The sequence below is a fragment of the Phlebotomus papatasi genome, chromosome 2, assembly GCF_024763615.1.
Source record: "Phlebotomus papatasi isolate M1 chromosome 2, Ppap_2.1, whole genome shotgun sequence".
NCBI classification, from domain to species: domain Eukaryota; kingdom Metazoa; phylum Arthropoda; class Insecta; order Diptera; family Psychodidae; genus Phlebotomus; species Phlebotomus papatasi.
Window position 1 is genome coordinate 108,843,805 of NC_077223.1, and position 248,753 is coordinate 109,092,557.

A 248,753-nucleotide genomic window follows, 5' to 3' on the forward strand; every position below is an offset into this window, starting at 1 on the left:
TTACATATTCCAAAGTTATTGAACAAAGACTTTCAGAATTCCTCACCGTTTTGGGTCACACTAATGCAAACCGCTTTGGAATATTAATATCATAGGTCTTGCAAGACGAGAATGGCCTCTAACTCTTTTGTGAAAATGAAAAATAGAATTAAATTTTCTTTTAATCAATTTTTGAGCTTTTCTTTCTAAAGACTCTGTGATTTTTCTTGTGTTTCACTGTTCCTGTCCTCCACCATCAGCACCTTCGGTCCATTTACAAAACTATTATTAAAAATTGTAAACCAAAAATTATAATATCCAGTATCCAGTCATCATAGGGGCTTTATGAAATGACTATGTTAGGTCTATGTCAGTGTGTTGCTTGGGTTTCGAAGTCGTTAAAGAGAAATTTAATTATAACCTAACATTTCTTTGGCTTGTCCATGCCTAAATTTAATTAAACCCGCGTGGGGTAGATGGTTTATACCCAAATAGACATTTAAGGGCAATTGTCTAATTGATTCCAATTATTTCCCTGCTAAAATGAATATTGATAAGTAATGAAAAAAAATAGTCTTAAGAGAACCTCGATGAAAATGAACCACAAAAATTTCCAAATATTCGCCATTCATTTGCTCCCCTACCAATGTGTAATTAATTTTATTTTAGGGTGAGATGATTCATATTAATATTTAGGCCCCCTTCTGCCATGCAAAAAAATGGTGGCAAAGCATCCCTGTTTCGCTAAATGCTCAATGCTTTGCCCTAAAAATTTATTTGCTATTAATTTTAATTGAATAAATAAAGTTGTGTATTGATTCATATGGTCTAGATCAGGGGGGTGACATTAGCTCTGAAAAATGCGACGAGTTTTAATGTAAATTTTTCCCTGTTTTGTACACATTTCACGAGATATCTTCAAAACTGCGTAGATTGCCAATTTGGGGTTTTCGGTTGCCTATTCTATATTAAATTGGCTTTTATTTTGTATTTGTATTATTTGATAATTCATTCTACAATGACAGAAAACAGCTAATGAACTCAAAACTTTTTTCGGCACGCTGGAAACATAGGAAATGTCATGCCCCTGGTCTAGATTATCGACGTAAGGTTAGTAACCGATAGCGGTCCATAAAACTCGTCAAATACTTTCCAAAATAAAGTTTACAACTAGTTTACATCCGGAATAAGAAGACTCCGTGATTGTCTTAGCATTTGGCCATGATATACTTAAAGAATAAGCATTCAATGTAATTCAGAATTTGAAAAATTCTTTTAAAATATTTCAAAATTTAATACCATTGGTCTTATTTTTGCAATTTCACATGTGAATTCTTTCATTTAAAACGATTTCTCGCCCTAAGGCTATAATTCATGCAAGCAATGCATATGCAGTCACATAAAATCTGATTACGTTTTCAAAAGAAAATTTAAAAAAATTAAATAAATCACATTTGCTAAAGTTAAGTCAAAATATGTAATAATTTTACTGAAATCGATGAATGCAATGAGGCCATATGTCTCTATAACACATTAAAAATAACGAACATACTCATTATAATATAATTAAAAGCGGTTAATAATGGTTCCGACACCTAAAATTTTTCTTATTATTTGAAAACTTTCTGTCCGTGATAGAGGCGAAACGGCTCCTGGATAGCAATTTGGAGACTTTGAGAGACCCCACTCCATATTTATCATATTTACAGCCAAGTTGTCTAAATTAATAACCAAGTTGTCCAAAATTCGAGTCAAATTCACCTCTACATATCAATTCATTTTTAAACGTTTAAAACTAATTTTAGTAAAAATAAGACGATAAATAGCTTGCTAAGTTTCTAAACAACCCTTCTGAAAAGAGAGTAACAAAAACAGTCAATTAGTATTGAAAATATCGCACTTCAAACTTGGAACATGGATGCTTATAAGCAGACTGGATAAAATTATGAGCCCTTACCCTAAGTTTAACTAAGATAACCTACACTTTCCCTCTTGGAGTGTGACTCAAAATCGATTGTTCATAGAAATGGCTCTCTCTATTAAATTCGAGCAATAAGAATTATTTCCTTCATTCCATTAATGACATATATCACAATGATGAAATTGCAAATGTTTGGAATTATTGCAATCCATCGTTGAATTCCTCATTGTCAATAAAATACCTCAAGTTGCTGTTCCCAGGGAAGTATCGCAGACCAGTCGTCGAACAGTTGAAGCATTGAGGTGCATAAATGATAGTGTTCAGTGATGTTATGTATTCTTTGTCATGCACAGATGAGGATTCAATAAGTGGGATTTGACCATTGAGTGCTTTGTGAAATCTTGCTGGACAATTTGAGCAATTCCGACAAGGAGTGGAGAAAGGTAAGTATGTGCAAATACCACAAAGTAAAGGATAGATTTAATATATTTAGGATGGGATATTGTTCCATTTGCTGGGAGAGAATGCAGACGGAAGAGAAACCTCACAAATTTAGCCATCAATGCATAATACAATGATCATACTAAACTCACACTGTACCTATTCTCTCAACCCCAGGAATAATATACACAGCATGCAATTTAATGCCATATTGAGGAATTTATGATTACTAAACATAATTTCCCTCCTTGGAAGCTTTCCAATAAATATATTGGGATGCAATCAATGTTCTCCAGGGAATATTGAAGACCTTCAGGGGCACCTCTAGATTGCATCCAATATGCTGAGACTGCTGAGAGTTTCATATTTAGCAGAATGTTGCAAAATATCTCTGTTTTTTTGCTAAAAACCACCTGGAGAATATTACATTTCGAGAGCGCTTTCTAACAATATTGCAAACTATGCAAATTTTTATCAATTTTTCCATTTCTCATCAGCTAATGTTTTATTTAATATAAACCTAAAGTAAAGTCAATGGATGGTAAAGGGGTTGAGCTTTAAAGTTAAAAAAAAGCCAGTGATAAGCCCAGATAAGCTTATGGCAGGTGAGATTCTTTGCAGGTGACCTTTACTTTTTATATGGAGCTAGTTGAAGCCAATTCCTAAATTGATCTCGGACTCAGTTCATAGTGCTCCAAGGAAAAAAAATTATTTAAACAAAAATTTAGTATATTTATCCCTCCATACGGAAAGGTATCTTATAATACGGAAAAACTTCTCACTTTTTAAATATTTAGCATAACGTTAGCGAGTGCAAAAAAATTCCCATATAAATTTAAATCGAAGTATGAGAAAGTGGCTTCAAATTTCAGACAACTTGCCAGGGGGTTGCCGAAAACCGCTTGTCATTTAGAAATATTCTAAAAAAAATCATACATCAATGTAGGCCTACAGTTCAAAGTAGTCCCACCTTCCCCTAATTGTTAAAAAAAATCTTTAGATATAAAAGTCAGGAAATCAACTTACATAATCTTGCAATTATGATTAAATTTTAATATTATTATATTACCAATTTTTTAAAAGCATCCTCTTAAAACAGTCCATTGAAATGATTTTCCCACATTCTATTTGTCAAAGTTTGTTTGTCAAGTGTGTGAAAAAGAAATCCAAGAACTAAGAATCAAGGAAAACTCGTGTGGGAAAAATCATCTTCCATCTCATTGACTTTACAAATTACAGAAAGGTATTACGATTTGCTGAGGCCATAACAAGCTCTGACTACACGGATTCACAGAAGCCATTCTACGTCGACAAATACCCTGGAAAATTCTTTCACCTTCGCATCAATTTTTACAATTTTGTTTTCATCGCTGAGAAACTTGGAGTTTTTCCCACCTTTTTCGTAGAATTTCACAAACGCTGCCAGACAACAAAATGTGGATAAAACCTTCCTTCAGTTGGGTTATCGATCCCATAGATCTCTTGACTTCATGAGCTTTCGCAGCATATCCAACCACCCTACCCGAGAAGTATGTGAAATTTCCCAAGGAAAGGGAAGAGAAATTCCTCGAGACTGCGGAGGAAAATGAATGGGAATGGGAATGTGTGGAAAAGTTTGAAGCACAGCCCTCAACTTTTCGCACAAGACATAAAAGAAAATTCACCCCTCAAAAAATACAGCCTAAATATTCAGACGCGCATTGAATACGCAATGGATTTTAATTGCTCCATCCCTCCAATGTGATTAATTCAGCATGCTTCCCCAAGTGATTGCTTTTAAATCGATGGACTTTTTTTTCCCTTTCTGTGGAGACGCATGATTTCCCAAATAATTAATTTTATTTCAATATATATTTATGTGCATATTTCACGCAGAATCATTCATTTTGGGCACAAGCTCAATATTTAGACATTATTTATGCAAATGAGGATATTGACAAAATAATCACATTAGCTTTTATTTAATTTTGCTTTGGATTTTAATTAGTCTAATTTACTGATGGATATTAATTATAGTCACAGTTTCAATGAAGCTAATTAGATTAAATAAATAAGAATTTATAATATGTCAGAATGTAACATTGAGCTTTTGGTGAGTGACTTAAATACGGTTTATTTAGCATTTAACGGTTTTCCGAAATTTAGGAATTTTACACCTCGAAACAATGCCTACGATGCCTACACTGAGAAAAAAAGAGGCTGCAATTAACTTTTTTTCGTCATAACTTTAACACTTTTTGGGTGTAAAAATATATCAACATTTTTTAATGTTAATTTTACACCTTTTAAGAGTAAAATCAACATGAAAGAAGGGCAACTTTAACCCATAATACACCTAAAATGGGTAATATTTACACCGTTTTCGGATCAATACTGCAGGATAAAATTCACATTTCCGGAATGTTATTTTGACTTTTTCGGATTTCTCTCACTGTACAAAACAACATTTTAATCATGGATTTCTTCTTATGTGGACCTATGAATTGGTTATAAATACACTGAGAGAAATCCGAAAAAGTTAAAATAACATTCCGGAATCAGTAGGGGACGAGTTGAAAACTTTAAAATTCGATATCATCGATAGACAAAAGGTTGGAGAGGAATATCTCCGGTGATTGCCAATGAAAAGGTACACTGAGAAAAATCCGAAAAAGTTAAAATAACATTCCGGAAATGTTAATTTTACCCTGCAGTATTGATCCGAAATCGGTGTATATATTATGTTTTTTAGGTGTATTAGGGCTTAAAGTTACACTTTTTCAAGTTAATTTTACCCTTGGAAAGGTGTAAAATTAACATTGAAAAATGTTGATTTATTTTTACACCTAAGTTATGAGGAAAAAAAGTTAATCGCACCCCCGTTTTTTTCTCAGTGTAGGTTTTCAAAATTAAAGGCCGAAAATGAAAGCTTTTTTGTAGTAATTTTACTGCTCGAACTCAAAAAGAAAGCAGTTATATAATGTACTTTTTTTCAGCCAGTGACACGACTAGAGGCCAAACGGTAAGAGATATAGACTTGCGGTTTTCGACAACTCGCCATAAGTTAATATCCCCTAGAGCAGTCTTTTCTCTTTGTCCTCCTCTCAAACAATTTTTACCGGAAACGACCTCTAGAATTTTTTTCATTTTCGAATATATTTTGGAGTTAGTCAAGGCTTTTTTTGTTCCTACACTGAGAAAAAATGGGGATGCGATTAACTTTATTTCCTCGTAGCTTTAACACTTTTTAGGTGTAAAAATATATCAACATTTTTTAATGTTAATTTTCAACCTTTTTTAGGGTAAAATTAACATGAAAAAGGGTAACCTTAACTCCTAATACACCTAAAAAGCATAATATTTACACCGATTTCGGATCAATTCTGCAAGGTAAAATAAACATTTCCGGAATGTTATTTTAACTTTTTCTGATTTTTCTCAGTGTAGACACCTCAGTTCAACAAACGTTTCGACATCGAATTTTCTAAGGTCAAAGTTATTCCATTTTCGAGGGCCTATTTTTCAACCGATTTGCTTAAATTTAGACGTTTTTAAAACATCTAGAAATTTTTAGGCCCGCTGCATCGAACTTAATCGGTACATTTCTCGAATTTACTTTTTTTGTAGCAGGAAATAGACAGAAACACTGAACCATTCTTTTTTTCACAATTTTATTCTGTAGGACGTTTCCAGTATAGATGTACTTTTCATCAGGTATCGAATTGAATTTATCGTCTTTATTTTCTCTAAAATCATTCTTAATACATTTTAAAATGAATAAAAATGTAGACAAAGCATATAGGTTGGCTATTCCGGCCACCTTCATTCTCATAGTTCCTTGCCCTTCCGGAATTCTTCCAATATGCCTTTTTCACCTTTTTCAGATCATCTTGCTCGTCGAAGCGATATTTTTTTTTGTTATATTTGTGCATTGTATAATCTCTAGAGTATGCAAAAACTTAAAATTCATGGAATTTTGAGGAACAAAGAATGTGGCCGGAATTGCAAGCTGGCCGGAATTTGGTACACTCACCCTAATCACATTTTGAACAAAATGCTGCTTAATCTGCTGCAGCTTTGCGCAGCTTCACACTAGTGTTTTATATAAACTAATTATTCAATTTGTAATTCTCCAAGGTCATATACAGTGGCGGCCATAATAATAGAATCAGCTCCGCAGAGACCACTATTTTACCATGAGCATTTTTGCTTATCCGAATTCGTTGAAATAATTTTGACATAGAAATATTCAAATAATTACCTTACGTCAAATAAGTGTTGTTTTGGCCGCTAGAAGTCTGTATTTTTCACAGAATACATCAATAGTGAAATTTGGTTTGAACAACACAATAAGACCACTTTTATTTAAATTAAAGAATGTGGTCTATAAATCGATTAAGTTTAAATAAAGCCATATTTAGAAACCATAAATGACAGTTCTCCAGTTTTTTTTGCCGAACTGAATTTCACTATTGACGTATTCTGTGTAAAATAGAGACCTCTAGCGGCCAAAATTGCATCGGATGCAGCACACCTTTTTTTAAATTACTGGATTACGATTTTTTATTGTTCATTGTCTTTCAGATCAAATAATTGGCTAGCATCGCCAACTCTTTAACTGGCTCTTTAACTGGCGCGTTCTAACATGATAACTTTACGCACTTTTGGTTAATAACTTAAAAAATTAACTTGGCAGGATCGCCATGTGGTAATCCGGCATAAATAAAAGACACCTCTTTGTCCGAAGACTTGCCAAAGACTGTTTTATTCACAAAATCAAAATTACGTACAAATGATAATTGCTGGTATAAGCAATAACTATGATCAGCATTAAAAAAGGGTTTGTCATTATAGATGTACACTACAAACCTTTATACTACGATTCTAATAATTTGAAGATTTATACTTCAGAATTATTTCAACAAATTGGGAAAAAATACAAAAGTTAAAAAAAATATAACCTTTCCAAAATGATTATATTATTTTGGCCGCCACTGTATACGTGAAACAGCTGCATCCTCTCATTTTACTCTATCTTCAAGGATTAAGTAATAAAACAAATAATAAATAATTTAGCAGCTTCCGTTAACAAAGAATTAAATATTAAAGAACTCAAGAGCCAATTCAGCAATTTTAAGCTACTTCTAAATTTGTGAAAGCTTAATAATGCCAAAATACTGTTTTCACAATATGCCCTGGTAACCCAATTTTAAGAGAGCTCTCATTAATTTACACCTACGTTCTAATTAGGAGTCATTTTCAGTGCTTATCTCACAAGTCGATAATTTTAATTCCGTTCTAATTGGGCTTCTTGGAAAAATATATTGTTAGGAAATCAATGGACAATAAAAAAAAGTCCATCCGGAAAATACGATCGATGGTGTTCTGTGAAGAAGAATGAGGTTCTGGGAGTTTGTTGTAGCAGTTGTAGAGGTTGACGTCTGTGGCTTCATATAGGAAGTATGTGAAGTGGCTGCTAATCCTTAAAAATGACGCAATAAGAGCCATTCAGTATTCTGGACATGTGACATATGAGAGCCTTGCGGAAGGAATCAAAAGAACATTAAGCGAAATGCGTCAGTGAGACGCAATCTGCTAGGCTAGGGTCTGAGGCATTAATTCTTGCACATGCAGCTCAAACATTGGCTGGATGTTGGAACAATTGGTGTCTCTGGAATTCTGTGCTGGAGGATATTTCATATTTGATGACAAACAAAGTGTTCCTGGACGAAGGACAATGGTATACAGCATTTTGGGCCAGAATTTGGAGACAATTGCATTCTGGTTGCAGTGGCACGAGTCTCCATAAATTGTCCGGGAATAATAAATCCCATGAGAGATTTATTTATGAAAATCTCCACTTTATAGCCCACACCTCTTTAGCATAACATCCCCTGGAAAACTTTGTCAGGATAGCCAACAAAATAGGGTGTGAAAATTGTGTCATCCCCAAAATTCTATAACAAACACCCATGCCCTAAATACAAGCCTGAATCTCAAATTTATTATTAATTGAATAGGAATAGTTGGTACAAGGCTTTTATTATTAAAATTTACTGTATTACAGCTACAAAATTTCCTACAATTCATTCATAAATTTCCGGAAATATTACTCAGAAGTTACTACAAAATTCTAAACTAATTAGTCTCCAAAGGATATAGCACTGGAAGAGATTCAGGAACTTTAAGAAAATTAAGATTTACCAGAAATTATTCAAAGAACTAAATAAAATAAGACAATCTTTTAATGTTACTTAGGCTTTAAACATTTATTTTAAATAAAATATTTATAATAATCCTTAGTGTCCATTTTTTAACCTCAAGAAAGTTCGTACTTTGTCAACATTAATATATTTGTCCGCCTTTTACACATTCTTTCAGGGGGGTGACATTAGCTCTGAAAAATGCGACCGGTTTTAGTGTAATTTTTTCCCTGTTTTCGTACACATTTCACGAGATATCTCCAAAACTACGTAGGCTGTCAATTTAGGGTTTTCGGTTGCCTCTTCGTTATTAAATTGGCTTTTATTTTCTATTAGTATTTTTGGATAATTCGTTCTACAATGACAGAAAACAGCTAATAAACTCAAAAGTTTTTTCAGCTCGCTAGAAACATATGGGAAACATAGGAAATGTCTATGCTCCTGCATTCTTTGTGTTCTGTTCCTATTTCCTATTTTAAGGTGTTCGTCAGCTTAAAAATCTTCTCTTTTCCTTGTGATTAGCGATATTTCTTTAAGATGTTTGAAAAAACAATGAAAGGTTGAAAAGTTTTTCGATTAACATTTTGAGATTGAAAAATTGAGAACAGTTGCCAGCGCTAATCGCGAAGATAGAAGTAGATGAAAAGCCGTATTAGATGATGTCCTTAAAGAACTAGGTGTGCTTCGATGCTGGCAGGCGATAGCTGCGGAATAGGGTGGTGGCAGAGGTTTTGACTCTCAAAGAGACGAAGTGCCATCTAAGTAAATAAGTAGTACAGTATTCCGGAATACCTAAAACCCAGAAAAACATAGGGCTTCGAGGAGCTCCAGATCACGCGAGCTATTTGATTCCGGGAATCCGAAAACTGAGATCCTAAAATCCTGAATTTTCTGATTCTCGGATTGTAAAATTCGGGATTAATGAAATAATTGAATTCTAGTATCCAAAAATTTGAAGAAAAAACTCGGAATTCAAAAAAACCCATTGGTTTTAATAATTGTAAAAACAAGTATGAAGGATATCAAACTCTCTTTATTTTTCTCTATCAATTGTTCTCTTTGTTTGTGTACTTATTCCTGGTATAAAGTCCAAACGGTAAAAGATATCGTCTTTCAATCTTAAAGAATCCTTTATAAGTCGATATTTCCTAATCTTTGTCAGCTCCTAAAAACTATGTTTATCTTAGTACACTTGGTACTTGAAAATAATTCAAAAAGTCTTACTGATTATTCAAAATATTTTGCAGTTAATACAACTTTTGTTCCTCCTAATGACTTTTTCGAGGTCAAATGCCAGCAATAGCGCAGAACAATAAAATAATTCATTCCACAATTAATGTGCATAAAAATTTAATTTAAAAATATTTTGGCAGTCTGAATAAATCCGATTAAGGTTTAACCAGTAATGAACCATAAATTGCGTTTTTATTGAAAATTTTAAAAGTATTAATTTTATGAACAGATTATTAATTACTGATTGTACCGAGATAGTTATATTGAGAGCAAATTAATTTTACAATGTCATGTATGTCCCTTAATGATCTTAGAAAGATCTTCCGGATAGCGTCTAAAGAAGTCTAAAGAAAATTAAGCAATTCAGAGGGATCCTGAAGAACTTACGAAGAATTCAAAAAACTGATGAGAAACTGGTATCTGACGAAGGTGACGAAAAATCCAGGTTATCCATGGGGATCGCTTAGGAATTCTAATTTTTTTTAAGATACTGGGCATTAGAAACATTTTCTTTATATAGAAATGACTTTTCGGATTCCTCGGGATATCGCAGTTTCTAGGGTTCCCTATTAATTTCTCAGTTTCCTTCAGTTTTTCTACCTCTCCGGTTAAAATTTCTCGCAATTAATTACCCTTGGTCTTTCAATTTAAAGTTCTCTTTAAGTTTAGAGAATTAAATGATAAGATTGATGATTTTTGTGAATCTCTTCAAATTGATTTAAAATTAAAACATACCGAATACTAAGAGCAGGACGAATCTCCCATAGATAAACTAGCCCTTTTCACAACCAATATTGTTAGACATGTATTATATGTGGAGTCTGGGCTCTAAACACTAAAGCCAAAATCCCGAATAGCCAAAATCCTGAATGGGCCAAAATCTCTAAAAACTAAAATCACAAAAACCCAAAAACCCGAAAGGGCCAAAATCCCAAAAGCGAAAATTCTGAATTCTTTAAAGCCTAGAAACCTACTCTGCCGATTGTACCTGCTTTTCCTGAAAGCAAAAGGAAATTTTCTGTGTTTTCGAAAATCATTCCACGCACTATCTTTCGTACAATTTTGTCCTTCTCGGAATTTCAACCTATTCGGGATGTTGAACCATTCGGAATTTTGGTTTTTCAGGATTTTGGCCCAAGGATTTCGGATTTTTAGGATTTTGATTCATTCAGGAATTTAGTTATTTGAACTTTCGGCCCATTCGGGATTTTGGCTATTCAGGGTTTGGTTTTGGTTCATTTGGGATTTTATCTTCCAGGTTTTGAACCATTCCGGATTTAATCTTTCAAGATTTTGGTCCATTCGGGCTTTTGCCTCTTCATTGTTTTAACTCATACGGGATTTTGTCTTTTCGGGGATTTTGATCCATTCCAGATTTTAACTTTCAAAATTTCGCCCCATTCGGAATTTTGACCACTCAGGGTTTTGGCTCATTCGGGATTTTATCTTCTAGGTTTCGACCCATTCCGGATTTTGCCTTTCAGGATTTTGGTCCTTTCGAGATTTTGCTTATTAAAGATTTTGACTCATTCAGATTTTGGCCTATTTGCGATTTTGCCTATTTAGATTTTGGCTCATTCGGGATTTTGACTTCTCGGAGTTTTGATCCATTCCGGATTTTGACTTTCAAGATTTTGGAAAATTCGGGTTTTTGGCTATTCAGGGTTTCGGCTTCGGGATTTTATCTTCCAGGTTTCGACCCATTCTGGAATTTGACTTCCAGGATTTGGGCCCATTCGGGATTTTGCCTATTCAGGGTTTTGACTATTCGGGGTTTTGATCCATTCCGGATTTTGACTTTCAAGATTTTGACAAATTCGAGATTTTGGCTATTCAGAGTTTTGGCTTCGGAATTTTATCTTCTAGGTTTCGACCCATTCCGGATTTTGCCTTTCAGGATTTTGGCCCTTTCGAGATTTTGCCTATTAAAGATTTTGACTCATTCAGATTTTGGCTTTTCGAGATTTTGATCCATTCCGGATTTTGACTGAGATTTTCAGCCCATTCGGGATTTTGTCTATTCAAGGTTTTAGCTCATTCAGGATTTTATAATCTAGGTCTTGACCCATTCCGAATTTTGGCCCATTTGCGATTTTGCCTATTTAGAGTTTTGGCTCATTCGGGATTTTGACTTTTCGGAGTTTTGATCCATTCCGGATTTTGACTTTCAAGATTTTGGCAAATTCGGGATTTAGACTTTCAGGATTTTGGTCGGCACCGTCAATTGTGGTATCACGAGTGATTAATACCCATACCTCATGAAATTTAGTGCAATTTTGAACAATCAGCACTTGCATCGTAGGGCAAGAGATCTATAACTTAACCTATTTTTCCAATTACAAGTCTTTGTAAATCTAATTTTACTTTATTTTGCTTTATTTGCCTTGCTATTTTTATCAAGCTTTTTGTATAATTAAAAATCTCACTAGATAAGATTCTTTCGCTAATTTATAATCTTTCATTTAACACTATGCTCCGTCTTAGCTCTGCTTTAATATGAAACATTTGCAAGTAAACTAATTCCATTAATCAAGAGAGTGGGACTTAAAAGTAAAAATGTATATAATCTTATAACCTTAACCGGATTATCTTAGTTCTTCTTCACTTTGGAGAGTATTTCATCATCGAATAAATCTCTGTGTGTTTGATTGAATCCCAGAATGTGACGATTAAATAGAAGAAGCTCATATATATATGTGTAATTTAATTGAAATGCTCTTCAATGGATTTCTATTGGTCTTCTGAGAAAACTTTCATGAAACGTGCGAAACCTTATTGGTATCCAAATATCCATTACCCATTTTCCTCTTTTGTGGCGAGATGAATGCATGGTCCTTTCCATCCTTCGAATTTCCAGGGAAATTGTGATTAGATTTTGGGTTAGATGATACCTGCATATGTTTAAGACATTTGCATTATTCACGTGATCTGAATTTCAAAGTTTAGCTGGGAGAAGGTGAGGGTGAAAAAGAACGCGATACGGAAGCTCATTTGCGTCAATAAAACATCTTACCATTTCAATACATCACCCCTCGGGGTGGAATCATATTTCCCAATGTGCCACCCCTTCGCGACACATTGGTATTGAGATGTATTCCTGGGAACACGCGAATGATGGAATGAGCCTATTTTTTGGAGGATTGAGTGTGGGAATTTCCTTGAAGATTTCCTGCCTGAAGGAGTGGGGCAATGATTGAGCAGATCTGGAAGGTTTCCAGGGAGGACCTCGACAGAGTGCGCATGTGTCCATGGAAAAGGGAATAGTGGTGGGAATTGGAATGTTTGAAAGTTGCGCATTTCGCTGGTGCTACTTCTGCGGAAGTGATCGCCTGGAAACCAAATGTGAACACGATGATTTGATACAGCATCGGCAATCATCCCCCTTTTAGTGCAATTCCGTGTGTCAATCGGAGCGTGTGTTAAACCTCTTACAAGAATTATCCACGAGTTGTCGCGAAATCATCTCCCAAAAAACTACGTGAAATGTGTCAATCCAGAGCTTCCGGAAGCATCCCACGTACCTTCAAATGATTCGATTCCCTCGCTCAAGTGAAATCCAGTGCAGAAAAAGTATCTTCTAAGTATGGATACTTATTTTTTTTCTCCCGCAATACTCCTGTATTTCTCTAAAGTACGTGCCCAGTTTCTGAAATGTGAAGTACCTTCGCATGCACGTCTTGGGTTTTTCTCCACCCCCATAATCCGTTGGCGGGAGAGATAAGACGAGAATATAACCAATAACCAAGTAAATTTGAGGGCTATAAGATCCCTATGTATGGACACATTGGTCTCTTATTTATTTTGGACAACCCACATTTTGCCATCACGGGTCAAACATACGAGATTGTCCAGGAAAGATGCCACTTCGTGACATCTTTGCCAAATCGACACCAACCTTACCTTCGAAGAACTCGCCTCTTCATCCCCAAACCCCCTTATCACAATTCACCAAGAGTAATCAAAATTGTGGCGAAAGATAAATAGCCGCAACGTGTGTCTCGTCCAATTTTGAACTGGTCCCTCTGGTGCTCAATAAGCCAGAAAATGTTAAACTGGTCCACCTACTGACCGAATTTGCTAATCGTAAATTCCCAAGGGTAGAGAATGACGCCAACAGGTACGGCGGGTACGGTCAATCTATCAACTGGTAGAACACGTTATGGATTTTGTGTCAAGTGAAGAAAATTCCAACCATCGCACAAATTCCCTGAAACTAGAACAGTTTGGATAAACGTGTTAGGAAAACTGATTTTTTTCATAAAAAGCGTAAAACCGAATTAAGTTATCGTGCTTTGAATTGTGATTTTTAGTGATTTTACTTAAATGCATTTTGATAGTTTTTGTTAATTGTAATTGTTGCTCTAAAGGCTATTCGTTATAAGTTTCGTTTTGTTAGTTCATAAAACATTAAGACAGGGTTTGATAGGATAATTTGAAATCATGCCTAATTTGAAACATTGAGGTTTCCTAACAGATTTAGATTGCAAAAGGAAAAAGACAGGGAAGAAGTAATCTTGAACGTAAAGCCTTGTACTTCTTCGTGGCTTTCTTTTTCTCTTTGATTATCCGCAACATTAAGAACATCTCAGAATTCCAAAATAGGCATGATTTCGTATTAACCCACCTTACCCTACGTGGTAAATATCAGTGAAGAGTGAGGAGGCTACATCTAATAAAGAGGAAAATATTAGGGCAATAGGGCGTTCATAGGCTCTTCTAGCTTTATTCTAAGCCTTTCGCATATGAACTACAAAATTCCGGTCGTTTCTGTAATCTCGTAACACGAATTTCAGATAGATTTCTGTAGGGGAAATTTGGGCACCAAACACTAATTTTTATTTCTAAACTACTTGGACTATCTCGACCATTCCTTCAGTGTACAAGCATCCCTATAGTGCGCCTGTAAATTCCTATCGTTCTTATCCTCTGATATCCAATATCCGATTAAAAAATCGCAGTGTTTGGTGGTACTCCGTGTTTAATGGTGCTCCAGTTTACCCTATTTTCAGAAATTAAAAATAGCAGGAAACTTTGTAGATTTTTCACAATTTTATCTTTAAAAATTATTGTCTAACAAGAATTTAAATAAATTAAATCATTTGATTAAATTTGAGGCCTGAAGACCGCATAATATCTAGAATTATAAAAACCAGGCATTTTTCAAAACTTTTAATAATTTTGTTTTTCGTTTCTATGATCGGTAATTACCAATTTTAATTTAAAATATTAAACATTGCTCAATAAATGTGTGAAGTGAAATGTTTTTTTTTAATCTCTTGGAAATAAAAAAAACGGCATAGAGTATTTCGATTTTTTGAATTTAAAAAAAAAATCTGAAATTTGCGTGAGGCAATGATTGACGCGACTATTTTTGTTTGTGGAATTTCAACTAAAGTTCTTTTGGAAAATTAAAATGTGATTGTGATTTTATTTTGAATTTGTTTTTCAAAAATCTGTGAATTCGAAAATTAACTAACTCGGACCTGTGATTGGTTCTTTGAAAAAATTATCAAAAAATCGTAGGTGATAACAAATTTCTTGGAATCCTACTTCTCTTTTGATCAATGTAACTCTATAAAACGATCACTAGAGCTCTAGTACCAAAATCAGAATATTCGATTTTTGAAAATTAAATATTTATCTCAGCCTTCAGACTTTATACACCCAATAAAGTTCAATTAAAAGAAAGCATGAAGAGATTGGTCTACATGACCCATAAGCCTACAGTTTTTTTTTATACAAAATATGTCTTAAACAGAAATCCTTCGCACATGCAGATCTGTTTTGTACACAAAAAAATTCTAAGCTGATCGGACTTACATACTATCTACACCACTTACTTCATGATACTCTCTTAATTGAATTTCGCTGGGTGTACTTTGCAAGAAAGAGATACAGATTAGTAAAACTTAGCTTGAAATTGGACCTGCCTATAACTATAGTTCTTCTTGAGTCTTTGAGGTCATTTACACCGCCGCATTGGATTGAGATTGAATTGTCCCAAAATCGGTTTTTGGGACAATTCAGTCAAAATCTAATACGACAGTCTAAATGACCTCAATGAAATCGTTTAGATTGCGACTTTAGATTAAGACTTAATTATTCGAAATCCGATTTTAGAACAGTTCAATTCCTATATAATGCGGCGGTGTAAATAGCCTCTTTGACTTTTTGTTTATCTTGATTTATCTGAGTAGTAGAATTTTTGCAAGAACTAGGTGTTGCATAACGATTTGAAGGATAAAAAATTAGAAAAAATAGATTAGGTTTTTGTGATATCAAATTATAAAGTTTCGAACTTCGAAACACCTCCGATTTTAGATGTGATTCCTGCAGGATCACACCTACTTCTCCTTTTATTCATTTTAGGATGTATTTTTTCCATTCTTAATAGGACAAATCGCGCCATATATACTCGTTGATAGATAGTATAGGGAACATGGTGCGATGGTCTGTGGACTGAGGACACCTAGGCTCTACTTAAGCCCCTTATATTTACCCAATAAACATTGCTAAAATTCCTTTAAAAACTGGCTTAACAACAGAACATCCTGAGTTTCCTCTTTTGTGACATCGTCCGTTGAGTGGAAAATGTGTTAATAAAAAGATTTATGGGGTAAAATAGTCTAATTGTGTGAACCGAATCTAATCGACATTATTTGTCTATCTGAACCCAAGTGTGGAAATCTTAAAGTTCAAGATTATAGATTCTGTTCACAATTAGCCCATTGTAACCTACTTGTTACCAGTCTAAAATTTTTTGAAGGATTTGCAATTAATATCGTTAGGAATAAATAAGATCTAGGTGAATGTCATTAACAGTTTCGGTCAATCCTTAAGACATCGAAACTTAAGATTTAAGATTTAAAATAAGGGGCGGCTAAAGGTGACCGCTGAACTCAGGTCTCTCGATTGAGCCCATTATGCATCCCTGAAATTTACCCTATTTACTATTAATCACTATTGGTTCGCTTTGGAAGTCAATCGTATTCAGATGTTACTTCAAACAATGGCCGGTCAATATTTGTCGATATTGGCCATAAACAGCGTGGTCACAAGACAATTAGTTGTCGCGATCAGGTCCTTTTGATAGGCCTTTACATGTCTTGTCTTTATAAACTTTCTCATTTATGAGTAGAACCCTAATACTTGTTCAGGTCCAATGAAAGCAATCCTAGCTCCCGCAACAGCGAGGCGGTCTGCTTCCTTAATGCCTGCAATTCCACTGTGTCGAGGTAGCCAGTGTAGTCCTATCTCACATATCTGTGTGGTCGATTTTAAGAGCTCTTGGCATTCGAAAACAAGAGCAAACCAAGTGTTTCAACCAAATCCGAAATGTTTCCAAATCCAGCAGCCTATGCGCTCTCCAAACACTATGGCAGCAACCTTGGCCTGAAACACACAGTTGTATATCAATTAAAAGGCACTGATCCATTTAGCTGAAGGTCAGGAGAGTGGTAGCCGACCCCTGAAGAGCCTTCTACACGAGATCCATCTGTGAATAGCATAACCGTTCCAGATTCAATGAGTTACCCCTCGCGGACCCCGAATCTTTGCAAAATTCTTGATATGTCCAGAACCTTCTAGGTTATTAGAATATTAGGAACCCTTTTGAATATTTAAACATTTAATTTAAGTTAATTTAATGTTTAAATTAAAGGTTTCCAATTATAAGCCAAATCCTAATGATGTTTGATATATCGTCGGTTGCGTCTACCTTTGTCGTATCTGCATTTCTTTTGTGTCAGCATTTAACGCAAGAGGGGACGTCTGTATTGTAGCTTGCTCCGAATGCAGATACAAAACAAATGCAGATACGACAGAGGTAGACGCAACCGACGATATTACAAGCTCACTTAATTTTCAAAATCAATATTAGATTAATCAAAAAGGCCTTCCCAAGAAACAAATTTTTTCTTAATATATTCTTGTAGAATTTCTTAAGTAAGGCACTATAGAACCAAAAATCTATTTATTTGCTTATAACCCTCTTGGTTCCATCAATGAGATTACTATAAAGTACAGTGGCGCACTCTTAAGGATCTTAAAAGCTTCTATAGGAATTTCATCAGAAAATTCTCACTTTAAGTCTTTTAAAAGTGCACCAAAAGACTTGTTTAACACTTGGTTCTATAAGGCAGCTATTTTGCTTCTTGGGTTACCTTAGAACCCAAAGGTATATCTAAATAAAATTTTACATTTTTAACATAGGATAAAATATAAAGCAGCATATTATTATTCGGATTTCAGAAACCGGATTTAAGATTTCCTAAAGCATCCATGTATTTCCGATTATCTGTACGTCACTTCTGACCATAATATCTACCCCTGGAGGGTTTTACAACCAATATTTCAGAGCGTTAATCCACTTTGTAGTCTATACAACATCAAGCTAAGCCCTAATCTCAAAATTATTGTGATGATCCGATTCTCGGATTATCCTCAATTCTAGACCTTTAGCATATTTCATTTCAAATTTAATTTTTCTTCTCAGGAAAGAGGAAGAATTTCAGTATTAATTTTTATAAAATAAGTTTGAAATCCTGAGTAAATTGTCCTTCATGACATGCAAGCCAAATGAATTTTCTCAGGTGTGTGTCACTTAAAAATTGGGTCAAAAGAAGAAATCCCATTCCTTTGGAAATCCTATTCCTGTGTGTCTCCAACCGCCCATCAATTACACATTTCAGTGTACCTGGGAGTGATGGTGTGAATTTTCAATATTGTACTATCATCATAGTTGTAGTAACGTGTTCAAGAAAGGACATTGGAACACTTTGCCAAGTCTCGATACAAAATTAATGAAAATGACCAACATGACACTGTGGCTTCTGCAGTGGGAGTTGTAGAGGAAAATCCCAGACTCTAGCTATCACGATTATCCATTTGCAGATGGTGAGAGAGTGGACAAATGTGAAAAATGATGTGTGAAAATTGTGTAGGGGGGGAATGGATGTGACAATGCTACCCTTGGGGCACCACTGAAAAATCAACATTGACTGAATCACGTGCCAAGTGAATGAAGAAAATATTCCCACAATCAGCATGATCCGCAATTCCATTTAATTGGGAAAAAAAGCCGGATAGCCAACAATTCAGAAGTGAGATTGCAGAGATTCTCGAGACTCATGGTTCAATCACAGCCACGCTCTGGGCGTACAATTATGCTGCTAAGATATTAAATTCCACCGAAGTCTATCCACCTCAGAAATCCCAGCAGTGAGACTTACAAGTGCGAGGACGACCAAGGAAAAACATACGAGAAAACCCCTAAGATAATCTCAAGTGCTCCAAGAAGACTGCCTAAAGTTCTCATAACAGAGAAAAAAAGGTTTTTGTGAGAAATTAGAAAGCAGAAGAGAGCTTCAGACAAAATGAAAATACTCTACCGGTTTCGTGTCTACATAGGATTCTGCCTCTTAATCCTTCAGTCAAAAATCAAAGGTGAGTTCTAAAAGGATTAACAGCCCTCCCGGCAAAGGGAAGGAATTTTCTCTCCCAAAATTACTGACTTTTCATCAAGTTGTGCGGAAAGGTGTAATACCCAGGGAATTTAATCAAAATGAAATTCACGATGATGAGGGGTTGGAGTGTCGAGGCTAATTTATTATTAGCCATACACCTTATGTGCTCAGTATTTGAGTTTTGCAAAACTTTGAAGTACTTTACCTTGTTTTCTGGACTATTTTTTTCCCATTCGCTTCTTACTAGAATACACGGGAAATCCATCCTTGGGGATACAATTGAATTTAGACATCGACAGTGAACATTCTCAGCGATAAAAATTCAATAACTGAGAAATATGAGATAAAATTATTGTCTTTCGCAATTGTATCTCCAGCTCTACAGCTACAGTAATATTCAATTTCTGGGTTATTGGATTTCCTGAAGGTGAAAAATAGATAGGACATCGGGCAACTGGGTAAGACTGGCCATAAGTTCGACAACAGTTAAAGGAGTTTTAAGCTGATTAGGTAATATCTTTCCCCCAGAACGGATAACGAAATTTTGGATTGAAGTCGAGTAAGTATAGTACGCGGGGGCCCATCAAGCCTAATAAAATGTGAAGATATTTTTCACTTTTCCTTGTAAAAATTTTGCAGATATTGCACCGCGACTTAGACAAATTTCCTCGTAGTTCTTGTATTACTTCGGCGAGCATTACGACATATCTATTTTTAGATGGCTTTTAATACGCAATTTCGAAATATATTAGACTGATAAGTCAATTCTCTTTAGGAAAAAACTTGCCAATAGTCTTCAGTGCCTTTATGCAAAAACGCATGGAAAAATGAAATGTCGAGAGGCCCCTGATAGTACGTAAATAAGGTCATGATAACGTTAATTGTAGGAAAAAGTGGCCTTGCTTCGTACGATCATAAGATTCGTAATGACTAAATTTTTCCCATGTTTCTCAGTAAATATAACTCGCATCCATATTTAAAAAAAATAGCGGAAAGGATTCGGTTTTTAAAATATATTGCGGGGTCACATTTATTTAGTAACAGGAAATATTTAGTCATTGCTAAGCCTGGGATCGTACAAAACATGGGAACTTTCTCCTACGTTACACTGGTAAAAATAAAAGGGTCAATTTGACCCTTTTCCAAAGGATGGATCATATTTGACTCTTTGAAAGGGTCACCAGGAACCTTTCGAAAGGGTCACGGTTTTGACATCTTTTTAATTCCAGAATAAACGAATAAAAAAACAATGGAAAAGTGATCTTTGGTGTTCGCTCAGATGAGAGAAATATGATATCAGTAATAAGTTTACAATAAAACATGATTATTCGTGATAAATGTGCATACTAAATTTCAAAAGATACAAAAGTGAACCTTTCAAAGGGCCAAATACGATCCATCCTTTTGAAAAGGGTCAATTTGACCCTTTTATTTTTACCAGTGTACGTTGACTTGATTTTGCTGCTTGGGAGGCGTTGTCATTAAGATCATTTTAAATTAATAGAAAATTTTTCATTTAAAATCGTTAACTGATTTCAATTTTTCATTTTAAAAAAGTTATTCAAAGATCAATTTCAGAAGGAATGGTTTTTAACTTTCCGTTTCGTTCAGATGACGGTTCGCATGATCTGTTCGGATCTATAAATGTCATAAGTATCAACAATTTGTCAGTAACTGATACGGGTACTTAACCGATCCCTTACTGATTAAGTTCTATGTCACTTTTGAGTAATTCGTCGATTTAAACGTTCGAACTTCCAACGGGTTTTAGGTAAGTTCACTCTGATATACCATCGAATCGGTAAAGGAAAAACCTCAACCGGAGAGAGCTCTCAAATCGGGAAGAGATTATTAATGAACGAGAGGAATAATTCAGTTTTTGCAGCAAACATTTACGCACTGTTCTTGACACTGTTGACGATTAAATTATCAAGAATAGGGTAGAGTCAGTACTTTTCGCCACCATTAAGCTTTAGAGGCCTCGTAAGGTGTTATATTTTTGTCAGACTAAAATGAATTTTTGTATAAAGATACTTTGAAGCAATATCTATCTATATATTTAGGATACGTCTCGAGAATTTTAGAGAATCTTATTGAAAAATATGCATTTTCCCCAATTATGCTTGTTTCAGTACTTTTCGCCACCTGTTTTAAAACGAATTTCATTTAATTAAGAGACGTAATAACTTATTGGGATTTTAGAACAGAACATATTATGAGTGTTCAAATGCTACTTATTCTTGAATGCCTTAAATTAATTTTATATTAGGTGGCGAAAAAGTGCTTACATGGCGGAAAGGGCTGACTCTACCCTACCAAAATTCGAAATTGAAAAACAGCCAGCGCTAAAGCGGTGATTATGTGAATTTGCACATTAGACTTACGGCTGATTTTCGAATAGCTTTGGCTTGGTCTTGGAGTGGCTTTGTTTTTCGAAAGGTTAATACTGAATAGAGCAAGTTTGGTAAAAACTTTTCAACATTTTGAAAGATTTTTTGCATAATTCGATTTATTTCTCTGGCCGAAACACTTTCAGAAATGAAAGGAATCCATCAGTACAGTCAGAGTCTCATTCTTCATATGTGTCTTGGCTAAAAGGAAATAGCTTTGAATTGGTACAAAACCATTGATGATTATGAATAAATTTTCTTTAAAAATGCATTTCTTAAAGAAATTGCTCCTAATGTGTAGAGGCCTATACAAAAAAGATCGAACTCATTCAATTGCTAAAAATAGCGCTGTTCATTTTTTTCTTTTTTGGGTTATGTTTTTATAATCCTAACTCATTGATCTCCAACAGGGGTATGACCTGATAAATAAATCTAATCTAATAAAAATATGATCTTTCAGACCTTGGTTAGGCAATCAATTCGTTCTTATAGGGAAGTACCATTGACTTATTTCTAATAACAATTTTTTCAATTATTATATTTATTAATCGTATCGGAATATTTGTTACAATGTAATCATGTTTATAAGTTACTGTTGTTGTATCCTGTGTTAGAAGATGCCAGTCCGTTTCTAGACTCGCCCAGGAACGTCTTCCACGCATTGTGGATGCTACTTTCATGCTCCCGGAGTTGTTGGGCAGAAACGATGTATTTTATTACGTTTCATTTCGTTTTTTCCGAACATGTAGTTGTTTGCACCGGGAGAGACTCGAACTCACAACTGTGAAAGTCCAGTCAGAGATCTCATCCACCCAAGAGCCAACGGTCTTGCCTATTGCGCCACTGAGATCCCCAATTTTTCAATAACAAAGGTTAAAAAGGCTCTACAGAGTGTATTTCTCAACCGAATGTGGTCATTTTTGTTCTTGATGGAAAGGTCTTGGAATTTTAAACAAATATAAATATATATTATGTATAAATCGATTCTATGCAATTGTGAAACGGTTATGCTCAGAACAAATTGATCAACAGAGAAAATTGTATTAAGATGGTAAATAGTTTTACTCCTTTTGGGGTAGAATATTTAAATCACGTGTTTCAAAATATATTTACAATTCAATTGACTTTATTTGATATTTTCTGCATGTGGAAATTTGCTGCAGAACGTACGACTCAACTCAAATAGTCTGTAAACTTTTCTCTCGCAATTTTCAGTAATAAAAAAAAAACATTCGCGTATACTCGAATTTATCAATTTCTCAAATATTTGTACTTGTCAGTGACCTCTGAGTACACTATACTGAAGAATTCTATTGGATTTACTCCGAATGTTGTCGTTACGAATTGATGAATGTCTGACTCGTCCTCCCCTCCGCCCTACCAACAATCCATAAGACCCAAGTGATGTTCCTTTCCAATGTCAAATTCAATTTACTCCGACACTTTTCTTGCAGCCGTCGCAAATGATTAAATTTGACATTGAGATATTTTATTGCATGCCATCGTCCTTTGGACCCGTAATTAATCTATGTCTACAAATTATCACAATTCCCAAGCATCAACCCACGCGACAATTTTCTCTCGCGCCATTCCAGAAAACTACCCTTACAAACCCCATTAAATTCACAGCCGAAAAAGGAGCTTCTGGGTGGTTAGAGGCTGAAAATTTAGAGCATTTTCACCTCCCCCTCGATGCAGACAACAAATTTACTTCTACATGATCTTTCACACATGGAGGATGCCTTCCACCAGGTTACAGCACGTAGCAATTTTCTATCCATTTTATTTGCACTCCCCAGTTGCCGGCATTACATTTAATGAGACCCGGAAACCTGTGAAACTGAAATGTAGGTTTGTGCTTTGAGCAACATGTATGAAAATTTATGGGGCTGCTGGTGCAAATGTCGAAAAATTTTCCCGATGCCATAGGAAAGTGTTTAATTTTGCAGGAAAATTCAAACAAATCGGCTAAGATTTACAACACAAACATTAGGATGGACACGAATTAGGATATGCACGTTTGTGTGATTTATAGATAAACAATTAAAATTAAATTTAAGCGACATTTAAAAAATAATAAAGTTTTAATTAAAGCGATATCGAAAGTTCTATCTAACAGATTGTCAGTTATTACGATTTTGACTTTTATCTAGAATATTTTGAAAAGCTTATTTGATACTCGACGAGTTTTAGACGCTTTAGGCATCAAAAAGTAATTAAAATATTTATTCCTATTAAGTTTGTCATAGATAGATAATACAAAAACTTTGAATTCCTTTCAATAGTGAAAAGATTCTTTATTGAATTATTTGGTTTTCTGAGCATTAAAGAAATAAAAGTAAAGAATCGATAAAACAAATTTAATAACAAGTTTTCGACGACTTTTTGACTTATAAAAGAATTCATTATGTCTTCGAACTGATAATAAAAGCAAATAATGCATTTTTCGATCATCAATTAACGTTAGAAATTGTGTACAAAATTTCGACGACTTCTGGACTATTTTACACCTGAAGAAGTATTATACGTCGCTAGTTCCTAAATATTTTGATATTTATTCAGTTTTTAATTATTTAAAAAAAATCAAAATCAATAAAAAAAGAAATAACTGCTTCACTCTATTATCTTTACGAATATGATGAATATCGAATTTACGTAGGATATTCAAATGGTTTAGTTTACGAGTGACCACAAAGCTTCTGATTCGATCTATTTTTCTTAAACGGAATTCAATCGGAACAATCGAAATTCAAACTCCATCAAACTCATGATCACCCTCGGAAAACCGAGACTAATCGTTTAACTATTTTATGTATTCTGTTCTGATTTTCCATAAAATTAAACAATTGATGATGCAAATTCATTCTGAGAGTATCTCTGGACGATTTTCCTTCTTTTAACTTCGTGGCACTGATGCCATTTTAAACCTAAATCATAGATTATCAAAAAAAAAACACACATTCCTTTCGTTCAGTAATAACCTTTCCGATTTGAAAATTATCTCCGGTTGCGATTTTTCCTTTACCGATTCGAAGGTAAATTAGAGAGAACTTACCTTAAAACCCGTTAGAAGTTCGAACGTTTAAACCGACGAGTTATACAAAACTGAACAAGTTCATGAAAAGGACATTTATTTTAATAAAATTGAGATTCAAACGTTCTGCCATCCTGAAATTCCACAAAACTACACAAAAATTCACTTTTTGCAGCAAATGCTTGCACACTGTTGTTGACATTGTTGACAATTAAAGTGTCAAGAATATCGAAATTCGACATGGTAAAACGATAGCGTTAAAGCAGCGAGTACGAGAACTTGCACTTTAGGTTTCCGGTAGATTTTCGAATGGGTTTGGCTTGGCTTTGGAGTGGCTTTGTCTCTTCGAAAGGTTATTACTGAACGGAACCATTATTTCTCATTATTATATATCACCACTCTTATATGCATATAATGACCATTCAAAAATATAATTGGATGACATAATGTTAGTTGCACGGATTTGAAGACCTTGTGTATTTTTTTCAAAGGAGGCAACAAACTTTTGACGCATGAAAAATTATCAACTTTTGACAATTATTTTTCATATGAAATAAAATGTTTTTTTTTTATTATGTAAATAAGATCTACGGAGTACAGGCAACGAATATGCGAAAAGAAAAAAATTGTTTTTTACTATCAATTTTATCACCTGGTTTTCGAACATACTTGAGGCAACAAACCTTTGACACCTACTGTTAATACGTTGCTCGAAAATACTATAACCTAAAAGCGAAAAATTGCTCTCATATTTCTTTCGGAAAATCGCATAGTCGCAACATTATAATCATATTAATCATAAAATGTATTGGGAAAACAAAAACTCCGAAATATGTATATAAGAGTAATAATATCTTGGATAATTTTCCAATTACCGAAAAACTCTTTTCTCAATGTTCTGCAAGGTTTTGAGTATAACATTTTGACATGTAGATATTTGATTTAGAATTCGTCTAATATTTTTTTTTATTAGCAAGAAATCTTTTATCTGTCAATATAATAACTCTGTTAATTTAAAATTTCTCACTCTAGTAAATACTTAGAGAGAAGTGAATTTCCAATGAATTTCCCTTGAATTAAGTTATCTTTACCACAAAATTGAACAAAGTGTATATTACCAGTAAAAGATACTAAAATGTATTCACGTGAGTATCAAATTTTACGTAAACAAGCGAATTAATATTACGGAGGTTGTTTGAATGTAAAATCCGTTTGAATTTTCAGCATGTTTGAACTTTATCGTTGAGTGCTGTTAATTCGAAAGTGCATTGTGTAATTCTTGAAGGATTGTATGCCTTGTTAGTTGCATAATCCAGTCACATATTGGAGTGGCATTTGGAAAACCGAATGAATATTTGATAATGTTTTGCTTTAGCTTGTTTAAAATTCAATATTCGTATTTGAGGCTGCAACGAAAAAGCTCCATCATCCCCAAAAGCTATTGACTTTTCTCACTCAAAACTCTCATAATGCAAAATTGGAAGCATATACGACACACTTTTTACTAAAATAAGCGCAATTTTCATTAAAGCATTTTATGACATTTTTGATCTCAGAGAATATTGTGTTTAGTGCAAAATTCATTTTAGCATAAATTTCACGTACTTCTTTGAGAGCATTTCAAAGAGTGACGACATAAGTGGCACATTCTGCACCAATTTCAGCCACAAAAATTCATATTCAAAGAATTCTCTCAAATATTAAATAACAATGTGTATGCGGCTGGGGCACATAAGTTGGAAATTTTCCTGATATATTACCCTTTCAAGGAAAATTCTCCTCATATTCACGTATTATATGGTGCATAAAGGTGTCACATTCAGTTGTTCCTGATTCCAGCCACAGAATGTGTTTTCTGGTAAATTTAGAAATATGCGAAGAGAAGTCTTGCTCATTAGTTGTGAGACTCGAATAAGAAATAAGAAAAGCAATTTGAATTATTTGAGTTGCTCAAAATATTTTCTAAATATTTCTATCGTAACTAGATGAAAGAAACCATTAGGGAAAGGCTCTCAGGCTTAGTACATATTTTGGCTTTGAAGCCTTTTAACATCCCATATTTTTCCCGTATTCCTTTAATGAATCTGAGCTAGTGGCGATATATTTTAATCATCAGTCTGAAGTTAAACATTTCCTGAAAAAAAAACGGTCGTAAGATTTCGTATAACCTGCCATTTTTGCCATTCTCTGATTGAGGCTTAAGTAACAGCCTGACGTTATTTTGACGTTCTTATTACCAAAGCTCAATGTGTTTCATTTTGAAATTTTCAAATCTGGATTTTGGAAGAATAAGTGAAAATATACAAACTGCGTACACATATTATGCTTGTGACAATAAGCGAAGCTTTTGCCCGAATTTTTCCATTTTGAATCATATTTTAAGACATTGACTTCGACATTACCTAAATCTGACGTAATATCTACGTCGTCATTACCAACTCTTATTACAATTTTTAATTGCGATTCCAGAAAAAATATGTGACACCTTTCTGACCTTGAGCAAAGCCCCTGTCCGAATTTTCTCCATCGATTTTTCGTGGATTTTCATTTTTTTTTTTAATTTTTGCACTTCATAACAGTGAAGAAACAGGTTAGCCTCTTGGTCGATATCACTTAATTACTACCAAAGTTGCCATTACGTCATTGCGTTGTAATTATATAATCATGAGGTGGAGGTGCTTCACGTTTTTGATAATACACTCTTAGAAAAGTTTAGACGTGATTACTAATGAAAATTAGTTGTTCAGGCGATTATTATCAAATCTATTTAAAATAGTTCTTATATTCTTAAAACATTATACTCATAATAAATTTATTAGTAGTGAGAATATAAGACAATATTTAGGGGAGACTGGGGCACATGTAACCATTTTCGATAGATGCGAATTTGAGGTGATTTTCCAAGGACACCGTGATTTTTTGGAAAATATTTCTTAGCTCATGTTTTACCCTTGGGTATAGGCAATTCGTCGAGGGTAATGCGGATGCTGGAAAACAATTGAGTTTTTCATAAAAATAAAATTTGTGTCCCTGTGCATTTTTCTCTTTTCACAAAATACCTGGGGTAGAAGTAACCACTTTCTGGGGAGGATGTAAACACCTTTTTCCCACTCTTGAAATTAACTTTGCACCACTCTCGATTATTTTAATTACTTAAGAGATATATAAAGACTGTATATTTTTCAAAAAATCATGACACTTTTTACAAAGAATAATTAAAATAGCAAAAAAACTAAAAGCATGCATATCAAAGACATTTTTCAATGGATTTTCCCCATATTTTGACATCATGTGACTTTTTATTTAACACAGCGCTACCAATTTTTTTCGTAATCTATGAATTATAGATATTTCGCATAAAGGTCAATTTCCCGCTCTTTTACCTACTCATTTTGTGAAATTGAATTTGCTGGTTACATCTACCCCAAATGCTGTTTTCTGACCAATTATTAATTCTTTTGAAATAATGAGAATCTCAATTTGTCTAGTAAATCCATAAATATAATCCTAAAAGATGTAGGAAAGAACTGGTATTGCTACATTTCAATTATTTTACACAGTTTTTAATTTCCAGGTGGAAATCCAAATGACCAAAATAATTGAAATATCAACATTTTCGGGAAAAATGATTTTTATTTTTAAAGTATTAGGATTTTATTGACCAATTCTTCTGTGGACATACATCCCCATGGTATCTATGAATGCTTATGGGTTTTATCCTCTGGAGTCTTAAAATTAATGAAAAAAATCACAGTGTTTACAACTACCCCAGATTACTACTGCCCCAGTTCCCCCTACGTGGATAAGTTGCGGCAATTATTTCATAATGCTTTCATACAATTATATTTGCTTGTGTTAATTAAATGAAATCATTATCCCAACTAATATTGGTCACTAATTCCTTTTAGTTCTCACAACCAATGTAAATAGATAGGCCTATATTTTCATAAAGTTATGACTACTTTTCCAATAGTAAAGACTGGTTTTTATTTTAGTAATGCGTTGAAGCTCTTTCGAATTTTAAGCAACTAATAAGAAATATGCATCACAGTGAATGCTATATAGTAACCACAACTAATATGATATAGTTATTACAGCCAATAAGATGGGTATCAACCCCATTTATTTAGTAATTGGAACTAATATGTTATAGTACCCATTACTATTTTGATTTAGTTGTGATAACTAAATGAAAAGGATACTTTAACTAACTGTGGTCAACTATTTCATTTAGTTACCCAAACTAAATATATAGTTGGGTCTATATTTACTATATTTTATAGTTCTAATAACTGCATATGAGCTTGTACGAACTAATTTTTTCTAAGAGTGTATAACCAGATTGTGACCAATTTTCGGTCAGTGGCTTTCATAATAAAAGCACTGGGTTCCGGAATTATTCACTTCGAGATTATGCACATACAATTATGCACATTTGCCTACTATTAGGAGTCAATTTATGAATTTGCGTCAAAAATATTCTGCATACATCACGGCGTTCCTGTAACTTATTCAAGAGAAATTTCCTGGGCACAAATTTTCCAGATGCATAATGCCATTTCGTCCCTAAAACGTACATAATCCCGGAATCCCGCGTATTTTTACTTATTTATATTTTTTTTAATATTTAAATCCAAAATATACATTATAATTCTTTTAGAGTCAAGAAACCCGGTATAAACCTTTTTAAAAACTTCTCTATTTCCACCTCTTTTTTAGAAAGGTCTATACCGTGTTTCTTCACTCCAAATTATCCACAAAAGATCGAGAATACAATTCAATAATCCTTTTAAAATAAAATTAAAAAAATTTAAAAGATAAGATGAGGCAGGTCACTGTATAGGAAGGTGCGCTACGTTCGAACAACCGATTCGAACAATTCATTTTTACATAATGTTTTTAATGAATTTTGCCCATCATGATATTATATTTTAATAGCAAGTCCAATGCATCGAATTTCCTGAATAGATCCATGAGTAAAATCCATTAAGAAGATAAAAAAATGGATTGTCCGAAGCTTGAGTTGACAGAAGACAGCGCGCTTTCCCCTACATTATTTTAAATTCTTTAAAAAAAGGGGGGCAAAGCGTCCGAGGCTTTGCGAAATGCTCGAACTCGCGAATAGATGCTACATCTCAAAAATACTTTCGCATCATTTACCATTTACCAGTTCTCAACCGATTTGAACTGATTCATAAATCACTCAAAACATGCTGCAAAATTGTTTTAAAAGTAAATAGAATTAATTTTCTTATAAAAATTAGTTATCGGCTATAAACTGGTTCAGAACCGATTGGAAAAGATTGGAACCGATTGTATTTTATAGGACATTCTAAGACCTTTCCAACCAGACCAAATATGCCCCCATTCGCTTGATAAATGCGCTCTCTAGTGTCTTTCTAACCCTTGATCTTGAAAAACCGTTATTGCGAATGAATAAAAAATTTCATCAAAGTACAGAAAAGCGTTTAGGGGTTATCTTTTGATAGCTTGTCAAGGTTCTTACAGTGGGTGGGGCTTAATGTTATAAAATAAAAATCAACTAAAACTTTCCGCAAATCCGGATTTTGAAAAAAATCGTTTTTAATATAATTTACTATTCTAAAATACATAATGTATGATACACTGAGGGAAATCTGAAAAAGTTAGAATAACATTCCGGAAATGTTAATTTTACCCTGCATTATTGATCCGAAATCGGTGTAAATATTACCCTTTTTAGGTGTATTGTGGGTAACAGTTACCCTTTTTCATGTTAATTTTACCATTAAAACGGTGTAAAATTAACATTAAAAAATGTTGATATATTTTTACACCTGAAAAGTGTTAAAGTTATGAGGAAAACAAGTTAATCGTACCCCTGTTTTTTTCTCAGTGTAAAATCTATTTAATAAGGCTTGAGCTTTCGTAAACTAATTTCAACTGAGATTCTTTAAAATCTTAGTACGGGTCCTCATGTACAGGTGCAGCTTATTCATTAAGATGAGTGCTACTCCCAGCTACTCCCAGAAAAAGCATTAAATTATTTATATTATGTTAAATCAAACTAGTTTATGCTCTTAAATTATTAATATGTAAATACTAATTCAAGTGATTTGCCAATTTATTTAGGAAAGCATAATGTTTAATTTCCTTCACATTTATTTACTCGTGAATAAATCACTTTTCCATTGAGCAGCTCCATCACAAGAGTTTCTCTGATAAATAATGCAGAAGGATTTTATAACAATTAAAATGCTTTCTATGCAAATGGGTTGAAACACTTTCAAATTACTGTTTGCTGAGAGAATTGTAAAAGTTTTCCACTTGTACACGGTGGAAAAAAAATGTATAGAAACTTTTTCCACAAAAAAGTTACTACATCAAAGAGGTTATAAAGGCTTTCACCGGAAAATTCTATTCATTTAAGTCAATGTTAATTCAAATTGTATTTGAATGAATATTCAATGAAAAGTTGCTCTAGGGAATTATAATACAGCCACATAATTATCATTAAATTGAACTTTAAATTTAATTTTGATTGATATATTTAGTTACAAAGTGAACTTTCTGTAACTTCTGACATTGTTTATCTTCCATGAGTGCAATTGCACTAAATTGGAAGCAAAATAATACTGCAAATAGAGGTAGTTTGTGCCAAAAGACAAACTCCTCCACAGCAGAAAACTATTTGGTCAATATTTGAGATAACGATGAAATTCACAAAGCAAACTTTAGGATTAGCAGATCGAGTCAGAAATTTCTCACTTTTGCAACATTTACATTTGAGATTTAACAAAGATTGACAAAGTGATTCTCACAGTTAAGGAATCTGTTGATAAACATACTTTTCCATTTGAGTTAGCGTCAGGAGTAGATGCTGAAAGAAACTTTGAAGGAAAATTGCTTGAGGCCTGATACAATTGAGATTTCAATTGAATTGATCACAAACAGACGAGTTCGACAGATTATTTCAGTTGCAAAGTGAATGGATCAAGAATGAATAATTGATAGGGTTTATTTGAATCGAATAGTGCAATTTGAGATACCAGAAGTCAAATACAGAAATACGATCTTCAGGGAAGACAAACAATTAGTTTCTAAACCACGTCCTAATCTTATTAAGCAGTAATTAAACAATTAGAGCTAATCGATGCAATTTCTATTTGATCTATGTAAAGTTATCTTAATCATAATCATGGGAAGAAGTATATAAGAATCATGTCTAATTTGGAACTTTGAGATTCCCTTACAATTTTAGATGACGAAAGGAAGAAACAACGTAAAAGTACTCTCGAAGGTACAGTCTTGTTCTTGTTACTTCTTCGTAGTTTTCCTTTTCTTTTTGACCATCTGACAAATGCTCCAAAATGACATGATTCCGAATTACCCAATTTTATCCTAATCATTAAAAATTAATCTTAGTTCTTTACATAAATAAAGCATTTTAAAAGCTGATATTTGCCCATGAATTCTTGCTTTGTTTACTAATATTTAAAATTTTTAGACACCTATACTATTTGTGATTTAATGTTCTAAATAATCACCATATCTAACGGCGTTATCACATTTGCACATTAAAATTTTAATGTGATTCACATTAATTGTCGCTTGTGAGCGTCCAAATATGTTATTTGTTTCTTTGAGTCACTTAATAGTTGGGTTTTTCTATTTATTGATAAAGAAGTGGACTTGGCCTGCAAAAATAAGTTTAAATTTACCTAAAGCATAAATATTTTTCACATTAAAAAATTAAAGAGAAAATCGCATTATTTTTCGCATTAATGCTATAAATCAATTTATATCAAATTTTGCGGGCCAAGTCTGCCTTTTTATCAACAAATAGATCAAATTTTGAATATAAAATGATTCAAACACACAAATTACACATTTGGACTCTCACCAGCGACAATTAATGTGAATCATATTAAAATTTTAATGTGCAAGTGTGATAATACAGTTATACATTTGACTACAAATTGACACCAGAAAACTGATACTTCCAAAAAGAGGTGGCTATGTGTCCTAGGCTTTTCGATATGCTCGAAGTACTTTCGCATCATTTACCGTTTACCGATTCTCAACCGATTTAAACCAATTCACAAATCATTCAAAATATCCTACACTGAGAAAAAAAGAGGGTGCGATTAACATTTTTTCCTCGTAACTTTAACACTTTTTAGATGTGAAAATATATCAACAATTTTTAATGTTAATTTTACACCTTTTTAAGTGTAAAATTAACATGAAAAAGAGTAACTTTAACCCATAATACACCTAAAAAGCATAATATTTACACCGATTTAGGATCAGTACTGCAGGGTAAAATGAACATTTCTATAATGTTATTTTACTTTTTCGGATTTCTCTCAGTGTACAAAATAGTTTAAACAAGAATAGCATTGATTTTTGGACAAAAATTACTTGTCAGTTCATAACTGGTTCGTAAACTGATTTGAACCGATCTATAAATCACTCAAAACATGAATGCTTTACCTATCACTTTTTCTTATGGGAAATTTATAAATAAACCTTACACTTGTTCACCCTCAGAAATGCATGCATGTAAAGTATATGTATAACAATCCAATATGCATTCTTGTAAATCTTAAATGTATTCTACATATAAACAATACAGGAAATATTAAAGTACATTGAGAGGGACTTTCCGGTGTTCGACAGTGAAAAAAAGGTCATCCTAAGATGAGAACACTTTTTTCGTCTTGCCCAGAGCTTCCGGCCCCGATGTGGACCTTCTTTAAAGGCTAAAAAGGGCATGAATTTTTATTTTATAACAGATTATTTTTAAAATTACAAAGGTCATTTTTTTTGACAATTTCGAACAACACTCACTCGACTAAAAAAATGACCTTTGTAATTTTAAAAATACTCTGTTGTAAAATAAAAATGCATGCCCTTTTTAGCCACTGAAGAAGGTCCATATCGGAACCGAAAGCTCTGGGCAAGACAAAAAAAGTGTTTTCATCTTAGAGTGACCCTTTTTTCACTGGCGAATACCGGAAAGTCCCTCTCAAACCCGACTAGACCTAGACAGCCTATTTGTCAGTCCAAATGTCATCCATTACTTGCATACAAATTAGTGTGGACTATGCCTTACAATTTGTTAGGCATGACAAAGGCAGTTGTGGATTGACCACTGGGAATGACTCGTTGTTTTTACGTACTTCAATGCTTTAGCTAAAGGAAGGTGGGGCACTTTTGACAGTGGGGCACCTTTGAAACTGGGATTTTTCACTTTTTTTAAAGTAAAATTGAGCCTTATCGTGATATAATTCAGCTGCACAAACAGATTGAGAAGCTAAAGTACATTATTATGACACAGTTTCACTTAAACATAGGAGAAAAATCCCAGTTTCAAAGGTGTCCCACTTTCAAAGGTGCCCCACTTCCCCCTATAACTCATTATATTTTCAAACTTATTTTTAAATCTATTAATGTTCTAATTAATGAAATCATTCCAATTGTTGATTTTCACAATTTTATATTCACAAAAGTAACTCTAAGTAACCAGAACTTATCGCTGAGAAGCAAAAGTGTCTCGGATAAAGAGAAAATGGTGTGTTGTATCAGATATTTCCAAAATAATCGAATTCATTAAACAAAAAGCAGTTTCATCTTTTTACCCTCGTCAATTTTATTTCGCATTTTATTTTTAGTTTGAAAATTAGATCAATATGTATTTTAGTTCAAAAGAATTTCTCTTTATGCGTAAACAGGTATGTTTTTATGGAATCTCTGTACAATAAATTTGGTTTACAAAAAAATAATGAAAAATCCAATATTGGTGATTTAACCCCTGCCCTGGTGGAATTCTAAACCATGAGTTTTTTTTTTTGTATTTTCCACTGAGAGAGTAACAAATAGAGATTTTCCCAGCAATATTGCAAATATTTCCAACAATATTGCGAAACAAGGAAATATGTTGAATTCCATGTGCTAAAAATGTAATTTTCTCGTATTGTTCCAAAAATTGAGTCTGACATTTTCACGATTGAATTGTTTTTTGGGGGAAAAAATACTATTTCACTATTTTTCCAAGGTAAATACTCACAAAACTCATGTTAATTAGTTTTCAAATCGATAAAATGCAAAAATTTCAGTTCTATTCATGAAAATTTTATCCCATTTCTGATAGAAACATTTTATTGATTGGAATTCAAATTACGATTCAGATTAGCGAGGGAAATAAATATTTTTACGGTTTTATCATATTCAGTCCAGTGATTCTACCCATGGAAAACTGATAAACGACGATAGAAAATGTACATAGGTTAAAATTTTCCCAAGTAAGCTCCAAGGCAAATAGTAATTGGAGTGAATTTATTCAATGATTTCCATTAAAATGGATTTATATGTCATTTAACTTTTCTAATGATTTCCCTCAGCCGCAGTCGATTGGATGTAATAAGGAGGGTTTGAGAATCGAGTTCTAAGGGTGAGAATTGTCGTCATGTAAGTTGAGAGAATTATTTATGTAGAGCAGTCACGGTGTAACATAAATTCACGATGGTGCAGTTATAATTTACAATTATGACTCAATTTAATGCAATTTTCGCCTCAGTGGGAATATCTAGGCAAATGCCAGCAATAATTCATCTTTACTTTAATTACACCACCTATTGGGGCTACTAAAGAAATTGCCTTAAAATCCGCTTAAATGAAAATTTACACTAAATGGAATTTTAATTAATATCACTCTGGATTCATAAAAATATTAGCAATATACCATTAATAATTATTGCATATATTAATTGTGGCCATATTGCATGGTGTCAATAAATTTACTGATAATTTATTTTATTTTTTTTTGTGTTAAATTGAAAATGCATTTCATTTGTGTTACCACTGTCATTGGCCATTACATAAAATTCAATTTAAAACATGTCAAATAGTTATTTTAATACTGATCAAAGAGGTTGCAAAAGGCTAATTGGTATTTATTTAATTCTTTTTTCTCCACAAAAAGCTTCATTAATTTGCTGTCAATGTAAATTAATGAAATTTCAAACTGTCAGTAAAATTAAAAAAAAAGATAATAGTTCGTGGATTCTGTGTTGGAAGTATCAGTCATCAAGAAATCAGATCATGTACTAATTTTTAGTACTGTTAATTTATTAAGTGGATGTGGAAGCTGCAATTTTTCTGTTATTTCATGTTAATTCAATTTAATTCAAGCAGAACGAGCAATGATAAAATATTTATTTTTCATTGGAATAGCACCATTATTTTGCAAATTATTTGACAAAACTTTAGAACATGAATGTGCTAAATTTTTAGATTCCGCATAACGGGAATTGAAATCAAATATCCACGAAAAATAAATAAAAACACGTACTTTAGGTTTGCAACTTGTTTCACGTATTCACTGTACAATTCTGGATCTGGACAGCGTCAAAATCACCTACGAGACCTTCAAAATTCCAAACTAGGGTGGAGTAACCACTTATCGCCACTTTTAGGAAAAACTGAAATTAATTTAATTATAATTTTTTAAACCCTCATTATAAAGTAACTTAAATTTGACACAAAGTAACTTAGATATGTTGTCTATAGATATATCAAACTAATAATCCCTGAATTTAACGGTGGATTACTTAAAAAAAATATATTTTTATTAAAAATTCAAAAATAACCACTTCTCGCCACCTACTTGAAAAGGCTCAAACTCAATTATTTTGGACAATATCATTAAAAAATATATTCAGCATTGCTTTTTCTTCCCGATATCCTTTTTATTACTCGTATTATATGATTTTTCTTCAATTTAGCTATAGGTGGCGAGAAGTGGGTCACTGGCGAGAAGTGGTGACACCACCCTATTTTACGGATGGAAGGCCTGGAGATGCTTGGTTCAGGAATTTTCCAAAGCGCCATCCAGAGCTCAGCATGCGCAAGTCAAAGTTCTTATCATTGGAAAGGGCTATGATTACCTGTGAACATTTCACGGAATGGTTTCAAAATTATCGAGAATTTTTTTTGTAAATTGAGTGATCCAGTTAAAGGGCCATTTGACCCAATTATAGAAGAGGCGATCCACTTTGTGAACACTAACTTATTTCATTATTTTATTTTATTATCATTATTATCAGTATTATCATTATTTTATAAATTTCTTTTAAAAATATTTTTGATAACTTTTTTATATTATGTTTCTGAATGAAACAATGAATATTTCTATGGATTTAGCAGAAGGAAAAAAGAATTTCATCAGTCCAAAAACAAGCGTTTAAGTAGCACTCTACGGAAAACGATCCGGTTATCGCATCTTACTATCAATCCATTTGGAAAAAATCCATTTTGTCAGTAACAGCTGAGTAATACGGCCTGCAACAATATTTTATTAGTTCCAATGCTCGCCACTACGAGCGCAAAACAGTGTCCTTCACGTATAGCCGATTGAGGGAGAGTCTACTGTAAATAGGGGAAAGTGCCCATGCTTTACACGGTCCCAAGCTTCATAATGACTAAATTTATTCTATGTTTTTCAATAAATGTGATTCATCGTACCCACATTTTAAACACTAGGGGAGAGTGTCCTGTTTTTAAAATATATTTCAGAGTCATATTTATTCAGAAACATAGGAAAAATATACCCATTATGAAGCTTGGGACCGTGTAAAGCATGGGCACTTTCCCCTATTTACAGTAGACTCTCCCTCAATCGGCTGTTTTTCAATCTGGCGAAAAATTTTACTGACAATTTTCACGTTTAATTATGAAGCTAATTTGCTCAAATTCGCTGTAGTCCTTCCTATTTTATCGTTATTCTTTATAATTGAGAGCTTTTTGTGGAATTTATAAAGGATTTGACGCCTAAATCTATCGATAAACCGAATGACATTTTACCCCAAATGCCCAATTGAGAGAGAGTCTACTGTAGTAAACGGTATTTTGTATGACACCTTCTTAAAAGTAAGGTAAGGAATATTGGGGTTAATTCAGGCTTCAATTTACGCTTATCTGGTCAGACAGGATGAGAGTCGGAATTTCAATTACAAAACATAACTGACTTTATCTTTCTGGCTAAATCCAATGTAATCTGATGTAATTATGTTAAGTAAGAATAAAATTTTGTTACTCAGGAATCATCTTCAACACTAATTCTTAGTTGATTAAACTTTAAATTGAATTAAATAGACAAAATCTTTCGAGTCTGCTAGATTCTCGCTTGAACAATTATTATATTAGAGTCAATAGTCTCAATAAGTACTTTCTCAATACATTAGTAAGAAGGAGGAAATGCAGACTGATCATTGGATATAGCATTTTATCCTTAAGCACGATTCTATTCCGTAGTCACAGTTCATGTTCTATTAAAGTGGCAAAAGCGGAATAGAGTATAAAAAAATGCAATTTTGCATTACGATGTGAGAGTCAAGTAGATGCTTTTTGTGTACATTGTGAATGTTTCTGGTGAATGAGTTACAATCGTACTTTCTCTTCACCATTATTCCTATGTAATGCAGCTCCACAGTATCCGATTCTTTTCTTTTTTTCTTTTTCTCCCCATAAAAGTTCCTGACGAAAAGCTCATGTGTCGCCTTTGTGTGGTGCTGAACAGCAACGCTCCTTTTCGTACCTTACTTCCCTTCTCCCAACGCCTTTGAGTGGCCAGTAAACTCATGAATACGTAAAAGGTGAATCCTTTGAGCTTTTCTCCTGGAGCTTCCACTTTTAACAACTCATAAACATTTTCTCCCATTTTGCACTAGTGAAAGGGCTCCAACTCAATTCCATGTGATTCATTCTTTGGAACAAATTCATGTACACATTATCAGAAAATGTACAGCAACTCTTCTTATTTTGATACAGTCTTGCTTCACATAATCGAAATACTTTAAGACATTTTCTATGGTCGCAAAAGATGAGAAAAAATTCTGACTTCAAAGGCATCTGCTCAATTTATTTCTTTATAAACAATGAACATCACTAACTATATTCCAACTCAAGAAGACATTCATTGCCATTCATTCACAGTATCATTGAATTTCTCTTAAATAAATTTGATCATTTGGAAAAATAATTTCATACACTTTTTATTGATATGATTGCAAAATTTCCAAGTAAGAGAATTACACAGAAATTTCCTCTATTTTGCTAAGAAAGCTCTCAACGTTTTGCATTTTGCATATTTTATTTATCAAAAGGCCATTTGCATTTGCTGAGCATACTGAAGAATTCAAGAAAGTCTTAGAAAATCGGATAGTTTCGCATTTGTGAATTGCTTTCAATTTTTTATCAATACTACGTTTCCTGAATAAATAAATGAGGAGATAGTGAAGCAAAAGCTTTTTTTATGAAAAAGATATCCAATAGGTGAATATTTGCATATCAAGGGGTAAATATTTGAAAATTTCGCCAAAAAAAATTCAGTGAAAATTAAGAAATATTGTGACACATCCCAATCCCAAGTAGCAAAATCAGACCGAAATGTTGGAATATAATATAAATTTGTGATTTGTACTTTATTTTTCTTTACAAAAACAATTTATTTTTTCTTGTGAGAAAATTGTAACGGAAGCGTCAGAATTACCTACACCTATTACCTTCAATTTCCTTATACAACAAAAATATCGTAAATTTTGATTCACTTTATAAAACTTCGAAGAACTTGTAACAGTTCTAGGATACCATATTGTAAACTACCAGTCGAGATTTCTTAGGTTGGAAGGACTGGGAGGGAATAGGCCTAGGATGATTAACTAACGGATGGAGCATTTTAATTCAGAAATGGTATATTTTTCTTAAATTCTTTATAATTTTTAAGTCTTAGATCCCACAAAAATAAATATGACACGAAATGGTAGGTACATGTACAGTGAATATATTTTTATTGAATTTAAAATGTTACTGGTGTTACAAATAGAAAATTTGTCAGAAAAATTCAAACAATTGCGAATTTTAAGTATTTTTTCATATAGGTTTTAGGAAGTGTTATCCTCGTGCAATCATAATAAATAAAGAGCCAATAATATAACATTAAATACTCTTTCATTTGGTAAAAGTTTTAAAATGATTGCATTTGGTTTTACACTAAAACTAAAAAATCACTTAAGAAAAAATATACATACTTTTGTACGGAAAATATATGAAAATGCTCCGCCCTGGCTCTCTTGTCGCCATACCTTCTAGTACCCAGTCAGATTCTTCCGAGAGATCCAAGTCTATATGTCCCGTTTTGACACTCTAGACCTACCTGGTTCTCTCGATACTGCAAATTTAAGATACAATGACAAAGATCCAGAAAGCAATGATCCCGCATCGGATTAGAAACGGTCTAAAAAGGGGTTTACAATATGTCAAATTTCCATAAGGCCGAGTGCAGAACAGGACTGAATCATTGAATCACATTCTCGAATAGTTTACTCAAATATTCTACAATAAAATTGTCATATAAGGTAAAGTGTCCTCCAAGTTGGCCGGTGCCTCAACTCGGTCTGTTGAATTATTTAATCAATTTTTTCAACGTTTTTAGTCAATTTCTTTGAAATTTTCACTGATTTACGTTATGTATAATATAATAAGCATGTTAGACCGGTTAGACCATGTTATAGCAAGCGTAATTAAATTGAATAAATAACTCCATTGGCCGAGTCGAAGAAGCGGCCGACTACAAGGCACTTTACCTTAACATGCCCTTAACCCTTTAAGGACGATTGGAACACCGGTGTCCCATAAAGAAAATAATTTTTCCTGACTACCTAAAGTTATTTTTTTCTTATATCTGTACATAATTGTAAAGTAGAAGGTTGAAGGAATCTAGAATATTTTTTTGCAAGTCTCTAGTTATTTGCTATGTAGTAAATATTTAAGCTCAAAAATGGTGAATTTTTAAATTCTCAAATTCATAATTGATTTTATTTATTTTTTATACTTCTAATATTTTTTAAGCAAAACCCTTTTGGCAATAAAACCTACAATACTCATACGTAATATTTTTCTTTAAAGCGAAAAATAATATTCATTGGTACTGTTAGAAAAATTATTTAAATTTTTGGGCTATTTTTGTCCTTATCGTTCATAGAAGCACAAAATACACGGAATCAGACTCTGTTGGACATTCCAAAATTAAATGTAAAACTTATCATTGATTATGTTTCCCAGTTTAATTTTTATTGTTGATTTTCAGTTCGTAAAAAGTGTCTCGTCGTTAAAGGGTTAAACCAATAGAAATGAAGCCCCTAGAGTTCTCTTTTATTTCAAATATCTTTAAAAAATAAATAAAATGATATTGAAAAACGAGATCTTTGTTTTTTACCAAAAAGATTACCGGGTTTTTCAAAGTTGATGTCTTTCGATTTATGATCACCGGATTACCGTTTTTCGAATATTCCCATTTCTCTTACCGACTTTACTTTTCACCTTCTACAATTTATTTTTTTATTTATTTATTTCATTTGTGAAAATAAGTTAAAATTGGTAGATAGGATAAGTGTGCCAAATTCCGGCCACCTTTTTTGTTTCCCGAATTTCCGTGAATTTTTATTTTTTGCATACTTTAGATATTACAAGCCATACTCTTGGTATTCTTTACAAGATTTTTTACTAAATTTTGCAAAAAATAAGATACCGATATTACGAACAATTTAATTCACACAGGGTGTATTCAAAGAAAATTATGAACAGCCAGAATGCAATTTGATAACTATAAAATTTTCTCCAAATCGTCTTATCCAATCTTTAAACATATTTACATGATTGAAAAGAAGCACTGGCATTAATTTTCTAGAAATACTTCCCCCTTGGCTATTTGTTACCTGTACAAGATACACTTCAACTGTCTCTCCATTCTAGCGTATTCGCACAAAGAGTGTTGTGATGATTGAAGATGATTGAAAAAGTGCAGTCAGTGTGAAATATTTGTGTGATTAAATATAATTGCAAGTCACAGGGATTGTGTATGAATGTTGCAGAAAGATGCAAAATGTATTACAGTGAAATGTTTGCAGTTTGCACAGCAGTCAAAGAAGTGATTTGCTCTCCTGAACTATTTGGAATTCCATCCATTAGTCATCTCAATTCATGAGGAAATTCAATTGGAATTCAAATAACAAACCCATTTTGGAAATGTCTCACTAACAGTAGAATTTAATAATTCAATGTTTAGCCAAAATGAAAATAGAAACATCAACGTGAAAATTCCACAAAGTGCATGGAGAGGAATTTTTTTCGGTAGGTTCTATAGAAAGTAGGAGGGACGAAAGGGTTGGAAAATTTGTGGAATTTCGACTGTCGCCTCTATGACACAATTATTGCCTTGGCTGCAAGTGTAGACATTTTCACTTCCTCCCACGGAGCTTCCACATGAAAAAGTACTTCCAAAGTATAGAGAAAAATATCACAATGTGCGAATAAAAGCACCTATTACACAATACGTGAAAGCAATAAACAACAAAGTTTCCTCGAGAGAGAATTTAAGTTTTTCCCAAACCCCCATTTTCGCCATTTTTCCACCACTTGTGTTTACCCATGTTCCTTGGGAAGACCCCTCCTTGGAGGATGTTGGAGGCAAAAAGAAATTCCATGTGCAACCGTGAATAGTTTGCATGTGAGTTCAACCAAGAGTCGGGAAGTTGCCCATGAGAAGTGCTGGTACTTTCCTAGAAGAGTTGATAACACTGCATCCCAGGGGAGCATAGATAAAAGATTAAATAAATCGAAATTTTGTGATCAAGACCAAGATCAGTCCAGTTGCAAATATACCCGTCTGTACGTGATTTTTTTCCAAATTCGAAGTAAGAGTTGTAGAAGATTTTTCCGAGAATTTTTCTTGATATTTTTTCAGAAAAAAAGATCAAGCAAAGGTGCTTTTCCACATACACCAACTGCTAATTCAAAATTTAAGAAATTCAAAAAAAAATCTAATTTTAAATGACTATCCAAGAAGCACTACGACAATCGACCTATAAAAAAGCCTGTAACAAAAATTCTGAAAACTCAACAGTAAAATTATTTTTTTGTAGACTTAAAAAAATTTTGGCTACTGTATTTAGGGTAAGTGTGCCAAATTCCGGCCAGCTTGCAATTTCGGCCAGCTTTTTTATTCCTCGAATTTCCGTGAACTTTTAGATTATACGTACACTAGAGATTATACAATGCAAAAGAATAACAAAAAATGTAGCTTCGACAAACGAGATGACGTGAAAAAGATATTGGAAGAATTCCCGAAAAGCAAGGAACTATGAGAATGAAGGTGGCCGAAATAGGGCACCAAAGCTATGTCTATATTTTTATTCATTTTAGAACGTATTAAAAATGATTTTAGAGTAAATAAAGACGGTAAACTCTTTACAAAGTTTCAAGCAACACTCTTACAAAAAAAAAGTATAAAAAAATCAATTTGTATTTAAAATATTACATTTCAAACTTGAGACTTTGACGCTTGCATGCAACTATGCCGAAATTTGGCACACTTACCCTATCAAGGGAGTAGATCTAAATCAGTACGAGACGAGTTGAAAACTTCAAAATTCAATATCATCGATAGACTAAAGATTGGAGAGGAATATCTCCGGTGATTGCCAGTGAAAAGATGGTCACATTAAGAAGAAAGCATTTTTTGGTTTTGCCCAGAGCTCTCACTGGTGATCTTCTTCTGTGGTCAACTGAATTGAGTTTCTAAAGTCTTTCTTTGGGATGTAGTTCATGGGATTCCGGATCATCACCAGCAGTATGTCAACAAGGAGCAGTTTTTTTTTCTTTTTGGAAAAAATATTCTCCTGCTTTTGTACGTCTTAAAGAATTTTTTGTGAAAGGCCAACTATTTTAGTGGCGGTTTTCTTCTTGGTCGAAAGCTCTGGGCAAAACCAAAAAAGTGAATTTTAGGGGTCTTAGGGTCACTACCTTTTCACTGCAATTATAGGAGATATTCCTCTGAATTCAATTGCGTCAGTCAGTATTTGAGAGGACTAAAGGATTAAATTTTTACCATAGATAGCCTCCATTAAGCTTCCTAAACCTTCAACATTTTAAGAAATTCAAGCAAGAAATAGATAAAATAAAAAAAAATGAAGTTCATAGCCCTGACTGCTTTAAAATATCTTTATTTCAAAACAAACCATTTTTGTCCAATTATTTTCCAGTCTTTTTCGGTCTGTACGAATCCGTTTTCCATTTTAAGATTCTCTGAAATTTCCTTCCTTGAATTCTTTTATGAAAAATATCATTTGGAGTGAAATTACTTCACTAAGGAATTTGAACTTATCTTTTTAGAAATATGTGACCTAAAACAAACCGTTAAAATATATTAACTTAATTTGACATTATTTAATCTTGGCTTCTAGGACTTGGCATAGTTCCCAGTTACTGTGCCATTAAGCTGCAATGGTTCAACAAATAATGGACTGACTATATTCTTGAATGAACCAGAAGTATTTCGGGCCTTCTGAATCCCGTTTCAACGCTAAAGGATCAGACCACCCATATTACCGTAGATAAGACAAATTCATTAAAAGTATATGGAAAAATATGAAGTGTTCGAAGCTAGAGTGTGTGTGCAAAGCCTGAAAGCCTTCCCCTTTTTCTTTTACTCCGGAGACTTTTTTTATAAATTAAATCAAAATGTCAGATATTAATTTATTAGTAATGCGCTATAATCGTTTTTTGGGGAAGTTTATCAGCTTAAGGCGTCCGAAGGTAGCCCTTATTGATTGAACAATAAGACAGCAATGGGGAAGAGTGATACTTTTAAATTGGGGCACCTTTGAAATTGGGCTTTCTTCTCCTATTTTTAAGCGCATCTGAGCCTTATTATGATGTAATTTAACCTAGCACTTGGTTTGTGACCGATGCAACCGGGTTGGAAATGTATTAAAACCTTTCCAACAATCCAAATTTAACTAAATCGGTTGAAAAATAGGCCCTCCAATGTAGGGTCGAAGGATCACCTCTTCAACTTGGAACCCCTATTGACACTTGTCAAAAAGTGTCAATTTAATGCATCCAATAAAATCTAAGTAATAAACGTTATTTTATTAATCTGAGATTTTCGATAAGGATAAGTTTTCGAATTTCGTATTCCAAATGATACACAATAGAGTATCAATAAGTCCTGACACAAGTTCTGAAAGTGTCAATAGGTGTTCCTTTCACGCTAGTAAAAACTTTATCCTTAAAGAAATTCAAAATGGCGATTTTTTAGGTCATAGGTATGCTAGGACGAAATGTTCACCTGAACTTTAATCTGAAATTTTTAATAATTCTGCCCGAAAATCTTCGAAATCCTTCATATTCAAAGAAACTTAAAAAAAAAATGTTAATCTAGATTAATTTCAACTCATGCAGTGTTCTTTTTTCCTTTATGCACTTCTCATGCCAACTATGCATACAGTTGAATGCAACATTCTGTCTATTCATACCATATACCAAATTCAGTAGAGCCTAAGAATCTTGTAAAATTTGCCAAGTACTTCCACTGAAAAACTTCTCAGAATTCCTCTCAGTATCCAGTGTTTCTATCATTGAGTGAAAATTAGGTCGTAGTCTGAATTAAACTCGACTAGACTTAATGAATTTTTTTTCTTCATACTGCAGAAAGATAAATTTGTTCTCAACGAAGGTATTAAATGAATGTTTTAGGTGTACTTTCCACTTGCCCATTGATGAATAGCCAGAGGGAATTCTCTGGGAAAGCCACATTTAAATCTTTCAGCTAGCTAAAGCTTCATTGGTATTGCATGCAGAGATACTATGCAGCATTCCTAGAGTTTGTTATAAAGTTTAGTTAGAATGTTACAATTGCAAATGTAGTGATGAATTTACACATTTCTTCCGGGTATTAATCAAATTAGTTTTCTGTCCATAGACTCTAATCCTAAGGTGATTAAAATAAAAGGCACTTTAGAGCTTTACATGGTACTTCTTAGCATCGTATTCTTATCTTAAGAAGTGTGCTACGAACGTCAACCACGTGGTCACATTCTGAGATGTTGCCATAACAATCCTTAAATGCGTCAAGTGTGCTTATAAATGAAATTTAAGGATATTCATGGGTGATTTTTCAGGCAAATGGCCAAGAAAGTGAAATTTAGCAGTAGAGTTCATTTTGGAATGTCCGGAAGGATATAATATTAGACTATCTACTCATTAATTAGCTGGAAATGTAAATTATTCATAAATATGTGAATTACAGCATAAAGACTGATTATTTGCATATCATGAATATTTAAGTTTTAATGGTAATGAAAACTAAAATTTTCACTTGTCCCAAATGAATTTCCCTACAATATTATAACCATCCCCGTGGAGTATTACAATACATTTATCTTGTCACGCTATACTCATTTTATCTCCTGTGATTTTCAACCCAAATTCAATTTCATTAAGTTCTTTCATGCAGTCGTGCAAACACTAAAATCTCTCACACTTTTTCACGCTAGATTAATTTATAATATCCATAGAAAATTTCAACTGAATTCTATATCATTTCGTGCACTTCATCTTCTCCAACTCGCTTATGATTGAAAATTATATGGATTGCAATAATAGCAAAAGCTGAATTCTTTCAAGCATAATACTCTTGATTATACCCCGAAGGAAAATTCATTATGAGCTTTTCGCGGAATGAGTCGGATACACTCAGACAAAATTACAAAAAGAAAAAAAAATTAAAAGTGTATAAAAGTGAGCTTGAAGGGTATTGAATATAATTTCTACAGCTCCATTTAATCTCCTAAATTACTTTTCATTCCATATATAAACCTATAATGGCCTGGTAACTTGACAATTCTTCTACGGACTTCTAGTTCAATGCCAAACTATTCTACATCCATCTTTCGTTGTTAAAATTCAAATTTGTCAACTTTGACATTCTGTTAAATCTATCAAAACTGTTTTTGACAGATCATTCCAAATACGCAATACAATTTGAAAAACTTTTATTAAATCCAAATTATTTTATTTTTTCTGTAATCCTTAAAAAAAGTAAAAGTATAGCACATTTATTATTTATAAAATTATTTATTCATCCAAGATTCTTGATCTTGCAGTGACTTCTTGATTTGGTTGTTGGTTAATCAATGTTAAACACCCAAGGAGCATTTATCGCTATAAATGAGTAAAAATGTCTGACATCTATACGAAAACGATGGCGAAAACTTTACAAATTTCTTCTATATAACCGCATAAAAGGGGTCCATATTTGAGTGAATGGGGAATTTTAACATCCGAAATATAACAAATATTTATTTTAATATATAATCACGGCATTATGTTCGGTAAAATGTATCGATTATGACTGAATAAAATATAATCACTCTGTAATACCAATATTATAACTATCAAATGAAGAACTGTCATTTCTTTTCCATTTTTCTTTAAGATTTTCTCAAATATTTTTCTCGAATGAATAATTATTATTTATCTTCACCAATTCAGTCAGATTTAAAGAGCCTCGTGCACTTTTATCGTGTATGAAAGTTTAATGCAACGACCGTTTTCCGTGAGAGGACACAAATTTAGTGAATAAAATTGCATTCCCGACTTAAAATTCCCAGGGGAAGGTTGTAAAATTAAAGAAAGTAGAATTGAATGAATTTTTCACCCTTTTCATCATATTATTTAAAAAGTTTATAAATTTTAGATTTTAACTGTGCTAATTAACAGAATATATCGCTTTAAACACAAATCTAGACAGTTATTGGCACATATCAATGTTTTTTGTATTATTTTTTTTAAATAAACCTTTTTTATTCTAATAAAATAAAATAAAGATATTATAACCCGAATAAGTACGAAATATAGAAGAAAACACGTCTTTACATATTTTTGTTATTATATTCATATTATATTCTACATTGTATACAAAATATGTTTTTTTTATAACAATTATATCACTACACAATAGAAAATATCAAAACACTGTAAATTATGCTTTTCATGAATTTTTCTGCATTCTGGGTACTCTTTCTGCAATTTCGTTTCACGTAAAATGATCAGGAAGCAGTCCTAATGCTTGTACTTTCGATATACTGCAATTAAAGAAAGAAAATGTCAGCTTTCACAAACAAAGTATTAACTCACTATTTTTCCATAAATTACACTTACTTTGTCGAATTTAAAGCCTTCTATCTACGTACTCAACTATACTGGACACGCTGGCACACTTTAAGGTTTTAATTTATGTTAAATTATTACTTTTTTCACAATTTTTCCCTCGAAGATGAACCTCTGCTAAGTAAACATAGCAAAATTTGACAATTTCGCAACTTTATACGAAAAGAACACAAGTCGTATACAAGTTGTCTCCTTTACTGAACAAATATAACTAAAAAATATCAAAACATGATGTTCATACAATTTCACGACATTATGTCAACATAACAGCGAAAATATGTAAGATAAATACACTTTCGATATTTCCGACATTGATTTATACATTTTAACTCAAAAATGGATTATATTATGACCTTTTTATGGATCTAAAAACATTTAGTCGTAATTTTAAGGGGAAATTTCAATATATTAACTGGAATTAAACAAATAAAATGTATTATTCTTATTAATAGAAAATAACTGATATTTTCAATACATTTTTTAGTTAAGTTGTTTTTTAGAAATAGATTGGTTACGTTGAAAATATGTTGGTTACATTTGAGACAAACATTATTTTAGATATCAAATGCCGCTTGAAGCATGTAAGATCATTGGTGTTGTCGTTGCGGACATCACAACGGATTTTCTCTTACCTTCATTTATCAGTTGGTCTAGGTTTCACTTCTGTTACTGAACTTGGTTTTTGGTTGACCTAAGTTTTAGCTAGATACTTTAGTTTAAATCTTCGCTTTATGATTTATCACGTTTGACTGTCGATTTTTCCCAATGTACTGATCATTTTCTCACAAGTCATTCCAATTGACTAACCCCTCGTTCGAAGTGCAAAACCAATTCAGTTTTTCCAAAGGTTTATCTAAAATAAACTTTCTGGGAGTGTCTGAATTTTAATAACACTCCAAGAGCTAACAATTGATGGCTTTTGTCTCTAAATCGAATTTTCGTCAATGCCTGGAAAAAAGTATGTGGTCAGACTGCAAATGTGAAGATTTAGCAACAGGAGGCAAAAAACTCTCCCTCAAATGTCTCATTTTTCTCCATCTGCAGACTGTTGGGTTCTTTTTTCACTCCCTTTTATCACTTTGAGGTGAGTGTGTGTACAAGTGGGTGATATTTACTAAGGGGCGTCCGAGACGAGGTGCGGCAAACAATGCCCTCATTCCATCATCCCTCAACCGACCCTCCCAGGTAATTGAATTGAATTTTCCAGTTTGCCATTTTCCAGAGCGCGCTCACGAACTCAACTCGGTATAATGTGGTTTAAATGGCAATTTCAATTGTTCGAGCCAGTGAATGGGGGATAGTGGCAGATGGATGATGGTCCTCCCCACTGACGATGCCATGAGGGTTGGAAAAAACACAGGAGAGGAGAACTCTGAGGGCAATTTTGAAGAATTCCAGACACAGAGAGCACATTAATCTGCTTTTCTTTCGTCATGCTCCATCCGAGAATCTCATCCCCATGTTCCAAGAAAATCAATTGTGTTTGTATTATTTCATGATGTTTTACATGGAAATTACACCAAATTCATGCTCAACCTCCCACCCTATCGTCCGGTTCTGCAACAGCTATTAAGGAACTCTCCGCAGTTTACTTCTGGACTGAAGTACTAGACCATGTATCGAATGAGGTTCCTAATGTGACGCATACAAATTGAGAGCCTCTCTGTTTTGTTGATTTCTCTATTGATAATCCTTGCATATAGAATATAATGCCCAATTTGTGAATTAAAAAAATTGTCGAGATATCCCTGACCAATACTGAGTTATCAATTACTATATTAACTTTACTGGTGTTTGAACAGTGAGAGAAATCCGAAAAAGTTAAAATATCATTCCGGAAATGTTAATTTTACCCTGCATTATTGATCCAAAATCGGTGTAAATATTACCCTTTTTAGGTGTATTGGGAGTTAAAGTTACCCTTTTTCATGTTAATTTTACCCTTAAAAAGGTGTAAAATTAACATTAAAAAATGTTGATATATTTTTGCACTTAAAAAGTATTAAAGTTATGAGGAAAAAAAGTTAATCGCACCCTCTTTTTTTTTCTCAGTGAAGAAAAATCTTTGTCAATTTATATTTTGAAGATGGATTGCGAAGATGTATTTAACAAAAGAAAACGGTGTAGTTGATTTACCAAAAACAAGAATAAATATCCTTTCAATAAACTTATCTTCTTTATTTGACAACAAATTTTTTTCAGGATCTGTCAATTTAATCAATAAAGAATCGATGTATTTTGACTCTGTAATTAGGGGAATCCCCTTAAAAGGAATAAAGAAACCTTTCAAAAATGTAAAATCACATCAAAGCTAAGACAAATCATGACAAATTTGACCATATTTGCTTCTTTTGATAATCATAATCGAACTTGAAAAATGCCAAACAAACTTTTTTCGAATTTAACTGCCGTCCGAATTATAAAGTAGCCCGATCTTAAAACAGCCGAATTAGCGAGAGCCTACTGTAAACAGATTTCGTAAAATCAAAACAATTGTTATTTAAATTATAAACTTATAATTTTATAACTTTTCGAACACTTTTTTGCACGCTCCATAAGTGTAGACTTCATCCGACAAAGTCACCCTCGAAGTGCGAAATCACCCGCATCTACGGTGCGTAATGCCCTATACAGACTTACTGTTGGGTTCGTCGTCAAATCGAGTGGACTGTATTTTTTTTGTAAATGCTTTTATTTTGTCGTCGTATTACAGCCGGCGAGACACGGTCAATTCTCGAGGAGATCTATAGTAGAGCTAATAAATAAATTGATTAAAAGTCGTCCTAATTGCTAAATATATTGTCTTTGTTTTTACCTGATAAGACTTCAATTTTGTTCTGGATATCACCTAATATCTATTGAATCCGTCTGTCTCTATTTAGTAAACCTATCGCAAAGAAAAGTAATACCCTCTTAGATTCAATAGATAACATAATTTTACACCATTTTCACAACTTACTCGAGAAATAACCAAAATTCTATAGTCGTCGTCGTCACGCGTGTTAATGCCGGAAGGGCCTAAATTACAATGCCAAAAAATATCAATTTATAAAATTTCCGTCAGATGGCGTTCTGTCCACAACACTTACGGTTTAAGCCGAGAAGCGACTTAACGGGAGACTAATGGATATATAGTCAAATCATTATTTTGATTACAAGTACATAAAGCCGTCTCTCGGTTTAAGCCGTAGATCTATCTGGAACATATGATTTCAATAGACGATTTCCGAAAATTTACCTTAATTGTAGACTTCTAGAGCGACACCTAGAAATGAACCTATGATCTAAAATTGACTGCTGTCTCTAGTCTCACTAAGCCTTACTGAACATGTTTTTCTCTCCCTTGATAGTGCCACCTATCTAATCATTGTATTAGATTTAAAGCAACGGCCATTTCGAACAACTTTTACGTAACGACGCGTCGCCGTCGGTCGGCTGTATCGACTCGACTGTTGTCGTATTTGCATTCGTTTTGAAACTACATTTGCCGCCACAAAAGAAATCGTCGGTTGCGTCTACCTCTGTCGTATCTGCATTTCTTTTGTGTCAGCATTTCACGCAAGAGGGGACGTCTGTATTGTAGCTTTCACCAAATGCAGATACAAAACAAATGCAGATACGACAGAGGTAGACGCAACCGACGAAATGTAGATACGATTGCGGTCGATGTAACTGACGACAATTAAGTCATCCTGACATAAATGGTGATCTAACACTACCAGAAAAACAACGATTATCCTTGTATTTTTTTATTGAGTACGTTATTTTTTAATTAAACGTTTGAAGTACCAAGGCTACACACGGGACCCGTCAAATCATTGCTCTACTTGTCGATTTTACTCGGAGGTTTTTTGAATTGTAACGGTATATTCTAATACATTCAGAGAAATTCTGTAGATTTTCGGCAGAATTTCTGCCTGAAAATCTGTAGATTTTCGGCAGAAATTCTTCCGAAAATCTGCGGCTTCTCGGCAGAATTTCTGCATAAAAAATCTGCATAGTCTCCATTGTCTCAACAAAATTATTGTTGATTTATCAAGAAACTGTAGAAGTTACAAAGAAAATGGTATGGTCTGCTTAATAAGCATTATCGATTAAACATTTTAGATAACTAAAAAGTTGCGAGCAAAAATATTAATTTCTTAAAAATTGCCAATCGAATGATACAAAAAACACGAAATTTAGGTCGACACTGTGTTTAAAGTTATCACTTCACTATTCTCTACTTATAACACGGCGTCGCAGAATTCTTTATTTTATATAAACACTGTGATATCACCAAGAATAACTGTATTGAATTGTGCAAACTTCAGTGAAAAATATTCCATCTTTTCAGACACAGCTGTCTGGAAAGTCTGGAATGTAGAAAAATCTATAGAAAATCGGAAAAATATCTACAGAAATTCGTCAGAGTGTGCACTAGGATTCGTCAGAAAATCTGCAAAAATTTCTGATGAATTTTGTCCCAAGCCCAAATAAAATTCGTAGGAATATCTACAGATTTCTCGGCAGATTTTCGGCAGAGGTGTAGATATTTTCTGCAGAAAACTTAAAGATATCTGACGAAATTATTTGACGGGGAATGTTTGGTACCCTTGAAACCTGATGAGTGTGATGTAGAATTTCAATGAAATCGCAGAAGGCGCACGTATCGTTTTACTGTCAAAATAAGAGCATCAAAGGCGTTTTTAAGCAAAATGAGTAATTTAAAGCGGTTTTCTGGTGTACCAACACGCGAAAAATGTGAAGAAAATATTTTACCAGAGACGGTTGTAAAACCAGTTTTGTAAAAAGGTATTGAGAGTTATTTTTATCAGAAGATTATAGTGATTGTTTGGTCAGCAACATGTTTTAAATACTATAAAGAAATATATTTTAAAAATAACATAAGAATTAAATAAAAAATAAAAAAAAATATAATTTTGAAAAGATTGCTGACTGATTATAAGCATAGGGAAGACCGGGGCAGTATTAGCCAGTAAATGAAATATTTCATTGCATATAATCTGTAATAAAATGTTTGCATCAGGCTGATTATAAAATTTGATTATAAAAAACTTCAATGAATAGGAAGAGGGGTGTTTTTTTTGGAATAAATAGTGGTTTCTTTAATATGCCTTCTAAGGCAAACTATAAGATCCCACTGTCTAATAGTATGCGTGATTAATGCGTGAGTAATGCGTAATTGTATACGTCTAGCATTTGAATAATGTATCCACTGTCCACTTCTTTCTTCTTGTGCTTCGACACCTCCACAATCTATATCAAACATCTTCAATATCTGTACACTGGTTCTCAGTTTTGTAACAAATTGTGATTTTTCACATTTTCTGTCATAACCTGTCAAGTTTTTCTTAAACATTGCCAGAGAGCATTATTGATGTTGCAACTTGTTGATTGTTGTTAAGTGTTTTAAAAATTTCTCATAATCTAAAGTTTTCAGGATCTAAACAGGAAACGCAGAAATCCGGAGAAAACAATTTAGTGTTCGGCAAATATTCTTAAGACCAATTTATATAATGTTTTCAAAACACGCTATCCCTTAATTAAAAAATTATATTATTAGCAAGGTCCGAATATTTAAATAGATTTCTTCAGAATTCTAAATTTTGCCTTACACAGAAAAAAATTTTTATAAAATTGTTCGTAAATATTTGTGAGTTCCTACTAAAAAGAATAAATATTTTTACGTAAACATGCTTACAAAATAGTACCACTTAAATTTGAATTTAAAATCGAGAAAACAACAAATTGAAAACTGTAAAACTCTTTTGCATTCGAATTAGCAAATGGAATGAAATGAAAAAGACTTCTTACGTAGAGAAAATACCTCAATGTATTGAAATGTAAATTTGTTTTTGCATTTTCACAAATATTGTTCCAAGAAAAAAAAGGCTATGAACAAAATCCCATTGAAAGTATTGGAAAAGAAATGATGAAGGAAATGCTCTCTAAAAGTGAAAATTCTTGTGACATCACATAAAAGTCAATTGAAATGGTGCTTCTAAATTCGGAAAATAACGTACTGATGTTCGCAGACTTTTATTGCATTTGAAAAATCATTAGATGACAATTTAGGGGTTGGAGTAATTGATGATGGGAATGGGGGATTTAATAGAAAATCACCACCCAGCACTTTTTTTCAATTGTGGCTGCGAAGTGTGAGAAAAGAGTGCTTTCTGATAAAATAGGGAAATGGACTGGAATTAATATCTATTTAAGATTCCTGTGGCAATAATTGTGGAGTTCCACAAATGCTTCTGATGCCTTTTTCTCTCCTCTCTCATCCTTCAATTTCCTTCCGAAAAATTCCTTGTTCAAGGTTTTTATTTTAATTTTTTTTCCTATTTGCCCCTTTTTGTGTGGGCTGAGGTTTTGTGGTGAAGCAACTTGTGCAGTTGTTGGAAGCTCAAAGTGCAAATCAATTGGCATGAAAATTGGCAATTTGTAGAAAATTCCACAGTTTCATGTAATTAAAATTGCACAGAGAAATCTTCTGAACGGAATGGTGGACTTTTTTCCATGGAGCAAATTATTTCAGGGTTAAATACTTCAAATAGAATAAGTATTGAGTTGCAAAGTTCGTTCCTTTCTGGGGAAAATTGCTGGAGATTTTTGCACTCCTTCTCACAGATTCACAGCTACTGTAATGCTGCACTTCAGGCAATCATCTTGGATTTCAAGATTCCAAGACAATTGACAGATTTGACATCTTGATCTTGATTTTTTGATTTCAGAATACCAAAATCTTGAAATTTTTTTGATCTTGATCTTGATCTTGGTCTCAGAATTGAGGCCAATGTGTGGAACTATGGAACTATGGAACCATGAGATTGAAGGTGGCCGAAATAGGCAACCAAAGCTATGTCTACATTTTTATCCATTTTAAAATGTATTAAGAATGACCTTAGAGAAAAGAAAAGATAAACTGTCCACAAGGTTCCAAGCAACACTCCCTAAAACAAGTCACAAAAAATTTAATTTTTATTAAAAATATTACATTTCAAACTTGAGACTTTGGTGCTTGCATGCAACTATGCCGAAATTTGGTACACTTATTCTATTGAAAAATTTAGAAAAATATAGACATTGCTTTGGGTAGTATTCCGGCCACTTTGAGTGAAATTCCGGCCACCTTATTTGTGACCACCTTTTGTGAAGCAACGGATAGATAATTTCAAAACGCCATACGGAACGAGTTATTTGTCCTGAAGATCTGAAGAGTTTATCTTGGCAACCCAAATTTACGCGCAGATTCCCGTAGCAGTTTGCCTTTCCTGAACTCTTCCAAGGCCTATTCCACATCATCTTTTTCATAGAGGTTATGCTTTTTTTCTACGGGCATTGTACAACTCAATGGGTCAAGTGGTAGGGCACTCGCTCTATAATGCAAATGTCCCGGGTTCGAATCCCCTTTAGGTCACCAGGACTCATGGGAAAGACTAGGACTCAAAGGAATTTTAACCGAAGGAATAACTCCTACTTACTTACTGCAGTCCTGGCAACTTTCCGCCAGCTCGCTGCAAAAACGTAGCATAAGTCGCTGTCGTAAAGTCCGTTCTTTCGGAGGCTCTGGGCAAATTTTTGATTTCGTATTGCTTTTATAATTTACGAATGATTTTAATTTAAAGTTAAAAATTGCGAAAGAATAATTCACATAGTGGTCTTTCTTGTAAGTTCGAGCATACCGCAAATTGTTTTTCTGTGTTTTATTTCAAAAAATTGACCATAAAATTTATGCGCTAACTGATAAAAATGATCCCTGATAGCTCTGGTAAGCACTGTTAATATTGACCGGTATGTTTCTTATGTCCTCCGCCCGGGAGCAGAACTATCGCTGAGAGGATCTGTAGAGGAATTCTATACAGTATGACATTGTCATATGACAAATTTACGTTGTTGAATTCGATATTGATGATTTTTTCCGCAAAAATCACAAATCCCATGAAGTAAAACAAGTTTATTGTAGGTTTTTTTTGTGGAAGATATTTCAATGGAAAATTCCTCAGCACTTTTCTCTTCAATTAAGAAGTACTCTTTGAAACATGTAACAACTTCATATTTTTCCCCTACTTGGCAAATTTTCTCTTAATGATTGTATCAATCTTGTTTTTGGACATTGATTGAGGCATGGAAGTCGAATAAGAACAGACAAAGATAACATACTTTTCTTGAATCAGCAAAAATTTACCCTTCCCATGGATTGCAAAAAAAATATGACGATTCTTCCTCTCACAGCAAAAAGAAAAAAAGAAAAAAGGGAACTACCCGATTTCCCAAAAATTTAAACATATAACATTTCTGTCGCTATGCATAATTGATTGACATGTTCGAGCTGCTAGAATTGCTGAGGGAATTGTTAAAAAGTTTTCTGTTTCTTCTATACCAAAAGCTTCATCTCGGGGATGGTCAAATGGGGGAAACTTTTTCTTGAATTCTTTTTTTTTTAACTCAAGCCACGAAGAAATGAGTTTGTCTACTTATATTTTTATGACAAACAGCTCGAAACTTTTGAAATTTCTCGATTATTTTGTATGTTTTTGGCTTAGGAAAGCTCCATGGGGACTTACCAACTGTGGACATTTTTGCCACTTAACTTTTTTTCGGTCGGTGCTTATTTCATTAAGCAGAGTCGTACCATAGCTTCTCAAATTTTACTGCAGACACACTAAATACACCATCAGACTTTAGGGAAAGACATTTTTATCCCAAATGCCCCAAATGGATTCAGAATCTTGTTGAACAAAGAGTCCCTATCATCCTTTTGTTGTCTCCCTTGAGGACAAAACATGTGCTGAAATTTTCAAGAGAAGACCAGTGATGATTTCAAATAGGATGGAATAGGATTCTGTAATTTTCATGGCATTATCACGCGTGAGTTCGAAACCTGAAAATGCCATTCGAAGTTTTTTCCTCATATCATATGAGTTCGAAAATACAATTTATTGAATTTTTAATGAAATCCCTTTACTTGATGATTTTATGAAAATATAGTACGTCTTGGTTGATTTGTTTAACAAATTCACTGTCATTTGAATTGCCAGAAATCTCAAATATGTGACTTCTGGCAATGCCACGTGAGCTGAAATGGCAATGTCACGGTTACAGAATCGCATTTTCGAAAAAGCTCTCCTAAGATTCGAACTCAATTTGTTATATGGCATTGCCAGAGCGTTACAGAATTCCCCTCATGGATAATGATTGAAGTTGTCAAGTCAGTCGATGGTGCCAAGCCAATGTATGTAGATTTGTAGATGTATTGCCGAAGTGAATAAATGATTTAGTAAAAACTAAAGATAGTTTAGAAATTATAAGAAATTTTAAGAATTTATTTATGGTAAATCCTTACTGTATGTTTTTTTTTAACTTGATCTAAAGTGAAGGGAAGCACTTCGAAAGAATGACGTTCATGTGATCACATAATTACTTATAGTTACGATACTTTATTTTGCTACTTGGGTATTCATACAGTCCCGAATGGGAGAGATATGCCTTACTATGGTAAAGAACAGTGCAGTAGCATTTTTCTTTTTAAATGAACTATTAGTTCAATAATCCACCTTCAATGTACTAGAAATACTGGGGATAGAGTGTTCATATTACTTTATTTAGTTTCTTACAGATTAATGGATGATTTATTTTAAAAAAAATATCTAATAAGGGATCTTAGAGAGCCGCTATCAAAAACATTTTTTAACGGTTACTGAATTTAACTTTTTTGCATTAATTCATTACACAATCCATTGATTTAGATAGAGTAACTACCCAAGAAAACAAATTGGCAACAAGAATTAAAATCAGAACAGCAGATTGAGAAAAATATTATCAAAAACGACGCTATGTCAAACTTTCCGTGCGTCACTTCGAGAACAAAACTTTTCATGATTCCGCGAAGCGAGAAAAGAACAACAAAATGTATTTCTATCTGTGTCGAGATATTTTTCCCATGTCAATGAACAACTAAAGTAACTAAAAAAAATCCATTCCCGGCATCAATTTGGAGATCTATTGCGTAGAAATAAATTATTCAAAATAAATCAATTTACATTATCATATGTAATCCTATAGTAAGGAATAGGTCAATATTCCTACTAAAAATTTACTTGCTATGAGCGCTAAAACTAAAGTAAATGCAGCTTCACTTTTCGAAATGAACATTTCGGAAAGGGAAGAGTTTCTAAACAAAGCTCTATGTTTACACTGTTGCGTTGGAGTAATACTAGTTTTAAAATTTTCATAATTTTCTAGAAATTTACCTCTATCACCCCTTCACCAACTAAATTTAATTCTATGACAAACATCCTAATCGGGTGTAAAATAAATGTGAAACCCAAAGCTATATCCCTTCTTTGCCATTTTAACTCAAAGGACGAATGAAACTGTGGGAAAAACCTTTTTGACTCTCCAACCAAATGATAATCGTCCAAAATGAATATCAAAAGCTTTTCACAATATGTGCTTTGAGAGTTTGGGTGCAAAAAAGGGTTCAGTTTGGGGTGGATTTGTTTTCGAAATCACGAAAAGTTTTGTAAAATTGAGCATTTGGAGCAGCAGTGTTACTTAATTAGGGTGTCACATTGCTCTACTCGGCTCTTTTTTTTCATTCATTCTTTCCCGAGGACATTTGGCAGTTAATTAAGATGTTGGGCGATGGAAAGACAAAAGCTCGAGGGGAGTGTCAAAGTTCAAATCACGCTGCGGGCGTGAAAGATGAGGTAGAACAAACTACACTTTGCATTTCTTACATTTGAAAGCTCCCCACGTGTTGGTGCATCAGCAAAAGCTCATAATTTACTGCTGCACAGAGAGAACTTTCCGCCTGCCACCAGAAAACTAACACATCATTATAATTCGGTGGTATTTTGTGAGAGAATATAAATTTTAATCTTGGGGATTTTTACCCACAAAGGAAAATATGGAATAAAAGGGACGACAAAGCATTCCAGCTTAGCGAAATGCTCGAACTTGAGTTGTGGATGATGTGCTGTACGCTAAAAGTGGTTTTTTATAATTCGTTTTGTCCTGAAGATTGGTCGTCAACGCTAAGACGACGATGGACGCTAAAAACTACATCTCTCTAATGCCCTAGACACACTTACGACTTAAGCTGAGAGAGGGCTTAACGTAAATATAATCAAAATAATGATTTGTCTAAATTCTCATCAGTTTCCTACTAACTTAGCCGTTTCTCGGCTTAATCCGAGAGACGGATTACTTAAACACTGATGGAAATGTATGATCATTATTTTGATTCTAATTACGTTAAGCCGTCTCTCGACTTATTACATAAGTCTATATAGGGCATAAGATCTTATGTCCTAGACACACTTACGACTTAAGTCGAGAGACGACTTAGTGGAAAATTATGAAAATGTGCCCAAGAAGCAAGATAGCTGCCTTATAGAACCGAGTATTAAGCAAGTATTTTAGTGCACTTTTAAAAGACTTAAAGTGAAAATTTTCTGTTGAAATTCCTATAGAAGCTCTTAAGTTCCTTAAGAGTGCGCCACTTTACTTATTGTAATCTCAGTGATGGAGTCAAGAACGTTATAAGCAAATAAAAGGATTTTTGGTTCTATAGTGCCTTACTTAAGGAATTCTATAAGACTATATTAAGAAAAAATTGCTTCTTGGGTGGATTAACCATTATTTCTAATATAATTTCGCTAAGCCGTCTCTCGGCTAATCCTCATATCTGTCAAGGCCCTTACACTCAAAACGATTTTGAATTACTTTTATGGTCCAATTTGTTCTTCCTAACTAATGAGGATTCACGAGTGATGCAAAAGGCTCAATAAGCTGAGGTACAGGGGTCTCTCGACATTTCATTGTTCCATACGTTTTTGCATAGAAGCACCGAAGACTATTGGCAAGTTTTTTCTTAAAGAGAATTGACTTATTAGTCTGTTATATTTTGAAATCGTGCATAAAAATCTATTTAAAAATACATATTTCATAGTGTTCGCCGAAATAGTACAAAAACTACGAGCAAATTTGTTAAAGTCGCGTTATTAGGCATGACGGGTCCCTGCTAAGATATTACTATCTTGATTTTGTTCTACCAGGTCCCCGGATAACCAATTATCCGCTCATGACAGCCAGAACACAGAGCTCGAGCATCATTCCGTGGTTCTCCCAAGACTGTCCTTATTTTCCACACATACTGTCTGACCTTTCGTTCTCTCGCGGAAAAATTTCGAACAGTAACCGTTAGGATTATTGTGGAAAACGACCGTCAACAATTTATCGTAATCTAATCTGTCCGGAAATCGAAGACCTTTCTAACGAACTCAAACTAGCCCAAATCGCTTAATAAATAAACTCTTCAGAGCTTTTTCAAGTTATATTTTGAGCAAACTGTTATACATAATGTTATACAATCTAACTGGAAACTAGACCATCTAGTGAGCAATGTCTAAAGTATTTTGGAAAATAAAAACAAACATTACAACTAGTTCTTAAAGTAAGAGCCTGATTTAGAGCGTCAAAAGCAATCGATGAGTTTTATGGCTTAAATCTATGAATAAAATACATATCTATGAAAATAACCATAAAAAATCAGAAGTCAATTCGAAATATTTTCGAAGATAAAGTTGGAAGCAATGGAGCACCGAGTAGATTTTGTAAGCGCTATGGCGAACTTTCAGAACTCTGAAGCACTGTTTTTACGATTTTGTTGAATTAGGGCGAAAGGAGCTAATTTCGAACCATTTTCAATTTGGAATTTTAAAATTTTCTCACTCTTTTAGACGGGCTAGAAAAACAACACTAAATACATAGTAAATTTAAAATCGAAGTGGTCCTAAATCACCTCATTTTACCCTTATATCCTAAAAACATGATTTTGTAAATAAAATAAAGGGCTCAAGGGCAAATTAAGGTCATTTAGGAACAACACCAAGCCTCTATCTGTAACCATTTAGCCTCTATATAATTCTAAGGGACTAACATTATGGAAAAAATGCACTAAAATAAAACTCTGCGGAGGAACCAAGGGGTCAAGTCAAGATTTTAAATTTCGTCATGGCAAAAAACGAGTGGATTATACTACTCTCTCTGTAGAGTTCGAGCAATAAAAAATAATCCATTGCCAGAGAAAAGAGCTGCAGTGTGCATACAAAGTAAAAAAAAAAAGAAATTCATAGAGCTTTTCATTCATATTAGGAAACAATGGAAAATAGTACAGAATAGTATTTTATTTTTCTTAAATAAATTTCCATTGCTTAACGTTTCAAAAGAACTATATGTTTTGACTCACAGAAATCCATTAGCAGCCTCTCACAACAAAGTCGATTATTTGGATAATTGTTGAAAAAGTCTCGATAAAATCTATTATCTCTGACAAAGCTGAGAACAACATCGTGAGGATTTTTCTCACTAACAACACAAATCTTCAGTTTCTTTTTGATGTATTTAAGCAAAAAAAACCTCCAAGCGCTAACGAATATTCTCAGAAAGAGATTTTTCTTACAGTCTGAAAGGTTAATTGGACAAAAAGGCTACATATGGTAGAAAAAATAAATTCCATTCATAATGCATTCTCGGAAAAATTGATCAGTTTCTGAAGAGAGAATCTCGGTTTCACATGAAACTCGGAAATGTACCTTTAAATTTCTGTATTTACTCAAAAGAGAAATTGGGAATATCAAAATATTGTTTTGGAAACATTGAAATTAAGTTAGGGGTTCTATCCCATCTATTTCATCCTGTTCTATGTAAGTATCACACCACATAATGTCACGAGACTGAATAATATAAACACTATTTTACTATTACTATTGTTACAATTATTACAGGGGAGTGGGGCAGTGTCAAGAAGCTGAAGTTTTTCTTTATAGTCATTATCCAAACGTTTATGGACAATATTCCCGCTTTTTAAGTGCATGTAGTTTTCCTTGAATATTGGCTATTTGGAAATATTCTGCACATTTTTCATTTAAACCTTAAACTGCCCCACCCTCTTCATAATCGGTATCTCTGTACGACGAGCCCTAAATTCAGAAGCCCCAAGATTCCAAACCACCCAAGAAGCATTTTTTTCTTGATATAGTCTTGTAGAATTCCTTGAGTAAGGCACTATAGAATCAAAAATCTTTTTATTTGCTTATAACACTCTTGGTTCCATCACTGAGATTACTATAAGTGGCGCACTCTTAAGGATCTTAAGAGCTTCTATAGGAATTTCAGCAGAAAATTCTCACTTTAAGGCTTTTAAAAGTGCACTAAAAGACTTGTTTAATACTTGGTTCTATAAGGCAGCTATTTTGCTTCTTGGGCAAGCCTTTGATCTGACGATATTTTCTCTCAAAAGAAGTAACATAAAGTTACCCCTGAAATTGTTTTAAAGATGAAAAGTTTCTTCAATAAAACGTTTAATAAAATAATCATTTTAATTAAATTAAAGCAAATATGTGTTCATAAGCTATTAAACAAGACTTTTATATAAAAAAAAACTTTTAAAATCATAAACATAAAATTATAGACAAAAAGGTTTAAATATGAGAAAGTGCCCATGCTTTGCACAGTTCCAAGCTTTATAATGACTAAATTTATTCTATGTTTTTCAATAAATATGAATCATCGCACCCAAATTTTAAAAACCAGGGGAAAGTGTACTGTTATTAAAATATATTGCGGAGTCACATTTACTAAGAAACATAGGAAAAATTTACTTATTATAAAGCTTGGGACCGTCCAAAGCAAGGCACTTTCAAGCTGAAGTCAATGTGGGAAATTCGGTCTTATTTTGTGTTCTTCAATTTGACTTTATTTTGCCAACGTTTCGATCCAGGATGGGATCTTCTTCAGGGCCTATTACATACAAATTCAATGCTTAATTAAATAATTTTTTTGAACAATTTTTTAAACAATTTCTTTTGGGACTTTAACTCACATCAAAGTGCTTAGGAGAACCACCGTTAAGTAAGACACACAAAATAGCACTACTTTTCACTACTCCAGAGAGCTTTAATAATTCACCTCTCATCACCAGATAATACCAGAAAATACATTCATATCAGTTAACAGCTTCACATAGCTCCTTTTAATGACCATTCGGTACTCACTGGCCTTTAATGTTGTCCTCTTCCCGAATTTATCACGAAAATTTGTCATATGACATTATCATATCGTTACTGAATTCCCCTACAGGTTACGTAATAAAACGGGTCCCGGTCAAAAATCCGAAAAACAAAATCCCGAATTTTTTAAAGTGAGGTAGGTTTTTCAGGACAATCCGTCCTTCCGGTGAGCGTCGGAATTTGTTGATCTCCTAAGAATCAAACATACAATTTCACCAGGGCTTTCGACACTTATCGTGTCTTCTTCAGTGGTTCTTGTTTGGTCTTTTCATTTTTAATTAATAAATATAGGGTAAGTGTGCCAAATTCCGGCCAGCTTGAAATTTCGGTCACTTTTTTTGTTCCTCGAATTTCCATGAATTTTTAGTTTTTACATACTCTAGAGATTATACAATGCAAAAGAATAACAAAAAATGTAGCTTCGACAAACGAGATGACGTGAAAAAGGCATTGGAAGAATTCCTGAAGGGCAAGGAACTATGAGCATGAAGGTGGCCGAAATAGGGCACCAAAGCTATGTCTACATATTTATTCGTTTTAAAATGTATTAAGAATGATTTTAGAGTAAATAAAGACGATAAACTGTCTACAAGGTTCTAAGCAACACTCCTAAAGTAGAAGGAATGAAAAAAAATCAATTTCCATTAAAGATATTACATTTCAAACTTGAGACTTTGGCGCTTGCATCCAACTATGCCGAAATTTGGCACACTTACCCTAATGTCATCCCTTTCAAGATTTTGGCTTTCGGGATTGTGGCTGATTCCGAATAAAACAATAAGGACTCTAGTTATTAGTTGGGAATTAATAATAATAAATTCTTCTAAATATTTCTCGGAAACTTATCGTACAATTTCGCGAAACAAGTCGATTTATTCACTAAGTTTCCTATTAAATTCCTGCTCATTGGATTTAGGAAGGTTTAACATCAGTATAAAGTTCAAATGTGCAACCGAATAATTTGCATGTGAAGTAATTTTGCAATAGCTCATTATTTATTTACGCAGTTTAATTTCTAAACCACGTGAAAGTTCAACATAGAAAGCTCAACTAGTTTATTTTAATTAATGTTTGGAATTTGAAATTAAATTATCACAAATATATCGATTAAAATAGATTAATCTACATTAGATATGTTTATATCTACTTCTATTGCTTTAAATGGATTTATCAACATTTTGAACTTCGCTGGGGTGAACTGTGGGAATTAGTTTTTGGTACTTGGCATTAACTATTGAATTCACATTCAAATTAACAGCGCGATGCAACTTTACAGATCTCGTCTATTAGTCTATTAACTTAAGAGATTTGCGATGCAACTTTATCAACGAGATGTCAAATCTCGTAATTTTATTGGCAGGATCTGTTCAGAACGAGATTTTATATGAACGAGATTTGCGATGCAACCCTGAGTGGTGAATTTTATAAAATATGAATTCCAACCTCAAAACGTCTCATAACTATTGGACACTTTTAGAGGTGCCGCAAAGTACGAGATTATCTGTTTATGGGTGTTTTTCGAGAAAAAAATTTAAGGAATGGTTTTCTTAATACTCATTTTACTAATTTGAAGTTGAGAAATCTTTAATTCGTCAGAATACAATATTTTTCTTGAAAAATGAAACTTTTTTTTTTTGAAAATACATTTTAATTACTTTTCTCAACGCAATCTCAGGCTTTTTCTTCCTCAGCTTGGTAATTCTGCTATCGGTGCAAGTTGTGGGTATATTTCTACATCTTCTGATCGCATTTTCTAATACAGAATAATCCAAAGACATCGTTGGGAACGGAAAAGACTATACATTTTGGAACTACATAATTATATCCTATTCCTGATACAATCTTCTGGCTTCCAAAGAAATTTTTGTCCAATCCCTAACAGATTATTCTTCAAAACGAATCATCTTTGCAGCTTGCAGGAGCATCCTCTTCACATGTGTTATGCAAAGTTCTTATTCAATCTTTATGGTGACCTCAGATTCTCCTGTTTTGTTCAGCATACTCGTCTTTATGACCGAATTCCTGATGAAGGGAGTGCAAGCTTTACTTGGAAGTCACTCTCTGCAAAGACAACAAATTCTTTCTGCTAATATTAACTATCCACTGATCTCTGAAGATCTCTCATTCTGTAAAGAAATGAACATTAGGAAAAACCTAAACTTTTCATTGTGATTTATAGATCTCAAAGAAGTACTAGGGTAAAATGTATAATTTGGAATTAGTGATATAAGTTGGACAATTCGCCGGTACAAGTTGGACATGGCTTTTTTCTTGATAAATACAGTACAAAATTTGTTTTTAAGCACAAGGAACCAAATTATAAAACTAAAGCATTAAAAATATACAAATAAAAATGAAGTAGTAAATTTATCAAGACGAAAAGCCCTGTCCAAATTATACCATTGTCCAACTTGTACCACTGTCCAACTTGTACCACTTTACCCTACTCACCAGTAAATGAATCTTAAACATTTTCTTTTGCTCACTGTTTCCTCAGAATGTACTTTTTCACTAAATATTTTCCACTTTTCTACTGTTTTCCCTTCCCGCCTTCTGCTTACCAAAGAGAAAAATTAGCGCGAAAACTAAATGGCACTCATAGCTAGCATTGGTAGTCTCGTTCAAATAAACTCACCACATAGACCTTAATCTTGCATACCAAAATCTTATAATTCAAAATTTGACATCTTATCTTATAAGATACGAAAATAAAGTTGCATCGCTCTGTAAATTGGCAATTTTGCTTGTCGCATAAAATCCTCTTACAGGGTTATTTGTACAAATTTTGAATTCTGCCAGATATACTCGGGAGGATAGTTATTGATTTTCACAGAACCATTGAAAACATTTTTGGCACAACATTGTTGTCCGAATGGCCAGAAAGAGATCAAACACACTCTTTTTTTTTTGTTAATCCATTGATCAACATTTATGACATCTCTGGCGATAGCTTCAAGCTCTTGGCCATCGATGTGTTTGAGAAGAAAAAAAAAACAGCGAAATTCAATAAAAATTGCTTTCTGCCAAAAGCTTCTTTCGTCTAGAAATCCATGGTCCATTGAACGAATTTACAATTTTGGGTGGATTGCAAATGTTTTTCCAGACGATTCTGCCCTTTTAGAAGACTATATGAGAAAATTTGATATTTTTTGCCCAATCTCTGTATAATTCAGCAAATTATTTATGTGATTTTCACCCCGAAGATGTTGTCATAAGAAAATTCTATAGGATTAAGAATGTGTGAATAGGAATTCTGGGTGTTTTCTTGTGTTCATCTCGAAAATGAGATTAAAGGAAACATTGGATGTGAAAATTAATTCTATCCAACCAATACTTTATAAGAGATTTTAACACAAGACTGGTCGAAAACTAAGAGAAATATTTGGGGTAGATTCTCTCTCATGGTTGTCTGAATGGAACATGTTCAAGAGGCATTTTTCACACCTACTGCAGCCTCTTCCTCTGAAGCTGAATTGAATACATCTTTTGCAGTATTTAGGAGCAATTCAAAGTATATGGGTCTAACATTTCACAAATCCTCCTCTGGCTCTCCTCTCTTGGTAATTCAAACCAAAATGTACATTTCTCATTCTCGTTAAATTACCAGACTTGAACTAATCTCATTAAATATCCGACAGTAGCTACGTTTACATGCACAACTTGGACTAATCTAAGCTAAATACTGTTTATCCAAAATATAAAGCTATGATTTTAGATTCGGATTGAAACACAGTAGGGGAAGGTTTTCAGGCTTCGCATGTACCCTGGCTTCGAACACTTCTTATTTTTCTCATATTTCTTTAATGAATTTGACCTTCATTCAGGAAATATGTGATTTAAGGGGGAAGTGTCAATTAAAATGTCAAAAGTGATCTCTAGTTTTTATTATTTAAATCTATAAATAAAATATCGAAGAATATACCATAAATATTTCTGAAGTTTATTCGAAGATACAGAGACGAAAGCAAATGAGCGCCGAGCAGATTTGCATGCGCTCTAGAGCACATCCAAAACTTTGAGGAGGGTTTTTTCCACTTATCATTTTTAAAATTTGGTCGAATTTGCGGGTAATATTTAGAAAGAAACTTATGAACCGAATGAAATAAATAGAGACTTATTTTCTTTAGCATTAAATTCTCTTCTAGTTGAACCAAAAAAACGTTGAAAACTTATTTTCCGATTTTTTACAACTTGTAAATACAAAATGTTGTCCCGAAAATGCATCTTTTTTAAAGAACCTTGAAAAAAGGTCTGATTTCTCGATTTTCTTCAGATTTCCTTTGTTTAACTATGAAATACACTAATGAAAATTGAATTTTTTTAGATTCTTTTTCTCAGACAAAAATTTTGAGCTACAGATTTCCTGCAAATAAGGGGGTGCTGTTACGAGGCGCTCAATTGGACTATACATTAATCTATCATTTTGTAATATTTTTCCTAGAAGAAATTTATTTAAGTACTAGAAATATGCATAATACGAAAAATTTCAAGAATCTTGGTCGTTTGTTTGTCCTCCAAGAAAAATCATGAAAAACGCCTTCTAATTGACACTCCCCCCTTAAGACTAACTATTAAAATATAATTAAGTCACCGCTTATGAACCGAGGCACATGAACCGGTAACAAACCGATTCATGACCGAATGTAATTTTGATTAAAAAATAAAGTTATTTTCGGCCATATTTTGAGTGACCCATGAATACCCGTCAAATAATTTCGTCAGATATCTTTAAGATTTCTGCAGAAAATATCTACACCTCTGCCGAAAATCTGCCGAGAAATCTGTAGATATTCCTACGAATTTTATTTGGGCTTGGGACAAAATTCGTCAGAAATTTTTCCAGATTTTCTGACGAATCCTGGTGTATAATCTGACGAATTTCTGTAGATATTTTGCCGATTTTCTGTAGATTTTTCTACATTCCAGACTTTCCAGACAGCTGTGTCAAAAAAGATGGAATATTTTTCATTGAAGTTTGCAAAATTCAATAGAATTATTCTTGGTGATATCACAGTGTTTATATAAAATAAAGAATTCTGCGACGTCGTGTGATAAGTAGAGAAAATAGTGAAGTGACATCTTTAAACACAGTGTTGACCTATATTTCATGTTTTTGTATCATTCGATTGGCGATTTTTAAGAAATTAATATTTTTGCTCGCAACTTTTTAGTTATCTAAAATGTTTAATCGATAATGCTTGTTAAGCAGAGCATACCATTTTCTTTGTAACTTCTACAGTTTCTTGATAAATCAACAATATTTTTGTTAAGACAATGGAGACTATGCAGATTTCCAATGCTTAATTCTGCCGAGAATCTGCAGATTTTCGGCAGAATTTCTTGCGAATATCTACAGATGTTCTAGGCAGAAATTCTGCCGAAAATCTACAGATTTCCTCTGAATGTACTAGAATATACCGTTACAATTCAAAAAACCTCCGAGTGAAATCGGCAGGTAGAGCAATGATTTGACGAGTAATCACTTCAAATCGGTTGAGAATCGGTAAACGGTAAATGATGTTAAATGATGCGAAAGTATTTTTGAGATATAACATCTAAGTCACAAGTTGGTGCACTTGAGGGATGCTTCTCCCACGCAGAGTCCCAGAGGAAAAGCCATCATCAGCGGAGGGAAGGAGTCTCAAGAAACCCCATCAGAGGGTGACTACCACGTCCTGAAAGGACTGGCGCCCAACACCATCTGAAACCCAGCGTGTAAAATTTGTCGGGACTCTCAAAGTGTAACTTCCTTGTCAGAAAATAAAATATGTTTTAACTCTTTCCAAACCAAATTCATATAAACATAGCCATTGCTAGGCAAGTGAGAATATACTATATCTCAAACATGTTAAAACTCTTTTGAATCTCATTTTCTGCCAAACCAAGCAACTGCTCATATTACAAACATGTAAAATTGTATTTTAGAAAGCTTTATGAAGGCACGAAACAAAGATATGCTTTCGTTTCGCATTTGAGTACAGAAAAGTAATTAATATAAAAGTAGGGATGGGTGGAGCGTAGAGCAGTGTCATGCAATTTTTATAGCAAGCAATCTAAGAACATTTGAGTCATTCATCTGGTAAAATGCCCATTTGTCGCTTAACCACAAAGATATCATTTAAACAAAGAATATTGAGTTATTGAAAAAACGAAATTTGAGGGTATTCCAAAATAGCGGAAGAGGGTGGAACTGATATTATCTATTTCTAACCGCCCATCGACATTTAACCTTTGCCAAAAACCGCTTGTCGATATCTCTTTCCGTTCCCTCTTCAGAAGCGTTTTTGTACTCCGGACGGGATGGACCGGACGAGATGGACGTCCACGAAAATCGATTTGTAGCACACATGATTTTCATGATCTATGAGTGTCAAAACATGTATATACATCCAAAATTTGAGCCCGATCTGACGATGTCGCATTTCACCTATAACCACAAAAGCTGAGATTGTAAAGAATCTCAGCTAAGTGTCTCAAACATGCCGTATCTCCCCTATAAATCATTAATACAGTGGTGGCCAAAATAATAGGACCACTTTGTAAAGCTTAATTTTGTATCTTTTCCCAACTTGTTGCCATAACTTTGATGTAGAAATCTTCAAATTATTAACATCGTAGAATAAAAGTTGTTTTGTCCGCTAGAGGTCTCTATATTGCGCAGAATACATAAGGGAAGTGTACCACGGATCGGAATGTTAAGAGACGTGCTCCATAGTTAGTTGAATATATGAGTTCCAAAACACTATTTGGTATTTTTTTACATGTCAATTGATATATTAGTGATCCATTTAACTATTTTCGAGTATTGACACTTTTTCTAATTACGGAAATTAATAATATATAGATGTAATTGTAAAGATGCAATGTGTTCCGCGGATCGGAAGGGACTTAATCAGGTGTTCCACGGATCGGCAGATGCTTTTGATGAGGATTCTCCTGCTTTCTTGGCATCTTAATCACTCTACATGGCTTCATTGAAGCTTCTTTGTCATTCTTAAACCGTGTACTGTGTATTCACATGATACAACTCCTAAAATTGTTAAATTTAATGAAACTTTCACTGGTAAATTGTTCTATCACAACAAAAACATCTAATAATGGCTGTGAAGATGACAGCTGAGCGCGCTGAGCCCAATTTTCCACGAAAAAATGTGCCGATTCCAGGAACAGAAGAAAGAAAAAGTACTTGTTCGCAAAAAATAATTTATTTTCAATATTCTTTGCCGAAATAATTAAAAAAGTGTATTGATAGTTAAATTAGAGTCACTGAATATTCATTTTTTAATTAACACAGATTTGTAAACCATTTTAATCAAACATAATTCCTCATATTCTTGCAGACAAATTCTCGCGTGAAATATTAAGAAAGTGATGAATGGCGGATTTTTTGCTAAGACTGTCATACAGTGATTCAATAAATTAGGTAAATAATAGCAATTTTGTTTGAAACTCGACGAGAAAATTGGTTCTGTAGATTAAATATGAACTAACGTGATGCATCTTGCTAAAGAAAATTACTAGAATACAGTGAATAATTTTCAAAAGTACATTTTATTTTGGGGTGCCGATATGCGGGACAACCTTCCGATCCGAGGAACACTGACGATCGCTGGTACATTTACCTTAAATACTGAAATTCAATTCGGACAATAAAATAGGAAAATTTTCCTTTATATTTTCTAAATATAGCTTTAGTTTCACTTATTCGATTTATAGGTCACATTCATTTATTTAAATGAAAGTGGTCCTATTTCTTAAAACATCATTTCACTATTGACATATTCTTTGAAAAATAGAGACCTCTTGCGGTCAAAACAATATGTATTCGACGTAAGGTAATTATTTGAACACTTCTACATCAAAATTATTTGAACAAATTGGAATAAAAAAATACAAAAAAAATAATGGTTTTTGCAGAGGTGGTCCTATTATTTTGGCCACCACTGTACCACACGTAACAAGTATTAAAAGAAAGAAATGGACGAAAACAAAGAGTTTCTGGTTGTAAAAAAGTGTGATTCTGCCTTCTAAACGATCTTTTGCAAAGATGTAAGTTTTCGGATCATTTAAAGTTCACTGATTTACAGCAAGAGTCGCTTGAATTACTCATGTGTACTGTGCATAATTTCATTTTATTCTCTTTAACTTCTGTGATTAAAATTATTATCTTTTGATTTCTTTTCATGATTTCAATTGATGCTTTCACTTAAGAGCATTTCATCCATAAAATAAACATCCCCTAAGCACTCTACCCAGGCTGCATTAAAAAAAAACTCCCACATTAATGTTTCCCAATATTTAATTTATTTACTAAGCACAACATAATATTTAAGCTCTTTAATTCTGCAGTCTGCCGGAGAGAAAATCCCATAAATAAACACAAAATACGAGGAATATTTTGCATTATTAACATTCAACCCTTTTTTCTCACTCAACTTTGCCAAATACTCTCTCTCAGCAATTTTATGTATGATGTCTTTAGAACTCCGTTCGTGTACCTTTTATTTGCAATAATCTCTTTATTTAATGTCTTCACAGCCACTTTCATTTCGATGCGCGAGAGAATGACGAAAAATAAACCCCCAAGGGTTTTTTTTCAGCTAAATTGCTTGCAATAGCAACGTTTAATGGTGGTTAAAATGAATTTCCCCGAGCACAAGAATTGGCAAATAAATTGATAACGAGAAAAAAAAATCACAGTATGAAGGGAATCCCATTAATGGAAAATGGCGTGAGAATGATTTTTGATAAATTCGTTTTTGGTGTAATTGAAAAATGATATTTTACACAATGTGAGAGCTCGAGAGAGTGTCATAAATGGGTTAACAAATGGCAAAATCTGCTGGAATTCAGTTAGATGGCTGAGGGTTGTTGTTGTTTGTCCCCAAACCCCCAAAGTCCCGTGATACATTGTGGAATAAATAGCCATAAACAGAAGCTTAAAGTACCATCCCGGGGAAAAGATTGCAGTTGGGTGGTAAAGTGATGGAGGAAAAAAACGAGGAGCGAACCAAGAGACACTCACGACAAATTTTCTCACTCTGGGGCAGACTTAGTACATGCGGTGATGCGATGGCAACAAGAGGGATCTAAAACACCCTTCAAGAATGGGTTGAAGGGGATGACAGACAGAACCCTTAAGTGCATGGAGAGGAAATTGAGTAACTGGCATGAAATGTGTTGGAGAAATTGCATGGTGACGTCGGTCAATGTGTAGACACTGAATGTGGGTGGACAAGCTTATGTGACCCTCACAAAAGCTGACAAGGTACTCAGAGAAATTACGAGAACTTGATGGTAGTATTAATATTCTTAAACGTCTTGCACTCAAATGGTAGTACGAATGTAAACAGAACTTGTGCAAAATTCTTGAATTGACCATCTGTATCAAACAAATTCATCACCTTCAATTAAACTACTAGAATAAGCAGAAAACTACAAGAAAATATACATAGAAAATTTCTTTCAAATGTATATGCATTCAACATTCGAAGAACTTGAAATTTTAAAGTTAAGAATATTAGCAAAGAAACTGCTAGAATTTCAAGAATGTTCATAGAAACTACTCCAATTTAGCAGTAACATGTCCAAAGTTCAGAGACATATTAAAACATCAAAGAAATTTAACTTACCGAAATACAAATTGCACTTCAAAAATAAATGAAACAAGGAACTGCTATAATTTATAAAAATAGCACAGAATAGTCAGCTTTTGAATTTCATCACTCTTTGACGATATTCGAACCTATTCTAATAATTCATTTCTTAACTACTTAAATTACTATTCTTTACTATTTTTTCCCTTTTAGAATTTTTTATTTTAAATACAATATTCAAAGTCTTTCGACATTCGAAATCTGACCACCTTGCTCTAACAATGCAAAATAATATGACAAAATATGAAGTAGAAATATTGATGGAGAAATTGAGTTGAACCAATTAGAAAACTGCTAGAATTACAAGAAATCGACAATTTGAGAAATTTCACATAACACACATAAATTCAAAAAGTATAACTCGTTGATTATCGCAACTCCGTGTGAAATAAATTGAAAATTTACATGAATCCACGAATAAAACTGCTAGAATTTACAGGATACTGATAGGAAATTTCACATTGTACTAGAATATTTTTTAAAAAATCTCACAGCATGGTACATAAAGCTTCTAGAAGTCGATTGATCATATGAAGCCTTATAAAAAAACTGCTAGAATTTGTAAGACATTAATGGTGGAGACTGACATTGTTGATAAATAATTTAAATTCAACACTATCTTTATATTAACCAGGATCTGCAAAATAGTACAAGAATGTGTAGAAATGGAATACAGAATAATAAAAATATTACTAATACATTACAAAAATTTATATGCAAAAATTACTAAATGAATGAAAATTGAATTGGCAATTAGCAAAAATCCTTAAAAGAAAAATTTGAAGAGAAATAGGTGTGATTAGAAGAAATCACACCTAAAAATCTAAATAAATAATATTAATAGAATTTCGCAAATAAAGAATACAAATCAGGCGTATATTGATTAGAAAACTGCTAGAAATTGAAAAAAAAAACATTTTGAAGAATCTGGGTCTGATGGGGTGTAACAGAAAATGGACGGAAACACCAACCGCTCTTGTCTTTCGCAATTTTATTCTTTATGAAAAACAATTTAAAAAAAATTAAAATGTTATAAAGAAATACTTTAATAGAAATATTGATAGAATTTTGCGAACAAATATTTCAAAGCTGCCGTAAACAGGCTAAAACACACTGCTAGAAATTTAAAGAATTTAGTTATGATCTTGTTAAAAAAAAACTGAGTAATATTTTGTCTAAATAAAAACACAATTTTTATGACGAATATAATTTTGTCAATTTTAAAGACTGCTAGAATTTTTTAGCATATTTCTTAGATCGTGAAAAATGTAACTATAAATTAATAAATATGTTGTTTAAGATCATATTGTATTGACTGTCCTTAATAAAATGGAAAAATAGATGAGAAAAATGATCAATCTGCTAGAAAACCACACTCATATCCTTTCTTAACTTCAAATTTTCAATTTTGAAGTTAAATAAAACAAAATTTCGACAGTCAATTAGTATAGTCGATGAATAATGATTTAAGCTAGCAAAGTTCAATAACTTAAAAAAGTATAACTTAGAATTACAGTAAATATACTACATTTTCTAGTAGTTTTCGATAAATTCTTTTTTACAGTTTATAAAAATATTTTCTTAATGCCTACAGCGAATTATTTTTTATTGCATAAACAATGATCTATGAGTGTCAATTATTTCTATTAATTACAAAAATAATTACTAAACACTGCTAGAAAAGTATATTATATAAATACTGTAATATACGTATTATATAAATACTGTGAGTTACGTAGATGTGTAACATATTTTTAGGACGTAATATGGTGGAAGATAAAATTTTTATTTATCGACTACACCTACCATTTAAAATCGTTCTATATTCTAGCAGTTAACTACAGATATTTTAGCGGAGATTTTCTGAGTGTATGTAGGCGTGCGGAGAATTTTCATATAACCAGACATTTAATATATGTTCCTCACCCTTTTTTTTGCAGAAAGCTTCACATCATCCACAGTGAATCCCATAGCCCTGCCCTATTTCAATTTTGATGTGCAGCGAAATGTTACCGTGACAGTGGGACAAACAGCCTTCATCCATTGCCGTGTTGAGCGTCTCGGTGACAAAGATGTAAGTACATATTCTTTGACTATCCGCTTTCATTCATGGTATAACGTTGCTTTTGACACTCACACTAAGCTTTTCCAAGTGTCTGGAAAAATAGTCTCCCATCCCAGTTGTTTTCCGAGAAAATGCACTGGTGAACAGATCATTGAGTGTCTCAATCAATAAGATAAAGAGAGACATAGATCCTTTTTCTCAAAACAATTAGCGATAATTAATTTTGCGGTGAACCAGGAGAAATAACATTTCTTCTTATAATGATGATCCTGAAGATAATGGCGAGTGTTATGGGAAAACTCATTCAAAAGATTGAGTTTTGGGATGTGGACAATTCAAAGTGAATTATGCATTCAGACTTCGCCGTTAACTGGAGAAACTCGATAAGATTTTAATTGAAAACGCGATTCAGCCAACACGATAAATCTCCCCATCTTAATTGCAGCCTGAAGTGATTATCCTTGGAATAACTTTGTGGGCGACAAACAATAATAGTGATTCAATTCCTCTCATTGTTGACTGGAATCGTCGTATATTATTTTGGGGGTTGTAATTGGTTTCTCTGTGAGTTCCAGAACTTACTCAGCATGTAAGAAAATTAATATAGCATCCCTATCTTGCATTAGATGCACAAAGATGTCTTTTCAGGGACGATAAGGCATGAGCGATGGCAAGACGACAGTTGAAAAAGTTGGAATTACTATTTCAATATGACATAAAAGTAAGGAGGAAATATATTAGCAAAATTTTCTATTTATAGAAAATGTTGTTTCAAATAGAGCGATTTTAGTACAGACAATTAAATTAGTTTACTTTTTGAACAGCCTGATTAAGTAGAACAAATTACACAAAAAACACTTGCGTGAAATTTATTGAATTTAAACATAAATGGTTCGTGTACTAAATTTAGTACAGTCAAAATGAACTCTTTTAATTCGTATTCACTAAATATAAAATTCGAAAATATTTAAAATGTTACAACGTACTTAGAAATACGTAATTTCACCCTTAAAGACATTAGCACAAGTACTAATTTTATTACAAATATTTTAAATCCAAAAAAAATATGCACGAGAGATTTTTTGTGATAGATTTAATGCTTGAAAATAATTAACATGGGAACACTGAAAATTTATTTAAGTACTAAAACGAAACGTGATATTTAACAACGAATTTTTAAGAATTTTACCCTGATTTTAAATTAGCACTCTATTTGAGCTCAGAATACCATTATTCTGTAAAGTACGTATAAAAATTTGTACTAAAAACATAAATCCAGAATTCAAAGTTAAATTCCCTAAAAATAAGGATTCTCGCCTTTGTTTAGAACATGTACTAAATATAGAAATATCTCTAAAAGATGTGCATTAAAGATAGTACTATGCTTTAAATAATATTTCTGTATTCAGGAATTTCATCTTGAAGCAGTTTCAAAAGTAGAAGCAGGGGCCCATCAAGCCAAATAAAAAGTGAAGATATTTTTAGGAAAAAACTTGCAAATAGTCTTCAGTGCCTCTATGCAAAAACGTATGGAAAATGAAATGTCGAGAGGCCCCTGGTAGACGGGTTTTAATCATCTGTACTAATTAACTCTCACATATTGAATGATATCTTGGTAAATTTAGTCACTAAAAATTTAATTCTTGAATTATTTATTCGAAAATATGATTGCTATTAGCCAAAGTACTGATCATTTAACAAATTTTCAAAAAGATTTGAGTAAAACGACTGTACTAAATACCACAAACTTTTCTTTTTGAATTGGTTTTTAATTATTTTTAAACACACTTGAAATTTAATTTAAACCTTCGTACAAATTTTTAAAAAAAAATTAATTCTCAAAAGGCAAAACAATTTTTTATGGAAATAAGTTCTATAATCACTAGTACATGTACTAAAAGTTTTATTATGAAAACAATATGGGTTTTTGAAAAATTAATGTTTCACAATCACTTCAGATTGACAAACAAAGTGTGAATGAGCATTAGTTTTGTTTTTTATTCAATTAGCACATGTACTAAATACTGCAGTTTCAAATATTATCGTCTTTCAAATAAATAAACAGGATTATAGTGCCTGTGAATCAATGTATAAATTCTTTATATGTAAATAGTGAGATAAACAACCAGTAGTACATGTACTAATTTTATTTATTTGCGAATCTCTAAGGGTTAAAGACACCAGAATTATTCAGAGAGTGAAAATAGCCATTAAAAACATCTAATGACAATATGGGAGTATAATAACCTTAATGTCTCTATAATTAGCACACGTACTAATTATTAGCGTAAAATGCAAATACCCCTTGGATGAAACATTGCGGGAATTTAATTTCCACAATTCACAGAAGAACAATTCATGCATTTTCATTTTTTTGTCACCCTTCATCCGCTCATCTCCAGGAGACATATTCATAAAAGAAAAACATCATAATTTCAGAGCTTTTCAACCCTTTAGAAATTTCATGAAAACGTGACACACCTTGATAAGATAGGAGATTATCTATGAAACACGTCGTCCCATTGTGAATTGCTGACTGTACTCCTACTCATTTTTCCTCCTCCAGCTTTTGCGGGGACTTGCGTCTCTCGGGCTTTTTTTTGTGTCACGGGGTAAAGCTTTCTATCTCAGTTTTTGGAGGAAGCTTTTCTTGCCATATCAGACGAAAGTCGTGAGACGATTTCCTTTGACATTTCCACTGCAATTTTAATAAAATATGTCACCAAGCCATTTTTCATCTCCACACATTTCTGGTTGAACCACCGAAAATTTTCCTCTCGCTGTAACTATATAACATGTGAAAAGGAAAAACTTTTCGTCCTGTCGCAAATTCTCAGCATGGTTGATTTCAATTGGTTGTGGAACTTGTTGAAATGGCAATAAGAGGAAAAACTTTTTGGGGAGGGAGGCCAAAAACTAGAGACTTTGGACAGAAACTTTCACCACAAAATGATGACATCGCAATGAGGCAGGTCCAGGTATGGAATTGATACACCATCCGCAGAAGTGTGTGCAAAAGTTATTAATCAAATCATGGGAAAGAGTGAGTTCCGGGTCCCATATTTCGAGGGAGCTTTTCTGACTGGAGAACTGTGTGGAAAACAAGTTGGATTAGACAAGATAGAGATGTTGTCATTATTCTTGACAATAACAAAAGGCAAAAGTTCCCACCAAAATTTCTCTCCAAGGGGGAAATATTATGGGTTAAAATATGTACACCACTTCCAGTATTTGAGTGAAACTTTTAACATATTTTGCACTTCCATTATATTTGTACATTCTAATTCCAAAACTCTCCTTCGGGATTATTTTAAGTCGTGAAGCAAAACCTCTTCTATTAAGAAGTGGAACCTAAGTATCGCCCCTTATGTCCTAGACTTAAGCCTACTTAAGTCGAGAAACGACTTAACGCAATTATAATCAAAATAATGATCAAATTACATTTCCAGCCAGGGGTGTGACATTAGCTCTGTAAAATGCGACCAGTTTTGGTGTAAATTATTTCCTGTTTTCGTACACATTTCACGAGATACCTACAAAACTACGTAGGTGGCCAATTTGGGGTTTTCGGTTGCTCATTCTATATTAAATTGGCTTTTATTTTGTATTAGTATTTTTTCTAATTCATTTTACAATGAAAGAAAACAGCTAATAAACTCAAAAGTTTTCTCGGCGCGATAGAAACATATGAGAAACATAGGAAATGTCACGCCCCTGTTTCCAGCAGCTACTGACTAATCCGTCTCTCAGATTAAGCTTGGAAATGGCTTAGTTAGTAGGAAATTGATGGAAATTAAATAAAAACACTATTTTGATTATAATTACGCTACGATATTTCTCGGCTTAAATCGTAAGTGTGTCTAGGGCATAAGGGGTGATACTTAGAATTCATTCCTTTATAGAATAAGTTCTGTTTTTAGACTTCTAATAAGCCCAGGGGCAGTGCCGGATTTAGGTGGGTGCCAACAGTGCAACAAACTAAGGCGCTGTAGTATCCTCATTTTCTGTTTAAACTTTTTTGAAATAAGAATAAAAAAACTTTAGAACACTATCGGTTTTGTTCAGTACAATCTTATTTTGACTTGACCATAGTCTTTAGTCTGTCAGAAAATGCATCGTGTTTTGCACGAGAGCTAGCCTTCCGAATGTCCTGCCATTTACGACGAAGGACTGCCTTCAGTTCATCGACATTTCGCTACTTTTTAGTCCTAATATTAACCAACAAAATGCCCCTCTTGGAGAAGTCAAGTAGTTTTGCATCCGGGAATCGTTGAGGTCATTGTGCTCCAAAATCGAAAAGCTAAACATTGTTTTTTTAGCCAAATCTTATTTGGAGCGTGATTTCTGCGACGGTTTCGAGCAGAGTTTCGAGTCTTGTTCGAACTTCCAGAATAATTTATCGAAATTTTTGTATGCCCACGGCTTCAGGGGTCCTTCCGAGACAATTTCCAGATACACATTGGCATTCATATTGACGCTGCAGCCTCAAAACCCCAGTGGAAATCGATAATTGGCCACTCTGTTTCTGCAACTTAGCACGGAATCTTTAACTTTGCATCTTTAACTGTAGCACGGAATACCATTATTTTATGTAAAATGTTAAAGCTGCGACACTGTTGAAAAACGTTAGATTTTTGGGGCCCTCCACAAATGGGCATTGGGCCTCTACATTTCTAAATCCGGCCCTGCCCAGGGGTGACTAGCCTGGCCATGTGCTCTCATGGAAGGCGAATTCAACCTGAACCGTAGAATTGTAGAGACTCTAGAGGAACAAGAGGGATACACGCGTGTCTTCTAAGGGTTGACATGGTTATATGATGGGACAGACCTGTGATCTTCCGGGAGGGGGGAATCTAAATATAGATGGTGGGGGATCGATCCTCGGTAGCTGTACTGGGTCGGTTGCTCGTGGTCGTGGTACCTATGCTACGTCTGCCGCGGCGTCCGCATGTTCTCGCTAAGGGTCTATTCACTTCACTTTTTCATGTGTCGTACGTGTATTATATTTTTGCTTGTTTCTGCTTTTAATTTCTCATAAGCTTATTACAATTTAGTACACCGAGAGAAATCCGAAAAAGTCAAAATAACATTCCGGAAATGTTAATTTTACCCTGCAGTTTTGATCTGAAATCGGTGTAAATATTACCCTTTTTAGGTGTATTAGGGGTTAAAGGTACCCTTATTCATGTTAATTTTACATTTAAAATGGTGTAAAATTAACATTAAAAAATGTTGATATATTTTTACACCTAAAAAGTGTTAAATTTCTGAAGAAAAAATGTGAAAATTAATGAATGAAAAATGAATGAAAAGCACTCTTCTACGGTAGCGTTCTTTCCCCTACTTATAGCTTATTATTCAATTTTTGAAATGGAAGAAATATTCTAAAGTACTGCTTTCGCTTTTGTCCATTTACTAAAATTTTCCAATTTTTTATTCACTTTTAAAGGGAGGTACTTCAAGCAGCAAACTTCGGTTCTTTTCTGAAATAAAGTGTCTCTGCTATCTATTATAATCAAGCGCATGGCGAGTTGGCCTTTTTATATGGAGCTATTTGAAGCCAATTCCTAAATTGATCTCGGACTCAGCTCACAGTGCTCCAAGGAAAAAAATTATTTAAACAAAAATTTAGTATATTTATCCCTCCATACGGAAAGGTATCTTATAATATGGAAAAACTTCTCACTTTTTAAATATTTAGCATAACGATCACAAGTGCAGAAAAATTCCCATACGCATTTGTATGTAAAAGTAAGAAATTGGCTTCAACTTTGAACGCCACTCGCCGGAGACTGGATTATAATCCTCTAAAGTGTGACTTGGCTAAAAAAAAGTGAATCGGGTATATATTTGATTTTTCTTATAATTTAGAAGATTTGTCTCATTTACAATGAATTCAAATATTACAATACAACCAGTCATAGAAAATAAAGTTAAAAAAAAACATTTTCATTATCTGTACACCACTTCCTATTAAATTATCATCCCCTTGATTTCTCATCGTGCAGTGGAAAAATCCCCTGAAGATAGGAAAAATCGTACACCTTCATTCACTTATAGATAATTGGAGTTTTGTTTTATTCATTTGGCAGCCCGGAAGCTTGCGGGGTGGTTAAAGCAGTTTTTTTTGGGAGATACTATGTGGGTGAGCCATTTCTCTATGACATAGTCCCAAATGTGGTGTGTTTTGGGATAAAGTTCTTATCTTTTTGAAGCAAATAAAATAAATTGGGATCGATTATTCAAGTTAGAAGCAAGACACACAAAAACATCTTCCTACATATTCGTATCAGGGCAAGAAGTCTCCTGCTCAAAATCTAGCACAATTCAAAGTTGCTCCAGTTATTCATCCCCTTGACTCTGCAACAGAATCCCAAAGTTATATGCACAAGATAACGACTTAAGAGAAGAAAAATCAAACATTCTCAGATTATTGGAAAACCCAGATGAAGCTTGTTATTTTTGACTTAATTGGTTTCCTCATTCAATAGACTTTTGTGATAACATTGCAACTTTGTTAAACTTCTCAGTTATTTTATAGTACAAAACATCTATTCAAAATTAAAATAATAAAACAGAATAGAATTCTGTAATAATTCTTTTTAGGAGTTCTAAAAAAGAATGCCCCAAGAAAATTCTACACTAAAAAAATAAGAAAATATTTATAATATAAATATTTTCGAGAATCAGTCTAATTTTATTTAGGGTATTTAGGTCATAAGGGTGCCAACTTCAGCACTATTAATATTTTAATGGCATTTTGAAAATATCTAAATTTTTCATAAGCCATCAATAGAGAATTTTATGTAGGGGAGACTGGGGCAAAAATTCACAAAACGGATATTTTATTTTTTTACAAGCTACTCGAGCGCTTCAAAAATTTCTAATTAGCGCACTTTTATAGGAAATTTGCCGCTCTATAACTTTGTGAAAGTAATTTTCCTCTATTTTGTAAGGAAATACGTTTATCGAGCCAATTTCTAAATGGTAATTTTGTGGCCATTCTCAAAAATGCTGGGGCAAATAGTACCAGACATTGGGTATTATCATATTTTGATTCGCTTCATTACAGGCTTCCGTAAATTTGAAAAAATACCGAGAGGACATATTTTCATAGAAAATTTATTCATCTACACCTTTGTAAAACACCGTTTTCTCTACGAGATAAGTGAGAAAACGAGAAATGCGCTTTTCAAGCTATTTTAGAAAAAAAACACACACAAAAGATTGCAAATAATTTGACCAATGCAAACAACAAGCGGCGAGACATGATATTGACGTTTCTTTTCGCCGTGAAACATCAGAAATTGCTTCGCTTTTTTGTTACTTTTTGCTCTATACCTTTTGTTACTTTTTACCCCAAGTGGGAATTTTTAATGAAAGTATTTCTGGAGAAAAGAACCTTTGTGAAATTCTAAAATAGATAGCGGATTCGTATTCAAAAAATCCAAATAAATTTTCAAAAAATGGGGCTAAAAATTTCGATATTTTTTATTTTCTAAATTCCTTGTTCGAATTATAAGAAACTTACGACATTGAAGAAGGTCTATGGAGGCTATCTATAGAAAAAAATTGATCCGCTATCTTTTTTACTTTGAATTTTGAATTTTTCGATTTGTGACTTTTTGCCCCAGTCTCCTCTACTCTCCGAATCGGGTTTTAGTTTAAGAGGTTCTAAAAGTTATCATTATTTTTTATTAAAAATCAATTTTATTAAAATCATTTAGGTAATATTCACCAATGCATTAATTTTGGAAAATAAGTAGGTAAAAATTGATTTCTTCTGCAAGGAAAATATTTCAAAAATAGAACTAAAAATTTCAATATTTTTTATTTTATAAATTCCTTCACTCAGAAAAAAAGAGGGTGCGATTAACTTTGTTTTCCTCGTAACTTTAACACTTTTTAGGTGTAAAAATATATCAATATTTTTTAATGTTAATTTTACACCTTTTTAAGGGTAAAATTAACACGAAAAGGGTTAAATTTAACCCCTATTGCACCTAAAAAAGGGTAATATTTACACCGATTTTTGATCAATAATGTAGGGTAAAACTAACATTTCCGGAATGTTATTTTAACTCTTTCGGATTTCTCTCAGTGTTGTTCTAAGTCTAAGAAACTTACGACATTAAAGAAGGTGTATAAAGGCTATCTATAGAAAAAATTTAAAGCTGCTATCTCTTTTATCTCGGAAGATATTGAATTATGAAATTTATGATTTGTGACTTTTTACCCCAACCTCCCCTACTCATAAATAATTTCACAATTTAATATTCCTGTGAAAGTTTTAATGAACCTTCAAGCAATTTCAGCTAATTATGATAGTGGATTGTTGAATTAAAAGTATCGCTGAAGTTCTTTAGCCGTTGAGATGCTCTTTGAATAGAAGTTAATTTAAATGTGCATTGCAAAGGAACTCTTAAGTGAGATGTGCCACTTCGTATGTAAAAGTGCGACAATGGCAATCTTTTAAGTTTTACCATCAACAGATGGTGATGAAATTTCCGTCCTTTGCATCTCTAAGCACGTTTAAATGCAAATTTTCCAAGAAAATGTACAATCGTTTGTTCTCATCTCACTTTATACCCCTTTTTGCAGTTTATTTTTTTTATCACAGAAAATGTAAAAGATAGTAAGAAGTAGAGTAAAAGAGCGGGAGACCTTTCCCTGCGTTCCTGGCCAATATATTGAATCCCTGCTGCTTGATAAATGTTCCCTGACTGTGCTTTATGAAACATCTTCATTAGTTCCTTTTCTGCTGGAATTTTTTCTGAGAATTCTGCCGGAGCTTCAATATCCAATCAAGGATATTAATGGAAGGTGGTTTGGGTGGAAAATGGATAATACACTTTGTACATTGCTATTTATATTCATTTTGTTCTGTCTTTTTTTCTTCCTTCATTCTCACTTCCCGCTAAAAAGGTGGTTGCAGAAATTAATGGATGAATATTGACGTGGTGAATGGCAAAGACGGAAGTTAATGGGTTTAAAGCTTAACCGTGAAAGTCTTCTGACCACGCAAAAATCCCCCTATCATCGTGCTATTTGGGATTTGTAGCATAAAACTGGGATATCTCATATTTTATTCATATTTTCAACATCAAAATTCCGACCTTGGCCATGGAGTCAGGAAAAACCTCCCGGAAAAAAAATCGTATGATAGAAGAGCAATTTTATTTATTGAGAACAGAAAAAATGTGATTCCTTTGCAGGAAGAAGGCAAAAAAAAACATTTCCAACTTCATTGGTTTTCTGTTGGATTTATTAAATAAAGTATGAGAAATACCAATGGAATTTTTCTGTACAAGGAATTTGGGATTCATAAGACACTTAATGGCATTTTTCGGTACTTCTAATACGTTTTTTCGTTTCTGCGAGTGATTTCTCTTTTTTTTGTAAATCTTTCAAAAGGTTTGGCGGTTTGGCCTTTTTATTTATCTTTTTCACAATTTTGTCGTAGATTCCATTAAAACAAACATCTTGAAAATTCAAGTTCTTCTTATGATTCTAGGATTCTACTCCAGCGTTCAACAAGTATTCGAGAATTCAAGATAAAAACCAAACAATAAAGAAACTAAGAAAATATTTTAGGGGAAAATGCGATATCTTCGTAGGGGGAGGTGGGGCTACTTTGAGCTGTGGGGCTAGATTGCTATACGACTTTTTCGCCTATTTCCCAATGAAGCTGGTCCTTACAATTATTTTATTTAGATCCACAATTATTTTGTCTATCCAAATTATATCAAGTTAAAACTCAGTTTCCATTAGAAATATGCGAAAAAATCGTATAACAATGTAGCCCCACAGCTCAAAGTAGCCCCACTTCCCCCTACTTCGAACAACTTAATCTTTGAACAACTCATTTTTTCAAAATGGTTTTTAGTGAATTTGTGCCATTACTATATTGCATTTTAACTCTTTCGCGTCTTTAGGGTCATATATGACCCATGGAAAAAAGTTTCTTTTTGGCTTTTTACATCAATTGAAATCTAACTGGAGTCTTGAGAAAATGAGCCAAGAATCTTACATCCTTTTATTACGATGTCGTGCACGAACAGATAGATTTCAATTAATGTAAATACCCAAAAAAAAAACTTTTTTCCCCCAGTCATGACATTACCCTAAAGACGCGAAAGAGTTAATAGCTGGATCCATTACTTCAAATTTCTTGAAAAGAACCATAAGTAAAATCGATAAGATTAGGAATTTTGGCTTTTTGGAATTTTGGCTTTTCGGGATTTTAATCCCCTCGAAATTTTGTTTCTTCAGAATCTTGGGGTTCGGAATTTTGGACGGCACCAGGTTAAATTGTTTAGGGGAGACCGGGGAGATTTGGGACACTTTTTCATGTTTTGACTTTGAGACAATATTCCAAAAAATCACGATAGTGTATTACAATTTTATGCGGTCTATTAGGATACCTATGGGTATTGACTTTATAAAAAGTACTCGATAGAACTTGGAAAACGGCTGAGTTTTTAGGGAGAAGATAAAACAATTAACTTGACGCTTTGTCCCAAACCTCCCCGCTGTGGGGCAGTATGGGACGCAAAAGGGGATGTTTGGGACACGTTTTTTCTCGCATAATTTGCATTTTTGGACCGCGTTAATTAATTTTAAGAACTATATTAAAAATATTTCTAATCAAAATAGAAATGTTAAATCTTTTTTTTTTCATACTTAGAAATTAATATCAATTTAATTTCTAAAGTAGAGTCATTTATTGTCAATCAGTTATTTAAAGTATTTTCATATTATTTTCCATCTACCTTTCTTTGTTTTTTTTTTATTTTAAATATTGGAATCATCATCAACAAATTCCTCAGGCGAGTAGATTTTCTTGGAACTGTAAGTTTTGAACTCACTGACGGATTCTTGTTTGATTTTACGACAACTGCATAGTACATGGTTTTTCCTTATTTCTCGGAATAAGCTCTCGCCTTGCCTGTTCTCGATAACTTGTGAGAATTTTAGAGGATATTGCTCGAGAAATTATCGAGAAAATGGCTTTTAACAGGATTGAGCAAAGGTCGAATATCCTTTGGAGAATAAATTATTGATTCCTAAGACATTGATGATTTAATTGTTCCTGTAAACAAGTGCTCAACTGGTAAAGTTTGCACAAGATGAAGATTTCCAGTGGAAACTGGGAATTACTCTCCATTTTTACAATAAAAAATTTCATGCCACCTACAATCTTGTCGAAAATCAACGTCCCATTCATCCCCTTTCAGGTGTCCCAAACATCCCCACGTGTAGTTTTGATATTTAAAACTTTTATGTAAAAAACAAGAGCGTGTAATCTCTGAAACTTTTATAAAAATATGTTCTCAGATTATACTGCTACCTAATGAGATAAAAAGTTTTGATTATATATCGCTGATATAAAATACAAAGAACAAAACTGAGAAATCAAAAAATAGAATTTTTATCAATTTTTAAGAAACTGTTCATAGAATTAAAACAATAAAACTGAGTATATTCATTCTTTTAGTCAAGATACATCTTAATATTGCCTACGATACAGTAATGGTTAAATCCCATTTATTTCAAAAATTAATTGAAAAAATCGCTTTGTCCCACACTACCCCTGTCCCAAACATCCCCGGTCTCCCCTATTCAGACTACCCCCATTAATGGTGCGCTGATCCTCAAGAAATTTTAAAGTATAAAATTTTGCGGAAAAGTATTAGCCCAAACTATCCTACATTGAGAACTTATAATCATGAATTATAGGTTCTCAAAATGAATTTTCTTTACTTAATTCCTTATGGCTCTGGCACACCTTTTAGATCAGGAAAATTTCTTAAAATCGAAATTCACATCCCTTTTTCTTTCTTAAAAGTTTACCATACATCCTACATCTTAAAAAGTTAAATAGTTAAAAGTGTTAAAGTTAATTCTTATAGTTCTTAACGTGTTCATCTGAATGCTCAATCAAATTCAATTTGATTCATAAAAACTTTTTGAGCTAAAATTTCAATATTTAAACTGAACAGACGATGAATTGCAAGACCAAGGATGTACAATAAATCTCCTTTGATCTTTTTTTGCAGGTTTCGTGGATACGAAAAAAGGATCTGCATATTCTGACAGCAGGCACCTTAACTTACACGTCAGATCAGCGATTTCAGGTTTGTTTTCCATTCTTTTGCATTATAGCAGTTAAAAGCTCAGTCCTTTCAATGCCGAAATCTCAACTGGAGTTTCGCATTTAATTAAAGCTCCGGGAGAAAAGGGTCTTGCAAAAAAAAAGCAGAGAAGTTGAGGAAATGCGTTGATGTTGAGCATCAAGGATAAAAGTGTGCCCATGTGTAATTAAGGGGGATATTTCTCTGGTGCTTAATTAGCGAGCTCGTAATCAAGTGGCCGAGAAAAGCTCTCTTTCTCTCTCTCCAAAAAAAGAAATAAACGAAAGATAACAAGATAACAGCATTCTCAGCAGCGCGCGAAATCTTTCCTATCGGCTGAAAATAATTTTGGGCCAGAATTAATCAAAAGGTCCTGCGAAACATCTCATTATATTTCCTCCCAGCAGCGATGGTTAGGGCAAAAAGAAAATGGAAATAATATTCATTGAACGAGAGATTTTCCTCTTCTATCTCCATACCCAAATGGCTTGTAGACAACAATTACATACAAAATGCCATGCGATTTCAACACGTTCCTACTTAAAGCTCCTTTTAGAGAGATTTCCTCGCATTCTTCAGGCCCTAATTGCATTGAAAGCTCTTTTTTTCTTAAGAATTAATTGTAACATGGAAGATAGTAACAAGTGATGGCGAAATGAGACAAAAGTGCTTGGAGGAAAAGCTCTGATTGAATCTTTTCTCACTCTATACTTTGGTTTATTTTACACTCATTTTAGATCCCATCTCATTGAGAGCTTTTTCCTCCCATTTACCCCCCTTTTGGCCTTCCACCACCCACTCCCTAGACGATGGTTGGATATAGAAATATTTTTTAAAGATATTTCATACCGCATTCGCTGGGAATTCCGAAGAGATTGGAAAAAGAATTTAATAGCTTGAGTATAAAAAATCGATAAAATTAATACCATCCACAGGATAGAAATATTATCTTTAAGAAATGTTTTCCTCAGCACTATTCGTCCATAGTTAGCAAATTAATTGAAAATATGTACCAGACAAGGAAAAACTAGTAGAAATATTTCACTAAAACGAAAATCAAAAGCTTTTGAAACTTTTCATATTTCGCTAATAAAGCTAAAAGCTTTTTAACCCTTTAAACCTTTAACGACGAGACGGTTTTTACAGGCTGAAAATCAACAATAAAAATTAAACTGGGAAACATAATCTATGATAAGTCTTATATCTAACATTGGAAAGTCCAACAGAGTCTGATTCGGTGTATTTTGTGCTTCTATGGACGATAGGGACAAAAATAGCCCAAAAATTTAAGTATTTTTTCTGACAATATCAATGAATAATATTTTTCGCTTTAAGGCGTCTACACATTGGGAGCAATTTTCGTCAAAAATTGCGTTTTTGACAGAAATTTGACGTTTCCCCCTACAACGCTGCAGGGAATTTCCTTCAAAAAAGCAATTTTTGACAAAAATTGCTCCCAATGTCTAGAGGCCATTAATGAGAAATACTACATATGAGTAATTTAGTTTTTACTGCCAAAAGGGTTTTGCTTAAAAAATATGAGAAGTATAAAAAATAAATAAAATCAATTATGAAAAATTATTTTCTTTATGGGACACCGGTGTTCCAATCGTCCTTAAAGGGTTAAGGACGTATTGAGTATTTACTTTTATTGTATTTGTAGCGAATATGTTCGGTGAGACTATAAAAATTAATAAAACTAACAAATCCATCCTCGAGTAACCTGAAACATTCTCTAGCAAACTACACAGAAAAAAATATTTCGTTAATTTTAGTCAGTAGAACTAACTACTATCGTTAACTTAATTTTAGTCACTAGAAGTAGAAATTTAGACTTTAGAATTTTTCCACTCAACAAAATCAATTTTTTTTTATGTTTTTTGTATATATTTTAGATCAGGAAAGTTTCATGAAATCAAAATTCACGTTTTGTTTACTCTGGTCAATGGTAGTCAATCAGTAGTTGTCATAGCCAAAGTTGATTTTCTTACTGTTCAAAATAGATTTTTTACTTCCTAGAAATTTATTTTTGACTTAAAATTTTACAAAACCATAATCTACATCCCCTTTTTCTTAATTGTCATCTATCTATCCTATTCTTTAGCACTCTTCTTCTTCTTTTGAACATCACGCGAATTTTGATTTTATGAAATTTTACCGACCTAAAAGGTGTGCCAGAGAAATAACGAATCAAATATAATTTATTTACTGACCATATTCGATTTTCTATCCATCAAATTTAACTTTTTACTGATAGAAATTATAGTTTTATAGAATATTTTTACTGAAGATCTCATTACAAATGTTTTAATCGATTTTTGTCGTCGTTAAAGGGTTAACACAACTTCGAATTCAATCCAATTTACGTTTTTGTATCGTAAGCTCTTGTTGCAATGACTCCACGTGTATGGTTTTTGAATACTTTTGTGCTAAGCCTTTCAATAATTTCTACACTGAGCATCTTTTTTTGCAGGTCATCCGATCGGATAGCACCGGAAATTGGACACTTCAGCTGAAATACCCACAGATTCGTGATTCGGGGGTGTACGAATGCCAAATCAACACAGAACCAAAAATGTCACTGTCTTATGTTCTCAATGTTGTAGGTAAGTTGATTAAAATGTCATCAATTGCAATGTTCTCATCCTCCAACAATAGCCCCGCATTGTTCTTTGCAAACAAGAGGCTTGTCGAACTGACGAACAGAAGGAAATTAAATTGACTTCATTTTAAGCTTGTGGGAAAGTTCTTTCACCATCGCAAATTGGGACTCTTTTTTTCTCTCATTTTATAAGAGCTTAGGAGGTAGTTGCAATATTAATCACATCTGCCAATCTATATTTCTGTCATTAGCAAAAAAAATCCTTCAGAACATTAATCACGAGAGCTGCAATTTAAAATCAATTCCACTGAAATCAGTGACCTCAATTTTAAATCATCTTGGTCATATATTTTTTTTTATTCTGGGAGGGAAATACTCAGGTTCCCGGGTGCAAAACCTAATTATTTTAATCACCCAAATTGCTCATATTTCAACAAACTCTCGCGTTCGTGTCATTTTGCCATGTTTGGATCAATTCACGTGCCATTTTTGCCTTCCAGGGATATTCTGGGGAAAAACAAATCAACCCAATATCAATTCCGCGTTCAGAAAATTTTTTGCTTATATTGGACGGGGATTTGAGGAAGGACAAGGGGTCATTCATTTACTTGTATCATTGACAAAGGGCGTTTCTTAGGTTTCGTAAAACATCTTGAGTTTTTAGGTTTCTCAGCAAGTTTTTGTAAAGGATTTTAAAAGATTTCTGGACTTTTTGTAGTTTTTCGAAGATTTATGGGGCTCCTAATTCTTGACGAAACACTTAAAAAACGAAATATTAAAGATTCATGAAACGCTTTTCATGAAACATATTCAATATTTCCCTCAAATTCAGAATTCTCAAGTTTTCGAGCATTGCGGGACTTTCTGGAGTTTTCTTAGCATTGCTTTCACAATTTTATTTAAAAGAATTATTTTTAAGAACTTTGGGTTGCTTGAATTCTTTCTCGTCATTCGTAACTTTCATTCACATGACGTTTCGTGACATTTCGAGTTTCACAAAACAGTTTTTAAAACCTTTCGTCTATATTTTAACTGTTTTTCAAGTTTTCGGAACTATTTTGAGTTTCTTCTTAAGAATTATCTTGTTTCACGAAACCCTGCGAAGTTTTACCATGTTTCACGGAACTCTTCTTAGGAAATTCCCTCAGATTTCTCCATGACTCACCCCTTATGGGGGTAGAGGTGAAAAGGTGATGAAATTTTCGAAGAAGGTGCGATAAAAATTCCCCAGTGTAAATACGCAAATTGCTGTGAATTTTTTATCTTGCACAGCACTTCTTGCACCGTGCCTTGGCCTAGAGGGTGAAACAATTCATTGAGATCGTCCATCCGTGAAAATGTAATTTAAACATTTCGACTTTGCCAATGTAAAGGCGCAATTACAAATTCACCTCACGAATCAGAGAATGGGCTCATTTTGGGGGGGCCTGGAGACACGTCGAAAGTGTATATTGATTATTTTGTTGTGTGCCGAAATTATCATGTTCACCAGATAAAAATGAGACAATCCCACCCCCTGTGTCCCCCGAGACATGATGCCTAATGGACCATATCTGGCTCCAACATCGAAATTATGGACCCATTTTCGATATGGGCGCCTCCCATGTGTCGATGGTATTCCCAAGCACATTATGTGTATTAAATTTCCCTATCGTCATGCCTGTTGATGTTTAAATACACCACTCATGTATTAATACATATTACCTACTTGAAATTTATTTAAAAAAAAAAACCTACGCAGATAGAATTATTTACCACTTTTGCTGCTTTTATTTAAAAAAAAAAAATTAGCACCATCATACAAATAAAACGGAGGATGTAAATAATATTCAATATTTTGAGGTTATAGCACATAACCTTAAAAAGAATTAATTAAAGATAATGTAAGTAGTATATCTAAGCCTAGATTTTTTTATTACAAAGACACAATACATAATTAAAAACATCATTAAGTAGAAGGACGATACAATATTGGTATATTACTTACGAAGATATACAACAGTAGCGGCTTAAAGGTTATATTTCAAATGAGACGCTAAGAGCAAAAGTGGTCTCCTTTGTATGCATTTCCCTATTAAAACGGTAGAGTTTTGCTCTAAGCGTCTCAAATAGCCTAACGTTTACTGTGGAATAATTGAGCTTTAAATAACTAATTAGAAACTTTAAAATACAAATATGAACATAACTGATATTGAATCGAGAATTCAAGTCATGGCTACAATATCTTCTAAAGCTACTAAAAAGGGGCACAATACCGGCTCCAAAGTATGGCCTGTCTTGCGATAACAGGGACCATGAGGATAGCGCCAACCGCTACTCTCATGATCATGTTAAGCTTGACGTCACTATCGGTTTTCATTAACACTAGACCTACCGATCGTTTTTGGTCGTTTTTCGGTCAAATGAAAAACCGCGGTAAGGTAGGAAATTCAAAAAGTTTGTTTTGCAAAAGAACAAAAAAATAAAATTTAAACACTGAAAAATATATATCATGCATATTTTAGGAAATTCATAAAGTTTGATAGTGATATTATACCGTTTAAATATGTGTTAATTTTAAATAGGTCAATTTGACCGGGTCTTGGTAGGTTTAGTGTTAAGTCACAAACGATCATATTAGCTCTGAGATTATGCTCAGTTGGAACTTGCAAGGTTGGTTGTCACCCAGTAGGTCACATAAAAATATTTGACAAGCCTGTTGCGAGACCTTCCAATAAGGACAGTCTGTGGGGGAAGGCTTCCCAAGAAAATAATTACAGCAATATTTCACACGAGGGCTGCCTGGGTTGAACGCACGGATGAGATGATCTTATCCAATGCGGTCGCTCAATTTACGTTACCATTGCTCGTAGCTCCAAGTTAACGGATCAACGCCCCTCGGCCAGTACACGACTGAGTTTCAAGCTGAGGTCGTCGCAGTTCTTCTTGGGGTTCTTAATCTAGTGGAATCTAATATCGAGTATAGGGAAGTTCAAATCTTCCAAGATACAGTAGACTCTCGCTCAATCGACTCTTTTTCAATCGGGTGCAAAATTTTGTTGACAATCTTCACGTTTAATTGTGAAGCTAATTTGCTCAAATTCGCTGTAGTTCTTCCTATTTTATCGTGATTCCTTATAACTGAGCGCTTTTTGTGGAATTTACAAAGGCTTTGACGCCCAAATCTATCGATAAACCGGATGACATTTTGCCCCGAATATCCGATTGAGAGAGAGTCTACTGTAGCAGGATACGAATCGCGTTCTGTTCTCGTGACTAAACGCAGGGAAATATTAGAAACGGCCTTATATAGAAATGTGAAGTCGTTCGGCTTACATTAGGTACCTGTATACAGGGGTATAGCTGGAAATGAAGAATCGGACCGCCTCGCAGTAGTGGGACAGCCGTACTACCAGGAACCGCCATTGTAACTTAATCTAATCTAATCCCCCTTGTGTAAAAGCTATTTTGTACTTACCGATGCAAGTATGTTTCAAATTTCTTTTGGATCTTAGGAATGACCATAAAATTACCGGAACAAACTCATCAATAACTAAATTGAAAGGAAACTATCAAGTTTCTTAAAATTCTTTTTAACTAGATTAACTGATACCATAGTCGGTAAATTTTTACAGCTGTCTGGTGTATGTCTTGGCTAACCTTTTATTTCTTGGAATTTTTTATTTAATTTAATCAATTGTAACTTTTAGCAGAACTTCTATTAAGTATCTTATATTACATTACAAATTCTTATGTTACATTACCAATAAAAATCAGGTAATTTAACATCATTGATTATACGGCTATCAGTAAGGAAGGGAAGAGTGCGAATTTGATGAAGTCTTCTGGGATGTTTGGGGTGTTCAATGAAGGAAGAAAAATGGAAATCTACTCACACACTTATTCGCCAATCGCTAGAATATCTTGCACACAATAGAGAATCCATTCACCTGAGGACAGGTGTGATAAAGCCGTCAGATTGGCGCGTCAGGCATACAGAGAGATAGACATAATCCCAGAAGGGACACACATATCAATATCTATACATTGAATCCCTAGAACTACCTCCCCAAAACTCCTTCTCTCCTTGTAATAATTTCGCCAATTTGAAATTTTCGTGGTAGCTGGTATCTAGTACTGAAATAACTATTTTTAAAACTTATTTAGGGCAGAAAATCTGCATAAAGGGGTGAACAAACATTAAATAAATCAAATAAAAACAGGGTAGATGCACTATGTTTTAAATACAAGTAAATATTGATATTCAATTTTATCATCAAATATGTTATGATCTAAATGCAATATAATCAAATTGAACGAAACGAATTTTCATGGAAAAACTAGTCGATAAGCGCATTATGACTAACATATTGCAGAATTCTTTATTAAATAACACTAAATGGATTTTAATATATTTCAGAATGGGTTATTGAAAATGATTTATGGTGCTATTCCAATGAAAAATGTAAAAGAAATATTTTCTATTGAACATCTTTTAGCACAAAACTGTTCTTGAGTGCTTCTTCATAATCGACTTTTACTTGTTCTTAGGGAAAACAGTCGAAACATGATCCAATAGAAAGGAAAGTCGATTATGTAGAACCACTTGAGAACAGTAAAGTGCTAAAAATGATCAAGAAAAAAGATTTCTCTTTCATTTTCCATTTGAATAGCACCATTAGGTTTTTATTTAAATAAATCATGAATAGTAGAAAGTTTATTATACAAATACTTATAATTCTGGTGGTATTCCAATGAAAAATGAACATCTTTTTAGAAGTTTACTGGTCTCAAGTGCTGCTATATTTAACCTTGTGTTGGTTTCTGTCTCGACTATTTAATGGTTTTAGAATTCGGTGGGGCCTGGAGAAATCAGTTAAGACATAATCCAGTGGAAAGAAAAGTCGACAATCCAGACGCAATTGGCAACAGTAGAGGTTTAAAAAACATTTTCATTTTTAGAACTTTACTGTTCTCAAGTGCTCCTGCATTATCGACTTTTTTGTGTTGGTTTCTGTCTCGACTGTCTCTCCCAGACTTTCCTGTGTTCAAATACCATCAAAGGAGTCGAAATATGACCCAATAGAAGGAAAAGTCGATAATGCAGAAGTACTTAAGAACAGTGAAGTACTAAAAGGACATGTTCAATTTATCATTGGAATAGCACCATTACGTATTTGTGACTAAAAATATCTAATTTATAGTGTCTGTGTCTATCTGTATCTTAGCGTCTAGATTTCGAACAATAAACATACACAAAATTACCTAGCCAGTCTCTAGAAAATTTCAAAAAATTTCCAAAAAGCTATTAATACAAAAATGAAAGTACTTGGATATAAACCCATTAATTTTTAATCCTATACCATTAATTATTGGCAATCCTTCAATATCAATAGCTGACACATAATGGAATAATGAAATTTATAAAAATATGAAATTCATTACAGCGTCAAATGAAGTGTGATATCATGCAAATATTTTTGATCAGTTAATTGGATATAGCGATAAAATGAAATAATAAATTTAAATAAAATTATCAGAAAATAAAGTCCAGGTTTGGTTTAATTTAAAATAATTAATGTCAAATTTCAGTGTGAAAGATCCAAGCTGGAAAAATCGTTAATTAAAGTGAAACATGTTAGTGTAGTGGAAATAACCCTGGAGGGTATCTAACTATATAAAATAATATATGTATGTTGAGTAAAAGCGTGAAATTCAATTTAAAAAATTGAATGGGAGCACAAAGGAGCTAAGATAATCCAATTAACAAATTAAGAAGGAGTTTCTATTTAATTATTAACTTGTGACGTCGTGATCCAAAAGATAAATTAAACGACACAAGGCACATATTTCATTATATAAAATGAGAACATCTCTATAGATTCATCAAACTTCTGTCTTTCAACATTAGAAAATTTTCTCTCCTATTTTTCCAGCTCGTTCCTCAATCTTTTCCTTTCAAATAGTGGCACTTTTCAAAGTGAAGTTGTTCTAGAGAGTTCAAGTTATAATCCTTTCCAGCTAATCAGTGTGACTTTGTTATTCTCAAATCCTGAGTTTCAAACATTTTTATCAAATAATCTTATGATATTGTTTTTGGTAATTAATTTTACCACGACTTTGCAATAATTATTTTCATGGAATAGCTTCCTCGGACTCTCCTCAGAGGAACTTTTAATTGTTTTTTCACACTTCTTGTTGTGCTTTTTAAATCGGATCGTCTGATGAAATTTTCAAAGTTCATGAAAAATAACCAAATATGGGAATGGCACCTCTTATTGTTACAATAAAAAAGGGTGGCAAAGCGTCCAAGGCTTTGCGAACTGCTCGAAATTGTAACTTTTAGATGTCATACCTCAAAAATATTTTCCTATCATTTACCGTTTACCGGTACTCAACCGATCTAAACCGATTTATACGTCACTCAAAAGATTCCCCAAAAGAGTTTTAAGAGTAATGGAATTAATTTTTGGGCGAAAATTACTTATCAAATCCATAACCGGTTCACAACCGATTTGAACCGATAATATAATATTAATAAACTAAAAATTAGATTCTTATGCAATGCATATTCCCTACGGTTAGTGTAGGGTTTTCTGTATCGATTCAAAGGTATTATCAGAGAGAACTTGCATAAAAATCCGTTTGAAGTTCGAACGTTTAAACCGATGAGTTACACAAAAGTGAGCAAGGTCATCAAATGGTAATATATTTTAATGAAATTGGAATTCAAACGTTCTGCCATTCTCAAACTCCACAAAACTGAACAAAAATATACTTTCGCAGCAAACGTTTACAAACTTTTGTTGACGTTTCTGACGATTGAAGTGTCAAGAATATCGAAATTCGAAATGGCAGAACAATCAGCGCTAAAGCGGCGAGTGTGTGAACACTTCGTCGGTTCCGAAGAAGACTATTGTAAATCCAAAATGTAAACTTTACAGGAAAGAGGTTTAAAGTTTGACAGCTAAAATTTATTTTCATTAATTTCACTGCAATTAGTATACTTTCAGCTTTTGAAACTATTTCATCATACTTACGCATTGAATATCTTCTAGTTAACACTACTTTTAAATTAATTATAGCGAAATTGTGGGCAAAAAACTCAATAATTGGGCACGCTGATTTTAAGTTTTTTCTTGTAACTTTTGCATCTTAATCAACATAAAATTTTGTGGGGATATAGATCTAAGGTTTCTGCATCCAATGATACCACCTTTTTATACTATTGTAAGTAGACTTACAATAGTCTTCTTCGGAACCGACGACTTGTACTTTAGGCATTCGGTAGATTTTCGAATAGGTTTAGCTTGGTTTTGGAGTCGCTTTGCCTCTTCGAAAGGTTATTACTGAACGGAACCATTTGTCCCTAAAGTAGCTCTGTGACAGCTTCGAAATCGAAAAAATCGAGACTTTATTTAAATTCTTCGAACATCAACAACTTTTTGTGCAATTATTACTTCATTCACAGGCGTTTATAAAGTCAAAGAAAAGACACTTATTATTACGAAATACTTCCTGTTAGAATTTCGAATTATCTCAAGTGCTAAATGTGTTTGTTTCGCTTTTTTTTTGTGGGGAATATCAAAGCATAATCATTGAGTACTATTTTTAGCAGCTTTTTTAGTGTGACATTTCATACATTTTCTCCATCTTGTGCGAAAATTTAATTTGAAAATTCGGAACTAAGATTAAATTCTTCGAAAATCAATGACTTTTTGTACAACTAGAGTTTTATTTACTGTTTTTTCAAGACACTTTTGGATAATCAAACTCCGGCTGTGAGCATACCGATACTAGACTTTTCAATTCAATTTAATGCTGTGTTTAAGAGCTGTGTCTATATATGGGGTGGCTGGACCCTACGGGATTTTCAATAATCAGAGTTTTATATGGCTCTTTGAAAAGGAAAATAATAAATTTCCCAAGAATGCTAAGAGCAAACAAACATATGACAGACATATTGGAAAATATTAAATTTACCAAGAGAAATAATTTTATTTGTTCATCCCAAATGGGAATTTTAAGATTTCTCCAGAGATCAAACATCAGTCAAAGTCAAAGTTAAAATCGGCGAGAGCAAAGTTGATGGGAGAATAAAGTCAATTCATCACCTTTAACACAGTTAGGAATTAATTAGTAGCTGAGGAAGAAAATTTCATATTATGGGTGTCTAAAGTTTCTCTCTAAACTTTAGGAGAATGTTTTTCCTTCCAAAGCTCTTGCTTAATTGAATGCTTTTTTCTTACCCTCAACCAACCCCCCTTCCGCATTCTCAATTTCCATTTCAGAGAATTATGCAAAATTGAATGCTGAAGCGTGACTTTAATTGGACAATAAACTAACGTCCAACACTCTGAAAGACATTCTATACCCATTTCCAATGGGTCCAGGGAGGAGGGTGAAAAAGATAATAATATATAGAAGTTCTCTTGAGAGCGTTTTATTAAAATTTTCCTCAAGTTAAAATCAACTTGAGGCGAATTCAATTAGCTGCTTGCACAATTCTGAAGTAACTTTCAGGACAAAAGTGCAAGTTTGCATCTTGTAATTGAATTTGTCAATTAGTGGTTGTACTTTGTATAGTGAAACCACCACTATCATGGAAGCTTGGGAGATAGTCAATTTTCGACGATTTCCCATGCACTACCACTGTGTTTTTGCAATGCAGTGGCGGGAAAAGAGGAAATTTTTAGCCCCAGAAAAGACATGCACTCTCTACGATTGCTTTCCATCTTAAAATTAAATTTTATACAGTTTGTTTGACGAATTTCAAACTCAGAGGTTTTACCACTAAAATCCAAATTTGAAATTCCAAAAGAGATAAAACAGAAAATTTAAAGTATTTCTTTGTAATCAAATTGCACGATCTTTTGCATTTTTTTCTATTTATCCAAAGTACAATAAAAAGCTGAATAAATAAATTTTTAAATCCACTTTAAATTGAAAAGAAGTACTTAAAGGATAATGAGCAAAAAAGAATAGGAATGTGATTTATGGTAATCTATATAGATTGATATATAAGAAAAATACAAAGCGATTTAACCCAGAGCGTATGCGAAACCTGAAAGCCTTCCCTTAAGTTCAAATGGTAAAAGCTCATATTCATGAAACTAGGTAAACTCTCAAGGAAATATCCAACCACATTTTATATATTTGCAAAATAAACTATCATCAGAATCATTTTTTTTATTTTTTTAAAATCAAGTTAAAAATATACTCACGATGTAATCAAAATACTCGCTCAAATAATTTTTGCAAATAAATTATGTCTCAAAAAGCAGGAAATTCTTAATTTGCAGAATAAACCAAATACTCGTCCACAATATTTGCATAATAATGAATGTATTCGTGAAATGAACAAACTATTTGCAAAAGGGATGTAATTAAATATTTAATCGCATTAAAGATGTTAACCCATTGGGTTCGTTTATCGTACTTATTTGTTTATTATTTGATGGTGCTTGAAAGCATTAATAGCTGAATGTTGAATCGAAGTATAAAGATAATTCGAGGATGATCCACCGTTTTCTAATGTTTGAACGAGAAATAGGATAAATTTAAACAGTGGATTAATGTTTAAGCCAGAAATTATACCCCCGATTTCGGAGGTATAATTTTTGGCTTAAAGATGGAATAAGCCTGTCCACATCTATCCGTAAATTCTTCCTGAAAATACTATTAAATGATACCAAATTGATGTAATCTGCACTTTAGTGGATTTAATGAAAAGAAATAAGGCCTTCACTCTATTTACAGCTTCTTAAAAAGCCAATTTTGCCTGAAATAAAAAGAAATACAGTAGAGTCTCTCAAATCTGAATCTCTCAAATTCGAACGACGTTTGGATTCAAAATGTCAATTGTGAGGTTATGTTAGAAAGTTCGTATTCTTGATGAATGAAAATCATATTTATGTGCTTCTTCCTGAATGTTTACATACATTATGGTCGTGTAAAATGAAAAGGAAGTATGTTATCACTAAGACTTGCGAGAAAGTACGGGAATTTGATTCAAAGTACAATTTAATCTCACACAAATTTCGTTAGTTTTGAAAAAATCGTTCGAATTTGGGAGGTGAGAAATGTCAAAAATACCCCCCGAGCGTTCGAATTTAAGAGACTCTACTGTATCCACCATATGCGACTTCAATGAGTCGCCACTGAAGTAGGAGTCGCGGGAATCGCACTTTTTTGCACCCTGAAAACATGCACATTCTTTCACATCCACAATATTGATTCCTATTTTATTTTAGAGAATTTTTAGCAAGTCTGGTGGTTCAAGATTACCAAATAACGAGAAAAAGCCGTGGAATCTTACTAAATCGAACGAAAACATTGACGAATTGACATTTTCTGGCATGCCAGAAATGCCAAAATATGGGGTTGCCGTATGACAAAAACAGCTTACGCCAAAGCACTATTCCTCGTTTCTGCATACGAAAAAATATTTAAACCTAGCTTAATTTTAACTCTAGATTAACGCTAATCTGAGGTTCAACTGAAGTTATTCTTCGTTTCAACATTCAGCTGTAAAAGCTTAGACTTCCTGAGTAGTGGTGCTATTCCAATGAAAATGAACATATTTTGTTTATTGCTTTTTACTGTTCTCAAGTGCTACTACATAATTGATTTTTCTTTTAAATGGTTCTTGTCGCGACGGTTTGGTGGTTTTAGAACACGTTGATGACTGGGAAAAACAGTCGAGATAAGAACAAACACAAAGAAAAGTCGATAATACAGGAGTACTTGAGAACAGTAGCAGTGAAGTTCTAAAAATGAACATGTTTTAACACTCCACTGAATTGAATTGAATTTATTATGAAAGTGATTGAACAGACTTCTGTTCGTTTGGTACGTAAGCACAAGAAGTTTTGTGTTTATGCACAGAGAGCGACAATCAGAACAAGTGACTCCCAACTCACAATTCAACCCAAATAGAGACAGGAAAAAATTCCTTCCTCCACCCAGGCTCGAACTGGGGGCCTTTCACAGTCTAGGCGAATGCTCTACCAACTGAACTATGAAGACACTGGCTCTGACTGTCTTTTGCTACTGATCTCAATTAATTACCAATTAATGAATTGAATTTATTTCATTTCATTCTTGATCTTTCCCACATTCCCCCCCCCCATGCGTCACTGTCGTCATAGCGTTGAATCCAACCTTCAGGACTAAACTGTGGAATATCTTTTCTCTGGTTGTTTTACATGTTTTACATACAATGTTTAACATTTCATTGGGGCTAGTCCAATCAAAGAGAGAGCAAGATTGCCAAGCTAATTTAATCAGCAGTATGGCAATTTAATTTAATCTAGTTTCATAACTTCTCATAACCACCACTGTTCTCAATTGCTTCTGCGTTATCGACTTTACTTTGTGTTGGTTCCTGTCTCGACTGATTCTCTGATTCTATTTTTCTTTAACATTTTTGCAAAAAATCGTGACTGATAAGAAATGAGAGTAACTAAGCCATATGGCTAAACCTTAGGTCTGAAGCCCGTATAAGATACAGACGAATAGCCTTCGGGCTCTTTTGCAAAAGATAGACCACGCCCTCTGTAAAATGTAACAGTCCACAAAGAAATATTTCAAAAATTCTATTGTTCATGATTTCTATTTTTTTTTATGGAGAGTTAAAATGTAGCAATGCTGCCTATTACTTAAAACGTTGTCCCTGTAAAAAATCCGTCTTTGTTTGTTAGGGGCGTGGCTTAATTTATATTTAAAAATAAACCTTTAAATTCCTTTGTCTTAATTCAATTCTGGAGGCAATTAACTCTGATGGAAATGTCACTTACACTTACATTAAAATCCCCACCCTCCCCTAAACTTGTTAAAAGCCTCTTTCCGATGTATCCGGAAATCAATTACAATTACAAATGGAAGGAAAAGAAGTATCACGAATCACGATTGGCATACTAGAAACCATGTTAGAGTAAAAGGGTTAAATATTTGCCGTTTTTAGTTTTGTCTAATCGTTAGAGTCAACAAAAAATGTAGTATAAGTAAACTCCTCACTAAAAGGATGTTATCCAGAGATAGAATCACCTCTTTTAGAAAAGCAAACAAACCATCAATTTGAGCGGTTTTATCGATTCATTAAGAGAAAATCGAGGTGTTTTTGTGCAATTGAATTCATGCACTGGCTCTTCCTTCCCCCCAAATCCCTTGATCAATTAAATGGTTGCATAAAGTCTCCAACAGTTCGTGTGAAAATTACCAGTACTTTGTTTATACGACAATTATCTCTTCGCACCTCCGGAAGCACGTTCGGATTTTCCAATATCACGTAACATATATCGAGATTTACGTATGCTCTATGGGGAGGAAAAGCTCTCTTCTCAAAAAAAAGATACACACAGAATCTTCTCATCTCCTGTTACCCTCACACGTCAACTTTCAAGCACGAACGGCTAATTCTTGTAATTGAAAAGCACCAGGAAGAAAAAACTATTTCCCAAAGTTGTTCTTTGAATATTTTCAGATTACGAACGACGAAGGTAAATGTTTGTGGGTTTAGTAGAGCGTACTAGGGGAGTGTATCCTACCACATTTTATTCATGGTAAAAGCAAAATTCACAAAATAGCATAGATTGTTGGGAGGGTTGCTTTCTGAAAACGAATGCGTTTTACGGAAAGCGCAAGCTTTTTGGGAGTTTTCAAGCAATTAGGAATACCTGCGTTTTATGAAAGTTTAGGCGTTTTTCATAAGCTCGTTCAGGTGTTTTAGACTTTTTACAGGAGATCGCGATTTTTTCGTGTTAGTAAATTCAGAAGAATACACAAATTCATTATGTACTTTGCATAAATTCAGGCGTTACTAGTGTTATGGCGTTATCACACTTGCACATTAAAATTTTAATGTGATTCACATTAATTGTTGCTTGTGAGAGTCCAAATATATTATTTGTGTCTTTGAGTCACTTAATATTTGGGGTTTTTCTATTTAATGATAAAGAAGTGGACTTGGCTGCAAAAATATTTTTCACATTAAAAAATTAAAGAGAAAATCGCATTAATTTTTCGCATTAATGCTATAAATCAATTTATATCAAATTTTGCGGGCCAAGTCTACCTTTTTATCAACAAATAGATCAAATTTTGAATATAAAATGATTCAAACACACAAATTACACATTTGGACTCTCACCAGCGACAATTAATGTGAATCATATTAAAATTTTAATGTGCAAGTGTGATAACACAGTTATACGGGAATTCATGGGTTTTCCGGAAGCTTATGCGTTATAGAGCAATTTGCACGTTTTACGAAACCGAGAATTTTACAGAAAATCAGGCGTTTTAGCGGTTTTTAGGAAGTTCGTAAATTTTACAGTGTTCAGCAGTTTTACGCATTTTACAGGAGTTCGCGCACTTTACGTAGTAAGATATTCAGGCGCGTTCTAGCGTTTTACGGAATATTCGCGTTTTACGGAAACATATGTTTTTTTCCAGAAATTCCAGCGTTATAAGCGTTTTAGGGAAACTCACACGTTTTTCAAGACTTTGTACGTTATATGAAATTTTGCACGTTTTACGATACTTCGCACATTTTACTGAAGTTTAGGTGTTTTAGGAGCTTTAAAGAAGTTTGCGTGTTTCACAAGAATTCACGTATTTTGCAAAACTTCGCGCATTGTACACAAGTTCAGGACAAAAGCGTTTTTCGGATATTAACGCATATGTCCAAGTATTCCGGCATGTTCTGACGTTGAACAATGCGCATTTTATGTAAACTCACGCGTTTTATGGAAGTCTGCGCGTTTTACAGGAGATCGTATGTTTTTGGACCGAATCCGTGCAGTTTTACTGAAGTACGGGCGTTTCAAGTATTTTAAAATGAGTTCGAACATTTACGTCAAAGGTGTGCAAGAACCGTTTAAAACCAAAACTTATGTAAAACCGAAACTTTATGTAAACTCAGACGTTCTATGGAAGTTTACACGTTTAACGGGAGATAGTATGTTTTACGGAAACATATATTCACACGGTTTTAAACAAAAATATGTGTTCCAAGAAGTGATTGAGAAGTCCCGCTAGAACCCGATTGATCCAGTTCTCGAAATAATGGTTAAACTATATTTCCATAATTTTTCACTAAGTCGTCTCTTTGCTTAAGTCCTAAGTGTGTCAAGGGCGTCACACTTTCGCGTCACACTTTTATTCAGCAGATGAATTCATGTAAAATTGTGTTCTTCCTAATGCTTTATGATCAAATATAATAGTTCAGAAAGGAAAAAAATTTTCCATTGCGTGAAAACTCGAAAAAAAAAACCCGGGTCATATATGACCCTATTGTCCTCAAGGGAAGTGTACATACCATTTTCAAAATCTATATCACGGGCTTTTTTAAAGGTTTTTTTTGCTTGAAGTTACTAATTTGGCCAAAACCATGGCAAACTGGATTATCTTGATGAACACTGTACTCCTGGTGTTCAAGGAATCTTCCTGGTAATCCCTTGAACAGTCACTGTCACAATATTTTGAGTGGTATTTGGCAAAAATAAACTTATCTACATATTTATTCACACACAATACAATTGCACAATATGAGACGCTTGCAGAATACTCTAAAATATTGCAAAATATGTTATAATTCATCAGATATAAGATGAAATGTCCAGAAGCAAGATGTCCCACCTGCATTTCACAATAAAAAACAATGTCCCAACTACATTTCGCTATAGGTTTGGGACGAAAACACTGTTACCCTTGGGGACAATAGGGTCATATATGACCCGGAAAATTCTACACGCTTTTCTGGAAAATTGAGAGTAGTTTATTATATCAAAATATGCAATATACAATCTTTGGATATTCTATTTTGTGTTTCTAAAGAACTTTTTGATGAAAAAAAAATTAATATAAAAAAATTTGAAAAAGAAAAGTCATTTCACAAACTTCGAAATTAGTGATTTTTGATCTCAAATATTTTCTTTTCCTGAATATTTGGAGTCTTGAGAAAATTAGCCAAGAATCTTACATCCTTCTATTATGATGTCGGGCACAAACCGATAGATTTCAATTAATGTAAATAGTCAAAAGAAATTGTTTTTTCCCCGGGTCATATATGACCCTAATGACGCGAAAGAGTTAAGATCTATCATGCTACCCTAATGTCGCAAGTAGTGCGGCTTCGCTTATAGATCACTGTGCACATGAAACCAGCTTCTTTCATGGTAATTGTCAATGGAACAACCTACTGGATGTTGGGTTTTGTCATTCGATCCAGTGTTGAGCCAATTCGCGGCCTTTCGTCAAATTCTACGATAATCCTGATGTTTGCGTCGCTTCTTCCGGTTGCGCATCTTTGCCGCTTTCCTTTCATCTGTTTTGAATTGCTCCATCCATTCCTTAGTACAGAATTGTAGAGGACCGTTTATCTAAAACGTATTTCGTTTTTGCGAATTTTACTGGAGTTTGTTAGTTCTACGTTCTTACGCGTCTTTTGTACTTAACCCGTTTTAACTATAGAAATTCATGTGCTTTATGAATGTGTATGTATTGTACACAAGTTCACGTATTTTGCAGAAATTTGTACGTTTCGAGAAAATGTGTTCTTTACGGAAAGGTTTACGTTTTTAGCACAAAATGAATTAAGAAGGCAAACTCCCTCCGGATACGCCAGGGAAACTTCGTGAAAGAGGTTAAATATCTAAATCTGAAAACAATCTAGGACCGTTATTAATATCTGACATTAAAAACGCGTGCGTTTTTTACCTGAAACGCGAGTGTTTTTACAAAATCCAACCTCTGCCCTATGGTATATCCTAGAAAGGCGATGAAAAAATTGCGGAGTGTTTGTGCTTTTGCATCGTGTTTCCCTGCAAAAAAAGGGAGTACCATATAATTGAAATGGGAAAACTTTTCCCTTGACACGTTCAATCGAATTATTCGGTCTCTGGAAAAAAAATTTCGATGGGCTTTTGTGGATGAGTGCGTGCGATTAAATTCGTTTGCCATGGACTCCCTTTCACATCTTTCTGGATGAAACAATTTTTCTCAAATTTAATTGTACGTGCCATTTACTTCTGGCTCCAAACACTTGTGCCACAAACCCCAAGTTTTTTTTTTGGGGTGGAAGAAGTCAATGCACGAATTGCGTGCAGAGGTTCTTAATTTAAACCCAATTGGAAAGGGCTGTTCAAAAGTTTTTCTGATGCCTCTTTCCTAGATATGTAAGAGAAAGTGATAAATTAATTGCAATTGGAAGAAAATTTCTATGCAGATGCGACAAAAGTTTCAACTATTCGAATTTTGTAAGTTTACTTTCATTTGTTTCTACTCACAAAATTCACAAAGTTTTGCAATTGTAACATATATAACGAGTAATTTTATATATGTCAAAAATAATTTTAACTGTAGTTGGTTTGAAGATACAAAATCCCATTTGAAAGCTTTTACAAGTTAATGTAATTTGTTAATATCAAGCTTTGATAAATGCAAAGGATAATGAAGGCAGAAAGAAATTTCTCATAATAACTTCAACAAGAGGGGTCTTTGAAATATAGAAACTTTGTATCTTCAACTGTTTAAATTCTATTAACATCGTGCACACAATTGAACGAGTTGCGATTAAAGTGAACGAATTAAAGTGAACAATTGAACGATCTACATTGAATCATTTTTTTCCTACAACTACAAGTAGCACTGCAGAATGCTTTTTAACAAATGGGATGGGACACCTTTTGAGTCACTTCACTTGAGAAGTTGTAACAATAAAAAGTCATACGGTATAGTTAAGAAAACAAACCTTTCATTAAGAATATATAACATCACTGTTAAGCTAAGTTTTTCCAGAACGGACTTACAAGAAAACTTGCCGAAAATCTAAGGAAAAAGCATTGCAATAGCATATTTGCACAGAGCGCTATAATTCATGCGAGCCACCCATATGCCAGCGATGGACATTTAGGCGCTGTGGAAGCCTGGGACGGCATGATAACTTATTTTCAATAGTATCGACACTCTTGATCTCGATTCTGAAAAATTTAAACGATAACTGCATTATAGCATAGATATTTATAAACAGTCAAATTCTTTCAAGAATGTTTCAAGAATGTCCCTATAAATGGCCAAGCAATGCATAAAACCCTAGATTTATTTAATTGTTTTCGTCAGGTACAAAACTGCACTACCGAAAGCTGCAGGATCAGTTTGCCTGGGAAGAAAATGTACTCACCCAGTTCTAGCATAAGTTCTCATTGTTCGAAAATGCATATTTTACGTTTTTTTTTTAATTTCTGGATATGTTTTAGAGATTATCCACGCGGATATTTCGTCTTTATACGAAAATACCATTGGATCATTCCTAATTCAGTTTTTCAAAGTCAAAGGTTTAAAAGCCTCTGGAAAGCATATTTCTCACCCAACTGGTATCATGTTTACGCTCTTGGAAAGCTGTTGAAATTTCCGATAAAACTCTCAATCAATTCCAATTGTTTCTGAATCACTTCAAACCCGATAACTGATTTTTATCCGAAAGTCAATCATATTGCTTCTAATGTGTATTTTTGACAATGTTTTAAGTGATTTATGGATCGGTTCAAATCGATTGTGAACCGGTAATGAACGGGTCAGGGGGGTGACATTATCTCTGGAAAATGCGACCGGTTTTAGTGTATTTTTTTCCCTGTTTCCGTACACATTTCACGAGATATCTCCAAAACTACGTAGGTTGCCAATTTAGGGTTTTCGGCTGCCTTTTCGTTATTAAATTGGCTTTTATCTTGTATTAATATTTTTGCTAATTCATTCTACAATGACAAAAAACAGCTAATAAACTTAAAAATTTTTTCGGCTCGCTAGAAACATATGGGAAACATAGGATATGTCATGCCCCTGGAACGGGTAATGAACCGATAAGTATTTTTTGTGCGAAAACCAATTCTATTACTCGTAAAACCATTTTGAACCGGTAAACGGTAAATGACGCGAACGTAAGTTTTAAGATATAGCATCTTAGTTTCGAGTTCGAGCACTTCGGAAATCCTGTAACGATTTTCCACTCCTTTATTACATTATAAAACAAAATAAAAATAATACAAAACTTTAATAAGTGACTTCGAGACTTGAACAAGTCTTTTAAAACTCCTTTATGAGGCTTTTAATAAGAATTTTGGTTCTTTTACTTTACTTATAAAAGAGTTGTGGCCTCTGCACACTAGAAAAATGTATGTCCATATTTAAGACTTTTTCCTAAACAAGCATAGGGAATTTGCTTCAATATGGACATAAATTGTTCTAGTGTGTAGACGCCATAAGTCTGCGTGACAATCTGGCCAATAAAATTGCTTCTTGGTAAGGTCCTTAAAATTTTTCTATGATAATCCCCTTTTGTAGCATATGAGTTTTCGTCCCAGGTTTCTGGGGTTGACAATATCAGTTGGTTCTATAGGAATTGGAATGAAAGAGCTGCGCGCTGGGATTGGTAACCACAGGAGATGGAACAGGGACTATGAGGTTCTCGAGGTGATGATGTGATAAAAGGCAATTTCCATGTTGTGTGACTTTTAATGCAAAAACTTTAAATTGCCACAACGTGAGGTGTCTATGAGTCGTACGACAATACCAAAAAGCTCCCTCAGCTAATTAGCATTCATGTCAGACTAGCACATCGATTTGTTTAGTCAAATTTCCCCAATTATTCCTTCCATCCCGTCAAACTCAATAATTCAGGTAACACGGGAACATAGCATTGCTGCCAGTCTGTGCAGAAAAACTAAAGCTCTTTCCAAAAATTTTACCATGACTAATTTTCTCGTTGCATCCCGAAAATTCCCATGGAATTTATAAATATGAACTAGCTCATTAACTAGAAAGTACTTCGTCAAAATATGCAATCAACCGTGTCAGATGGATTTCAATAAATTTTTGATCCAAAAATGCCACATGGTTTGCTTCCAGCGTAATTGCAAAATTATATTTTAATTCATTAACCCACATTCGCGAACATTTTTATTATGTTCCACATGAGCACTTGTGGGTCCATTAAAGGCTTTTCAGGGAGGGACAGGGATGCATATTGGAGTAGGGCCAAGCCTACATCACATTACTGTCAATGAGATTCTTTATGTGATCTAACACGGAATGATTGCTAATTTAATAATTTGAGGGGGCTTAATGTAGGAATGTCCAGATAAATTTGTGAGGAAATACAGTTTTTGTATTTACAAAATTTTATTAAAGTCTTTGATCTTATTAGTTTAGTTATTTGAGGTTATGTGTCACGATTGGGATTAACTTTTACCTTTTAGGTTATACTCTGAATTTAGCTCAGCGCCACTAGCGCCACTTAGGCCTTTAAAACCAGTTATTATTAGAGTTAGGCTATAATAAGGAAGTGAATATACAGTAATAGAGAATACCTTAAGTATATACCTTAATTCGAAGTACCGTAGATGCGGGTAACTTGGTCCTACATGGGTGATTTTGACTTTCTCCTGTTCGTAAACTTTCCTTTACTTCTAGACCTGAAGGATGGTCTCTACCGAACCGATATATCATATCTGATCGGTGAGAACCGTTTTCCAATACAGTCGAGTTCCTCAAATTTGAACGATGGTTGAGTTCAAAATGTAAAATTTGAGGTTATGTAAAGAAAGTTTTGCGTGGAATCTGAATTAGAACTATTTTCTCTGGTGTTTCCTGAATATTATCGTATTATATTAACTTCCGCAACAAATTCCATTGCTTTTACAATAAATTACACTGATATATTCTCTAAAATTATCTTTCTTAAATTTGGGACAGTGCATTTCACATGAATTCTGTTACGTTTTTGAAAATATTGTTCAAATTTGAGGAGTGAGAAATGTCATCTATGCCCCTCAAATGTTCAAATTTAAGGAACTCTACTGTATTACAATTAAAGTTAAGTTTATGAACAGTGGAAGGTTAAAGCCACCCGCGAAAGACAAAATCACCTTTTTTAAGTGTGTTTTCGGTCAAGGAAAATTGTTTCAAGAAAAGGAAGGAGGAAGGAGGAAATCTGCCTCCGAAACGTCGTATGAGAGAATAAAGGAGAAGAAAGAACAAAGGTCATCACCGTGTACAATTTTCTTGAGACAAAATCACCCGTATCTACGGTACGATATAAGGATACTTATAACATAACCTCAAACTTAAAAAAAAACCAAGACACATTTTGTATTTCAAGTTCTTCACTGATCAATTTAATTTATTATACTCAAAATTCAATAAGCGAAACTGAAAGGTACAATCGAGTTTTACCTTTTAGGTTATGTTCTGCATTCACCTAAGCGACACCAGCGCCACTAACGTCGCTCATGATTTGTAGCCATTTAACTTTTTATGAAATCCTTATCAGGCATTCGAAATAAGAAATAAAGTAAATTTTACTGCAAAAAATTAACGGAAACAGTTGATTTTAGGGAACTTATAAAGAACAGTCATTAGGGAATTAAAACATCCTATCGAGCCGAATTTAAGGATACTTATAGCATAACCTCAAACTCTTAAAAAAACCAAGACCCATTTTGTATTTCAAGTTATTCACTGATCAATTTAATTTATTATACTCAAAATTTAATAAACGAAACTGAAAGGTACAATCGAGTTTTACCTTTTAGGTTATGTTTTGCATTCAGCTAAGCGACATCAGCGCCACTAACGTTGCTCATGATTTGTAGCCATTTAACTTTTTATGAAATCCTTATCAGGCATTCGAAATAAGAAATAAAGTAATTTTACTGCAAAAAATTAACGGAAACAGTTGATTTTAGGGAACTTATAAAGAACAGTCATTAGCAAATTAAAACATTAGCACTAGAACGGACTTTAAAGTGATCTCCATTAAATTAATTTATCATATTCCACGCCTTTTCCAAATAAAATTTTAATTTACAAAAAGCAGACATTGCCAGGATTTGCAAAAAAAAAATAAATTGATAAATTTATTTGTACAAGTACAACCTCATTCCATTAAAATTAAATAATTAGTTTACAGACATAGTCAAAAGACTCACAGTGGAATTTTAATTTTGTTTTACTTTAATTAATTTATAATGTTCATGAAAAACAACATATAGGAACTGAAGTATAGAAAGTTCATGCATTTTTTCCAAATGAGAAAACTGTATGAAAAGTAAGAAACAATTAAACATAATAGACCCACTTGACTACTGATATAAGCCAAAGCAACCTAAAAGGATTAAAGAATATCACAATGGATTTAGAAAACTTTATAGAGCACTCTACTGCAACTTTATATCGTTTATTCGATAATCTGAAAGCAAAATTCATTTTGAGTATTTTTCCTTGAAAAACAAAATTCACATTGCATTGTTCTATTTCTATTGAACATCTTTAAAATTTGAATTTAGATCAATTCAAATGAGTGCAAAATATTGGAATAGGCGCGTTTGACAAAGAAATCAATTTTGATCAGCTAAAACATAAAATTGATTTTGAGCAGAATGCCTCCGGCTTTAAGATCAGTAGAATTTCGTGAAATCAAAATTCGTGTCCTTTCCTTTCTAAAAAAAAATTGCGAATACGTCTATCCCACTCTTTTGGTCTCAAAAATGGGCTGATCTAAATTTAATTTGGTGTGATGTTTAAAAGAAGAAGAAGAGTGAGAAAGAGTAGTATAGACATATGCTAAACTTTTAGGAGAGGGATACGAATTTTTATATCATGAAATTTTACCGATCTAAAGGGTGTGCTGGTGCCATGAATAAAAAATTTTGCTGATAAAAAATAAATTTTGGCCATTAAAATAATTTCTGTCAGCAAAAAAAACTATTTCGGTCAGTGAAAAATCGACTTCGATAAGTATGGCTCTAACCCAACTTTAAAATCAAGAAAGCACACTGAAAACTTAATTTCCGTCCCATTCTTTCTCAAATATCTTGTTTAAATCTATGTCTATCCCACTTTTACTCACTCTTCCTTTAAACATCTGCACAAATTCAATTTAGTTCAATTCAATTTTGTTTGTGAAAGATTACGGCGACGTATATAGAGGGTTTTAGAAAGAAAGTGATCTGAATTTCGATTTCATTGAATTTTCTTGATTTAAAAGGGGGGCCGGAAACACAAAAAAAGACAATTTTGGTTATTAAATAAATCAATTTTGGCCAAAAAAAAATTACAAAATCACAATTAAGAAGTTCTGGCAAAACAGATTCGATTTTCCCTGTGAAAAAAATCAGTTTTGGTTTCTAATGGCTTCGGCACATCTTTTAGATCAGGAAAATTTCACAAAATCAAAATTCACATCCCCTTCTCTTTTCAAAAGTTTTGTATATGACTAGCCTACTCTTTCGCACTCTTCTTCTTCTTCTTTTGAATATCACACCGAATTAAATTTAGTTCAATCCAATTTTGAGTCCGAAAGGTGGGATAGACTTATACAAATCTTATGAAAAAGGAAGGGGACGCGAATTTTGATTTCCTGAAAATCGACCGATGTAAAAGGCACACTATTTAGGTCAATAAAATTTCGTGAAGTCAAAATTCACTTTATTTTCTTTCTCAAACGTTTCTCATATGTCTATCTCATTCTTTCACATTCAAAAATCGGTTAAACTAAATTCAATTTGTAGTTACATCTAAAAAACAAAAGAAGAGTGCGATTGAGTGGGATTGATATATGCAAAACCTTTGAGACTAAAAGGGATGCAAATTTTGATTCCATGAAATTTTCCTGATCTAAAATGTGTGCCGAACACATATAAAGTCAATTTTGCCGGTAGGTAAACTTAATTTGGATAAGTGAAAAAATTAATTTTCGGTAGTAGAAAAATTGACTTGGTTCAATAAAAAAATCATTTTGGTGTATGTGGAGAATTACCTGTGGTAAACAATAATTTCTCTGTGATAGGATTCTGTGATATCTAATACCCTCTTCTTCCTGCCCAGTTTACCTATAAATATATTGTGGTGTTATAAATCTGTCAGGGACTGTGTGTTTCTTGGGCTTCCTTCTACCGTTTGTGATATTCACGTACCTGGAAATATATATTCCTTTATTAAATATCTTCAACAGTGATCCGGAACGTAGGCGGCTGGATTTTCCAGAAGACGTTTCCTCGATGACCGCCAAATGCCCTTCTCCAAATCCACTGAGGCAGTGAAACACACTTTTCACCTTCACCAATTATTTTATTTACACCAATTTCTCCACTACTAGACTGAACACAGTTTAACTCTACGTCACTGTCGTTTTTCTGTATTTTAAAGTTAATATTTTTGATAATAATTACACAAATAAACTAATAACTTTTCTCCTCACGTCTCTTTGCAAAAATCAAGTCTTACGTAATGCTCTGACTCGTTCCCCCTCATTCCCCTACTTTCTTTCCAGCTGATCTTATTCACCACTTTTTCCTCCTTCTCTCTCCCTCCATGCATATTCAAAATCCAACCGTCTTTTGTCTCTTATTTTTAAGAGATCTCCAATCAATGGAAATTCTATACAGTGTATTAAAAATCCATATTTGGTTTGATCGTGGAATTTTTTGTGAAAAAGAGATGATGATTTCCCAAGGCTTTGTTTGTTTATGAGATTCCTCCAACTTTTTGTCCATTTCACAACAATTAATGGTCGCAATGTAGACTTTTCTTTGATGATGGAATTGTTTGCATATGACATTGTGAATTTGGTGTTGATATTCAAAACTTGAGGCTCTGAAAAGCAAAAGAGGGTAGCCTCTGGCTGCTCCAACTTTTTATTTACTCCCTTTGATCGCCACATCAATGTCCTACAATAATTCTCCCGCATGGGGCTCTCATGTCCCTTCTGGGGGACCAAATGTATTTTTCTTCTGCTCCAATATCCCTCGATGGCGATGTATGAAATATTGCCATTGAAAATGGGTATAATTTGGTCAGGTGGGCAGTTTATGTGGGCAAAAGAAAATGGGTGTCTGGTGCTTTTCCCGGTTCAAATATAATGTGGGTCAGTCCCCAGATCAAACAATGTAAACAAAGTGAATTGGAAATATTTCTCATTCCTTATTACTGGTAATTTCTGGGGCTCATTCTTCTGCAATTCCCCGAATTGAGGTCACCCCAATGACTCTAGATTCTGACAAATTTCATGGAAAAGAAATGAACCTGGGAAATGCCATTGGAAAGAACTTCCTATGTTGCTGGCGGAACAACAAAAAAAAGATAAAGATTTTGGTGAATGAAAAGAAATACAAGAACAACCCAAGTAACAATGCGGGAAATATTTGTAACTACCTTTGTTTTGTTTCTGAAATAAACTTTACGTAAAAATAACGTAAAATTCACCATAAAACTTAAGATAAAACAGCGGTGATTTTTACTTATTTGGACAATAAAATTAGAGATAGTCCAAACATTGTAAGAAATTCTAGTAATATAAATAATATGCACTTGACATACTTACGACTTAACCTGAGAGATTGCTTAACGTAATTAAATTACAATAAACATACTGGTTTGTATATAAATTCTTATCAGTTTTCCACTAACTAGGCCGTCTCTCGGCTTCTGCCAACATTAAGAAACTGATGGAAACGTAGTTTGATCACTATTTTGATTATAATTACGTTAAGTCATCTCTGGGTTTAAGTCGTTATTGTGTCTCATCTATTACGTTATCAAGAATACATTACTGGATCAATTAAAATTTGAAATAAAGTTTCCACGTCGACATAACGTAAGATTACGCTTCAAAAGTTACCCTTGCGGTAGAGGTATTTTTAATAACGTAAAAATTACGTATCCTTCACGCTGATTTTCACAAGAAAATGTTCATGGGGAAAATGATGGCCTGAGATATTGTGTGTGAAGCAAAAAGTTTTTCTCCGCTCTTCTTCGGAGAATCTTCTTGTGCTTCATTGTAACAATTTATTATTATCGGAAAAGGAATATTGTACATCCTTTTTTTTTCCTCCAAATTCCTTACCATTCAATCCATTGTGTGGAGAAAGCTCAGAAAAAGGGCACGAAGCACCACGCACATACAAATAATGATACGCAATAAATCTAAATAATTGGGCAAAAGAAGCAATTTATGACTTTCTCTTTTGTCTTTGGGATGTACAAGAATGTCTCTCTAACGCACTTTGCTCACAATCTTGTTCAAACTCTCGTCAATTGTCAACACTGGAAGACAATGTCAAAGCAGTAAAAACAATATGAGAGAGTAAACGACAATTTCAATAATCATGCCACTTCCTCTTGTTATGTATAGCATTTTGTAAAATTTCACCAATTGATTTATATTTACTTGTGATATCTGTAACAGCCCTCAAGAAGTGTGAGCAGCAAAAAAAAAGCTCTCAAGGCAAAGGGGTGGCAAAAAAACGTGAGGGTGAAAGATGCCACACAAGGGAAAATTGTAGAGAAATTTATCTACTTGTAGCTTCTTGCCTAAGCAAATATTTTTTCCGTGGCAAATGGAGGTTGGGATTTATACACTCAGCGAAAAGTCTTATCTTCAAACTGTTTTTTTTTTCTTCGAGGCAAAAGAGCAACGGTAGAAAAACGAATTTAAATTGAGCTTTTAGGATTAACCTGCCCAATGGGCATACAGTGGTCTGTTTCTGGAAAACAATTAAGTGACAAAAACTACTCCTGATTGAAATCCCAATTAAAGGGGTACTAAAGCGTTCTAGTTTTGCTAAATACTCGAGTTTGTTATTTATACTATACCCCAAAAGTATTTTCTCGTCATTTACCGTAGATGCGGGGTAACATTGTCCTTCGGAGGTGACTTTGCCACTCAGTCTTTCGTAAGCTTTTCTTTAATTCCAACACTTAAGGCTGCCTTTTAGCGATTGGACACAGTAAATAAGATCGGTGAAAACCATTCCTAAGTCTCAGAATTACAGAAAAGCCTAAAAAAAAATACTGAGACATACTTTATACCGGTTCAGATTTGGTTCAATACTGCTTCATATTCTATCGGAATCAGCTCAGTTTTGTCAGGAATTCCAAGACCTTTCCATTGGTTCCAAATTTGCCCATATCTGCTGTGAAATATGCGCTGCAGAACCTTTTTTACCCTTGACATTAAAAAAATGTTATTAGGATCCAATGGTATTGTTGAGCCTAGAGGAGTTGGAGGAAGAAATCCCGTCCTCAGGAACACTTTTTTAATTCAATGGTACCAATCACTGTTCAGTTGGGGTATTGACTATGAGGAGTGATATAACGATTATCTTAAAAGCGTATTCGAATTAACTCTCTCAAATCGACCTTTATCCATAAAGTAGTGAGGAAGCTCGAAGTTTCACTCGCTCGAAGTTTTCTCTTCCCGATCCTTGAAAAAATTCTCCTCTTAAAACTTCTTAAACCTCTTCAAATTCTCATCACGTCATTTTAAGGATACGGTAAGCCTACGGGACTTCTTTTCTTTTCTCAAAGCTGTCGGTGCCATGAAGCTTTTACTCAATTCTCCGGTCAAGAGCTCTGGAGAAATAGGCAAGATATCTATCGGAATTCTGTGAAGGCTGATGGGTTCTCTCCGTATTTCAGAGCCAGAATTTTCACGCCAAAGGAGCCTCCTTGACAGAAAATACACGAATACAGAGAACCTCTCTCGACTTTCACAATTTGTCCTCTTCATCGGGTAACGAATTTTGTTAGGAAAATCACGTACAGACGGAAAATAGTTACACTGCACTTAAATTTAGATTATTCGACACATATTCTGTGTCGATCCTTGATAATCTCCGCCTATAAGGGTTGCACTGAAATTTTCAGAGATAAGACACCCCAGGTTGTCGATACTTATCTTCTACGCCGATCTTCGTCTTTATCAATCTCTTTGTATAAAGCGTGTCCACGACAAGATTGTTCCCAAGAATAATGCTTTAAAAATGAAGTCTACATAATATTTAAAAAAAAAGAGAAAAATATTTTTTGAAAGTTTAATTCATTGTAGATTTAATCTCGGATTTTAATCTCGAAATCTCGAATCTCCTTCTTGAGTCCTCCCATCAAGGTCTGTACAAGATCATCACCGCGGTTCTTGGTTGTTTCATTCCATTTTTTCTTGAAATCCTCGATATTATCGACGCGTTTCGCCTTCTTCTTCAGATCGTATTTGATAATAGCCCAATTTATTTCAACTGGACGGAGGTTTGGAATGTTTGGCGGATTCATCTCCTTGGGTACATAACGAACGTTATTCTCCTCGTACTATTCTTTTGTTGCTTTTGGGTAATAGTACGACGCCAAATCTGACTAAAACACACATAGCAACACACAGGATATCGACAGTGCAGTGCATATTATATTCGGGATGCTGACGATGGAGGGCCCCGAACCATATTTCGATGCGAGGTCTGTAGCATTCCTACTTCTGTAATATCCAATGGACAAACTGTCTGCTAAGGTATCTTTAAAAAGCATTTCCAAAATGGAGTAAAAAGGTGGGGAGTTGATTAAAATAAATATTGTTGCGAACTATGGGGGCTTCTCACACCTCTAGCCGCTAATTTTTTTTAACTAATTTTATTATCAATTTTAGTAGAATCAACATCAATTAACGTTCTGGCGAAATATGAAGTCGTGACCATAATTGCAAAAACTTACGTTACACTAACGTAAATATTACCACGATAAAATTACCCAGGTATGATCAGGCGGACATTTCGTCCTTATACGAAAATAGCGTTGAATCATTCCTAATGACAGTTTTTCATGGTCAAAGGTTTAGAAGACTCTAGAGAGCTTCCGAACGATATTTATACATAAATAATGCAAATTTCGTTTAATAATTCTTAAAGTGTATGAAGCATATTATTGTTATTAATGAAGAAAATTGGATGAGAAATGCATAAAAGTGTCTGAAAATATTTAAAGTCGATTATCTCAAAAAATATGAGAGATAAAGGCCTCAAACTTTACATCTATATTATATCCAGAGCGTATTGCTAACCCGAAAGGTATTACATCTGGGCTCGTTGGAACGGTCTTGGAATTTTTGACAATTCTGAAACAGTTACAATCGATTCTGAATTCGCTATTAACCGGTAGAAAATTTTTATCCGAAAAAAAATTCTATTACTCTTAAAACTAATTTGCGGAATTTTTTGAGTAATTTATGAATTGGGTGAAATCGGTTAAGAATCGGTAAACGGTAAGTCATGCGAAAATAATGAGGTATAGCCTGAAACACTTTGCCACCCCATGTCTTTTAATTGGAATTGAGTCTTATCATAATGTAATTTAGATGTGTAAAAGCTCTATTCGAAAGTACCCTTATGCCTTATCGTCTGAAGATCAATAGGGTCAATAATTCGATAAGACGGCAATGGACGCACGCAAATTTCGTTTCTTTCAAATACAAAAGTAATTATTGCTAATTTCGCTCAACAAAAACATAAATCAATAATAATTACTGTGTAATCTCTAAGCTCTCAAAAGCTCTTGAAGCTTCTCTGGAAGCTCGATGTTCTTCCTAAAGGCAAAGGGACACAATTTGAAAATTTCTCTCAGTGCTTAAACGTATCAAAAATGATTTCCGAAGCACTTTTGGTTCTCAAGCAGCAAAGATCTCCGTTAATTCCTGAGCTGTCGGCAAATCAAAGGGAAATATTGGAGCGTGAGAAAATATTGATAGAGGCATTGAAGTAGAATTTAACTTTCAACATCGTCATTTTCTCAGGTGTGCCATATAACAATGTTGAAAAGTTCTCCTCTCCCAAAAATTTCACCCCTTATAAATATTGAATGAATTTTCGAGAATCCCAGTCGCAGGGGACTTTACCTCTTTTTCTGATTGAAATAAAATGTTTTTGGGGGGAGAACTTTAGCCCCAAGGTGTATGTTCTTTTGCAGCTCCCTTGGAAACTTTTGGTCAACGAAGTCTTTTGGGAGGGGGAGAAAAGTTTTCCACTGGAAAAAAAACCGGCGAAAAGGGAGTTCCCTGAGAAGCATTATTTTCTATAAATTCTATTGTTTAGTGCTTATTTTATTTCTTTCGTGTGGGAAAAATTGTGAAATACTCCTTGTGAAGAGACAGAAGAAAGCATCTCTTCGCTCCTAAACCCAGGCAATTTGTTCAGAAAGTTAGTGAAGCATCAATCTGGCATAAATATCAAGTCGATTCTTGTGAATGTTCCACGTGGAATTTGGATGAGAATTGGGCAAACAAATCCATGGGATAATCCTTATGGTTTTGAGGAAAATGGGATGAGAAATCAGTGGATAACATCGCACTTTTTCTCCAAATTCGTGACATATTTCACATGGTTGGAAAACAGATTTATCCGGCAATTCTTCTGCGGTATTTTCCGCCAAAAAAGGAACAATTTACTGTTCAATAGCAAATACCATGGTAAAAAAAATTTCACCAACCACTTTAATCTCACGAATTTATCACTTACATCAATGTCTGAGCACTTTCTTTTCTTTTCCTTGGTCCCGGAAAAGACATTTTCTCCCGAGAAATGGAATTCCGGATGGGGGAGTGTACAATATTATACAATTGGTGGGAGGAAAAAGTTTATACTAAGTGGGGCTACAGTAGAATGAAAAATACAGAAGAATTTTCTCCATGGTTTAGCAATACCAAATGTGAGGTTTATTTATTCGCAAATACAACTTCGTGCTTGGACTATATTATTTATTTTCTCATGTTTCCACGGTGGTCATACAAATTGTCTGGGGGAAAGGGGGTTGTGCATTTTGCTATCATAAAATTAGCAACAAGCCAGAATTTCTAATTCAATTTCAACTGCATACGAATTTATTTGTGATTCCACTTAACTGCATTTGTAGGTAAATTTTTGATTCTAATTTCAGTAGAGTCAAGGTCATTAGACGATATGCAAAAGAAATATCGCTAGATTTGGAATGCTGCAATACAAAATAATAATTTTTAAAAATTTTACTGATTAAACAGTTTAGAAAAATTATTAGAATAAAAGCTCAAGTAGCTATATTTCACAATCTAAAAATTCGGGTCGCAAAATTTTTCGCGGATTTTCGCGGATCGCAAAATTCTTTTTTATGCATTTCTCGTCCAGTTTTCTTAATTTTCCAGTGAAAGTTTGTACATATCAAGCCTGAAAGAGGCCCCAAATGGATGTAAAGTTTGAGGCCTCTATCTTTCATAATTTCTGAGATAATCGACTTTAAAGATTTTCAGACACTTTTATACATTTCTCGTCCAATTTTCTTAATTTTCCAGTGAAATTTTGCACGTCTCAAGCCTGAAAGAGGCTCCGAATGGATGTAAAGTTCGAGGCCTCTATCTCTTATAGCTTCCTAGATAATCGACTTTAAAGATTTTCAGACACTTTTATGCATTTCTCATGTTTTCCTCATTAATAACGATAATAAGTTCTATACGTTTAAGAATTATTAAATGCAATTTGCATTATTTATGTATAAATATCGTTCGAGTTTGCCACAATCCAAATTTGCAATGAAGGAATCGCACCTCTATAAGCTGATCCAGGCTTATCACTAGGTGTGATTATGAAGGAATCACACCTAAAATTCAGGTAACAATTCTTGTTTATCCGTGTTTATTTATTTATCTATTTCAAAAAACTAGCAAATCAAGTTTGCATGTAACACGTTTAATTTTAGCTGAGACACATTTTGGATATACTTATAACAAGTTCCAGGAAGATTTTGATCCTAGAAATGAACCACAATTCTTAGAAACACCCTCGATTAAACGCATTTTCAATAACAATATCACATGAAAGGCATTTTTTAATTTAAAATTTACCTCGTTTAAAATTTAAAAATTTTAAATGAGGAATTTAAAAATTTACCTCAATGTGCTATGCACAGGGAAATCTCGGGAAATCTCCCTTAGTGGTTTGTTTCTGAGGCAAATATTCTCCACCCTCTATTATAATTTCTCTAACTGTGTCCTGACTAAAATAGAAAGTCTGGAAACTTTCTCTTATGCGTGAAAATATGTCTTGCAAGTTTTCCTTCTGCTCTACATTACAAAACTGTGAATAGCTGAGATTTTATAAAACTACAAGCTCCTTTATCTCAAATATTACGGAATGTATGTACTTTAAAGAGATATAAAATCGTGTAAATAAATAATTATTTTGCTTACTAAACAACAAGACACTCCAACAACAGAGTACAGTATCGGCCAAAAGTCTCTTGACAAATATCTGCCAAACTACATAACTACACAAAATTCACTTTTAGAACTTTTTTGTTTTTAGTAATTTTCAAAATTTAAAACACGAAAAATATATCGAAAAATATCTTATTACAAAATTTCTATACTAAAAATTCGTAATCCAAAAAATAAAATATTTTATTATCTGCTTCTTAATAATTACTCAATTTTGATTATTTTATATGAAAATGAAAGATATTTTGAAGTATAAAGAGCCATCTAAAGATTTAAAGCTGATTTAATTTATTTTAAACTTATTCCTATAAAAATAGTAAAATATAAACTTTTCACAACAATGAATATATAATGCATAAATCAAAAAGAAACTTTGCAAAAGTTGCAAAGTTATTCTATAAACAATCTGCACTGCTTTAAACTATAACAAATTATCATATACTTAAGAAACTTTCCCATAAGCCTGTCGGAAACACTCATTCACGTAGTATCAGAATTTTAAGTGAAACTGTCTGTATAAAAATTCGTTTGTTTTCTGCTATCTGGAGCTGGAGCCTTAACCCTTCTAGAATTTTTCTGTTCAATACAAAATTTTTAAAATTATTTTTAAAAGCTTTTAAACAATAAATATAAATATACGAGTACAAAACGTTACTATTTAGAACAATTTTAAGTCAAATTGGCACTAGGGGTTTTTCGTAATTCGGAACAAGACGTGAATACGTTTGTGAGGTACCTGCAAGCTACTGATTTCAGACACTTCAGAATCAGATATTGCTTTAAAACGTTAAAGATTAATCCGTCGTTTCCTAAAATGTGTAAGGCAAATCCACAAGTAGATCTTGAAAAATTCGAAAATCTATTTGAAAAGCCAAAAAAGAGACTTTGTTATTTCTTAATAATTCCAAAATGTGGATGAGGTGCTTCCTATTCGAATTTCGAAGTGCTCAACTGTCAAAACATGTCGGTCTTCACATTGTTGTCAGGGAAAAAAGCAAAACACCGACGCTTACTGTTCTTGTCCCATTATTCAATCATTCCATAATCACTGAGTAACTCTTTTGGCAGCTTTCTAATGCGATATTTGATAAATTTTCCCCACCTTGTTCGAAAATTTAGTATGAAAATTCGAAATTGAATTTGAATTTTTTGAACATCAACGACTTTTTGTGCAAAAAGAGTTCCATTTACCTTTTATCCAAGACACTATTGGAAAATCAGAATCTACTTATGTTTACACCCAATATCAATATATGTCAGTTTACACTTTGTTGTGGAAAAAACAAAGCAATGAGGCCTATGAACTGCCTGATCCTCTAATCACTGTGTAACTTTGTTGATAGTTTCTTAATGTGATATTTTGTAAATTTTTAATCCTTACGAAACGTTTTAATATTCTATTATAATATTTAAAATTCTATTTGAATTTTTCGAACTTCAATCTCATTTTGTGTAAATGGAAAACATTCTTAACATTCACAAGTGGGTTTTAAAAAATTCGGAAAAAGCCAAAAAGATATTCTTGCCTCTTGATAATTCCGCAAGATGGCCGAATTACTTCGTATCCAAATTTCGAAGTACCGGATTGTCAAAATAAATCATTTTTCGCTGTACTTTGAGAAAAAAAAGACAAAACAAAGACAATTACTAGTCCTGTTCCATTATTAAATCACTTCATAATCACTGACTAACACTTTTTCAATCTTTTGAGTGTGCTATTTCAATAGTTCTCCTAGTTTGTTCGAAAATTTTAAATTAAAAATTCGAAATTGTATTTAAACCTTCGGACATCAATATTTTCTATAAATAGATTTCCATATACATCTTAATTAGAGAATCAAACTCCACTTATGTGTGTACGCAATTATGTATATCATAAAGTTTTATATCCTTGTGAGAAGGTTCAGTACGCAAATTCGAAATTCTGTTTGAATTTTTGAATTTCAACGACATTTTTGTATAGAAAGAAAATTACAGGGGTCCCGGGATTATGTATACTTTGAAAAATTTGCGTACCCACATAAGGTTTCTTTCGAATAAGTTACAGAAATACCGTAATGGGTGCAAACACAAGTGGACTTTGATTCTCCATTTACAAGGTAGATGAAACTCAATTTGCACAAAAATTCGTTGATTTTCGAAAATTTAAACACAATTTCGAATTTTTAAATAGAAAATGTATGACATATCAAATTGAAATGGTGGCAAAAGAGTTACTTAGTGATTATGAAGTGATCTAATAATAGAACAGGTATTAGTAAACGTCGTTGCTTTGCTTTTTTTCCTGAAAACAAAGTGAAGATCGATACATTTTGACACTCGAGCGCTTCGAAATTTGAACAGAAAGTGCTTCAGCCGCCTTCCGGAATTATCAAGAAGTAAGAATATATTTTTTTATTACTGAAATAGCAGTTCAAATTTTACAAACTCGAGTTAATAGTAGCCGAGACACTTTGGGAGGATCAAACTCCGCTTGAAAATGCACCGAATAAGAGCCTGATGTTTTCTTGGTATTAAAATCAGAGGACGAGTGGTCAAACTCAACACAGTAAAAAAAATTTACAAGGATAATCGTTGGTTTGCTTTTTCACCACAATTATTCTTGCAAAGTTACACAAATTATGTATTTCAACAAAACGTGTAATTTGAAAATGTGTAATTTAAATTTTATGTAATTGTAAACCGTGTAATCAACTGGGAATGATTACACAGTTTTGTATATTTTCTTACATATCTCGTGTAAAATTACACAGTTTTCAGACAAAATGTGTACAAATTACACAAATGTGTATTAGTACACACGATTACATGTTTAATGTAAAATGTACAATGAAAATCACGGTAAAGCAGCCAAAATTTTTTTACTGTGTAACTTTTCCGGAAAACTAGCACTTTTCAGAGCTTATGATGCACCTTTGCTCGTTAGAGAAATACTGACATGGCGCAAGCTTCATGAATAATCCACAGTAGAGAAATTTAAAACTTCAGTGACTCTTCTAACAAAATATTTGTTTATTTTATATGTTTTTGAAATGAAACAAAACGCTTAATTTTGAAATTAAGTTCAATGAAACTTTGCTTTTCTGAATAATTTTCTAAGCAAATAGCAAATGAAATTTGTGAATCTCATATGCTCTGTTGAATCAAGTAATTGAAGCTCATTGGTAACCTCTAGTGCAGAGTGTATGCAGTCTAACTACCTTGAATGCAAATTTATGAAGAATCCCTTGGAGCGAGAAAATTAATGTAACTTTGGTGGCACGCTCTTTTTCCGACCCCCGCAGGAGCCACCCCATGAAAAACCAACAGTTCCATGTTTCCCAGCAAGACCCAAATGATTCGGCGAGGAAAAAGCATGGAAAATTATTGCTATAGTTTTCACTGCATTGTCATCTGTTATTTATCAGACATCCAACCATATCCAGCAAAACAAGCTCTGAAATGACGAGGAGAGTTTGCATTTGGGACAGGGACATGTTGATAAAATCCAAATCATTTACGATGAATGTCATGAAAATTGAATAGGTATTCTACTTTCGTATTCATGCAAATTGTGTCACTCATAACAGATTAAATGAATGATAATGAAAATCCTGTCATCAATCCCCACGTCCCATGCCCTAGGTCCAAAAAAGGCAAAAAGGATTGCCTAATTGGGTGGATGTTGGGTTGAATTTTTGGCCACAAATAATGTGATAAATGTTCACGTGCAACCATCGCCCAATAAATGATTGATCAAACGCACGCAAAATGTTTCGGAAAACCCCTCATGCCCATCCATTCACATTGATTAACTTTGGGTAGCATTTCATAGACTGTAATATGTATCGGAAGTAATCAAGAAAATCCATTTAACAGCGTAATTTCATTCATTTCACACCTTAAATTTCTCAAATTAATTACTCATCTCCACTCAGAGACATTATCATGCATTTCCCAATTGGATTATTCGAATGATACTACAAACACATGTAAGCACACATAAAAAAGTAAATTTTCAACATAATTTTCCGGATGGGAATTATAGTAAATGTAACTTCAAAGTTTCATATCTTTTGTCAATGAAAATCCTATCTACATTCTCAGAATTTCAAGAATATCGTATTCGAAATCTGGGAAAACCCAATTTCATACTTTGAATCTCGCACTATCCGACTGGAAATGCTTATCTCTGAATTATACCTCGAATAAATCTTCTCTCAGTGAAGCAACTTGAAATTTGATTTATATGGGAAATTGCGCTTTGTTTCTCCCAAATTGGAATAATAATAATAAAGATCATTGTAAAAATATCTCAAAAGATTGGAAAATCTTTAGGACAACCATTCCTATACACATGTATGTAAGAGGAAAATAAAATATTATTATTATCTTTAGGACAACCACATCTTTAAATTCGGCTTCTATTTATCAAATTATTGGAACAGCTGAGGTCTGCGAAATTAATTTTCTTTTAACACACCAAGATCGGAAGTGATATCTTGCGCAATTGCCAAAAGAAACATTGTGTCCGATATTGCACGCAAAACTTTGCCTCTATTTTTAGGTCAGATTCATTAAAGGAATATGGACGAAATATACAAATTGTCCAAAGCCAGAGTGTGTACGATGTCTGAAAAGCCTTCCCCTTTAGGGGTAACTAGGGTAGTCGTAAACATTGTGATTTTTTTAAAAAGATATTAGACTTGAGAAGACGAGATTAATATAAATTCAAATAGATAGTATAGGGATCCTTGTCTAATGATTAAATGATTGACATATCGTCGGTTCCGAAGAAGACTATTGTAAATCTACTTACAATAGTATAAAAAGATAGTATCATTGGATACAGAAACCTTAGATCTATATCCCCACAAAATTTTATTTTGATTAAGATATTCCTGCAAAAGTTACAAGAAAAAAAAACTTAAAATCAGCGTGCCCAATTATTGAGTTTTTTGCCCACAATTTTGCTATAATTAATTTAAAAGTAATGTTAACTAGAAGATATTCAATGCGTAAGTATGATAAAATAGTTTCGAAAGCTGAAAGTATACTAATTGCAGTGAAATTGATGAAAATAAATTTTAGCTGTCAAACTTTAAACCTCTTTCCTGTAAAGTTTACATTTTGGACTTACAATAGTCTTCTTCGGAACCGACGATATTTAAAGTCTAATTAATGTAGACATCAAAAACAGTGTCTACGCAATTACCCCATGTTTCCTACTGCTGCAGTATAAGGTAAGGGCTCATAATTTTGTCCAGTCTGCTTCTAAGCATCGATGTTCCAAGTTTGAAGTGCGATATTTTCGATTCTAATTCACTTTTTTAGTTACTCTCATTTCAGAAGGATTGTTTAGAAACCTGTCAAGCCATTTATCGTCTTATTTTACCTAAAATTAGTTTTAATACGCTTAAAAATGAATTGATATGTAGAGGTGAATTTGGCTCTTATTTTGGACAACTTGGCTGTAAATTTGGACAGCAAATCCGCTTCAAATAGATGCCCATTGTTCTTCTTTTCATGAACCAATCTTACCAAGTCCTCTTCCTGTTTATGTCAGGGAAACGTAGAATGTCCCAAGAAGCCCCTGAAACTTTCAAAATTATTCATTAAAGTTAGTTGACCTTGGTGCTCCAAGTACGCTCGGGTTTGTGCATTCCCTGGCCTTTCCGGGAGCCTTTCAAGGCATTTCTCGCTACATCTCTTTCGTAGAGATGATGCTCCTTTGTTTCTCCAGGCATTTGTCCAACCTAGTCATCACAAAAGCTAAAACTTCACGAAATTTCGTGAGAAAAACACCTGTCCAAAATAAGGAGTATCACCTCACTGGTAAATGTCTTAGAAAATTTCCCATTTTTCACACGAAAAATCCAATTCATAAGGCAAATCTCACTTCAGGTCAAATGTACAAATCACCACTAACGTGAATCAACACAATATTCAATGAATATTCAATAATATCACTCAAAAAAAGTGAAGAAACATTGTTAGTACTTCATCATATAGCTAAATAAAACTGAAGTAAACACGAAGTTCTGTCATATTTCTCGTAAGCAATTGCTCACACTGAATTTTCAACAAAGCAATTTTAACTCAAATCATATTCAAAATTTAACGTATTTAGTGTTAAAATCTTCCAAAAAGAACAAATATTTAGATAGAATTCATTATTCATCAAATATTGGAATAAAAATCCATCATTTCAATCAATTTATTTTTAGTGTCCAATTTTATCCTCAAAGGGTCCAAAATAAGAAACTGAACAAAATTATGAGCCTTTCCCCTGCTCTAGGCTTTTCTTTTCCTAAATAAATTAACATTAAGAATTTACCATCATTGGAAGCCTAAAATAAATGGTATCCGAAAACGCAAGGTCAATATCTCTCACCGTTCGATCTCTCACACGTGCAAAACACGAACACCGTGTACTTCAAATAAATAAATGAACATTGATACCTTAATTTTTGGAAACTTAAGATCCTTAAAAATAATACCGAAAATATAAGCATTCCTGAGGGTTTGCCGAGCCCAAATACACAAACGCAAAATTGAGGGATTATCCATATTGCTCCCTCTCACTTTTCAAGTTCGAGCAATATAAAAAAAAAGCTCTCCATTGCAAAAGAAATGGAACATAGGGTAAAACAAATCCTCGTATTCACCACCCGTGAAGACTGATAAATTAATACAATTAAACTTGGAGGAAATGTAGCGTTAAAACAAAATAAACAGCACGAAAAGAAAATTGAGATTCTCGTTTTAGCACAATTATTCGCCAAACAAATTAATTATCCACAATTTATCATTTTTTCCTGTCTCACAAATGATTTCTCTTGGCCTTTTTTCTCTCTCTCGGAAAAATCCTGTCTGAGTGGATTCGGTTGAAATATGCCGGCGAAAGGTGTGAAAAAGGGATGTTGCTCTTTTGTGGTCGGGGATGATTCAGTGGTAGTCAATTTATTATATTTTTACGCTGAAAGAAATAACCTCAAACACGACATTTATGACACTCACATAGTAAATCATTTTACATGAAGTTCATTTTTTCTGGTTTTCTTTTCACTATTATTGCGCTTTTGACGAATTTATTGTTAAATTTCCAAATATTAAATTTATGGTGAACTTGTTTAAGTGGAACAGATGGATAAAATATTCAATAAAATATTTCGCTCATTTCAATTTTATTTTTCATTTTGTTTTATTTTATGAATTTATTCATGCATACCTATTAAATTTCCAAAAAGAATATTTCATTGACAGTTGCTTTGTTTTAATTTTTATTTGCTATATTAATTACAAAAATAAAAGTGACAACCCTACTGCAGCAATCCACTATTTACTTCACGAAATTAAATTCTCTGCGAAAAATGAGTAAAAATGCAAAATAGCTAAGAGTCTCCTAATACTCGCAATCAATTTTTCCGCAAGAGGGCACTGTTTTCTCCCGCAAGGGGCGCTGGCAACTGCTCTCAATATTTAATACGTTTGTTTTCAGCCGAAAAAATTAACTGATTCTACAATATCAATTCCACTCAACAAAATGCTTATGCTTTCCATTCACAGCTGGAGCTTCATTCTCCAAGACTTGGATAAACATTTTCAATTTTTCAAACTAAATTTTCGCACAAAGTGGGGAAAAGTTATGAAATATCACACTAAAAGTAGCTCTAAAAAGTACTCCCTCCGTTCCGAAATAAGTCGTACGTTTGGGAAAAATTCTTGTTCCGAAATAAGTCATACGTTTAGGAAAAAATGGTTTTAAGGGAAAGTTTGTTGGTAAATGTTTTGTGTATCAACAATTATCTCTTGTAAGGAACTATTGCTAATGTCCAGAACTAAAATTGGGGTCCAATCTTGATGGTATGTTGAGGAACGAATGTCTTAAAAATATCTTATTTTTGGCGTTTTATTTTCAATCTAAAATAGGTGCAGAATGGTAAGAGATACAGACTTGGGACCTTCGGGGGACCCCCCCATAAGTTGACCCTGGGACTATTAATATATCCTTTATTTTGCCCCCACTCCTCCCCTTCCCCTCTAAAATCATCTTTTCAGGATTGCTCGAAAACACGTTGTGCAATTTTTTTTTTTCAATTCTGGATGTGTTTTAGAAAAACATATAAATGGTCCCAGGGTCAACTTATGGGAGGTCCGCTGAAGGTCCCAAGTCCAACATTTTGCATCCAGATATTCGAACACATAAAAAAATATGTTCTTTTTATTGCTCATTCTGCAAAATTTGAGATATAAAAAATGTCATATCGGTAATAACTGTTGAGTTCTATTTGTGCATACTAAAAATTTAGAACAAATTCTAGTCTGTAATGTTAATCACAGTCCATCTTGTAGTAATTAACTATCTACCGGAGCTCTTTGAAAAAAACGCGAAAAATGGACAACTTCAACATATCGATTCCTCAACTTACCATCGTGATAGGATCCCCATATTATCCCTGAACATGGAGGATAGTTCATACTTAAGATATTTGCAAATAACAAAAACATTCTCTGAAACCATTCCTTAATCCCTAATTTTTCGCCAAACGTACGACTTATTTCGGAACGGAGGGAGTATTATTCTGTAATTATGAGACGAATTATATTCAAAAAAAAACTTGTTGTTTTAATCTTCCCAACAGCGAAGCAAAAAAAAGGTGAATTTTAAATTCAACTCGGGACATTCCGAAATTCGAAAGAAACGCTTCGGCCACCACGCGTTGGAAACGTGAAATAAAAATATCTTTTCTTTAGCTTTCGAAATCGATCGTGGAACATTTCAACCTCCTGCAATGAATGAAGCAGTTCTCAATAAAATGCAAGTAAACAGATCAAAATTTAGCATAAATATTTATTTAAAATTAATTTATTTATTTTGATGTGCAGGGCTATTTTTTGCCATTTTTTGTATATTATTCAGTTCACAAATTTTAAATAAGTAGCTTCTTGAAGCTGTTGATAACCTCAAAATTCCATTCGTCCAAAGTGATATTCAGACTCTTCGTTTTGTTGCTATTCCCAGTTTTGTGTGACAGGTCAGAGAAAAAGCAACAAAAAATATTTGTACAAAAAAACTCATTTCCAATTTCCATACCGACTTAAAGTTATCTGACTAAAATAAATTTATTTTTTTACTGAAAGATATGTCATTCTACTTTGTATATTTTATTTAAAAAATTTGAAAAAACTAAAAATGTGAATTTTAGAAACAAAAAGAGTTTCAAAAAATTTTTATATTTTCTCGCCTAGCGCCTAAACTAAAAAAGATAATAAAGAATGGATGGTTTTTTCGACTTTATTGGATCATAATTATCCTAGAAAACATTGTTTTAGAACTTTTCTTCGCATATTAAAGAAAACACCGTTAGAGGGTTAAGTACTTGAGGCTAACGTACAAGGGATCTGGACCTTCTAGAGAAGGTTGGGAGAGGGGCTGACAACCTCTTTCTGTAAGATAGGAGAAATGCTGACACAAAAGTAATGCAGATACGATAACGGTTGATACAACTGATGATGTTTGTTCTAACTGAGAAAACTTATATAAATCAGATTTTTTAAATAATCAGGGTATAAATGCGTCAACCGCCAAGCTATAATGCCACCGTTAAAGTAATTAAGTGAAAAATATTTAAAAATGTAATTAGCGTCTATTGCTGTCTTAGCGTTGATGACAGAGCTCCAGAGCAAAACGATTAAAACGCTCCATGGAAGGTTCTACACTGACTGAGAGAAATCCGAAAAAGTTAAAATAACATTCCGGAAATGCTAGTTTTACCCTGCAATATTGATCCAAAATCGGTGTAAAGATTACCCCTTTTTAGCTGTATTAGGGGTTAAATTAACCCTTTTTCATGTTAATTTGACCCTTAAAAAGGTGTAAAATTAACATTAAAAAATATTGATATATTTTTACACCTAAAAATTGTTAAAGTTCTGAGGAAAAAAGGTAATCGAATCACCGTTTTTTTTCTCAGTGTATACATGTTGTTTGAGTTATCTAATTTCAAGAAATAAAAATTACGTTTTTCAATTTCATTTATTAAATATTTTAAGGTGTAACCTATGAAAATAATGTCACTAATAAGAACAAATGAATCGAATGAGTACCGATGGGTGTAAAATGTGACGCATTTGATAAAGTTCAGTCGTACCTAAACTCGTTTTATAAAATTTCTCATATTATTGTCATCTTAGGGTCTTAGGATATCTTAGAGAAAACATAACAATTGCGAATTTATCCAATAAACACGTTAAGTATGCATAATATCCTGGTAAAAGCGTAGGGCTTTTTCTTGCGATTCTACTTTTAATCTGTCTAAAGCTTTATGGGAAATGACATCAAGTTTTAAAGAGATGACTTTTCAAGAACAACCGCAAAATATAGAATTTACAATGACTTTAGTTGGTGCATTTTTGAATATCAAACAGGCAGTACTATAACTCCATGAAATCAGCCTTTCAGGCGGTAGAAAAGCTCATGTTCGTGAAAGCTCCCATGCATCTTTAATACCATCAGTAGAAATTTTACGAAAACGGTGAATATAGAATTCGGGAATAATCAAATTTTGTGCAATAAAATAGCTAAGCTTGTTTAGTCGCTATTTCATAGGATTTTTCATTGCCGCGGGAAAAGAATTCTCCAGTAGAAGTTTTGCAGAAAGAAAGCAACATAGTCCCAATATATACATAATGCAATCATGATGTAGCTGTTTCCACAATATAAATTTATAATGCTGAAACGTGAAAATACCTGCAGAAAATAAATGTTGCGCAATTCAGTCCATAAAATGGTCAATTTATCATTTAGTGCAGACACTTTGCCGATGAGAAAACTACACCCAAGGCTGATAATGTTGAGGTATCGGCAGTCTTACCACACTTTGTCTTGAGCACATAGTATTATTTATCATAAATTCAATTTGATGGTGAGTCGTATGAAAAATGTTTGGAAAAATGGATAGGGAATACTCTTAAGATTGGTTCGATTTTGGGCCTTACTGGAATCTCTTGAGATTCTTCGAGGTTTTTGATGGATATATTCCACCGGGATAGTGTGGAAATTCTTCAAGAACCTTTCAGTTTAAATTAAAAATTCCAAGAATATCAGAAAGGGTTTGCAAGCATTTTACAAAGTCAAAACGCAAGAGTATCCCAAAGTTTGAAGTTTTCCTGCAAAGAAGATGTTCTCCCAATCCAAGTCAATTGAACTCTGGAAAGCTTTCGCCTAGACCTACCTAGTGAAATCAAAAATAATGTTGGAATATTTTACGCGTATTTATACATGCATAGAATGATTATATACTTTATTTTGTAAAACATATTACATTACCAAATTTATTTCCTGCACAATACTATTATGATAAAGTAGAACCAGAAGCGTTCTCGAAAATAACCTTACATTTTCTTATCAAACAAAGAAAATCTTAACAAACTTTTATCGTTGAGGTTATGTTTATATTCTCTGATTTCCCGCCTAAATAGTGTTGAGAGTCTGTGCATGGGCTTGATTGAGGAGAATAAAAATCTTCGCTTGCAGGCGGCGGAGTGTATTGAACTTAAAGCAAGAATCCGAGCCATTGAGTTCCGGCTTGACTCGGTGGGCTCTTGGTCGATGATGACACCGGGGCCCTCTCTTCATCCTCCTTATGCTGAAAATAGACTAGAATCGACTATGCTGATCGAGCGTGAGTCTCTTGGCGGGAATCAGTGTCTTGCAGGGGTGAAAAATGTGCCTGTGCCTGCCCCGCCTACAATTAGTCGTCCAGTGTCTGGAACAGGTACTTCTGGTTCTGGGAATGATGCTGTAGCTACATTTTCGCGCCGAAGTTTGGATAATACTGCTGTATCACGGTTGAGGTGTGTTGGGGGTGATGTGGTGCCTCCTCTGTCAGGACGTGATGCGAATGATGCTGTGGATCCACAATTGAATGGTATTTTGGAGGATGTTGGGCCGGCTCATGGGGGACGTGGGCGTAGGCCTGTGGTTTTGGGTCGAGCCAAGCTTACTAATGGATTACCAACTGTGCAGAAATTCCGTTGGCTATTTCTGGCGCGACTTTCTCGGCAAGTTACTGAGGAGCAATTGAGCTTGACCTTGTCAAAAAGACTTACGTCAAAAAGACTCCCTAAATGCATTTGTCTAACAAAAAATGCGCCTGTTACCAGAAAGGGTGCTTCATTCCGTGTCGAGCTTACGGATCCTGAGTTTCAGGAGGCCTCCTCTGCGGATTTTTGGGAGGAGGGCATTCTAGTGAAGCCTTTCTTTTTTTACCCAAAACGAAAACCAGCGCCAACCGACGACCCGGGCTCCTTTCCCCGCGAGTGTGATACGGGTGCACGATCAGACCTTGCTACCGAGTACTGCGACTAGCGTTCCCCAATCTACTCTGAATGAGACTAATGTATCCATGACTTTATATTGTGGGTCATCCCTGTCTAATTCCTTAAATCATAGTTTGTCCAATAATAATCTTCTTAACGTTAATTTTAATGATATTTCTGCGGTTTCTCAGGATCAGCTTGATAGTGTGGCCGACGTACATTCCAATTCACTCTCTATAGCCCAGAATTACCTTATAACTAATCCGCGTTTTTCTTCAATTATTGCTCATATAAATGCGCGCAGCATTAGGCGCCATATTGATGAGATTCGTGCTCTTCTAAGAAAATCCTCCATTTCGGTACTGTGTGTCTCCGAGACCTGGCTTGACTCCTCCGACTCCATGGAGTCGGTTGGTGCTCAGGACTTTCGACTTCTAAGAAGTGATAGATCTGGTCAAAAGAGAGGAGGTGGTGTCGGTATTTATGTCCGAAATTGCCTCAATTCTTCTGTGCTCTGCAACGGCACTTTCGGTAGGTTGGAGTATATTGGCCTAAGTGTCAAATTCCCTGACTTAACTCTAAATATTTTCACCTGTTACTACCCACCTCCAGTAACGAGTCTTATGGATATTGAAGGTCTGTTTGATTTGGTGCTATCATACGACAACTTTATGGTTCTGGGTGATTTTAATGTTAATCTCAACGCTGAAACTTCAATAGCCAAAAAATTCCTAGAATTCCTATCTGAGCACTCTCTTCATCATGTACCTTTTAGCCCAACTCGTATGGGGTCACTTCTCGATTTAATGATTCTTCCCTCCCATGATTCACAAAGAATACTTGAATACGGCCAGGCTCCTCTTCCTGGTATATCAGACCACGACTTAATCTTTGCTTCTTATAATCTGCGATTTCCTAAACCGTCTAATAAATTTAAAATCATCTTCGATATTAAGCGCTGTGATAGCAAGGTTGCATGTTCTGCTGCTTTAGAGCTCTGTTGGGGTAATTTATACCTTGAAACTTCAGCCACCAAGAAAGTACAAGTTTTTACATCTTTTATCAACGATTTATTTGAGAGAGTAGTGCCCAAGAAGCGCTCAATTATCCCTCCCTTGTCCACTCCTTGGATTGATGACAGTGTCGTGAATCTTATTAAGCGCAGGGACTCTGCGTATATTAAATGGAAGCGTTCTCGCAATCAGGTTGATTGGGCCATTTTTAGGAGATTACGAAATAGAGTTCGAAATCATATCAAGTTTCGCAAGAAACAACATTTTAATAGAAGCTTAAACCCTAAGCTTCCATCGAGAACACTTTGGTCCAATATTAAAAAGCTTGGTATGCGACCATCCGTCTCACATGGGGAGGTGAACTCTCTTTCAGCTTTTGCTCTATGCTCATTCTTTTCTTCTACATCTGCTGATTCCTTAGTCTGTCCATCGCTTCCCTCAGCGCCCTGGGAGGGTTTTAGCTTCATCTGCTTCGCACAAGCAGATGTTATTTTCGCTATTTCCCGTGTCAAGTCGGGTGCTATGGGGTGTGATGGTATTTCTCTAGATTTCATTAAGATTCTCCTCCCGGTAATCATCCCAGTGCTCACAGATCTCTTCAACCACATTATCACAACTTCCACTTTTCCGGATTCTTGGAAACGAGCACTTGTTGTTCCGATTCCCAAAACGTCGAATCCTAAATCTGTTTCTGACTTTCGGCCTATTAGTCTTCTTCCTATTCTTTCAAAAGCTTTTGAAAACCTTCTTCACGAACAAATTTCCCAGTATTTAACCGACAATGGTCTGCTTTGTGACTTTCAGTCGGGCTTCCGAAAGGGTCACAGCACTACGTCGGCGCTTCTCAAGGTTAATCATGACATCTCTTCGGCTATCGATCGTGGTCACTTTGTGATTTTAGTTCTTCTGGACTTCACAAAGGCTTTCGATAGTCTCCCTCACAATCTTCTCTGCTATAAATTGTTTGCATACTTCAATTTCTCATCCTCAGCTATTGCCCTCATTCGATCTTACTTCACAGGAAGATCTCAAATTGTCAAATTTGGTGAAGATGTTTCACCACCTTGTTCCTTAAGTAGAGGCATTGGTCAAGGTTCCATTCTTGGCCCTCTTATGTTTTCCCTCTTTATTAATGATTTGCCTACAGTATTACATAATTGCTTATTTCATCTCTATGCAGATGACCTCCAAATTTACGTTGAGGGTGATCCTTCCAATCCTCTAAATGCTTTTAATCTCATGAATTCAAACCTCTCTAGTATTGAGCACTGGGCAACTTCAAACGGCTTGATTTTGAATCCCAAAAAGTCTCAAGCAATCATTATCTCAAAGAAAACATTATCCTCTACTTCTTATCCCTTGTTCCTTAACGGAGAGATTATCCCTTACGTTGATCAGGTCAAAAACCTTGGTATCATCTTCAATTCAACCCTCTCATGGTCTGATCATGCCACATCCATTTGCCGCAAGGTCAACTATTCTCTATATACCCTCAGACGATTCCGGGACATCACGCCTTATGATACTCGCTTGATTCTCGCGCGAGCGCTTCTTCTTCCTTTTTTTCATTACGGTGCAGAGCTTTTCTTCGCGGCGGATAGTGACACAATTCGTCGCTTAACAGTCGCTTTTAATAATTGTGTCAGGTATATTTGCGGCTTAAATCGCCGTGACCACATTACTCCTCATCGCAATGTATTTGTTGGTTGTGACCTGACTTCTCTTCTGAACATGAGAGCAGTGCTCTTTTTGTTCAACTTGTTGCTTTTTGGACGTCCTGAGTACCTATCGAATCTTCTGGTTAGGGGGGGTTCGGCAAGGGTTCGAGGACTTATAGTACCTAAATCTAACAGTGACTGCCTTTATCGCACACTGTTTGTAAAGGGCATAGTACTTCACAACTCCATTCCGGCTAATAGCCGTAACTCTGCGGATGCTATTCGGCGGCATTTTCAGGCTGAGCCTTGAGAAATTATCGCCTAAATTTTTCTTCTTTTTGTTTATTTTTCATTTTTTTTCTCATTTTGATGTATTAATTTTTTTTGTAATTTTTTTTTCTCTTTTTCTTTTTTCACAATTGTAAGAGGGATGACCCTATTATTGTGAATTAAATAAACTATTATTATTATTATTATTATTATTATATTTATAAAAGCATTTTTAATATTTTGCAGTTTTAAGAAACTTCATTAAAGCCTCAAATGTATAAGTTTAACAATTATTATGACATTTAATCAAAGGCCTAGAACATCAAAATTGTTGAGGTTATGTTCAACAAAAGTCAGAACACATTATTCTTAAAAAAAAACCTAACCCTCACTGTTCCTCAACAGTCTTCAACGTATTCATTAATTATGCCGATTATGTATATGCATTTGAGATCATGTTCTAAAAAACATGTTCATTTCTCATTGCAATAGCACTATAAATTCTTCTTAATGATAGCTTTCTTTATTTGGGGGACACTCCTACAACAGGCTCGGGGCCGATAAATTCGGTCTTCGCTCTTACTCAGAAAAAAATATCTTGTCAAATAAACTAGAAAAGTTTGTCAAAAGGATGCTCTTCTATACAAAATATGGAAAAGTTTTGTCACATCGGCAGGCAACTGAATTTTGTTAAAAGTTTGTCAAAAGGATGTTTTTCCATACAAAATGTAAGAAAAACTTTTGCCAAACTGGTAAACAACATCCTTTTAACAACATTTGAACCAAATCTATTTGTCCATTTAACAAGATATTTTTTCAGAGTACCATCGCAAGGTGATCGACCACTTCGTTACACACAATACCGCATTGCCCGGGCACTCAATTCGTAGACCGATCTCAAAGGTAACTGAGATCGCTTCTAACATTATCCGGTATTCGAACACCAACGAAGAGCGGGAGTTGGTTCCTTATTTGGAAAGCAAAACTGTTCTTAATTCGTTTTAGCTTCTAAATACGTATGGAGATCCCTTCCTTGCTCCCACGGTCGCCGTGACGTCGGCTGTTCGACAATAAATTTACGTCTATTGCTGTTAAATTAGTAACATTTTAGTCATATGCTGTCCGTAGGATTTAAGACTTCGTAACTATGTCATCTTTACAATCAATTATTAATTTTACTCAACAATTTACCAAAATATTATTCAATTTACAAATTTTACTCAAATAATTTCGTTTTTTGTTTTAGTTTTTTTAGGAATTGCTAAGTCTAAGTTTAGATTACTAACATTTGAGAAAACGACAAAAAGTCTTTTAATTAAGAACTCTTCTTCAGAGAAGACAAGAGTTTCTACTCAATTTTGTTTAATGGCCTCTACACATTGGGAGCAATTTTTGTCAAAATTGCTTTTTTGAAGGAAATTCCCGGCAGCGTTGTAGGAGGAAACGTCAAATTTCTGTCAAAAACGCAATTTTTGACGAAAATTGCTCCCAATGTGTAGGCGCCTTAACCATTTAAGAACGATTGGAACACCGGTGTCCCATAAAGAAAATAATTTTTCCTGACTACCCAAAGTTATTTTTTTTCTTATGTCTGTACGAATTTGCAAAGTAGAAGGTTGAAGGAATCTAGAATATTTTTTGCAAGTCTCTAGCTATTTGCTATGTAGTAAATATTTAAGCTCGAAAATGGCGAATTTTTAAATTCTCAAATTCATAATTGATTTTATTTATTTTTTATACTTTTAATTTTTTTTAAGCAAAACCCTTTTGACAATAAAAACTACAATACTCATACGTAATATTTTTCATTAAAGCGAAAAATATTATTCATTGGTATTGCCAGAAAAATTACTTAAATTTTTGGGCTATTTTTGTCCCTATCGTTCATAGAAGCAAAAAATACACCGAATCAGACTCTGTTGGACTTTCCAAGGTTAGATGTGTCACTTATCATGGATTATGTTCTTAGTTTAATTTTTACTGTTGATTTTCAGTCCGTAAAAAGTGTCTCGTCGTTAAAGGGTTAAATAACAGATAAAAAATTAGGTAATTTATTGACCATTTCAAATTTAAAGTAATCAGTTATAATTTATTACTGATAAAACGATAAAATACCTGTTTATCTCTAAGAATTTTGAAGTTTAGCGACTACACTGCTGCAGACCAGAAGGCAAATTTTTGAAACTCTCATTCGCACCCGCGAGCTCCTTAGTGGCCGAGAGAAATTGGGTGATTAAAGTTTGGCCAGCGAGTGAACTGTGAGTGACAGATCGGCAGATTGCGCCGATCTGTCTCCATAATCGCGCCGATCAGTTTCCATGGTCGGCAACCAAGAAGAAACCTGTTTACCCTACCATTAACTCTACTCTAGAAAAAGTCTTAAGAACTCTACTGAAGTCTTTTTTACTTAGATTTTTCATTAAATTACATTTTACGTAATTTTGGCGTAATTTATAACATATTGCTGCTTTTTTATGAATAGTTCTGACTATTCAATATCCTGTTTTGCTAAGCTCCCAAGAGCTTCAGTTGGGAAGCTGTGGACTAATCCTATTATGACAGACATTGACGCAGATACTGTGGCATCAGCTGTGAATTAGCCATACATGGGCCTCTTCCACTCCTGTGGCCAACGACAAGAGTGCACCCATCGTAATTCAATTCCCTTGACTATGACACTCCATTCAAAAATTTATAGTCACACCATCATGAGCCATATAAAACTCTACGATGAGGATGCAAACAAATGGATTCTATTGAAGTGGCTCTATTTTATGTTATTTTGTTTGACACCATCCACTCTTCTGAACTATACACTGTCCCCAAAATAATCACCCAGGACATTGAACGCGATGTGTGCAACTGAAGGGGTTTATGCTAGGAAAAAAAACCTCGCAGACAGGATATCATTGTAAACAGATTTATTCCCTTGCGATAATTCATGTTTGTTCGCCTGGCAAAAGCACAATTTTCCAGCAAAAAGATGAAGTGCATTTCCTACACTGTTGCCAGAGATATAAAATGAAAGTCTAAGTTGCTTTTCATGTTACTCCTGAAGACATTTTCATGAGCCATAACGATATTTATGACTTAATTGCCACAATTATCCTTACTCACTTTTACTGCACAATTTTTTTTATACCATCCCACGAGGTTATCTTTCAGTCAATTTCAGGATACACAATTAATACCTCACATTTCTTTTACGACGTCTGATCAAGTTATTTGCCAAGAAAAAAAAATTTATAACAGATTTTCACGGAGAATTGAGCCATTGGTAAAACAAAATACCTGGAAAATAGCTTAAATGTTAAATGAAGATTCAACCATAAATTTCCCCAGAATTCCGCAATGGTTTATCACATTTGTCTTCTACTAAGTGAAATATTTTACCACATTATTCCCGGTTAAAGGAATGCAAAACTCCTGCAGAATTTTCGAACAAAATTTATATTAAAAACAATACTACAAATCTTCCTGGAAAAGCCACAAATACAGAGTACAATAGGAAAGTGTAATAGAGAATATTATTACTTATTTCATTTACTACAATTTGGTGCTGAATAATACAGCTATCACAAACGGAACTATTATTTCTACTGGAACTAGTGCTAAATACATATGTATCATTATGCATGTACTACAATTCATAATACAAGAGAGCAGTTTTGGTTCAAAATAAATACATTATTTTATAATATCAATACATAATTGATATTGTCAATTGCTTCTGAACTTTAGAACATGCATGTACTAAAGCCAATTGAACTTAATCATTTTAATCTCTAAACGCTCTTCGCTTTAATTACAAATTCTCACTTTCCCAAACGCTGTTCTCTCAAATAGTCCAAATTCTCCGAACCATACATTATAGAGTAGGAATTATTAGGAATTATTAGAAACAAAGCTTTTAATAATATGATTTCACAATTGGTATTTAAATTCACCAACCACATGCATTGGCTGAATATAATTAAACAATAACATTCTTCAAGTGTTGCGAAAGTATTTATTATGTATCAAATCAATATCGGATGAAAACTCTCCAATAGGGTTGTGGTACCATTTTGTGCCACATCTTTTTTTAATAATATTTCAAAGCTACAATACTGTTGCGAACCTGTTTTGAAGCATGCCCTGCCTAAGAATACCGCTTCTATTACCTGAATCTTAAAAAATACTTGGGAAAGTTATCGTTAAACCAATTTCTGATAGGGATTTTATTATTATTATTTAAATTCCACATACAATTTTTATACTAATTAGTTGAATTAATTTAATAATCATCCTTAAATTTAGTACACGTGTGTGCTAAATCAATTTGTATTAGAAATTTGGAAATGTTGCAATAATTTATAAAATGGATGTATTGAAGGAATTCGTTATAGAAATTTGCAGCTCTTTTTAAATTTTGAATAATGTACTAAACTAATTTGTAAAAGTAATTTAATATTGGTCCTCAACTTCTATGATATTTAAAAAAAAAACTGAGTAATAGAAGTGGTTATGTATCACATTTTAGAAAAAAAATTGGAATCAGTTATCTTTAAAGTAATGGTTGATAGGAATTTATTGAGTAAATTACACATGAAATTTTGAAGCTAATTAGTTGAATGATTTTAATAATGCTCTACAATTTTAGTACATATATGTGCTAAATCAATTTGTATTAGCGATTTAGGTATGTAGTAGAGATATTTTAAAACGTGGATGCAATGAACCAATTCGTCATAGAAATTAACAATTTCTTTTAGAACAAGTACTAAACTAATTTGTGGAAGTAACTTCGAATTGTTACCCTATGATAAGAAGATCATCCGATACATCTTTTAGTAAAAAATTCTGTGATTGGAATGTGTTTAAGTACTAGTACTAATTTGTAATAGTACTAATACTATTTAGTTAAAAATTATATTTGAAGTAGATATTTATTTTATTTTTCTCTAAATCTTTGAACTTGAGATACAATATAAATACAATCAATTTGAGATACATATAATTCTTAAAGTCTTTTTATTGAGAGAGATTTATTTTATATACTTTATTCACAAATTCTTTAAAGTAGAATCTTCCATAAAACTTTGATGATATTTAAACTTCAGTATAGCAAGATTAAAAAGTGTTATTACCAAAGCAAAAATAAAAAAAGAATTAATCAAGAAATTCAATCTGTTAGAATAAATAAGATATAAGAGAACGTGGGGTTGTTTAGAGTTCTCCTAATGATGTAATCTCATTCTCAAGCATGAAACCCATTAAGCTCTAAACTATTCTACACGAGATTATAGCAATAATCTAATTATTTATTATACAGCATAAAGAAACTCCAGTGAAATCATTTAATTTAAATCCCATGCAAAAATATACTCTTATTTATTTTTATTTTCAAATAACAATCATAGTTGAATTTAGAATACTAACCTAATGGAAATTACGATAAAAAAGTGGAACAACAGAGATGAAAAAATTAAAATGTGCAACAACAATAAATGGTGTTGGAAAAATCAACTGGGATGACGCTTTGATACAAAATTCAGCGGCTCATAAATTCTGATGCATTTTATCTCGCACATATTGCGATTATTTGTAACAGTCATTGTTTAAAATTATAAGCCAGAAATGTATATTTATTTCCCACACCATATTTTTCCAATTCACAAAAAAAAATAACATGATGAAGAACTGAATTTCCCAACGCAACTCAACATATGGATCATTTTTTTTGCTGGCCAAAAAAAAATAAACAATTTTTTTTGTGAGCCACATATTACATCTTGCAATTGAAAATGTGTTTTTCAGGAATATTGCACTATCAGTGAAAGCAATGGCATGAAAAAGGCATACATTTGTGGAAATGAAAAGGGATGAAACATTTTATTTGCTGTCTATTTATGTTGGATTTTTGCAACTGTCAGAATTTTTTTCAGGGTAAAAAAATAACTTCGATAGAACATTTAATGAATTTTATATGAGGCATCATTGAGTGAACTGGAAAGATGAAATGACTCAGAGTCTGTAATGCGAACTTAAATGCCAGGATATAATGCAGAAATAGCTACAAATTATTAAATATTTAGTTGAGTATCATTCGCTTTGAGGGTAATTTTGAACATAAAATGTGAAATAATCAAGATGTTCATGCGAAAAACTATAAAACATTCGTCAATTATCGTTAGATCATCAGAAAAAATTGAATTATTTAGAGATTTACTACTAAAAACAACATAAAGCACCATGAACTTATGAAGAATCATGTTATTACCCCCAAAGTTAGTTCAGTTCGAAAAATAAAATAGAGTTAAACTGGGTAAACTTTTTTACATTGATTCACTGAGAAAAAAAGAAGGTGCGATTAACTTTTTTTCCTCATAACTTTAACACTTTTTAGGTGTACAAATATATCTAAATTTTTTAATGTTAATTTTACACCTTTTTAAGGGTAAAATTAACATGAAAAAGGTTAACTTTAACCCCCAATACACCTAAAAAGGGTAATATTTACACCGATTTCGGATCAATAATGCAGGGTAAAATTAACATTTCCGTAATGTTATTTTAACTTTTTCGGATTTCTCTCAGTGTTCAGTCAATGATTTTCGTAAATACCCAGTCAGAATTCACAAATATTTACGAACAATTTTACGAAATATTTTTTTGTGTGTAGATCGGGTCGTGAATGTCAATTTCTATGATGTCTTAAAACGAAAAATCACCCTTCAGTATAGTTCTTTCGAATTTTCCAACATAATATTACAGTTTATTTTATCCAATTAACAAAAGAAATATTTTTAAAATAATTGAAATTGTCTCTATTTTCTGTTTTTATTTTATTCAACTAAACTGCTTCGTTATGGTCTGAAAATTTTTATTTCTTTAACAATATTTTTTTAGTGCTCAAACTCAAAGAGAGATTAGTACATATAATCGGATTTTTCCAACTTGTTACGAATCTGGAGCTTCTACAGCAAAAGATATTTACTTACAATTTTCGGTGATCCCTTTTTAAAGAAAACATTTCTAGAGAGGTTTTAACATCGGATTCAGGGATTTCTTATATTGTCGGACATGTCTTGAGGTAATCCATGCGAACATCTAGTCTAGTTTATCGACACCTGTGACCGAAAAATTGTTTTCGACATCGAAAATTCGAAGGTTTAAATTAAACTACTCTGTAGAGGAATTCTGTATTTTTATGGTATTGTCACACGTCAGTTTGAAACCTGACAATGCCAATCGATCTTTGTTTTCTTATATCTCATGAGTTCGAAAATGCAATTCATTATTTTTTTTTAAGAAATCTTTTTATTTAGCAGGAAATAGACGGAGACACTGAACCTTTCTTGATTTTCACAATTTTATTCTCTACGACGTTTCGAGGATGGATGTCCTCTTCATCAGGTATCGAATATGGCAGGGAAAATCACGTACAGGTGGGAGTTGTTACACTGCACTTGAACTTTGATCACGAATTGATCCGTGATGTTCACCATTCGTGATTTTCCCTGCCATATTCGATACCTGATGAAGAGGACATCCATCCTCGAAACGTCGTAGAGAATAAAATTGTGAAAATCAAGAAAGGTTCAGTGTCTCCGTCTATTTCCTGCTACATTCTGTCGAACCGAAATTCTTCTGAAACATCTTTTTATTTAATTATATTATGTAAATACAGTCCAGCTTGGCTAATTTGTTTAACACTAAACCTACCAGGACCGGTCAAATTGACCAGTTTAAAATTAACACACATTTAAACGGTATAATGTCACTATCAAACTTTATGAATTTCATAAAATATGCATGTAATATATCTTTCAGTGTTTAAATTTTAATTTTTTGCTCTTTTTCAAGACAAATTTGTTGAGTATCCTACACTACCGCGGTTTGTCATTTGACCGAAAAAGGACCAAAAACGGTCGGTAGGTTTAGTGTTAATTAGAATTCATTGTCATTTGAATTACCGGAAATCTAAAATATGTTACTTCTGACAATGTCAATGGCTATATCACATTTATTGAATCACTTTTTCGAAACAGTTCTCCTGAGATTCGAACGCCAAAGTCAATTGTTGGATAATGAGCTGGCGTGATGGATATTCTGTGGGGATACTTCCGGTAATCGCCAGTGGAAATTTATTTCACCTCAAGAAGAAAAACAAATTTTCTGTCTTGCCCAGAGCTTTCGGTCCGGATGTGGACCTTCTTCCGTGGCTATAAAAAGTTTTTCATTTATTTCATTTCCAAAAATAACGAACTTCAGGAAATCAAAAAACATAGTCTAGTCGAATGAGTTGAAATTTAAAAATTGTTCAAATGAAAAAGAAACGACCTTGTATAAAAATATTGTTGAAAATAAATGAAAAACTTTTTGTAGCCACTGAAGAAGGTCCACATCCGGACCGAAAGCTCTGGGCAAGACAGAAAATTTGTTTTTCATCTTGAGGCGAAATAAATTTCCACTAGCGATTACCGGAAATATCCCCACAGAATGCCAAAGTCAATTTTCTGCAAAATTTGTTTTTTTTTGTTTTACTTTTCGAGTAATCCCTTCACACCCTCTACCTTCCCTGTTAATATTACACCGCAAAGTTAATTATTCCCAAAGTTACAGAGGGGTTTCAAATCTCAAAAATCTTAAATATTAAATCTTAAAAATACTCAGCATGTAAAATCTCAGCTTGAAATCGCTTTCTTGCAGAGTTGGCCATTCGCGACTTATTCGTTTTATATTCTGAGCCATCGATATGGCATTGCCAGAGAGCAAAAGAATTCCCCTACTGGAGGGCCTATTTCTCAATCGATTTTTTTATCTTTTTTATTTTATTTTATTTATTTATTTTTGGAAATACTTCATGGAGACCTCGTGAGTTCGACCATTCCACAAAACTAGGCCGCTATGACATCTCTTTTAGGAGTAATTTTTGACCATTTCTTGTAGACTTGCCGATTGGGTTCTTTTTTACAATCAATTAATTCCGAATTATATTTTGAACCAAACAATTTCTTTTCTGCACAAAATAAATTAAATGACCATACAATTTTAAAACCTTTGAAATCTGAAGAAGAAGTAATTTTTTTCTAGTTGTTGAATCTGGAACAGTTATAAAATTGATTTATGTAAGAATGAATCGTTTTTGAGCCATCAACAATCCACCCCTTCAGTTTCGGCGAGAATTGCGGAAAATTCGAGATTAAATAAATTGCATGGGAATTTGTCACGAACAATCGCTGCTACTGGCTTAAAAGGGAAATTTATTAGGCAACTGAATTAACCCAATGTGTATTAATATCAAAATGCTTTATGCTGTTGTTTGTATTGCCCTTTTCCCATGTTGTTCATTTGACTCCAACTGAATCCATTAAGGGTAGTGCAAAAAAGAACGTTTTTTTTGCTGTATTTCATGCAATCAATTTAGATTTGTTTGTTTATTCCTCTTCAGTCGTGATTTTCATGTAAGTTATTTGACGACAAACAGAAGCGACAGTCCAAAATATAGAGAAAGAGCATCATGTGAGATTTTTACAAGAGACTTTTTTTTAGGACAAACATAGCACAAGATGTCTTAGTGCGGAGTCTCTTACCCTCTAATCTAATAATGGTTGGTGTGGAAAACACGAGCATAAGACATAAAATGCCCCAGAATCATACAAATATTCAGACGATGTTCCCTCTCCATGGCAAAAAGATATGGATTTTCGGGAGAAGACATTTCTTTAATAAATAAAATTACCATTTTTCTTGCTTCTGGGCTACACGGGGAAGAATATATTCATTCCATCAGGCAGAAAAGTGTCGCTATAAAAATTTTATTACATCTCAATACGTTCACCCTGTTGCAAGTCACACGCAAGGAAACTCACTTTGAACAATTCATGAGAAGGAAAAAAAATCCAACAGTCGGGAATTGAATCAGAGTCCTAAGGAATTGCCACATCGGAAAAGCTGTCTGCTTCTATACAGATTATTGTGCGAGATCTGAGTTGTATCGCCCTTTAATCGTGCTTAGATTTTGCTCAAACTGAAGCTTTCTCGTGTGGTTGCTGTAGGGTAACTTCCATCAAGTCTTAGGGGAGGATGGGAATATTTGCGACAGGGCACTAAATAATCTGGAAGTTCATAACCCTTTCATTTAAGCAGGGAATCGACAAATCGATGCCGATTTATCTCTAATGAAATTACCTGACAATTTACCAGAAAGCTACATAGGTCATGTAAGCTAATTTACTAAAAGTCGGACACACTGAAAGTCGGACTATAATACGCGACTTAAGCGCATTAACTACGTGTGAGGTTAAACTGTTTTTTAAGTATTCGCCTTTTCAAATTTTATCCTAAACTTTTTCTAAATAAAAACCAAAAAACAATTTAAATAAAAACTATTAAAATTAAGATTTTTATATAAATTTTGAATAAAATTTTTGAAAATAGCAGAAATTCAAATGTTTTTGTACTTAAGCCACCTTTCATAAAAGCTTTCGAACCAAAGCCAAGCCAACAAACCTATTCGAAAATCCTAAAATACAAGTTCATATACCCGTCGCTTTATCGCTGATTGTTCTACCATTTCCAATTTTGATATTCGTGACACTTCAATCGTCAATAATGTCAACATTGTATAAACGTTTGCTGGAAAAAATGTGAATTTTTGTGTAGTTTTGTGGAATTTCAGGATGGTACAACGTTTAAATTGCAATTTTATTAAGATAAATATCCTTTTCATAAACTTGCTCACTTTTGTGTAACTCGTTGGTTGAAACGTTCGAAGTTCCAACGGGTTTTTATGTAAGTTCTCTCTGATTTACCTTCGAATCGGTAAAGGAAAAACCTCAACCGGAGACAGCTCTCATATCTGGCAGGTTATTACTGCACTGAGAGAAATCCGAAAAAGTTAAAATAACATTCCGGAAATGTTTATTTTATCTTGCAGTATTGATCCGAAATCGGTGTAAATGTTATGCTTTTTACGTGTACTAAGGGTTAAAGTTACACTTTTTCATGTTAATTTTACCCTTAAAATGGTGTAAAATTAACATAAAAAATGTTGATATATTTTTACACCTAAGAAGTGTTAAAGTTATGAGGAAAAAAAGTTAATCGCACCCCAGTTTTTCTCAGTGATGAACGAGAGGATTCAAATTCACCCTCTCCCCGCTCCTCCCGTACCCCACCAAATTGTTCACGCGTCGTACGATGTTTTTCGTTTTTGGACAAGTTTTAGAGATTGCCTAGACGAATATTCGGCCACGAAAATCCCGTTGAATTATTCCTAATAAACGTTTTTCGTTTTCAAAGGTTAAAAGGCTCTATAAAGAGTATTTATCAACCGAATGGTATCAGGTTTGGGCTCGTTGGAAAGGTCTTGGAATTCGTGATAAGCCTAAACCGATTCCAATTAAAATAATAATATTTAGCGATTTATAAATCGCTTCAAATCGGTTATGATTCGGTAAACGGTAAATTATGCGAATACTTTTGAGAAATAGCATTTAAGTCACGAGTTCAAGCACTTCGTAAAGCCTGGGATGCTTTACTACCCATTTTGTATATTCTTAAATCAATTTATCTATCAATTTAAGTAATAATAATAAAGCAATTCTTTTGGACTTATAATTTAGGCTCCCCCTTAAATAGATTATATTCTTACAAGATTATCACATTTTCCGATTAAAATTTGAATGAGATTCACATTTATCGACAAATGAGCATTCCAAAGTATACAGTAAAAAAGATTAGCAGGATTATCGTTAGTTTGTTTTTTTTACCATGATTATTCTTGTAAATTTACTCAAATATGTATTTCAGCAAAACACGTAATCTGAAAATGTGTAATTTGAATTTTATGTAATGGTAAAATGTGTAATCAACTGTGAATGATTACACAGTTGTGTACATTTTCTTACATATTTCGTGTAAAATTGCACATTTTTGAGACAAAATGTGTACAAATTACACAATTTTCAGATAAAATGTGTACAAATCATACAAAAGTGTACACGATTACATATTTATGTAAAATTTACAATGAAAATCATGGTAAAGCAGCTGAAAATGTTTTACTGTGTACGATTTATGTCCTTTAAATCCCCTAATACTTAAAATTTGATCTATTTTTGTTAATTGGGTAAACTTGGCCCACAAAAACTGATTAAATTGACTTATCACTGCACAAATGGGTCCACTTCATTATCAGTATATTTGTCAAACAATAAATATTAGGGGAAAGCGCGCTACCTTCGGACGATTCAGGCTTCGCACAAATCATTTTTTTTTTCAATGTGTTATAAATTAATTTGGACCATTATAATATTATATTTCAATAACTAGTCTAATGCCTCATATTATCAGAAAAGAGCTATGTGTGAAATCCATAAGGAACATAGAGAAAAAATTGAATTGTCCGAAGCTTGAGTCGTCCAAAAGTAGCGCGCTTTCCCCTACGCACAATTCAAATGCTTAATTGCATATTAGAGACAATGTATATAAAATGCAATAAAATTTTAATGAATGAGTGTGATACCAGGAGGATATTAACTAATTATATACAATATTTATTTTTACATATCTAAACTCTTCTAATGAAATACAACAACTACAATGATTCCTATTTTATTGATATGTGAGCTTTTTCCACGGGAAAAATAGCAAATGAACCATAAAATAATAATACTACCCTTTAGTGATATTTGAAAATGAAATAGTCATAAAATAGCTTTTGAAAACACATATTTGTTATAGAAAACATCGTATTATTTCAGTTTAATGTGTATTTTATTGTATGGCGCAAATGTTAAAATTTGTAAAAAAAATTGTTCTATGGTCAAAAACAATATAAAAAGGGGTGTGTAAAAATAATTGAAATAGAGTTCAACAAAATGAAAGTCTGTTTTTTTGGCTCTATTTTTTCAATATGATTTTTTTCACTATTATTTAACAAACAGACTTTTTTTTAAATTCACAGCAAATAAACAAGAGGTAGACAAATGGGTGAAAACTTTTATATTTCATTCAATTGATAAAAAAATCGCATATTTGCAATAATCGCAATAATTTATCTGTATGGATGCGATATGTTAAAAGGCCTGTGTTTGATTTCTCTTCAATGCCACTAAATGAATAGAAACAATTTTTATTTCACTCAAAAGTTTGGCATTTATTTATGGCAATGAATTTGATTATACAGCATGAAAGCTCTCAAATGTAAGCTCATATTTAATTTGAAATAAATATATTATCGTTAAAAAAAATACTTTTTGGGTATTTTTACAAAACAATTTTTGTAAGAGGGATAGAATATTTTGAATGAGAAAAAAAACATTTAAATTAAAATATCCATTGAATCACTTAAGCTCCTTCAATAATTTCAAATGTATTTTAACCGTCACTTTGTAATGCATTCACAATCCTCCAAAGCACCTGTGAAACTTTATTGTATTTTCCAAATGAATACACCACAAATAGACACTTTATTTTATGCCATGCATTTGCAGAAAAGCTCACACCATTTCTCATGAAGTTCCGCAAAATGCACTAAAAAAACCTTTCCCTGTAGATGATTTTGAATTTAGAATAATATCCTTTTTATGGAATGTAGAAGCACTTCATTTTAATGATTAATTCATTCGTTTTTTAAATGATTAAATTAAACAACTCATGTGATTTATTTATTAAAGTATTTCTTTGGTGATGAATAATGATGATAATTATGAGAGTATTTTGAAATAATGAGAATTATCATGGGAATGATAATAGGAATATCATGTACAGGTGCAAGATCCAGAAGAAAGCATAAAGCACATTATTATACTAAAATCTTCATTAGTTTATCATTCCGAGACTTGTGTCTAGAAAGACTCGTACATTCACTGAGATAAATCCGAAAAAGTTAAAATAACATTCCGGAAATGTTAATTTTACCCTGCAGTATTGATCCAAAACCGGTATAAATATTACCCTTTTTAGGTATAATTGGGGCTAAAAGTTACACTTTTCATGATAATTTTACCCTTAAAAAAGGTGTAAAATTAATATTAAAAAATGTTGATATATTTTTACACCTAAAAAGTGTTAAAATTATGAGGAAAAAAAAGTTAATCGCATCCTCTCGTTTTCTCAGTGTTCAGTATGAACTATTACCCATTTTATTTATTTCATTTTGAATATTCTATTTTTAACTATCAATAAAATATAAATAATTGCAAATGGCATTAGTACTTTCCTGACGCCATATTGCAAATGGAACAATTATGTTAAACATTAACCACAATGTGGTTTGTATATTGACCCTCTTTGAACATAAATGCATAAAGTTCTGCAATTTCGTACACCTGAAATAATTGTGCAAATTAACACAACTATTTAGCCACTGGATAATACGTCAACCGCAAAATTCATTACCCTTCCCCATGGTATTTCTCTCGCAGAAAAAAAAAGACTTTGGATGCTCAGAGATTTTATGTCTCATTTTTTATATGCTTTGAGGGGCAGAAATTAGATTTTTTTCTTCATCGTTCGTTATTTAATGAAATTGGGAGTGTGAAAATGCAGGAGTAAAAGCTTGTCCCATTAGTGATTTGCTATCTAGTAAAAAGCTTGACAAGTCTCGCCAAGTGGGAGGGACGTAATGAAATTTTCCCTATTACATTCCTTTAATTCTAATTTGCTCGTATCTGAAAGCTCTCAAAATTGCTATAATTTGGATTTTTTATTATTTCTCCATTTTATGCTTTTCTTTCCATGAATGGCACTTGTGAAACAGAACTGAGAGCCACAGTACTTGGACCATCTGATCTCTATGTAAAGTCGGGAAGCACCATTCGAATTGTTTGCCGAATACCACAAGGACCACATGATCTGGGCAATGTGTTTTGGTACAAAGGTGAGTACTTGAAGAGATATTTGCAAAACCCGGCTGACCATGAGTTTAATCTAAATTGATCAGAGAGGGAATCTGGGAATCACTATCTATTATTACTTCACTTTTAGAAAGAAGTGATTTTTTTTTTATTTTATTGACAAATGACTAGTCCCCGGCGAGTGGCCTTCAAAGTTGAAGCCAATTTCTTACTTTCACATACAAATGCATATGGGAATTTTTCTGTACTCGTGATCGTTATGCTAAATATTTAAAAAGTGAGAAGTTTTTCTGTATTATAAGATACCTTTCCGTATGGAGGGATAAATATACTAAATTTTTTGTTTAAATAAATTTTTTCCTTGGAGCACTGTAAGCTGAGTCCGAGATCAATTCGGGAATTGGCTTCAAATAGCTCCATATAAAAAGGCCAACTTGCCAGGCGCTTGACAAATGATGACCACTTTACGGTTTCTAGTCATTGTTAAGTAGTCTTTTCTCAAAATTGTATTGGTATTTAATCCTAAACCTTTTCCCTCATTTCATTTAAAATGGAAATATATGTTCAAATCAATCCAAAATGGCTTGTATACGTTGTCCTGATCGAAAATATTGCAATATCTTCTGAGGGGTAAGCCATAAACATTTTTAGTACACGACTGTTCTAAATTAATTTGTTGTAGAAATTTTGTATTTTACAAAAATGTATATAAACGAGTAAATAGATGCAAATTAGTAAGTATTTACATTAACACTAGTTAAATATTTGCATATTTTTTGTATTTTTTTTTTTTTTGAAATATAAACATTAAATCTTTTAGTACACTTACCGTGCAAACAGACGAAATTTCCACGGGAATTCCCACGAGCAAATGGTAAATTTGCTATACAAGCGCCCTCTGCAAAAGTGCACGAAACTGCCCGAATGTCTTGAAATATTTTGAATTTCAAATGGAAATTTTCCGTTGGAGGGTGAAATATTCAATTTTCTAAAATGGAAAAAAGCTATCTCGCTCGAGATAGCTTTTTGCTTCCGGAGAATTCCGAAAATTTAATTTGGAGTGTTTTTAAGCAAATAATACATGAAAAAACATGTAAAATCTCCTGTAGTGATCAAAACATTGATTTTAAAAGCAAATTTGAAATCGAATAATAATACTATAATAATTTTGAAAGGATTAGTGTTTCTGGATTAAATTAAATATTCATCAATAACATTTCAGAAGAGGTTTAAATGATTGGAAAGGCAGATTCAAAATTTATCTTTTTCAATAAATCCCATTATTAAAAAATGTAAAGAATATAATAATGTAGATAAGGAAATACAAAGAATAGTAAGAACTATCGAAGTTCACTGATAAAAATTATAGCCAGAAACCATATAAACTGCCTTTTCGGATATAAAATATTACTTCAATATTTTTTATTGTTTTCTTTTTTTTGGAAATAAAATTTTAAAATATTTTACAGTCTTCTTGTTTTTTAAAACAATTTGTATTCAATTATTATACAATTAACTAATTTTTGTAAACATCTCTGTTCCGAATGAATTGACTGCTTGGTCACCCAGGGATATTTTATACATTTTCTTCTAACACTTGATAAAATTTTAAATTATCAGCACTACAATTAAACGAAAATTAATCAATAGGTCCTATCAGCAAAGATATCCAAAGCCTGTCGTTGATTTATCCACTTTAATTGGGGGTTTTTGACAAGATATTTACGCTATAACAACGTTTCTAATCATTTCTCGAGAAATTTTAAAAGATTTTCCATGAAATGTATTAATAGATAATATTACTAATATCCTTGTGGTATAATAAAGCCACTTTAATAAAATAAAGTACGTAAAATATCTTCTAAATACACATTCCGTTATTTATATTCGGAAAAAACAAAATTTGAAATTCAAATCTTCGGAGCATTTTTGTGTTGCGCTTGAAGTCCACCAGAGGCGCATAGAGCGGATGGTAAAAATTTGACAGTTCAATATGGGAATTTCCATCCGGAATTCCCATCCGGAATGGAAAATCTCATGGGAATTCCCGTGGGAATTCCGTCTGTTTACACGGTTAAAGGAATTTCGAAGAAAATTTGAAAATGATCTGTCTTTACGAAAAACCTCTTTCTCTGAAGCATCACCATGAAACTCTGATGTTATCTCTACAATAATCCGAAGTATTTTCATGCAATGCCTACTCTGAAAAAATGTTTTGTCAAATTAACAAGAAATGTTTGTTAAAAGGATATTCTTCCATACAGAATATGGAAAAGTTTTGTCCAATCGGCGGCCAACTGGATTTTGTTAAAAGTTTGTCAAAAGGATGATTTTTTAATATAAAACGCAAGAAACAGTTTTGTTAAATTGCTAAATAACATCCTTTTAACAAAATTTCAACAAAATCCATTTGTTCGTTTAACAAAACATTTTTTCAGAGTACTAATTTTGCTCAATTTATGTGATAGTCCATCTAAAGTTTCATTAAAATTACTACAATTTCGGTCTCGACTCTATGAAAATATAAGGTAAAGTACCCTCTAGTCCGCCGGTTCCTCAACTCGGCCAGTTGAATCATTTCTATGAAATTTTCACTGATTTACGTTATATATAATATAATACACCTTATAATGTTAAATCGGTAAGACCATATTATAACAAATCTAAGTAAATTGAATAAATAGTCGCACTGGCCGAGTTGAGAAACCGGCCGACTACAGGGTACTTTACCTTATTTAGGACAAAGATTTTCGTTTTTCAAGTCGAAAAATACTTCGTAATTATTTATAAGTACTTACTTCCCTCCTCCTGTTCTAAAATCTCATAATCTTTTAATTCGAAATTTCTTCACTGTTTTTTAATACTCAACGCTCCTTATAAATTATCTTGTTCTAAAATTACTTTCTTGTAACACACTATCACTTTCTTATACGAAATTGAAAATTTTCTGTATACACAAGAATATTCCTTGTTTTTTATATGAGTTATGCAGAACTTCACGTAGGCTGTCATCTTTCTTGTTCTAAATCTCAGTAATTATTAAATCCAGAATTGAGACTTTTCAAAACAGAAATATTCATTCGATGCTTTTTAAGAATTCACGCTCTTTCTCTTATTCTAAAACTTTGTTACTTTTTGAAACTAAATTGAAAATTTTCAACACAAGGAATATTATACACATTTTTAGTACTTTACGGGGTACATACCCCGCTTCCTTATTCCATAAATTCCGAAAATTTAAATTTAATTTAGTTTAGTTTAGTTAGTACGGAGTTTATCCTCTCTTCTTGTTCTAAAATTTCGTAACTCATCAAAATACAATTGAGAAATTTTGACAGAAACAATTTTTTGGGTTTTAGTACTTCATGGAGTTCAATCTTTCCTTTTGTTCTAGAACTCTGTGAGTTAATTATCGAAAATTGAAAAATAATCAACTATCGGCTTTTTGCCACACCAAATGCCCCATTTCTTTCTTCTACTAAAAGTACTAAATACAAAAAATATCAAATGAACAATTTCTTATTGAATATATTAAATAAATGAATATTGAATCGTCATCATCATCATTTTCAACCGTTTATCCTTGTTGGAGTCGCAGGTCCATGGCATCCAGGTTGGCAACCCACACCTATCGATCTTCCACCAGTTCAGGAGGATCTTCGGGTTTGATCTCAAGGTGCTCCAAGGCAAAATTCTGAATATGATTCAGCCACTGACCTAGGTCTGCCCCGAGGTCGACGCCTCCTCAAAATAATGGCTTGCTAAATATTGAATCCATCACTAATAAATGTGTACCAAAACTCCGACATGTTTTTAGTACAAGTCAGGTGATATCGTCGGTTCCGAAGAAGACTACTGTAAGTCCAAAATGTAAACTTTACAGGAAATAGGTTTAAAGTTTGACAGCTAAAATTTATTTTCATTGATTTCACTGCAATTAGTATACTTTTAGCTTTTGAAACTATTTTATCATACTTACGCATTGAATATCTTCTAGTTAACACTACTTTTAAATTAATTATACCAAAATTGTGGGCAAAAAACTCAATAATTGGGCGCGCTGATTTTAAGTTTTTTTCTTGTAACTTTTGCAGAAATATCTTAATCAACATAAAATTTTGTGGGGATATAGATCTATGATTTCTGCATCTAATGATACCATCTTTTTATACTATTGTAAGTAGACTTACAATAGTCTTCTTCGGAACCGACGATATGTCAAATAATCAATTTAAAAATTAAAAGAAATTAGGAAAAAATTTACTGACGCTGATTATAATTGTCAGGAGCTTTTTTTTGAGTAATTTTTCAAAAGAAAATAAGAATTGGTTTTCCGTGTTACAAAATGTAAACCGTTTACACTTGGTCAGCCGGGAAATGTAAGTTTTAGTGTCACAAATGGTGTTTTTGTTCAATTAACAAAGTTAATCAGTTTAATTGAATACCATCTCTTTGTATATTCAATCTCACTATTTGATGAGTGTATGCTCAGGCAAATGAACCTCCAACGTCATCTAAAACAATTATTCAATAACTAGGTGCTGAATTGCTACAAGCAACACATGCAAATGAAGTTTATGCTGACAAAACCCAAAGAATAACAATAGACTCTGATTGGGTTGATGGATTGACTTCCAGGTAACTATCCCCAACAATGCACAAGAGCTTTTCACTTTCTCTCCACCGCACATGAAAATTCCTTTCAAATACTTCCCCAGAACTTGTATTTCACTCCTAAGCCTCAACATCAACAAACAACCCTTCTCAGATCACCCCCAAAAGCTCACCCAAAAGCTCCTATCAAGATTCACAATGGTTTCTAAATAATTCCAAACATATGCTGAATTGTAAGCAATATTCCTCCTTTCCAGATTAATCATCCAAATGGCTGTGCCCAGCGACACGGGAAATTATTCTTGTGTCCCCACAAGCGTTGCTAAACCCGGAAGTGTTTATGTGCACGTAATTATTGGTGAGTGATTTAATGAAGTGTTTCAAATTCCCATTTGCAGACTCATCACATTATTTCTGCACACGTTAGCACCATCCATGGGAAAAGACATCATTTTAGTGTTTGATATAGTTCAAATTTACAAAGTCATGACAGTTAAATTCAAACGGCTACACAAATAATCCATTAAATTAATTACTCATACAGTTAGAATTAAAATATTTGGAGCAATTTGTAGTACTAATCTGATTGATATTATAGTACATAATTCCAGTAAATTAGCAGTATTTGTGCATGGCTTTTCTGTTCAAAGGACAAACTAGAGCTCCATAAACCTTGCTCATAATTATGGTTGGGGACATGCAGAATCATTTTCAAAAGAAATATTTAATTAAGTGGTTTGGTCAAATACCCAATTTAAAATGATCAACAGGATGTAATAGGATTTTTATTTTAATCCTTATTGAATTGAAAATGCTACTGATATCAGGCTATATATACCACTGCGGCTAAATTGCAACTTACAATAAGTCCAGATAAGCTTTTGGTAGCTGAGATTCTTTACATGTGACCCCAAAATGCGTGCTACTCGGAATGCGTGAAAATTCGATTTTGAGTTGAATTTTGGGGGTAAAGAAACGCGTCGAACACTGAGAAAAATCCGAAAAAGTTAAAATAACATTCCAGAAATGTTAATTTTACTCTGCAGTATTGATCCAAAATCGGTGTAAATATTACACTTTTTAGGTGTATTGGGGGTTAAAGTTACCCTTTTTCATGTTAATTTTACCCTTAAAAAGGTGTAAAATTAACATTAAAAAATGTTGATATATTTTTACACCTAAAAAGTGTTAAAGTTATGAGGAAAAAAAGTTAATCGCACCCTCTTTTTTTCTCAGTGAATCAATGTTATCCGTTTCTTCTACCAAGAATAGGTTTCTCGAAGTGATTCTTTACCCCCAAAATATATACAATTATTTTTATATTATTACAAATTATTACGTAAAGTTTACCTTTTTATCACCTTAAAATTTCGAAGTTGTTAACAAAATGTTACTGGTGTATGTCTGACGGGTTTAAATGCATAAAGTGCAAAGTTAAGAGAAGATATTGTGAGAAAATTTATACGACAGTTCCTTGTGATAGGTACTTCTTCAACACTTATTCAATTTATATGAAAAATCTTCCGATCATACCCAAGCAACAAAATCTTATAATCCTTGACTCCATTATATTTTCAATTAAACACTTTTTATGCTTTTTATTTTACGTCCGCTCTCTTAGGCGTCCAGTTCAAGTCTGATAGTCGCTCGTTTTTCGTCCATGTTCATCTGTCCCAATTGCCCTCTCGCGGCAATTGTTGTAAGTATCGTCCGTCCCGTCGGTTGACCACACTATAGTGTACAAATGGGGTCATGAATACGTTTTTCACACGTCTTTCAAACTACTTGGGGCAGCCCAAAGGCACCTAACAGTCACGTTTTTACCTCAATCTTAATCTTACGCTATTTTACCTGAAATAATTACGTAAGAACTTAGCGAGTAAGATAACGTCAGACTTTCGAAAGTTTTACTTACATGCATTTCTCGAAGTAAATTTTACACTAGTGAAATGTAAACATTTACAATTTCGATTGCAACTCCATTTTGCAGTTGATGATTTGCAGCTAAAATAACATTTCCTTGACCAAGAATTACATGCTATATTGAAATAAATATCCTACGTTTTTTTTTATTATTTGGGAAATATCTCAATAATTTTACCTGTGAAAAACGATTATTTTTTTTTGTAAAAAAGTTATTGTAACGAAAGTATCGATGAAAATTCAAACGGAAAATGTCACTAGTGAATCCTTAATATTAATACGGAAAGACTATAAAATCCCGCAATGACTAATTGGTAATAATTATTACTCTAAAAGAACATGAAATGATGATTCTATTATTCAGTTCATTTAATTCAACTAAATCAGCTGTATTATTAAAAACGTCATCACTTGGTAAATGGAGAAAAACACATGATTAAAGCGAAAGTTACCATGTGGTAATTTTGTAGCAATAATTACCTCAGTATGACTTAAATGTTATTCTTTATTTCGAAAGTATGACTCAATAATTAGTATAGAGTGGTGAGGCTATTTCGAGCTGTGGAACTACATTGATATACGATTATTCGTATGCTAAAGGAAACTTAACCTCACCATAATTTAATTTAGTTTTACAATTCGTCGGTTCCGAAGAAGATTATTGTAAGTCCAAAATGTAAACTTTACAGGAAAGACGTTTAAAGTTTGACAGCTAAAATTTATTTTCATTAATTTCACTGCAATTAGTATAATTTCAGCTTTTGAAACTATTTTATCATACTTACGCATTGAATATCTTCTAGTTAACATTACTTTTAAATTAATTATAGCAAAATTGTGGGCAAAAAACTCAATAATTGGGCGCGCTGATTTTAAGTTTTTTTCTTGTAACTTTTGCAGGAATATCTTAATCAACATAAAATATTGTGGGGATATAGATCTAAGGTTTCTGCATCCAATGATACCATCTTTTTATACTATTGCAAGTAGACTTACAATAGTCTTCTTCGGAACCGACGAATTGCCTTGTATAGCTAATTGACATTACGTTAAAACCCAGTTTCTTTTACAAATGTGCGAAAAGTCATATATCAATATAGCCCCACAGCTCAAAGTAGCCCCACCTCCCCCTATGACCATATGATAAAATAACGTTATGCTGACTTCATTTTGCTTCTTGGGTACTACTCACGACTTTCCTCAAATTCTTCAAAATAAATGAATATTTTTGTTATTGATAACTTTTAAAGTTTCTTATGATAGGAATATTTAAACTGTTCCAAGTACTGATAAAGTTTTCAAAGAATATTTACCATTGAATGTGTAGTGTGTTAGTGCCCCTATGTAGGGTACTATAAGTCTCTGACTTTCTATATAAAGTTTTATTAAGCAATCCCCTATTTTGTCCATTCTTTCCAACACTCTTTTGCAATTTCTTAATAAAGTATCACAAAGTACTTCTTAAAGTAAATTGTCTACGATTTTAAGCGTGAAAGAAAGTTTCACCTGACGTCTTCGTTGTTAAGTTCAGAGCTTGGAACACAAAAGGATTTCCTCCAGATTAATTTACCAAATAACACGAATTGTTTACAGCAAATGGAAACAACTTCAGAGAATTACCAATATTAACCTTTCTCAATTTAATTCTGTAAATCAGTAGAACAGGAATGCAAGGAGAATTTTAGAACTCAACAAAGAGATTATTGAATCACTAAATTTGATGTGTTTATCGAATTACTAGAAATATGGGGTATTTTTGGTTTGGGGGAGTTTTGGTTATAAATATAATGTAGTTTTTGAAGGAAAATCCATCTAGCACCAGGAACATTTCTCATTGAGCTCGTTGTTTATGGGGTTTGTGTGCCAAAGGGACAAATATTTACTTTGTAATATGAATCCAGACCAGATGAATTGCCACTTCCTTTGCTTTCGTCTTAGAGGATATTCTTCTCATGCTTAACACGATAACAAGTCACATAACATACTAATTGGTGATACGATCTTGATGCTATTTTGCCACTTCTCACATTTACTTCTCTCAGGAAGTACAATCCGGAAATTCTCAAAAGCATCAAACCAAGAGCTCGGTAAATGTGTGTACACAGGTTTATGAGGCATCCGTTCCATTGGAAATTATTTGTTAAGTATTTGGATTAAGGAAATGCTATGGGTAATGTACTTTGTGAAGAACAGAAAGCTCTCTCTTGTTCCATTCATACAGAATTCAATAAATACCTTTTGCTGAGATTTCTGCATTTTTGCTGCCTACGGCGAATTTTCAGCATATTAATGAAGCACAAACATTGTACAAAAAAAAATGCTCTTGATAAGCCTAGATAAGTTTATCTTAGGTGAGATTCTTAATGTGAATCAAATCGAAATATCTACAAAATCCATTTAAAGCTGAAATTTGTTTAATTCGTTTAATGGAAATTTGTTTAAAGTTTGAAAAGGATGAGATTTTCGGGATTTCATTTAGAAAATGGAAATCTTTTTCTTCCACAAGAGGGCGTTCTTTTCTCCCGTGATTGGCGCTGGCAACTGTTCCCAAAGTTCTGATGTTTTCAAAATAGATTTACAATTTTCGAAAAAATATTCTGTATCTAAAAGTAATTCAAAATTAAGCAATTACGTTTAAAAGTGAGCTTTCTAAAGTGATTGACCGTTGACCTTTCATATTTCAAAATGGCGATTTTTCCGGTCATAAGTGCCTATGACTGGAATATCCGCCTAAGCTACTTCCAAAACATATCTAACGGCGTTATCACACTTGCACATTAAAATTTTAATGTGATTCACATTAAATGTCGCTTATGATCGTCCAAATATGTTACTTGTGGCTTTGAGTCACTTAATATTTCGAGTTTTCTATTTATTGATAAAGAAGTGGACTTGGCCTGCAAAAATAAGTTTAAATTCACCTAAAGCATAAATATTTTTCACATTAAAAAATTAAAGAGAAAATCGCATTAATTTTTCGCATTAATGATATAAATCAATTTATATCAAATTTTGCGGGCCAAGTCTACCTTTTTATCAACAAATAGATCAAATTTTGAATATAAAATGATTCAAACACACAAATTACACATTTGGACTTTCACCAGCGACAATTAATGTGAATCATATTAAAATTTTAATGTGCAAGTGTGATAACACAGTAAAACAATTAAAATTCCAACGGTAAATTTTAAGAAATAAAAAGACGTGATTCAAAAAGACTAGGAGAAGGTAGGAGGGTCACCGAAGTCCGAAAGTCGTTATCTTTTACCGTTTAAGCTCCATAACGGTGACAAATTGAAAAAAGCGGATAATACCCAGCGAACACAATTACCTTACAAAAGCAGCTTATTTACTGAATCTATCAGCAAAAATATACTGACAGCGGTGTCCCAAAAACAAAAACAATTTTTTCAACTATAGAAAGTTATTTTGTCTCCTATAGTCCGAAAAATTAGTTTTATTTTTGGGACACCGATGTCCCATTCGTGCTTAAAGGTTTACATTTTTTTTCGTTTTTAGTTATTTAAATTTTCAGGGTTAGGGTAAATTAAGCTAATTCAAAACCTGCTCCAATGGAAATTTTTCGCTACTTCAAATGGAAACGTCATTATTTTCATTATAAATACAGTACTAAATTATTATATTTATATATTTTCTATACCACAGTTTCATTATTTAGTTAATTTTGTTCCAAATAAAACTAAAATCCATTCATATTTACATATTTTAATTTGTTAATTTCTCAGAAAAATTAAAAGTGTACCTTTTCACCATCGAATTTTTCATCGATCGACCATGTTTTCCCATGAAAAACACAATAAGGTGACTGTTGTTTATTCGTTTTGTTTAACATTTGTCATATTTCTGGCTAATTTTAGTTAAATTAAGTGCTAATCTTTAATGTTAATGGTACGTGAAGTTTTCAAATGAAATAATTACCTATTTCGTGAACAAAAACGGTTTTTCTGAAGTGTCTGCAAATGGTTCAATAGGAAACCTCGGAAATATGATTTTTTTTGGAGAGATTTTCTTATTGTTTTAGATGGGAAAGGAGAAAAAACCAGGAATAAGAACAAATCCAGCATTCAAGAGCAACTCAACAAGGTTTTGGAAGCCTTTCGTCGTGGTTTCACTTACACTGTTTGTCTCCAATTAGAAACTTTCCCATGTCTCCATTTGGATTAATTTGTTTCCAATAGAAGCATTTTACGCTCTCGTATTTTTTCTTGTATTTAAGATGTTTTCAAATTGTATCTTAAGAATTTTCACTAAAAAATAACATTCTAGAAGAGTCAATGAGCAAATTTATGTAATTCTCTTCAGAAAAAATATGAACTTAATGTGTTGAATCTTCTGTCAAAGTTAAAGCGTCTGGATATGGTTTTGAATTAGGATATTTACCCTTCAGTAAACACTGTGACAAACTTTGAGTCCAATCTTAGGACCAGCAAATTTTGTCATGATTATACTAAATGAAATTATTAAGAATCTCACTTAATGTTATTTAATAGGAGAGAGGAGTTTTGTGGGGAAAAAAACACAAATTATATACCTACCTGGAAAATTCAACATTCTCCAGTGCCATGGCGCCACCAAACGCGACTTTATAATTAATTCAGTTCGTAGACGAAGGAAAAGTACGGCTGAAGTAAAAACGATTACTGAAAGCACTGGAAATTTAATCGCAAATCATGTGCTTACACAAAGCAAACAAATTGTATGTGAAATTTAATTAAATGATTTAAAAGTCTGCATAAACCCCTTTCCACAAATAGCTTTTATATACCTGGGTTCTTTTAATGAGAGACTTTTAATATTGTAAAAGTTGCGATAGACGGTTTGAAAGTTTTAGTTTTTGGCACCACTTCAAGACACCCTCCTCATCCTCCCAACCCTCCGCAAAGAAATTATTCTCGAAGAAAGGTGAGAATGTTATGAAATTTTCATATCAAACTTTTTGTTTGAAATTCTACATTTATGATCCGTGAAGTGTTTAGTAAACAATATATATCGCAGAATTGAGAAAATATTGTGTAACTTGATCAATCTGAGAGGGAAATTCCATGGAAATTTATATTACGAGTCTTTGAATCCTCTCAACAATTGATTTTATATTGCTCAGCAACAGGGAATTGGTTCTCAAATTTACGAATCTATTGGAAATTGAAAAGTCATACAGACAATTTTCACTTTAAATGAATTTCCATGTTTCTTGCTGTTTAGGGTGATTTGTTTAGCAATTTTCTATTGTATTTGTGGTATTTCTCCTTAGTGGAACTTCTGCAGAGTAGGGTAAAGTGATACAAGTTGGACATAGTGTTACAAGTTGGACAATTCGCCGGTACAAGTTGGGCATGGCTTTTTTCTTGATAAATACAGTACAAAATTTGTTTTTAAGCACAAGGAACCAAATTATAAAACTAGTAGAGTATTAAAAATATACAAATAAAAATAAAGTACTAAATTTATCAATAAAAATAGCCCTGTAAAACTTGTGACATTGTCCAACTTGTACCACTTTACCCTATAATATATTAAAAATCTCATCCAAATTTTAAAATTTTAGCAGGAAGAAATATTCAATGATAATGGAATATTTTCTTATAATAATAATAATTATTAATTTTTTATGAACATAAGATTAAAAACTTTTGCTTAATTAAGAGTAATTGAAATTGGCAAAATCAAACCAAGCAGCAAAAAAATTCAATATGGTCAGTAATGCCTCTTGCACAGCTTTTAGATCAGGAAATTATCATGAAATCAAAATTTACATCCCATTTTACCTCAAATGTATTGCATATACCTATCCCACTCTCTTCCACTCTTCTTCTTCTCTTCACCATTGTAACAAATTCAATTTAGTTCAAACCAAATTTGAATGCAAAAGAGGGGGATATATAGGTTTGATATAAAATTGATGTGAATTTAGATTCCATCAAATTTTCTGATCCAAAAGGTGTTCCAGAGACATAAAATATAAAATCGATCTTTAATTGTTCCAAGACATCTGTCGGATTAGGAAAATTTGATGCAATCAAAATTCATATCACTTTCTCAAAAGCTTTTCATATAACCGTCTTTTTTCGCATTTTTCTTTTTTTTTGAACATCACGACAAATTCAATTTAATTCAATTAAAGGAGAATGGTCAAATCCGGTCCCGGAATCGCCACGAACGGGACCTATGTCAATGGATAGACATTGGTATAGATAACAACTTTTGTTCTGGGACTAATGTTCTAAACTATGGAGGAAAAATTCTAGATAATAAAAACTATTTCTTAGAAGGAAGAATGGTCAAAAGTATATATATGGGCACTGATTCATCTTTATCCAGAGATTAGAGTAGGTGCATTTTGCAGATACTGGTATAAGATTAAAAAAATTCTCGGGACCCAGGACGAGAAACGCTGGGAGTCCTTGTAAAAAAGCCTCTATCCTTTTGAAAAAATCGCTCTTGTGACAACGAATTACGCAAGAGCGATTAAAGCGATCTTGATGAAATTCGGTATAGGGTCAGTGTATTACCTAAACTTTTTATCCATGCATACCACCCCCTCCCCCCACTCTTCATTCTGATAGCCCCCATACAAAATGAGAGCATTTTACTTTATAACTCCTTTCTGAGAAGAGTTATTTTCATCAATCCTCAGGAAGAACTTTTTGATCGAGCTTGATTGAATGAAAAAAAATGAATAAGTAATAACGTTAACAATTATTTTTCAGATTTTTTATATTTCATTTTTCGCCTCATTAAGATCTGTTGGTACGTGAAAGATAGAAACATATCCTTATTGCATAATCTAATTGGCATTACAGGTGATTTTTTTGATATTGTAATCAAGTTTTTGGAGTTGCTTCTCGATTTATTGTGTACAGAAGTTGTACTAATACGCAATTCAGTGGATTAATAACAATTTGTGAGAAGGAATTCTTTCTATATTGGGACTATCAGACAGGTGGGTATTGGGGTGGTATGCTAGTTAAAGAGTCTTTCTCCTAAGCTTTGTTCCCATGACGAATTTCAGCTTTTTACCTCCTCTCAGAAAAGAATTACAAGGTAAAATGCTCTCATTTTGTATGGGGGCTACCAGAAGGGATAATGGAAGAAGGGTTCGGTATGCATGGTTAAAAAGTTTTCTTTAAACCTTGTTCGCATGCCGTATTTCAGCTTTGTACCTCTTCTCAGAAAGAAGTCGTAAGATAAAATGGCCTCTTTTTGTATGGGGGCTACAAGAATGGAGGGTCGGGGGAGGGGGGTAGTATGCATGAGTAAAAAGTTTAAGTAATACACTGACCCTATACCGAATTTCATCAAGATCGCTTTAGTCGTTCTTGAGTAATTCGTTGTCAAAACAGCGATATTTCGGAAGGATAGAGGCTTTTTAACAAGGACTCCCAGCGTTTATCGTCCTGGGTCCCGGCAATTTTTTAATCTTATATCAGTACCTACAAAATGCGCCTACTCTCGTTTGTGGCGATTCCGGGACCAGCGCCCATATACTTTTGACCATTCTCCTTTTGAATGCGAAAAAGTGAGATGAAAATATAATCATGAATTTTGGTTTCATGAATTTTCCTGATCTAAAATGTGGGCCAGATGTATAAAATATTAAATTGGGTCAGTAAAATAATAAATTTTGGTCAGTAAAAAACTCAAATCTAATTTACATCATTTTACCTCTGACAAATCTTTTAGATCAAGCAAATTTCATGAAATCAAAATTCACGTCTCTTTCTATCTTAATGGCGCTGGCACACCTTTTCAATTGAGTGAATTTCAACAGATTTAAATTTTACCTCTTACTCTTTCAAAGTAAAATCAGATATAGGAGTCTCTTTCTGTCAAATGAAATTTAAAATTGAAATTTCAATTTCAATTTTCATTTGACAGAAAGAGACACATATATCTTATTTCGCTTTGAAAAAGTAAGAGGTAAAATTTCAATCGATTGAAATTCACCCAATTGAAAAGGTGTGCCAGCGCCATAAGCATTCAAATCCATTCTCTATGCAAAATCATCCATCTGCCCGTTCGTTCGTTACTATTTCATTAGAGTTATAAGCCAAGCGGTTAGAGATAGAGACTTGAGACCTTAGGGGACCTCCCATAAGTCTGCCTCTACAAAATTAGCATGGCCTTACCCAATTTTAAGATGGCCAGTAATATAAAGAGAATATAATTGGAGTTTTGCGATCTTGTCGTATATACTAACAGTTCTATGCGTCATGGTATTTTGGAAGCTAGTTGTGGTATTCCAGGGAAATTTAAAATCGGTCGTGAACCAGTAAACGTTAAAGATCTAAAAAGATTTTTGAAATATAACATTAGATATTCGAGAATTTCACAAAGAATGAAATGCTTTACCACCCTTTTTCTTGTATACGTGAAATTATTATAAAACTTAGTTCTTAATGTTGTATCACTCACTGCGCATTAAATATCGAGGAAGCCCTTTTTCTACAGAAGTGTCTGGAGCGTCTTTTGCGTGCCGACAAAAACGTTTTTCTTTCTATGAGCTCAATTGTTAAGTCCTCGCCTTTGTTTATCCCTTATTTATGCCATTCATGGGAGAACACAATAATAATATTCATTATCTGTCTGTGGAGCAAACGGGGATCTTCCCACTCAAGATGGAACTTTTCACTATACGATAGTGGAGGGTACCTCCTAGAAAAAAAGGAGAAAAGCCATTGTGATGGTACGAACTGGGTGAGAGAATGCTTAGAATTTACAGCAGGAAAACACATCTAAGCACCATAAATCCTAGAGACAATACCGAAAAAAAGGGGTAGGAGGAAAAGCTCTGAGAAAGACTAAATTATTGTCTCGTAAATAAATTTTTAAGTTTTGCCACACCAACGGTGTTGGACGAAAAAGGGGGCGAAAATGTGTCTGATTTCCTTTGTGTTGGGGATTGGGGGTTGAAATTGAGAAATATATGAATTTCGCGGTGGAAAATATATATCTCTCAAATCATAAACAGTTTCCTCCCGTTGGAAAATCTCGGTGAATTTGCAAGCAGAGAGTGGAAAAGAGTGGAAAAAATGGAAACGTGCTAGGGTTTGAAGCATATTTGCAATATTTACGACAAACTTATTCAAATCTTGATCATATCCCGCAAGCCGATGAAATATGGGAGAATAGTCTATTGCTAAAGTGAAGTTTGTGCTGGAATAAAACAGAAGAGTTATCTTCCCTGCCGCATCTTCATTTATTTGCCATTCAATTTTCCTCCTCTCTCTCACTCCTTCTGGGAGAGTTTTCTATTTGGACCGGGAACCATTTACACCGATTATTTTCCAGTCACCAAAAATTATACAGAAGCCCTTCCAACCCCATTCGAAAGCTTTTTTTATGGCCACTGATTTCAATTCTATTCCGTCAAAAATCATCAATCATGTGTTATTTTTCCAACGGACCCGACAACATCCCATCTCTTCAGCGGTGATAAAAAAAAAAGAATCTATTGCAAAATGATGCGAAAGTTACACCTAAAGCTTTTGGGCAGAATTTCCACGATGCTGCGGGAAAGGCAAATCAGAAATAAATGAGATTTTAATCTATTTCACCAGGCGCCTCCACGCGGCGATGAAAGTGACTCGACGAGCTTTCACTCTCAATTTCTTTCTCGCGCGAAAGCCCTTGGCCACCCTCCGTCCCCTAACTCCAACACCTCACACCATCAAATGGCAAATTAATTTATTGAAAAGTCATCAGTGGTGCTCATTGTTGTTCATCAATACAATCATCAGTGGAGCTTTTTGCCTTATCTCCGTGGAAAAAGCTTTCTCTTTGGCAGAAGGAGAATAATGGGTGAATTTGTGCAGGGTATCAGAGAACAAATGTAAAGAAAAAAAAACAACACCAAAAAGGCTTCAAAGAAAGACCTTCTCAGTTACTAGAAGAACACGTTAATCCTTAAGAGGGTAATCAAGCTCTCTGACCACTCAAAATAATTAACTTACTTGTCTCATCAGCTTTTCGTTTCAAACGATGTGTCTGCTTGCTTATTCCGAGACGAAGAAGCATCATTGTGTATCTGCAGAACTCATAGAGTTACCCAGAAAGTTCTCGAAAGCTTTTCATGTAACTTTATGCTTTTGTCCTAGGTCAGGTATATATCCTACTTAGAAATGCCTCATCTAATTTTTTTAATCAAAATGCTTCCTTAAGAACATTCATGGGAATCTTGTGCCAAAACTTGTTCTTTGAGAGTTTAGTACGTTTAACAATAAAATTATGTGAAGGGAATGACACTGATATCCTAAAGTCGATATCTCCTACCATTTGGGCTTTTAGATGAGAAGTCGGCGGCAAACGCAGAAGAATCAAGAAAAAAAAGGTCTCAAAGCGTCCCAGGCTTTGCAGAGTGCTCAAATTAAATTGACTGATAAATTTAAAAAATTCTTCCGAAATGAGAAATTCCTTAAAAAAGATAGGTTTTAGAATATTTTAACATGAGTAAGAAGCTTTTGAATAAATAAAAAAGTAAATCCTAGAAAGGTAAATCTTGGCGGTGGCAGCCAAAATCCCGAAAGTCAAAATCCGGAAAGCCAAAATCCCGAAAGTCAAAATCCCGAATTTTCAAAATCCTGAAAGGGATGAAATTATATAGAGGAAAATGTTTAGAATAATTTCATAAGAGACAGAAGATTTCCCTTTGCCTCCAACAATCGCGGGTACAATCGTGGGAGTAGCTATGATACTTTTAAGAATTTGGGATTTTGGCTTTCGGGATTTTGGCGTTCGAGATTTTGGCTTTCGGGATTTTGGCGTTCGGAATTTTGATCGGGACCCAAATCTTGGTACTATACCGACTTATGACCGATTAAGTCCGATTCAGTCGGGTTGTAAATTTAACGAGGTGGTGATTCCGGAAATTGTCGGGAGTCTCCGAGGAAAAGTATGGTCTTTGGACTTTACGTCGACTTCAGCCCTTTACCCCGACTGGGGCCTGCTTTCCCTTGGAGAGAGCTTTGCTCATTCCACATTTTGTGTATGCGGCCGATCTCTATTTCGGCACTGACAAGACAACTCTAACCCATTCAGTCAATCTACCAGAAATACTTGAGATAGAATGTTCATATTTTGGGATTAATTTCCTACAGATTAATAGACGATTTTTTTGAAAAGAAAAAAATTTTATCTCTTATGGGGGCACGGAAAGCCTCTGTCAAACGCACGTCTTAACGGTCACTGAATTTAAATTCTGTGCATAAATTCATTACAAACTCTATTGATTTAAATAGAGTGACTATCCAAGAACACCAATTGGCAACTAGAATTCAAATCAGGAAAGAGGAAAGAAGCCAATTTTAACAAATTCGACGGGATGTCGTATTTTCCGTCCGCCATTTTGAACAAAAAGCATGACCTTCCGCGAAGCAAGAAAACATTAACAAAATGCATTCCCATCTCTGTCGGACTATTTTTCTCAAGTAATTGAATAACTGATGTTACTAAAAATCTATTCCCGACAGCAATTCGGATGAAAATTGTCCAGAAATAAATCACCAAAAATCAGTCAATTTGCGTATGATGTATAATACCATGGTAAGGAATGGGTTAAACATGTTAAACACAGAATTTAACTCCCTTATAAGGTATATATTGATCCTTAGAAGCTTTAATTTGAGTTTAGGTGCTCTCTTGGACCGTTAAGATTCTGGGTCAGCTGACCTACGTTCAGTCTCGGGCTGTTGAGTTCATCAGTGACCTGTTGTACATAGGTCAACCAGCATCGGGCGGTCTTCGTGTCTCCTTATTCCGAGATCAGTGCAGTGAGATCAGTCACATTTTGCGTTGCACGGTCTTCGTCGGGGGAATCATTTCGTGGAATGAACTCCTATAAACTCGTAAAGCATAAACCGATTCGATTCGCGCCGTTTATTTGTACTTCCTTTGTAAGAGGGCATGCTCTATTCCTTCGTGATCCACGTAACCTCTTGAAAACTTTTCCAACGAATCTAAACTTACTCCAGCCGGTTAAAATATATATCTCAAGTTGCTTTAGCTATCTATTTTTTTAACTTGAAAAAGTCTTAAACGGAATAATCCAATCCTATTTTCGTAAAATATAGAAAAGTCGGACTAGGTAGCACCTAAGTGCATAATAGAAAAATTACACATCATCCGATATACGCTAGATATCTGATTATAAATACTTTTGTTGACTTTATGTAAGGTCCCTTAAAGACTCCAAGTCGCTCTTTCTAACTGTTTGGCCTTCATCTTTGATAACAGGTACGTGATAAGGCCAAGATTTTGACCGGTATAAATTTCCTTAATTGTTTTTTTTTCTTCCAATTTAATGAAGCTTAATTTTTCAACTCTTTAAGTTCTTAATTTTATTTATTAAATCTTGTTTAGTTTCACTAATAAAAAACAGTAAAAATAAATTAAGAATCTTGAAAAATCTACTGCATGACTTTCTTGTACTGGCTTTTTGTAGAAAAACACAAAATAAAGAATATTGAACAAATTCTACCAAATGATCAGATAATTCAATATTACAAAAAATATATTAAAATAACATGTACTCTTTCTAAACTTATAGGGGAAAGCACGCTACCTTCGGATCACTCAAGCTTTGGACAATTTAATTTTTCTGTATGTTCCTTATCGATTACATTCATAGCTCTTTTCTGAAAATGTGAGGCATTGGACTAGCTTTTAAAATATAATATTTTAATGGGGCAAATTAATTTATAACACATTGAAAAAAAAATGATTTGTGCGAAGCATAAATCGTCCGAAGGTAACGCGCTTTCCCCTATATTTTTAAATGCAGTTTTTTTATCAAAATGAATTTCAAGAAAGACACTCCAAAGTAGTTTTCAAAAGAATTCTAAAATATTTTTAATTTTTTTTAATTAATGATAGAGGAGTTGTTGTCCTGTTATAAACATAACCTAAAATATTAAAGACTTTGAGGTTATGCCCTAGCAGCTTAAGTACTCAAAAAGAATATTGAAGGAAATATCTTTTAACAAACTTTTATTTCTAAAAAGTTTTCATTATCAAAGGTTTAAGAATTTTTCTCTAGAGAACTCAAATAATTTTCAATAAAACTTTTAAAATAAATTTTCATAAGTACAATGTAACTTTCTGAGCAACCGTTGTAGAAGCATGAACACGGTGAAGTATTGAGGAGTTGTGCAGGATCCTTGGAGCTGAGAAGACAAATGGACAACATGGGATACTATTCACATGCGCCAGGGATTTGATTTATATGTCAATCGGGGAATTGGTTGTAGCATGGAAGAAATTTGTTGGGACTACATTTGTTAGACCACTCTCGCCCAATTGGGGGGATGAAGATGAATTAACATTCACACCATGCGAGGATGCCACAAAATCCCAGCAAAATTGCATGGATATACCCAAAAAAAAACATGAGGAAGAGGAAATCTCTCGTGTGTGCACAACAGAATTATCCATATTTTCCCATGTAGCAAATATCCTGGTCCACTTGCCCATTTTTCCCTGGGCTGAACTTTAAAAAAAAAATGCTCCACAGCGGAAATAATCCATCAGAAGACGATGACTAACATTTCTCTGGGTACTTTTTGGCTCATTTTTTCTCCCTTTGCCGTCTTCCGGCCAGAAATGCCTCTACCACATATTGTAGCATCAACAATTTCCGGAACTTAAATGAAAATATTTTCTACACTAGACCCAAAAAAAACGTAAGTAAGCATAAGCAAAGCAATATTGTCTGAGCTTTTTTCGGTCAGCGAGACTGAAAAAAATGCCCTCGGGAGAGGAAATATGACAATATAATTCTTGGAATAATTAAAGAAAATGTTCATAATTCATCTCCAGACAGATCATCAATTTTCATCTTTTTCTCGTGCTTTTGGGTGGAAAATCCAGAATCTGGATTTAAAACTTAAATTTTCAGTTGAGCATTGCAAAAGAAATTTATCAGGATGAATAGCACAAGCTGAAGAATGATTTTTAACTATTATGCAAAATATTGGGCATTTTTTACACGTAACTTTTTTAAGGTATAAAATTATAAAAATGTTGTAATTGTAACTAAATCATAAAATACTAATATAATCTTTTCAATAATGTGGATATTTAATTCAAAAAATAGCAAAACCGGATGGGTTCTTCGAAATAAATGTTTCACCTTTTAATATTTGAGGTTATATTCAAATTTTTTTTAACTATTTAAGAGAATATATCCAGTAATAATATAAAAAAAAATTATGCACGTTCTGCATAAAGATATTAAGTACACTAAAATTTAATAAAATCTATCACGTACGACAGAGGTTATATAAGATTATGATTGAGGTTATGTTATGAATATATTTATAATAATGAGCACTTTATCTTGACTAAAAAGGAAGTCAAATGTTCTTTTTTAAATATTTAAAATACAATAGCTCCCCGAATTTATATTCAAAATGAAAAAAAATCTAAATATTACCAAGGGGTCACTCATAACCAATCACAATGGCTCGAGTTACCGGTTCCCCGAAATATTAAGTGGATTCCCCGGGTTACCTGAAAAATGTATGAAAAATGTTTCCCGGGTTTCTCTGAAAAATGATGGGTTACCAGAAAAACGTAAATGTATCCAGCGTTCCCTAAAAAATGTATTGGTTCCCTGGTTTCTCTGAAAAATGTGTGGGGTGCACGCGAGTCTCTGGGAGTTTCTCATGAATTCTCACTCAGATAAATACTGTGTAAGTTCCCGGGTTCTCTAGATTCTAGAAAATTTAAAAATTTCCCGAATTCCCTGAAAATTGTATAGATATGGATTCCCTGAATTTACTGTGGATTTTCCATAAATATTTGTTTTTTGGAAACTTTGTCTTTGGAAATCTTGTCTTTCATTTATTTTGTACAAGTATCCGAAATTTTGTCTGCCAAAACCGCTGAAAACGCTATTTTTTCAGCTAAATGTCCTCGCTGGGTATTAGTAAATGGGATAAACTGTTCTCATTTTCGACGTAACTGTTCTCAACTCGCCATTCAAATTCGAATTCACTTACATACGAAAGATAACTTTAAATTATCTTTCTTACATTATTATCTGATTTTCTAAAACAAAATGACTACGAATATTACTTAATAAATTATACTATTTTAGAATAAACTCACATTTTAGAACGTTGCTTTGATTACGTCTTCAGTGGACTACCTTTTGTTCCGTTATAATCTAATAAGTACTATTAATTACCATAGCTCTTTAATAACCATTAACAAAATGCTGAGAGGTAGCAATATGGTTTAATTAACATTTGATAAGGATCACTCCGTGCGGCGAGTTGAAAGCAGCCATGACGAAAATGAGAACAGTTGCAATGAATAGAGAATATTGCGAATTAGAATATTCAAATTTAATTTACGACGTGAACTCAATTTCCCAAAATTATTCGATATTTTAAAATAAATCCAATTATGCAACAATGCTTTAGAACAATTCAATAAATGCAACGGCAATTTATTGCTGAAATTTTTTGAATTATTTTAATATCCGTGTCAGATTTTATTTTTTTGAAATTTAAATTTTTGGTAACCATTAATAAAGAGCTGTGGGGAACATTTAAATGAAATAACCAAATGAAATATTTGATGAAATTTCCTGAATTTTTGGGAAATTGTGATTTTCAGAGATTCTCCTGTGAAATAAATTTTAGAAAATTTACTATTGCTCTTTTCAGTGAAATTAAATTCACTCTCATGTTTTAGTCAATGAAATGTCCTTCTTTAAAGCACATTTTCTTGTATGCAATTTTGAAAATTGAATTTAAACTCACCAGTAAATCACTGCTTAACATCCATTGTGCAATGTTACGAAATTGATAAAATAAATTTTTGCTGGTATCGTCACCTCGAGGGGAAAATTCCTAAAGCACTTGACTGCATGAAAAATTCACATGAGATGATTCGAATAGAGTGATAGTGTCAACGGAAAATTTAGAGAGAACTTGCTGCCTCTGAAGTGGAAGTATCGATTTCATACATCTCCAGCTTGTTCTTGTGATTTCCAAAAGCTCTTCTCCCCTTTTCAACCAAGTGGTTAAATTTGAATGAAGATGGAACAGTGTATATTTTATGTGCTTTACTTGGACTCTGACCACAATGATTTTTCCTTTTTGTCAACTTTTTACCACGTTTTCCCTCAACCCAGAACAAAAGCCCTCGAAAAGGTGCACAACAATGTGTAGGTGGCATGTAAAATAAAATAAATTCAATTATCTTTTATGGGAGGACTCTGAAGGAAGCCAATAAAATTTATTATCTTCGTCAGACGCCTTGTTACAATTTTCTATGTTGGTTTTGCTCTGTTATTATTTTCCACCTTTGGTCATCCCTCATTCCCCTTTCAGGAGGGTTGCAGGATGTTCGCGATGATGCGCCTGGGAAAAAGGGGTGGTGCTGGAACAGAAGAAAAAAGAATCATCTTAATGGTGCTTTCTTTCATTTTCTCCTCCTCTGCAATTTCATTTTCTAAAGGCTCAGCTTTAAGTTTTCTTCTGGCATTTTCTTCTGCCATAGGGGCTCTGAGCAAATTATTTTCTATTAAATTGCATGACACCGGAATTTTTTGTGTTCTTTTGCCCATTTGGTGTTAAATTACGCGATTTCTATACTAATAATTACACAATTCTCTATTTTTTGCATTGAAATAATTACCAAAATTGGTATTAATTATTAACATAATGTTGTAATATATAAATTGCAAATATCCAAACGGGTGGTAAAGTATCACATGCTTTCCAAAAGCGTTTACCGTTCACAATCGATTTGAACCGATTTATAATTAACTTTATAAAATCATCCAAAATAGCTTAAATTGATTCTCGAACAAAAATTACTTATCACTTCGGAACCGGTTTATTACCGGTTCACAGCCGATTGAAACCAACTTAGGCTCATCGGAAATTCTAAAACCTTTCCAGAAAGCCCAAGCATGACGGCATTCGGTTGAAAAATATGTTCTCTAGAGTCTTTTTAACATTTAACCATGAAAAATTGTTATTAGTTCTTAGCAATGATTCCATGATATTTTCGTAAATGGGCAATTGACTTTCTACACTCAGAAAAATAATCGGGTAAAACTTACTCGAATCGATGTTGAATTGACTTCTTTTTGTTGTGATTTTCGATTAACTATATTTTAGAGTTGATTTTACTTCTATTTATGTGTAATATTCGGAAGAGTTGTTTTAACTTTTTTTTCCTAAAATTTACATGACAAACGAGTGTAAATAACTCGTTTTAAGAGTAAAAATAACTCGTTCCAAGAGTTAAAAATTTTTTTTTAGAGTTAAAATAACTCTTTCAAGTCCCAAAATGGGATAGATTTTGTAATTTGATGTTTTTTTTATTTTATAATTATCTTTATTAATATTTTCTTGATCTCAAGTTCCCTATATTCCGAGCGAAAATCACGTATGATGCCCGCACATGTCTTCATGAAACACTGTTAGGCATATTTCTAGTTGATGTTCCATATGTATTACTTTGTCACACGAAAATCTTCTTAACTGAAGTATATTCTTTAAACGAAAACACTTAACAATTAAACAACACTTAAACAATTTTTAAGTCGTACCTTTGCAATCGATAGAGCATAACAATTTTTGCTTGCTTTATAAATTCTTGAGATTCTACATCTTGAAAGAAATTTTACGTAAAAATTTAAAATTTTTAAATAAATCTCTTGCGAATGGGCGGTAATCAAAGGTAAATTGATGATCTAAAGTAATTAAAAATATTGTTCCGGAAGCAATTCAGAAATTTAGATGTCAGTTGCTCAGAAAAAAAATATAAAAAATCGTATAGTCAACATTTAGTATAGTGAATACGATCTTCAGCAATAAGTAATGGAATCTCAGAGCCTAAATGGATGATTGCTAAATGGATTTTCACATGGTAATATGGAAATATTTCACATAGTAAAAAATGCGACAGTATCCCTACTTAATTAAGAATAGATTAAAGAAGTAAAATTTATAGACATGATTAATAAGAATAAATTGATAATAGCAAGCTAAAAATTTTATAAAAGCTTCTGAAAGTTTGTTATATAAGGGCTGTGTTTGGAGTTATGCCTCTTCGATTGCAAAAGAGCGACATATACAATTGGACGTCGTACAATTTAAAATATCTTTAATCAAAGAAAAGTAATTGTAATGCTTCTGGGAACAGATTATAACAGATAGGGTAACTGTACCAAATTTCGGCATCGGCATACCCAAGAAACAATTTTTTCTTAATATAGTCTTGTAGAATTCCTTAAGTAAGGCACTATAGAACAAAAAATCTCTTTATTTACTTATAACGCTCTTGGTTTCATCACTAAGATTACTATAAGTAAAGTGGAGCACTCTTAAGGATCCTAAAAGCTTCTATAGGAATTTCAACAGAACATTCGAACTTTAAGTCTTTTAAAAGTGCACTAAAAGACTTGTTTAATTCTTGGTTCTATAAGGCAGCTATTTTGCTTCTTGATGGGTAGTTACATGCAAGTGCTATAGACTTAAATTTAGTAACATGTAAAATTTAAAATACAAATTGATTTTTTCTTTCTTCTTTTTAAAGAGTCTTGTTTGGAACCTTAGAGATAATTTATCGTTTTTGTCTTCTCTAAAATCATTCTTAATAAATTTTAAAACTTTTAAAAATATAGAAATAGCGTTGTGTAATATTTCGTCCACCTTACTGCTCACAGTATTTTACTCTTCAGGAATTCGTCCAAAGACTTTTTCACATCATCTCATTCATAGAAGTGATAGTTTTTGTTTTTTTTATTGCATTGTATAATATCTAGAGTATAAAAAAATAAAAATTCATAGAAATTTCAGAAATAAAAGAAGTGGACGAAATTGGAAACTGGGCAAAATTTGATACAGTTACATTATTTGAGTATATTATTTTTTCAATTAGAAATCTCTTAAAATCGTTTATAATTATGCCCCTCGAGGAATCTTTAACTTTTTAAAACCATTTTGATAAATTATTCATAATTAATGAACGAAACCTGCATTGCTCTTAAAACGTATCCGAAAATGAGAGAAAAAATTACAGACATTATATTTTAAATTCCGTACAAGCTTTAATTTGCAAATTGTGACCTTGATTCTTGCAAAATTTGACTTATTTAATTGTTTTTGTGTCATTATACAGTAAGAGAGTTGTCCAAACTCTAACTTTGTCCGGAATTTCAAGTCGTCCGATATTTCGTGTTGTCCAGATATCCAAATTTTACATCACTCGATTTTTTGTTGAGCTTTTCGAAGATCGAAATCTACTATGTTTTATTGTATATATTGTAGAAGTATTTCTATACGGCTTTAAGCTCTCAATATCTCTTAAGCTTTTACGTTGTTTCATTTTCATGTCACAAGAAAATAACTTTGTAAAAAATTTCAACAGGATTTTATTTAAATTTTCTAATAATTTCAAAGCATCAAAAGGTTCAAAAGAAAATTCTTGAGGTTTTATTAGCTTTTGATTAAATTTACCCTCTAATGGAGTTCATGGCTTTTCCACGTATCTTGTCATGAGATTTTTTATATCATTCTTTCTATATGAATAAAAAATTTAAAAATATTTCACGTTCCCAACAAAGTGAGAGTATGTCAGAAAAATATCTGTCATGTCACTTTGTATATAACTCATCAAAAAAGGGAATTTTTCCATTGTGACAAATGCAAATGCAGTTGAGAAAAGTTTATCAGGAGCAACCAACTTTCTGCGAAATTTTATTATTTATCTCCTTCATTCTTCGCGAACAAACACTTTTGTGATATTTTATTTAAAAGGCAAAATGATGAGAAATAATTCTGCGTAAATGGAAGATACTTCAACTTAAGAATTAAATGGAGAACAATCGTTTCAAGTACTCTATTCCGGAGGAAATTCTGGGAAATGGCTTTTGCGAGGGTGTGGCAGAAAGGAAATTCATCAAGAGAAAGTAGAGGATATTTATCTCGAGAAAAGTAGTTTGACATTAAAATTAATGTGGAATAGAAGGACATTATTACAAATTAAATTTTACTCTTGTCCTAAATTAACGTTTTATACTTCTATGTGGAAGGTATTAGAAAGCTTATATTCTTTCATTTAATATCATGTAGTAGTTTTTTATTTAAACTTTGGTCCTATTACGTTCTAATAGGAGCATAATAAGTTTTGCAAGAGGGGTTTAATGGTACACGATGGGTATCGTTCAGCCGATCTGAGTGACAGCTCGGCGCCGATCATTCGATCTGTCACTCACAAAACACTCGCTAAATCTACCCACTCACGCCCTATTTTCAGCAACCCAAAAAATTATTTTAGATTATTCTCTGTTAAATGTATCATCCTTCAATACTGAATCCTTATTTGAAAAAAATCTCCAAAGTTCAAGGCATGTTTCTTCAATAAAAAAGAAATAGTAAAAATTACTCCGACAACCCCTGAAAAATTTTACAACAGTTTTCCAATTGCTTCAACATTTTTGGTAGGTTTAATAAAATAAATAATAAAAAAAAATGTAATTTCCTGTTTAGGTTAATAAACTAAGGATGTACTTTTTTACGATAGCTTTTACAATAATTTAGTTTTAATGCAATACAATAAAATCGAAGAGAAATTTTTATTATCTTGCGTCAGAATTTTACGACTTATGTATTCTGAGATACTTAAAAAGTTTACAAGTCAACTAAATTCTAGTAATTACAAAGAGAATTGGGAAGAGTTATGTTCAGATTTAATTACTGTAGTGAGTAATGACATTCTACTGTTGGTATCCAACTTAATGCGATTTCAGTTTTGTTAAAATGTTCTAAAAAGCCCTGTCTAATACTTACAAAGTTTTATCGAACGACATTTTGTATAATTGTCATTTAGAACAACAATCAATGTCAAATTTGAATATTGATAAATCAAATTACTGGGGCGGGGCTAACACGCTACAGTAGAGTCTCCTAAATTCGAACGCTCGGGGGGTATTTCTGACATTTCTCACCTCTCAAATTCGAACGATTTTTTCAAAACTAACGAAATTTATGTGAGATTAGATTGTACTTTGAATCAAATTCCCGTACTTTCTCACAAGTCTTAGTAGTAACATATTTATTTTTCATTTTATACGATCATAACGTATGTAAACATTCAGGAAGAAGCACATAAAATATGATTTGCATTCATCCAGAATACGAACTTTTTAACATAACCTCACAATTGACATTTTGAATCCAAACGGCGTTCGAATTTGAGAGATTCAGATTTGAGAGACTCTACTGTACATGCAATTAAGCCAAAGGTGAGTAAAAATCGTTTGAAATCAAATAAACGTCAAAATAAGTTTGCCCAATTAGCGTTTTGACAATTGATGTGCACTTTTCATTTGACGTTTGTTCGATTTCAAACAGTTCTTGCTCACCTCTGCTCTACACATTGGAATTATACACATTGATTGTACAGTAGACTCTCGCTAATTCGGCTCTTTTAAGATCGGGCTACTTTATAATTCGGGCGACAGTTAAATTCGAAAAAAGTTTGTTGACATTTTTCAAGTTCGATTATGATTATCAAATGAAGCAAATATGCTCAAATTTGTCATGATTTGTCTTAGCTTTGATGTGATTTTGCATTATTAAGAGGTTTTCATGAAATTTATATTAGGGGAGACTGGGACAAAAATTGTCAAAACGATAATTTCAATATTCACTTTTTTTTTAAATAAAAGAGACTGAAGCTTGAAATTTTTAGTATAGATAGCCTTTATGAACCTTCTTAAACTTACAAAGTTTCAATGGATTCGAGGAAGGAATTTGTGAAATAAAAAATAATGAAATTTTGAGCCCTATTTTTGGAATATTTGGCTTACAAAAAATAACAATACTGTTTAGCTCAATTTAAGCACATTTCTCGTTAAGATAGAGAAAAATTATCTGCGACAAAGTTGTAGAGGAATAAATTTCCTATAAAAATATGTCTATTTGATATTTTTAACGTAATGTCCAACGCACAATAACTTTTATTTTGTAAACATGTTTTTGACATTTTAATGAGAGTGAATGAGATCTAGATCTAGTCATCTCGCTCATTCTCATGGAAAATTTGGAAAACATATGTTTACAAATAAAAGTTATTGTGCGCTAGTCATAAAACGTCACAAATTATCCGAAGACTGTCAAAATTTGCCCCAGCAATTTTGACAATCTCCACAAAATCGACTTTTAGAAAATGATTCGAAAATCCCATTTCTTTCGAGATAGAGGAAAATAGTCTTCTACAATGTTATAGAGCAGTAAATTTCCTATAAGAATATGCTCATTATAAAACGTTATAAAAAGTTTTCTCAGAGCTCATGAAAGAATTAAATATGCGTTTCGACAAGTTTTGCCCCAGTCTCACCTACGAATGAACATATAAACTCAATATGATTATGCAGATGAACAAAAAATCGTTGCATTTCAAACAATTAGTTGCCCGAATTTGTCTCTAATTTGGTTGACATTTCGGTCTCAAATGCCCGAATTTGGGAGAGTCTACTGTATAGTTTTCATCTAAAAAATTCTTCATCAATTCAACGTTTTTGAAACGTCAAAATTCTGTCAAAACGCAATCTTATATGAAAATTGCTCCCAATATATAGAGCGCTTTATTTGAATTTAAGAGATTCAGATTTTGAAAGACTGTTCTGTAATAATAATTCTTTTTTGATCGACATTTCTCATGGAATGTCGATCGACACATCAATTCAAATTCGAATTAACGCTAAATTTTCATCGTTATGAACATGTATAGACTTGGCTATTTGAAAGGAAAATTATTCCCTGCCCTAATTTTCAAGCTGGAAATGAACATTGATATATGAAGTGGTAACATTTCCTCTGCCTCTATTGTAGGTGAACATCCTGCTGCGATGCAACATAACTCAGCAGAAAGGACCACGAGGATGGAAGCGCGTGAGAGGATCTGTGCATTTATTGCTGTGACATTTCTAGTTCAATTTGCAAGCAACATATTTGGGTACTGGACTTCCTCAGCAAACCATCCACCCACCGCCCATCCTTCAAGTGTGAGATGAAACTTTCACCAGAAGCTCCGGACATTCTCCTTGGCTTTCAGGCAGCCGGATGGATGGCACTGGCACTTCCATACAATGCAAAATTCAGAGGCATTCATCCCGAGAGGAAAAGCAAGAGAGAGTGAAGGGAATGTGGGGTGGGTGTGAATATATAATTTGAAGAAAATTCAATATTTTCCAAAGGGGATGTGCATTAAGTGGCTATGAAGAACGCTGAACTTGTTGAATTTCTTTTCTTACTAAATTCACATATTGAAATTTTTACTGAGCACACGATGAATGGTAAAAGAGAAGGAAAAAAAACTGACTATATTTCCTCATAAATGGGAAAATCATCAATTTGTAGGGCAACCTGAAGAGAGAAAAAAGAGAGAGAAATTAATTCCAAGGGCGAAATTCATTTTCTTCGATTAATATTAATGAAAAATCTCCTCCATCAGGAAGACAAACAAGGAAAAGGACTGAAAGTATATGCAACAAACTCAATTTTTCAGCTGCATGTCACAGGAATATGAAGAAAACTTTTCTTGCACCAGATAAAAAAAAGAAAAATAATATTTGTGAAATTTTCTCCAAGCACCAAGATATCAAACTCATCCCACCGTTCGCCTGTTTTTCTTTCTGACTTGGTGATATTTGACAAAGAGAGAGAGGAAGAGTGTCCCAAGCAGAACAGATTACGTTAGAACACACTGAATCCTAATCCTTAAAAGCATTTCCTTACACGAAAATGCTTCCTGTCTCTTCCTCGAAGATGAATGACGGAAAATAATTGCTGCGGAACTCAAAACTATTTTATAACATTATATGCTATGCACAATAATATTGCATAATCTTTCCTTTTCGCATTCAACATTCACTTCTCTTCAGAACTTTCGTCCCTGGGATAATTTAATGAGTATGTTATAGCTCTTTCTCTTGCCTCCCTCGGTAGATCTTTCACAACTCTTTACATTTCTTATCTCTCTATGAAGTTTATATTTTTAACTACTGATAATGTGATACTCAAATGGAACTACATTAAGAAATTCAAGTTTTGATGATCAAGGGGCGAATTCTGCGTACAAGTGAGAAAATTACCTCATGACAAAAATTTAATGAGAATGATAAAGAGCTATATTCAGCTTCAGTAGGGTAAGTGTGCCAAATTCCGACCAGCTTGCAATTCCGGCCACCTTTTTAGTTCCTCGAATTTCCATGAATTTTTAGTTTTTACATACCTACTCTAGAGATTATACAATGCAAAAGAATAACAAAAAATGTATCTTCGACAAACGAGATGACGTGAAAAAGATATTGGAAGAATTCCCGAAGTGCAAGGAACTATGAGAATGAAGGTGGCCGAAATAGGGCACCAAAGCTATGTCTACATTTTATTTTTTTTTTTAAATGTATTAAGAATTATTTTAAAGTAAATAAAGACGATAAACTTTCTACAAGGTTCTAAGCAACACTCTTTAAGTAGAAGGAATGAAAAAAAATCAATTTCTATTAAACATATTACATTTTAAACTTGAGACTTTGGCGCTTGCATGCAACTATGCCGAAATTTGGCACACTTACCCTAACTTTGCACAAGATTTACTCATTTGGAAGCCGCAAGGTGCAGCTAACAGTTGGCAAAGTCATTTCGTTTATTTGAAAGCCTCCGGAACTTCTAGCAAATAATTCTCATATGACAATTCTCACAAGTTGCAGAATACGCCCCCAGGAAGGAAAAGTTGAAACTGGATTTTCTTCGACGTGAAATTACAGTGTCTACTGATAAACCATGTGAAAATCATATTTGATTTATACGTTTTATAAAATAATTTCCGTAAAAATATCTTTAAGTCATAAGATTAAAAAACAATAATTGCCGAGATTGTTAAGACTCTCACCTAATAATTTTGTCTAATAAAAAATTAAATAAGATTGATAAAACATTTTATATATCAGTAAATTGTTCTAGATGGATCATATCTTTTAAATAATTTAGGATTCTTTAATTTTCAATTTTCTAAGTACTTATTAAAAACCTAAAACTTTCTTTCTTTAGAACATATTTGTAAAATTTAAACAAAAAGAGGTGTCAAAGTGTCCCAGGCTTTGCTAAATATTCGAACTCGTAACTTAGATGCTATACCTCAAAAGTACTTTCACATCATTTACCGTTTATCAGTTCTTAACCGATTTGAACCGATTCATAAATCACTCAAAACATCGCCTAAATTATCTGAAAAGTAATAAAATTGATTTTCAGACAAAAATTACTTATCGGTTCATTTCCGGTTCTATTACCGATTGGAATCGGTTCAGACTTGTTAGAAATTTCAAGACCTTTCCAATAAGATCATGATAACAGCAAAATGAATGGACAAACAGGGAAACGTTAAAAAAAACTGGGAACTTCATACAGTGCCCGCTTCATAATCCGGATGATTGGGAGACAATATGACAGATGTCCGCTTCGTAATCTGGATGGATTTTTTGAATTTGTTCAACGTCTTGAAAATATAATACAAGGTTTTTTTTCTGGAATTAGAATAATAATTTTAAAGAAGATTTAAAAGACATATAATTAGAGAATTCTATACTATTATACTTCATTTATTAAACAGAAACATCACAGGATAACTTATTTTCATTGCTGAATACTCGTGCATACATAACCTCAAAATGAATTTAAATGTAACCGTCAATAACTCGTCCAGATTACGGCGATCCGTATTAGAGAGCGGGTACTGTATTTTCAAAATTCTGCCAAAATAATATGACCCCTATGCTCTAGACAGACTTATGCCACAAGCCGAGAGATGACTATAATTAAAATAAATTAATTAAATAAAATCATTTAATTTATTTTGAAAAAAATCATAATTTTTTTCAGTCTAATTCCTAATTTGAATAATGTTAAATATTTCATTAACATTAGTTAAAAAAGCTGCAATAAAAAATTAAAGTCTTGAAGTTTTTGTTGATTTAAAATTTTTAAATTAATTAATTCTTTTTTGATCTTTCTATTATCCTAAAAATTTCATGTATCTATCATTCGGTGCCGACCAAAATTCCGAAAAACCAAAATCCCGAAAGCCAAAATCCTAAAACGCCAAAATAAAAAGAAGAAGAAGAAAAAGATCTGTGGGATAGTTATTTTTTGGGAGTTTTCGCTGTTTTGGCTTTTCGGGATTTTCGCGTTTCGGGATTTTATTCATTATTTTATCGTTAAATAATTACACTGTGCAACAGTGATTTTGTCCCTGGGTTTTCATGCTATTTTTTCTATTGCTAGAACCAAATGATTTACGAAAATATTTATAATTTTGATTTCATTTTGCATCTTTTGAATCTAGGCAAAACCGTTTTTGCCGTTTTTTGATATCCCATATCTCTTATTCTGCTGAACCGATTTATTTCTTAATATGGTAACATTTGTTCTCCTTTACATACCCGATAAGATAATCCTTTGGACAGATGGAGTTCGTACAACTGACACCAGGGGCGCTGTAGTCTCATATATGTCAGAAAATCTGGAAAAACCGGACTTTTTAGCAACTTTAATCAAAAATATCTCGAAAACTAGGACTGTTCCTAACAATCTGTTTAGTGGGTTTGATAGAGAATTTTATTAGCTACATTTTCATTCATGTACAACTTTTCTCTCAGATTGTTTTTTAACCTCGAAATTGAGGTTCAAACGAAAATCGATCACTTAGCCAACTAGGCATTATTCTTTTATAACTAGAAAATTAATTCGAGAACTTTTAAATTTAGATTATATTAAGTGTAGCCTCAAAAATTCAATAAAAGAAGGCTTTCAGGCTTCGCACACACTATGGCTTCGAACACTTATTTTTCCTATGTACCTTTAATGAGTTTGACCTATTTTTTCAGTAAGAGTGTCAGCCGTGTACAGTCGATCTTTTTTTCAAGGTTAAATTATACATAACCTCAAATTCAAGAATAACCTCTAACAAATAAAAAAAAACTAGGACATTAGAGCGAATCTATAAAACTATTTTCTAGGCACTGTATTTCTCGTCCTAACCTAATTTTCGAAGAGAATTCTATCGTCACCGCTATTCTTTCCCATCAAAACAAGAATATTTTATCATAAATCGAATAGGTCTTAATTCCACCTGAATAATTTTATAAGAAAATCAGCCACAATTGCGAAAAGAAATAAAAAAAATAGTTTTTTGTGAGAATAGCTACATTTATTGTGTGTGAAACTTTTCCCACAAGAACTTGCAGATAAAATTGTGAGGATGGAGAAAGAGAAAAAAAAATACCATCTTGCAGGAAGGAGGAGGAAAAACCTTGGGATGATGAAAAAAAAATCGCAGAGTAGAAACCCCACCTCGGCTGAGTTTCCATTTTTCATTATTCGAGAGCGAGAAGAAAATAAGATAAATTAAATCAAGAAAAAGTTTTCCCATTTCCCCACAGCCATCCACACATAACCCTCTCAATTTGGCGGGCAAACTGTAAGATGAGAGAAGAAGTTTTTAATAATTTTTCAAGAAGTAAATAAAATAGTGTAATAGAAACTATTTCTTCTCCCACATCCAAAAAAAAAAACTACTGAGATATACAATCGTAATGTTTTTGGCTAAAAGGAAAGAATACAAAAAAAAGAGAATCATTCACAATCCAACAATTTCTGGCAAAAGAAAATAAAGCACGAAAGGGATCTCTTGTACAACTTCTTTTCCAACTCGGATCTCCGTTCTCCTTTTTATCCTTTACTCCGAAGAACAGCCCCATAATGCTCTCACGGAGATACATAAATTTATACTTTAGCCATTCTTTACGAATAAATCGGCGTATGGGAGGTTTTGAAGTGAATAAAAAATTGTTCAATTGAAGCTTCACGAGAAATTGAATGAAATATTAAAGAAAAAAAAAGGAAAAACAAATTGAGAATCAGGAAAAGGAATAAATATTATTTTTCTTGCAAAATCGACTCTTAGCAGGTCTCCCACGCACTTTGTGGTGCTCCTGAAAAACTTTTAACTGATTTCCCAACTTCAATCCTCAACCATTTTTTTCCCATCAGAAAAAAAAACACATTTTATTTGAACTTAACTCAAAACCGTTACATTTTGAATTATATCCACTCAAATTTCACCCAATAACATATCAAAAACATTCTATACACAAATCTCTACTCCAAAATTCTCTCTCGCACTCTTTTCAGAACACCAATTTAAAAAAAAATGTATAAAAAAAATAATAAATAAATAAAATGAAGTAATGCGGAAGCGTCTCTAAACTTTTGCAGTCCCCTGTAAAATTGTCAGATAAGCAAAAGTTCCCCTGTAAATACCATAGAAATGCGATAAGCTTAAAGGTAAACTGATGTCAAATGTCCCCAAAATAAGCACACAACTCATCTCCTAGATTAGACTTAAGAGGATAGAAGGATAAAATGTAAAATTCACTGTAAAATAGAGCAATTGCAAATTAATGTTAATAAACGAATGAGAAAGAAGAATCTTCTGTTTTAACGATGTTTATCCATATTCCTGGACAAGAGAGCAAACAGCAGGTAACTTAGGGTAAATGAATTGATTTCTTTTGTTTTGGGGAAAGTGGGGCTACTTTGAATTGGGGCAGCTTTGAAATTGGGTTTTTCCTCCTATTTTATTGAGCCTTTTAATGGTACAATTAATTTGCACAATAATGGCTTTTTTGAGAAAAATGAGTTTGAATTTTGATGAATTTTAACGCTATCGCAGCGCCACCTGTGGTGACTTTTTGAACTTTCATCTGAAAGTGCTCATCGAGACGAAACCAAAAACCAAAAAATTTAGGTCAAAATGTTAATTAGAACCGGAGATAGAGGCCGGTCAATTTTCGAACTTTGACCCCTTATGGCTCGGGTCAGGAGTTATCGATCGACTTAATTTTTTTTATTTGATAGGTATAATATACGGCTACAACATACTAAAATTTGAGCCCGATGCGCAAGGGAGTTTTTGAGTGAATAGTGTCGCTAGCGGTGGTTTTAGGAACTTCCGATGTAAAAAGCGAAGTGGAATTTCATGAAGGCTTTCCAAAACGCCCTTACCTTTTAAATTCCCACAATTAGAACCAGAGTTAATGGGTATTTTAACTATTTTGTTTTTGCCCTTATAACTCGGGTCAGAGGGATCAGGGGACCCTAAGTTTGGTATTGATCGAAAGCTCTAAAGACTAAATATTGAAGCTGAAATATTGAAGCTGAATATTGGGTTGACTTATGATGGAAGTCCCCCGAAGACCGTATATTCGTATCTCTTACATTTTGGACTCTAATAGCTAACAAGTTTATGGACAGAAAAAGAGAATAAAAAAAAAATGGACAATTACGGTTACTTTACCAATTCATTGTCGATTGCGACCGATGCAGTCGAGTTGGAAATTTCAATACCTTTCCAAAAAATCTAAGTTTAATCAAATCGGTTGAAAAATAGGCCTCCTATAGTGGTTAAACTTTAACCTTCAAAAATTCCAGATAGTCACTTTTTTAGGTCATAAGTATGTTTGGACAAAATGTTCACCTGGATGACCTCCAAAACATATCTAAAAATAAAAGAAATCGTAGGAACCTGCAAAACAAAACAAACTGCAAAACATGGTTTTGAAGGGGTAGAGGGGAGTGGGGCAAAAAAGGAAAAACCGTTTATGTCCTATAAATGTGTGGGTTCCTGTATTACCCGGAGGGTTCTTCACGTTCATTGTAAGTTCTCTGAACAAATTAACTCGAGTTCCTCGAAATGCATTTTTACCACGCGGCATTTTTTTAATTAATTTAGGTATATTTCGAAATAGGGGACGGTGGGGGACTTTTTTTAGGACACATTTGGCAAAGGCAGCGTTTTCAGCAAAAAAAAAATGCTAAAAACGCTGCTGTTTTAGCTAACTGTGCTCGCTGGGGAATACGAACCATATTTAAATAAACTCGAGTTCCTCAAATTTGAACTCCGCAAATTTGAACGACAGTTGCATTCAAAATGTAAAATATGAGGTTATGTAAAAGAAATTTTGCATGGAGTCTGAATTAGAACAATTTTTCTCTGGTGTTTCCTCAATATTGTCGTATTATATTAATTTCCTCAACAAATTCCACCTATTTAACAACAAATTCAATTGATAAACTTCTCTAAAGTTATTTTCCTTAATTTAGGAAAAGTGAATTTTACATAAATACCGTAACGTTTTTGAAAATATTGTTGAAATTTGAGGAGTGAGAAATGTCCCGTCAAATCATTGCTCTACCTGCCGATTTTACTCGGAGGTTTTTTGAATTGTAACGGTATATTCTAGTACATTCAGAGGAAATCTGTAGATTTTCGGCAGAAATTCTTCCGAAAATCTGCAGATTTTCGGCAGAATTTCTGCATTGGAAATCTGCATAGTCTCCATTGTCTCAACAAAAATATTGTTGATTTATCAAGAAACTGTAGAAGTTTCAAAGAAAATTGTATGCTCTGCTTAACAAGCATTACCGATTAAACATTTTAGATAACTAAAAAGTTGCGAGCATAAACACAAATTTCTTAAAAATCGCCAATCGAATGATACAAAAAACACGAAATTTTGGTCGACACTGTGTTTAAAGATATCACTTCACTATTCTCTACTTATAACACGGTGTCGCAGAATTCTTTATTTTATATAAACACTGTGAAATCACCAAGAATCACTCTATTTATTTTTGCAAACTTCAGTGAAAAATATTCCATCTTTTCTGACACAGCTGTCTGGAAAGTCTGGAATGTAGAAAAATCTACAGAAAATTGGCAAAATATATACAGAACGTCGTCAGAGTGTGCACCAGGATTCGTCAGAAAATCTGCAAAAATTTCTGATGAATTTTGTCCCAAGCCCAAATAAAATTCGTAGGAATATCTACAGATTTCTCGGCAGATTTTCGGCAGAGGTGTAGATATTTTCTGCAGAAAACTTAAAGATATCTGACGAAATTATTTGACGGGGTCATCTATACCCCCCAAATGTTCAAATTTGAGGAACTCTACTGTATTCCGTTAGTTTCTCCTGAGAATTGACTATCTGAAAATACACAGGACAATTCCTAAATTATTTATGTTTTATTCTAAAAAATCTTTATTTTCAAAAATACTGCGTGCATAAACTACCCCGCCCTCCCCTACATTTTTACAAAAGGATTCCACTTGAAAGGGTTTTAGCAATTTTTTTTATCTTTATTTATGTTCTTTTTAATAAGTATTTAAATCAAATAATTTATATTTATTTATAATGCACCCTAAAAATGTGTGTATTTTTTTATTAATTAAAACAATTAAAAAGAGGTTAAAGCTAATGGGTTAACTCGGAATTTTAAATTTGAATAACAGTCGCGCACGCTGCGGCCTCTAGTGCTAAAGAAATGACTCTTGTTATACGCCCTCAGCAGTGCCTCTATCGGCGCCACGGCGTAATTTCTCCTTGAAAACATCAAAATTCCCGGAAAATCTCAATTTTCCTGCAAAATACCAAGGAAAACGTTCCAAATCCAAGTGGAAATTGTGCATTAAATCTCACTCTATCGAGTGGAAGTGAAAAGTTGCTTTTAAAAGCATTTGTTTCTCTGTGAACCTTTGAAAATCTTCGGCTTGCATCATGCCAATGCCTGCAGGAGTTTATCAGTCTTCTTCCGGTCCCTCTTGCTTCGACAGAATGAAGACTGGCTTCGGGATTGGATTCTGTGTTGGATTGGCCAGTGGAGCGCTATTCGGAGGCTTTTCTGCACTCAGGTGAGAGAGAGTGAGGTTATGTTGTTCCGGAAGGGGAGTTATTGATTGAATTGGTGTATTGTAGGTACGGACTGCGAGGCAGGGAGCTGATAAACAACGTTGGGAAGGTGATGCTTCAGGGCGGAGGGACATTTGGGACATTCATGGCTATAGGAACTGGGATTAGATGCTAAAGGCTTCCCGGAAGAAATAGTTTTTGTAAATATAATTGGATTATTCTCGGAACATAAAGTCTGTGTCTGTTCTAGGAGATTTTAAAGAGGTTTTATTTGAGTATAAAAAATAATAATAAAATCACTTATTGCCAAGATTTGTCCTGGGAAAGGGTTACTCTTCCATGATGCATTTTTCTACGAGTTCACGGAGGTTTGGATTCTCCATCGCAGCTGCGATCCGTTCTTTATCATTGATTTGCTTGTTGACTGTCCAAAGAGAAGGTAAATATTGATTCTGGAAGGTGATTTATGAGGCATACTCACTCTCTTCTTCCGTGGCATGGGCTCCCTTCTTGATAAAAATGTCCAGTTTGAGTCTGTGGTGGATATTCCGTTCGATTTTCACACGAATACAGAGGCCAATGAGCGTGGCCAGGGAGCAGTGAGGAACTGTTGGATTGAATTCCACCCGGACAACCTGAACATTGTTCTCTGTTGGTTCCTGAACGAAGATTCCATCCTCATAAACCACATTCAAATCCTCGAGAGTTTGTGGCTTCTCGGGGTCACGGATGGTTCTCAAGAAATCTGGAAGGATCCTTGTGTTATTTTCTGGATCAAACGCTTACCAGAGATCCGCAGGAATGCACCATAGATCGTATCCCTGAGATCATCGTTGTTCTGGTAGCCCAGATCGCAGAGAAGAGCTTCTCGCGCCACTGGGACAGCACTCGATGTCGATGCCATGTCTTTACTGCCACTGTCAGACTCAGAGATCCTCCTGAGGAATGACAACATTTTCTGTGCCATGCCACTTCCCAAAAGTGGCTAAATTATGCAACAAAAAACTATTTATTCTCGATTTTTTCTCTCTATTTTCCCCGTCGCGCAAAAAACAAACTTTGAGGGGAGGAGTCAGCTGATTTCGCCGCAATTCAGTGTTGCCAACACTGTTCCTCCTGAGATGCTCAAATCTCCCAAAAATCTCCTAAATTTCAAATGTTTCAATTTGAATATTCACCGGGCGGGAGTCCAGAGGGAGTATTGCCTTGTCAAGAATATACAGTGCCCGCTTTGTAATTCGGATGATTGGGAGACAATATGACAGATGTCCGCTTCGTAATCCTGATGGATTTTTTGAATTTGTTCAACGTCTCGAAAATATAATACAAAGTTTTTTTTTGCAGAAATAGAATAAAAGTTTTAAAGGAGTTTAAAAAGACATAATTAGAGAATTCTATGCTATTATACTTCATTTATTAAACAAAAACATCACAGGATAATTCATTTTCATTGCTGAATACTCGTGTATACATAACCTCAAAATGATTTTTAATGTAACCGTCGATAACTCGTCCGGATTACGGCGATCCGGATTAGAGAGCGGGCACTGTATTATTGCATACGAATCGAATTCTATACGAATCGAATACGAATTTTTCACATTGACTGCAGATCTTGCTTATATGATTCTTACAGTCGTATTTATTGCAATGTTCGCAAACTGCAGTCGTTCTTTTGCGACAAAAATGACAAAGGTCTCGGGACCCATTTCCTTCTTTTTTGGGAATCTCTCCTCGGTTGTGCTGGCATATTTACTTTGTTCTTGGCGTTGTGTCGAATTATGTGTGGCCATACCAATCCCTCTGCAGCATGCATCAGAAAGTTTAACCTCTCTTTATTGCGATTGATCGCGGGCTGTCCAGCACTTTTCAACAGAAATGCAGCAATGCCTGCTATATCTAACATATTCATAAAGAATCTAACAGGCCATCTATTTGTCTTCCTTCTGCACGAATGATATGAAATCAGCTGGTCCATTCGATCCGTTCCTGATTTCGTAGCATTATAATGCGTAATAATCTCAGGTTTATTTTAGGTTCCCTGCACATTCATCATGATGCATTGTAGACAGTAGTATTACAGCCTTCCCCTGCTTTGGCACATAAGAAACTAGTGTCGAGGATTTGGCGAAGCCAAAAAAAGAAGAATGCTCTTTCCTCTTCCTCGAGGGCAAGAATTCTGGAAGAATGAATTTTTTGTTTTTTCTAACAGTTCCGGTCATAGTCAATCCTCTTTTTTTTCAAATCCAGAGCCAAGGGCAGCGAGGTAAAAAATTGTCACACGTGATATTTCTGTTTGTTTGAAAATATTTGTTGGACAATTCCAAGATCATGTTGTGGCCAATATTGGTGACTCTCTTTCTGTCTCTGCCAACATAGGGAATGCCTTTTAGAGGATACCCTGTGGCAGAGTCATTAAGCCAAAATATTTTTATCCCATATCTGCAGGGTTTTGAAGGGATATACTGGCGAAATAAGCAGCGTTCTCTAAAATTCACCAGTTGCTCGTCGACTGTAAGATTAGTCCCTGGTGTAAAATATCTTGCAAGTTTGCAATTCAATATTTCCCAGACATCCCTTACAGGCGCCAGTTTGTCTTTTTCCTTTCTTGTAGAGCGTGAGTCCCGGTCATCAAATCGCAGGAATTGCATGATTTCTTGGAAGCGATTTCGTGACATTGTGGCTAGGATCACATTCACTCCATAAGACTGATCCCAGATCATTTGAATCGGCCGCGACTCCAAGTTGAAAGCTGCACTCAGAAATAAAATACCGATGAAAGCTTTCATTTCTTTCTCATCCACTGGTTTCCACTGGTTTTTCTTGTCCTTTTCAGCGTAATATTTTTCTCCGTAAGCATTAGTGTGAAGGATAACTATTGGAATGATGTCCTTCAAAAACAAAATGAGAAAATCATCCGGCTCTACAATACCTGAAAAACAAAACTCTTTTAAAAGATCTTCCGGTTCTTTTAATACCAAAACAACCTGGTGGAAGAACGAATTTGTTTACTGGACCACGAATCTTATTGTGTGCAGGAACCTTTTTAGACAGCAGAAAAGGTTTCTTACTCCACAAACTGCCACCCTTGCACTTTGTATAAAATTCTGACTCTACTTCAGCATTATTTGCAGAATACGCAGGATTTTGATGGATCACAGAAGCTGTCCTGCCCTGATCACAATCCATGGATTCCTCAGACTTTAGGAACTCATCCAGCTCGGGCATATCTCCAGCTTCATCCAAAAACTCCTCTTCCAAATACTCCACTATCTCCTCTTCATCTTGCGAAAAAAAATCTTCATCCTCGCTCAGGAACTCATGTATTACATCACTCTCTGTATTATCTCCCTCGTTGTACAGGATTGCTGATTGTAAAATCTGAATTCTGTCCATTTTCACATCAAAAACTATCAAAACAGAAAAAAATTTCACAGATTGTTGACGTTTTCTCTTGGCGCTTTCATATGAACATAACCTAAAAAATGTATGAAAATTGACTGGCATTTTATGCCAAATTGGTATTTTGCGCCCGATTTTTAGTTTTTTTGAAATATTGTCTTTAAAAAAAATCTTTTTTTATTGATATTTTAATAGAATAGGAAAGCTAAATAAATTCTTAACGCATTCGTGAAATCGATATTATTCAAATATGTAAGATTTCCCTGCTGTAAAGCATTAAAAAAAATTGGAGTAAAATGCCACTTTGGGTTTTAAAGTGTTAATGCGTTTTTAAATGCTCTTGTTGACATTTTCCATGTTTGATTGTGTTTGTCGCAATTTTTCTGATAAATTTTCTAGATAATTTCGATAATTTCTAAAAAAAAAATATTCTCCTAAATAATTCTCCTAACTCCTAGATCAAAATTTTCGGATCTAAATGACCACTCGAATCTCCTAAATTTAGGGAAAATCCCTAGAGTTGGCAACACTGAATTCGCCTCGTTGCCCCTTCGGGAAATTTTCGCCAAAGTTCGCAAAGCAGGCCGTGCTGATAAAAACAATTGAATTTTACCGTATTTTTTCACTTTCCATTTGGATTTTGCCGAAGTAATTTCTAGTGATACTTTCCCAGTTTTTTTAGTGCATCATTAGCAGCATTTTTTCACATTGGTAAGCATCCTACCTGATAATCCTGAAAAAATCTCAAGAATCCTTGAGAATATTCCCAAAAACTTCTTTCAAATGTAACGGAAAAAAATCCCTTGAGAATATTTTTCGCGTATTTTGCGGATTTTTTCCAAGAAAACCCCCCAAAATTCGTGCGAAAATGTGGTCAGTGATGGAAGTCGCTTCCGTTTTGGCTATTTTCAGTGATATCAATCATCCGGTTTGAAAGAAGAAGTAAAAGCAAAGATGCCAGGACTTGATGGGGTTTCCTCCCTTCCGGAGGGCAATTACACAATCATCAGCGTGGACATTGATACGACGGGGCGGAGACTCATTGATGAGATTGTTCACCTGGCCGCCTACACTCCGGACTCACAGTTCTCTCAATACGTGATGCCGTACATGAATCTCAATCCGGCAGCCAGGCAACGACATCAGGTGCGTGTCATCACCATTGGCTTCTTCCGGATGCTAAAGAGCATGCAGACGTACAAGGTGATGAAGACCAAGCCTGAATATGCTGCCCTCGTGGACTTTCTGGGGTGGCTGGAGGAGCAGAAAGCCAAACAACAGGACTCCAAGGGGCTCATCCTCCTCTACCACGAACAGAGGAAATTCGTGCCCTACATGCTCCTCGAGGCCTTTAAGAAGTAAGTACCCATCTTTTTGCCATTCCCAGGGATCATTTTCTTTGTCCCCAGAAAACCAGTTTGAGCCAATCACAGTTACCCTGGGAAAAAGCTTGCTGAGATTCCTATGATAAAATTGCTGAAAAAAATTTAGAGAAAGTCATTAGAGGTCAAGGTTCTACTGGACATCTCTCTTTTATTCAAAGGATTAACTGTTCAGGGGATTTTTATTGGAGATTGGGATTCATTTTTTGTGAAAGACTTGGAGCTAGAAAAAATAGCGGGAATTTCTTCCAGATTTTGAACTCTTGCATTACTTTGCAAATCTCCTGACCATGAGAAAACTTCCAATGTGATGTGTAGGAATCTTGCTGAAATCTCATCCATGATACACCTCTTATAATTTTTTTAGGCTTTAAGTATTCGGATGACGGGATTTAGTACCCGGAATCACCTGGACACTTTGAGCAAAATTTGTTTTTTTGCAATCCTTTCGAATTCTTCTGACCACGAGAGATTCTGAATTCGTATCTCCCTGATCCCTTTGAGAATTTATTCCCTGACATTCATCTGACCGATTTTGGAGGATTTCGGTTCAGGATTCCGCCCGGAATTGCCAGAATCTCCTGGACACTTTGAGCAAAATTTGTTCTTTTGCAATCCTTTTGAATTCTTCTGACCACGAGAGATTCTGGGATTATATCTCCCCGATCCCCTTGAGAATTTATTCCCTGACATTCTTCTGGCCGATTTTGGTTTAGGATTCCGGCCGGAATTGCCAGAATCTCCTGGACACTTTGAGCAAAATTTGTTCTTTTGCAATCCTTTCGAATTCTTCTGACCACGAGAGATTCTGGAATTCCTATATCCCTGATCCCTTTTAGAATTTATTCCCTGACATTCTTCTGGTCGATTTTAGAGGATTTCGGTTCAGGATTCCAGCCGGAATTGCCAGAATCTTCTGGACACTTTGAGCAAAAATTAGTTCTATTGCAATCCTTTCGAAATCTTCTGACCACGAGAGATTCTAGAATCCTATCTCCCTGATCCCTTTGAGAATTTATTCCCTGACATTCATCTAGCCGATTTTGGAGGATTTCGGTTCAGGATTCCTGCCCGGAATTGCCAGAATCTCCTGGACACTTTGAGCAAAATTTGTTCTCTTGCAGTCCTTTCGAATTCTTCTGACCACGAGAGATTCTGGGATTATATCTCCCTTATCCCTTCCAGAATTTATTCCATGACATTCTTCTGGCCGATTTTGGAGGATTTTGGTTCAGGATTCCGGCCGAAATTGCCAGAATCTCCTGGACAATTTGATCAAAACTTAGTGATTTTGCATCCCTTTCGAATTCTTCTGACCACGAGAGATTCTGGAATCCTATCTTCCTCATCCCTTTGAGAATTTATTCCCTGACATTCATCTGGACGATTTTGGAAGATTTTGATTCAGGATTCCGCCCGGAATTGCCAAAATCTCCTGGACAATTTGAGCAAAATTTATTCTTTTGCAATCCTTTCGAATTCTTCTGACCACGAGAGATTCTGGAATCCTATCTTTTTGATCCCTTCCAGAATTTATTCCCTTACATTTTTCTATCCGATTTTGGAAGATTTCGATTCAGGATTCCTCCCGGAATTGCCAGAATCTCCTGGACAGTTTGAGCAAAATTTGTTCTTTTGCAATCCTTTTGAATTCTTCTGACCACGAGAGATTCTGAATTCCTATCTCCCTGATCCCTTTGAGAATTTATTCCCTGACATTCATCTAGCCGATTTTGGAGGATTTCGGTTCAGGATTCCGCCCGGAATTGCCAGAATCTCCTGGACACTTTGAGCAAAACTTAGTGATTTTGCAATCCTTTCGAATTCTTCTAACCACGAGAGATTCTGGAATCCTATGTCCCTGATCCCTTTGAGAATTTATTCTTTGACATTCTTCTGGACGATTTTAGAGGATTTCGGTTTAGGATTCCGGCCGGAATTGCCAGAATCTCCTGGACACTTTGAGCAAAATTTGTTCTTTTGCAATCCTTTCGAATTCTTCTGACCACGAGGAAGCTGATCACGATTTGCATCCCTTAGTGCCCCGTTAGAGCTTTCCATCTCCTATTGGCCCCTTTTCAAGAGACTTTTCTAATCCTCCTCTTCCCTTCCGGAAAATAAACATCTCTAGATACGACATGCTTCCGCGGTTTGAAAAATCGGTGGCAGGATTTGCCAACATGTACAGCCTGGCGGAGAAGGAGTGCGGGGCCACTCTGAAGTACTTCACGCTCAGGGAACTGTCCAAAGTGATTTTGAACACGGAAGAGGATGACAAGAATGACTTTGAAGGCAGTGCCAAAGTCCGTTCCAGGATAACTTATGAAGTTGCTCGAGTGCTGGCCATTAAGACCCTGGCTAATCCTGCTTCTGTCAAGAAGGAGGAAGAAGCTACTCCTCAGGATGCTCCTCAGGAAGAGCCCAAGGATCCACAGGAGGAGCCACAGGCTGAGCCAAAAGCTGAGCCAAAGGCTGAGCCAAGTGATGAGGATAAGAATTCTGTTTTTCATCGTGTGATTCTGGGCATGAGCAGCAGCCTGGAGAAGAATAAGCGTGAACTGAGTGGACAGCAGACCATCCTGGATCGGCAGAATTCACTGAGGTCCATCTTCATCAACTACTTCAAGACGACGCTCTACCATCGCGTGAAGGGCGTGACGTACAGACGCGTCCTGGCTGAGCAGGGCTTCGACATGGTCAAGCTGCAGGATATCTGGATGGAGGGAAAGCGCGACGGTCTCAAGGGGGCCGTCGATGGGCTGGAAGAGCTGAAGGACGAGGACAAGGTGGAGCTGACTGAGCTCCTCGATTGTCACTTTGACCCGGACAAACAGCCCATCAAGCCGGCCGTGAGGAAGAATAACAAGAGGCGTCGCATCCATTTTGGAGGCGGAGGAGGCGGAGGAAGCGGAGGAGGAAGGCAACAGCACAGAATTATACGTAAGTACCCCAATTTTCTAGAGTTGATCAAATATTTTTAATAATAGATGAAAGATTACGATTAAATAAATATTTTTTTTATTTAAATTGAACGGAATTTTAGACAATTTTCAAAATTATAATTCTTAATTTATTGAAATAACACACTTTTCCTACTTGTTGCTTCAAAAAATATTAAAAATTTTTGTTTAACTTTCTGTTTTCGAATATCTTGTTTTTAGTGATTGATTTCTTTAATTAAAATAAATATTGTTTTTTTATATATTAAAATATCAAATTATTCAGTTAATTGGCTATATTATTCAAATTTCTTAATTAATCAAAAGTTTTAGAAATTCTACTTAAAATTTTTGATAATTTTGGAGGAATTTTCGGTCCAATAGGTTGTAGCAGATTGTGAACGGAAAAATAGACCTTTCTTAACTTTTTCTCTTTAATTCTTCACTTTTTTTCACGTTTCGAGGATGGATGTCCTCTTCATCAGGTCTACAAAACATTTTTAACAATTTTTAGAACTTTTTGATAATTTCTTTGAATTTATGAAGAATTAAAGAGAAAAAGTTAAGAAAGGTCTATTTTTCCGTTCACAATCTGCTATTTTTGATAATGTCTTTAAAAAAGGTTTCGCTTTTTCTAAAGGCATTTTCGAAAAAAAATCATAAAATACTTTTTTTTTTTAATCGGTATCAATGTAAACATTTTAATTTAGGAGTTTTTATTCAGACTAAATTAAAATAAAAACTGAAAATAATTTTTTGGGCCAAATAATATTTTATGGATCTTAAGAAATAGGAATACTCTTAAGAAATAGGATTAAAATTGTCATTTTTCCTCGTTCCTTGCTCAAATTCCTATTAAAAAATGGGTATTTAAGGCGATTCAAAAAGGTAATGTCTGGTAAAAATTTGAAGCCTCAATATTTTTTATTTTGAAAAAGAATTGTGAAGTTAAATTTATCACATTCACAGTGAACAGACTGGGCTTTTCTACATGTTCATTGCTTTTTTACGCCTTCATTGCTTTTTTACCTTGCTGAAAAAATATTCAAAAAATTGCGGCACCAAACCAATTTTTGCACCAATTCGATGTTTTTTCCGTTCTCTGAGACAATATTCTTTAAAAAGAAAATGATTTATTAGTAAAATTTGCCAAATCTAAACATCTCGAATCAAGAGCAAAAAGCAATTGACTGGTTAATTGCTTTTTGCTCTTTTCTCAAGGTACTTATAATCGAAAAATTTTACTAATATGTCATTTTCTTTTTAAAGAATATTGTCTCAGAGAATGGAAAAAACATCAAATTGATGCAAAAATTGGTTTGGAGCCGCAATTTTTTTGAATATTTTTTCCACGTGTAAAAAAGCAATGACCATGTAGAAAAGCCCAGTCTGTTCGCTGTGATTATGTTCCAGACTCCACTTCTTACTTATTAATTAGAAATATACGAATAATATTGTGTTTTGAAATTTTAATTTTAAGCTGAGATTCTTTACAATCTTTGGGCTAAATCTTGATATCCATACGGTTTGTGTTTTAGATTTCAAGATTCCAAGACATTTAACAGATTTGACGTCTTGGATTTTTTAATTTCAGAATACCAAAATCTTGAAATTTTCTTGATCTTGGTCTCAGAATTGAGGCCAATTATCTTTATCTTTATAAAATCTTTTTCTAAGTTAGGGTAGATGTCCTAATTCAAAACCATTTCCAGACGCTTTAACTTTGACAGAAGATTCAACACATTAAGTTCATATTTTTTCTGAAGAGAATTACATAAATTTGCTCCTTGACTCTTCTAGAATGTTACTGTTTAGTGAAAATTCTTTAGATATAATTTGAAAACTTCTTAAATACAAGAAAAATACGCGAGAGTAAAGTGCTTCTATTGGAAACATATTAATCCAAATGGAGACAAAGGAAATTTTCTAATTGGAGACAAACAGTGTAAGTGAAACCGCGACGAAAGTCTTCCAAAACCTTGCTGAGTTGCTCCTGAGTGCAAGATTTGTTCTTATTCCTGGTCTTTCCACCTTTCCCATCTAAAACAATAATAAAATCTCTCCAAAAAAAATCATATTTCCGGGGTTTCCTATTGAAGCATTTTCAGACACTTCAGAAAAACCCTTTTTGTTCACGAAATAGGTAATTATTTCATTTGAAAACTTCACGTACTGTTAACAATAAAGATTAGCACTTAATTTAACCAAAACTAGCCAGAAATATGATATAAATGTTAAACAAAACGAATAAACAACAGTCACCTTATTGTGTTTTTCATTGGAAAACATGGTCGATCAATGAAAAATTCTATGGTGAAAAGGTATACTTTTAATTTTTTTTGAGAAATTAACAAATTAAAATTTTGTGAACATGAATGGATTTTTGCTTTATTTGGAGCAAAATTAACTAAATAATGAAACTGAGGTATAGAAAATATATAAATATAGTAATTTAGTACTGTATTTATCATGAAAACAATGACGTTTCCATTTGGAGTAGCGAAAAATTTCCATTTGGAGCAGGTTTTGAATTAGCTTAATTTACCCTACATAAATTTAAATCAAATTAAAAAAAAATGAAATTATCTGAATAATCTTCATAATATTATATTATTATCATCTTTCATCTATCTTTTTTCTCAACTCTGTTTTGTTTTCGGGTGAATGACCCAAATTTCTGTTCAAAATTTCGCGTATTTTTATCTTGATTTTTATATTGAAAAAAATAATAAACCTTTTGCAGCGAGGAAGAAGAAGATGCCTAAGCAGGCTCACAATCAACAGAACAATCAGCAGCAGCAGCAGAATCACGATCATCAGAATCAGCAGCACAGCAATCGCGGTGGAAATTATCACAACAATCGTGGGACTCCGCAAAAGAAGCAAATGCAGCATGTGCAGAAGGACTTCCAGCAGAATGCTAGAGCGGATGTCCCCCTGGAGATGTCTCCTGCCGCAGTAGCTCAGATTGTTTCCTAAGTATCCCCCCTGCTCCCCTTTTTTTCATAAGTGTTTCCCGGGCGAAGGAAATATGCAACAGGACCTTTGGCAATGGATGAAAACGATGAAAAATTCAATTTTCTCTCGAATATGGAACTTTAAAAAAATCTAAATTGGAATCTCTATCTCGAAATGGGATGAAATTGAGGACTGATGATGCTGAAGTTTGAAAACTTAGTTTTTGGGGGCGCTTTTTGGTTGCGCCAATTTACATTAGAAATAATTTATCTTTCTTCCTTGATTTTTGATTTAAAATGAAAATTGAATTTTTTTGCACTCTAAAAAGAAAATTGTGATTTGTGTAGATTTAACTCAGTAGTTTTTAATTTTACTACATTGATTTGTTCTTTGGCAAATCAGTTTGGTATTAATTGTGTAAAAAAAAAGAAGAAATGTTTGTTGGAAGGAAAAAAAGAATAATTCTATTTTTGGCGTTGAAAAATTTGGAAAGGAAAAGAAAAAAAAATATTGTGAATTAATGCAAAAATTATTGAGAATTATTTATAAATGGAAAAAATGCGTAATAGATTTTGCTTGAAGAACTCCAAACATGTGACTTTTATTAACTCTTGGCCTAACCCTTTCGCTTGACTATGAATCCGTTGGACTTGTACTTCAAGGGGCACTGCATAAGAGAAAATAGGATACAAATTCTGCAAATTGGAAATTTTTTGATTTCGCAAATATTTTCGTGAGATTGATATGATTTCACGATTAGTCAAATATTCAATTCATATTCAAATTACTAAAAAAAATCATTCGCATCTTCAGAATATTTTCTAAATATATTAAAAACATTTTTCAAATTATCGTAAATATTTTTAAAAATATTTTCGATTATTAGGAATATTTTTTGGTATACGAAAAAATTGTATTTTTACTGAATATATGAAATAGGACTTTCAGATAAATCATTCAGTAAAAAAGGGAAATAAAATGAATTTAGTGAGGTTATGTTTACGCAGCATATACGACGATGATTCTCCTGGTTATAACCTCTAATATTGCTTGTAATTTTAAAAATCAAAATATTGTCCAGGGAGCACAGATGAAAAAACTTTCAGCATATTTTTGCAGAGCAGTTCTCAAACGTCTCAAACAAAAAGTGCTAACCGAATATAATGTTAATAGCAATGACTCGCGAGTATCGTTTTCAGGTTGGCAGAATACAGATGAAAAAGTACGTATATTTTCGGTTGAATTTAGACTGATTAGCATTTTTTGGTGCTCGCTGGATGAAAGATTTCAAAATATTTTTCAAGTACTTCCTTTCCTTACACAGAATTTTTAGCTCACAATTTGGGGTTATGTCGTCATACTTAACCCTAAATATTACAGCAATTTTTCAAAGTTTATCAAATATTATTCTTGAAAAACATTACTTTTCTAAATAAGAAAAACTATTTTGGATTCTAATTTGTTTTATTCATTTGTTTTGCATTATTTAATTAGCTAAATAAAATCGTGTTAACTCTTTCGTCTCCTTTTGGGACTCTTATTGGTACCCAATCGTTAAAAATCCGATTCTTGTGGATGATTACAAACTATAAGGATGTCCAAATCTAGGATATTTTTTGCAGGATCCCAATTAACTCCTGAGCTAAGATATTCTTGGTCAAAAATCGTGAATTTTCGATTTTCTGCTTCCTTGCAGATATTGTGACTTTTTTCATATTTCTAGACCCGAATAAGGAAAAACCTCTCGGGACCAATAAGTATGATAACTAACAATTACAGATTGCATAAATTTGAAAAACAATTCTTTCTTAAATTTTCATAAAACTTGTTCAAACTTTATGGGTACTCTCGTCCCCAAAAATATAGAGGTCAAATGTAAGGTTATCCCGCCAATGCCCGCCATTTGCTTTTTGACACCAACCTTGTAAGAAAATTCCAAGCGGGAGCGACATTTTTGCCAATATGGCCGATAATTTTGACATTTGGCAGCGAGGGAGATTGCTTTCGAGGAAGTTTTTCCTATTCTTCCAGATTTTGGTGAATTCTGATTGTCCAGGAAGTGTTTTTTTGGCTCTTGAGAAAGCTTAATGTATCTGTAATAACATCGTGTTGAGAGAAATGTGTGTTAAAGTGTTATTCTGTGAAATATTTTGAGGAATCTGTTGGCAAGCAGGAGCTGGGTGTCTTTTTTAGCACTTCCTGGACATCGCACAAGATACTGGTTAATAATTCTTCTTGTTTTAGTGATCAACATTGTAAAGGAGTCATTTGACACGCAAAAATAATTCACAAAATTGATATTATTGGCTTTTGGAAAATTGAAATTTATCCAAGTTTGTCTCATTTTCGTTCTTTTGGGGACGAGAGTACCCATGAGTTTTCCAATTTCCCAGATGCGGAAAAAATTCTTTCTCTGCAAAAGTATCATATTTGACCACTAAGACTTACAATAAAGTGAGTTTTACTGAAATTCGTTCGCTGGATATGTTGTGGTCCGGAAAGAGTTAAGGAAATTGGTCAAGGTTCTATTCTTGGACCATTTTTATTCTCTATTTATTAATGATTTGCCCTTTGTATTGCGCAAATGTCCATACCGGACCTCTCGCATATGGAACATGCTTATTCCTAGCTCGAGCACTGTTATTGCCATTTTTACTTGTGGAGCAGAGCTGTTTTTCTTGTCAGACGGTGACAAGAAAAAAAAATTAATATAGAAATGCATTAACAAACAGTACTTTTTGGCCAGAGTTCTTCAATAAATGATTAGAATATTAAAAAAAAAATCTTAATAAAACAAATTAAAGTTTTATTCTGAAAAAGTAGCAAAATGTTTGCAAATTTCCCGCGTCGCAAATTGGTATACAATCAGGCGTATTTCAAAAATGATTTCATAAATTCACTCCCAGAGGTAGGCAAACTTGCATAATCGTCTGTGCATAATTCCGTCAGGTACATAATCCATAATCCCGAAGGACTTAATGCCGGGACTAAGTGTATAATATACTTTGTAAATGGTTTTATATGAGAGAATTAAATTTTAGCAATATTATTTTAAAAGCGATTTTTTCGATAATGCGAAGCATGCGAAACAATTAATATAATGGTTAATTTAGTTTATGATTAAATTATTTAACTTTTGTTGAAGATCAGCAATTGACAATAGCTGTTATTTTGAGGTCGAGCACAGAAAGGGGAAATCTTCTGCTTTATTTTTTACAATGACTATTGGAAGGGGAATTCGAAGTGAGACAAGAAGGGGAAGTTATAGCATGAAGTTGGTTACACTTCCCTCCAAATTGAAGTATGTAAAAAAGCGCTTTATATACAAAAATTTTTATATACCTTTCAATCGAAATCAGCCGAATTTGTCCGACGCTCTTCAGAGTTTTGTTTATTGTGAGAAAAATTGCTTTTTCCCGCGGAAAATCACTGTTTGTGCCCCCAAAAGTCTCTCCGTGTATCCCGTGGGCAGTGTTTGTGTTGTGGTGGTAGTGCTGTGAATCCCAGAGTGGGGCAAATTGGTGTTTTTGGGGGCGACAGCGACACATAACCTCACAAGCTGTGAGGGGGACCTTGGGAGGGTTTTTCTGTGGCTCTCCCGGCAGCTGGGTGCTCCGGGAAGTGTTTAGTGGACTGGTGGGGTGTGCGGGAAGGTCACCCGGGTGACCAGATGGCGAAAATGTCAGAATATCGATGTGTAAATTACTATGAACTGTGTCGCTTGTGCACTGGAAGTCATGGGACAAAGGTGCACATCTTCTCGGAGGATGGGAAGAAGAGGAATCTCTTCAGCAAGATCACCGGCTGCCTACCCATTCAGCTGAGTGAGAAGGACAAGCTGCCGAAGATTGTGTGTGGGCAGTGCCTGCAGCAAGTGGAATCCATTATGGAGTTCCGGGAAACTTGTCAGAATGCCCAGGCGATGCTGGAGAGTTGTCTCAATTCCTCCAAGTTGCGCAACGAGGGTAAGGTGTACATTAAGGATGTTGTGGCAAAGCGCAATGTTCTGCCAACAACGCCGGCTCTGGTGACTGTGAGGCAGGCTTCAGTGCCGAATTCCGTGAAGACAGTGTCTGCCATTCCGGCCAGCAATGTCACACAGATTAGCACGCAGAACAGTGACTTTCTCAGCAGCATCATCCAGGCCGTGGGCATTCCGGTAAACAATCAACAGAATTGCCTGAGATTGGCTCCTCTTTCTCATCCATCTTGTGATCTCTTGCAGTCCGTGGAGGAGGGTGCTCTGGAGCAAGCCACAACGCAATTGACGCCTCAGTATACGCTCACCCTCGATGGACAGACACTCAAGGCTAATCCCATTCAGTACAAGATCAAGGAGGACCCGCCAACAGCTACTCTGGTCACCACTGAGCAGCAGCAGCAGCAGCAATCGTAAGTCCTTCCCTTCTATTTTTTTTTAACTACAGTAGACTCTCTCTCAATCGGGAATATGGGGCAAAATGCCATCCGGTTTAGCGATAGAATTGAGCGTCAAAGCCTTTGTAAATTTCACAAAAAGCGCTCAATTATAAAGGATCACGATAAAATAGGAAGAACTACAGCGAATTTGAGCAAATTAGCTTCATAATTAAACGTGAAAATTGTCAACAAAATTTGTCGCCCGATTGAAAAAGAGCCGATTGAGTGAGAGTCTACTGTATTCCCCGGAAACGTTAGTTCACTATTCTTAAAATCCTTAAAGATCTTGATATTTACGGTAGACTAGCCTAATTATCGACTTTTCTCCGTTTTGGTTCCTGTCACGACTGTTTGGTGGTTTCAGAACATGACTTGGAAAAACAGTCGAGACAGGAACCATCACAAAGAAAAGTCGATAATGTAGAAGCACATGAGAACAGTCATGTTCATAAAAAAAAGTTTTTCCCTTTTCATTTTTCAAAGGAAAAGCTGCTTAATTTAGAAATTTTTCCTGTGATTTATTCTTTTAATTAGAAAAAGAACCTTCCAGGCTTTGATTGAATTAGACTATTCTACCCTACAAAGATTTAATTACCACCAAAAAAGTCTTAAATTAATTAAATAAAATAATAAATTAAAAATAAAATTCCAAATGAAAGTCAGAATAAAAAGAATGATTGACTTGTATTTTTATTTAGCTCAATCAAAATTATAAGCGATTCTGGGGTAATTGAGGTTATTTTAAAATGCAGGTAATAAATGAGGTTATGGGAATGCAGAAACAAAAAAATGTTTTTTTTGTTTTAGTAAAAACTTTCGTTCGCACTTTAAAAGAGGTAAATATGCAAAATTTATGTCATTGAGGTTATGAGAGCGGTTTATTAGTTTAGGTTCGGTTACTTTTGGTTGATGAGAATAAAACACGGGTGAAGATGGTTAAGACCTGGTTAGGATTTATTCCTTTTTACTCTTCACAACTGATCCGATTTGTCCAATTGATCTCAATACCTAAGGAAGGGATAAAAAAAGAGTAAAGAGTAAAAAGGAATAAATCCTAACCAGGTCTAAATCCGTATTTTATTCTCATTAATTGAGGTTAATTGAGGTTATGTAAACGAATAGTTGCTTCGGTCTCTACACAAAGCTAAGATATATTCCAGATATTGAAATTAGAGTGAATAATTTGTTTGAACCCTAAAAGAATGAATAAAGTCAATAAAATAAGTGAAATACGGAATTATTGAGGTTATGGCAGAAGTACTTATCTGCTTTCCGCCCAATAACAAAATATTTAGACAAATATAAACAGAACATTGGCACAAAACTCACTTTTGAGTTTGAATGTGTCAGATAAATGTAAAAAAAAAACTATATAATATAAATCCTAAGACATATCAGATTTAATTTATTGAGGTTATATATGTTGTAAGATTTCTTTGACAAGTCTGTCGTCTTAACTCTTTAACGACGAGACACTTTTTACGGACTGAAAATCAACAATAAAAATTAAACTGAGAAACATAATCAATGATAAGTCTTACATCTAACCTTGGAAAGTCCAACAGAGTCTGATTCGTTGTATTTTGTGCTTCTATGAACGATAGGGACAAAAATAGCCCAAAAATATAAATAATTTTTCTGACAATACCAATGAATAATATTTGTAGCTTTAATGAAAAATATTACGTATGAGTATTGTAGTTTTTATTGCCAAAAGGGTTTTGCTTTAAAAAAAAATAGAAGTATAAAAAAAATAAAATCAATTATGAATTTGAGAATTTAAAAATCCGCCATTTTTGAGCTTAAATATTTACTACATGGCAAATAGCTAGAGACTTGCAAAAAATATTCTAGATTCCTTCAACCTTCTACTTTACAATTATGTACAGACATGAGAAAAAAATAACTTTAAGTAGCCAGGAAAAATTATTTTCTTTATGGGACACCGGTGTTCCAATCGTCCTTAAAGGGTAAAAAGATAATCAGATGAAATTGCGATTTTCTTAACCTGAAGGCTTTCATTTGAGCGTAAAACGAGAATGAGAGAGATATAATGATAATAAAGAAAAGAATTTTTTAGGCATTTGAGGTTATGTCAAGAATTTACTAACTCTTGCAACTTTGGAGATATTTAAGTGAATTTAAATGCTCTAAAAACGTATGTTTTGTGTGAAAATCTTTTTTTTTTGTTAAAGTGCAAGTGCGGATTTTTGCGGGACGTGGAAATTTTTCGCGCGATTTTTGCGAGGCGCGGAATTTTCCGCGGATTTTCGCTATAGCCAACGGGCGCAGCAATTCCACTGGATTTTCAGCAGCCTTTTCTGTCATGTCCGCTGATTTTTCCGCTAAAAATCTGCGTGGATTTCCCTGAATTTTACCGCTCAAAATCCACGTAAGCTTCCGAGATGGAATTTGACGCTAAATTTCTTCCTAGCGTTCCATGGACGTTTGCGGAACTCTGTAAGGACCGTCTAATAAGAAATTTCCGCGAGATTCCATGGACTTTTCTCTGACGAATATTTCCACGGATTTTCCTATGGATTATTAGCGTATAATCGGAAGTCAGCCCTTTAAAAATTCGGAAAAATCATTTTTATTTCCACGAAATTCTCCGTGGAAATTTCCATGCAACGACCTTAGTCGCTTCCGTGGTTTAATATTACGGAATTCCACGACTTCTCCAGTGGATTGTTTTTAAAATATTTTTTTTTCAAAATAATTCCTAAAATTGATTAAAAATGGCGTGGAATTTTCATAGAGAATTTCCACAAAAAAAAAAAACATTCACAAATAAATGGACTATAAGTGCCAATTGGCAACTTGGAACTTGGAGAGTATTCATCTATCAGACGAACACTCAATTATTCTACTTTTCAGTTGAAAATATTGCTACCATATCGTTCATTTGAGTATATGTTTAGCTCGCAAGAATTATAGCGTTAGGGCGAAAAATAATTGCGAAATTTTCGCGTTTACCTCCATGGAGTCTTAGCCGGAAAGTTATCAGAAAATATACTCGGAATATTCAATTGAAATTTTGAATCAATTTCCAGAGAATACTCTCAGATATGTTGCAAGAAAATTCCTCGGACTTTTTTTGCAGGAAATCCACGCGAAAAGAAGCTGATAACTCCGCAGAATGCCAAGCGGAATATTAGCGTTTAATAGCAGAAAAGTTCCATGGATTTTTCCGTTACTGTGAAACTTTGCAGCCGATCGGCTACAGGGCTCCTTGTTTTCATTTTTAAATGAAATTTCGCATATCTCAAGCCTAAAGGAGACTCTAATGTGGTGTAAAGTTTCAGCCGTCTATCTCTCATAGTTTCCGAGATAATCGACTTTAAGGTTTTCACCTTTTTTGAGCAACTAATTGAACCAAATTAGCATTGGTTCTAAAATGAAGGAAGTTTGCCTGGAACTTGTCTGGTATGAGTCTTGGCTAAACTTTTTCTAGTTTAACTAATATCGTTGTTTTATGTTTCTAATTTGGTAATAGTACTGATTCCAATTGAATTTCCAGTATGTTGATGCCGAAATATCATTCTCTGAATCTTTCTTTAGTGCATTCGCTCAAGTTGATGAGTTTCTGAAGCTAAAGACAACAACACAAATCGGCTCAACACAAATCACTCGGCGAACAGTCAAAGCAGCCGTGAAGCCTCCAGAGCCTCCGAAGGCCAAAAAGCCCAAGATTAACTTGGTTCTGGCCACGCCCACAGCTTCGCAGCAACAAGCGAAAGTCGTCACGACGCCCTCTATCACCACAACGCCCATGGCAGTCAGTACGAGTCCCACGAAAACGGTTCAGCTGCAGGACCTGAAGATCTTCTCGCCCACCAACAAATGCTTCCTGCCCATCACATTGAAGGACGGCAGCTCGGATCAGCAGATTCTCACGCAGATTGACACCAAGAATATCGTACTGCCCACAGCTTTCCTGCAGATGAAGCTACAACCGCAACTGACGACAGTTGATGGGCAGCCTGTTGTGCAATTGACTCCTGCTGCAATTCCCACGAGTTTATCCATCTCTTCGGCTCCGCAGACCGCTCAAATCCAGACGGCACAGACGTCTACGGTGTCCTCGAGCCTGGCAGAAGCTGTCCAAAATGCCGAGATCATCTTCACGACGTCGTCAGCGCAATTCCAGCAGCAGACACAGCAGCAGGTTTGTCCTCTTTTCTTCCTTTCCAGCCGTCCCAACTTCTTAAGCAAAATGATATTTAAATATTAGGTTCAACCGGTAAGTCAGGCCTCAACTGTGCGAATTACTCCGCTTTCGAGTCCAGTCTCTAGCAGTCCGGCTGTTCAGAAGGCTCCACCACCCGCCACAATCACCATCCAGACATCTCCTCCCAAGCCACAGATGGCCAAGGTTACTCAACAACAAGTTCAGCAGCAGCAGCAGCAGCAGCCCAGGAGGATCACCATCACGAAGAAGGTCACACAAACGCCAACAACTCAAGTGCAAATAAAGACAGAACCTGGAAAAGTCGCAACATCGGCTGCAGTTGTCACGACAGCATCTGCAACGACAACAACAGCAACAACAACAACCAGCATCCGGACGGCTAACATTCCGCCCAATTGCACCACTTGTGACACCTGCGGCAAGACCTTCAAGCGCAAGGAGCATCTGATTCAGCATCTCAAGCTTCATGCTGGTCTCAGGCCGTTTAAATGCGAAGAAGTTGGCTGCAACAAGACCTTCAGTCGCAAGGAGCATCTCATGAGGCATGTCGTATCGCACACGGGCAAGAAAATGTTCAGCTGTGAATTCTGCCACAAGTTCTTCTCGCGCAAGGACAACCTCAATAAACACAAGAGGTCAGTACTATTCTGAATATCGAAATAGTAGCTGCTTCGTAAGCTTTGTACAATTCGGAGTATCGAAATAATAACTACTTCGCACGTTTCGGAGTATCGAAATGATAGAAATAGTAGTTGCTTCGTACGATTCAGAGCATCGAAATAGAAGATCTATACACTTCGGAGTATCGAAATAGTAGCTACTTCGTACGCTACGGAGTATCGAAATAGTAGCTACTTCATACGCTACAGAGTATCGAAATAATAATTACTTCGTACGAATCGGAGTATCGAAACAGCAGCAAGTCCTATACGTTTCGGAGTATCGAAATAGTAGCTACTTCGTCCAATACGGAGTATCGAAATAGTAGTTGCTTCGTACGATTCAAAGCATCGAAATAGAAGATCTATACACATCGGAGTATCGAAGTAGAAGGCGCTTCGTACGATCAGGAGTATCGAAATAGTAGCTACTTCGTACGCTTCGGAGTATCGAAATAGTATCTACTTCGTACGCTACGGAGTATCGAAATAATAACTACTTTGTACGATTCGGAGTATCGAAACAGCAGCAAGTCCTATACGTTCCGGAGTATCGAAATAGTAGCTACTTCCTGCAATTCGAAGTATCGAAATAGTAGCTACTTCGTACACTACGGAGTATCGAAATAATAACTACTTCGTACGATTCGCAGTATTGGAATAGCAGCAAGTATATACGCTTCGGAGTATCGCAATAGTAGCTAGTTTCTAAGGTCCGGAGTATCGAGAGCTACTTTCTACGATTCGGAGTATCGAAATATGATCAGATCTATACGCTTCGGAGTATCCAAATGGTAGGTGCTTCGTACGATCCAGAGTATCGAAATAGTATCTTTTATATGCTTCGGAGTATTGAAATAGTTTCTATTTGGTACGATCTGGAGTATCGAAATAATAACTACTTCGTACGATTCGGGGTATTTAATAGCAGATCTATACGCTTTAGAGTATCAAAATAGTAGCTACTTTGTACGATTCGAAGTATCGAAAGTTTCTTCTTACAATTCAGAGTATCGAAATAGTAGCCAGTTCGTACGATCCGGAGTATCGAAATAGTATCTACTTCATACGCTACGGAGTATCGAAATAGTACCTACTTCGTACGATCCGGAGTATCGGAAAAGTAGGAAGTATATACGCTTCGGAATATCGCAATAGTAGCTACTTTCCACGATTCGGAGCATTTGAAATATCGAAAGCTACTTTGTACGATTCGGAGTATCAAAATATCATGAGATCTATACTCTTCGGAGTATCGAAATAGTAGCTACTTCGTACGATTCGTGGTATTGAATTAGTAGTAGGTCTATACGCTTCAGTGTATCGAAGTAGTACCTACTTCGCATGAACCAGAATCCGTAGTATCGAAATAGTAGCTGCTTTTATACGATTCTAAACTTCCTTAAAGCGTTTTAGTGAGATCCTTTCTAATCCTTCAGAACCCATTCTGAGTATGTGAACAACGGTCCGTTCTACTGCGAAATCTGCCAGAAGAGTTTCGTGGTGAAGATGTACTACGTGCAACACAAGGCGATGCACGAAAAGGACGGCACAGCTGGAAGTGTTGACGATTCAAAGGTAAGACCAAAAGTCGTCCACTCTGTCCCTTTTCCTTGTGGCATAACTTCACACTTTCCAGCCGATCGCGACGTTGGTGAAGAAGGAGGCGGATGATGGAACGCAGGCGTCCAATGGAGCGGGAGAGAGTGGAGTTGAGGCTGAAGATGTGGGTCAGAGTGGTGGGGAGCAGGATGATCAGGGAGCTGAGGAGCAGAGTGTGGAGGATTCGACGATGGTCGTGAGTACGACACCATCGAGTCAGGCCCAAATCATGCAAGTACACTTTACGCCCGTGACCTCGGGTCAGGGATCTGGGGGAGGGGGAAGTGGGATGGGATCTCATGACACAACAGTCCTTACTTTGCCCTCAAACATCTCAAATTTTGTCACTCTCAATTCAACTCAATTTGTGGCATCTTCGGATGTCATGCAGCACTTTAAGATTGAGAACAACTGAAGGGTGTTCGCGAGGGAGACAAACACCACTCAAAGTGATATAATTTTTCTTCAATCTTAATGAAAAAATTTTTACACAATTCCCTTCTGTTCCTCTGACTTCCTTTGCGTGGATTATTATCTCACGGAAAGGAAGCGAAGGGATTGATGCTCTGTTCACGATTTGCAGGATATGCTACGGGTTTTTGAAGAAGATTTTTTTTCAGCCAATGGGAAGTGAGAGTGATCAATATGGCTGACACTTTCTAGCATTCTATTAGCTAATACACTTCTGTCAAGTTTGACAGTTTTTGCGAGATGCAAAGCTGGAAAAATTTGAACAGTAATGCAAACTATACTGATGCAAAAAGAGACGATTGACGCATTTTTCTTCCTTTCGAATGTCTTCGGAGAAATAGGAAGAAATATCTCCGAAAAAAAATGGAAAAATAGTAAATGATAGAATAGCAAGCGAGAATTTGTATACAAAAAAAATCACAATTAGACTGGACACACATAAGAAATGCAATCAAAGCTGTCGAGAAAAGGCTAACCAAAGAAAAGACTAACCAAGAACCACTGAAGAAGACACGACAGGTGTCGAAAGCTCTGGTAAATTGTGTGTTTTACTTTTGGATTGCACTCAATACACCGACGCTCACCGGAAGGACATTCTGTCCTGAAATAAGAATATTTTTGAGAACTGTCGTTAGGCTGTTTGTCCTGTTTGTCCGTCTGCGCGTCTGTCCGTCCGGGTGTTGTCAGCTCTAGAGGCCAAACGCTGAGAGATAGCGAATTGGGACCTTTAAGCAACCCCCCAAGAAGTCGCCCCAAAGATTGTTAATATGCCCCTCATTTCTTGCTCGAAAACGCGCCATGCGTTTTTTTTTTCATTTTTGTATGTGTTTTAGAGGTTATCCACACAGAAAAAAATATTTTGTAAAATTGTTCGTAAATGTTTGTGAAATCCTATGGAGGACTTACGAAATGCTCGTGAATCGTATAATCCACAAGCAAGTTCGTAAAATTTTGTACTTTTTTCACAAACATTGTTCGTAAAATGATCATTTGACGAACAGTTTTTGTACTTTTACAAACATTTGTTCGTAAATGTTCGTAAACACACAAAAAATGGGCTCTATTCTGCGAATAAAGATAAAGTTTCAAATCAAAATAAAGATTTTAAAAATTTCAAGATTTGGCATTCTGCGATCTTGGATAAAAAGTCGAAGAAACGCAAATAAAGATTTCAATATCCTAACTGTCACTCATGCCTTGTCATTTTGGCATTTTAGTCAATCAAGCCGATTTCTTGGTAGGAGATATTTTTTCTAGTTAATTTTCACGACAAGGAGTGGAAATTTTCTTTTAAAATTGTGGTGGATGAGGAAAGTCTTTCGGGTGGTATGAATTAGCTTATAAAAATGACAACTTTAAGTGGAAAAGTCCTAGAAATAATTTCACTTTTCTTACACTTCTTAGGTACTTTGAGAAAAAAATATTTCCGGAACAAATAGAGCTTGAAATTGATTGAACACCAAGAAATCAGAGGGAATGTTTTATAAATTTTAGACGATTGGATTAAGGTGCAGAAACCCCGAATTTCATGTTCAATTGTTTTTAATGTAGATTTATGAGTGCACTTTTTGCAAAATTTCTTAGATGGATTTACCGGTTTAAGAATCAGGAAACATCTCGCAGAAAAATAGAGTTAGTTAGTCAAAAATAAAATTTAGACTAACTACATACAGAGATGCAAGGGATCCCTTCAACTTCAAGTCAGTCATAGAGAACCCAGATAACTCTCAGCTACCGGTTCATCATTGTCATTGTCATTAGATCGAAAAATAATGATCATTATATTATAAAACGTATGAGGTTCTAGATCTAGACGAAGAAATTCCTCTAGATCCTAAACCTGAAGCTTCGGCACATAAAGTACCTGTAACAATAACGAGAGCTAGGATTGTGTAGGAAGAAGACGACCATAAAAAAAGAAAACTGGACGTTCTCATGAAAAGTCTAGCCAGACTCATTCAAATAAAAACGGAACGCCAGGCATAGAGAAGAGAAAGTGAGATGATTGAATGATAAAAGCTTGGGAACTCCTTGGCGAACCCTACCTTTACCAATTTCTAAAAATAAGAAATGGATACATAAGGGAAGGGTACAAAAGATCATTTCTCGCTAATAACAACAATTTTAACTGCTCGAATTCCAAGAGAGAAGAGCAGTTTCCATAATCTTTGTTGAACTATAAGATTTAGTGAATAAATTCAGTTTAGATTTTAATTTCATCAAAATATTGCCTTCTTCTGAAATAGTACATATTTTCGAAGTATGACTGAATATAAGTATTTTTTGTTGAAATAAATAAATAAAGTTGTATTTATTGTGTTCCTAATGTATTAGCGTATTACCCTCGTTATACTGCCTCTGCATCTTTAAATTTTCTAATAAATTGAAAGATCTTCCATGGCTTTAATGCTTTTCAAACGAGTTTCAAAACACAAATAAAGATTTCAAAGCACCTCGAGACCACCTTTGAAATCTTTATGAAAAATAAAGAATATTGAGGTTAGAATCACCTTGAAATCTGGGCGCGGAATACCAAATCTTGAAATATTTTTATCCAATTTAAAAATAAAGATATTTAACAGCTTTATTTTGAAATCTTGATTGTAGAATACCAAATCTTTATATTTCAATTTATTTCTTTATATTTATCTTTATCTTTATTCGCAGAATAGAGCCAAATGTGCGTAAAATTTTGTCATTTCTTTGTAAATTTTTGTTTGTCTGCTTTGTGTATTTCAACCAATGTTGAATTTTTAAACAAAAATTGTTGAATTTTCAGACAAAATTTGTTGAATTTTTAAACAAAAGTTGTGTAAAAATTGTTGAATTTCCATTTAAGACATATACTTCAGTCTAGATGCTTTTCATTGGGCAAAAACATTACAAATGTCTAGAAAAAACATTACAGGAAGAAACATTACAGGAAGAAACATTACAAATGTCTAAAAAGGCATAAAAACTAAAATAAACGAAATGAAATGAAAATTCAACAATTTTTGAGTTTACACACAAAAATTCAACAATTTTTAAATTCAACAACTCCAAATTCAACAACTTGAAATTCAACAACTTTAAATTAAACAATTTTAAATTAAACCTAATATTTTGCTGATGTTAAATTTACCGAAGATTTAAATAGGTTCAGTTGATTCGGAGCGTTCGAAGCTATAGTCACTAATAAGTATCAAAAACAGGGAGAAAAATTGTTCTGTCTACATTACGTGCACAGAAGCAAACTGATAAGAAGTACCCGATGAATAAGAATAAGTTCAAAAGAATTGTATCAGATTGCTCAACTGAGCAATCTACTGATTATACTGATTATACATGATTATACTAAGCTGAAGTTAGCCGAAGGAAATTGCTATAAATTCCTAAGATTAGCGGAGACACATACCATAAAAGCTAGTTGTTTGACCTCTTGATAGGTTTTCCAAAACTAAAATTTTCTTATGAATTTATAAAAAATTGCAGAATAAAAACACGCAATTTGAATTTAAAAGAAAATTGCAAAAATGCGTTTAAGATTCTCGTAATTTTTACGATCATGTAGGTTTGTGTATCTGCTAACTATAATTTTTTCTTTGCATTGTCAGCCATATTATTAAGATACTCCTTTTCCATTGGCTGATAGATTTTTTTCCAAAAAAAAAACCTTTTGCAGATTTTCTTCACGTGAATGGGACTTTAGGGAAGTGTTCTAAATGTATTTCTCAGTGTGTGTGTTTTAATTGTGTGTTTCATTGTGAAGAAAAACAAAACAAAAAAAAAACATTTAAAAAGATTTTAAAAGAAAAATCTGATTGTGTGGTAATTTAAGGAGTAAAATGCGATATTCAATGATTGTTGTGAAGAATTAAAACAAAAAAGATAAAAGTAGTTTAAAAGAAGGAGAAGAAAAAAGTGAAGTGAAAATGCAAAAAAGATAATCCAAGAAAGGATAAAAGAAATAGTTAAAAGGAAGAAAAGTCTTAAATCTAAACTAGTAATTTAGTGTTTTTTTGTGTAAAATGTATCTCAAAAAATAATTTAGGTAAAAAAAATTCAGAAAGTCTCATAGTATAAAAAAAGGAAAATTACATTGCAAAAAGAGATATTTCATCACAAAAATTTAATCTCAATTCTTGCGAAGCACACACAAAAACAAAAAGTTTGCAAGAAAAAATATCACTAACATTTGCATTAGGAAAAAAATAGTGTAAGATATTGTCCTATTATTTATTTATTTTTTTTTTTCAATATTTTTTCTTAGACATTTTGAAGCCACTTTTTGTTGCCATATTTTTTTTAAAGGGGCTCTCTTCACTTTAATATTTTTTTTGTAGCATAAAAAAAGAAGCCCCAAGAAGAATAAACTTGAATTTAAATCAAATTGATTGTGAAGTAATTCTTATTTATTGTGTAAAATTTACCACAAGAATTTTCAACTGATTAAGTCGCGATTTACACCTGAATCTGTGTCAACACAATTTAATTGCTCACTTCAAAAGCCCCTTTTCCAGTTGCAATTTACCAAGTATTTTTCTTTGAGAAACAAATATTTTATTTTAATTATTTCTAAACCCCAGAGAAAATAATATATATATATATATAGAACATATTTTCAGCAAAATGTCAATGGATAAAATTCACCCCAAAAAATCGCGTGTAAATATTCTAAAAATGAAACAAAAATTGCTTTTTTTCTAATGTTTCTCTCATTCACTCTCTCTCTCAAGAGTAAATTTTTAATACAGTTGTAGTGTAAAAATATAGTTGAACATTTAGAATTTACATTTGAAAAAGCATTATGTAACTAATAAGGAATCATAAATTGGAGAGACTACGGAATGCTGATTTGTTGCAAAAGTTTAAGGATTTTCTTTTCCGGACAAAATACTGCAGAATTTAACAGAATTTAAAGGAATTAATGTCAAGTGCACAATAGGTTAGTAAAAATTGAGGTTATATTCAGAAATAACCTCAAAGAAATTTGAGGTTAAACTGCGTTTTTCAGGGCGGAAAGATAACCTAGTAAAGTTTGTTTTACTGAAGGAAAAGTTACTAAAACCTTTTTTTTTATTTTAAATTTAAAACCACTGCTCGGTGATAAACGAAAATATTAAATATGGCTTTTGAGGTTAGGTCACTTATAAAAAGAATATTTTCGTTTTGTACCATAGCCATTTTCGAAGAAATTCTCTTAAAAAAGGTTCGTTCCATTCGAAATTCGAACAGCTTTTCGGAGGTTTTGTTCAATCTAACCTTTAGAAATGACTTCAAACAAATTTGAGGTTAAAGGGTGTTTTTCAGGCCGGCAATATAACCTCGCAAAATTGATTTAACTGAACAAAAAGTTCTTAAATCTGAATTTGAAGTTTAAAGTCACCTAATTTTTAATAACAATTGCTTGCCTGTCGTAAAAGTTAGGAAATATGGCTTTTCAGGTTATGTCAATGTCATTTATAACTTCGAAAGACTTTGAGGTTAAAATGTTTCCTTAAATGTGAAAAAACAACCTAGCACATTTTTTTTTTACTGAAGAAAAAAGTGCTAAATATTTTTTAATAAAATTTTTAATAAAAACTAACCTCTCTGAGAGAAAAAGTTAAGAAATACAGCTTTTCAGGTTATGTCAATTACATGAAATATTGTTGGTTTATACAACATTTTTAAAGGAATCATCTCAAAAGGAAATCACGTCAGAAGTTCAAAAAGATTTTGGAGGATTTGTTCAACATAATATTTCGAAATAACCTAAAATAAATTTGAGGTTAAAGAACATTTTTCAAAATGGCAAAATGACTTAGGAAAAATTGCTTTTGCTAAACAAAAAAAATGCTAAAATCTTGCTCAATTTTAGTTTAAAGTTGCGTAATTTTTTAACAATTTTTTAACGGTGACAATGTTAAGAAATATATCTTTTGAGGTTATGTCAGTTACAAAAAGATTCATCGGCGTCATTTTACAACAGCACTTTCTTGAGAATTCCCTCAAAAAGAGGTTCCATTTGAGTTTCGAACAGCTTTTTGGACGTTTTATTGCAAAATACCCTTTAGAAATAACTTTAAATAAATTTGAGGTTAAAGACGTTTTTCAGCGTGGCAAGATAACCTTAAAAAAAATGCTTTTGCTAAACAAAATAGTTTGCTCAAAAATGCTAAAATCTTGCTCAATTTAAGTTTAAAGTTGCGATTTTTTTATAAAAACTACTTTCCGGTGATAATGTTAAGAAATATAGATTTGAGGTTATGTCGGTTATAATTTCCTAATTTAAAACAAATAATCGTACGCCGGATATTTTGAAGTTTTTCCTGTAAAATTTGACAGTAAACTCTGAGCATTTTTAGGTTGGACTTCACATAACCTCACATCTCTAAGTATTCCTAACCTTTGATTACAAAAGTTTTTTAAGCAAAAATCAAGTTTTTAATTTATTCTTACCTTGTTTATTGGCGGCTATTTCACTGCTTACCTCTATTTCAATTCCAAAATTCCTTTCAGTTTTTTGGTTAAAAAAAAAAATTTAGAAACTTTTGAGACAAATCAGCATTGAAGTACGAGGAGGAAGAAATGAAATTAAACTATTTCGCGTACCAAAGTGTTAATATATCCTTTTAATTTTCTCTCTGAAAAAAAGCATCTTTTGCATTATAAACTGTAAGTATATGAACATGAAGGAACTTCAATAGAAGATTTAAAAAGAAAACTGCAGATTTTAAGAATTACTTTTAGGAAGAAACAAAATATTTATTGATCATACATGATATTTGCATTAAAAAAAATGACAAGAAATCTCAAAATGATAACTATACAGAGATTTTACAAAAGAAACAAAAAAAATGATAATTTTAGTGTAAATTAAATTAATGCAAGTAAAACAAAACACAAAGATAATGTTTAAAAGGAAAAAAAGTGTAGATTTAGGAGAGCAAAATTTAGTGTTTAAGATTTAAGCTAAATATCATCATGTCTCTAGCCATATTTTATTTTGTGAATTTACTACTGTATAATGTATAATTGTCACTCATGGACTATTGATTTGCATTCCGGAGATTGGGAGAGAAAATGATCTTTTCTGAATGGGGGAGGAGAAAGTTTATTGACGTTTCAAATTCCTGAGTTCTATTTTTGCTACAAACAAAAGCTGCTTTCAATTTTCTCATCAGCCTCAAATTTATCACGCAATCTCTTATTTTTGCATGAAATTGTGTTTATATGAAACTTTTAAAAAAATTTCCAATTTTTCTGAAATTTTCCATTTTTTCTGAAATTTTGGGAATTTTTCTTGAAATTTTGTAAATTAATATAAAATCTTGAATCGTGAGTAAGAAATTGCCAATCCAGTGATATTATCAACAGTAAATAAATGCTATTGACTCAAAAATCGCATTTAAACAAGAAATTAGGTTTTGAAATTTTGGAAATTTTCATGAAATTTTAGAAAATTACCTTGAAACTATACGATCTTTTTCTGTTTTCTGAAAAATTGCAGGAATTATGGAGAAACGAGGCGAATTTCGATTAATTTATCATTCGAATGAAAAATAAAATTCGCAATTTTGGAAATTTTCATGAAATTTTGGGAAATTACCTTGAAACTATGCTTTAACTGTTTCTGTCTTGGTAAAAATTGCAAAAATGACGAAGAAACTAAGGGAATACAGGATAATTTGTTATTCGAACGGAAATTAGCTTTCGAAATTTTGGCAATTTTCATGAAATTTTGGGAAATTACCCTGAAACTATTCAAAAGTTTTTCTACCTTGTGAAAAATTGCCGGAATAACAAAGGAACGAAGGGAACTTCGGCTAATCTGTTATTCAAATACAAATTAGGTTTCGACATTTGGGGAATTTTTATGAAATTTTGGAAAATTACCTTGAAACTATGCGAAACATTTTCTGTGCTTTGAAAAATTGAACAAATAAGAAAGAAGCGCAAGGAACTTCGGTTAGTTTATTATTCAAATAGAAATTAAGTTTCATATTTTTAGAATTTTTCATGAAATTTTAGAAAACTACCCTGAAAATATGCGAAACTTTTTCTGGCTTGTGAAAAATTGTAGAAATGATAAAGAAACGAATTAAACTTCGAATAATTCTTCATTCTAATTGAAATTAGGCTTCGCAATTTTGGAAATTTTCATGAAATTTTGAACAACTACCTTGAAACTGCGAAAGTTTTACGTCGTAAAGTTATAACATGATAGTGTAACGAAGGAAACTTTTGGGTAATTTTCATACAAAAAATACGTTTCTGAATTTTACTATAAATCTATGTGAAGGTTTTTTCATGGAATGCAAAATTGCCCATGTGAGAAAGAATGAAGGCAACCTTGGATAATTATTATTACAAATGATATTAGGTTTTGCAATTTTAAATTTTTCTTAGTTTAGTAAACGAAATAAGTGCAATTTTTCACAATTATCATTCTTATAAATATTAGGCTACGCTTATATGAAAATTTTCATGAAATATTGGAAAATTTCCGGGAAACTTATGAAATATTGCTATCTAAGTGGAAAATTTGGTAATTTATTTGCATTTGCAGAAATTTTCGTGAAATTTCCGTTAATTTTTCAATTTTCAGTCAAGATTATAAAATCTTGATTTCTAAAACTTTCTCCATAAATTCCCTCAAACGCGATTCTTTTCTTTCCGAAATCTCCGAAGATTTTTTCTCTGCCCAATTGAGACAGTGAAGAGATTGCCCAGATAAATCGTCCAGGAAGAAGGACTCGGTTCTCTCTTTCCGGACGGCTTATCAACTTTGTACACCCCACGAAAAGTCTATTAGAAATCAAATCAAATATATAAAGTATGTACAATTAATGGGGAAAATCTTTCAAATTTTCGCCTTGAAGTTTTTCACTTCAAGCCTTTTGCTCCTGAGTCGGACAGCTGGCGGATCTGCTGACCCTGGAGGTGTACTTGAAGCTCAAACGATCGAGCTGAGAGACATCATCCCAGAGCTGGATTGTGTGAGTTTTGGAGATGTCGAGCTTGTGGGTGAAGCTGGCCAGGAAACTGTCATTCTCGTAGATGATGATGCTCTCACGACCAAACAAAAAAGAGACCTGGAACCGTTGCGAAGGGCGTGTCCAGGAGACAAAGTCAGTGAATTCCTGCTGCCAACTTCCATTTGATTTGTGATTGAGAATGAGGCGATCTTGGGAGCTGCTGGTGCCGAATTCCGTCCGCATATGTAGAGGAATGTTGTTGTCGTCGATCACGAAATTCACGGAGAATCTACGGAACATTCCAGGGAAGTTTATGGACATCGTGAGGTAAGTTTTTTTTTCTATTCTTTTATTAGATTTTGTGTGAATCGTGACTTATTTTTAATTGTTCTATATGTTTTATAATTCCCGAAATGACCTTGGATAATTCTTTATAATAGTTTTCCACATAATATAACAGATTTCAGCTAATAAATCGTGAAGATTTATTATCTCGACCGAAGTATACCTCTTAAGAAAAAAATCAAGTAAAAAAGTGCAGTAAATTTGAATTCGAAGGCCTATTTTCCAGCAAAAGAATTTGAAAATTGTTAAGCCTTTACCCAAAGATCTTCAACACTGGGAAGAAAAAGAGGGTGCGATTAACATTTTTTCTTCATAACTTTAACACTTTAGATGTAAAAATATATCAACATTTTTTAATGTTAATTTTACACCTTTTTAAGGGTAAAATTAATATGAAAAAGGGTAAATTTAACCCCCAATTCACCTAAAAAGGGTGATATTTACACCGATTTTGGATAAATACTGCTGATATTTGAGGATAAAATCAACATGAAAAAAGGGTAATTTTAACCCCCAATACACCTAAAAAGGGTAATATTTACACCGATTTCGGATCAACAATGCAGGGTAAAATTAACATTTCCGGAATGTTATTTTGACTTTTTCGGATTTCTCTCAGTGGAGGTTCCCTGAAAAATGCTATATGAGTTCCCCGTGAATTCCCTGTAAAAATGTATGGACTGTATGAACTCTCTGGATTTCTTATGGTTTCCCCAGGTTCCCTAAAAAATGTATGGATTCTCAGGGTATCTTGCGGAATCCCAATGAGTTCTCAGAAAAAAATGTATGGACCTCCAGGTTCCCTGTGAGTTCCCTGAAAAAAATTGTATGCGTTCTCAGGGTTTATTTTGGGTTCCCTGGGAGGAACAGGTTTATCCCAGGTTTTCCTGGGATCCTTAATGTATACGTTTTCTATGGATTCCCCATATTTTCCTGGCCAGATTGAGTCGAAGACCCCAAAATGAGTTACCCCTTGTTCCCATCAAAAAAATTAATTGCTATATCAAAATGCTACTTGACCATAATTCTTTGTCTGATAACACGATCTTTTTTTAGCATGAGTCTATACTTAACTGAAGAAAAACTCCACAATTTTTCACGACACTTTTATCTGAAAATTATATCAGTTCTCGAATATGAAACGTAATAACAATGTTGGTATTTCAAATGCCGCAATTATGAGTATTTTGATGAAGCACCTTTTAATGGATTTTTTTTTAGCACACTTTTAATATTCCTTGACTTACTTCTTTGCCGAAGCTGGAGTGCTTCCTTCGATGACAATTTCATCGTTGATGGAAATAGTCTTAGGAACAGTTAGAGTCAACATTTTCCTCAGAATTTTCACGAGAAACTGAGACACTTTATCAATCGGAGAAACTCACGCTGTCTCTCTGATATCAACTATATTGTCCAGTATCGTAACACGATAAGATAAACCCCTTTTGATAACTCACCTTCCGTTCGCGCCAAATACCTCTGACGGACGACGGAGGTCTGCGAACGCAGGACGAATGTCCAGCAGTCAGAAATCCTGGGAGGGTGGTTTTCGTGTCCGGGAAATGGGGAAATGTAAAATGGAACGCAAATTGCCCACTGACACAATTTCGCGGCAATTTGTAAGTGAAGAATGTTGAATAAAGAAAAGCGAAGGAATACAGAGAAGTACAACAGTGACGAGAAGCAGAATGCTAACAATATTTGCTCACATTCTGTCCTTATTCAAATAAACCTGCATCAAAGTCTATGTTTTGAAAAACCGCAAACAAAAGATTGAATAATTGTAGACACAAGATTAATAGGTGAGATTCTTACATTGAGAGAAATCCGAAAAAGTTAAAATAACATTCCCGAAATCTTAATTTTACCCTGCAGTATTGATCCGAAATCGGTGTAAATATTACCTCTTTTTAGGTGTATTAGGGGTTAAAGGTACCCTTTTTCATATTAATTTTACACTTAAAAAGGTGTAAAATTAACATTAAAAAATGTTGATATATTTTTATACCTAAAAAGTATTAAAGTTATCAGGAAAAAAAGTTAATCGCACCCTCTTTTTTTTCTCAGTGTAACAATCTCACCTACTATAATCCTATCAAAATTTCATGTCCTCCGATCGGGCTCAAACTTGATCAAAATGTGTTTCGCCATTTCCTGATCACGAATAAATTCAACAAATTTTACACAACTTTTTTCTAAAAATTCAACAACTTTCGTTTAAAAATTCAACAACATTGGTTGAAATATACAAGGCTTCACACTATAATCAGGGGCCTCTCGACATTTCATTTTTCCATACATTTTTGCCTAGAAACACTGAAGACTATTGGCAAGTTTTTTCCTAAAGAGAATTGAGTTATCAGTATGATATATTTCGAAATCCTGCATTAAAAGCTATCTGAAAATGCATATTTAATAATGTTCGCCAAAATAATACAAGAATTACAAGCAAATTTGTTTGAGTCGCGGTACAATAGCTGCAAAATTTTTACAAGGAAAAGTGAAAAATAGCTTCACTTTTTATTAGGCTTGATGGGCCCCTGCTATAATAGTGTGAAATATTGTGATCAAATCAAACTATAATAGTGTCAATTTATGATCATGTGACAAAAAATACCATAAAGTTGTGTATTTTTTCACACTATAATAATGTGAAAAACTATAATCATACTATAATAGAGGTAATTTTTAGAATTTTTCAACAGTTTTAAATTACAAAATATTGTTGAAAATCTTTTATGTTTATAATAGTGAGAAATTTTAGATCGCAATTAAATAATTAATTTATCCGATTTCACACTATTATAGTGTTAAAATTTTACACATTTTCAAATTAAACAACATTGTTGAAAATTTTCCAACTATAATAGTGGTAATTTTCAATCACGTGACAATAAATTACCGATTTTACCGTTTTAGTGTAAAAAATTAAGTTTTTCCAATAGTGACATTGAGAAAGTACACAGGTACTGTACTGATATGATCGCTTTTATTCAACTATTTCATTTAAAGTGAGGTTAAAATGAAAGGTTTCACAAAATTCAACAATTCTCTGAGATAATTGAAGTTCGTCATATGGACACTAGGGGCGCTAGAGTCAGAAAATATGTTCAAAAACAAATAACCTTATTTATCTCGGCTCCTGAGCAACCAATAACATCAAGTTCTTCGACAAAATTATAGAAAATAGAAAACATTCTAGTCTACATTTCAACCATATATCACTTTTCTGTCACTCCATCCAAATCCTTGATATTTTGGTTTAAATAAAAAAAATGTATACAATGCCCGCTCTCTAATCCGGATCGCCGTAATCCGGACGAGTTATCGACAGTTACATTTAAAATAATTTTGAGGTCATGTATGCATGTGTGTTCAGCAATGAAAATGAATTATCCTGTGATGTTTTTGTTTAATAAATTAAGTATAATAGCATAGAATTCTCTAATTATGTATTTTTTAATCTTTTTTAAAACTTTTATTCTCATTCAACAAAAAAAATTGTATTATATTTGCGAGACGTTGAACAAATTCAAAAAAATCATCCGGATTACGAAGCGGACATCTGTCATATTGTCTCCCAATCATCCGGATTACAAAGCGGGCACTGTAATTTCACGAATTTGATTCAAGATAACTGTATGGCCGTTCCCCAAATTCAGCTCTAAATCGAATTTGCGTACATTCCGAGTTAGCTCACGTTAAGAATTTCACCTACATAAGGGCCTAAGACCTGAGAATTAGCTGAGAGATGGCTTAGCGTATATTAGAAATAATGGTTAAACTACATTTCCATCATTTTCCATTAAGTCGTCTCTCGGCTTAAGTCGCAAGTGTGTCTACACTCACTGAGAGAAATCCGAAAAAGTTAAAATAACATTCCGAAAATGTTAATTTTACCCTGCATAATTGATCCGAAATCGGTGTAAATATTACCCCTTTTAGGTGTATTAGAAGTTAAAGTTACCCTTTTTCATGTTAATTTTACCCTTAAAAAGGTGTAAAATTAACATTAAAAAATGTTGATATATTTTTGCACCTAAAAAGTGTTAAATTTATGAGGAAAAAATGTTAATCGCACCCTCTTTTTTTCTCAGTGTATGTGTAAAAATATATCAACATTTTTTAATGTTAATTTTACACCTTTTTAGGGGTAACTTTAACCCCCAATACATCTAAAAATCGGTGTAAATAGGTGTAAACCTAAATACACCTATTTACACCTATGAACAATGATTTTGGATCAATACTGCAGTGTAAAATTAACATTTCTGGAATGTTATTTTAACTTTTTCGGATTTCTCTCAGTGTAGGGCATAAGCCTGTTAGGATTATCTGTCCCTTTTGATAAGGAAATGCATGTACCATAGGCCTTTTTTGCTCCGAGCGTTCTAATTGAGGATCGGCTTCATCATCAAAAATGCATCATTAAAGACGATGAAGAATTTTAGGACAAAATTCAAGGTGCTTTACCTTTTGTAAACTTAAGCCTCAGCATTCCTTAACCCATTCAGTCAATGTACCAGAAATACTTGAGATAGAATATTCATATTTTGGGATTAGTTTTTCCTGCAGATTAATAGATCAATTTTTTGAAAAGGAAAAAGAATTATCCATTATGGGGGCGCGGGGAGCCGCCCTCAAACACGCGTCTTAACGGTCACTGAATTTAAATTCTGTTCATTAATTCATTACAAACTCTATTGATTTAGATAGAGTAACTATCCAAGAAAACCAATTGGCAACCAGAATTCAAATCAGGAAAGAGGATGAAGGTCATTTTTAACAAATTCGACAGAATGTCGAATTTTCCGTCCTCCATTTTGAGCAAAATTTTTGCATGACTTCACGCGAAGTGAGAAAAGAACAACAAAATGTATTTCCATTTCTGTCTGGCTATTTTTTCCAAGTAAATGAAGGACTAAAGTAACTAAAAATCCATTCCCGACAGAAATCTGAATATCTATTGCCCAGGAATAAATCATCTAAAATCACTCAATTTGCGTATGGTGTATAATACCATGGTAAGGAATGGGTTAATGTATCTTCCAAATTGATATGTTATCAATACTTCCCGTATTACTCGTACTATGCATCTTTTCTTACAAACAATGCGGCTCTTATCACAAATTTTATCTCATTGCAATTGGTTTTATTTTCAACTTCCTCTAGTTGGAAAAGCATTTTCCGCAAGTGATCCTATTCCTATGCTCGTCACTGTTAAAAGAAAATCCGACCAATTCATCCGAACGAGGAAAAAAACACATGAATGAGTCAAAGTGGAGTGAATTCGGTGAGAATGAAAAGAAGTGGAGAGTAAATTCTTAACCATTTTACTACGCTATGTAATTCTCTATAAAAACAAATTAAAAATTCAAATTGGCGAACGTACATTAACATCCAAGGTGTGTGTGTTTGTTGTGTGCGGGGGCTCCGGTGATTGCTTCCCGGGAAAAAGAATTGAGAAGAGAGAAGGAGCGAGAAAGAGCAACACCAACTGGAGAGCAACTTAATAGTGAAATTGCCTTCGACGAACATTTAATGTGTTTTCCATGGAATTTTTTTTCTCTGCTTCGAGCGGCGGGCTTTCAGGGAGCGACAGAGAGGAGGCTCTTTTCAGATACTATTTTCACTTGGGTGCTTATACCGGAAGATCACCTCCCTGATATACTCCAGATCATCCCAGATCTGGACAGTCCTGATGTCTCCAATGTCCAGCTGATGGTCGTATTTGTACTGGAAGCACCGGTTGTCGTCGTCCGTGTAGACAGTTATGTCCCGATTGGTGAACAAGAAGGTCAGGATGAATTCCTCACCAGGTCCATCAATCCACGTATTTGACTCCACAATTTCCTCACCCCATGAATTGTTCTTGTGATTGTGGATCACTCCCACTTCCCGATCCACCCTGAACAGAGTCTTGAAGTGGTAGGCAATGTAAGAAGGCGTTGGGCTGGATTCCAGGCAAAAATTCACGGAGAAACTGCCCCCAAAAAAGAGAGAAAGCAATTGAATTTCTAAGAATTTCTCCGTCATTCATTCGATTTATTTTTAGTGGACACGGAGAAGGAAACCGAGGAAAAACCATTAATTTTTCACAATTCACCCAGAAATGCGAAACTGACCCAAGGGGTGCTAAATCACCGAGAATGGTGTACACTTTCCACCCACAATAATTATTCCTTCTACTTTTCTTATTCACAACGCATAATTGATAGCTTACAAATCACATTCGTCACGGAAATTAAGTTATTTACAGAGGCGCATTTAGAAAATTGTTGAGAGACGTTTTTTACATATTAATTAAAAAAAAACAAGTAGGGTAAATGTCCTAATTCAAAACCATATCCAGACGCTTTAACTTTGACAGAAGATTCAACACATTAAGTTCATATTTTTTCGGAAGAGAATTACATAAATATGCTCCTTGACTCTTCTAGAATGTTACTGTTTAATAAAAATTCTTTAGATATAATTTGAAAACTTCTTAAATACAAGAAAAATATGCGAGTGTAAAATGCTTCTATTGGAAACATATTGATCTAAATGGAGACAAGGGAAAGTTTCTAATTGGAGACAAACAGTGTAAGTGAAACCACGACGACAGGCTTCCAAAATTTGCTGAGTTGATCTTGAGTGCAGGATTTGTTCTTATTCATGGTCTTTCCTCCTTCACCATCTAAAACAATAAGAAAATCTTTAATAAAAAATCATATTTCCGGGGTTTCTTATTGAAGCATTTGCAGACACTTCAGAAAAACCCTTTTTGTTCACGAAATAGGTAATTATTTCATTTGAAAACTTCACGTACCGTTAACAATAAAGATTAGCACTTAATTTAACTAAAATTATCCAGAAATTGACAGAAATATTAAACAAAACAAATAAACAAAAGTCACCTCATTGTGTTTTTCATTGGAAAACATGGTCGATTGATGAAAAATTCGATGGTGAACAGGTACACTTTTAATTTTTTTGAGAAATTTAAAATTTAAAATTTGTGAATATGAATGGATTTTTGCTTTATTTGGAGCAAAATTAACTGAATAATGAAACTGAGGTATATAAAATATATAAATATAATAATTTAGTACTGTATCACAGCGAACAGACTGGGCTTTTCTACATGGTTATTGCTTTTTTACGCCTTCATTGCTTTTTTACACGTGAAAAAAATAATCAAAAAATTACGACACCAAACCAATTTTTGCACTAATTTGATATTTTTTACGCATTATGAGACAATATTCTTTAAAAAGAAAATGATATATTAGTAAAATTTTCCAACTATAAGTACCTTGAGCAAAGAGTAAAAAGCAAATGACCGGTCAATTGCTCTTTGCTCTTTATTCGAGGTGTTTAGATTTGGCAAATTTTACTAATACATCATTTTCTTTTTGAAGAATATTGTCTCAGAGAAGGGACATCAAATTGATGCAAAAGTTGGTTTGGTGCCGCAATTTTTTGAGTATCTTTTTCACGTGTAAAAAAGCAATGAAGGCGTAAAAAAGCAATGACCATGTAGAAAAGCCCAGTCTGTTCGCTGTGTATTTATCATGAAAACAATGACGTTTCTATTTGGAGTAGCGAAAAATTTCCATTTGGAGCAGGTTTTGAATTAGCTTAATTTACCCTAAAGGATTTTTTTTAATGTTTCAGAATGTGTACACTCAATCCCGAGATTATGCACATTTTCGGGACCGAAAAAAACGCGCGAAATGGCATTACGCATCGAGAAAATTTGCATACCCGTACGGGCTTTCTTTTGAATAAATCGGCCGTAGAATGAATTTCGTGCGGAGTTTCAAAAAATTCAACTGTTTAATAGAAATGCATTAACAAACAGTACTTTTTGGCCAGAGTTCTTCAATAAATGATTAGAATATTTAAAAAAAAAACTTTAATAAAAGAAATTAAAGTTTTATTCTCCAAAAGTAGCAAAATGTTTTCAAATCTTCTGCGTCGCAATATAGTATACATTCAGTCGTATTTCAAAAATAATTTCATAAATTTACTCCCAATACTAGGCAAACTTGCATAATTGTATGTGCATAATTCCGTCAGGTGCATAATCGCGAAGGACTTAATGCTGGGTCTGAGTGGTCACCCGAATTAGAGAGAAATTAGGGCGACAAACTTTTTGAAATGCAACGATTTTTTATTCATTTGCATACACATATTGAGTTTATATACTCATATTTATGGTAAATTTCAAGGAAATCCCTCAATAATGCAAAGTCACATCAAAACTAAGACAAAACATGGCAAATTTGAGCATATTTGCTTCATTTGATAATCGTAATTAAACTTGAAAAATTTCAACAAACTTTTTTCGAATTTAACTGCCGCCCGAATTAAAAAGTAGCCTGATCTTAAAAGAGCCGAATCACCGAGAGTCTACTGTACTCTCATAATTCACCGTTCTTAAGATTTTTTTTAAAATATATTTGGCTTGTTTTTTAACAAAAAAGTGTCAAAGGAAAATTCTCATTTTCCGGCGAACTGCCCCGGTGTCCCCTATTAAATGGAGATATGGGGATTGTTAATCTATTCACCAGATTCACCATAAGCAAATAATAAGTACATAGTTGACACTTTCATATTTATACAAAAATATCTTCAATGTACACCACTTTCGACCATATTTTCTGCCCCTTGATACATGTGTAAGCTGCCTGAGATTCCCCTACAACTCAAGAAGTTTTTTTTTTTAATTTCTCGTTTGCCGTTGAGGAAACGTATTAACTCATTCAGACACTGAAGTAGAAAAACTATAGGCAACATTTTGATAAACCAATAATTAATTCCTTACAGATTAATAGATAATTTTTTGAAGGAAAAACAAAACATTATCTATTAGGGGACACGTGGAACCTTTATCAAATACCTGTCTTAACGGTCATTGAATTTAAATTCCTTGCGTTAATTCATTACAAAAAAATCATTTATTTAAAATATCTACACGTTTTCCCTCTTCCCCACCCCACCCCCTCTATCCCAGTCTAAACCATTTTTTTTCGGTTTTACTTAAAATTGGCCCAGATTTTTCAATGATTTTCGAATATGTTTTACTGTGTTGTCACACTTGCACATTAAAATTTTAATATGATTCACATTAATTGTCGCTGGTGAGAGTCCAAATGTGTAATTTGTGTGTTTGAATTATTTTATATTCAAAATTTGATCTATTTGTTGATAAAAAGGTAGACTTGGCCCGCAAAATTTGATATAAATTGATTTATAGAGTTAATGAGAAAAATTAATGCGATTTTCTCTTTAATTTTTTAATGTGAAAAATATTTATGCTTTAGGTAAATTTAAACTTATTTTTGCAGGCCAAGTCCACTTCTTTATCAATAAATAGTAAAACCCCAAATATCAAGTGACTCAAAGACACAAATAACATATTTGGACGCTCACAAGCGACAATTAATGTGAATCACATTAAAATTTTAATGTGCAAGTGTGATAACACCGTTAGAGGTAGTCCAGGCGAACTTTTCACCCAAACACCTATGACCGAAAAATTCGCCATTTTGAAATATTGAAGGGTAAAGGTCAACCACTTTTGAGGGCCTATTTTTCAACCGATTTGATTAAATTTGATTTTTTTGGAAAGGTATTGAGATTTCGAACCCGACTGCATCGGTCTTCATCGGTAATGAATCGGTTAAGTACCGATTTTATGATTTTCATTTATTATCAATTTATTTAAGAAATCAATTTGATCTCTAGTAGATCAGTAAGTACCAAAAGATCATGCGAAGAACTAATTCACAGTGAGCTCTATCACGTGAGTTCGAGCACTCCGCAAAACTGGGATCGATGGGCCGCTTTGCCATCTCTTTTTTGTTTGCAAATCAATTTATGAGAAAACATCTACAATCCACACCCACAATATATCTTCTTTTATTTTATTTGAGATCTTTAAAATCGCTATTTCCTCAAAGTAATGTGCAAGGCTTGTTTGCAACATTCTTTGCGAATGTGAAAAGTTATTCTTTCCAATTGAAAGCGTGTTCTTTGAGGTGTCACTTGCCGATACTTCACCCAAAAAATACATATTATTGATTATTTGTAAATACACGTCTGTAAAACATATTAAAAATATGTTGCGTTCCGTTTTAAGGCCTCTACACATTATAAGCAATTTTCGTCAAAAAAAATTTTTTTTTTTTTTGAAGGAATTCGCCTGTACTATTGTAGGTGAAAACGTCAAAATTCTGTCAAAAATGCAATTTTTAACAAAAATCGCTGCCATTGTGTAGACACTTTTATATATAAAATTCTTTCTAAAATATTCTTAAAATTTTCTTCTCAAAATCGTACTCTAAAGAGCTTGAATGAGCACAGTGATATACTAAAAAATAATTCATAATGAATTAGAGTGAGTAAAGATTAGATCTTTAAGCCTCAAATAGAGTCAGGATAATCCTCGAGAATGTTTATCCGGCAAAATTTGGCTTTTAATCTTCTTCTTCTTCTTCAATTTTATGTTAAGGCTATCGGACATTCGATTCTGACAGTTAAGGATCAGGGATTAGAGGTTTTTCGCATAAATTTCTTCAACCAAATCCTTTACATAAAATTTTGTTTTCTTTCTCTTTATTTTCTCTTTTTTTATTTAATTATTACGTAAAACTCTTTATTCTATTTAGACATTTAAGTTTTTTTTTCTACACAGGTATAGTTAGAATTGTTATTGAATTGTAGTCTTCTAATGTTGCTGATCTTTATATGAATATGGCAATTTGCCGCAGCATTAAAATAATAATAATAATAAATCCTTTACAGTCAAATTTCACAGACTAACTAGTCTTGAAGATTAATAATAATAATAATAATAATAATAATAATAATAATGGTGGCACAACATTCCATAAAGGAACAAGACCTTCCCGCAAGGGGATTTCTAGACATTCATTATTATTTTTTCTTGCACGGGATGAAGTTGTCAGTCCCATCCCCGTGGAATCAAGTGCAGTGAAGCTCACTGGATGCAATCCGAACACCTTTAACGCCAGAAAAATTCCTGGCGACCTAAAGGGGATTCGAATCCGGGACACTTGCATCATAGAGCGAGTGCTCTACCACTTGACCCATTGAGTGCCCTCTTGAAGATTAGCTTGAGTCTATTTGAGCCTCCAGGAGGATCGTTCTGAGGCTCCTGGAGAAAATTGAAACCTGGCCTCGTAACTGTTTTAACCTTTTAAGGACGAATGGGATGCCGGTGTCCCAAAAATGAAAACAAATTTTTTGGACTAGTAAAAAAAATGTTTTTGTTTTTGGGACACCGGTGTCCCACTTATCCTTAAAGGGTTAAGGACTTCCTCTCATATTCCTTGATTGAATCTAGCAATTGAGGCCTTGAAATTATTTATTTATTAAAATTTAATTGATGAAACTTATGAATCTTTCCTATCACAGAACCACTATTTTGTCCATTATGACTCCGGCACATCTTTTAGATCAGGAAAATTTCATAAAGTCGAAATTCGAATCTTTTTCCTTTTTTACATGTTTTGTATATGAGTATCCCATGCTTTTGCACTCTTCTTCTTCTGTTAAACATCACAACAAATTCAATTTAGCTCAATCGAATTTGGATTGCAAAAAAAAGTTAGACTATGCAAAGCGTGTGACAAAGAAAAGGATGTGAATTTTGTTTTCATGAAATTTTCCTGATCCAGGAAAAGCCATTAGATTCTAATGCTCGAATTTTAAACAATAAAATTTTGCTAAAAAGAATGAGTATTGAATAATTAGGGTAAATGTCCTAATTCAAAACCATTTCCAGACGCTTTAACTTTGACAGAAGATTCAACACATTAAGTTCATAATTTTCTAAAGAGAATTACATAAATTTGCTCCTGGACTCTCCTAGAATGTTACTGTTTAGTGAAAATTCTTTAGATATAATTTAAAAACTTCTTAAATACAAGAAAAATACGCGAACGTAAAATGCTTCTATTGGAAACAAATTAATCCAAATGGAGACAAGGGAAAGTTTCTAATTGGAGACAAAGGATTAGCACTTAATTTACCAAAAATTAGCTAGAAATAAGACATAAATGTTAAACAAAACGAATAAACAACAGTCACCTTATTGTGTTTTTCATTGGAAAACATGGTCGATCGATGAAAAATTCGACAGTGAGAAGGTACACTTTTAATTTTTCTGCGAAATTAAGAAATTAAAATTTGTAAATATGAATGGTTTTTCGCTTTATTTGGAGCAAAATTAACTAAGTAATGAAACTGTGGTATAGAAAATATGTAAATATAATAATTTAGTACTGTATTTATCATGAAAACAATGACGTTTCCATTTGGAATAGAGAAAAATTTCCATTTAGAGCAGGTTTTGAATTAGCTTAATTTACCCTAATTTACAAATATTTTCTTTAATTTTTTTTAGGAACTCTAAAAAATGTAATAAATTTAAAATGGCCTATTAACTTTGCTCTATTTCGAAAATTTTATTAATCATAAAAAAAATATGTTTAGCTCTTCTTTTGCATATTTTTTTAAAGAATTTCTGAGCTAATAATGCCAGTTTTGCGTGCAAACGACTAAACTAAATAAATATAAGGCTGTCAATAATATGAATCCAGAAAATCATTCGTCATCTAATTTTGTTTTTCCAAACACAAAAAATACTCAATTCGTGTTGCAATTTAATGAAAAATCGGACCTTAAGGTCATAAAAAAAAATTAAAATATGAAAACTTTTGCTCAAAAACTATTTCTGTAAACTTGAATTCGAGCTATTTGGCCTTTTCTATTCCACAGTCAAATAAAACGAATCAATTTACGCTCATTAAAGAAATATTTATAGAATTTTCATCTCAACAATTCCTCCAATTTCTCTACACACTTTGCACGCATCTCAAACACTTTCATTTTCACGAGACGAATGCGAGAGAGATCTCTCCTCGACTCAGCATGAATCCCTAATCCGATCGACTGCGGATAATTCCCAGTAAAACATTAACACTTTTTTTTATGATACCCAACAATTATTCACTTTGCTGAACAAACTCTTTCTGAATGTCTGTGAGATTCTCATGGGATTTAAATTGAATCAATCAAGATAAATGGATCGATTAGGCTTTTGGGCCATTTACAAAACATTTGTACAACATCCCGGAAGACTTGACCTGCCTTGGGAGATTTTCCAAGAGCCATGGGAAAGTGGGTGAAAAGAGGCACGCAAGGTAACGATTATGTTGTGGTGGAAAATCGTTAAATTGAAGAGGAGTGAAAGAAAAAGAAGCTTGAAAATTCCAGGGACGGATTTTTTTGGCGGCAAAAAAAAAGCCCGCCAAAATGAGATACATGGAATATCTCCAAAATGGGGCCAGGGATGAGTCATCCCGTGAGACAATCACACAGAAATAGAAGAGACTTACACGCTGGCGTTGTCTTTGATCTTCCCTTTGAGCACAATTTCGTCGTTGAATTTCAGCTGTTGCGGAAGGACGGCACAGAAGGGTCTCTCTGTCATCTCCGGACTCCCTCTCTGGATGTGTGCTGGGCTGGGCTGGATGGGGGGCTCTGATGGCCTTCCGGAAGCGCATTCACAGGCGCATGTCAAGGTATTCCTCAGCCACTGACAAAAACATCCCTGGGATTGAAAACAAAGTCACAAAGGGACTCCCAAGGCACTGTTTTCACTCAGCCGGTCGGCGGACAACTGAAGAAACCACCAGCGAAGATTCAACGAAGACTCCCGGACTCCAATGCTCAATTACCTGTACATTCTGCTAAACTTCTCCTACAGTCGCCACAACAATAATAGACTCAGTTGCAAAAAATTGCATAATTTTCGTAAAGAATTTTTTTTTTTAAAGTAATTTCAAATCCTAAATCTAATAAATTTGTTGTTGAAAATAAATATTTTTAGTCAGTACAAAAATCTAAATTGTCAGTAAAAATCAATTTGATGCGTAGAAAACTATAAAGAAAACCTGCAAATCTTCTTGCTTCTGCACACCAGACCTAGAGAAATTTCGTCAGTTAAATCAGCATTTGTTGTAACTTCCTTTTGACAACTTTTAACTCTTTCCGGACCACAACCATCCAGCGAACGAATTTCAGTAAAACTCACATTATTGTAAGTCTTAGTGGTCAAATATGATACTTTTGTAGAGAAAGAATTTTCTCCGCCTCTGGGAAATTGGAAAACTCATGGGAACTCTCGTCCCCAAAAGAACGAAAAGGAGATAAACTTGGACAAATTTTCCAAAAGCCAATAATATCGATTTTGTGAATTATTTTTGCGTGTCAAATGACTCCTTTACAATGTTGATCACTAAAACAAGAAGAATTATTGACCAGAATCTTGTGGGATGTCCAGGAAGTGCTAAAAAAGACACCCAGTTCCTGCTTGTAAACAGATTCCTCATAATATTTTACACATAAAACTTTAAAACACATTTCTTTCAACACGATGCTATTGCAGACACATTAAGCTTTCTCAAGAGCCAAAAAAACACTTCCTTTTTTATTGAGATGTGTTATAATATCGCTTCCAATTTCAAGTCGTTTTTCTGAGCTAAGGAAGTTACGATAAATGTTGAAAATCGAATGCATATTATTGTGGAATTTACGAGAAATGCTGATTAGAGAAAATTTTGTATGGAAATTTATCGTAACTTCACCAAAAATGGAAGTTACGAAAAATGCTGATAAATATTAACAAATTCAATCTAGTTACGATAATTTTTATTTAAAATATTTTTTTTATTGGAGTTATAAAAGACTATTTTTCTCAAGTGAGCTTAATAAACAAAATTAGATAGATTACAGATATGGATGTAGAGTCTCGCTATAGTCCATATTTGGTTCCAGATTTGACACTTGGGTCGCACTATAGTCCATGTAATTTTTTAAAATTATCAACGACTTTTAGTATTGAAATTGGTCGACGGCTTCCACTTTCTTTGCGATTGTGGTACTTGTCCTCGCTCTCTTATGGATCACAATTATCACAACTACTCAATAAAGTTTGCCAAAAATATTAAAATAATTATGGCAACATTGCATCTGCATGTTGCGTACTAAAAAACATAACCTCAGTGATTTGAAATCAACGGTCGATAAATTGTGGACTATAGAGCGATGGCCTATAGCGGGACTCTACTGTATATCTAAAAATCACAAAAATGAAGTTACGACAAATGCTGATTCAACAGAACATAAATTCACACAGCACAAAATAGAAAAACCGTTGATCATTCAAAAAATCTAAATGTCATTTTGTCCCCCAGTCAGCCAGATAACGAAGAGTCGAGTGTATAAATTTACAGTAGACTCTCACTTATCCGTGGACTCTTTTTCCGGGTGACATAAAAAAATCCGTAAGATAGTTGAATTTTCAAAATTTTGATGACACATTGTTCCCGTTTTGGGTTTTTTTTTTGTTAACTCTTTCGTCTCTTTTGGGACTCTGAGTACCCAAAGCGCATATAAATATTCAGTGAAAAACAGTTTTTTTTAATTATTCAGAACTGAGAAAAATTCAATTCTTTTGGATGATTACAAACTATAAGGATGTCCAAATGTAAGATATTTATTGTAGGGCCTCTATTAATTCCTGAACGCAGATATTTTTGATTAAAAAATTGTGAAATTGGCTTGCAGCATATGCTGCGGTCCGGAAAGAGTTAAGCAAATGTGCTCTATCTACTGTAATTCTTACTCACTGTAACTTTTTTGGACAGTACGCATCTTTAGAGAGACTGTCGGATTCAGTCAGGTCAGGATTCACTCCATAAATTTTCAATGTAAACAAAAAATCGTTGGATTTCAAACAATTTATTGGGTATCACCGAGGGTATCACTTTCAAAATCCGTATGACATTTTGGTCCCGCTCTCACGAATTAGCGAGAGTCTACTGTAAATAGAAAATGAGAAAGTGGCTTCAAATTTCAGGCAACTTACCAGAGGCGTGCCTACGACGCTTCGGAGGGGTTTTCCCGTTTTCCTACTTCTAAAGGTATCTTGGGAAAATCTTGGGAAAAATAGGACAGAAAATTTGGTCAACCTAATTGGCAAATTTGAATTCTTCACTGACACTTCACAACCTTCCCATAAAGAATCATAAGAGAAATCAAAATGGTTCTAATCTTATGTCAGTCACTGTACATCTTGCGTTTTTCTTATCCTTTTTATTGAGAAAATTCCATGCATTTCTGAATTTCCTCAACTCGTGGTTAATGTTGGGGAATTTAAATAGATTACTTCACCATTAATAGTGAGAAAATGGATTTTTCCGGCTCAAAATGACTAAAATTATGCAATTTGTCGCCCCTTCGTCTGCATGTGTCGAACTTGTTGACACTGCTGTCAAGTTTTCTAGCAGTTTTCTCAGCAAGGTGTTTTCGTAGGTTTTTGCCAGTGAAAAAATCTGCTAAATTTTCTCATTTTTTTTGCTATTTGTCTCCACTTGGCAAACTTAAACGATAGAATAATAGATAAACTACTACATTAGGTAGCATATTCTATAGAAATTGCATCTAACCATACTTAATAAGTGCTTTTTTCTTGGCGAGCAAAGTTTGTTTTTTTCTTTCGCTAAAGTGCTAGAATTTTGCTGGCATCTGGCACTAGAATTTTTCTCAAAAACAAAAGATGAACACGACCAATTCAGTCGCGAATTACGAGATGGAAGACATTATTGTAACTGCCCTGGGATTGGACAAGATAAAGTGCCCACAATGCAGAAAGGTCTGTGGCTGATGCTTCCGGAAGCTGAAGTCCAGAAGATCTAATTTCTCTGTTTGTCTTTGCAGCGCTTTGCTACCCCTGAAGAAGTTGAGGAGCATCAGAAGGTCCATATGATGACGTACTTTTGTGACGAATGTCTCAAGTCCTTTACCACTCAGGGAGGCTTCTGGAAACACATGAAGACGCACTCGGATGACCGACCGTACGTCTGTAGCAGCTGCAACAAGAGCTTCACGCAGGCAGCCAATCTGCAGAGGCATCAGACTGTCCACACGGGCCAAAAGCCATATCAATGTAACATCTGCAAGAAGAAATTCAGCCAGAATGCAAATGCTCAGAAGCATATGCTGCTTCACACGGGCAAGAAGCCCTACAGGTCAGTCGGGCAATTCCCCAGTGCATCGGCAATGTTTTTGATTTTCCGTTGATTCCAGGTGCTCTACTTGCGACAAGGCATTTGCGCAGCAGGCCAACCTCACGAAGCACGAAAGGATTCATTCCGGGGAGAAGCCATACACTTGTCATATTTGTAATAAGAAATACGCTCAGCTTTCCAACATGCAGAAGCACCTCGTGGTGCACTCCAAGATCGGCTCAAAGCACTGTAAGTCAATCATTTTACTACATTTTAATTCAATATACATTTCAGTTCTCTCAAGATTCTCAATAATCACGGCTACTGTAATCCTCACAAAATTTCATGTCCCCCGATCGGGCTTAAACTTTGCAAAAGTCTTCCTTGCAACTCCCTGTTCACAAAAATAGGGGGTATTGGGGTGATTTAGAGTCATTTCCAGAGGCTTAAACTTTCAAGTAGCAATATATATCGATTAGGGTAAATTAAGCTAATTCAAAACCTGCTCCAAATGGAAATTTTTCGCTATTCCAAATGGAAACGTCACTGTTTTCATGATAAATACAGTACTAAATTATTATAATTATATATTTTCTATACCACAGTTTCATTATTTAGTTAATTTTGCTCCAAATAAAGCAAAAAACCATTCATATTCACAAATTTTAATTTGTTAATTTCTCAGAAAAATTAAAAGTGTACCTTTTCACCATCGAATTTTTTATCGATCGACCATGTTTTCCAATGAAAACATGGCTTTAGTTAACTTAAGTGCTAATCTTTATTGTTTTCTGAAAAAAATATCTCGTAAATAATCTCATAAAAAATTTGTAAAATAAGTCAATTTATATGGAAAAGTAACAAGATGTTTGGCTACCCCTGTCGCCATAGGGATTCTCGTAAAATCTTTTCATTTTCAACAAGATTTCTTGTTAAAACCGAATCCACCAAAATTAATTAACAAAATTCTTGTAAAAGTTTTCTCAAAATCTGGTTTTCATGGGAATTTCTCAATAGATGGCGTTACAAAATATATCGTTTTCTCTTTCATTTTTATCCCTTTCTCTCAAAATGGTCTTGGAATATTTTCTGTCAAATAGTTTATCAATTTGGTGGATATAATAATCACGATTTTCATCCTTTTTGTTATATATAACAATTGTACGCCGCCATGCTGTCTGCAGGAAATGGTTAAATAGGACTTTGGAGACCATCTCCGACTACAAAATCGTCATTTTTTGGTTAAAAAAAAAGAATACTGACAAAACTTTTACAAGATTTTGTATATTATTAGTAAAAAATGTCCAGAATCCGGTATCAACAAGATATCTTGTTGAAAATGTAAAGGTTTTACAAAAATCCCTATGGCGACAGGGGTAGCCAAACATCTCGTTACTTTTCTATATGGGGAACGAGATTTTACAAAATTTTTATAAGCGATTTTTATCAGAGTTAACTGTTGTTTGAATTAGGACATTTACCCTACTCTAGATATTATACAATGCAAAAAAAATAACAAAAAATATCGCTTCGACGAGAACATTTCAATCAATTTTCGAACTTTGATCCTTCATAGCTCGGGTCAGAGGTTATATAGTTAGGTTATAGGTTATAGGTTTGATAGGTATAATCTGCGGCTACAACATACTAAAATTTCAGCCCGATGCACAAAGGAATTTTTGAGTTATTTAACTTAGAAAATTGAAAATTTTTCTTTTTAATAATAGCACCCCTAGCTGTAATTTTATGAACTTGCGATGTTAGAAGGGGAAGTGGCATTTCACGAGAGCTTTCCAAAACACTATTAAATAAAAATTAAGGATTTTATGTTCTTAATACAAAGGGGTTAAACACATTACGCAAAAAACAAAGTCAAAAAATATATTTTTAAATCAATCTTCAGTAAAAGCGATCATAATTTTGCATAAAACCCGCACAGCTTAAGTTAAAAAACAGGTTGTCACAGAACCGGCGTTGGTTCAGCATAAACTGATTAATATTATGTTCAAATCCTTCACAACTTAAGCTTAAAATGATTTTACTTGTATGTAATACAACCATAGCTTTAACACAAAAAGGTTAAAATTACAAATAAAGAGCGCACAGTTTCAGCACAAAGTGGTTAAAATTGAATATAAAATCCTCACAGCTTTCGAACGAAATCTTAAGCAATTTAGATAGTTTTTACTCGGATTCTGTACAGATTTTATTAAAAATAGATACAATATTGTAGGGTAAAGTGTATAATTTGGAATTAGTGTTATAAGTTGGACAATTCGCCGGTACAAGTTGGACATGGCTTTTTTCTTGATAAATATAGTACAAAATTTGTTTTGAAGCACAAGGAACCAAATTATGAAACTAAAGCATTAAAAATATACAAATAAAAATGAAGTACTAAATTTATCAAGACAAAAAGCGCTGTCCAAATTATACCATTGTCCAACTTGTACCACTGTCCAACTTGTACCACTTTACCCTAATTTCTGTGTAAATTTTTGTTTAATAGGTTAGTCTCATTTTAATAATAAAGCACGATGATTTTTAGAATATTATCACAGAAACATTCATTACCACAAAATCAGTGTTAGCAAGGAGACACTGATCCTTTTCATGAACATTGTTTTTTGGAATGTGATGTCTTCTTGGACAAGGTATATAGCAAAATCCCCAAAAAAAATTATCGTTATGAGGAGAGCAGGAAATAAATCTTAATTTCAATGATTTTTACAATATTGATGATTAGTAGAAACCACGGAACAATTGGAAAACTCCCTGAGCACGTAGATATAGAAGTTCAAAAATTATTAACTGTTTAGATTAGATGGTTACTATTACAGTGCCCGCTTCGTAATCGGGATGATTGGGAGACAATATGACAGATGTCCGCTTCGTAATCCGGATAGATTTTTTAAATGTGTTCAACGGTCTCGAAAATATAATACAAGTTTTTTTTTTGTAGAATTAGTATAAAAATTATAAAGAAGATTAAAAAGACAATTAGAGAATTCTATGCTATTATACTTCATTTATTAAGCAAAAACATCACAGGATAATTCATTTTCATGGTAGAACAGACATGCATACATAACCTCAAAATTATTTTATATGTAACCGTCGAGAACTCGTCCGGATTACGGCGATCCGGATTAGAAAGCGGGCACTGTATATTGGTTCAAGAGGGTAGTAAAAATTGAATTGGTATTGCCAGTAAATTACATCATGCATTTTAGACGACAAGCTTTATATTTTACTGATTACAGCGAAATATTTGATTGAGTAAAAAATAAAAAAAATCGAACTTGATAATTTGGTGGGTATCAATATCAATCAATTTTACATTTTTTACATTTTAACTTTACATGTTAAAAATGTAGCACATGTTAAAGGCTTCTTTTACTATGTAAAAAATGATGTAAAATGTAAAAAAATCGCCCAACCCTGATTATCATTATGAAATTGAGCAAATATGCTGAAATTTGGCATGATTTGTCTTAGTTTTGTTGTCATCTTGCAATATTAAAAGATTTTTATAGTATTTACAATATATTTGAAAAAATATATAATATAATTAATAATATAATATAATAATATAATATAATAATATAATATAATATAGTAATAATATAATATAAAATAAATATTAAAAATCACAACTACAATAAACTGATTCAGACTTATCACTTAAATTGTAACTCTCTTTGAGTAAACTATCCTTACCTGTTATTTGTGAAGGATCCTTGAGAACGCTTCTCACGAAAAAATAGGCCACGCCCTAAAGAAAACCTTCGGAGAAATGTTCTATATTATAATGCCCTTCATCTTATCTGTTTTTTTTTTCTAGTCTCGAAGTACATCAACGTTGTAGAAATTCCCAAAGACGACGATGAGGTGATAGTGGAAGTGGAGACGGAAGAACTGATAGTACTAAGTGGCGATGAAGAAATCAAGAAAACACCAGTCAAGAGGGTTCGCACGAAAAAGGCAAAAAACACCTAAGAAATACGAATGAAAGTTGAATAAATCCGTTTGAATTCTTAAATTTATTCCTTTTTATTGAAATTACAACAGTAATTTGTATTTTCAATAATAAAAGTATTAAAATCTCTCTGACTAAACATTTAAAATCTCTCTCATTTATCTACTTTTCAGTGTTTCTCTGTTTTGCTTCTTCGGTTATACATTTTTTTTCATGTTTGCTCTTTTGCACAGTTTTTCGTGTATTTTTATCATCTAACCTTTTCACCTTGCGCCTTTCCATATTAAAAAAAAAGATCGTTCCTTGTTTTTTTTAAAGATTGTGAATTTCTTGTTGGGAGGAAAAATTTGGTGAAATATTTTTGTTTAGGGAAAAATTTGGTTATGCTTCATTACAAAAATTCTTTTTTTGGCAATTTTTATTTTTCAAGAATTTACGTTTTGTCGTGAAAAAAAATGACAGCGGATCAAGAATTTTCAATGCAAATGTCCGTTAGACCGCCATCTTGGATTTGATCAAAAAGGTGAAATTTTGAATAAAGAAACGACGTGCTTTCGTGTTTTGAAAGGAGACGTGATTTATTATTTTTTTCTTTTTTTTCTCTTTTTTAACTATATAAATTTTTGGAAATCTTGTGAAGAATTCCATTTTCATCAATAAATTAATTATATGATAATTACTCATTCAAAGTGTGTAACTTTTATTTTATTACACTAAAATGACGTGTGATTTATTTTTCTTTTTCTTTCGTGTGGACATGGAATTGGACAAAAATTTACAATATTTATTTTTTTTCTTTAAATTTACTTATAATTTTTTTGTTTTTCAAAAATAATCCCATGCCTCTTTGTTATCAAATATCAATTTCTAATCAGCCAATAAAAAGAGAGGGATTTATTAATTTTTTTTTTAAATAATCGAATATTTTTCTCACTCCAAGATTTCTGTCCCAATTTTTATTCTTTCAAGGGACCCCTTCAGAAGAGCGTAATCTTTTTTTTTATTGAAACTTAGATTTTGTGGAAAGGAAGTATTAGACCTTTTGAGTAAACTGGACCTAAAAATGATTTAAGCCACGCCTCCTGCAAGATTTCGTCGATTGGATTAGAAATCGTGCTAACTGCATTTGCTTCGTGTCTGAATTTGCTACAAAGACACAATGAAAATGCAGTTATCACAGTTGCTGATCCAATCAACGTGTGAACATCCTGATCCAATTAATGAACAAATCTCAGAGAACATTTGAAATTCTTGAGTAAGTGAATAATGGCTCTTTTATTTTTGCTCCAGTCACTGCTGAAGGCTTGGAGAACGAGCCGAAAGCTCTGGAAAAAGTTGATGAGTTTTCCCTGAGTAAATTCCCTTCAAATCATTGCTCTACGCCGGTTTCACTCGGAGGTTTTTTGAATTGTAACGGTATATTCTAGTACATTCAGAGAAAATCTGTAGATTTTCGGCAGAAATTCTGCATAGAAAATCTGCAGATTTTCGGCAGAAATTCTGCCGAAAATCTACAGATTCTCGGCAAAATTTCTACATAGTAAATCTGCATAGTCTCCATTGTGTCAACAAAAATATTGTTGATTTATCAAGAAACTGTAGAAGTAGTTACAAAGAAAATGGTATGCTCTGCTTAACAAACATTACCGATTAAACATTTTAGATTAAGTAAAAAAATGCAAGCAAAAATACTAATTTCTTAAAAATCGCCCATGGAATAATACAAATAGGGTGGCGGCATTACTTATGGTCAGTTTATACTTGTGGCCACTTCGCAGATATCTTCAATTTTTCCCCCCAAATTAATTTCGAAGAACCACAAAATTAAGAATATTTGATGTGCTATCATTAAATGAAACTTTTAAACTGATTTACTTTTATATTTAGGTAGAATTTTAATTAGGGGAATGTAGGCAGGCTTCGCACGTGTGTGCTTTCAAACGATGTGAATTTTCTCTTTATTTCCAAAGAGTTGGTTCCGAATTTCTTAGCCATAAGTTAAGTAATTATGAACCTTATCTTCATTGTAAAAATAGGCAGCCAAGCCCTTCTTTCCTAGGTGCTAGGATCACAAATAGAAAATTGGCCCAAAATGGGTAATTTTAATGGCACATATTTCATTTGATTTCTCATATTTATACTCATTTCTAAAAAAAATCACTTACACAGTGGATGAAGAGTATACTAGAGATGATATTTACGTAATAACTTTTTGCATCGGAGGGAAATTATTCTCACGGTGCCGGAAAATTCGCAAGTACTACACTGTGTGTGGTTTCAAACACTGAATGTGTAAGCATTCGCATATGCATCCGGCAACTTCAGATTGAAAACCATAACTTCACTAAAGCCTCATAAGCCACAGGGAGACAATCCTGGACATTTCCTCTTCGACAGGCGTGTAGTTTCCTGCCCATCTCCATGAGACGACGTTTATTTACAGTGTGAACCGTGTGAACATGCTCACCATTAGCCTGGGACTCAATGTCACTAACTAAACTGCTACCATGCTAAAGGATATCGAAAAAATTATGAGCCACTTTAAACATTTGCAATAAGAATTAGGAAAACCAAACATTTTACTCACAAAGCGAGTGTTACTCGATCACTCTGAAAAACACAGAAGCTTATCACCTTTCTTAATATAATTTATGCAACCTTTAGGAAAACAAAACAAAACAATATTAACATAACCTCTACAATGTTCCGGCGATTCCAGCTGACCAGACGATTAATTTTGACAGTTTAGTCGATTTTCGATATTTATTTGGAAGAAAAAACAGTGCTCCAGAAAATGTGGAAAAAAGTGTTTTAAAGATCTTCTTTTAGTGCAGTGATAGTTTCCGCGGGTTCACGGGGGTACAGTATAACCGTAGGAAAATAATTCTTAATTGTGGATAAAATTTATTTCGAGAAAAAAAGCAATGACGAACCCAAACCCCCCATCGTGTGAACGCTGGCCCCGGGGGCAAGAATCGCACAAATCGTCATATTTTTTTCATTTTCCTGTCCAGGAAAAACCAACAATTCTGTGATAGTGGACTAGGCATGCATAGAAATCTAAAGAATCACAGATTTTTTTGGTATAGTGCAATTTATTGCCCATTTTACAGTTTAGTCAGAAAAAAATCCTGAATATGAAGCACGAAAAAACGTGCGAATGCTGCCTACATTCCCCTATTTTGTGGAAATTATTTCACTGATGCGGCAGACGGTCAAAAATATGTCAAGTCGTTAAGAAATTTACTAACGATCTCATAACTTTTAACAACTAAATTTTATATCTTCAATTAAAAATATTTAGTACTATATTTCAAAACTTGTTTTCTTAGTAACTATATTTTCATTTACCACTTGATTTTGATGATTTTTTAAACAAAAAATGTAAAATAAAGACAAGGCCATAAGTTATGACCTATTTGATAAGATTATTAACTTGTGGCCACATTTTGTTGTAAATAACCTAACTTTTTCTCTTATATCCCTCTTAGGACAATGCAAAAGGGACAGATAATCCTAACCGGCTTATGTAGGTGAGATTCTTAACGTGAGCTAACTCGGAGTGCATACAAATTCGATTTGATGCTGAAGTTGGGAGACGCCATTCAGTTATCTTGAACCAAATTCGTGAAATTATACAAGTTTTGTATTTGAACCAAAATGTCAAGGATTTGGATGAACTGGCAGAAAAGTGATATATGGGTGAAATGTAGACCAGAATGTTCTCTATAATTTTGCCGTAGAACTTGAACTCATCGATTACTCAGAAGCCAAGATAAGCGAGGTTTTTTGTTTCTTAACTCGTTTTTTCATCCAGAGTGCCCCAAGTGTTCATTTGTTGAACTTCAACTAAATCAAAGAATTGTTGTATTTTGCGGGACTTTCCATTTAAACCCCTATTTTAAGTGTCTTGGTGGAGTAGAGGCAGTCAAATTGGCATCTGAGTGATTTCAAAGCGTTATTATTGGAAAAATCAATTTTTTCACACTTAAACGGCAAAATCGGAGTGATAGCGTAGTCTGAGCGGAAAATGATGTATGGACGAAATGTAGAGACAAATGTGTTCTACAATTGTGTCGAAGTAATCATCAAAATCGGTTTAGCGACAGTCGAGATAATTGAGGTTATGTGATATTGAAATTGGTTTTTCGACTGTGGCGCCCCTGGTGTTGGTCCCACGAAGTTCAAATATTCTAGAAAGTTGTAGCATTTGGTGAGATCTTTCGTTTAAGCCCTCACTCATCAAAATCGGTCACATAGAACCGGAGATATGATTTTTTGAATTTCGTGAACTATGACCCCTCATATCTCCGGTTCTGTTTTAACCACAGCGCGCATACGCACCATTTTGGAAACGTCCTAGACTGGACTACAACATACTAAAATTTCATTAACTTGCACAATGCCGTTTTTGAGAAAAGTGACTTTGAATTTCGATGAATTTTGACGCTATCACAGCGCCACCTGTGGTGACTTTTTGAACTTCCATCTGAAAGTGCTCATCGAGACGAAACCAAAAAGGTAAAATTTAGGTCGCTATGTTAATTAGAACCGGAGATAGAGGCCGGTCAATGTTCGAACTTTGACCCCTTATAGCTCGGGTCAGGGATTATAGATCGACTTAAGGTTTTTTTTGTTTGATAGGTATAATCAACGGCTACAACATACTAAATTTTCAGCCCGATGCACAATGGAATTTTTGAGTTATTTAACTTTTAAGATTTAAAAATTTTCTTTTTAAAAAAAGCGCCCCTAGCGGTGGTTTTATGAACTTGCGATGTTAGAAGGGGAAGTGGCATTTCACGAGAGCTTTCCAAAAAGCCCTCACTTTTTAAATTCTGACAATTAGAACCGGAGTTATGGCTATTTTAAGAAATTTTTTTTGGACCCTTATAGCTCGGGTCAGGGGGGTCGGGGGACCTTAAGTTTGGTATTGATGGAAAGCTCTAAGGCCCAGCTATAACATACTAAAATTTGAGTCCGCTGAATGCCATAGGGGCGGAGCTATTGAGAAAACAAAAAAAGGGGGGTCTTCAAAATGGCGGAAGGAGGGGTGGGGGGTGGGGGGTCTATGCACCAAGTTGCAATTTTCACCCGATATATAACCTTTGCCGAAAACCGCAAGTCGATATCTTTTTTAGTTTAGGAGCTATTAAGCTCCAAAGAGCGGCCGGCCGGCCGGCCGGCCGGCCGGGAACGTAAATTAGCCACATATATATTCGTGATCAGGAAGTGCTGAAACACATTTTGGCCAAATTTGAGGTCGATCGGACGACATGAAATTTTGTTAGGATTATAGTAGGTGAGATTGTTAAGAATCTCACCTAATACGAAAAAAAAGCCCTATTATTGAACTCAAAGGATGCAAAAAGTATTGAGAATGGAGTGATCACGACAAGTATTCCAGTCATTTCAGCTGTACCCCAATCCTCACACAAACTCTGCATTAAAATATCCGGAAACTCTCCGGGAGAAACATTTGATCACGGATACTTTCATAGTGCCCAAAAGAGAACAAACAGGAGGATATTCTGATGTGGGTTCTTCATGCAACCAAACATGGCTTTTCTATCACGAAAGACAGGTTGGATTACTGGTCACTGTGCGCAGAATCAATGTTAGTAGTCTGCCACTATTATGAGTAAAATTTTTGAAAAACTATGAAAAACTTGTTAAGAAAAATAATAAAAACCTATAAAAGTGTTTAAAATGTTTTTCTTTACTTTTCTAATAAAATAATTTTATTACTAAGTTTGTTTTATATCATTTGAAATTGTGGCCATAAGTTATTCCACGAATGGCCATAAGTTCGTAAAAGAGGCCACAAGTTATGAATTTTACATGGTTGGGAAAACCACATATTTTCCCGGGTTTCAGGGATTTTCCTAGGAAATTAATTTGAATACATCGATAGAAACTACATGAAAGAAATTACTCTTAAAATTTTGCTTTAACTCTTTCGTCACTTTTGGGACTCTGAGTACCCAAAGCAGCATATGAATGTTCTGTGAAAAATAATGTTTTTTTAATTATTCAGAACTGAGAAAATTCAATTCTTTTGGATGATTACAAACTATAAGGATGTCCAAATGTAAGATATTTTTTGTAGAACCTCAATTAATTCCTGAGCTTAGATATTTTTGATTAAAAAATTGTGAAATTGGCTTGCAGCATATGCTGCGGTCCGGAAAGAGTTAATTGGTCAAAAAGATCAACAGCTATAGGCAGATAATGTCCTTAATGTGGCCATAAGTGATGCTTGCACCCTACACGAAATTTAGGTCGACACTCTGTTTAAAGTTTTCACTTCACTATTCTCTACTTAGAACACGGCGTCGCAGAATTCTTTATTTTATATAAACACTATGATATCAATAAGAATAACTCTATTGAATTTTGCAAACGTTAGTGAGAAATATTCCATCTTTTCAGACACAGCTGTCTGGAAAGTCTGGAATGTAGAAAAAAATCTACAGAGAATCGGCAAAATATCTACAGAAATTCGTCAGAGTATGCACCAGGATTCGTCAGAAAATCTGCAAAAATTTTCTGACGAATTTTATCCCAAGCTCAAATAAAATTCGTAGAAATATCTGCAGATTTCTCGGCAGAGGTGTAGATATTTTCTGCAGAAATCTTAAAGATATCTGACGAAATTATATGACGAGCGGACATGGCAGAAAAGACTGCTGGAAATCTAGTGGAATCGCCGCAGCCGTTGGCTACGTAACCCGTCAAATAATTTCGTCATATATCTTTAAGTTTTCTGCAGAAAATATCTACATCTCTGCCGAAAATCTGTAGATATTCCTACGAATTTTATTTGGGCTTGGGACAAAATTCGTCAGACATTTTTGCAGATTTTCTGACGAATCCTGGTGCATACTCTGACGAATTCTTGTAGATATTTTGCCGATTTTCTGTAGATTTTTCTACATTCCAGACTTTCCAGACCGCTGTGTCAGAAAAGATGGAATATTTTTCATTGAATTTTGTTTGCAAAATTCAATAGACTTATTATTGGTAAAATCACAGTGTTTATATAAAATAAAGAATTCTGCGACGCCGTGTTATAAGTAGAGAATAGTGAAGTGAAAACTTTAAGCAGAATGTCAACCTAAATTTCGTGTTTTTGTATCATTCAATTGGCGATTTTTAAGAAATTAGTATTTTTACTCGCAACTTTTTACTTATATAAAATGTGTACTCGGTAATGCTTGTTAAGCAGAGCATACCATTTTCTTTATAACTTCTCCAGTTTCTTCATAAATCAACAATATTTTTGTGAAGTAATGGAGGTTATGTAGATTTTTTAGGGAGAAATTCTGCCGAAAATCTGCAGATTTTCGGAAGAATTTCTGCCGAAAATCTACAGATTTTCTCTGAATGCACTAGAATATACCGTTACAATTCAAAAAACCTCAGAGTAAAATCACCAGGTAGAGCAATGATTTGACGGGTCCTATTCCGCTTTCTTTTGCTATGGGGGAGGTTTGATTTCCCCCGTGACTACAAAAGCTGAGATTGTAAAGAATCTTAGCTAAAAGTTAGCTGAGAGTCTTTACAATCTCTTCTATAATTTTTATCTTTTTCGTAGAAGTCTGATAGGGGGCGTGGTCTATTTAACAGTAGGAGGAGCCTCTCAGGCCACTCTCAACATTCTGATTATTTTTGTT

At 33.7% G+C, this 248,753-nt stretch overlaps 9 protein-coding genes across 20 annotated transcripts; 5 read left to right on the forward strand and 4 right to left on the reverse strand.

Annotated features, from left to right (window-relative positions):
• The first annotated feature begins 13,143 nt into the window (after positions 1 to 13,143).
• LOC129800777 (zwei Ig domain protein zig-8) lies at positions 13,144 to 180,513 on the forward strand. Of its 5 annotated transcripts, none has more exons than XM_055845409.1 (9): positions 13,144 to 13,337; positions 18,447 to 19,200; positions 74,373 to 74,506; positions 86,557 to 86,634; positions 89,105 to 89,237; positions 150,269 to 150,388; positions 154,904 to 155,003; positions 155,237 to 155,337; positions 179,780 to 180,513. In XM_055845409.1, the coding sequence occupies exons 2-9, from the start codon at positions 19,131 to 19,133 to the stop codon at positions 179,959 to 179,961; spliced, it is 918 nt and encodes a 305-aa protein (XP_055701384.1). In that variant the 5' UTR covers positions 13,144 to 13,337; positions 18,447 to 19,130; the 3' UTR covers positions 179,962 to 180,513. The 5 variants fall into 5 exon arrangements, with proteins under 5 accessions (XP_055701384.1, XP_055701385.1, XP_055701386.1 ...); XM_055845410.1 differs by having other exon boundaries at positions 18,497 to 19,200; XM_055845411.1 differs by having other exon boundaries at positions 18,649 to 19,200.
• A 7,833-nt stretch (positions 180,514 to 188,346) lies between these two features.
• Positions 188,347 to 188,954, forward strand: LOC129800788 (reactive oxygen species modulator 1). The gene is made up of 2 exons (XM_055845427.1): positions 188,347 to 188,702; positions 188,767 to 188,954. The coding sequence occupies exons 1-2, from the start codon at positions 188,569 to 188,571 to the stop codon at positions 188,873 to 188,875; spliced, it is 243 nt and encodes an 80-aa protein (XP_055701402.1). The 5' UTR covers positions 188,347 to 188,568; the 3' UTR covers positions 188,876 to 188,954.
• Positions 188,943 to 189,787, reverse strand: LOC129800783 (MIP18 family protein galla-1). Its single transcript, XM_055845421.1, has 3 exons — positions 189,508 to 189,787; positions 189,182 to 189,445; positions 188,943 to 189,124 (listed from the first exon to the last, which is right to left on the reverse strand). The coding sequence occupies exons 1-3, from the start codon at positions 189,665 to 189,667 to the stop codon at positions 189,030 to 189,032; spliced, it is 519 nt and encodes a 172-aa protein (XP_055701396.1). The 5' UTR covers positions 189,668 to 189,787; the 3' UTR covers positions 188,943 to 189,029.
• A 1,407-nt stretch (positions 189,788 to 191,194) lies between these two features.
• Positions 191,195 to 192,096, reverse strand: LOC129801126 (uncharacterized). Its single transcript, XM_055845891.1, has 3 exons — positions 191,688 to 192,096; positions 191,283 to 191,632; positions 191,195 to 191,212 (listed from the first exon to the last, which is right to left on the reverse strand). Exons 1-3 carry the CDS (start codon positions 192,094 to 192,096, stop codon positions 191,195 to 191,197), a joined length of 777 nt encoding a protein of 258 aa, XP_055701866.1.
• A 535-nt stretch (positions 192,097 to 192,631) lies between these two features.
• LOC129800772 (maternal protein exuperantia) lies at positions 192,632 to 199,972 on the forward strand. Its single transcript, XM_055845400.1, has 4 exons — positions 192,632 to 192,813; positions 193,015 to 193,460; positions 195,616 to 196,424; positions 199,167 to 199,972. Exons 2-4 carry the CDS (start codon positions 193,057 to 193,059, stop codon positions 199,400 to 199,402), a joined length of 1,449 nt encoding a protein of 482 aa, XP_055701375.1. The 5' UTR covers positions 192,632 to 192,813; positions 193,015 to 193,056; the 3' UTR covers positions 199,403 to 199,972.
• Positions 199,973 to 202,707: 2,735 nt separating this feature from the next.
• LOC129800770 (zinc finger protein 236-like) lies at positions 202,708 to 215,096 on the forward strand. Of its 8 annotated transcripts, none has more exons than XM_055845397.1 (7): positions 202,708 to 203,540; positions 203,607 to 203,773; positions 207,362 to 207,968; positions 208,035 to 208,627; positions 210,091 to 210,229; positions 210,291 to 210,488; positions 214,389 to 215,096. In XM_055845397.1, the coding sequence occupies exons 1-7, from the start codon at positions 203,052 to 203,054 to the stop codon at positions 214,401 to 214,403; spliced, it is 2,208 nt and encodes a 735-aa protein (XP_055701372.1). In that variant the 5' UTR covers positions 202,708 to 203,051; the 3' UTR covers positions 214,404 to 215,096. The 8 variants fall into 8 exon arrangements, with proteins under 8 accessions (XP_055701372.1, XP_055701365.1, XP_055701367.1 ...); XM_055845394.1 differs by having other exon boundaries at positions 202,709 to 203,540; positions 210,291 to 210,484; XM_055845398.1 differs by having other exon boundaries at positions 202,709 to 203,540; positions 210,312 to 210,488.
• Positions 215,097 to 217,428: 2,332 nt separating this feature from the next.
• LOC129800785 (galactose-binding lectin l-1-like) lies at positions 217,429 to 221,633 on the reverse strand. Its single transcript, XM_055845424.1, has 2 exons — positions 221,259 to 221,633; positions 217,429 to 219,955 (listed from the first exon to the last, which is right to left on the reverse strand). The coding sequence occupies exons 1-2, from the start codon at positions 221,339 to 221,341 to the stop codon at positions 219,580 to 219,582; spliced, it is 459 nt and encodes a 152-aa protein (XP_055701399.1). The 5' UTR covers positions 221,342 to 221,633; the 3' UTR covers positions 217,429 to 219,579.
• A 3,695-nt stretch (positions 221,634 to 225,328) lies between these two features.
• On the reverse strand, positions 225,329 to 233,771 carry LOC129800784 (uncharacterized). The gene is made up of 2 exons (XM_055845422.1): positions 233,424 to 233,771; positions 225,329 to 225,994 (listed from the first exon to the last, which is right to left on the reverse strand). Exons 1-2 carry the CDS (start codon positions 233,516 to 233,518, stop codon positions 225,628 to 225,630), a joined length of 462 nt encoding a protein of 153 aa, XP_055701397.1. The 5' UTR covers positions 233,519 to 233,771; the 3' UTR covers positions 225,329 to 225,627.
• Positions 233,772 to 236,354: 2,583 nt separating this feature from the next.
• LOC129800779 (zinc finger protein 271-like) lies at positions 236,355 to 241,986 on the forward strand. Its single transcript, XM_055845416.1, has 4 exons — positions 236,355 to 236,743; positions 236,809 to 237,119; positions 237,178 to 237,347; positions 240,943 to 241,986. Exons 1-4 carry the CDS (start codon positions 236,648 to 236,650, stop codon positions 241,095 to 241,097), a joined length of 732 nt encoding a protein of 243 aa, XP_055701391.1. The 5' UTR covers positions 236,355 to 236,647; the 3' UTR covers positions 241,098 to 241,986.
• Positions 241,987 to 248,753: the final 6,767 nt, after the last annotated feature.

Bases quoted from the DNA above. Each gene is read 5' to 3' on its own strand.
- LOC129800770 (XM_055845390.1), top strand. From the start codon at position 203,052: ATGGCGAAAATGTCAGAATATCGATGTGTAAATTACTATGAACTGTGT. The intron at 208,628-210,090 runs GTCAGTACTATT...CTAATCCTTCAG, and splicing joins AACCTCAATAAACACAAGAG to AACCCATTCTGAGTATGTGA. The intron at 210,230-210,290 runs GTAAGACCAAAA...CACACTTTCCAG, and splicing joins GAAGTGTTGACGATTCAAAG to CCGATCGCGACGTTGGTGAA.
- LOC129800784 (XM_055845422.1), bottom strand. From the start codon at position 233,518: ATGACAGAGAGACCCTTCTGTGCCGTCCTTCCGCAACAGCTGAAATTC. The intron at 225,995-233,423 runs GTAAGTCTCTTC...TTTTGGGGGCAG, and splicing joins ATCAAAGACAACGCCAGCGT to TTTCTCCGTGAATTTTTGCC.
- LOC129800788 (XM_055845427.1), top strand. From the start codon at position 188,569: ATGCCAATGCCTGCAGGAGTTTATCAGTCTTCTTCCGGTCCCTCTTGC. The intron at 188,703-188,766 runs GTGAGAGAGAGT...GGTGTATTGTAG, and splicing joins GGAGGCTTTTCTGCACTCAG to GTACGGACTGCGAGGCAGGG.
- LOC129800783 (XM_055845421.1), bottom strand. From the start codon at position 189,667: ATGGCACAGAAAATGTTGTCATTCCTCAGGAGGATCTCTGAGTCTGAC. The intron at 189,446-189,507 runs GTGCATTCCTGC...GGATCCTTCCAG, and splicing joins TCTCAGGGATACGATCTATG to ATTTCTTGAGAACCATCCGT. The intron at 189,125-189,181 runs GTGAGTATGCCT...CTCTTTGGACAG, and splicing joins CCATGCCACGGAAGAAGAGA to TCAACAAGCAAATCAATGAT.
- LOC129801126 (XM_055845891.1), bottom strand. From the start codon at position 192,096: ATGGACAGAATTCAGATTTTACAATCAGCAATCCTGTACAACGAGGGA. The intron at 191,633-191,687 runs GTTGTTTTGGTA...TTTGTTTTTCAG, and splicing joins CAAATTCGTTCTTCCACCAG to GTATTGTAGAGCCGGATGAT.
- LOC129800772 (XM_055845400.1), top strand. From the start codon at position 193,057: ATGCCAGGACTTGATGGGGTTTCCTCCCTTCCGGAGGGCAATTACACA. The intron at 193,461-195,615 runs GTAAGTACCCAT...AAACATCTCTAG, and splicing joins CTCCTCGAGGCCTTTAAGAA to ATACGACATGCTTCCGCGGT. The intron at 196,425-199,166 runs GTAAGTACCCCA...AACCTTTTGCAG, and splicing joins GCAACAGCACAGAATTATAC to CGAGGAAGAAGAAGATGCCT.
- LOC129800777 (XM_055845409.1), top strand. From the start codon at position 19,131: ATGAAAATACTCTACCGGTTTCGTGTCTACATAGGATTCTGCCTCTTA. The intron at 89,238-150,268 runs GTAAGTTGATTA...CTTGTGAAACAG, and splicing joins TTATGTTCTCAATGTTGTAG to AACTGAGAGCCACAGTACTT. The intron at 155,004-155,236 runs GTAACTATCCCC...CCTCCTTTCCAG, and splicing joins GTTGATGGATTGACTTCCAG to ATTAATCATCCAAATGGCTG.
- LOC129800779 (XM_055845416.1), top strand. From the start codon at position 236,648: ATGAACACGACCAATTCAGTCGCGAATTACGAGATGGAAGACATTATT. The intron at 237,120-237,177 runs GTCAGTCGGGCA...CGTTGATTCCAG, and splicing joins ACGGGCAAGAAGCCCTACAG to GTGCTCTACTTGCGACAAGG. The intron at 237,348-240,942 runs GTAAGTCAATCA...TTTTTTTTCTAG, and splicing joins CAAGATCGGCTCAAAGCACT to TCTCGAAGTACATCAACGTT.
- LOC129800785 (XM_055845424.1), bottom strand. From the start codon at position 221,341: ATGTTGACTCTAACTGTTCCTAAGACTATTTCCATCAACGATGAAATT. The intron at 219,956-221,258 runs GTAAGTCAAGGA...AATGTTCCGTAG, and splicing joins ACTCCAGCTTCGGCAAAGAA to ATTCTCCGTGAATTTCGTGA.